General features: G+C 41.8%; 2 protein-coding genes, 2 long non-coding RNA genes and 1 pseudogene across 17 annotated transcripts; 2 read left to right on the forward strand and 3 right to left on the reverse strand.

Moving 5' to 3' along the window:
- Positions 1–280: 280 nt before the first annotated feature.
- On the reverse strand, positions 281–64,897 carry MND1 (meiotic nuclear divisions 1). Its single transcript, XM_086704065.1, has 8 exons — positions 64,753–64,897; positions 58,169–58,234; positions 56,243–56,300; positions 52,866–53,014; positions 22,135–22,209; positions 18,976–19,090; positions 8,718–8,762; positions 281–532 (listed from the first exon to the last, which is right to left on the reverse strand). Exons 1-8 carry the CDS (start codon positions 64,753–64,755, stop codon positions 426–428), a joined length of 618 nt encoding a protein of 205 aa, XP_086560191.1. The 5' UTR covers positions 64,756–64,897; the 3' UTR covers positions 281–425.
- An 8,475-nt stretch (positions 64,898–73,372) lies between these two features.
- TRIM2 (tripartite motif containing 2) lies at positions 73,373–237,296 on the reverse strand. Of its 14 annotated transcripts, none has more exons than XM_086704078.1 (12): positions 237,177–237,289; positions 130,555–130,739; positions 125,239–125,476; positions 113,333–113,484; positions 111,745–111,925; positions 110,146–110,869; positions 94,248–94,351; positions 93,844–94,011; positions 87,682–87,862; positions 86,568–86,638; positions 82,142–82,282; positions 73,373–77,873 (listed from the first exon to the last, which is right to left on the reverse strand). In XM_086704078.1, exons 2-12 carry the CDS (start codon positions 130,686–130,688, stop codon positions 77,721–77,723), a joined length of 2,247 nt encoding a protein of 748 aa, XP_086560204.1. In that variant the 5' UTR covers positions 130,689–130,739; positions 237,177–237,289; the 3' UTR covers positions 73,373–77,720. The 14 variants fall into 14 exon arrangements, with proteins under 14 accessions (XP_086560204.1, XP_086560198.1, XP_086560192.1 ...); XM_086704072.1 differs by lacking the exon at positions 237,177–237,289 and adding an exon at positions 236,514–236,534 and having other exon boundaries at positions 130,555–130,736; XM_086704066.1 differs by lacking the exon at positions 237,177–237,289 and adding an exon at positions 195,426–195,567.
- On the reverse strand, positions 92,487–93,837 carry LOC147581698 (uncharacterized). The gene is made up of 2 exons (XR_015250169.1): positions 92,837–93,837; positions 92,487–92,747 (listed from the first exon to the last, which is right to left on the reverse strand). It is a non-coding gene; the product is annotated as an uncharacterized LOC147581698 (long non-coding RNA).
- On the forward strand, positions 124,613–125,483 carry LOC147581699 (uncharacterized). The gene is made up of 2 exons (XR_015250170.1): positions 124,613–124,654; positions 125,141–125,483. It is a non-coding gene; the product is annotated as an uncharacterized LOC147581699 (long non-coding RNA).
- On the forward strand, positions 133,588–133,686 carry LOC112859158 (U6 spliceosomal RNA; annotated as a pseudogene).
- Positions 237,297–288,358: the final 51,062 nt, after the last annotated feature.

Consider the following 288,358-nt stretch of genomic DNA (forward strand, 5'->3'; position numbering starts at 1 on the left):
AATAGTAAACCACGCATTAAAGTTTTAAAGGTTATTTCCAAGCATTAATGTGTCCATGTATGTCGGTGGTAGAACCTTCAAAGGTACCCTTAGTTGTCAATATTTAATATTTGAATGAACTTAAAAAATGCTGTCAAGTCATGATGTATTTGATCTCTAAAAAATCATCTGTAAACCCAACTTAAGTGGATGATTTTGTTTGCACAAACCTACTTTGATGACCACTTGGGAATATGGTTATAATTGTGCTTTTGATAGATCAAAAAGAGTGAAAAATATCTCCACATTATACTTTATTTAAAATTAACAAAATGATCAACACAACACAGTTATAGGTAAATGGCAATTCAGTACATTTAGTTGGATAATATTTTTAAAAATCACATATTCACAAGTACACAGATCCTTTCCCAACATCGAACATTTTAGTCTATGTAGTCAAAGTCTTCTGGAATTCCAAAATTTTTATCAATTTTATTTTCTTCCAAACCAAATTTTCTTTTCGCCCAAGATTTTATTGCAAATATATTATCTATAAAGAAAATTGAGAAATACTTTTAAGAATTGAAAACACAATCATAAAACATTTCAAGTATAACTATATTCTGTTACTTCTATTACTTTCAGAAGTATCAACATAAGAATTTTGCTGTATTTTCAAAAGTCATGGCAATTAATTTCAGAAGAAAATAATTAGTATTTTAAGTAACCAAATCGCATATTTAAACATTCAGCAAGTTAGCTGCCAGCAAAAAGACTACCTGCATTAAGAATAATCCAAAAACAGGGAAAGGCTAACAATGGTGTCTCTTCCACATTTCCACAGCACAGGCTGGGACTCTGTTACCTCGGGAATTACAGTTACTCCTGTTCCCAGAGGGTACACATTCTCTCCAGACCTTTTCCCCTTCCCCACAAATAATAATGATTTCCAGATAATCAGTCCAGCGTGAGGGAGAATGGGTGAAGAGAACAGAAGGTAGTTTGCCTATTTTTAGACGAAGGTAGGAATAGATGTAGCCTTATTGTCCTCTAGGTGGGATTTAAATGCATTTTGCCGCTAGAAAAAAAGTGTTATATTTACTTAAAAGAATTTATCCCAAGGAAACAAAATAAATTGTGTACAAAGATTTATAGTTAATCTTTACAGCAGTGTAATAAAAGAAAACATAAAAGCAATCTAAATATCTAAACTCTTGGAAGGGCATCTCCGCTCAGGCAGTGAGGGAAGCAGGGTAACACCAACAGGCTCACAGTGCCTGCACTTGGAGAACGGGGTGACAGTGAGGTTTCTGTGTGTTTTTTTCACACATTTTCTCTAACGTATACACACCACCTTTACAATGAACATGTTTTATAGAGAAATGATGGTGCGAAGTTTTCTGGTTCAGAATATTTCACAAAATGTTAAGTGCTGTATTGATAGTGATAGTGAAGGGTTAGAAGAGGTTCCTCTGGAGTGTCACAGGCTGAATTGTGTCACCTCCTCCAAATTCATATTCAAATTAATTGTAGTCCTAGAATCCAGTACCTAAGAATAGAACCTGGGTCTTCAAAGAGATGATTAAGTTAAAATGAGCTTGTTAAGGTGGGCCCTAATCCAATCTGCTCAGTGTCCTGATGAGAAAAGGAAATGTAGATACACTGATATCATGAGTATGCACAGCAAAGACCATGTGAAGACACAGGAAGATGGCCACCTACAAGCCAAAGACACCTCAGAAGAAATCAAACCAGCTAACACCTTGATTTTGGCCTTCCAGCCTCCACAAGTGTGACAAAATAAATTTCATTTGTTTAAGCCACCCAGCCTGGAGCACAGGCACACCTCATTTTATTGTACTTTGCAGACAGTGCATTTTTTACATACTGAAGGTGTGTGGCAACTGTATGTTAGCAAGTCTATGAGCACCGTTCTTCCAACAGCATTTGCTCACTTCAGATATTTATTATGTCACATTTTGGCTAATTTTCAGATACTTGAAACTTTTTCATTAGTATTATTATATTTGTTATGGTGATCTGTGAGCAGTGATCTTTGATGTTACTATTGTAATTGCTTTGGGGTGCCACAAACTGTACCCATATGAGACAGCGAAATTAAATATTTTGTATGTTCTGATGGTCCCACCAACTGGCTGTTCCCCCATCTCTCTCCTCTCCTCAGACTTCCCTATTTTTCTGACATACATTACTGAAATTAGGCCGATGAATAAACCCTACAATGTCATCTAAGTGTTCAAGTGAAAGGAAGGGTTGCACATCCCTCATTTTAAATCAAAAGCTAGAAATGATTAAGTTTCATGAGGAAGGTGTGTCAAAAGCCAAAAACAGGCTGAAAACTCAGCCCCTTGTGCCAGACAGCCAAGTCGTGAGTGCAAAGAAAGAGTTCTTGAAAGAAATTACAACTGCTACTCTGATGAACACACAAATGATTAAGAAAGTGAAACAGCCTCATTGCTGATGTGGAGAAAGTGTGAGTGGTCTGGACAGAAGGTCAAAAAAAGCCACAACATTCCCTCTAAGCCAGAGCCTAATCCAGAGCAAGGCCCTAACTCTCCTCATTCCTGTGAAGGCTGAGAGAGGTGAGGAAGCTGCAGCAAGAGTTTGAAGGTAGCAGAGGTTGGTTCATGAGGCTTAAGGAAAGAAGCCATCTCCATCACATGAAAGTGCAAGAGGAAGCAGCAAGTGTTGATACAGAAGCTGCAGCAAGTTACCCAGGAGATCCAGCTAAGATAATTCATGAAGGTGGCTACACCTTCAATGTAGACCAAACAGCCTTCTACTGAAAGAAGATGCCATCTGGGACTTCCGTAGCTAGAGAGGAGAAGTCAGTGCCTGGGTTCAAAGCTTCAAAGAACAGGATGACTCTCTTGCTGGGGGCAAATGCAGCTGGTGACTTTAAGCTGAAGTCTGTGCTCATTTACCATTCCCCTAATCCTAGGGCCCTTAAGAACTCGGTTAAATCTACGCTGCCTGTGCTCTATAAATGAAAGTAAGTCTGGGTGACAGCAGCACATCTGTTTACAACATGGTTTGCTGAATATTTTAAGCCCACTTTTGAGACCTACTGCACAGAACAAAGGATTCCTTTCAAAATATTACTGCTCATTGGTAACAAACCTGGTCACCCAAGAACTCTGATGGAGATGTAGGAGATTAATGTTGTTTTCATACCTGCTAACACGACATCCATTATGTGGCCCATGGATCAAGGAGTAGTTTTGACTTTCAAGTCTTCTTTTTTAAGAAATACACTGCAGAAGGCTATAGCTGCCATAGACAGTCATTCCTCCGATGAATCTGAACAAAGTAAATTAAAAACCTCTGGAAAGGATTCACCATTCTAGATGCCATTAAGAACATCCATGATGCAAGGAAAAAAGTCAAAATATCAACATTAACAAAAGTTTGGAAAAAGTTGGTTCCAACTCTCAAGGATGACTTTGAGAGGTTCAAGACTTCAGGGGAGGAAGTAGCTACAGATGTGGTAGGAATAGGGAGAAAACTAGAAGTTGAGGTGGAGCCTGAAGATGTGACTAAATTGCTGCGGTCTCATGAGAAACTTCAACAGATGAGGAATTACTTCTCATGGATGAGCAAAGAATGCGATCTCTTGAGATGGAATCTATTACTGGAGAAAGTGCCGTGAAGATTGTTGAAATGACCAATAAAGGATTTAGAATGTTACACAAACTTAACTGATAAAGCAGCAGCAGGGTTTGAGAGAAGGGACTCCAATTTTGAAAGAAGTTCTATTGTGGATAAAATGCTAGCAAACAGCATCACATGCTATAGGGAAATAATTCATGAAAGGAAGAGTCAATCAATGTGGCAAACTTCATTGTTGTCTTATTTTAAGAAAGTGCTGCAGACACCCTGACCTCCAGCAGTTGCCGCCCTGATCGGTCAGCAGCCATCAGCATGGAAGCAAGCCCCTCCACCAGCAAAGATTACAACTCGCTGAAAGCTCAGATGATAGTTAGCATTTCTTAGCAATAAAATTTTTTTTAAGTTTTATTTTATTTTATTTGAGAGAGAGACTGTGTGAGTGGGGAAGGGGTAGAGAGAGGGAGAGAGAGAGAATCCCAGGCAGGCTCCAGGTCACCAGCACAGAGCCTGATGCGCGGCCTGAACTCATGCAACCGCAAGATCAAGACCTGAGCCAAAACTAAGAGTCATATGCTTACCTGACTAAGCCAGCCAGGCGCCTCAGCAATAAAGTATTTTTAAAGTAAGGTAAGTACATTGTTTTTTTTAGACATAATGCCTTTGCACACTTAATACACGTAACTTTTATATGTAGTGGGGAAAAAAATTCATTTGACTTACTTTGTTATACTATTCACTTTATTGCAGTGTTCTGGAACCGAACCTGCAATATCTGTCAGGTATGACTATATTTTATGTTACCCTTAATAAATTAATACATGCAGTTTGATCACCTTTAAAAATACTGTTTTAGGAAGTTTAATTCCAAGTATCAAATAATGATAACTAAATGTTTGGAATGAAGTTTGTTTCTAAGTGAATACTACTACATCAAATAGAATAACATTAATGAAATATCCCCAATTCTTTCAATTAAAGTATAATGGAATAACAACAGAAATTAAAAAATGAATCTTTATGTAACAATTTAAAACTAATCTTTAGTTTTCATGAGGACCTAAGAGAGACTTCTGATAACATGAGGCACTCCAGAATGATCTGTTTAGTTTTACTAGTGTCTGCATCACCATCCATTCTTGTCAATCACAGTCAAATACTTATATAGGACCCACTGCTACATAAAACAGGGATTAAGTGTATTACAGGTACTTGATAATGTAAAGAGCCTATGCCTTCAAGCTGACACAAGATTAGAGAGAGAAAAATCAATTTATTACTAAATAATCCCAAAGTGTTATGTATGTTAAAGAGAAAAGATCAAGTATTATGTGCACAGCACCCAGAACAGGCTCCAAAAGCACAGAAAGATTTCCAGGAAATGAGAGAACAGATGCAACACTGCAACTTCAAACCTGGATCGGGACAGAAAGACAGAACTCACCACAGTAAGACTACAGGCTTTGTACGAAGGAGGTGTGGGTTCACATGAGAGCAAGAAACCATTTTATTATAAACTTCCAAAGATTACACTTGATCTTAGCCAAAAGGCAAAGAAGCAATTAAACCTCCAAAGATTAAAACAAACAAAAGAACATATAAAAGCCCAGCCACAATGCTTGATGGACCAATTCAAAAAGACTGATGAAGAACATATCTTGGGCTGCTGGATGTCTACCTTCAAGACAATGTCACCTAAAATCTTGACAATTGATTTCCCGTCAAATAGTTTTCCTGTTATGTAGAAATTTTTATAAATGGATAAAAAAATAGGTATGTGTATGTGTGTCTTAAAGAAAGAGGCCCAAGACTAGCAGAATTTCTGTTAATTTCTATGGTGGTATACCCAGTATATATATAGAAACAGGATGGCAATAGCATGCATGAGTCTGTTTATGATCTCACAACATCTATCCCCCCCACCATTCACTAAGATGCCTCTCACACACAGTCATAACTTCAGTATGTTAATTATGAAAGTTTTATAAAATTTGTTAAATCACATTGAAAGTATATTTAATGCCATAAATCATTTAGATGTGATATTTCTATTACATTTATATCCTAAAGTAATCTCTCATTTTATAAAACTGAAATACTAAATTACTGAACAGTAAACATCCTCTATTCTAGATACATTTTAAGGACCTTTTTAGGTAAAAAGAAAACCAAACCTTAACTAATAATTACAGGATAATCTCTGGTTACAAGTATTAAAGATGTTTTCTTTTTGCTTGTTTTGAAGACAGGTTGATTTTCTGAGGTGCAATTTGTTTTAACTCCATATTCTTACCATAACACTTTTCTGTTGGAAGGAGCAAATTGTAACTTCAAATGGAAACATGGTTCCTAACAGCTGTTTCTGCTGTGCTAAAAATATCTTCCTTCCTATATGATTTTAAAAGTTTTAGGTTCGGGTATCTGGGTGTTTCAGTCGGTTAAGCATCTGCCTCCACCTTCCTAAAGCATCCGCCTTCGGCTCAGGTCTTGATCTCATAGTTTGTGAGCTCAAGCCCCATGTCCAGCTCTGTGCTGACAGCTCAGAGCCTGGAGCCTGCTTCAGATTCTGTGTCCCCTCTCTCTCTGCTCCTCCCCTGTTCGCACTCTGTCTCTGTCTCTCTCAAAAATAAACAAACATTAAAAAAAGTTTCAGGTTCTTTCTAAGCTAATAACGTTAGGGGAAAAAGAAGTTGTTCAAATTGTTCCTTTTTTTCATCATAACTGGAAGTTTATGACCAAGTGGAAAATAAAAGCATTTTTTAAGAGAATGGGAAAAGGGGAGTATTTGTTCATCTCTATGTCTAATGTTGTGCTAAAGGGCTTACAAACTGTTTTTATTTAATCCTCTCAAAATGTAAAGTACAGGAGCACCTGGGTGGCTCAGTCGGTTAAGCGTCCGACTTCAGCTCAGGTCATGATCTCGCGGTCCGTGGGTTCGAGCCCCGCGTCGGGCTCTGTGCTGACAGCTCAGAGCCTGGAGCCTGTTTCGGATTCTGTGTCTCCCTCTTTCTCTGACCCTCCCCTGTTCATGCTCTCTGTCTCAAAAATAAATAAATGTTAAAAAAAAATTTAAAAAAAATGTAAAGTACATATAATCTACAATGAAGAAGCAGGTTCAGAGAAGTTCAATAAGTCATACAGCAAAAATAAGGAACACAATCTGGATTCCTTGCAAAAGTCAAGTTCTTCCCACCATGCACACAGGCTGCATGTTCCTGCTGCTTACTGAGCTGTTTTGCTGAGAACTATTGGGAGAAATCACTTTGTGACTCTTGTCTTATTTTTAATCCACTTGCCTTTTTTTCTCACTCAAAATTTTGTATTTCTCAAATCCATATGATATCACTGTATTTATTATTTATTTATACTTATTGGACATACATTTCATTCTTCTCTTTTCTTTAATGGGAGCTTGCTGTTTTTACCCTCTTCTTTCCTTATCACTTAAGCATTACATTATTTATGAAATGTATTACTTTTGTAATAAATAAGATTGCAATTTTATAGGAGCCAATTGCACTGATTTTATCAATCTACTTAATTCTAAAATAGACAAGGAAGAGTGCTTTAAAAAAATTTTTTTTAAATGTTTATTTATTTTTTGAGAGAGAGGGAGAGTGCAAGCAGGGAATGGGCAGAGAGAGAGAGAGACAAAGGATCTCAAGTGGGCCCTGCGCTGACAGCAGAGAGCCCAACGCGGGGCCTGAACCCACGAACCGTGAGATCATGACCTGAGCTGAAGGCAGATGCTTAACCGACTAAGTCACCCAGACACCCCTAGGAAGAGTGATTCTTTTTTTTTATTATTATTAAGAAATTTTATGTTTATTTATTTTTGAGAGAGAGAGAGGGAGAGAGCATGCACGCACGCACACAGGAGAGGGACCAAGAGAGAGGAGACACAGAATCCAAAGCAGGCTCCAGGCTCTGAGCTGTTAGCACAGGGCCTGATGCAGGGCTCCAACTCGCGAACAGGTAGATTATGACCCAAGCCAAAGTCGGACACTTAACCGACTGAGCTACCCAGGCACCCCAGGAAGAGTGATTCTGAAACATTTTGTGACATACAGAGGCCTAGACATGGAGTCAGGAAACCTCGTGCAAATCTTTGTACACCCAGTGACTAATCACCTTTGACTCAAAGCAGTCACTTTAAATTTTCTGGATCTCTGCATCAATACAATCTTACCCATACTCTCCCACAGAAGCAGAATAAGCATGAGTAGTACACGTGAAGGCATTATAGACTCTTATAACAGGATGGTAAAATTCAATTATCATTACTTTATAATACTGGAAAAACTTCAGTGTTAATTTGTAGACAGGTTTTAACAATACTAATCATACCTGTATATAAATGACAACAATCATTATTTATGAACTTTCTTCTAAACTTTAAGACATAGAGAAATGCCTTATTAATTCCCATTTCTTAGAACGTCTCTAGTGTAGACCAGAGGATACATCCGTTGGCAAATGGGTTAATGAGGCATTTATATGAAAGCAGGTATACAGAGAAGATAGTATCATGTAGTGGGTTAAGAGCTCGGATTCTGGAATCAGAAAAGCTGTATTCTAATTCCTGTTCCACTGCCTAGCATCTGTGTCACTGTGGGCTTTGGTTCCATCTCTAAAATTAGGAATGATAATCCTATTTACCTCACAAGATTGTTGCAGAGAGAAAATGAGAATGCACCACAGATACTCTTTACAATGCCTGGCTTATAGTCAGCCCTCAACAAATGTTAGCTATTATTATCATTAGCAAGAAGACAAATCTTTCAGATTCCATGAAACTCTTAGAGTATCTTGCATTAATATAAGGAAGGTTAAATGATTAGCCCAAATGGCTTATCTAGGAAAAATTACACAAAAGTTAAACTCCAAGCAATCATTGGTTTTACAAAAATATGTTGTACGTTAGAAAATGATTCATAAGATTAAAAAAAATAACCTTAAGAAAACAAAATGATTGAATATATAAAAACAATACATACAGTTCTGAAAATGTCTCTTCTTGAACAGAACTAGGCACAATTGCTTCTGCATGTCATCATAGTAAGTGTGGAGAAAGTTTAACTATAGCTTATCGGTGCCATAATACATACCAGTCCATCTGTTAGCGGCTTCTTTGGCTACTTGATTTGCTTGACCTGAAAAAAAGTATATATATATGAATCATCATCTTCATCTACTTACAGATTCATTTTTTACATGAATAAAAGTTTATACAAATAAAACTCTATGTAAAAGCTCAAATTGTGACATATCATATCCCACAAATCTGCTCAACTCCCCAAAGAAATTTTAGATAGCTGCAATTATATTAGTCATGAATAACCATGACTGTAAACAATTAGTTTGAATCACTGAGTCATGACTGTAAACAATTTTCTTTTCATAAATGTCCATTATTATTATACTTGTTCCTTTAAAGATAACATAAGTTTAAGTGAGATGTATTTCTCAGTTTACAGCATCAAGAGGATAAAATACTTTGAGTTTAACAAGAATTTTAGATTATATATATTAGATCACAATAAACCTGACCTTAAAAAAATTTAACAGTCATACAGTAGCTGCATAGGAGGAAATATTTAATTTATATTTATACATCTTGCTATTAAATGTATCTGTATCTATGTCTTTCAAGTTAATCTACACAGCACGTAACAGTTCCATGATCAACTGAGCATAAATATTATTTATTATGATGACATTTATTTATTGAAAAATAATTTTTATACTACAGAACTCACCATATTAAAGCGTACAATTCAGTAGGTTTTAGAATATTCACAGGGAAGTAAAACCATCATTATTTTCCAGTTTTTGTTTTATGTTTCAAGTTTTTATTTAGATTTTTAGTTAGTTAATATAAATAGTGTAATATTAGTTTCAGGAGTAGAATTTAGTGATTCATTACTTACATATAACACCCAGTGTCCATTTTTTTTATTATAGCCATCCAAAGCATGGTGAAGTAGTATCTCATTTTGGTTTTGATTTGCATTTCCCTAATAATGAATGATGTTGAGAACCTTTTTAAATGCTTATTGACCATTTGTATATTTTCCTTGAAAAAATGAATCCTTTGCCCATTCCTAATTTGTTTAATTGTTCAGTTGCAATTTTTAAAAAAAATGTATATATACATTTTGGATATTGGACACTTGTCCGATACAAGATTTGTAAATATTTCTGTAGATTTTCTTTTCACCTTTTTTTAAATTTTCATTTTCATTTTTTAGAGAGAGAGAGAGAGAGAGAGAAAGCACATTTGGGGGAAAGACAGAGGGGGAAAAAGAATCTTAAGCAGACTCCATTCCCAGTGCAGAGCCCGAGGTGGGGCTGGATCCCACAACTCTGGAATCATGACCTGAGCCAAAATCAAGAGTCAGATGCTTAACCAAATGAGCCATCCAGAAGTCCCTCTTTTAGCTTTCTTGTTAAGGTATTTTGATACACAAAAGTTGTTAATTTTGATGAAGTCAAATTGATCTATTTTTAATTTGGTTGTTTGAGCTTTGGTGTCCTGTCCAAGAAACTGCTGCCTAATCCAAGAATACAGAAATACACACTTATGTTTGCTACTAAGAGTTTTATAGTTTCTTACATTTAGGTCTTTGATCTGTTAGTTTTTGTATATGGTCTGAGATGGGAGTCCAGGTTGATTCATTTACATGTAGATAACCAGTTGTGCCTAGCACCGTTAGTTGAAAACACTATTCTTTCCTGACTGAATGGTCTTGGCATCCTTGTTAAAAATCAGTTGGGTTTAGGGGCACCTGGGTGGCTCAGTCAGTTAAGCGTCCGACTTCGCCTCAGATCATGATCTCGCAGTTGGTGAGTTCGAGCGCCACATGGGGCTCTGTGCTGACAGCTCAGAGCCTGGAGCTTGCTTCAGATTCTGTCTCCCTCTCTTTCTGCCCCTCCCCTGCTCATGCTGTCTGTTTCAAAAAGAAATAAACAGTAAAAAAGAAAAAAAAAAAATTAAACATCAGTTGGGTTAACTTCTGGACTCTCAATTCTATTAACCTCTCATTAACCAGTATGTCTTCCCCCCCCGCCCAAGTAATCTAAACCCAATGTGGGGCTCAATCTCACAACTCCAAGATCAAGAGTAGCATGTTCTACTGACTGAGCCAGCCAAGTGTTCCTGCGTGTCTATTCTTACAATAGCACCACACTCTCTTGATTATTGTAGCTTTGTAAGAAGTTTCAAAGTTGGGAAATTTGAGTCTTTCAACTTTGTTGTTCTCTTTCAAGATTGTTTTGGCTATTCTGGGTCTCCTATATTTTCATATGAATTTTACGATCAATTTACTAATTTCTACAAAAAAGTGGTTAGTATTTTGATAGGTTTTACATTAAATCTACAGAACAATTTGAGGAGTATTTCCATCTTAACAATGTTAAGTCTTTCTATAAACACAGAATGTCTATTTATATAGGTCTTTAGTTTCATTCAATGTTTTGTACTTTCCAGGACAAATATTACACTTCCTTGACTAATTCTATTCCTAAGTATTTCATTCATTTGGGTGCTATTGTAAATGAACTTTTAAAATTTTATTTTCAGATAGTTCATTAGTATATAAGATACATGTGATTTTTGTATATTGACTTTTTGTATCCTATAGCCTGCTGACCTCACTCACTATTCAACATGGATACTTTTCTCTTTTTTGCCTAATTGGGCTGTCTTGAACTTTCAGTACAACGTTGAAAGAAGGGGTGAAAAAGGTCATCCTTGGGGAAAGCATGCAGCCTGTCACTATTCAATAGAATGTTTGCTGTAGATTTGTGGTAGATGCCCTTTTTAAATTGAGGAAGTTCACTTCTATTCCTAGTCTGTTGAGTGTATCATGAAAGGGTGCTGGATTTTGTCAAATATTTTTTTGTGTATTAAGACAATCATGTTGTTTTTGTCACAAATTACATTATATATTTTTTGCCCAACAAAAGAGGATTACCATTTTTGTGTATGCAGCTGTTTTTTAAATAAAATAGAAGAACCATAAGGAGATACAAACAAAAATAGATATATACTCTTTTCTATATTTACCTATGAAGTAAACTTTACCAGTGTTTCTTCATGTCACTATGCAGTGTCCTTTCAATTCAATGAGAAAGACTTCCATATTTTTTAGGGCAGGTCTGCTAACAATAAACTCTCTCAGTTGTTGTTTACCTGTTTACCTTACTTTTCCTTCATTTTTGAAGGAAAATATTTCTGGATATAGAATTCTTGGTTGACGGTTATTTCCCCCCTTAATCATTTTGAATATGTCATCACAATGTCTTTGGCCTCTATGCTTTCTAATAAGAAACAAGTTGTTAATCTGTTTGAAGTTGTATATGATGAATCACCTCCTCTTTGTTGCTTTCAAGATTCTCTACCATTTGACAATTTGAGTATGATGAGTCTATATGTGCATTTTTTTGGACGCTGCCCTAAGTTGGAGTTTGTTTTTTTGATGTATAGGTTAATGTTTTTCATCAAATTTGAGAAGTTTTCAGCTTTTACTTTTTAAAATATTCTTTGAGCCCCATTCTCTCATCCTCTCCTTCTGGGACTTCCATTATATATGTTGGCACTCGTGACGCCATGACACAGGTCTCTTGAGACTCCAATGATGTTTCTTTATTCTTTTTTCTTTCTGTTCCTCAGACTGAATGATCTCAACTGAACTATCTCCAAGTCACTGATTCTTTCTTTTGCCTGTTCAATTTGGCTATTAATCAATCCCAAGTGAAGTTTTCGTTTCAGTTATTATAGTTTTCAACTCCAGCATTTCATTTGGTTCCTTTTTAATAATTTCTACCTCTTTGCTGATATTCTCTATTTGGTGAGATATCATTCTCAGACTTTTCTTTAGTTCTCTAGGCATGTTTTTCTTTAGCTCTTTTAACATATTTAAAATAGCTGACTAAAAGTCTGTGTCTAGCAATCCAACATCATGTATGTTTCTGTGCATAAACCATACTTTCTTTGTAGATCTTGCAATTTTTTTGTTGTTGAAAATTGGGACATTTTAAAAAACGTAATGTGGCCACTCTAGAAATAAGATACTTCCTCCCTTCCCAGGGTTGTTGTTTTGGTACTTGTTGTTATTGTTTGTATAACGATTTGTCTGAACAAATTCTGTAAACTCTGTATTCTTTATTATGTGAGGCCACTGAAGTGTCTAGTTCGCTTACTAGGCAGTTAATAATTGAACAGAGATTTCCTTAAACACCTGGACTAAAACTCCAGGTCTTTGCTGAGTGGCTCTCTGTGTGTGTTGGGGCAGGTTTCAACACTCAGCTAGGCAATTTACAACCCTCTCTTAGCTTTCAGTTCCTATATGCCCTGAGTGCCAAGGTCTGCTAGAGGTGGGACTTTCCTGGGAATGTGCACAGCCCTATGCATATGGCCTTCCAGATTTCCAAAATCTGGTGCTTCTCAAGACACCTATAACATGTCTTTCAACCTCTCCTTGTAAGCTCTTTGATTAGTCTACTGTTTGCCTTAACTGGTATTCATCAGTTCAAACAGCTATGGGGTCAAAACTCTTGTCTATAATTGTTTTAGACAACTGCTCCCCGAGAAGTGGCTGTTAGTACTGGGCATACTACAAGCCAGATCAAATAAAGATAATTCTTCCTATTGGTGCTTTCAGAGAACCATCAAAGATGTCAAATAGTGACAACTTGGGAAAATGAAGGTCTTAAAGAGCTCCAGCTCCAATTTACTCCCTCTGATACCAGGAATGCAGGGCTCTTAGTTTTCAAGATTATTGCTGAGCTATAGAGAAGGGGATAAGAATAGAGCAAGTTAAAATACCATAAAACTTATTATTCTTGCTGATATTCAGCCATTTTTCTTGAATAGGCAAATCTTTGGTTCTTTTCCAGAATTCTGGAAAAGTTGTGACAATTTTTGCCAGCTTTCCTGGAAGGATAAATTTTCAGAGGTCCTTACTCCATCATTTTCACTGTCATCCTGGCATTTCCAAAAATATTTCTTAAGTACTTCTAAGATCTACTTTTAAGTATTTTTTTAGGAATTCAATGTTTACTACAACTTATTTTATCTGTTCTCACTTCAGTAATGGTCAGAGTAGCTAAAATTAAATTTCATGTTTCATACATTATTACTTTCACTTCTCACTTCTTAGATATCTGTAACTAAACTTGCTAATAATTAATGTAGATACCAATAATCAGCTAACATGATGAAATTTAATTGTTCCTGCAAGAATTACTGAGAAATAAGTAAAAGATAATACACTGCCAGGTCTCTATGAACATAAAAATTAGTTATTATCAGCAGAAAAACTTTCAAAATAAACTATGACTGAGATTACCCTGATGGTTGTAATATGGGTGCTGTAGCCACACTATTAAGAACCAAATCTTATTAAACTCAACTTGTGAAACTCATAATCCTTTAATCCAGTATAATCTTTTACGCAATAACATGATAGTCAATATCCTATGAAACCTCTCATTAGCAAAAAGCACGTTTTAAAAGCAGTAAGCTCTCTGGGGAAAGGAAATAATCTCATCTGGAGGAATAGAGATTAAAATCTAAAACAATTATCTAGATTTAGTAATAAGGAATTACTGCCATTTACTACTTAAATGTTTAAATTTCTTGAATCTATGGGTTTATAATTTACATCAAATTTGAGAAAAAATAGCCTTTACTTCTTCTGATATTTATTTCTTCAGGTATTTTTCAGGGTTGGACACATACACATACACACACCACCCTATGCCCCCAGCATACACTCCTTTTGGGACTTCGATTACACATATATTAGGTCACTTGAAGTTGTCCTACATTTTAGGGATGCTATTTGCATTAAAAACATTTATTTTTCCTGAGTTTCATTTTGGATACTCTCTACAGCTAGCCTTCAAGTACACGAATCCTATTTGACAATAAATTGTATATTAAAAAAAAAAAACAAATACATGAATCCTTTCTTTTGAAAAGTTTAATCTGCTATGAATCCAATCCAGTTTCTCATTTCAAGTATTATGGTGTTCAACTCCAGGACTCTGACATGAGTTTTTATATCTTCCGTGTTTTTTGTTTTTTTTTTTCTAATGTTTATTTTTGAGAGAGAGAGAGACAGAGCATGAACGTGTAAGGTGCAAAGAGAGAGGAAGACACAGAATCCAAAGCAGGCTCCAGGCTCTGAGCTGTCAGCACAGAGCCTGATGTGGGGCCGGAACCCACGAACCTTGAGGTCATGACCTGAGCCAAAGTTAGATGCCCAACCAACTGAGCCACCCAGGTGCCCCTATATCTGCCGTATTTCTACCTAACTTTTGGAACATATACAATACATTTGTGATAGCTTTTAATGCTATGGTCTTCTAATTCTGCTATCTGCATCAGCTCTGGGTCAGTTTTGATTGAAGGATTATTCTTTTCATTAAGGGTCACGTTTTCCCACTTCTTTGCATGCCTGGTAATCTTTCATTACATGCTAGACACTAATTTTATTTTGTTGGGTGCTGAGCAGGTTTGTATTCCTGTGAATATTCTTCAGCTTTGTTCTGGGATGCATTTAAGTGACTTTGCAATATAGTCTAATGTTTTCAAGATTTGTTGTTATGATTTGTCAGATGCGTGGAGGACAAAGCTCAGTCTAGGGCTAATTAGTCCTTGCTAGTGAGGCAAGATGGCCTTGAGTGCTCTACCCAGTGCCCTATGAGTTATGAATTTTTCTAATCTGCTTGGTAATAATAGGCACTACTCTTGGTCCTGTGTGAGTGCTAGATACTGTTCCTTCTAATTCTTTGAAACTGTTCTTTCCCCAGCTTTGGGTAGTTTCCTCATATGCATGCACCAAATATTTGAGGGGAACCCTCTGTAGATTCCCAGGGTTCTCTTTCTGTGTAATTTCTCCTCTCTAGTAGGCTGTCCTGTGAACTCTAGCCACAATGGTCTCCTTGATTCTCAGTTCCATCTACAGGGCTCTGCCTAGGTTCTCCTTCCTTGTGCCACAGCCCAGAAACTAAATAAAATAAGCTGACACAATTTTAAGACCTAATTTGTTTCCTTTCTCTAAGAAGCATTGTCCTTTATTGTCTGATATCAAGCATCTTAAAAACTTATTTGATGTATTTTGTTTGTGTTTTTTAAGTGGGAGGATAAATTCAGTCTGTTACTACTCTATCTTGCCTACTAGTGGAAGTGCCACATCTGAGTAAAATTTTATTCGTTAGCTGTTCTGAATTTTAAAAGCAGAGGAATTGGGCATTTCTCTATAAAAGTATGAACTGAAGTTAATCTAAAATTCTTGCTTTGATAGTTTTTTTTCCCCCTTCTGATTATAGTGTGGTAGCTTTCCATAGAAAAAAATATCTTACCTTAAAAAATATTAAAAAGGTATCTTACCTTTACATCTAAAATAGATTTATGGAATAATGTGATTATCCTATATAACTGCTATCTATTAAATATGTTGTAATTTTCTATAATTAATGCATTTTATAAAGATAGATATTTTTTTTTTCAACGTTTATTTATTTTTTGGGACAGAGAGAGACAGAGCATGAATGGGGGAGGGGCAGAGAGAGAGGGAGACACAGAATCAACAGGGTCCAGGCTCTGAGCCATCAGCCCAGAGCCCGACGCGGGGCTCGAACTCACGGACCGTGAGATCGTGACCTGGCTGAAGTCGGACGCTTAACCGACTGCGCCACCCAGGCGCCCCAAGATAGAGATTTTTAATGGAGTAAAATAAAAATTATACAAAGCCAGGAAGGACCCTTATCCTCTCATAACCCTATAAAGATCAGAAATGTACAATGTAAAAATGTCAAAAATTAATACACATGTAATGGATTCACCATTACAAAATTCTACAGCATCCAAATAGGGATCCATCTTAGGTGACTACATAATTAAATATGAAAAGATAATCTAGGTCTGATGTTGATGAAGAACGGTAAAGTCTCTTAACTCACTGTAAACCAGAAAACATTTTCTTCTCATTCACTTAGACCTCATAGCCTGCATAATACTCATTCACACTGGCATGTTTTCCCTTAGGTTGGGAAATAAATCACCAAAGAGAAGGCTTAAGATGGAGAACAGAATTCAGGCAACCAGCATAAACTAGTTACAACTTCCTCCTCAACCATGCTATTCTACTTTCCAGAAAATTCATCATCCTTTATATACCTTGAAACTTCTTCCATCAAATTTCATCGCCTTTCTAAGAGGGGAGGCAATTGCCAAAATTGCTGCTTGATCCAGAGGTACAAGGAATGGCAACAGCTGAAATTACATGCCTGAATTAAAAGTTTTCCCCATTCACAAATCGATCTGGCACAATTCTCTATCCTTGTGGATTTCCTGAACTGCATGATGATCCACTGGCACAGGATCACCATCAGTATAGTTTTGTAAGACTAAGTAAGTTTCATTCATTCTGGAGTAGACAGAAGTAATTAAAATTAGGGAAAGGACTGTAAAAACAGGTCATAAGTAGAAGTGATGTCAGGCAGGTCATGTGCCCAGGGAAAGAGCAACGGCAATATAACGGGGACCATGAGGTAGAAAAGCAGAAGCCTTGACTGGGCATGGCTATGAGTTGTAGGTCACTGACAGAAGAGAGAATGAAATGGGTAAGCAAATAATTGGCACTTTCAGGGAAAAGTCCCAGATTTACACAAAACTGAAATCAGGAAGGAAGGCAGAGCCAAGAAAGAGTAATAAGTGAAGGATCAGATTTGATAACTGTGAAAACAGAATTCCCATGATGACCTACTACAGGGTACAGACATGTTGATCCTAAAACCAAACCACCTGGAGGCATTCAATCTGGGTGAGAAAACCGTTCTCAAAGCTCTCTTTCATGAGAAGCTGCTCAAGACACACATTGGACATCCTAACAAGCAGTATATAATTCCTTTTAAAGACGAATCATGAGCAGGCATAGTAACCTACGGCACCGCTTTGAGGTGCTCGTGTTCAAGCAGGGTCATTTGATATTAGTTAAAACTTTGAAACGGATAAAAGTCATTAATTTTGTAGATTTGGTTACACTTTATTTTGCAGGATGATGATAAATGAAATTCATCTGTGGGCAGCATTAAAGAGCTAATAAGTCTCTCTAAATGCCTGATTTACAGAAAATGACTGGCTGGAGGGGGCGGGTGGGCTCTTCTACCTCCACTTCTCTGGGAAAAACATCCTGGGGAATCGGCTGAACCAGGGCCAATACATATCACCATCTAGGCTGTGGACTACATGTGATTAATGCCTCCTGGAGTTGTGCAAAGTAGGGATCTGTCTCTAAAATTAAATTTAACTTTAGATTACACTAACTGAACTGCTTAAATATTTTTTAGTTGTAAGGAATACCATCAAGGAGAGCTTAATTGTAATCAAATACTCTCAAGCTAATTTTATTTATTTATTTATTTATTTATTTATTTATTTATTTAGAAAGTGGGAGCATGAGTAGGGGAGAGGAACACAAGGGGAGGGAGAGGGAGATGGGGAGAGGGAGAAAGTAAGACAAAGAATCTTAAGCAAGCTCCATGCTCAGCATAGAGCCCAACACAGGGCTCGATCCCATGACCCTGGAATCATGACCTGAGTCGAAATCAAGAGTCAGATGCTCAACGGACTGAGCCACCCAGGTGTCCCTCAAGCTAATTTTAAAGTACCAAATATTTTCAATTTCTCTCAAAGCCTTCAATCACATACTATTAGTTTTGTCTAAAAGTTTCACTTGGTAAAGTTCCCTAAATGAAAAGACAGGCTAAGACAGAAAAATGTGAAGAAATTTATACATATTTTCCTAGGCAATTACATGCAGTGCCCTTATAATATACTCTTTCATTTCCTCAAATATTGAAATTTCTATCTTTACATAAATATATAAAAACTATTCAAAATAAAGCTTTGGAGATTGGTTTTAAAGTAAAGGAAAACATCATTGGTGTATTCAAAAGGCAAGTCAATGCACAGACTGATTTTCTGTAACTTGCAAACTCCTATTTTTGGTAATATCTTTCCTAGAAGATAATGGTGGATTTCATTCTCAAGTCATTGTGCTTGGGGCCAACTTAACTCCTTCTCTGACTCCTCAGTTTCCTAAGCTTATAGTTTATATCTTTATCCTTCTACCCTATCTACCTTCATTACCCTTGAAATGCTTACAATTTCAAAGTTGTCACTGTTCAATGCTTTAATGTTAAGACTCTTTAATGGAAATATTAATGCAATATTAATACTACTAATGGCTTGATTTTCTCATTATACATGGAGAATGGCTACCAGGCAACTAGAAGTATAAAATCTCTTTCATGAGTAAAGTTAAAAAACTTCAAGAGATGATATAAACTTACGTATTTCTTCCACAACTTGTGGGTCACATTCTCTGTATTTTTCTACTTCTGCCTTTAGCTGTTCCCTTTGGTCTCGAAGTGAAGAAAGCTCTTTTGCTAGCGTAGTTCGCTCTTCCTGCATTCAAAATAGTTTTATGTACAATTAAGACAAGTAAAATGCCATAGGTTATAAGGCTATACATTTTATAAACATTTTACTTCTCATAACTAATGTGCACTAGGCTTTGGACATTATATATACACATACCTATATTCACAGTATAAGGACAAACTCAATTCTCATTTTTCTCTGAAATCTCAAACATCTATCATATATTTTGATTAACTGGATGGGAATTATATATAGAATGGACCACTCATAAACAGATGAGAAGTCACTGATTATGTATGAATTTAAAGATGACTAGGTCATCATATGTTAGGAAAAAGTGCCTCTTCGATCTATATATAGAAGTAATATTTTAGAGCAACATAATCATTACAAGTGTGGTAGACAATTTTTCAACCTTTAAGGATGATCAACCTTGAAAAATATTTAAAGAGGTCAGAAATAACAGAATTACTGCTTGTGGTCTCCTATCACTTTCCTTTAAAGGTAAACCGGAATAAACTTTTAATACAACAGGATCTGATAAACACCACTTGAAATTTCCCGCCAGAGTTCTCACTAACAGGTAGAAGTCACAGTGTCACAGTTTTCAATTCATATGTGTGAAAGGTTATGGTACAGACTGAGAGGATAAGCCTGAAGCAACACCAAGTAGAGTTCAAGCTGTCTGATGGGACTTATTTAAGGTCCCTTGCTAGTTTATATTTTGGTACCTGTATTTTTTGACTTTTGCCTTTAACTGTTCTCTTTCGTTCCAAAGTGAAGAAGCTCCTTTGCTAGCATTTGTACAGGGAATGCATATACAGGGCATCATGGTCTGACGCAGCACAACCCAACAGAACTCTACAATGACAGAAATGTTCTAGATCTGTGCTCTCCAATGCAGGAAACCTTAGCCACGTGTACCTAGTGAGTACATGATATATGGCTATTGTTACTGAAAAACTGAATTTAACTGCCTATGTTTTAAATTTAAATATAAATAGCCAAAAATGATTACAGTGTATACTGTATTAGTACAACTCAGAAGAGATTTAAAAATAATTACAATACGGGCACCTGGGTGTCTAAGTCAGTTAAGCTTCTGACTCTTGGTTTTAGCTCAGATCATGATCTCACAAGTTCAACTCGTGATCTCATGAGTACAAGCCCCACACTGGGCTCTGTGCTGGCAGCACGGAGCCTGCTTGGGATTCTCTCTCTCTCCCTCTCTCTGTGCCCTTCCCTTGCTCTCTCTCAAAATAAACAAACATTAAAAAAAAAAAAAAAAACTATGACATAAGATAATTACTTTGCCACCCACACCCAAATTATACACGCTCCATGAGAAATGAGACAAGCAGCAAAATGGGGAAGAATCTGTGAAGGCAATGATAGTTCTCCAGACACCCTGAACTGGTAGCCATCTCAGACTGTTACTAGCACTGAGATTTTTGCCAAATTACTTCACTTTTTTCTGTTTTTAGTTACTCAAATTAAAAACGGAGACAGTAATAGTGGCCACATCCTTGCACTGTTGGCAGGATTCAATAAATATAAGATGCATTGGGACAGTACTTGCCTGGCTCACAGTAAGCAGATTATAAATGCTAGCTATCTCTTCATCATCATCATCGTCAGCAGCAGCAGCAGCATCATCATGGATAATACCTAGTAAACAGCGGCTAGGTGTTTCTAAAAAATCATGATTGGTGTTCTCACGATTAACACAAGAGTCCATCATTCTCAGGAGCCTTTCTAAACTACTACAGTCTTCTGATAGACGCAAGCACCAACTAGGTTTTTTCCTAGCTGCAATAGATCCAGTGGGCTGGGTAACATGCAGCAGACAACTTTTGGGCATGGGTATGTCACCATTAATCGAAGGTGCTTCTATAATTTATTGCCAATGTTAAAGAAAAAAAAGGATCAAATAAAGAAATAGTAATTGCTCTGTCAATTAAAGAAATATAACAGCTTCAGGTTATGCCAGAACTTACCTTCCCTTGAACATTTTTCAAAAATTACCAAATTCCAATTCCTATCTGTGACTGCTGACTATTCACATAAAAGAAGGTATGTGAAATAATTGTGAAAAGCCACTGCAAACCTGTGATATATTCTTTTCTACAATGTGACGGGGTTTTGTTTTGTTTTTTTAATTTTTAATGATTATTTTTGAGAGACAGAGAGAGTGCGAGTTGAGGATGGGCAAAGAGAGAGGGAGACACAGAATCCAAAGCAGGCTCCAGGCTCCGAGCTGTGAGCACAAAGCCTGACATGGGGCTTGAACCCACAGACTGTGAGACCATGACCTGAGCTGAAGTCGGACACCTAACCGACTGAGCACCCAGGCGCACCATAATGTGACAGGTTTTTCACAATCAAGTGATACAAACAGAGGCCTAGATGGAATGCTTAGTGGTGCCTGCTGATCTTTAATAGTTTTTTTAAGTCATAAATCCATACTTGAGATAAAGATGAAACTAGAAAGTCAAGTGATTTTTAAAAACCCCTAACATAATACTTTAGAGAACATTACACTTTTTAAAATAAAACAGTGTATCAGTATTCATTTAAATAATTTAGAAATATTACAAACCCTCAAGGATAATATATTGGTAGTTTTCAATATGTTCTATGCCAAGACTTAAAAACTTGACTCTCAAAATTTTTCATAAGCATTTATAAAGGGCTTACCTTGTGCCAGGCCCTCTTCTAAATGCTTTGCAAATATAAGCTAGCTTAAGCCACAGGATAACCCAAGGAGGTAGATTTTGTTCCCTATTTTATAGCTGGGAAAACTGAGAACAGAAAATTTAGGAGACTTTCATACCCAGGCCACCTGGCCCCAGAATTTATGCTTCTATGTTATGCTGCCATATATAATATAATAATAAAAAATAAATCTATACTTAAAATTAGTAAATCCTACCAGGTCCAATGTCCATGTCCTTTGCTGTACTCACCTCTCTTCTGATAGGAATGGCATACTCCTCATAGATAACTCTATGTTCTTACTTTTCTATTTAGAATTGACATTATTAAGGAATCTACAGACACAAACTTACCGTTTCATGTCGGCCAACTTTAGCTTTCTCAATGCTTTTCTGTAGATTTGCATGCTTTTGGTTTCCCTCAGATAACTGGAGAATTAAAAGAAACAAAATGGCTTCCAATGATGAACTTGCTTAACATGAAATTTATAAGTCAAGAAGTCAAGATGAGATTTGTTTTCAGCCCAAGTCAGTGTAACAAGTAAGTCAAAAACTACATTGGGAACTAGCTTCTCTAATTTGAAGCAAACTACCATGAATCATTAGGGCAGAATGAAAAAAAAAACAAAAACCAAAAACGCTGAAAAATATATCCTCTCATCCAATCAGAAAAATGAATAATACGCTTTCAGTCTTTTCTGAAATCTTTATTTATCAGGTCCTCCAACTCCATGCCAAGTAACTTGAGGTATATTATTTAGGTAAGAACTGAATTTTAAGTGATGAATCACTAAATTCTACTCCTGAAACCAAAACTATACTATATGTTAGCTAACACAAATTTAAATTAAAAGACATGAATTTGAAAATTCAAAAAAATGTTTTATATACTTCTTTCTTCAAATTTCATTTCATTTCTGCCTAAAGTGAAATAAAACACTCTAGACTATTTCTTACAGACTTGTAGTATTATGGTCTATCTCACTGACTGAGTCAAAAATGAATGCCTCACTTATTATTCTTAAATCAGTTACATTATAAGCCATTACATACTTGATATACTAAGTTCTTCAAGAAGGAAAAATCTATTAGTCTGTTGCAGTTTTTATGCATGTTTTACATACCTTAAAAGTGATCAGTTCAAGTACTATACTAAGCTTAGAAAGTGGTAAGTTATATGTGGAAGTGGATTAAATAATACCAGCATAAAGAGACCAAAACATAGAATATTCATTAGCATATGGCTGGGACCACACCAAAAAGGACTGGATAGCTTAAAAACATTGCTTCCCTTTGTCTCAATTTTATTAATCTCACCTGGGCCCATGACTAAAGCATCAAAGGATATTCCCAATACTAAATTCACCACATCTTCTGCTAGTTAGAAATTTCAGACTCATATGATTAAGAGCCTTCTTAAAATCTATTCCACTCCTCCCTCACTCTTGAGTTACAAACATTTAGAAAATAATTAATGACTGGATGAATTTCTTTAGGCTGATTATAAGAAGCTGACCTTTCACAATATGACCTAGTTATATGTACAGGGTAAATAATACTTATGTGTCATAGATTAAAAATCACAAACAGTATCTTCCAAAAGTTAGTGGCTTTATCCTGGCTTTAGGAAATCTTCCATTTCTCAATATGCATAAAGGAAACATTATCAGCTTTCCTTTAATGGCTCTCTCATCACTGATTCTAATCCATAGCACGAACAAGATCCATCTGTGTTGCCAAGAAGACATCACCACCAAACCAGCTACACCTCTTCTGAGAGTAATTATCTTCCGAGGTTTAAAAAAAAAAAAAAAAAAAAAAAAAAAATCTGTAGATTTAGGAGCCAAAATATGCTTTAAAGTCCTAGATTTAACAAGATCTAGTTATTTATTTTTTCTAATTTTTTTTTAACGTTTATTTATTTTTGAGACAGAGAGAGACAGAGCATGAACAGGGGAGGGTCTGAGAGAGAGAGAGGGAGGGAGACATAGAATCTGAAACAGGCTCCAGGCTCTGAGCGCTCAGCACAGAGCCCGACACGGGGCTCAAACTCACGAACCGTGAGATCATGACCTGAGCCAAAGTCGGAGGCTTAACCGACTGAGCCACCCAGGCGCCCCAAGATCTAGTTTTTTAAAACAAGGGTTCCCGTTTATAAAATAGTGCCATGTTTAAAAAGTTAATATTCCACCCTGCAGGACTCCCCTGAAATAATAAAGGCATGTGACATTTAAATTCAGGAGTAGAGAATCTTCCAGTGAAAAAATACATATTTCCATTAAAAATGCTTTTTAAAAAACCAGATAAGAAGATGTTATCCAAATAGTTAATAATTATATAAAAATAAGCCAATAATTAGTAGATATATATCTTAATTACACTGATGAAGTGTCTTCCAGGTATTGTATGGCTGCTTGTAAGTATGTATAACTTAAAAGCATTTGAAAGAGCTAATTCAGGAATTCCTTAACTCTGAAAATAATATCTGTTTTAAATGTGATTTCATGATTTGTCATTTTAAGTACGTTGGTAAGGGGGGAAGGCACAACCTAAATGACATGATCAGATGAGAAGCATCTGCTAATTATCCGAAGTACTGAAGCAACTTGGTTCAGCTCAATAGGGAAGGACTCCTGGCCCTTGTTCTCAAAATCTCAACTACCAGAAACAATGAAAGCAACTCCTGTGAGGCGCCCCTGCTAACAGCTTTTCACCTACACATCTCTCAGAAGCAATATTGCTAAAGTTTTTAACACATACCCTGGAATTAAACCAAACCCAGGCTTTCAAGTAAAAAGAGAGGGATTTTTGGCCACTGTATAGATACTATCTAAGCCAATGGTACAAACTTGAGCATATATCAGAATCACCTGAAGGGCTTGTTAAAACACAGGTTGCCAGGCTACACCACGCAGTTTCTGAATAGTAGGTCTGGAGTAGAACTTAATAATCCGTATTTCTAACGTGCTCACAGGTGATGGGTGATGCTGACGCTTCCGGTCTGGGGGCACCACACTTTTGAGAACTACTGGTCTGAACAAAAACCTGTTTTGTTACAATAACAAACCCAACTAAAATACATGAGATATTTATAAATGGGAGAAGATTATCTAGTTCATCAGCAAAAATGAATTACTGCTAAGTATTATAACCTGAACTAGAAACAAAATATCTTAATAATTGTCACTAAAAGAAATACAAAAGACCACATTTACAAAAATAGAAAAATGAGTGATACTCTACATTCCAGAAAGGTATTCACCATAAAATCCCTTTGAAGAGCACTCTATATACATTTCTATAAATAAAACAGGAACAACTATACACTACACCAAGTCCATTTCCTACTTTCATTAAATAACGTTTTAAAACCCAGCAACTCAGAACAAACAACAGCAACAACAACAGATACTACTTACAATTAGTAAGAAGAGGAATTCATCTTTAGATTTGAGGATCTGACACAATGCCTCTCTTTAATGCATTCCAGACCACCTATACAGATACTGAGGGTTGAGAAACATAATGCCAATGTTTTCTAAAGGGGTAGTTCACTGCTTGGAGGAACTGCCTATTCATAAGAGGAACAGAAAGATTGATTCAAGCTGTCTGCATCGGAATTCTGATTTGCTCCTTTTAAGAAATAAAACAATGTCAAAGCATTAGGGAAGGAACATAGAGATTTCCATAGGTGGGAAAGAATGTCAGGGAACAGAGAATGCAGAAAAGAGGTAACAGCAAGAGAAACCAGATCAGTCTACTGCTTTATCAAGACTCACATACAGTATATTATGGGAAAAATAGATTCTATGTCTTTTGTTTCTCTTTAAAAAAAAAAAGAGCAGTATCATTTACTTTAATATTTAACATATCTAAAAAGTCTTGTTAGAGTATCTACAACTTTAAAATTTACTTTTTAAGGCAACATTTCATTTAGGCATCAGTGACAAGGAAACTAAGAACACTGAAAAGAAATATATAAAGACAGGAGCCGTGTAATTGCCTTAACAATAGAGAAATTTTAAATCAGTATTTCATGGTATGAATGTGTCACAATTATGTAGCCAAAGGAAATGTTTTGGAAGAATCTTTAATGACACTATAAAATACAGAACAGAGTTTTTAAAAAGCTGGAAACACGACTGTCAATACATTTGAGAGCCTATTCATGACCAAAAAAAAAAAAAAAAAAAAAAAAAACCTGCAAGAAAATGCACAAAAATTTAAAAATGGTTATCTCTGTACTGTGGATCATATTTTTAAACTTTCTATATAATAAGCATATGTCACTATTTAAAAAAATTATTTCCCCATTATAAGCAATATATATTCTCAAGAAATTAAAATGAGTACATTTTTGTTAAAAGACTAAAACAGGGGCACCTGGGTGGCTTAGTAGGTTAAGCATCCTCTTGGTTTCAGCTCAGGTCATGATCTCACAGTTCATGGGTTCGAGCTCCACATGAGGCTCTGCACTGACAGCGCAGAGCCTGCTTGGGATTCATTTTCTCTCTCTCTCTCTCTCTCTCTCTCTCTCTCTCTGTCCCTCCCCCGCTCACTCTGTGTCTCTCAAAAAATAAACATTAAAAAAAAGTGTTCTTTCATGTCTTTCAGTAGACTTTTGTAGTTTTCTTCATGTATGTCTTGCCCATTTCTTGTTAGGGTTTAATAAAGCTTTGGGTGTTACTGAGGGATAGCCAGTGACCCCTAGCCTAAGTCTATCACTGTCTGGAATGCTCTTTGCCACAGGTGATTTCAGTGGTTCTGAGAAACAACACTCTCCTGCCCTCTGGATCCTAAACTACAAGGCTACAACAGCCATCTTACAACAGTGAAGAAAGCCGACTTCAGTGATATGGGTACCACACAAAAGGCAAAGCCAAGATAAATGCAGAGAAATAGAATCACAATCTTAATTAAATGATACCTGAAGTAGGCCCTACTTTTGACAATTTTTAATTTAATGAGGCATTAAACCAATTTCACCTTTATCATTTATGCCAAGTAAATTTGGGTTTTCTGCCATTACCATCTTAATTCTTACAACAGATAAAGCTTTAATAATAGTCTACTTCATATACCGCTGACTAGCAATGAATGTTGTGAATTTGGATAATTTTAGAAGGTATCAGATTTAAAACAGTCTTACTCTTCTATATTGGGCTGTAGAACTAAGTCTCCAAGAACAGGAGTGAGAAGAATAAATTAATATATGCCAGGAAGGCTCTTCATTCAATAAGCTTTCATGAAGTGCCCACTATATACACAGTTAAAATAGTATTGGCTTGAATCTTTTTGGTAAATTAATATAGTAACAAATAACTCAAGGCATGTAGTGAGCACTGAATGCTGGGTGTTTTTGTATTGTTTTTCCTTATGCAATAGATAGTGCTTATTAAAAGACAATGCTCTGGCACAAAAACGGACACATAGACCAATGGAATAGAATAGAAACCCCAGAACTAGACCCACAAACGTATGGCCAACTCATCTTTGACAAAGCAGGAAAGAACATCCAATGGAAAAAAGACAGTCTCTTTAACAAATGGTGCTGGGAGAACTGGACAGCAACATACAGAAGGTTGAAACTAGACCACTTTCTCACACCATTCACAAAAATAAACTCAAAATGGATAAAGGACCTGAATGTGAGACAGGAAACCATCAAAACCCTAGAGGAGAAAGCAGGAAAAGACCTCTCTGACCTCAGCCGCAGCAATCTCTTACTCGACACATCCCCAAAGGCAAGGGAATTAAAAGCAAAAATGAACTATTGGGACCTCATCAAGATAAAAAGCTTCTGCACAGCAAAGGAAACAATCAACAAAACTAAAAGGCAACCAACAGAATGGGAAAAGATATTTGCAAATGACATATCGGACAAAGGGCTAGTATCCAAAATCTATAAAGAGCTCACCAAACCCCACACCCGAAAAACAAATAACCCAGTGAAGAAATGGGCAGAAAACATGAATAGACACTTCTCTAAAGAAGACATCCGGATGGCCAACAGGCACATGAAAAGATGCTCAACGTCGCTCCTTATCAGGGAAATACAAATCAAAACCACACTCAGATACCACCTCACGCCAGTCAGAGTGGCCAAAATGAACAAATCAGGAGACTATAGATGCTGGAGAGGATGTGGAGAAATGGGAACCCTCTTGCACTGTTGGTGGGAATACAAATTGGTGCAGCCACTCTGGGAAACAGTGTGGAGGTTCCTCAGAAAATTAAAAATAGACCTACCCTATGACCCAGCAATAGCACTGCCAGGAATTTACCCAAGGGATACAGGAGTACTGATGCATAGGGGCACCTGTACCCCAATGTTCATAGCAGCACCCTCAACAATAGCCAAATTATGGAAAGAGCCTAAATGTCCATCAACGGATGAATGGATAAAGAAATTGTGGTTTATATACACAATGGAGTACTACAGGGCAATGAGAAAGAACGAAATATGGCCCTTTGTAGCAACATGGATGGAACTGGAGAGTATGATGCTAAGTGAAATAAGGCATACAGAGAAAGACAGATACCATATGTTTTCACTCTTATGTGGATCCTGAGAAACTTAACAGAAACCCATGGGGGAGGGGAAGAAAAAAAAAAAAAAGAGGTTAGAGTGGGAGAGAGCCAAAGCATAAGAGACTGTTAAAAACTGAGAACAAACTGAGGATTGATGGGGGGGTGGGAGGGAGGGGAGGGTGGGTGATGGGTATTGAAGAGGGCACCTTTTGGGATGAGCACTGGGTGTTGTATGGAAACCAATTTCACAATAAATTTCATATATTGAAGAAAAAAAAAGACAATGCTCTGTGAAGCTAGTAAAAATATAGCAAACTCGTACTCCATTTAACAAGGAAGTCACATTCCAGCAATCCAACCTGTGGAGCACACTGAAAAACCTGGAAATGAGACAAGTGCACCAGAAATCTTAAATAATGGACACTGGAAAAATGTGAGAATCCCATTAAGAAAGCAACACAAAGGGAAAGTGAAGCCATTCAGTAAGTGCATACCTACAAACCCAAAGAACTCAAACTCTCACACATGATATACCTGCTGAAGACGAGATCACAATAATCAAAAATTACAATGTGAAGAAATGAACTGTCAGAGAGCAATGCGCAACAAACAGGAGATAAGCATTCTTTCAACTAAAAATATAAGGAGTATGTATGTTCGCTAAGATTAATAAAAGGAAAAAAAGAAGAGTAAAGAAATTACAAGAAGGAAAAAGAAAATTTGGAAATGAACCATTTGAAACAGAATTATTTTTAATTTCTATGAAGTGATAAAAAAACATTAAAAAGTAGTTGAGAGATATAGAAGATAAAGTCCAACAGAAGCCTTATAGTGTAGTGAAAACAGAAGTTGTGACTACAGTCAGAATCCGATTAAGAGTCCTTTAGATATTTTGAAAGCCAAAAACATGCAAAATCCAGCTGATGAAGTGAAGCAGGTTCCAAACAAAGTTATGGAAGATTAGGCTCTTCAGACATGAGAATTGGGTTGTAATATGATAAATTCTGAAATGAGGGCTAAGCAGCAGAGGTTACTGTCTACCAACAACCATTCTTCCTTGTAAAAGGACCCCAGTGAATAGTGAAAATAAGTAGGAATTATTATGTCTGTCAGTGCTGTGGGCAAGAATATGTCCTAGTTAGGGAATCTGTTAAGAAATTCTACTTGACAAGGAAACCCAAAATCCACTTAGCAGGTTAAATCTAAAATTATCTGGAATGACCTGTTTCTTCAATAAGTGATTTTTTTTAAATCAAAGGGAAACTTAGAATTAAGTATAAAAATGAGATTTTTATTAATATTTTTGTATTAACAAATAATGTATACATATTTTGCACTGTACCTATGGGTTTAAACCATAAATGCAACTTTAATTCCTGCCCCAACTGCCATTTTAAAAACAGCTAGGTGTGGGAAGTACTTCTCTGCCACTAGAAGAGATAGGAGTTCCATGATTTCTTTGATGACTCTTAATATCTGCAATTATTTTAAGTTGCAAAGCAAAAGTCCTGATCAGAAATTAAAATGTTTAACAAAATAATCAATACTTGATTTAAAGATAAGACTTCCCTTTTCAGCAACAGATGGCTGCCAATGGGTCTTTTGCTAAAAAAGGCACATTGTCCTCTTTCTTGGAGAGTTTCTGTTCTCCCTCCAGTCCACTAACTGCAGTTTCTGCTTCCTGTCCCCCACCTCTACCAAGGCCTGGAGGAGGGGAGAGAAAATAGGTAAAGGGGACAGAAAAACAGCATACACAGGTACTGTTGTGAAGATGTCTCAGTGCTTTCTGGGCTTGACAGATGTTTACACTAAATCCTCACATGGCTATACTCCTGGGTTCTTTGCAGACTTCCCTGTTGTGTCCCCCCAACTACAATCCCCAAGATGCAGAAGATACATTCTCTGAGGGCTACACAATATTCCATCTCTCACCACCTCTCTTCTCCAGCTTAGCTCCCCACTCCCTTCTAGTCTGGTTTTTCAGAGGTTCATTCCTCACAGACTTTATGCTAGGTCTCAGTGCTCTCTGGGGCAGAATTTAACATGGCTCCAAGTGGGCTCTTGCTCTCTCACTTTTAAGTATGGCTCACAGTAGCCCATGGGGACACTCATATCCAACAAACTCCAGTATGGCTGGCCAATTTCTTACTTTTATACAATAATTGACAGAATCAGCCAATAGATCTACATAGATGCTAAGATCAGCAAAATTATTTTTACGTAAGGAATTGGTGATTTTCCTACTGTCTTTTAAGAGCACTGGGAAATAATATGCCCACATTTTACTCTTACCATTTCTGAACACTTACAATAATGAAGATCGTCCACTATTAAAATTTTTAATGAAAATGTTGCTAAAATGCTATTTAAAATGTTTTGATCCAATATGTTATTCAGTTTAAGTATTTAAATTTCATTAGAAGCCACCAATCTAAAATACAATAAATTACTTGCTAAGTAGCATCAATTGAAGAATTTAAGCTCAAGTTTCTATTTAATTTAAATAGATGTTAAATTTAAAGCTTTAAATTTCTATTGAGGTCATGTTATAATAAACTCCACATTAAATTTATAAAGCCGGGGCTCCTAGGTGGCTCAGTCTGTTGAGCATCCGACTTTTAATTTCAGCTCAGGTCATGATTTCAAGGTTCATGAGATGGAGCCCCACAACAGGATCTACACGGACACTGCAGAGCCTGCTTGGGATTCTCTCTCTCCCTCTTTCTTTTTGCCCTCCCACCCCCCACCACTCATGCACATGCTGTCTCTAAATAAATAAATAAACTTAAAAAAATAAATTTATAAAGCCAAAGAACAAGTCATAAAGAGACAACAGTATTGAGAAATTGTAGAGTACCTGCGCATAGAGGCTTTTACCATCTTAATAAAGCCCATTATTTTTTTTCTATTTCTGCTTCTTACAATGGAAAGATTCATGAGAACTTGGATTTCAAAGGATTAAAAAGGCAACCTAAAGCCTTCTCTTCCATAGCCAAAATAGCTTTCGCAGAGTAAAGAGGGCAACCTAACACATTCAGATGGTAAACTAGCTCAAGAGTTGAGAACAGGCAATCAAACTAAGATTTGCAGCAAGTTTACGTGTTAGAAATAATTGAAAAGGTAAAATACATATAGCTTTTAAAAACATAATAATTAATGAAACTTAAAACTGAGGTTGTTTTGTATCTATTCTAAACTTATTTTTCCAAAGAGTTGTAGTATACAATATTTACAGTTATAAACAAACATAAATACGAGGGAGCCTGAACAAAGCCCTATATTTGAATCTGATGAAATACAGACCTGGAAGTTCGAGCCATACCTCTGGTCAAGTAAGAACTATACTTTAAACAAAAAAAGCACACAACTAACAGGGCTCTTTTTGTAAAACTTCTAAATACGTAAAGCAGCCACACACATTTTAAATATATAAATATTAAAATGTATAAAATATTGATATGGTTTTTGAGGCAAAACAGACCAAACAAATTGAAATTAGGGCTATGCCAGGAAACCAATATATAAATTCTCCTATCCTGACATTGCTACCACCTGGTGGCATGACATCAAAATTGTAGGCTCAGTTTATTGTGGAATAAATGTTTTCCATATTGGTTGATTTGGGGAGAAAATAGTTATGAATGAAGAATGGATGTACAAACCTGTAACTCACATGAAGTATAGCAGAGTACAGGGAATGCTACAGCTCTAGAGTGAGGTTTCTCAAATATCCAACTAGCTCCAATAGCACAGGAAAAAAATTCCTGAAGAAAGGTTTAGAAGACTAGCCCAAAGCTACCTACTATGAAAGAAAATATAAACAAATAAATATAAAAAAGAAATCTCAAAGTCCTATCAAAAATAAATCTCTGGGGGCACCTGGGTGGCTCAGTCGGTTAAACGTCTGACTCCTGATTTCAGCTCAGGCCATGATCTCACATACATGACCATGGAGCCTGCTTAGGATTCTCTCCATCTCTCCCTCTGCCCATCCCCAGCTCACGCTCTCTCTCTCTCATAAAAGAAAAATCTCTGAATCATGGATATAAGTTCATGCAAGTTTCACAGCTGTAATATTACCTATTATAATTTTTTATTAGTTTAAATTATTTAACAATAAAAATACTTAATTTAGGGGCGCCTGGGTGGCACAGTCGGTTAAGCGTCCGACTTCAGCCAGGTCACGATCTCGCGGTCCGTGAGTTCGAGCCCCGCGTCAGGCTCTGGGCTGATGGCTCAGAGCCTGGAGCCTGTTTCCGATTCTGTGTCTCCCTCTCCCTCTGCCCCTCCCCCGTTCATGCTCTGTCTCTCTCTGTCCCAAAAATAAATAAATGTTGAAAAAAAATACTTAATTTATATACTTCCCCATCCACTCTCAATATTTTAGTTGCTCAATCTCAACATATATTTAAACTCTTGATTATCTGAGACAATGAAGAGAATAAGAACATTCAATTTAAAAGACATGACTTTGAAGTACAGATATAATTTTGCAGACCCTGTTAGTTGTCTCTCTAAAGCTTTTCTTTGTAAACAGAACTCCAACATTGGGGTGGTAATGCACTCAGAGAAAATGAGTTCCCTCTTAGTCCCAGAGGATGAATTATGATGGCTTACCCTTCCAGCATGAGCATGTAACTCAAAGTTGGACAATGAGACATGAAGGAAAGCCCACTTGGGAAAGGGAGCATTCCAGGATTTTCCTCCTGGATAAAAAGAGATGTACAAGAAACAAATCCATTTTTTCTTCCAGCTTTGAACACTGTCATGGAAGATATAGTAGCTGTAGTAGCTACTTGCATCCGAAAAGGGAAAGCCAAAAAATGGCAGAGAAGTTAGTCCAGACCTCTGATATCAACCTGTAGGGAGATTAACCAATTTTGACACAGCCCACCTCCAAACTTCTTATTTAAAAACCCCTATTATTTAACCCAATTTGGATCTACTTTTCTGTTATTTGTGGTTGAATATACCCTGACTCATGTTCAAAAAAACAAAAACAAAAACAAACAAACAAACAAACCCATAGAGTTGGGCATTTCCCAAAGTATGTTCCATGGAACATTAATCCCTCATGAAAATGGGGCAAGCAAGATTCAAAAAGTATATGATAGCATATTATAGGCTCTGAGAACTCAAATAAATGAGCTTATCTTTATTAACCCAGGATCTTCCAATGGCATTGATTACAGAACTCTCCTTTTAACCTACACCTGTTATATATTCGTTCCACAGAATTACTTTGGGTAATGTTGAGCTAGTGTCCAGCAAACTATAATTCAGGTAAAGTGGTGATAAAAACAAACAATGGAGTTTAAAATTCATGCTTCATCATTCATATATATGATATTTGAGGCTGAATTTCGCTTCCCCCCCTCCATGAGATTACTATAATCATGACTACTTAGTGGAAATCATCTCTATTGCTATATGTTGTAGAATGGAAGACAAAAATTAAGGCCAAGGAGGAAGGCTCCTAGACCAAGAACACAATACTCAGGGCTGAAAGTAGGCAGAGGTGTATTGGTTTATGCATTCATTCAACATTTATTATGTCTCTACATGCCTCAGTAACTCCATTCCACACTGGGGATAAAACATCATTAAGATATCTCTGCCCTCAAAGAACATCTGCCATGGAAATAAGGCACATAAGACTTCACTCCATAAAATGAATATATATATAAGATGGTCAAAGTACAAAAAAGTACTAAACTGCTGAGGAGGAAAGATAAAAACTTAGAATAAAAGAGTCTTAAAGTGAGTCTTAATGGATATATATCTCTGGTTAATGGACAGGCTGGAGTTTGTTAGTTCAACTAGTAAAAAGAGCCAACGAGGCACAGCATGTAAAAACACAAAGATATAAAATGAGTGGCACTAGGAAGCTGTAAACAATTAGGTATAACTGGTCTGTATGGTTAGCGAAAGGCTAAGAGCAGGTTATTAGGCTGGCCAGTGGCAGGAGCTAGATTACAGACAGCCTAAAAGTCAGGCTGAGGAATCTGGACTTTATTATTCAGGATTGGGAAAGCATCCAAAAGACATTAAAGATAACTACCATAGCACACAGGAGAAAGTGACGACTGGAGACAGGGAGACTGGTGAAGACAATAATTCAAAATTCTGGGCCAGAGATAATGAAAGTCTAAGCCTAAACAGTGGCAGTGAGTCTGGAGAAGAAAGGAGAGATCTGAGGGGTATCAATTGAGGTTTAGAATGAGCCGGATATGGAGGAAAGGAAGAAAAAAACCCTAAGATAACTACCTGGTTTGGGTGCCTAAGTGGATAGTAGCTCCAGAGTCTATAAAGACACAGAGAAGCAGGTTTGGGTAATGAACTGAGCTGTAAATTACTGAATGTGACTTGCCATCAAAGAGAGATGTTTAGTAGATAGCTGAAAACACAAGTGTGGAGCTCAGTGCAGAGGTACAGGCAGGAAATACGAACTGGGGAATCAAAGGTCTGTAGATGGCAATGGAAGCCATAGGAGTAGATGAGATTTCCCAAGAGGAGCGTGCACAGCAAGAAGGGAGAGGGACTGAGGAGAGAATGCTGGCGACCAGCCTGGGGATCCTACTTTGTCAAAGTGGTTGCCTGAATTGGAGTTATTTTTTCCTATTTCAAAACCTTGACAGAAAACATATATATACTTAAGATGGGGCTACACAGGCTAAAGTCTCACGAATGGTAGTCTTAAATGGTAGTTCTTCAAAAGTGAGACTCGGGGGAAAGGAATAAACAAACCTTTCTTTACAATTTAGGAGACTGAAGTACTATTTTAAAGCCTAGATTTATATCAACTGAGTGTGTTAGCACTACTTATTTCACATCAATTTTGACAAGCTATTGCTTTCACTTAGCTTTCTGGTTGAAAAAATGAAAAAAAAATGGAATAGGAATGAAATAAATAGTCATGAATCTAAAACAGGGCCTTGATAACAGTTTGGAAACACCAGACTAGGGTTAGTACAGGAATGAAAATAGGGAAAATACAAAAAATACTTAACTAAAGAAAATGGACAATAATTGGTGATGGATTACATACAGCAGAACCAGAGTTAATCTTCCAATGTGAAGATACCAAAATTGTGCAAGTGACAGACCCCAGGATGATGTTCATTTGTTATACTGTTAGACATGTTCAGTTAAAAATACAAGTCTGGAAAGAACACGAAGTTTCTTCTAGAGCTCAGATATTAGTTACACAGATTATAACTGCTGTCTAAGGGAGTAAGTATGGAGAAGAAAACATTCTTTAGAATCAATCTTGAAGGACATGAGAGTGGAGAGAAGAAAACAGTAGTAAATGAAAGTAAGAGATTAACAACCATAATAAACGAAAACAATTATAACAGAGGTGCCTGGGTGGCTCAGTCAGTTAAGCATCTGACTTTAGCTCAGGTCATGATCTCACGGTCCGTGAGTTCGAGCCCCGCGTCAGGCTCTGAGCCTGGAGCCTGCTTCGGATTCTGTGTCTCCCTCTCTCTTTCTGCCCCCCCCCCCCCCCACTCATGCTCTGTCTCTGTCTCAAAAACAAATGAACATTAAAAATTTTTTTTAAAAACAATTATAAAATGTATTATAATAAAAGTTATGTGAATGAGGTCTCTCTCACTCTCAAAATACCTTACTATACTGTACTCACCTTTCTTCTTGTGATGTGAGATGAAAAAATGCCTATGTGATGAGATGAAGTGAGGTGAATGACATAGACACTGTGGCATAGCATTAGGCTACTGAGGACCTTCTGACCACACATCAGGAGAATCCTCAGCCTCCAGACACTGTAGAGAGCAAAACCGCTGATAAGGGGGAACTACTGCAGAACAGCCAGAGAGATTTTAATTGTCAAAAGTAAAGAGTTCTATAAGACAGTCAGCCTCAACAGAACTGGTAGAAGAAAGAGCTTATGAAAAGAGAAAAAGCCAGAAAAATGGCACTGAAAGCATTAAGTACTGGCACCAGAAGCAGCAAAATCCAGGAGAAAAAACTGAGGCAACAGGCATAAGAAACAAATTAAGTTTCTCTCTCTCTGTGCTAGGATAGTGCCTGCTCATTTCTGTTGTTGAACATGTTAATTAACATACAATGTATTTATGGTCTAGTTTCTGAAATAAAGCATGAATTCACAAGGGCATAGTTAGCATGGTATCACTGTACATAGCAAGAGCACAAGAATTTGCTGAAGGACCGAACGGCTCCCCATTTCACTTAGTGTAAAAGCTTCGCAACAGTGCAGATGGCCATCCTCCTTCATTAACTCTGTGACCTAAGTTCCTACTAGTCCATTTTCATTCATTCTACTCTAGTCACACTGGCCTCTTTGATGTTTTGTAAACTTACTGGCTATGCTGTGATCTTAAGGTCTTTGCACTGACTGTCTTCTCTGGGTAGTGTCTCTCTCTCTCTGGATGTTTCTCCCCAAGATATTCACAGGTTAACTCCCTCCTCTCCAATTGTGCTTTCTCAATAAGGTCTCCTATGACCACTCAATTTTAAATCTGCACCCCACCCCCCAATTCTAGAACTACTTTTAATATTTTTCATATACCTACCACCTATTCATACTATACATAGTCTGCTTAGTAATCGTGTTTATTGTTTGAGGTCTGTCTTCCTTTACCAGAAAGTGAGCTCTACAGAGGCAGGAATCTTTGTTTTGCTCATGGACACATGTCCCCAGCACCCAAAACGGTGGCTGGCCTAGAACAGAAGCTCAATAAATACTTCTTGGATAGATGAACAGATGAATCACAGTGACAGAAAATGAGTCTTCCGGGGTGATGAAGCTTTTTCAGCACTGTATCTGAGGACATTTCACAGATATTGGAAAATCCCAGAAAGGGAGAGAAAGCTGGTAAGGAGGAATCCAAAGGAGAGCACAGAGACTTGCCATGGGTATGATCAAGCACAGGTGGCCTTGGTGAAGAAAGTAGGGATGTGAGCCGTGGAACAACAAAATGGACATCTCCACGTGTGAGAGTGAGGAAAGCTAAGACCCGATGCTCTCAATTTCCCATCGAGCAGAACGCAATATCAAAACTTCTGAGAGACTGGGAGTTTTATTTAAGAACTACACATATTAAGTAGCTTTGTAATTTAACCTGTTAAATAGGAGAAAGAAATAAAAAGTTGACAACTATTTATGTTTTTGATTTAACATGAGCTTAAAAAAAATCAAATGCCACAAAAATCAAAGTCTCTTCTTATCTGGAAGAGACACTAAAAATGATAAATCAAAAATGGAATTATTAACACTTCCAGTAATGGCTTTTATCCCTTACTGAACATCAGAAGAATATATGTTTAATACAAATAAGACAGAAAGAACTTCCACTAAGAAAAATTAGCTTGATTTTAATATATGACTTCTCAGGATTTTACTTCCTAAAAAGAGTCCATTTTGGGACATTACTTAGGCATAATTATTAAGGTTTACAAGGTGATTATGCCATTAGGTGGTGATCTTCTGTCTTACTACAGGAAAACAATGGAATTATTCTTTCCTCATTAACAAAGGGGCAGAAGGCCTTGGCAAAAAAGAAGTAGATATAAATTTTACCAAAAGAGAAAGTTGTCCTGACTTCTAAAAAACTAACATTTTAACAAACAATATAAGTTGGCAATACTAACTAAAGCAGCAAGTAATGCCACTCCAAACCATGTTTGTGATTACATTTTCTTTTGTCATTTTCCTTTTTCTTCCTTCATGTATTTAAAAACAATGACAAGAGCAACAAACTACAAATGCAATGAGCTAAAAAGTCTCCCTGTATTCTCTGCTGTCAAAATAGTCACCCACGGGGCACTTGGGTGGCTCAGTGCATTAGGTGTCCAACTCAATTTCAGCTTGGGTCCTGATCTCACATTTCATGAGTTTGAGCCCTGTACTCACAGTGCAGAGCCTGTTTGAGATTCTCTCTCTCCCTCTCTCTTTGCTCTCTCTCTGTGCTCCTCCCACGCTGCTCACTAGCTCTCTCTCCTCCTCAAAATCAACTTAAAAAAATAGAAAAAATAGTCACCTACTGCTGTACTATCACTGAGTGCCTCCAGCAAGCCAGGCCCCGAAGTACACACATGATCTCATTGGAGGCTTTAATATTGCTATGTTATGGATTAAGAAACTAGATTCAGAGACATTAGGTAATTTTGACTAGGTAGTAAATGGCAATATTGCTAGTTGAATCCAGGTCACATGGATATCAAAACCTGGCTTTCCAATGAGAATCCTGCCTCTCTGGGTATCATATGCTAAATTTGTCAACATATTACATACTAATAAGCAATGTCCAGAACAATTTCAAATGAAGTATCTTAAAAAAAAACAAAAACAACCAACTATATTTTGAGCTACACAGCATATACTTAGCTAAGGTTAATCTTTTGAAACCACATATTAAAAATACAATGGTATCTTTGGTCAAGAAGAACCTTTCAATGCAGCAGAAACCCCAAAATTACTGAAATAAATAAGAACCTCTGGCATTAAAAAAAGTGGAAAAACCTCAGGCAGACAATATTTATGGAAGTATAAACATGTACCAATGAAAATGTATTTGTACAGCAAAACTAGCAAAAAAAAAATGATTATGCAACAAAAAAAGAAAGTGGTCAAGTATTCCCATATTTCAAGGAAAAATCAAAACAAAAATATTATTTGTTGATTGTAATACTATAGCCCTGCATCACTCCTGCAGCCTAAGGGGGGAGGGGGAATCAAAGATAAAGCAGAATGCTTTCTGTATAACCCAGGTATTCGTAGAGAATGGACTACATTATCACTGAACACTTTACTATCTGATCAATTGTGCTACAGTTAAAGAACTTTATACTCCCATAAAATAATGTCCTGTTAATATTCCTATGCCTGCGGCCAACCCTGTTGGTTTACTGACTCATCTAGTCCACTTCCAACCTCCTTCCTCCCTTACCCATTACCACTCCCAGTTTCCTCTACAGCTAGAGGTGGCAGTGAAACACTGCTTCACCTTAAACACAATTAAGCCTAAGTCTGTTGGAGAGCTTCTGGGAAAGCTTTTGTTTTCCTGTTTTCCTGCTAAGAGAGTCATTCCATCAACTTCTCTTTCCTCTCTTCATTCTTCAGATAGGACAGAGGGGCTGTGGCAACCATCTTATGACCATGATGGAAAAGCCCAGATGATCATAAAGATGCCAACAATGATACCACTGAGTCATTGATCAAGATTAAGAGACACCTAGCTCTGGACTGTATGTGAGAAAAATAAACTTCCATTTAAGCCACTATTAGTCAGATATTCAATTACTTGCAGACAAAAGTAATCTTTATCAAACATCTTAGAAACCCTTAAAGCTGGTAAGAACACAGTTTAGAAGCTGGCCAGTTGTATGTGTTCATTCATTCACTCATTTGTTCAAATGGTTAAATGCCTACTTATATCACGTTAGGTTATGGGGAAAGAAAGTTGAAGATTAAAAAAAGTCTCTTAGTTTGAGACACATACTTAATATGAAAGCGAGATATACAAATACGAGTGTGATAAATGCTCTAATAGAGCATGAACAAACTTCAATAGTAGCAAAGAGGAACCATGAGATTTTGTTTTGTTTTTTCAGAATTCAAAGTCTAGGTTTTTAAGTCAGAAAACTACAAGACTGGCCCAAACCAGTCCTGCTCTGTCCTCCCAAATGGCAAATTAAAGGTAGGAGAGGAGGAAGAGAGTCTGGGAAGCAAGCAAGAAAGTTAGACACAGTGAGGATTTCTGATAACCCTGACCCACCTACAGCTATCAGAGCATGAGAGGTGCAAAGAAATACCCTAGCCTATGTCATCTGGAGCACAGTGGGCCTGGAACAGCTCCCCCTCATTCTTACAGACCACAGTGGTCTGGGAGACTTAGCTGGGAGTGAGGGTACCATGCTCGAGAAAAAGAGAGGGTGCACCAACCTGAGTAGAAGATGCAGCTGCAAGGCAGAGGACTAAGCAGCAACACTGATATTTTAGGGTGAGGCCACCCTGGATAAATGCTAAGGACCAGACTCTTCAGCCAAAACCATTCCTATGTAAGCCAGAATGCACATTATGTAGTTCTATACACACCTGGTCTTTGCAAAAAATAACAAAGGCTAAAGCAATTCTATGTATGAGTCATTGTCATAAGCAGTTATATATGACATATTTAATTGTTACAACTATCCTATGAAGTAGAAACTCTTAGAAACATTGCACACATGAGAAAAGAGAGGCGAAAGAAATTTCTAGTAAATGGAAGAAGTTGGATTTGAATCTAAAGAATCTGGGTCTGGAGTCTACTCTTTACCACCCTGGTCTCTGTACCCACTATGCCCTTCACCCTCAACTGCCTCATGAGCTCCCATACATCTTTCCAGAACCAACCTAAATGTCTCCTTCCTTAACTGCAAAGACTATCCTCAGCAGAACTAACTTTCACCCCTTTTTGTACTACCATCTTCTTCGGTAGAACACATATCACACTGTCCTGCAACGATTTGTGGATGTATGTGATGCATGTCCTCACTACACTGTGAGGTCTTGGGGACAGGAACTGCCTAATTTATCATTATGTCCCTCTCATCAGTCACAATGTCTGACATAGCAAGCATTCACTAAACATTTACTTAACTGAATGAATGTCAGTAGAAATAATGCCTATTTTTATTTAAAAACATTTCAAAGTTGTCCACACAGCCCAATAGCGAGCTCTTTATTCACCCAGTTTTGGCAACAAAGAATTCTATACACTCATTTCTAAAAACTAGTTTAAAAAATAAATCTTGAAATTATCATAAGAGAATCTAGTAGTGCCTCCCAAATCCAGCTGTGTCCGAAATCTAGCTTAGTGTGGATTTCCCAATGTAATGCTTAACTACTCCCAGAAAACATGTCTGCCAGACCTCTTCCACTAGAAATAAATGGGTTGCAAATCAGAACTTGGATGAAGAACTATGGAAGATCTTAGCAGAGCAAAATAATTTAAAAAAATAAAAAGGATAATTTCCATAATTCTGACCCCTTAATTTTAAAAATCAGTTAAAAACTGCTCCATAGACTAGTTGCAGCACTAATGGAATCCTCTGTATCAGTGAATGGTCTCATTAGAACTAACTTCATATCCTTCATTTCCTTTAATTCTCACTCGCTCATCAAACACCTGTCATATGCCAAGAACTGTGCTGAGTCCTGAGGATGCAGGCTGACTAAGTGACAAGGTCAGGTAAACTAACACCTGCAGCACAGGGTGGTGGACTGGAGACACACTCAGGATGCTATGGCAGCAAAGAAAAGAAATACTCAAGTCAGAATGGGGAGTCCTAGGATAGACAGGGCCATGGACACAAAAACAAAAGCATCTTGGAAACGGGATCCCTTTTGGGAAAAGATTTAAAAGTGTGCATTTTGAATCAGTAGTTTTAGAGTCAAATGATACAAAGTATGCAAAAGCTCAGCTATGGTAAGAATTTTATGTCCTCCCTCCAAAGCTCCTATGTTAAAATCCTAACCCCAAAGGTAATGCTGATAACCTTAGGTAGGTAAGGCCTTTCGGAGGTGCTCACATCATGTGGGTGGAGCCCTCAAGAATAGGATTAGTGCCATACAAAGAGGCTCCAGAAAGTGTCCAAGCAATTAAACCATGTGAGGATACAATAAGAAGCCGGTGACCCGAAGAGTGCTCCTATCTGAGCAGTTTCCAGAACTGTGAGAACAAATTTCTGTTCTTTATAAGCTCCCCAGTCTGTACTATTTTGTTATAGCAGCCTGAATGGGCTAAGACAAACTCTTCAAATGGTACCTGGCTAAGTGCTCAATGAATTTTGGCTGCCATTTCAACATCAGGATCAGTGGTCCCCTTGGTCCCCCCTGGGGATCCCCTCCATCCATCAAAATCTACTTAACCTGCAGCTCAAAATAATCATTTCTAAGAATTCTCTTTTAAGTATGTTGGATTTATAAAAATCTTACATCCTCTAAACTCATATAACTAGGACCCATAGAAAAGATAGTATTTGGCACTACTCCTACATAAACTGAAAGTTGATTATGTCTTTTCACAAAAAGTTAATTAACTATTTAAGGTATTTATCTTGCCTTACCAAGTACAGTGTAAATTATTCAACATGAAACACACATTCTATTATTTTCATACTGCCCAAACAACTTAGAACAGTTTGTGCACAGAGCAGGCATATAGTCCTATCTGTCAAAGCAGTTAATGCAACACCAAACAATTGATGGCTTATGTGCCATCTTAGAAGATGTTAAAGAAAAACATAAATTATAACCATGAGGCTTTTAGACTGTCTTTAATAATGATAAATACGGGGCGCCTGGGTGGCGCAGTCAGTTAATTAAGCATCCGACTTCAGCCAGGTCACGATCTCGCGGTCTGTGAGTTCGAGCCCCGCATCAGGCTCTGGGCTGATGGCTCAGAGCCTGGAGCCTGTTTCCGATTCTGTGTCTCCCTCTCTCTCTGCCCCTCCCCCGTTCATGCTCTGTCTCTCTCTGTCCCAAAAATAAATAAACGTTGAAAAAAAAAAATTTATAAAAAATAATGATAAATACATATAACCTAAAGGCAAGAGAGAAAAAAATGTGTTTCCTGATTTAATTTTCAGATCTACCACAAGAATGTCCATTCTCAAGAGATGAATACATTCCTGCACATAATTGGAATCACTGGTAGAACCAAAGCAGAACAGAATGAATGAATGAATGAATGGGAAAGAAAGAAAAGAAAGAAAGAGAAAGAAGAAAGAAAGAAAGAAAGAAAGAAAGAAAGAAAGAAAGAAAGAAAGAAAAAGAAAGAGTGGGAGGGAGGAAAGAGGAAAATTTAGAGTTCCCTCACTCTGTCTAATCTGGAAGTCATTTAACAAGAAACTCAAAAGAAGTTAACCTCTCACTTTGGCAATATGCCAAATAAACTAATCCTTCAGTACAACCTTGAATTTGGAATCTGGTTCACTGTCACACTAAATAAGTACCTTCTATCTTTACATAAATCCTACCATCTCTTGAAGTATTTTTTTTTATTTTTATTTTTTATAACATTTATTTATTTTTGAGACAGAGAGAGACAGAGCATGAATGGGGGAGGGGCAGAGAGAGAGGGAGACACAGAATCGGAAGCAGGCTCCAGGCTCTGAGCTGTCAGCCCAGAGCCCGACGCGGGGCTCGAACTCACGGACCGTGAGATCATGACCTGAGCTGAAGTCGGACGCTCAACCGACTGAGCCACCCAGGCGCCCCTCTTGAAGCATTTTTAATCTTACCATTCATTCATGAAACTAGCCATATTACACTTTCACTCTTAACTTTAGCACAGGTTACATGTTTTTTTTTCTTTTTTTTTTTTTTAATGTCTATTTATTCTTGAGAGATAGAGAGAGACAGAGCAAGAGCAGGGTTGGGGCAGAGAGAGACACAAAATCCGAAGCAGGCTCCAGGCTCTGAGCTATCAGCACAGAGCCCAACGTGGGGCTTGAACCCACAGACCGTGAGATCATGACCTAAGCCAAAGTCAGACACCTTAACCAACTGAGCCACCCAGGCATCCCACAAGTTCTTTCTTCTAAGGAACAAATCTTAACTTCTACAAACTACCTCCAGGATCTTGTAAAATGTTTTGCATGTAGGAGACCCTCAAATATTTGTTCTGACTGACCAAATAAACTTACAGTATATTGTGGATGAGTACTAATTTAGCTGAATCTGTTGGCTACCATAGACTGAGTACCTAGTACGCCAGGCTTTACATACATCACTTAATCTGTATCACAACCCTTTGAAGTATACTCTCTATTTTACAAACTGGGAAACTGAGACTTTAAAGAGCTAAAGAAAGTTTTCTAAGATCCTACAGCTAGTAAGAAGTAAAGCTGTGATTTCAATCCATGTCTGATTTCTAACTACTTCTCTTTCCATTGAGCCACATTGCTTCTCTAAAATGATAAGCAATCTCCAGAACCATGGTTGAGGGGCACAGAATGATACTGACGTGCCATCTCAAATTTTAGTTAAAGAATAAAGTAGGTTTAGGTCAGTGAAAAGGCACTAAAGCTTTTTGTTTTTGTTTTTTAATAACTATATACAGCAAATGTCAAGGGCTATCAACGTTTTACAAATGACATATCAAAATCATGTTTTTCATTTACCTCTGGAGTGTTTAGAACAGAGGGTATAGGACTACTGCCTAGGTGTACATCTCTGACTTGACCTGATTTCTGAGCAGGTGTGTAAGATTAATCTTTGACCTCCAACTTGTCAATGGAGGTGGGGAGGGAGGGGTGTGTCACAAAATACATTTGATGCCAACTCTCAGACCTGTAGGAAGAGGGATATATTGACAGTAACTAATGAGAACATCCTATTCCTCGAACACTCAGAACAAACAGTGATATTAAGTTCACTTTTTGAAAATAGATTCACTGTACTAGAGATTCTTACTAGATCTCTTCTTTACTTCTCTTAAGGCTTGCCAAGCTCCCCCACTTGCTAAGTAGATATTATGCTAAATCCAGAGGCAAAGAAATAAAAAACGTACATTTGGCTGTTTTTTCCTCAAAGGTAAAGAGTTCCTCTGGCTCAAGAAGTCAACCAACAAATGTTTAATCAGCACCTGTTATGCCCAGTTTCAGGCACAAATAATTGCCCAGAAGAAGGTAAGATATACCCCCAAAACACCAACCATAAAGAAACAAATTGATAAACTGGCCTTCAACAAAATTAAAACCTTCTGTTCCTCAAAAACTAGTTAAGAGGATGAAAAGACAAATTGAAGACTGGTAGAAAAAAAGTTCAGAGAACATTTGTCTAGGAGGGGATTTGTACCCAGAATATACAGAGAATTGTCTAAACTCAATAATAAAAACCCAAGTTTTAAAAAAGGCAAAAAGAAATTTTTTTTTTAATTTAAAAAAATTTTTTTTTTCAACGTTTATTTATTTTTGGGACAGAGAGAGACAGAGCATGAACGGGGGAGGGGCAGAGAGAGAGGGAGACACAGCATCGGAAACAGGCTCCAGGCTCTGAGCCATCAGCCCAGAGCCTGACGCGGGGCTCGAACTCACGGACCGCGAGATCGTGACCTGGCTGAAGTCGGACGCTTAACCGACTGCGCCACCCAGGCGCCCCTGAAATTTTTTTTTTAAGTAAAAGATCTGTACTGACACTTTGTCAGTGAAGATTTATGGATGACAAATAAACACAAGCAAAGATGCTCAACATTATTAGTCACTGGGGAAACAGAAAAAAGCCACAATATCACTATATACTTATTAGAATGGGTATCATACCAAGTATTGACAAGGATGTGGAGAGACCAGGATGGAATGTAAAATGGCACAACTATTTCAGAAAACAGTTTGGCAATCTCTTAAAAAGTTAAACATAAACTTGCCACATACAATCCAGCCATTCCATTCCTAGGTATTTACCCAATATAAATAAAAACATATGTCCCTACAAAGGCTTGTACACAAATATTTATAGCAGCTTTATTTCTAATAGACCAAAACTAGAACACACAAAAGCCCCAAACGTCTATCAACAGCTAAACAGACTGTCATATACCCATACAATGGAACACCACTAAGCAATAAAAATAAATGAATAAGACAGCAACATGGATACATCTTTAAATAATTATGCTCAGTAAAAGAAGCCAGGAAAAAAAGAATACATTACTGTATGATTCCATTTATATAAAGAACTCTTAGAAATATCATTTTTAAAAAATTAAAAAGAAGGGGGGGCGGACCTGGGTGGCTCAGTCGGTTAAATGTCCTACTTCGGATCAGGACATGATCTCACAGCTCTTGAGTTCGAGCCCCGCTCATCAGCCTCTGTGCTGACAGCTCAAAGCCTAGAGCCTGCTTCAGATTCTGTGTCTCTCTTTCTCTCTCTCTCTTTCCGCTCCCCTCCCCACCCCTGCCGTTCATGCTCACTCGCTCTCTCTCAAAAATAAACACTAAAAAAAATTTTTTTAACTCTTGGAAATATAGTGACAGGAAGCAAATCAGTGGTTGCCTAGGGATGGGGGCAGGGGAAACAGTGCAGAGAAGCGAAGGGCAGGAGAGAAAGACTAAAAAGGGGAATAAAGAAACTTTTAGGGATGAAGGATATGCTCATTACCTTAATTGTAGTGATGGCTTCATGGATGTATATATATGCCAAAACTTGGCAATTTATAAACTTTAAATATGAGAAATTTTTGAATGTCAAATATTCTTCAATAAAGCAATTAAAAACTAATCAAGAAGACTTATACATATGAAAAGTTAAAAAAAAAATTTAAATCTGTGTATGTATCCTCTAAGATGGCCAAAATGATCCCTGCCCCTTGCTATTTATGCCCATTTGTAATCTCTGCTTGCAACTGGGCTGTATTTAATGACTTGTTTCATTAAAACACACTACAGCAGATGTAAAGAGATGTCACTTCCAAGATTAAGTTACAAAAAAACACAGTAGTGTCCTTCTGCCTTGGACTCTCCACACGCTTGCTCTGTGAACTGTCCTATGGAGAAGCCCAGGATATAAGGAATGAGGGAGGTCTCTGCCTAAAAACTATCAAGGAATTAAGGCCCTCAGTCCAACAGCCTTCAAAGGGCTAAATCCAATAACTATATGATTGAGTTTGGAAGTTAATCCTCTCCCAGATGAACCTTCTGATGAGTACGCAGCCCCAGACAACTGTCAGACTACAACCTCATGTGAGACTCTGAGCCAGACGTACCTAACTAAACCATGTCTGGATTCCTGATCCACAGAAACTGTGAAATATCTATGTTTGTTTCTTTAAGCCACAAAATTTTGGAGTACACAGTTTGTTACAAAGTAAAAGACAACTAATAAAAAATCTAAGTCACATTTATATAAAAGAAAGTCTTCAAAGCAATTATATCCATTTAGAACACATTCAGCTACAGTAACAGAACATTTGACTAAAACTGGATTAAACAGTCCAGACGTGAGACAGTCCAAGGTTAGTGCAGCATTTCAAAATGCTACCAGAGACCCAAGCCCTTTCTTTTTTTTTTTTTTATTTAAAAAAAATTTTTTTTAACGTTTTATTTATTTTTGAGACAGAGAGAGACAGAGCATGAACGGGGGAGGGGCAGAGAGAGAGGGAGACACAGAATCGGAAGCAGGCTCCAGGCTCTGAGCCATCAGCCCAGAGCCCAACGCGGGGCTCGAACCCACGGACCGCGAGATCGTGACCGGAGCTGAAGTCGGCCACTTAACCGACTGAGCCACCCAGGCGCCCTGACCCAAGCCCTTTCTATTCAGGCTCTAACATTAAGGGACAGGTCTCCATCCTAATGCATGTTATTGTAGGGTTACAATATGATCTCATGTCCACTATGGAAAAGAAGGGGAAGGGATTTTGCCTTTATCAGGAAAGTAAACACTTTCCTACAAACCTCAGAGATACTCTTCCACTTATATCTCACTCATCAGAACTGTTTTCCATTGCCACCCTTAGTTGCAAAGGAGTGTGGGAAGATGAGCATTTTTTTTTTTTTAAGTAAGGCACACTGCTGCCTCAACAAAGTGTTTTGTTAGTAAAGAAGAAAGGGGCAGTGCTCATTACATAGGCAACCAGCAGTATGAGCCGAAGCAATACATTATATCATGGTAAAACCAAAAATATTACAGTTTGTTTAGAGAAGGCCAAACCCACTATAAGCTATGGGGCCTTGAGAAGGTTTCTGAAAAGAGAGATGTTTAGAATTTGGCTAAGTAGAAAGGAAGAGCAAGGGAATTCTCAAAGAGGATAAAGGAACAAAAAACCACGAAGACAGGAAAATTCAATAAGACCTGAAAGTATATTACCCTGTATAAAGTTTTAATTGTCATGATTAACTTTTCAAAAAAATGCTGAGTGACAAATATGCATGTTGTTTCCTAGCATGGAAAAAATATCGCATCACGTTTAAAAGATAAAACATGGGTAAAGGATCTGAATAGGTATTTCTCTAAGGAAGATATACAAATGGCCCGTAAACACATGAAATGATGCTCAACATCACTAGTCACCAGGCAAATAGAAAGCAAAACCGTAACTAGATGCCACTTCACAACCACTAGGATGGCTAAAGTCAAAAAAGTCAGGTAATGATAAATTTCAGTGACGATGTAGTAAAACTGGAAGCTTCATGCACTGTAAAAATGGAAACTGGTGAAGCCAAATTAGAAAGAAGTATGGAAGTTCTTCAAACAACTAATCATGTTGTCATATGACCCAGCAAATCCCAAGAGAAATGAAAAAATGTCCACACAAAAACTTGTACGTGAAAGTTTATAGCAACATTGCATATTAACAGCCAAAAGGTGAAAACAATCCAAATGGCCATTAACTGAGGAATGGATCAACAAAATGTGGTATATTCATATAACGGAATATTATTTGGCCATAAAAAGGAATGAAGTACTTCTACTATAACATGGACAAACTTGAAAACATTACGTTAAAGAAGCCAGTTGAGAATGATACACATGCTGTGATTCCACTCATATGAAATGTCCAGAACAAGAAAATTTACAAGAGACAGAAAGTAGCTTACTGGTTGCCTATGGCTAAGGCAAGGATAAGTGGGCTTCGTCCACCTTGGTCCAAACCACCATTATTTCATAGCTGGATTATTTCAATAACTTAACCTACTTGGTTTCCCTGCTTCCATTCTTTGTCCACTAATGGATTCTGAGTGCCTATGACAGTTATCACAGAAGACAGTAGGTATTCAATAATTTAATTGTTATTATTCTGACTCCCAAGTCCTATGCTCTTTTCCAGTTTTTTTCTCCTGATTTATTTTGCAAATATCATGGTAGGAGAGACAGTGCTACTCAGCATTCAAACTCCCTTCCTATTTTGGGGAACTGCTGGTACCAATAGGAGGCAGCTACCTCTCGTCACAAAAACTGGAAACTCCATGGGACGCCTGGGTGGCTCAGTCAGTTAGGCGTCCGACTCCTCTGATTTAGACTCAGGTCATGATCCCATAGGTTTAGGAGATTGAGCCCTGCACTGGGCTCTGTGCTGATAACACAGAGCCTGCTTGGGATTCTCTCTCTCCCTCTCTTTCTCTGCACCTCCCTCTGCACTCTCTCTCTCTCTCTCTTTCAAAACAAATAAATAAACTTTAAAAAAAAAAAGAGAGAGAAGAAAGAAAAAAACTAGATACCCCAATTACTTATTTCGCCAGTTCCCCTGGCAACTAGAGTGTGAGAATGTAACCCAGGCTTGGCCAGATCACATGTACCCCCACAAAATGTGACTGGTAGCTGGGACAGAAGTTTTTTGAGGGATTTTTAAGTTTGTTTTCTTTTCTTTGGCAGCAGCAACATCTGGTTCTTCAGCCTGAGTCAGAAGCACCAGTAGAATCATCTTCTGAGGTCAACAATGTCAGTAGAGCTAGGTGCAGTGTTCATGGCTCTGGAGCAGCAGAATCCTCACCAGACAGGTTTCATGGTGTGACTTTGGCTGTGGTCTGGCTGTGTACCTTCCCTCAGTTCCTGCCTACTTTTAGAACTGGGTTTCCAGCCTTCCCAGTGATTCTGCAAATCCATCTTGTATCTTTCAACAAATTCCTTTTCTGCTAATGTCAGCCAGAGTTAATATGCATTGCTTATAGTTAAAAACAATGCCTGACAGAGGGCTCCTTACAAACTAACTCTTTAACCTTCTTAAACCCATGAGCAACATTTTAAATAGTGGTATTTCAGGAGGATTTTCCTATGAAGAAATGTAATCTCACGTTACCTCTAAACAGAAATAAATTCATTTCCTTTACTATTCTTTTTTTTTTTTTTTTTTAAAGAGAGAGAGAGCATGTGTGGGGAAGGGACAGAGAGAGAGGGAGACAGGGAATCCCAAGCAGACTCCATGCTGCCAGCACAGAGCCCAACACAGAGCTCGGAACTCACGAAACCATGAGATCATGATCTGAGCTGAAACCAAGAGTCAGACACTTAATTGACTGAGCCACCCAGGCGCCCCTCCTTTACTATTCCTTTTTAAAAAAATTTTTTTAACGTTTGTATTTTATTTTCTGAGAGACAGAGACAGAGCGCTAGTTAGGGAGGGGCAGAGAGAGAGGGAGACACAGAATCTGAAGCAGGCTCCAGGCTCTGAGCTGTCAGCACAGAGCCCAACGCAGGGCTCAAACCCACGAACCGTGAGATCATGACCTGAGCTGAAGTCGGACGCTTAACCCACTGAGCCACCCAGGTGCCCCCCTCCTTTACTATTCTTGATTAACTTTTCCCGGTCCTGTTATCTTCTCGAGAATCAGAATTCTTCCTCGCCTCACTCCAAAACAAGTCCATTGCCTATTTCCCTGAAGTTCCATTTCTTACCTACACTATAAATTCCACATGGTAATTCACCCCCTCAGTTGCATAAAAGAATAAAAGATACTTCATTAAAATGTATTGGAATCTTGTAGTACAGACTAAATGCATGTTCTTGGAAACAATCAAAATCTCCTTTAATAGCTGAACGAATAAACAAACTACAGCACAACTATGAAATGGAATATTATTTAGCAATAAAAAGAAATGAGCTATCAAAAAAAAAAAATGAGCTATCAAGCCACCAAAAGACACGGAGGAAAGCTAAATATACATTACTAAGTGAAAGAAGCCAATCTGAAAAGGCTATAGACTGTACGATTCCAACAATATCATATTCTGGGAAAGGCAAACTACAGAACAGTAAAAATACCAGTGGTTGCTAGGAGTTAGGGGAGAGGGAAGGATGGAGGGATAACTCCAGCACAGGAGATTTTTAGGGCAGTGAAACTATTCTGGAATCCTGCATTCTGTATCCTGTAATTGTGCATATATAACATTTATGCATTTGTCAAAATTCACAGAATATGCAATATAAAATGTGAACCCTAATATATAGTATGGACTTTATTTAATAACAATAGATCAATACTGACTCATCAATTATAACATGTACAACACTAACACAAAATGTAAATAATAGGGGAAATTTTGTGTTTGGTGGGGTGTAGGGGGTGGTAAAGGTGTCCCCATTTTTCAAAAGTTCATGTTATACCACTTTGTTTTTATGAAAGACCTACATTAGTACCTATTTTTGCTGAGAGAAATCTGAAGGGTATTTTGCTTTTACAAAAAAAAGATAAAAAGCAAAAAGAGTGTTCAGCATTCATTTTGCAGCAAGCCCTTATAGAGGCAGCATGCACCCAGAGCAGTGAGAGTGGCCCCAAGCTCCTTCCCTGGGAACTATACTCAGCATGTCAGCATCAAGCTCCATAGCATCGAACTGTGTCTATGAGCATTTGTGCTTTACTTTGATGTATTTTGTGCATCCATTAGCAAGATGTGCCCTAAGGTATCAGAAAAGCCTAAGAAAGGTTACTTTTGGGGTCTAGAATCACTCAAAGATTTTTTCCATATAGGTTAATGGTAATTGCTTTTTTGCTTCACACCATTTTAGCTCACAAAAAGTTTCATAGGAATACTCCATTTTCAGATGGTGGGAGAAAACCATACAGCTGACCACTGAACAATGCAGAAGTTAGGGGCAACCCTCATGCAGTCAAAAATCCATATATAACTTTTGACTCCTGGGTGGCTCAGTTGATTTAGCCTCCGACTCTTGGTTTCAGCTCAGGTCATGATCCAAGGGTCGTGGGATCCAGCCCCACATTGGGCTCTGTGCTGAACGTGGAATCTGCTTGAAATTTTCTCTCTTTCTCTCTCTCTCTCTCTCCCCCCCCCCACTAGTGCTCTCTCTGTCTCAAAAAAAACAAACAAAAAAAAGTAACTTCTAGGGGCGCCTGGGTGGTGCAGTCGGTTAAGCGTCCGACTTCAGCCAGGTCACGATCTCGCGGTCCGTGAGTTCGAGCCCCGCGTCGGGCTCTGGGCTGATGGCTCAGAGCCTGGAGCCTGTTTCTGATTCTGTGTCTCCCTCTCTCTCTGCCCCTCCCCCGTTCATGCTCTGTCTCTCTCTGTCCCAAAAAAATAAATAAACGTTAAAAAAAAAAAAAAATTTTTTTAAAATAAAAAAAAAAAAGTAACTTCTAATAGCTCACTGTTGACCAGAAGCCTTACCAATAACATAAACAGTTGATTAACACATATTTTGTATGCTATCATATACTGTATTCTTACAATAAAGTAAGTTAGGGAAAAGTAAATGTAGATAACTATAAGAAAAAGAAAATACATTTACAGTACCATATGTATAAAAAAAAATCCACGTATACGTGAACTCATGAGGTTTAAACCCATGTTGTTAAAGGGTCAACCATATTTGGGAACTCTCTGTACCTCCCCACCCCTTTTTCTGTAACCCTAAAAGGAACTAAAATATTATAAAATAATATCACGATGTGGGAAGATGAAGGTTAAAACATTCTAAGATTCTTGTACTGTTTGGAAGAAAGAGATGTTGATTATCTCTAGACTGAATCAAATAATGCATGTTAAAAATTTAACGGAAACCACATAAGTTTAAATAAAAACAATTTTTTTCTTACAAAGCAAATCTATAATTTTTTTAAGTGTGGTGGCTTACCTGAGATTCCAGAACCTCCAGCTTGCGTTTCCTTGCATGAAGAGCTTTACTTGGAAAAGCCCAGTAATAATTAGACGTTCCAATCCTCTCACAGTCAACCATACCGTCATCAACTAAGCTTTGAAGGACTTCTTTTACTGACATAGCAGCTAAAAGAGAGAATTTTTAAAGACTACATTAAGACACATCCTATACAATTAAAAGGCTAAAAACTAGGAAAATACCTGTAATAAATATTACAGAAGGGGTACTTAACAAAGGAGCTTTTAAAAATAAAAATAAAATACTACAATGGAAAAACAAAAGTACATCAATGAACAAAAACAAAATATACACAGTCAACAAACAAAAATGTTTAACCCCACTAATAACTGAAGAAAGCAAAATAAAGCAATGACATATGATTTCTTGACTACAATATCATAAAAGATTTAGGGTAATGAGTACCCTCATCATGGGTAGAGAATATGACAATATATATTGAAAACCTTAGATTTATGCATACCTTTTATGTAGAAATTCCACTATTTTAAATTCAACCAAAGAAAATGACAGATAAGCATAACGATGCTTGTCAAAGCACTGTTTTCAATAGCAAAAAACTGGAAACCAGTCCAATAACTGGACTTGTAATATTGTGGGGCGCCTGAGTGGCATAGTCGATTAAGCGTCTGACTCTTGATTTCGGCTCAAGTCATGATCTCACGGTTTGTGAGTTTGAGCCCTGCATTGGGCTCTGTGCTAAACTGCAGAGCCTCCTTGGGATTTTATCTCCGTCTCTCGGCCCCTCCTCCACTTGCTCTCTATCTCTCTCTCTCTCTCAAAATAAACAAAAACAACTTAAAAAAAAAAAAGCATTTATTGTGACAGGATACTATACAATCACTAAATTTATGTTATAAAATATTTAATGGCATGGATATATATACACATTCAAAATGTAGTGTATAAAATATAAACAAATAAAGTTAAAATATGCACTAATGTGACAGAAGTTATCTTTAAGAGGCAATTTTTATTTCCTCTTTTTGTTCATTTTTCTTATTTTTTCCAACAATGAACATGTTTTGCCTTCTTTGCTAAGAAAACTAACAAAAGAAAAAAAAACTTGTGAAAAATTAAAACAATAAACTGAATATTACGGTTAAGGGTAAGATAAAAAATCAGAAAGAAGTTTTCAAAAGTAGCATATAAAAATGTAAAGTCAAATATGACTTTATTTGAAATTCATGAACAATTCTTACTTTCTATTAAGTAAAACTGTACTGAGAAATTATCCATATTTTTATGTCCACTTTAATTTTTTCTACAGATTCCTAAATATAATAAAACCTATTAGAAAACTAAGGATTTAATAAATTAAAAAAAAAATCGACACCGAATGTGCAAAACATTCAACCTCACTCGTAAAGAAATACAAAGTGAAATGAAATGTCAACGATTCTAAAAATGAAAACACAATTCTGAGAAATGAATGTGAATATAATTTGGAATAGCCTTTCCTGAAGGCACTTTGAGAATATGTATTAAATGTCTAAAACTACACAAGTCTCTATTTTCCACTCTATTTCTAGGAGCATTTCCTAAATGAAGTGATAGGAGATGTGGGGGGGGGGGGGGGGGAAGTATGGGTAAGGAGAGAAAGGGATGAATAGGTGGAGCACATTGAGATTTTAGGGCAGTAATAAAATCCTCTGCATGACACGATAATGATGGATCCGTGTCATTATACACTTGTCCAAACTCACAGAATGCAAAGCAAACCATGGGCTTTGGGGGATTAGGATGTGTCAGCTGTAACAAACGGACCACTGATGAGTGATGCTGACAGCAGGAGAATTTACATGTGGGGGAGCAGGAAGCATATGGGATATCTCTGTACCTTCCACTCAATTCTTCTATGACCCTAAAACTGCCCTAAAAAATCACGTTTTTAGAAAAAAATTCATAGGTAGTATGTTACACATTAATTTTAGCAGCAAAGTTTGTGAACAACCTAGGTGTTCAACAAAAGGTAACAAGCTAAGCAAATTAGGGTATAGTGGGTGGTCACAGAATGAAACATTAGGAGATGCAGATGTTGTGCATCTTTTTTTTTTTTTAAGTTTATTTATTTATTTTGAGAGACAGAGGAAAAAAGGGAATCTGGGGCTGACAGCACAGAGCCCCACGAGGGGCTCAATCCCATGCACTGTGAGATCATGACCTGAATAGAAATCAAGAGTCAGCCACTTAACCAACTGAGCCACCCAGGCACCCCACATCATTCTTTAAGCAAATGACATAATGAAATATAGATGACATAATGTTATATGAAAAATGCATGAACACAAAACTGCATATACAGGACAGTTCCCTCAAAAAAAAAAAAAAAAAAAAAGACAGATACATACATACATACACAAATAGAACCAAAGAATAAGACACCAAAATAACACCAAAATGTTAACAGTGGTGATCCCAGAATAGAGGGCTTATGAACAATTTTTACTTATAAACATGTATAGCTTATACAATGAAAATAAGATTTAAATACATATATATATACATATATATGTGTGTATGTCTATATATATGTATATATATATAGACACACACACACACACACACACACACACACCATATATAGGGGGTTTAACAGTGACCCTTCAAAAGATAACCCCCAAATCCTGTGAATATGACCTGATTTGGAAAAAGGGTCTGTATAGATGCAGTTAAGGATCATAGATGAAATCATCCATGTTTTAGGGTGGTATGGCCCAAATCCAATGACATATGTCCTTATAAGAGATAGAAATGGAGAAAATAAAGGGGAAGTCTATGTAAAAACAGAGGCAGAGATTAGAACAATGTGTCTATAAGCCAAGTACTGCTGACAGCCACCAGAAGCCAGGAGAGAAGCAGGAGACAGATTCTCCTTCAGAACCTCCAGAAGGAACCAACCCTACCAATACCCTGATTTTAGACTTCTGGCTTCCAAACTTTGAAAGAATAAATTCTACTGTGTTAAGCTACCAAGTTTGTGGTAATTTGTTACAAAAGCTTAGAAAACCACTACACCATGTAAAGATATGAAGTCACATTTAACAAATACAAGAACATAAATGAAATGTTTACTTCTCTTGAAGTAAATATACCTATAAATAAATAAACGTGTGCATGCATGTTTGTATAGGTATGCGTGCGTATTCCATTTTAATTTTCCTAAAGCAGATACTCCAAACACAAGAATCATGGCCACAGCCCAAAGACATCATGTAAGGACTTTTATAAACATTCTTCACCTGTAGAAATTTATGTTTTCATTAAGTGAAAGACTGTTACAGAAAAGATGGCCAATGTATCACAAAATGGCTCCACACATCTTTGATACTCACTAATGCCTTTTTCTTTGGGAGCAATCTTCTCCATGTCTTTTAATTGAAACACATCTTTCTGTTTAAAAGAGTTTAAAAAAAGATGAAAAACATATATTTATTTTCTACTATATATTCATATTTACCATAACTATATTAATAAAACTTTGTACTAAAAGTTGTGTCTGGTAATGAACAGTGTGACAGAATCAAGCATTTTAGAGCCAGAACAAACTGCAATTGTCTTGTTTGATACCTTCAACAGAATTTAAAAAGGGACAAATTTTGCATGAACATTCAATTCTTTAAAGTAACTGAAGATCAGAATGTAAAGAATATCTTCCCATCGAGGTATAAAGACTACTTACAATGAATCATTTAACATGAAATAATCACCTTCTCTGACACTGTGATTTTAAGAAAACAGTGATTTGCTTAGCATGCATCGTACATCACAGATTTAGCAGTTTTAACTAAAAGTAAAACAGACAACTGATGGGCGTCTACTTGAGATTCTCTCTTTCCCTCTGCCCCTCTCCCCAGCTTGCAGGCATGCACGCTCCCTCTCAAAAAAAACAAAGAAAACAAAAAAACTCAGTGACTAGTGAACTTCTAGAAGCTGCTCACACTCATTAATATGCTGTTATTAATTGAAGGCAGGGCTGAAAAGTTTTCAATCTGAAACAGCCAATTTTGATACTGAGAAAATGATTACCCTCACCACTCTCCCCAGCCTTCCACAGCCTAGTAAGAATGAAATCTACTTTTCTTGCTGAGACCACAGGAAAAATATTTTAACTGTGTACAAGTCATAATCCTCACATACAAATTTCATCAATTTATCTTTCTAATCATCATCATTAATATGATACTCTGTTCTGAATTGCCAATGACTTTTAGTAAGTCATTGAAGGGAGGTAACATTAGTAAAATTACACTTAGAAGGCAGTTTTTAAAATAAAGGTTCCCAGAGTGTTTTGCTTGTTTTACTGAGAATCTGAATTATCAAAATGAAAATGTCCTTATTAATTTCATACTCTATTTTGCCATTTTCTTTTATCTTCTTCACATCTGTATATAATGAAAGTAGCCAGTAGAATGTGGTCAGACTAGACTTTGAAGGTCCTATCAAGTATTAGGCTAAGACATAGGAAATTAGTGTTTTTTGTAGGTCTAAGATTTGGACTTGAACTGGAAGAAGAAAAAAAAAAAGCTGCTGTTGAGCAACATGGTAAAAAAACCAGCTTCTAGAGCCAGGTGCCTGGATTTAAATCCTGGCTCTACCACTTAGGACCTGAAACTTCAAACATATTTCCCATTAGTGGCAGGCACAAATATCTGGAATAAATTAAGGAGGCCTACGATATGTAACACGATAGTCAGATTTATAAATGCAAAGAGGCAGCATTTAACACTGCCTAAAACCTAAAAATCAGATGATCCTCCCTGGATTTGAATCCTAGTGGTACTACCACTTTAATTTTTTGAGATCCAGGGCTGGTACCTTAGGCTGTGTCTCAGATGTCCTCATCTGTAGAATGAGAATCATAACAGTCCTGATAGCAAAGGATTAAAAAGGATGGAATCAGATAACCTACACCAAGCGCTCAGAGCAATGATTGGCACCTAGGAAGCACTCAGCTGATGTCAACAATTATCACTATTATTCCCAGGCAGAAAGGGGACACAATCAAATATATGCTTCAGAAAGATCATTTGGTGCCAGTGTGGTGTAGTAGGAGTTTGGACAGAAGTGAACATTGGGGTAGAGTTCTTTCATACTCCATAGCTTCACAGAAACTAAAAATGTTTGCATAATTTTATCCACTATTCAGGAAATTGATTGGCACTGATATTTAATAAAAAAAGGTACAGTTAACACTGAATGACATATACTTAAGGAGAAAATTACATAAAATACTAAAAATCTTAGAGAAAACAACTCACCGTCTCAAAAAATATTTCCATCATGCGGGCTCTCTTCTCCTCTGCACTCAGTCCCTTTTTCTTTGACTAAAGCACAAAAGTAAAAAAGTAGACACTGCATTAAAAAAAAACAAAAAAACACTGCATTCTAAAATAACTTGATCTGAAACATCATCTGAAATGTTATGGTCTTGTCTGCCAATGAGTTTGATAACTCTCAGAGCCAGGCCTCAAGACCCATTTAAACTACTATATGCCAAGCCCTGTGGTAGGTGCTGCCAGTAAAATAACAAGTGTGATTGTGACAGAGCCTGGCAGTTTATAGAAATTCGATATTTATCAAATGATCCAATGATAAGTCCCTGTATTTACCTTCAAAGGACTTATAATCTCTCAAAGAAAATAGATGTAACTAATAAATGATGGAAGTACATTCACAAATTGCTACCAAGTACAGAATTGGGGAGGGCTGAGGGCTATCTAGGAAGGCTAGAGATGAAAAGGATTTTGGCAAGTTGAGAAATGGTGAGGTGTCCTGGGCAGACCACACAGAGCCATGATGTTATGGAAGTCTGTGGAATGCATCAGAAAGCCAAGCACTCAGGGATGATTACTGCATAGTGCATGTAGAGGGAGTGGCAGAGAAGGTGAGAAAGGTTGTCGGGGGCCAGATCACGGAAGGCTGACTGTCCAGCCAAAGAGAATGTATGTTATTCTTTCTAGACAATGAGAAGCTACTGGGTGAATTTCTAAAGCAGAAGAGTGACAAGATTAGAGTTACGTTTTAGTAAGATGGCATATAGTAGCATTGTGGAGGATAGGCTGGAGGAAGAAAAAAACCTATCCAAGTAGAAAACGGAAGCCTACTGAAGGTTTCTACTATTCTGTAACTATAGTTTAGCCAATTTAAAATTAAGATAATTAACACGTAACTAAAATGTCTGTTGATAATTCAATTTTATAATATATTGTATTTAGAACATATAAAGCTGAAATCCAAATTTTTTTAAAAAGCCAAATTCCCTCAATGCAAAGATTCGCAGAAAATAACAAAAGAGAAAATCATGACTAATAGAGAATTCCACACTAATGTTTTTTAGGTCATCTGAATCTTTCTCAAAAATCACTCAGGATTATGAGGCAACATAAACTGTTTAGTAAGAAGTTTAAAACACTTTACACCACTTTAAAAAAGCAGACATTAAAAACAAAGACTGAGTCTTTGCAACTAAATACTCCATTGGAAAATGAAAGCCTATAATAGACAGGGACAGGGATTTGAAATTGCCATCCTGAATACAAACCAGAGTCCTAAGTCTTTATTCTACTTGCAGAACCTAGAAACCCACTAACTGATTTTCACAGCAATAAAATTATCAGGTGTTCCTGGATGAACTGTATAGATAAAATAAGTAGGATTAATGTTGATATTTCTCTTTTTTCTCTGTCTACTCTTGAACACTATAGTTCCCCCTAGGTTTTCTATTGATCCCTTCATGTCCTCACACTTTTCTTTGATCTTATCTGCTTTTATGGTTTTAACAAACACTTATGCTGAATCCTCCAATCGTAAATCGGTCTCTGAAGTATGCTCCTGAGCTACAATCTCATGTATCTACCTGCCTACTGGACAGACTTCAAACTCAGAGGGTTTCAACTGAACTCTTCTTCTCCCACATCTACTCCCCAAACCTGCTGTTCCAGGTCTTGAGCTCAGTTAGATACCTTGTCACCTAAGCCAGAGGCCTGGCAGTCGTCCCAGGTTCCTTCATCCCTTTTACTCTACATCAGACCAATCACCAAGTTCTGCCAATTTTAGTGCTTAACTATTCCTCAAATCTATCCAGTCTGCTCCATCCCCATAACCTCCACCTCGATTCAGGCCTTCATTATGTGTGCTGTCTCCTGCAACATTCCTGCAGGCCCCCTCGCCACACTTTGTCTCACCCTCTAAGTCCACATTCCACACTGCCAAGAAGCAAATCTAACTATGCCTCTCCTTGCTTTTTCAGTGTTTCCGAACCATCCAGAAGTATCCAATCATTCTACGAGGCCCTTTATCACCTGACCGCAATCTACCTCTCACAGATACCACTCCCCACATCAAATTTGACCATACCATGGAGAGTTAAGCCACTTGAGCTGTAATACAAAAATCAGATGGTCCCTGACTTACTATGGTTCCACTTTTTCAACTTTACCATAGTGTGAAAGTGATACACATTCAATAGAAACCATACTTCAAATTTTGAATCTGAATCTTTTCCCAGGCTAGCGATAGGAAGTACAATACTCTCATGAGGCTGGGCAGCCACACGACCATGACGGTACACAACCAATACACTTACAATCATTCTGTTTTTCACTTTCAGTACACTTTTCAATAAATTACATGAGATATTTAATACTTTACTATAAAATAGGCTTTGTCTTAGATGCTTTTGCCCAGCTATAGGCTAATGTATAAGTGTTCTGAGCATGTTTAAGTAGGCTAGGCTAAGCTACGATGCTCCATAGGTTAGGTGTATTAAATGCATTTTTGACTTAATGATATTTTCAAATTACAGTGGGTTTATTGGGGTGTAACTCCATTGTGAGTTGAGGAAGATCTGTACTTGTAATTCTCCACTCGCAGCATGCTCTTTCCCATTTTTATGTCTTTCACAAAATGTTCTAAAACACCTGTTCCTCTCTCCTAGTCGAAACTCCAAAAAAAATCTCCTAAGGCTTAGTTTAAGCATTCTGTAAAAGAGCTTCCCCTGAGCTCACAGGACAGGCTGAGTGTCATCCCATGTGTTCCCAGAACACAACTTTATCAAATCAATTTGTATACTTGTCTTTCTCAGCAGACTGAAAACTTCAGAACATGCATTGCCCTTGCCTTCCTAGAGCTTAGTGCTAGGTTAGAGCAGACCCAAAGGCCATCCCTTGACTTCAGGACCATGTATCCACAGCCCTAACTCTAAACTTTGAGACTGTTCAGGCTCCCAAACCCCACAACATCCTCTGCACTCCCATATATGACACAGGGTAAATTAATAATAAAGAATTCTGTGCTAACCATTTATGGCCTTTCCTGGAGAGATAAATCACAGAAATCTCAGGTGGGCAAGCTCCAAAAAACCATATAGATCTATTTGCTAAACCTGGAGTCAACAGCTGGCATTCAATACTGCTTTAATTAGCCTCCCTTCACACTGGCCTCAGCAGTATCAAAACAACCAAGCATGAAATCCACACCCAGTTAGAAGGCTCTTTTGGTTCATTTTTCTAGTCCAATGGGTTTCAAACTGCCATTAGAAGTATCTCACGAGCTTTTCAAAAATACTGATACCAAGGCACATGCCATATGAACTGAATCAGAATCTCTGAGACCAGACCTTGGTCTGGGCATGCATATCTTACAAAGCCTCTCCACGTGCTTTAACTCCCCAGGGTTGAGAACACTGCTCTTCTCACCCCAGAATCTAGCGACAGGTCAGGGGTACTGGGTGGCAGCAAGGATCCCTTTAGGACTAGTCTGTAGCTACATCAGTGGAAAACAGATCCAAAGCTTTAAATGGGTCCTAACATTTTGGTATTATTAAACAGCTCCTTGGAGAGACTCATGGACTCCACAACAATCTGCCCACCAGAAGCAGACAATGAGGAGAGTCTAGTGTCCTGGAGGCACACAGTTGTAGGAAAGTTCACATCAGTTCAGAAGCTATGAAAGTTACTCAAGAAATATGGATGAGCTGTATTATCCTTTAACATTGTTGTCAGGCTAATTTACTCATCAGTCTCTTTTATGACTAGAAATAGTTTTTATTATTAACCACAGTAGGAGAGTATCATGGCCAGAATGAAAATAACTAACGTAAAAGGATACCATATTAATTCATATCTAGAAATTTCTCCAAAAAAAAAAATCAACAAGGGCTTACTTAATAGTTAATATTAAAGAAAATCTGCTGACAACATAAGTTAGAGATATATTCAAATTAGTATATATATATATAGGTATAGATATCTATATATTCAAATAAAGATATATTGAATATATATATTCAAATATGTATATATATTCAAATTAGTAAGTAAGGGGACTCAAGACTTGACCTGAGGACAACAAAGCTTCCTGGTCAACTAACATATAGCTATCCCCACTTTTCAGAAGACTTACATTAGTACCTATTTTCACTAACCAAAAGAAATCCTAAGAGCATTTTCACTTGTATGGAAAAAAGACAAAAAGTGAAGAACCAGTGTTCAGCGTTTGGTTTAGGAATGGCTCCACCAAGCTCCTTCCCTGGGAACTACATTCAGCATCTCAAGCATAAGCCACCACAGTTTTGAACTGTGTCTATGAGTAGCTGCACTGGCAAGATGTATCCTAGGGTGTGTGAAAAGCCTAAGAGAGAGAAAAAAATTCTTTAAAGTTTTAAAAAATTAAAAAAGAGAAAAGCCTAAGAAGGTTTTTTTTTTTTTTAGGTCTCAGAAATGCTCAAAAAAATTTTTTTTCCCAGGCGCCTGGGTGGCTCAGTCGGTTAAGCGGCCAACTTCGGCTCAGGTCATGATCTCACTGTCCGTGAGTTTGAGCCCTGCGTCGGGCTCTGTGCTGACAGCTCAGAGCCTGGAGCCTGTTTCAGATTCTGTGTCTCCCTCTCTCTGACCCTCCCCTGTTCATGCTCTGTCTCTCCCTGTCTCAAAAATAAATAAAACGTTAAAAAAAATTTAAAAGAAAATATTTTTTTTCCATACAAATTAATAATTGCTGCTGCTGCTTCCCCTTACATCATTTCAGATGACAAAAGGCTTCATAGGAACACTACTCTTTCAAAGAGGGGGGGAACCTGTATTTTAAACCACTTAAAAAGCCATACATCTAAGGAACCTTCTCCAATTAGGAGTTACAGATTCCCAAAATCAGCTCTGTTTACCAATTACAATACAACTTTGAAAAATTAAAAGTAGATGATATCTGTTGCCCTCAGAAGTGGCAGAGTACGTTACATCTCTCCAATTCCAAATATATGCCTGTACTTGTTTACCCACCAAGCCCAACCAAATCAAAACAAACTGGGATTAATTCAAAATCAGGAAAGGGAACAAAACTTTGTCTTTGATCAACATAACACTAAACATACTTCCTGAGCATACATTTAAAAAATAGGATGTATCTCCAAGTTTTATTCTATTTCATGTTTCTCCATTATCAGAGGTAAGCATCTGGAAATAGTTAACAGCATTATTACCATTTAGAATCAGAAGGTGATTCATATGTAAAGAGACATTAGGTAAAAGGATAAAGTTAATGCATTTGTGCTGCATAGTTCTCAATGGTCAGTTGTGTTAGGCCAGTAACACTACTGAGAAATACACTACCACACAGCATGGATCACAGATTGAAGTGTGCTCCTGTTCGGCTTCTGAGATCGTTTTATGCCCAGGTGGCTGCGTTGTTAGTTTAACCACAAAGAAGCCGTTATCAGTTGTAATTACATCTGGACAAGTATCTTCAAATAAGTACCATACAACCTAGATCCTTGCCCAGCAAAATAACGGCCACTTAACTAAATTAAGATATTAAAATCTTAGATTCATTTAATTAGATGTTGATTCTCTGCCAACAGAGGCAGAAAAAAAAATGACATGAAACTGAAGTTTATGGAAATGATTTGATGAGGGGCTTCTGGGTGGCTCAGTCGGTTGGGCCTCCAGCTCTTAATTTCGGCTCAGGTCATGATCCGGGGGTCTTAGGATCAGGCCCCGCCACCGGCCCTGAGCCGAGCATGGAGCCTACTTGGGATTCTCGCTCTCTCTCCCTCACTCTAACCCTCTCCCCCGCTCGCGCTCTCTCTCAAATTAAAAAAAAAAAAAATTTTTTTTTAATGATTGGACGAGCTAAAAGACATTAAATTCACAAAGATACAAGCACGCCTTGGAATCTTACCAGGACTTAACCTACCATGGTATGCAGGGAAGGCTAACTCAGCGCAGTGCTTCCCTAATAAACGGACTAACTCCTTACCAACCAGCAGTTCAGAGCACAAAAGGACATCGATTCCAGCCCTTTGGTAAAAGAACAACGGATTTTCAAAGAAATCTTACTGGCATTAAGTGAAGATTCGTTACTTCTGAAACCGTGAGCCACTCAGAAACGTGCTCTACAAACCATGATACATAGCACTCGTCTAGGACCCAAGATGCCGGCTCGCTCGCACCTTTCCCGGTTCTTCCTAAGAGGCTGCACCTTTGGCAGCAGAATCCGGGGAGCCTGGTGCAATGGTTCTGAAGCGGCTCGTGCTTTGGACAGGTCGCTAAGTTTGTGAAACACTCGGGTCGCTTTCGCGAACGCCTCCGGATTTTAACCTAACCCGCCTTGGAAGGCTCTGGGGACAGCGCGGGGCGCGCAAGGCCGGGAAGGCGGCGGACGCCCCGCGGCGTAGGGGTAGCAGGCCCGGGGCCACGCCTCAGCCTCTGGGCTCCGGCCGCGTCGACCTGGCGGCCCCTCCATGGGAGCCAAGCCCCCGAAGCCCCGCCGGGGCCTCAAGCTGCCGAGGAGCTCCGCCGCCTCGAGAGTGGGAAGGAGCGGGACCCTGGAGCTCGGCCTCAGTTCTTACCATAACGGATATTCCGAAGGCTGGGCCTGCGCGAAGCGAGGGGCGGAGCGGGACTAGACGGGTTTGATTTTGGCGCGGACACGGCCAGGGGGCGGAGCAGCGACCAGGAAGAGGTGGGACGGGGGCCGACCTCCGCACCAACGGTGCGCGGCGACCCCTGGCGGCTCGGCGGAGCGGCCGGCCGAAGAGGGGCGGGGTCGGCCAGGGCGCTGCTTGGACTGGTCTCTCCGCGCTCCTGCCTCTGCTCTCATGATGTAGAATGTGACTCCTTTTTTTAGAAAGTCTTAAGCCCTCACTTTAGGGCACGTTTTCCTCGCGCTGCAGAAACCCGGCCTAAAGTTGGCCTTAAAAAATAGAGGCGGTTTGACTCTCGAGGAAGGAAGCGCTGCCCCCATCCACCAGGATTTGCCCAGCCTGAGGCGGACTTTGTTCTCTCCTAATTTTACCCCTCTTCATTGCAGCTCTCTTCAGTGTTTTCCCAGTTTTTAAATATCGCTTTGTGTTGTCTGTTTTCCCCTTAGGTTTATTTGTTTTAAATAAACAAAATAATGAGCTTCAAATGAGAGCTGTGGAAAAGCTGCTACCTCACAACCTGAAAATACATGACTATTCAGGTCTGAAGCTCGGGTGTGTTAGCCTAAAGGCGCTACAAAATTAACTCAGACTTATCAGTTATTTTGAAAATTATTGTACGTTATTTTGAACCATTTTAAAGTACAGTAATTTTACCGAAAACATAGAGTGGCATCTAAAGTGGGAATTTTTATCTCTTATTGCTTCTTTAAGAAACAGAAGCAAAGACGGGGCACCGGGTGGCTCATTCGCTTGAGCTTTGGGCTCAGGTCATGATCTCGCAGCTCGTGAGTTCGAGCCCTGCGTCGGGCTCTGTGCTGACAGCTCAGAGCCTGGAGCCTGCTTCGGATTCTGTGTCTCCCTCTCTCTCTGCCCCTAACCCACTCGCATTCTGTCTCTGTCTCTCTCAAAAATAAATAAACAGGGGCGCCTGGGTGGCTCAGTTGGTTGAGCGACCGACTTTGGCTCTGGTCACCATCTCGTGGTTTGTGAGTTCGAGCCCCTCATCAGCCTCTGTGCTAACAGCTCAGATCCTGAAGCCTGATTCAGATTCTGTGTCTTCCCCTCTCTCTGCCCCTCCCCTGCTCACGCTCAGTGTCTCTCTCTCTCAATAATAAATAAACGTTAAAAAATTAAAAAAAAAAAAAATAAGGGTGCCTGGGTGGCTCAGTCAGTTAAGCGGCCGACTTCAGCCCAGGTCATTATCTCGCAGCCTGTGAGTTCGAGCCCGGTGTTGGGCTCTGTGCTGACAGCTCAGAGTCTGGAGCCTGTTTCGGATTCTGTGTCTCCCTCTCTCTCTGACCCTCCACCATTCATGCTTTGTCTCTCTCTGTCTCAAAAATAAATAAACGTTAAAAAAAAAATTAAAAAAAAATTTTTTTTAATAATAAACATTAATTTTTTTTTTTTTTTTAAAGAAACAAAAGCAAGGGACACCTGAGCGGTTCAGTGGGTTGAATTTCTGACTCTTGATCTCCACTCAGGTCATGATCTCACAGTTTGTGGGTTCGAGATCTGAGCATGCATAGGATTCTCTCTCATCTCCTTCTCTCTGCCCCATCCCTGTTCACACACTCTCTCTCTCTCAAAATAAATAAGCACTAAAAAAAAAAAAAAAAAAAAGAAAGAAAAGAAACATAAGCAAGGGAAGGGTTATATTGATTGCTTAGAGTTCCATTAATTTAGTTTTCCCTAGGGTGCGTTAGGATACCATATAATTGATGGTACATGAGATGATTTTAAAATAGTAAATGGGTAGCCATTTAATACATGTTTTAATATGTACTAGAAAAAGTATAAGCAGCACATTATACTCCAGAGTTCTCATGCATTTCTCTAGATTTGGATGAAGTAGGTATGTCAAAAAAACCAAAATGATATTTAAGAAAATATGAAGTAATTGCACTGGTGATATATAGACTTGACAAAAATCATAAAGGTGATGCTTGTGGGAAGAGTTGCCTTACTTGGCTCTCGAACTGCCATACCTCTTCCCTCCATCAGGAATGGCCTTTTTCCATTTGGCTTATTCTAATCTCCCTTTAGATACCTCATATGTCTGGGAGATCTGACATGATTCGCTTCAGGAATCTCTTTCCATGCTTCCCCTCTCCCAGGGCACAAGCAGATAGAGTGTCTTCTGCGGTATGCTATAGCAATCTGCAATTTTTTTTTAATTTTTTTTTTTTACTTTTGTTTATTTTTGAGACAGAGAGAGACAGAGCATGAACGGGGGAGGGTCAGAGAGAGGGAGACACAGAATCTGAAACAGGCTCCAGGCTCTGAGCTGTCAGCACAGAGCCTGACGCGGGGCTTGAACTCACGGGCTGCGAAATCATGACCTGAGCCGAAGTCGGATGCTTAACCGACTGAGCCACCCAGGCGCCCCAGCAATCTGCACTTTTATCATAGCACCCCACATTCATTCTATAACTGTTTTCTTGGACAGCTTCCCTGTAACATCAAACTCCTTTCTGTGGCAGAGGTTAAGCCAACGATCTTGGTGTCACCAAGACCTAGCACAGTGCCCAACAGATGGTCAACGCTCAATAAATGTGTATCAAATAAATGTACGAGGTATTTAAGAACACCGTCTCTTCATTGACTTGGGGATAACTGGATATAGTTTTCAGTTGAAAAATCAAAGGATACTTTATTTTATTAAAATCTTAGGGGTGCCTGGGTGGCTTGGTCGGTTAAGCGTCCGACTTCGGCTCAGGTCATGATCTCACGGTCTGTGAGTTTGAGCCCCGCGTCGGGCTCTGTGCTGACCGCTCAGAGCCTGGAGCCTGTTCCAGATTCTGTGTCTCCCTCTCTCTCTGCCCCTCCCCTGTTCATGCTCTGTCTCTCTCTGTCTCAAAAATAAATAAATGTTAAAAAAAATTTTTTTTTAAATAAAAAAAATAAAATCTTAATTATTGGGGCACCTGGGTGGCTCGGTCGGTTGGGCGACTGACTTTGGCTCAGGCCATGATCTCACAGTTTGTGGGTTCAAGCCCCGCATCGGGCTCCGTGCTCACAGCTCAGAGCCTGGAGCCTGCTTCTGATTCTGTGTCTCCCTCTCTCTGCACCTCCCCTGCTCATGCTCTGTCTCTCCCTGACTCTCAAAAAATAAATAAATGTTAGCAAAAAAAAAATTTTTTTTAATCTTATTTGTGTTGGGTAATGCTTTCCCATTCATTATCCTTACCAATAGAAATTTGAAATTATCATATATACCATTCGGATGTGTTAAATTAAACAAGGAAGACATTAGACTCTATTGTGTGGCTCTAATGCTGCGGCAGCCTACAAGGGCAAACCAAAATCTAAGCCTGTAAATGCCCTGAGGTTAGGAAATCAGAACACTAACGACAATTGCATCAGTCAACACGACTTTAAGCTTTAGTGAATCCAATAATTCCTTTGGTTCTGTACTCTATGTAAGTCATTCCGCAGGCTCCTGTCGCCAGAGCAGTCCTACCCACTTCCGGTTTGCTTGATTAGAACTGATTTTGCTCAGACTCCTAAAATCTTTAATATGCCTCAGTTTATCTTTTAATGATGTCTAGAGATACCCCAAGTTTTGTAATATTATGGAGCAGGCAGATGTGGTATACAGGTTTTTAAGTATGGTAGATAAATATTTGCAGCATCTGAGAGGAACCCATGACTTTGGATCCCGTATCCACCATCTAGCATCTGTTTTTGTACCCAGATGGCATTTGTTTATTGTTCAAATTTGTGTTTTACAAAATCCTTAAGCATACATGAAGTTCATTCTTTTTACTTTATCTGCTGCCTGCAAAGTGTGTGAAGATGAACCAGACAGGTCACACCAGTAAGGGGTTTGTTTTAGTCAGAACTGCTCTCCCATCTCAGCACCCTTGCCCAAGACCCTGCTTTACAGAGGGACCTGTTGCCCTTACTCCAGCCACAACCCTCCCCACAGGCAAGGAATCTGCAGGGCCAAAGAGATGTGCCCACCTGTCACAACCCCTCTTCTAGACTGGGAACCTGGAAACCCAGAATCCCCTGAGTTTCCACCAAAACAGAGCTTGAGACAAAGACGTGCTGGTAATTTATTTGGGAGTGAGGAGGCAGCAAGGGTGAGATGCGAAAGGAGCAAAACCACTAAACATGTGTGCACTTCTCTGTGTGGGTATTTAAAAATCTTTTAAATCTCCTTTGTGGAAGGAAAGAACACAGGAGAGATGAGATCTGAGGACAGAACTCCACTGGAGAGGACACTCTGACTCTCTAGGTGCCTTCCAGGCCCTTGGCCACGTTCTGTCTTTAAACCCCCGGCATTCTTGCTACACACAGGTGTGGTTCTTGCCATTCCATCTAATGAACTCTCGGCCATCTGGGCCATGCCTGACTACACCAGGGCTAGGCGCTCGTGCCAAAGGCAGAGTGTACAGGGTGAACATAGAGCAAGACCCTTGCCTTTGAGGTGGCCAAGGTAGCCTTGGACAGTGACAAATTGACTCAATTGGGTCTTCTCTTGGGAAAGATGAGTACTAAGTGCACATAGAGTGGGTTACTCATTGAACAGTAGCTGTATCCTAAATGGCCCTGAATTGTAGTTACACTTCTCTGAGATTCCAGATGTGCACCCATTTTAGAATACCAGACCTCAGAACGACACCACCAAGGAGAAGAGACACATTCTCCTGTCTCCGGTTCCCTTGCTTTCTCAGGAAATATACTCCAAACTGAAGATAACCTTCTCATGGCCCTTCCTGGAAATTCTGAAAAGCATGACCTCTAGAAGAAACGTCTTATTAAGGAATCAGGAAAAGAAAGTAATTTGGAAAAGACAGAGGGAAAAGTCTATAAGGTAGGAAAAGGAGGAGAATGAAAAACCGTGAAAGGAGAACATTTCAAATAAGAAATAGTCAACATTAAAAAAAAAATTTTTTTAATGTTTATTTTTGAGAGAAAAAGAGAGTGCATGAGTGGGGGAGGGATGGGGGGGGGCGGGCAGAGGATCCAAAATGGGCTCCGCAATGACAGCAGACAGCCTGATGTGGGGCTCGAACTCACGAACTGAGAGATCATGACCTGAGTCGAAACCAAGAGTCGGATGCCCAACCGACTGAGCCACCCAGGTGCCCCAAGAAATAGTCACCGTTATCAACTTCTCAGTCATCCCACATCCCCTGAGTTAAAAATGACAATGCTATTGTATCATTTTTGCAGAGCATCGGTTTCAACGAGGACTCCTAGAAGCTGGAAAAATCTCAGATGGTCTGTGGCTCTCCAAAGGGCTATAGTACATAAACAGATACACGGTACATCTCTGGTAGTAACATTTCATGGAGTGGGAGTAGGGGAGATTAGGAAAAAATGTGTAAGAGAGCTCCTTAGGGGGATGATAATGGAAAAAAGGTTGAGAAACACTGGTGTAGAGCAAGTATACAATTTATCATCCAAATGGGGCACATCTGAGAACGAAAGGGACTGTTATTTATAATTATGTGGCATAAAGCAGGATTGTGCCCATGAATCATGTGATAACTCAGAACTTCCCTTGTGTTTTATTAACACTTCTCTTATGGCTCTTACCTTAATTTGCTCTGTATCATAGTTTCTAATCATTCCATCTGGGAGAACAGGCACAGTAAGGAACTTACTCCTTTTTGTAGCCCAGTCTCATTTCTCCTCATTTCTTCTTGAGCATCCTGTGGCCTCATGACATTGAACTACTTGTTCTTTCCTGGACACCTCATGCTCTCTCGCCACCTTTTACCAAGTGTTGGCTCATAAGTGGTCCGGCGGCAACACCAGCCCTCTGCCTTCCTCTGGGACAAGTTCTTACCGGCCAGTTCCCTCAGCCCCATCCAGTGACCCCTGCCACCCTCCATTCCTGGCAGGAGGCCCGGGCCCAAGCCATAGGGAAGTCTGAGTCATGGTGTGGGGCCCTAGGTGCCCATGACGGTCTCTACTTAGACAGCAAGTATCCCTATGCCCCAGGGAGCAGGACATTAAATAGCAAATAAAAACCACCACCACAGGTCAAGAGGCCACGGAAAAAAGGAAAAAGCCTTTTACATTCTTTTTGAAGGAGGGTTCGTGCATTTTCTTTTTTTTTTTTTTAATTTTTTTTTCAACGGTTTTTATTTATTTTTGGGACAGAGAGAGACAGAGCATGAACGGGGGAGGGGCAGAGAGAGAGGGAGACACAGAATCGGAAACAGGCTCCAGGCTCCGAGCCATCAGCCCAGAGCCTGACGCGGGGCTCCAACTCATGGACCGCGAGATCGTGACCTGGCTGAAGTCGGACGCTTAACCGACTGCGCCACCCAGGCGCCCCGGGTTCGTACATTTTCATTTTGCATCAGCCCGCACAAATTATGTAGCCAGCCATTATATATTATATATATCTTCACACACGTACACACACACATATATGTGTATATATACACACACTGAACATGAATACACACACACACATTGATGTAAGTTTCATTCCAGTAGAATTAAAGCTCCATGAGAATAGGGACTTTTTAGTTTGCTGCTGTTCCCTAGTGGCTAGAACATACTAGACTCAGTAAATATTTGCTAATGAATGCATATAAAAGCAGCTCATGGTATTATAATTACCTGGCCTGGTTCACTAACCAAACTGCAAGCTCTTAGAGGCCACAGGCTTTACCTCATCTTTATATCCCTTACACCTACCTTAAACCCTGGTGTATCACAAGTGCTTAGACATTTGTCCAATGACAGCAACAACAAAAAAAGGCAGTAGCGTGGGGTAGAGGATAGAATATCATTTGCCCTTCCTGCCTCTTCACTTAGGGTAAATAATACACTGCAGCTTTAGTTGAACTTGGCTGCTCTGGAAAGGAGTGCAGCTGGCTTTATGGGAAATGAGTTCTCAAAGGATAATTTGAGAGATGCTTAAACGTGGGACAACTGGCTTTTATCAGGAATGCCATGCTCTCTGCATCTGAAAATCTCCAAATGGCCCACGATGGCAATGGTGCCTGCTTGGTTTAAAGAAAAAATAAGTGAAGAATGGACGCAGGATTAAATAAAACCAATATCCGCAGTTACATGTTTGGCCTTTTTCTCATTTCTATTTCATCTGTCCTTCCAAGACTGACTTAGTCTCCTCTTGTAGAGTTACAAACTATTAGAGGTTTTTTTTTAACCCTCCAAAGAAACAAAACAAGAAATTTTTGTTGTGTCCCTCCATTGTTCACAAAGGATACTTAAAAGAAAATTTTAGTATTCCAGACTTAATGAAAAATCAAAAAGCCTATAAATAAAAAAGTTCTATGCATATATATGTAAGGCCATGACTTATTTACAATTAATGAAGAAAGACAAGAGTCCGTTATAGGAGAACAAAAGATCAAATATCAAACCCATACACCACTCAAGTTGAGAGCTTATCTGTCCTTAAGTCTTGTGGGGAAGATACCTGACCTATAGGTTAGCAGTATTAAAATGACAACTTTGACATTATGAATAGAGACCAATGTAAAGTTTATTCGATTTATGAAAGCCAGGGCACCTGGCTGGCTCAGTCAGTTCAGCTTCCGACTTTGGCTCAGGTCATGATCTCACAGTCTGTGGGTTCAAGCCCTACTTCAGGCTCCGTGCTGACAGCTCAGAGCCTGGAACCTGCTTTGGATTCTGTCTCCCTCCCCCTCTGCCCCTCCCCACTCACACTCTGTCTCTCTCTCTCTCTCAAAAATAAATAAACGTTTAAAAAAAAAAAAAAAAGAAAGCCAGTTGAAACTATCTTCTTTGGAAGGATATGACATAGTGATACCCTATTATTTGTACATTTATCATCAGGTTCCTTTACAACCAAACCTCCAGAGGCCTGTCTGGACGTAATCTTTAGATGTTGTGAGTACTGCTCGAAATGCTTGGCTGTTAGCTTGATGGAATATAAAAAACTGTATTGTAGGGGAGCCTAGGTGGTTCAGTCAGGTAAGTGTCCAACTTCAGCTCAGGTTATATCTCGAAGTTGGTGAGTTTGAGCCCCACATCAGGCTGTCTGCTCTCAGCATGGAGCCCACTTTGGATCCTCTGTCCCCCTCTCTCTCTCTGCCTATCCCCTGCTCGTGTTATCTCTATCTCAAAAATAAATAAAATATTTTAAAAATAAATGAATAAATAAACCCCTAACCTCTAAAAAAAACTTTTATTGTAATGAATTTAATTTTAATTAAATTTTGGAACCTAAAGACAATATTTGCAGCGAGGTCCCTTTCTAGTTCTTCACCCCCTAGAAATGTGACCACCCTGATGCCAGAAGGTCTGTCCTGTGATTCTTTAAGGATTATAAGCATATTGCTTTGGGTCTATTTGGACTTCTAAATATATTTGCTAGACATACATGTCATGATTTTCCAAATTCCTGCTTAAGATACATCCTAAATGCTCACCTGATTATTAGCATCGTAAACAACAAAAATTTCACTATGCTTTTCTCACTTTTATAAACAGTTTGTTTGAGGTATTGGTATCTTCCCCGTATTGTAGAACATTCCTTCATTTCCCTTTACTAAAAAAGCAAACAATACATAAACATTCACTCTGGAAATGGAGAAAACAAGCTTTATTATAATGATTTGAGATTTTGTGCATGGTAAAGGTATACGCATGAATCTTGTTTCTCCTATGTTTCAAGACAGAATTAATTTAAAGTTTTATTGTAGACTAAAGCATCCAAAATACTGTGGTACATATGTAGCTACGGACATACAAACACTTTGATGCACAGCGTTCATTCTTTTCTTTAAATAGGCAGTCAGCATTTCGATTCATAAAAGAACAAATGAGAATATATCAGTATCAATGTCAGAGCGCGCAAGACTTAGTGTTCTATACACAAAACGTATGAAACAGACCTAAAAAGATGGAATGTACAAAATTTAAAAAGAAACAAAGGAAGCAGAAATCCTTTATACTCATACATAGGATTGAAAGGCTATAGAATTGAAAATGATATAAAGAATTCTATTACAAGAATACACTCTGTTGATGACAGAACATTCCCATGTCATAAAGCAAAAGCATTGAGTTTAAGGCTGTGTTGCTTTTGAAAGTTAATGGACGTGCTGTACATTCATTGGGACAACATAGCCAATTTATTAATCTATTTTAGAATATTAATAGCTTTCATACATTCTCCACAAACAGACCACACAATCACTGCCACACAGTTCATCTTCAGAAAGTTTAAGATTAACATCATGATTTGTAGCTTACTGTCATTTAAAACAAAACAAAAAAATCATTTATTTATACCAAACAAATCTTTAATGGGCACTTAGTTTCCTTTATGGCAATACTAGATTCCTAGTTATCAAAAATATTAAAATAATTGTAAAGTTTAAAACCCTGCAACATTTACAGAATGCAACAGTATTACGACTTTCGATTTTAAGCAAAATTAGATGATGTTCTCAAGCAAACAGCTTCAATGTTCTCCTACCTGGAAATGTCTTGTTGTTAAATTAGTAAACTAAAAATGCTCCTCCCTTTCCAGAAGCTGGTGAATAGGGAGGATACTATAGAGTCCAAATGTACAAAAAGGTTTTTCCCTTTTGAAGTAATCTGCACATTGCCTAATATTTATTTGCTATTTCCTCCAATTAACTCAGTAGGTATTAGCAAAGCATTTATGTGAATCCTTCCATGTTAAGGATCCATAGACACTTGCTAGTATACTGCTATTCCAGTCAACTTCATGTGAGGACATACCCTGTATATTTAGTAGTAGAAGCAACTGTGTTCTAGTTGCATGGACCTGTAGTATTTATTTCTCTCAAATCTAGTCAAAGAGTAAATTAAAATAAGGAAACTTGGGGATTTGTTTAGTTACTGGAGACTAAAGTTTGATCAAGATACTAAGTACCATTTTAAAAAATGGTGAACAGTCATAAAGGCTTTTTATTCACGTGTTTCTGGATGGCCAGGTCACCACGTCCCCCAAGCCCAGCAGGGGAGGTCTGTTTTGGAGGGAATGCATTGTCACTGACCTTTACATTCAAACTGGCAATATGCTGCCGTAAGTGCCCAGGGGACATCTGAATGGGTAATTTCTCAGTGCTACTTATCATGAACGTATGACAGGTTCTGTACACTTGACAAAGAGAAATCAAACAATAATGATAGCTCAGGAAAAAAAAAATCACTTATTTTAATATCCTTCTCAGTTTACCAGAAACCATTTTCCAGAGAATGTGACAAAATTTCATGTAAATCTTGTCTACTCTATCTTATCAGCAGCACTTTCCCTCCTCAAATATGCTCATCAAGAAATACAGTAAATGCTAATATGTATCCAAATGTGAAATGTTATCTATACTTTACCATACATGATTATATATTTTGGAGGGGAAAATACAGTGTTTCTTAGAGTGCCCACAACATGTGTTTTAGTAACAGATAGTGGAACAAGTCTGAATCAAACTATCTATTCTTCCATTCCAATTTGTGCCAATACTGACAGATTAAAAAAAAAAAATAGCCTCATATTCAATATATTATTGAGATACCCAGCCCGATATGGTAGGACGGCTAGTTAATTTCTAAATTCACAAGTATAATTTCAATGTTGTGCAAAAAACACTTTTAAGTCAACTAGTCTTAAGACCAATAGCCTGTGACAGAATCTAAACAGGAAGCCACTTTTACTTGTGAAAACAAACAGAAGTTATTTTAACAAATTTAAAAGGTTTTCTTTTAAACGGTCTAGGACCTATCAAAGGTCTAGCTTATCTTTTATGCAGAATGTTAGTAAAGGGCAAAATGAAATTCCCTCCCTAGAGTGTAAGCTCCAAGCAGGCAGGGATTTTTGTCTCTTTTGTCTATTGCTGTATCCCCAGTGCCTAAAATAGTGCCTGGCACCTAGTAAGCACTCATTAAATACGAGTGTTTGAATTCAAAGACTTAGTTCGCTGATGTTAGGAAACAGTATTTTATTTAACATCCAAAAATGCTATTGAATTTTATAACTTTATCACAGTCTCAAATATTTTGAAAACTCTACCTAACTAAAAAAAAAAAAAAAAGAAAAAAGAAAAAGAAATTCTAAATCTAAATGTAAATCTTCCTGAAAACATTTTTTTTTGAGAGGTTGATTTGGGCATAATAAATTTGACAGACAATTGGAAGTAGCTAGATTTCCCTTCTAAATGTAAAAAAGTCCTATTTTAAGAGAATGACTGGGTTATAAATTAAGCAATAAACATCACATATAATTATACATATGGGAAATGTTTTCTTATAGTACAGTTCTAAGGTGCTTTCAGTGAAAAAGATCCCAAAGTCATATCAAAGATGCCAAACATGACATCCTATTTGGTAGAACTGAGTAGAAAATTAAACAGTGGAAACAGACCACGTCTTACCTTACAGTATCAAAGACAGATTAACAATTGACTAAATTTTTCTTCACATTTCTCAAAACCCATTTATACTTAGTTTAAATTAAGAGTAACTGAAGTTCAACGTTTCCTTTTCTTTCAACCTGTTTTCATTTTGTTTTTGCTTTTGAAAGCACAGAAGGCCATTTTCTGACTAAAAGTCAGCCAATACCATCATTCCTAGAAAATGGTGAAAATTATACCTGTTTTAGGGCTTGCTCTACTAGGGACGGCTTTAAACTGCTCAGTAAAGGGATGTGCTGGACGATGCTTCTGTCTTTCAGAGTGCTGCCTATTTCAATACACCAAAGGTTCAGCTATATATATATATATATATATATATGATACATTCTACCTTACCCTAATCATGTATACATAGTCCTTTAATGCCTCTACTATTCATTAGACAATGATAAATAACCGTAACATGCCCTTAACCTGTAATGCTTTCGAGATAACACGACTTTGGTAACACTTGCTTTCTAAGGGGAAACCATTAATCAATCACATGCCTTTGGCTGACACCATCCGTCCTCCAAAGGGCTACTTATGGCTCTCTGTCCTAGGACACTGGCGTCCTACTACATGTGCTGACATTTTGCAGGAGGTAAAGCTTTCGCTTTCGTGAAGTGGAAGAGGAGAGACACGTGAGAACATGGCACATAAAATGTGACTTTTTCTTGACCACTTGCCAGTGCACTAATCTGGAGTTGAGGGGGGCTGTTTGTTTACCAAAAGGTAGCATTGCTATTGTAATATGCTTTTTAAGCATTCGGAATTTCAGGTTTCCCTGAAAATGGACTCTGTTTTTTGATACAAGGGGAGCAGGAGAGAAAAGGTGAGAACACACAAAAAGGATCTTTGATCTAACCCAGAAAGGATGGGATATGTGCAGTGGTTTTTAAGTGCTAAACTCAAGAGGCCTGCCTAATCACACCTGGGAGGGTTTTGCAAGACAGTTTTATTTTCTCCTAATTTACATGTAGTTATTGATAACCAAAAAAATGTCACATGAGTTAAGACCGACTGTAAAAGTGAGGTTAGAAGATCCCCCGGGTCTTGTAATTGAAGTTAAATAAAGTACAACAGATTCTGTTTTTGTTTTGTTTTGTTTTGTTTTGTTTTGTTTTGTTTTTGGAGGCTCTGCACAAAAGCTACCATTCACGGGATTAACAAACACCTTTAAATATTCTAGGTTTTTTTTAGTGCTTGCTTGATTTGCAAAATCAGTTCAACTACATAAATCCCTGTCCTAGAAGCCATAGTTCACAGGTGTGAAACGCTGCGTTTTCCAAAGATTCAGTAGAAGGGATTTCCTTCTTTCAAACCCTAAAGGCGAATTACAGAAATCAGATATGCAGTTTTTAAGGAAATTGTTACATTCAGAAATCACCTTGGAAAGTTCGCCAATGATTCCTTCTAGCATGAAAAGTCTAGGGTAATCTGGTCCCGCGTCGAGAAATCCCTTCCAGTTTATAGTGCAAGACCTTTGGGAGAGGGGGGTCCATCTGCCCACCACTACTGTAAGTACCGGTAGACCTTGAAACAGTGGTTTCCAGAGTCTGCAACCACAACGTGACCATCTGAAGTCAGGGCCAGGCCCTGGGGGCCATACAGTGGGTCGGCAGATGTGTTAATGTAGGACAAAAATGATCCACTTCCATCAAAAACCTGTAAAAAATATAAAGTCAGAGTGTTACAGGAAAAGTTAGAGTAGTATGATGAAACAGGAGTTAGAAAACCCTTAATGCTCATATTGTCAATACAAAAGCATGCGTGTAACCCAACAGGTTCGTTTAGGTAATGATCATATATCCGATCCTTCACTCCACTTACCTTGCTTTTCCTCCTTTCACTCTCTATCCCTCAGAGTCACTGACAAGGAGCATGCCATTGGCCACCAGACCTCATTTACATTCTTAACAGTGGTCAGTTTGAGGGGAATAGTCTTCAGTGGTGCCTGAAAATGAAGGACCCTTGTCTCCTACTCTCAGCCTTCATTTTCCACACTTCCAGCCTCACATCCCTCTTTTATCCCCAATCACAAGACAGAAAAATCAGCCACTAGACCACAAAGGAATGGTTCTGAGTCATAATATACAATGAGAAAATAAAGATCTTTTTTCCTTTTCATTTTTTAAAAATTAATTTATTAGAAAAAAAATTTTTTTTATTATATGAAATTTATTGTCAAATTAGTTTCCATACAACACCCAGTGCTCATCCCAAAAGATGCCCTCTTCAATGCCCATCACCTACCCTCCCCTCCCTCCCAACCCCCATCAACCCTCAGTTTGTTCTCAGTTTTTAAGAGTCTCTTATGCTTTGACTCTCTCCCACTCTAACCTCTTTTATTTATTAGAAAACATTTTTAACGTTTATTTTTGACAGAGAGAGAGAGAGAGAGAGAGAGAGAGACAGCGCATGAGTGGGGGGAGGGGCAGAAAGAGAGGGAGACACAGAATCCAAAGCAGGCTCCAGGCTCTGAGCTGTCAGCACAAAGCCTGACACGGGGCTCAAACTCACAGACCTCGAGATCATGACCGGAGCCGAAGTCAGACGCTCAACCGACTGAGCCACCCAGGCGCTCCCTTTCCATTTTTTTAAAAATGTTTATTTATTTTTGAGAGAAAGAGAGCACGCGCGAGTGGGAAGGGGCAGAGAGAGACGGAGACACAGAATCCAAAGCAGGCCCCAGGCTCCGAGCTGTCAGCACAGAGCCTGATGTAGGGCTTGAACCCATGAACCCTGAGATCATGACCTAAGTCCAAGTCAGATGCTTAACCGACTGAGTCACCCAGGCACTTCCTTTTCAGAAAAGAAGGAGTTATAAGAAGTCAATAACTTGGAGCGCCTGGGTGGCTCTGTGGGTTAAGCGTCCGACTTCGGCTCAGGTCATGATCTCACAGTTCGTGAGTTCAAACCCGCGTTGGGCTCTGTGCTGACAGCTCAGAGCCTGGAGCCTGTTTCAGAGTCTGTGTCTCCCTCTCTCTCTGCCCCTCCCCTGCTCACGCTCTGTCTCTCTCTGTCTCAAAAATAAATAAACATTAAAAAAAATTAAAAAAAAAAAAAAAGAAGTCAATAACTCAACATGTACATTTGTGGGTTTTCTAGAATATTTTGTTTTTAAGTAATCTCTACACCCAGTGTGGGGCTCAAACTCACAACCCTGAGATCAAGATTCACACACTCTACCATCTCAGCCAGCCAGGCGCCCCACAACATGTACATCTGGATATGAAGTAGTCTTCTTTTGGGCTAGAAGCTTCTCCCATGATGAAATACAAGGAACATTTTTCTTTCACAAGGCCCAGGCTGGTTTCTTTTGACCATTCTGTTTGGCCCATAGGTGTTTCACAAGGCAGTGTGACTAGGCAGGTGCTAGGAGGGCCACAATACAAACAGCTAAACACCTGTAGTCTATAGAACTGCTTTGTGAACTTGGTTCCCAGTCTGGCTTCTAGCTTTCCAACACAATAGAATAGCTCTTTCAAATGTAGATGTACATTAGCATAATTAAGCAAGATAAATATAATGGAGAAATAAAAGCATTTATAGTCTCAGTCCTTTTTCTGGGAAGTAATACCAGTATCACATTCAAACGGCTAAATACTACTGTCTTCACAAAGACACCTGGATGCTACCTGATTTAACCCGTGCATTCTGAGGTCTCAGAAATTCGGCACAGGGCCATATTGGCAAGGATGAATAACCCTGTCTGCACATGTATGTTTAGATTCTTCTGGGAAGAGAAATTGAGAAAAGAATAGTCTCTTAGTCTGGGGATTCAAAACCTTTGTTCTTAATTTAGAGAAAAATCTACTTTTTTTGTCTGGAAACAACTACAGACCTCAAAATAATGTTTTAATTCTTTTTTTCCAGAATGTAACCACTTTTATTATTTTTTATACCCAATTAAAATGGCAAATGCCATCATGACACCATTAATCCTAAACCATGAAAATATATTTAAATTCATTATTATATTTAAAATGTTTTTGTTCACTTTTAATTTTGAAATAATTATAGATTCATAGGAAGTTCCAAGGACAGTACAGAGAAATTCTGCGTACCTTTCACCTAGTTTGGCAGAATACTCCCGTAACACCATTCGAGTCTAGAGATTTATTTTTGGGGAGTTTTAAAATTATTAACTACATTTCCTTAACAGTTGTTGGGGTATTCAGGTTATTTATTTTATATTGAGTGAGTTGTGGAATTTGTACTTTTTGAGAAATTGGTCCATCTCATCTAAATTGTCAAAAATGCGCACGTAGAGTTCACAGAACTTCCGTATGCCTGCGGAGTCTGTGATGATATTAGCACTTTGTGTCTTTTCCTTTAGCGGTCTCGTTAGAGGCCTGTCATCTTAATGATCATTCCAAGGAACCACCTTTCTGTTTTACTGCTCTTCTCTATTGTTTGCCTTGCACTACACTGATTTCTGATCCTATCTGCACTATTTCCTCCGGCCTGTTTGCTTTCAGGCTGTTCTGCTCCTCTACTTCCGGCTTTTTTGAGGTAGGAGCTGGGATTCGTGATCTCTGACTTTCTAATGTAAGCACTTAGTGCCAGTAAGTTCCCTCTCATGTAGAATGGTGGTTGTCAGGGCTGAAAGTGGGGGAAATGGGGAGAAGTTGGTCAAAGGGTATAAACTTCCAGTTAAAAGATGAATAAGTTCTGGGGATCTAATGCGTTGTATGGTGATTATAGTTAATAAAACAATTTTATATACTTGAAAATTTTGCTAAGAGAGGAGATCTAAATGTTCTCACCACAAAAAAGAAATGGTAGTAACGTGACGGTGACAGAGGTATTCGCTAAAGCTATGGTGGTAATCATTTTGCAATATATGAGTGTATCGAATCATATTACACACCTTAAACTTACACAATGTATATGCCAATTATATCGCAATAAAGCTGGGGGAAAAACCTTCCTCTCAGGACCCTCTTAGCTGCACACCACAAACTTTGATACGCTATATTTGTACTTTCATTCAGGCCAGTATATTTTAAATTTTTCCTTGGGACTTCCTCTTTGACTCAGGTTATTCAGCAGAATAATGTTTTTAAATGCATAAAAAAAAATACGTGGGATTATAAAGGAAAACAATCATTATTAAAACATAGTTATCAAAATTGTACAAAACTGCGATATAGTAATATGTGTGCTTTTTATTTTTTTATTTTTTTTCATTTTCTTAATGTTTACTTATTTTTGAGAGAGACAGAGACAGAATGCGAGTGGGTCGGGACAGACAGAGAGGGAGACACAGAATCTGAAACAGGCTCCAGGTTCTGAGCTGTCAGCACAGAGCCTGATGTGGGGCTCGAACTCACGAGCTGCAAGATCGTGACCTGAGCTGAAGTCGGACGCTCAACCGACTGAGCCACCCAGGCGCCCCAATATGTGTGCTTTTTAAACCAACACATTAAATAACAAGAAATGGTGATGTATCCATCTCATCTAAATTGTCATGTAACACTGACTGGTTCTGAAAGAGTGATGAGCATATGACAATTCAAGACCTCTGCAACCATGATTCCTCTTGGTGACAAAGTTATAGGTGTTCCTAAAACTACGGTGATTGTTGCCTATATTCATAATTAAAGAAAATGAGTTTTTAGTTGGAAGCTAGTAAAAACAGTAATATAATATTTTGGTTCAATGGATGGACCTCTCGATTTCTATCCACAAACACTTTTGTGTTAAAAATTCCCAATTCAGAGGTTTTCACTCTGGTAACCTGTTGATGTTTTTCTCCTCCACCTCTACTCCACTTCTCCTCCACCTTAGTTTAGCACTTCTCCTGAGACCGAACCAATGAACCTAACCAATGAACAATGGAAAACATCCCAGTTGGGAGACAGCCAATTCTTCACTTCCAACAAACACCCGTCACTCTAAACAAATACATTAGCGTTACATGAGTTTACCTGGATCCTGCTGTTTCCCCAATCTGCTACAATGATGTTTCCATTTGAATCCACTGCTACACCTGTTGGAGCATTAAACTGCCCATTTCCTTCTCCATTTGAGCCAAACTTCAACATGAATTCTCCCTCCTGATTAAACACCTGTATGAGATATTTTTAAATGATTTTATTTTAAACCAAAAATAGTTGAGCCAACATTACGGGTTTTAAAAAAATATGTATCTCAGCAGATTTTTTATTATGAGTTAAGACATTCTAAAAAAAAAAACAAAAAAAATCTACAAAGTAGACCCCTGTATTACTTATGGTTCCCCAATTTACTATATAAATTTGATTTATCATTTGTTAAATCAGTTCTTATTTCTAGCTCCTATCTGGTTATTGAATACCTATATGAAAAATACTTTTGTTATAAATTATAAAATATATAGGAATATAAGGCAGGATAAGAAAGTGGAGCTATAATTTTCAACAGTATTATTATTCCTGCCTTTGAATAAATAGCTAAATTTCAAGAACAGAAATATTACTATTTCTAACAGGAGGGATGATCAAAGTTGGATCAGGACCATGGAGCTTTTTGTTAGGCTGGGTGCTCAGAATTTATTACCATTTTACAAAGTCAACATGAGAAAGAGCAAGTTGGACTTCACACTTATAAGGGAATATAAGGGAAAAGTGTGTGTGTGTGTGTGTGTGTGTGTGTGTGTGTGTATGGCACAGGTGAGGAACAACAGAAGGGCTTTTTAATATATTTTTTTCAGAATATATATTTAGTTAAAATAGGTTATATGACTCTAAGGCTTTGATGGATGCAGCATACTGAGGGGAGAGGGCTGAGAGAAGTTGGGGAGGTACACAGAATTCTTCAGCAAATTCTCTAATATATGATCTAGACAAGCAATAGCTTGTTGTGGTTAATTAAATATTCTTATTAATGGAGTGTTAAAGTACATGTATCAAATACAGATTACTGATTTGGAGAGAAATAAATTGTTATTACGTGGTTATTTGTAAGCTACAGTAAGCATAATTTTATCTTGATTCAGATGGTATTTAATGGCTGTGAAGTATCTCCAGGATATTATTTTAAGCTTCCATTATGATGCAGCCAACATATGTTGAAGGACCCATTAACAAATCAAAACGTATTACATGCAAAGCCATGAGAGTAAGGGTTCCTGAAACGTGGAACAGAGGGAGTTCACCATATCCGAGTGCAGACCTAATTTGAGAATGATCTCAGGGCCTTTTACAGATTCTCCTACTGCCATCTCTGTGATCATGAAAGATTAAAATGACTCTCTTTCTTTTAGTTATGTACATTGGAGAAGCAAAGGGAGACAAACCATCTCTAAAGGCTAAACTCCCTTTAAGATAAAGAAAAAGAATCATGACTGTTTCTTGAATTAATTACATAACTTGCCAGCTAAGCAAGCTACCTCTTTGGTTCTGTGGAAAGGACGAGACAAGAACTAGCTTTGGCTAAGATTATTTTTTAAAAATCTTTCCTGACTCCTTTTATCTCCTTTCACACAGAACGTTCTTGTTTTAAAGGCCAATGAAACTGTTTGTATGCTGGTGAGGACACAATTTCTTACTCTCTGATCTTTTCCCTTAATAAGTCCTACCAATAATCTTTTTGTTTGTTTGTATTTATTTCTCTGAAGAGGTGTGTTTTCCTTGGCCTACTGCAAAAAACACAAATGCTTCTGCCCCATTTTGTAATGATGCAGAATGCCAAATTTAGTTGTTTTGCAATGAAAACAAAATACACACTGAAAATGGCTAAAGAACTTAGACCATTTGTTAGCCCCGACCTATAGGCACAGTTTTTACATTTACCAATAGAGAAATGAATTGAATCCAGAACCACTGCTAACTGCCACGTGTCACAGGGGAAACAAAAGCCCAACTATTCCATAAAAGCTATATGGCAACAGCTGCCAAACAGAAGAGAAAAAACACTGGTTTTCTTAAATAAGAGGGAAACTGAGTTCAAATTAGTAAAATAATCTACCTCCGCTATACTGAAAACTTGAAGAGTTTTCAGAATCTTAATAATTACAAATTTCTTGTAGCTTCTATTTTTCCCACCTAAAATGTCATTTAATTGCTTATAAATTATTCAGATGAAAACATATTAAGAGGCAGATGCATGAGCTGAAATAGTTTTTACAGCTTTGCTTCTCATCCAAGTTTTTATAGCAAGTTTTTATCACTTGGATGATAATCCTTTCCTGATTTCAAAATTCTGCTCACCTCAAATACCACCTCCACTTGGAAGTCTTCCCTGATGGTCTTAGTTACAGAAATCTGCTCTTTGTTTTCTTCTGGATACTTATAGAACTTTATATGTACCTATATTAAAATAATAATTTATTGCTATCTGCCTTGCATTTTGATTACTTACATATGTCTTATTTCCTTCTACATTGTCAGCCAGGGCTGGTAACTAGGAGTCCTCCCACATACCAATGCCAGTTGATTCATAAAGGCTGCCTGGAGCATTGGGACGGAAAGGCTCTGAGGCCACAGTTGCGCTTAGTAGAAAAGAGCAACTTGATTAATAGGACTGTCTTCCGGTGGGGGTGGGCAGCATCTATACCAGGCGTTTGCTGGCCTTTGCTGATCCATATGAGTTATCTTCTGGTTAAATGCCCTGTAGTTAAATGATTCCCCTATTAAGTGAGTGAAGGATAGGAAGTCTGAGGACAGCCTATGTTATCGTTAAGCTCATCACACAGGACTGTTACAGCACCCCCGGCGGGGGGGGGGGGGGGAGGGGGGGCAGTCCAGAGCCCAGTCCCTTCTGCCTCTGCTGTTTCCCTCCTCCCCAGCACTACTCTTCCCAACGTCTTCTTCCGTTTACCAAGACACCTCCTGTAGAGAGACAGGATTTGCAGCTTACAGACACTGAGGGAGGTAGGGGAGTGGGGAATGAGCTCCCCCACTATGGCAGCAACTCCAGAGACACAACGTGGCAGGAAGCAGCCTGAGAAGCAAGCAATGGTGGGCATCCTTTCCCCTCTTCCTGCCCCATCAGGGGCAGGCCCACTATGCCCTACACTTTGCATCCACCAAAAAAAGCTCAAAACCATTCCATTTACTTGGGTTAAATGTATCTTTTGGGACAACCTGGGGGAAATGAAGTGGTGATGGGCTCAGGAGAGTGCCTTTGGGTGTTGAAATCCTATCCCTACATAGCTATTCCAGTCACCAACACTGACAACTTTGGTTGCCCGATGGTTGTCTCTAAGTGCAAACTTTAGTCACTGGCATACGCCACTTATGCTGTTTCCTTCTTACCCTTCCTTTAAAAAGGCCTCACCTTAAAAAATTTTAACGAATTTACTTACAAGGAAAACATTGTATCACTTCTGTAAGTGCAAACCAGTACCACTTGATGTAAACAGAGGGTAACCCTAAAAATAAACACATGACTCTTAAAATGGAAATGTCTGGGGCGCCTGGGTGGCTAAATCGGTTAAGCGGCCGACTTCGGCTCAGGTCATGATCTCGCGGTCCGTGAGTTCGAGCCCCGCGTCGGGCTCTGTGCTGACAGCTCGGAGCCTGGAGCCTGTTTCAGATTCTGTGTCTCCCTCTCTCTGACCCTCCCCTGTTCATGCTCTGTCTCTCCCTGTCTCAAAAATAAATAAAGTTAAAAAAAAAAAAAAAGTCTGCCAGTGCACTGCCCAGGGCCACCTGGCGTGCCTTCAGTGGAACATGCACCCCACCTTAGGAACCGCGGTCTAGAATGTAATTAAACATTTTCTCGTTTCAGTAAGTCACAAATTTGTTTTCATTTCTGGATGTCCTGATTTGCTCATAATAAATCTCAAATCTTTCTTCCCCCTACACCTAGTAAGAAAGATGTACTACACTGCTCGGCGGAGGGGAAGGGGCACTGTATTCTGGGGAACACCAAGTGTGCGAAAGCATTCTCTAAAGTATGAGACATCTATAGGAATGTATACTAGGGCTATTTCCCTCACAAAATCTGCACAGATTTTAGATATTAGCGGAGTTCGGATATCTAACTTTGTTTGAAAGGCCTTATGATGCAGATAATTGAAAAAGTGATCTTGTTTTAATGTATTGAATAGAGGCAAAATATTAAGTTTTGGAAAGTTCTGCCTCTCTAAGTTCAAGCAACTGCTTTTTCAAATTTAATTTTTAAGTCATCTCCATTTATAGCTATTTCAAATTAAAAAACTTGTCGCCACCACATTTTGTTTGATTTTCTGACTCTCCCAACTCTGTGGGTCCAAACTAAAACCTGCATCTTTAGGGAGAAGCAAAGTGTACTTTCAGGTTCATTCCTTTAGTTCCTGTGCATATATGGGAGTATTACATTATTTTCTCTCAGTCTGATTTCTCAATAACAGCAGTTAAAAGTGAACAATAAATGGTGTGTTTATAGTACCTTGACAGAATGATTATGGAAATCTGTAACAATAATCTCATTATTGCTATTTACAGCTGCAAAATGGGGACCTGCAATAAAGATGAAAAACATATGTGACTACTGTTAACAATAAAAATGATTACAACAACGTAGCAGTTACAAAATTCAACATATTAGTTATTTAAGAAAGAACAAAGAATTATAGACTCGGTTCTTGAAAGATCATTCGGCTAGAACTCTGGCTCTAGATGGCCTAGGTCCTCTATCATTCTACACTCAGGACTGTCTACTCTGGCTTCTTTTACATCAAGCTAAGAGTGCCAGCAGCCTTAACGAAGCGGAACGAGCAATAAGCATCAGAATTCATTCTCTGCAGCACCATCTGAAAGTCACATCTGCCAGCTTCTCTGAGTACATGTTAGTCCCTTTAGGGAGGATGTGGGGAGTCTTAGTACTGGGAAAAAAGACGCCCATATGTAATATTTTTTTAAAAAGTAGAGCAGAAACCCATATTTTGTAATTTGGGGTGACATTCAGAACCTGGCAGAACTGGAGACAAAGCACAAAAATGATTATGCAAATTATTGTCAAATGCCGAAAGCATCCTTTTAAAAAGAAAATTTAATGTACCGTTTTCAGCCTCTTCTTGCAGATGTTAAAAACTAAGTCAGCCTGTGCTTGCAAAGTGGTACACCAGAAAGAGAAGTAACAGAACTGCCCTTCCTGTACTCAGCAAATTTTCTAAAGTCCTGCTCTCTTACCATCATCTAGAAAGGTGAAAAAAATTCTCATTCCGAAGCTCTTTCTAATACAAAGCTACAGCTAGGTAGAAATTGGAGTTACTCCACTGTTCCTCAAACATTTTTATTTTAAATTTTATGTTTTACTTAATATTCAAAGATTTGACTTCTGAGCTGTAAACTGCTGTCAATAAAAACCACACACGGACCGCAGTTCAACTTACTGCTGGCGGAGTAATTGAGAAGCATCTCATCATGCTTTTGCTTAGATTTTATCCCCAGTATCTTTCCTAAAGCCGGAAAACACACTGGGGATTAAGGCATCTTCCACATGCTCCAACATCATGCAAATGTGAGCAGAAGAAGCGTAAAAAAGGGGGTTTACATATTACCATCGAGTGTACCTGCAAACTGCCTGTCCCCATTTCCTCGGCTACCAAACCTGGTGACTATTTTCCCATTTGGCTGGAAAATAAACACGCAGCACGCCTTGTTGTCCACCACAATGATGTGCCCGTTGCGGTCCACAGAGACTCCTTTGGGCCCCATCAACTTTCCTGATCCGATTTTTGTCTGTTAGAAACAAGTACAGAAAATGAAGTTTAAAACACTACAGAACATGAAGACAGACACCTGTTTTAGTAAACACTTACTTGAACCTTCAAATGGGGGTGCACAGCTACTCATATGTCACAATGATGTCCTGTTTTTGTCACATCCATTATCTGCTACTAAGATTTATGTGAAATCCTTACTTTTTAAGAGGATCACCACCAAGAATGTTCTAGAATCCCCTTAACTGGGGTCACAGTTCCCTTGTAAAGATGCAGTGTGGTGTGGCAAAAGATCACTGGGTCAGGAGTAGGAAGGCTGTTCTATGCCTGTCGCTTGTTTTAGACACATCTGGTATAGCACAAATGGATTTGATTTCCTTACGCTTCAGATTCCTTATATATTTAAAAATGTAAAAAAAAAACAAAAACAAAAAAAAACCTTTAGTAACTTCCAAAGGCATTTTTGGGATAGGTACTAAGTAAAACAATGTAGATAAAGTGCTTAGTGTAGAGTATAGCACATATTAAGTAGTCATTAAAGGGAAGCCACCATCATCGTTATTGTAGATCATAATATCAAAACTGCCAAGAGTCTGCCATTGAACTTTACCAGTGTTAAGTTCCATGGAGGCAGGAGTTATGTCTGTTTTGTCTACTACTGTGTACCCAGACCCAGCATACTTCTTGGTGCCTAACCAGGTAGTCAACAAGTATTAGCCGAATACATTAATTTTAAAAGTCTAGCATTATTTCGGGTAACCCTGATGATTGAATGGTTCCAGATTTCAGTATTTTAAAATGGGAGAAAAGCATTAGATTTCTATCAAGCACATACCATATGCATTTGAAGTCTTACTCATTTTTCCGAGTAGACTATATAAATGCCTGTTTGCTAGGAGATGCTTATCTTATATCCTTCCATTTATAGCTCCATTATAAAGTACTTTACTCATTCACCCATTTATTTACTAATTCTGCAAACATTTGGTGGGTGATAGAGCACCCACTGTGTGGCTAATGACTCCAGGCACTGAGTAGACACAGACAAGTAAGACCAGCCCCTCTCCTGGAGGATGTCTCAGTCATACTGCAGAGACAAACACGTTCACTGGGTCCTGTTTAATGTGCCTGGTATTGAGTGTTTGGTAAATCTGAGAGAATTCAAATAGGCTATCCTAGAAGCCATAGAGAACAAAAACTTAATGCAACAGGTCACTATAAACAAGGAAGGAGGAGCACCCAACGTGAGGAAGCAGCCAGAAAGAGTGCCTGGTGAGGGGGATGCACGAACCACAGAGGCTTAGAGAGTCAAGTAGATCTCTATGTGTCTTTATAAATGTTTTCTCAGATATATTAAACAAAGCGAGGTACTGAACAGTGAGTATAGTCTGAGCCCACCTGAATGAAATGTGTTTATATATGTATACATACATATTCCTGGAAGAGACCAGTAAGAAACCATTGATATTAGTGGTGGTAGGAGAAACTCTTACTTTTCATTTTATACTCATCTGTAGGGTTATTTTAAATACTTTTTTAAAGGTTTGTTTGTTGCGAGAGAGAGAGAGAGAGAGAGAGAGAGAGAGAGAGCGCGCGCGCGCGCAAGTGTTGGGGGTGGGGGGTGGAGAGAATCCCAAGCAGGCTCTGCACTGTCAGTGAGAGACCAATGCGGAGCTTGAACTCACGAACTGCGAGATTATTACCTGAGCTGAAGTCAGATGCTTAACCAACTAAGCCACCCAGGTGCCCTTAGCATCAAATACCTATTTGCATGTATTACTTTTTAAATTAAAAATTTTAATTCCAAAATAATTTCATTACCCTAGGTTCTGTTTTAGTCCCCTTATTTTCTCTCTATATATTAGTGCTGCCTGATAGAAATATAACATGAGCCATGTATGTAATTAAGATTTTTCTTAATTACAACATCAAAAAAAAAAACAAAAAGAAAAAAGGAAAATTATTTAAATCATATATTATATTTGACCTAACATATCTAAAAGTTATCATTTCAACATATAATCAATATTAAAATTACTGATGAAATATTTTACATTTTTTTTTTACTAAGCCTTTGAAATCCAGTGTGTTTTTCACATGCATAGCACATCTCAATTTAGACTCATCCCATTTCAAGACCTCAGTATCCCTGTCCTAGTGGCTATCAAATTGGATAGAGCAATTCTATATACTTCTTCTAAGATCTCATTTTGTTATGGCATCAACTTTCACCTCTGTACATAAAAGTCTCAAATCCATATCTTTAGTCCCGGCCTATTTTACAAGTTATCATCTTAAACTCAACCAGTATTAAACCAAATTTACCTCTTCATTTCCACCATTTAAAAAAAAGGAAACCCAAATTAACACCTCCCGATTTCCTAGTTCCTTATTTTATTTATTTCTTTTGGGAGAGAGCACACACAGGCGAGTGGGGGGAGGGAACCCAAGCAGGTTCCAGGCTGTCAGTGCAGAACCCAATGCAGGACTTGAACCCATGAACTGTGAGATCGTGACCTGAGTCAAAATCAAGAATCGGATGCTTAACCAATGGAGACACCTAGGTGCCCCTCCTTGTTCCTTTTCCTCCTAGATACCACAGTTCATTCAAACCCAGGATCCAAATTTCAGAGCAAAATTCACTCTTCCCTTTCCAAGTTTGAACCTCAGTTTTCTTGTCTGTAAAATAAATGGCAGCTACTGTATTTACCTCCTGGGTCATGTGGATTCTGAAGGATAGAGTGCCAAGCACAGCATATGGCATCCATTCTCCTTCTCTCCATTCTTCAGTTGGTTTCATACCTGACCCTCAGAATTATCTTCCTTCCTAACAGACATGCAGGTATGTGCAGAGAGTATGGAGAGAGGCAATAGGGACTGTTCATAGTGGGGGTTCAGACCCTGTGTGATCTTTTATTCTTGTAAGCTTATAAACGAGATTCACATTTGATCTCTTTGATACAAAGAGACACATTCACTTAGGAAGGAAGCAATGATATTCTTGCAAGGGAATTTGTTGTAATAAATGTGATTCTCATTTTGCAATCTAGCTCAGAGATCAGAGGCTATACCATAATGGCTTTTATTAAGGAAACTGTATACTTTCTTTCATGTTGTAATGGAAGATATGTCAGTAGAGATCAAAAGGAAGAGAGAACGCTCTGATATTTACAGCAAGAATATTATTACTAGCTGACATTATTAACACTAGTTGTTACTTAGAATGACTCAGCCATATAATACCAAGCAGATGATAATTATGTAGAATAAAAACAGAAAATAAAGGATTATGGCCATGTAGTAAGAGCTAGGTCTTAAAACAAAAACCTTAAATGTTGAGTCAAAACCTCTTTTCCTTTTCCTTTCCCTTTATCACTCCCAGTTTAGCTGCACAAGATTCTACCATGTGAAATAAGAGTTACTGAATTTGGCCTGACAATGTGTCCCCTGTCTTAAATAGGATAGTAAACAGAGATATTTTAGACCCCAGCTTTGGAACAGTTAAATAAAGTATTTAACTCAACAAGAAGGTCGATAAGTTGAGGAAGGGATGATTTTAGAACATGGTGGCCAGAGGCCTCTGTATCTGTTCTGGGGTCACAAAAGGTTCCTAGATGGGCTGGAAGATATAAATCAGCAGAAAAGATGGAGAGGAAAAAATTAGACGCAGAGAAGAATGAAAATTAGGGCTAAGAATTTGGTGAGTGAGAGAAAGAAAATGGGATAAGCTATTGTATCTCTAGAACTCTTAGGAACAAATACAAAGAATCCACTTTTGTGTCAAAGATTGGTCTTTCTGAGCACCTGTTTAAGTTTACTGAATCCCACTGAAAAAGAAAAGAAGTATCTCTGAGTAAATGGTCATGTGTATGGTCAGTTGGATGAGCTCCCATTACACTACTAAACCATTTTCACTTGCTATCCCTTTATCCCCTGATCAATGCCCATTGAAAAAAAAAAAAAAGGGTAAGGTGAAACTATACCATATCCATTCCCCCAATCCTCAGAGAGCATGAGTGTCCTTGTTTATTCCAATTACTACCAATAGTATTCCAACTATGAGAATCCAATCTTCCAGGAAGAGTGTCTATTACATATAAAATATTGAACCATTGAATAAAAAATGCATAATTCAGGAAGCCCTTCTCTCTTAGATGTAAAACTCCTGTTTCAACCTATTTCACTATGTTAGATATAAAACGTTTCAGTATATTAGATTTAAAACTCTTGCTTCAATACTTATTTTAGCATTCATTTATGCATTTAGAGAGACAAGTCATGATTTTGCTAGAGTACGTAACAAGAAGAAATGGGTTGTCTCCAAACTAGATGGATATTTTCAAAAGGTCACTGAACAGCCTTCCTTCTATTCATGTTAAAGTTGTTATATTTGGGTATGTCTTACTACAAACGCAATTATGAAAATACAAAAGAAGATGAGGGAGTTAGAGATACACAAAGGCAAGAGGCCTTTCTGTGTATGTGGCTATCATACAGAGTCATCAAATTTCTAGGGGAACAAAAAAACGTCAAAGACAATCGAACAATTGTGTATACTATGGTAGAATTAAAAACTGTGGCTTTTTATTCTCCTAGATTGAAAAGATCCTGCCCCACACAAAACAAAAGCTCCAATCTGAGGGTTAATAATTATGAAAATAATGTGTTTTAATAAAAATGATGAGGTGACTCTAGGGATCCAATAACTTTAAAAAGAAAAATATAAATTCCTCCAATAAGACACAAACGAGTGAACTTTGCGTAATCTTCAGGATTCCAAAATAGATTATGAAGAGCATCATTTCTGAACATTTAGACAAGGAAGTGATGACCAGGTGCTGGCATGAGGTCATGAAGTCCAAATCACAGCTGATCAAATAGACTTCATTTTTTGGACAGGGTTACTGGAAGCAATGGAAAAGAACATTTTTTAGATGCCTATTTCATATGAGCCACGTATAAAATCCAGAAATAAATCTCATTTAATCCTTACCCAAATCCTACAAAATAGATTTTTTTTTAATCCAAATGGGACATACGAGACTATCGAAACTCAAGGAAAGTTGTATCATTAGTTAAAAGCTGCAGAGTTGGCATTCCGAAGGGCTGGTCTGGTCTGAATAAAAGTTCACGTTGTCACCTGAAAGAGAAGCCTCCAGCAGGCTGGACAGGGCAATGCAGAAGGCACAGTGCATATGGCCTTCAAAAAACACCTTTGACAAAGGACCTCCTAATCTTGTGAACAAATGCAGAAAATGGGCTGCATGATAATACTCTTCGATAACACTTCAGAAGAGATTTCTGTTGTCACTAGAGGGCTCTCTACTCTTTCTTGATGCAGAAACAGATGATGCTAGGGACACCAGCAAAACTGTCAAATGATGGCCCCCCGCCGTCCCCCTCCCCCTCCAGTGCAGCTCGACTCACCTTTCCTCTGTGCAGCTGCCATTTTCTTGTCCTTCAGATTCCTGTGTTATACACTTTAACACTAGGTTCTCAGATTGTACCTAACAATGCATGACTGATTCGAGGCTGACACAAATTGTTTTATATCCTTTCTGGTGTCTTTTTTTTTTTTTTTTTTTCCTCAAGGGGCTTGTAGGTTTTTTCAAAGGTAGAAACCATGTTTTATAATTCCGTTTCTCCCGTATCATCTATCAAAGGCCTGAGAAAGTAGAAGGCACTTCATACCTGACCATCTGTAGGTTAATCTAGGAAATTTCAATTGCCTCTTCAGTACCTTTTTCTCTCAGTTGTTCTTCATTGAATTTAGGTAAATCTGATGATATGTAAAAAAAGCCACTGAACCTAGCTGCTTTACAAAATGAAGCCACTGTTTCAGATATATAAAATTTATGATAACATCATTGTTATGCTCCATAAAACTTAGATGCAACAAAGTCAGCGTGTCTTTTGTGTATGAAAACTTGTTGAACTTCATCTTGTATTTCCTATCCCTTCTCTCTACTGCTTAGAAGCCAACTGCTAGTTTAATCTTACCTTAAACTTGCCATCAGAAGAGAAAATGCTAACCCACTTATTATCATAGTCTGCAATGATTATGTCCCCACTGGGATGCACGGCTACTCCTGTGGGCCGCTGCAGCTGCCCGGGAGAGCGTCCTCGTATGCCAAACCGACTTTTGAACTGGCCATCATTGGAAAATATCTGCAAAACAAATGACATCCCTTGGAATGTGCACTAGCACAGGAATTAGTGAGGAAAAAGGAGTCAAGAACATTTGTCATATGTACTAGAGGTCAGACCATGCAAACTCTAGCTGAAGAAAAGTCTACTAAAAGTTACCCTTTCTTTCCTCGTACTGTGGATCTTAAACTCTTACATAGGAAAGTATGCAATTATGTTTTATTGTGTAAACAAAGGTACATAATTAGGGGCCATACCTGTACACATTGGTTGTTGCTGTCTGCAATTAATATCTTTCCACTTGTAGACGCAGCTACCCCTTGAAGATTTGTAAATTCTCCTTTATTTCTCCCTTTGGTACCTAGAAACAAAGTATAAAAGCACAGAAATTAAGCAAAAGAGAATTGTTAATTTTAATGTTTTTTAATGTTTATTTGTTTTTAGTGAGAGAGAGAGAGAGAGAGAGTGAGCATGTGTGCATGAGTGGGGGAGGGGCAGGGGAGAAGGAGAGAAAGAGAATCCCAAGCAGGCTCCACGCTGTCAGTACAAAGCGCAACTCAGAGCTTGACCCCGTGAACCGAACAGGGAGATCATGACCTGAACTGAAATCAAGAGTTCAATGCTTAAATGACTGAATGACCCAGGCACCCCAGCAAGAGAAAATTAGATCTCTCAGTTTCTTCAAGAGAATTAGTCAGGCTTCCATAGGTAAACTGAGAATGTATTTTTTTTTTAATTATACTTTAAAAACAGGGGCGCCTGGGTGGCGCAGTCGGTTAAGCGTCCGACTTCAGCCAGGCCACGATCTCGCGGTCCTGGAGTTCGAGCCCTGCGTCAGGCTCTGGGCTGATGGCTCAGAGCCTGGAGCCTGTTTCCGATTCTGTGTCTCCCTCTCTCTCTGCCCCTCCCCCGTTCATGCTCTGTCTCTCTCTGTCCCAAAAATAAATAAACGTTGAAAAAAAAAAAAATTTTAAAAACAAAAACCTCCCCCACCATTACCTAATCCATATGCTCCTTAACTTCTCTTCCAGACCAATAAAGTCTTTGCAAAATCACTTTTTTAGGCAAATAAGCAATCTTAAGTCATAACTGCATATTACTTTAATATTGCATTAATAACCATATTAAAATATATTAGATTTCACAAAGAAACAATAATAAAAACTAATACTACAATCAAGGATATGCAACAAGAGAGGGCCTTATTTTAGAGTTTTGCCAAAATCCCACCCTCTCACTCAGCAGTTCTTAGAAGAATCCCAACTTGAAGAAACTTCTAAGAAGAAGCTTTCAGTACATTTAACAAACCACGAAGTCTCAGATGTTATAAAACTATCAGGCTGATTTCTTTTTTTAAGTTTATTTATTTTTGAGAGAGAAAGCACAGGGGAAGGGCAGAGACAGAATCCCAAGCAGGCTCTGCGCTGTCAGTGCAAGCCCAATGCAGGGCTCTAACTCACAAACCATGACATCATGACCTGAGCTAAAATCAAGGTGCTTAACCGATGAGCCACCTGGGTGTCCCAGGCTGATTTCCATGTACTGATTTACTCATGCAGTATTTTCAAAGACTCGGTACCTCATATGTAGTATATTCTTCCTGAAAACATACAAGATATCCTGACAGAGCACTTTCTGGATTAAATAAATACAAAAAGCAAAGGAAAGTTAATCAATCCAATAATATTTTCATCTATACCAGACTTTTTAATGAGAGGTGAGGCAGGAGAAAAAAAAAGCCAAGGTGTCTATGGATTAACAGATTTCTGTTTTTGTTTCAAAACAAATGTTTACAACTTATTTCAACAGGGCCATGTAAATATTAATGAATGGAAATGGACTGAATTGTGCTCAGAAATGACCAGGAAGGACATTTAAGTTTTCATGGAGAGAGAGGAAGCTATGCCTTCAGTTTTTTGGCACTTCTATCATTTCATTTCATCATATCATTTCATTTTTTAAATCAGATTCACAAGAGGAATTTGATATTTTGGTTTTAGACATCAATGCCGTGCCTTAGGCACACTTAGACAATGGCACACTGATAGTGGCTGACGTCAAACACATGCGTAAGCACTGCTTAGAAATAGTTAGACTCGCCAGCATTACCCTGATTCCAAAACTAGACAAAGACCCCACTAAAAAAGAGAACTATAGACCAATTTCCCTGATGAACACGGATGTAAAAATCTTTAACAAAATATTAGCCAACTGGATCCAACAATACATTAAAAAAATCATTCACCATGACCAAGTGGGATTTATACCTGGGATGTGGGGCTGATTCAATATCCGCAAAACAATCAACATGATTCATCACATCAATAAAAGAAAGGACAAGAACCATATGATCTTCTCAATAGATGCAGAGAAAGCATTTGACAAAATACAGCATCCTTTCTTGATAAAAACCCTCAAGAAAGTAGGAATAGAAGGATCATACCTCATGATCATAAAAGCCATATATGAAAAGACCCAACGCTACTATCATCCTCAATGGGGAAAAACTGAGAGCTTTCCCCCTAAGGTCAGGCGCAAGACAGGGATGTCCACTCTCATCACTGTTATTCAACATAGTACTGGAAGTCTTAGCCTCTGCAATCAGACAACACGAAGAAATAAAAGGCATCCAAATCGGCCAGAAGGAGGTCAAACTTTCACTTCTCGCAGATGACATGATACTTTATATGGAAAACCCAATATATTCCACCAAAAAAGTGCTAGAACTGATCAATGAATTCAGCAAAGTTGCAGGATATAAAACCAATGCACAGAAATCGGTTGCATTCTTATACACACCAACAATGAAGGAACAGAAAGAGAAATCAAGGAACCAATCCCATTTACAGTAGCACCAAAAACCATAAAATACCTAGGAATAAATCTAACCAAAGAGGTGAAAAATCTATACACTGAAAACAATAGAAAGCTTATGAAAGAAATTGAAGAAGACACAAAAAAATGGAAAAATATTCCATGCTCCTGGATAGGAAGAACAAATATTGTTAAAATGTCAATATTACCCAAAGCAATCTACATATTCAATGCAATACCTATCAAAGTAACACCAGCATTCTTCACAGAGGTAGAACAAATAATCCTAAAATCTATATGGAACCAGAAAAGACCCTGAATAGCCAAAGCAATCTTGAAAAAGAAAACCAAAGCAGGAGGCATCACAATCCCAGACTTCAAGCCGTATTACAAAGCTGTAATCATCAAGACAGTATGGTACTGGCACAAAAAACAGAAACTCAGATCAATGGAACATAATAGAGAACCCAGAAATGGACCCACAAACATATGGCCAACTAATCTTTGACAAAGCAGGAAAGAATATCCAATGGTATAAAGACAGTCTCCTCAGCAAATGGTGCTGGAAAACTGGACAGTGACATGCAGAAGAATGAACCTGGACCACTTTCTTACACCATACGCAAAAATAAACTCAAAATGGATGAAAGACCTCAACGTAAGACAGGAAGCCATCAAAATCCTCGAGGAGAAAGCAGGCAAAAACCTCTTTGATTTTGGCCGCAGCAACTTCCTACTCAACACGTCTCTGTCTGGAGGCAAGGGAAACAAAAGCAAAAATGAACTATTGGGACCTCATCAAAATAAAAAGCTTCTGCACAGTGATGGACATAATCAGCAAAACTAAAGGGCAACCAACGGAATGGGAGAAGATATTTGTAAACGACATCAGATAAAGGGTTAGTATCCAAAATCTATAAAGAACTTCTCAAACTCAACACCCAAAAACAAATAATCCAGTCAAGAAATGGGCAAAAGACACGAGTCCACTTCTCCAAAGAAGACATCCAGATGGCCAACCGACACATGAAAAAATGCTCAACATCACTCATCATCAGGGAAACACAAATCAAAACCACCATGAGATACCACCTTACACCTGTCAGAATGGCTAACATTAACAACTCAGGCAACAACAGATGTTGGCGAGGATGCAGGGAAAGAGGATCTCTTTTGCATTGTTGGTGGGAATGCAAACTGGTACAGCCACCCTGGAAAACACTATGGAGGTTCCTCAAAAAATTAAAAATAGAACTACCCTACGACCCAGCAATTGTACTACTAGGCATTTATCCAAGGGATACAGGTGAGCTGTTTCGAAGGGACACATGCACCCCCATGTTTACAGCAGCACTATCGACAATAGCCAAAGTATGGAAAGAGCCCAAATAAATGTCCATCCATGGATGAATGGATAAAGAAGATGTGGTATATATATACAATGGAGTATTACTCAGCAATCAGAATGAAATCTTGCCATTTGCAACTATGTGGATGGAATCAAAGGGTATTATGCTAAGCGAAATTAGTCCGAGAAAGACCAAGTATCATAGGACTTCACTCATATGAGGACTTGAAGATACAAAACAGATGAACATAAGGGAAGGGAAGCAAAAATAATATAAAAACAGGGAGAGGGACAAAACACAGGAGACTCTTCAATATGGAAAAGAAACAGAGGGTTACTGGAGGGGTTGTGGGAGGGGTGATGGGCTAAATGGGTAAAGGCATAAGAAATATACTCCTGGAAGCATCATTGCACTATATGCTAACTAACTTGGATGTAAATTTAAAAAATAAATTAAATTAAATGGTAAAAAAAGAAATAGAGTCTCCTGAAACAGATTTTGGGGTTTAGGAAATGAAATTGGCAATGGAATTAAACTCAGAATAAACTGAACAGAACTGCTGAGTAGAAACATCTTACTTAAACCACCTGGTTCTCACCATGTAACTGAACCCAAGTCCATCTGCCCAACGCCCAGCAAAGTCAATCACTTGGAGGCATGGAGTATGCTGCAAGGAAAGGGTTTATTCCAGAGGCCAGCAAAGGAGGACATGGGAGGACAAGCCTCAGGTCTGCCTCCCTGCAGGAGGAGAGTCCAGGAATTTTAAAAGGCAAACAAAAAGGTCTGGGTAAACACCTGCAGCTATGGTTCTTAGTCTGCAGCTGTGGATTAGGCCCAGTCCCGTTAACCCTTTGGTTACCAGCTTCAACTAGACGTAATGGTAGTCGTTTTACGGAAATCCTGGACTCCACTCCATCAAGTTTACTCATCACCTCTGTATCTCATCTACTCTCACTAAGACAAAAGAAAACTTTGAGATAAAGATTCTCAAAAGAACATCTTCCATGTTGCAGAAGAAAGGTTCTATTTTATTTCAAATGTTATCAGAAGAGATGATGTTTTATACTTGATCTGCATAGATTCCCTATAATATGCATGTACATGATATCAGCTAACACTCTTTTAAAATGATGTGTTGGTATCTGTTGGTCGAAGGGGAAGGGGTGTTTAGCCCTTGAGGGAGGATGTGCCAACATGGTATTAGCTTTTGGTCATTCCCTCTGATGTCTGAATAGCGGCAGGTGAAGAGGTACAGCAAAACTGAAGGACCAGGAAAAAAAATACTTCTTCTAAAACGCACAGTCTATAAATACTTTTTTAAAGGTAGTGGGGGCAAGGCCAGACAAAACTTAGCTTGTCAAAAACATTTGATAAAAACATGGAAGTTATTAGCAAGATAAGTTACTAAGGACCAAGTAACGAAACATAGTAATACAGCAAGAGTCCTCCAACTGAGATTGGAACGTGAACTAAAGAAGTGACTCTGTAAAGAAACCCCAGGCTATTCTAGGTCCTTGCTTACATAAAACTGGAAGTGTAACCATGGCTTAGAGGACACACAGGTAGTGAAAAGAAATACTGAAAATAGGGGAATAAAAGCCACCTAAACAGAGTAGATGGACACTGGTGCTGTGCTTCTGGTCCACATAGGGACAGAAACCTGCCTGCAGCCCTCTTTTATCTAACCATTTGTCTATCCTGCTAAAGACAAAGCCGATTCTACTCCAAAAAGGCTCTGCAGGCAGCAGGCTGGCGTTTGAAAGGAAGGAAAAAATTATGGAGACAATGGTACTTTAGTAGAAGTTAAGGGGTGCTTTAGTCAAAAAGATTTAATTTTCCTTCTGAAAATATAAGAGGTGATGTTGAAGGAGGGAAAATACATGTGCACAAATTACTGACACTGTTTTTCTTTGCAGAAATAAAGACACATTTCCAAGTGCAGGTAACACTCGGGAGGACATTCTGTTGGACCCCATATCAATACCATTTGGAACAAGGCGAAGGAAGGGTCTATGCTGAGTTTGAAATGAACTGAGATGTTCAGCACCTACCAATACTGGGTCATAAGAGCAATGGAACCTTGTCACAAAAGACCACACTGTTGGAAAGAGGTTCTACAGCCTCTACTGAGCTCTGGGTGTTGGCCCAGCTCTTATTCTTGGTCTCAAGTTAACTAGAGCTGGATCCTGTTGCCCCACATATAAATAAGGTCACAGGGTTGAAAGAACATCTGTTAGTCCCAATTTGCTTATATATTTTTGAAAGAGCTAGATGGAGCAGGCACTCCCATTTTAATTTTATAACATTTGTTTTTAAAAATCTTTTTCTTCAGTGGGGCATCTGGGTGGCTCAGTCGGCTAAGCATCTGACTTCGGCTCAGGTCATGATCTTGTGGTTCATGAGTTTGAGCCCTGCATTGGGTTCTGTACTGACAGCTCAGTGGCTAAAGCCTGCTTCGGATTCTGTGTCTCCCTCACTCTCTCTGCTCCTCCCCCGCTCTCGCTCTCCCTCTCTCTCAAAAATAAAAACATATAAAAATTAAAAAAATATGTATTTTTAAGCCACATGGATTGGTATCCAAATAGCTGGGGTTGGCATGATTGGTAATACCCTCTGATTCTTATGAGCAACTTTGATCTTGTCAGAAATTATTCATCACCATTTAAAAAAATTCTACTTGAGTCTTAAGCACAGCAGGGTCACAGTGTTACTCCTGAAGATCAAAAGAAACCACCAGCATATTCTTGAGGAACAGCTAATGCTATCTTTACTAGCAGATAAACTACAAAAATCTTGATGATGAGCAATAATGTGGAACTATAGTATATTATCATTATGCTGAAATGCGTACAATCCAGGTGTTTATAAAGTGTCTTGGGATCAAAATAAAATAAATAGAAATTCCAGAAGTCAGAAATAATTTGGGATCATGCTTTACTCTTCAAGACTTTTAGTATATTCTATTTAGACTATAGAAAAGTACTCCCATTCCATATTCTACCATATGATGAAAACTAGTTCTTTAATAATGAATATAAATGTATAACACAAACATACATAGTACTTGCAACATCTTTTCCTGACTACTTTGATTTGGTGGTTACATTTTGGCTAGTAAAATGAGTAACACCAGTTTTAAAAGTAATTATAAATAATTTGGCAACAATTCCATAAGATAATGAAACTCGTTTTTCCCAGATGTTAAGCTAGCTGATGAAGCATGAAATGAATTTTTAAGCCAACAGCTTCTCGTCTGTGCACCACCCCCCAGACACTCCCCCCATGCCTCCAGAAGATTACAGAAGGGAAGCTCCTGGATTGGAAGAGGTGATCGATAACTGCACACTTCCGAATCCCACCCCCATTCCAACTTACTATGAAAATGAATGCAAAGTAAATCTAGGTACTTTGAATGGGATAACGCAAGAGGATGACACTGATCAAAATATGGGGTCTAACATAGGATTTTCAAATTAGCAGGTGCTTCAGCAAATCTTTGCTGAATGAGTGAGTGCTCAGATACGTTATTAATGACTGAGTAAATTACACCCCACATTACATCATGGAAAAACGAAACATTCGGTAATATTTATAGCACTTTCATAATATGTTCTCTCGTGTACTCCCTGTAACAACCCCATGAAGATAAATATTATTGTTCATTTTATAGGTGAGAAAACGAAGCTAGACACATCACAAAGGTAGTAAAGACACAGAGAAAAGAATAAAACTCAGTTTTCCCACTCTTTTACATAATACTTTTTCTAATATGCACATTGTTGTGTTTTTTTTTTTTTTTTAATTTCAAATAACCTCTACACCCAACGTGGGACTCAAACTCATGCCACCAAGATCAAGAGTCTTAGGCTTTACTGGGGTACCTGGGTGGCTCAGTTGGTTGAGGTCATGATCTTGCGGTCTGTGAGTTCGAGCCCCGCGTTGGGCTCTGTGCTGACAGCTCAGAGCCTGGAGCCTGTTTCAGATTCTGTGTCTCCCTCTCTCTCTGCCCCTCCCCTGTTCATGCTCTGTCTCTCTCTCTCTCTCTCTCTCTCTCTCTCTCTCTCTCTAAAATAAATAATCATTAAAAAAATTTTTTTTAAATAAGAGTCTTAGGTTTTACTGACTGAGCCAGCCAGGTGCTCCTGCTTCTTTCTAACTGGACTTTAGAATACTGGGTTTTTGGGGTGAAGATAATGACCTCTGAGCTCATATGGATCATGCTTTCTCCATAAAACCCTTAGGAGTTCCATTCCTTATCACATGGTATTTTAACTGTTTAACTGTCTCTCACTAAACTGTTGAGTTCCCCAGGGCAAGGGCAACATCTGTCCTGTTTGTTGTCGTACCCCATAACACAGCACAGTGCCGAGCACTCAGGAAATATTAACGACATCTTTTCCCACTTGAAAGAGTGGGAAAACTCTTCCCACAAGAAGAGTTCTCAAGCATGAGATTCTCGAAGGGGTGTGCCAGGGTCCCTGTAAAGACTTCAGATGCCAAATTAGCATGATCTCTCTCCTCCGGGATTTTAGTGTGGAGAGGTGGTGGTTTGGAGAGGTGAGTCAAGGGAGAAGAGGCATAAAATATCACATCTTCCTATAAAGACTCCAAACTTACGTTAAGTGATTTTACACATCCATTTTACATTATAAGAAAGCACACTGTTCTCGAGTACAAAAGAGTACTTCACTCAATACTTCTCCCCGACACATTAAGGTATGGTGTATGAATTACATCATTTGGAACAATTCAACTGCAATGCTTTCACTCCCTCCCACATCTTCTGGCTTTCCCTTTGTTCAAAGACTTTCTTTGGTAGCTGACAAAACCAGCTCATGGTAGTCAGCAAACTCTTGACAGTGCAGGGAAAAATAATCCCCATGTTTCATCAACAGATGCTCTAAGCTACCTCCCTAAACTCATTCAAGATGGTTTTCAAGTACAATATCAGAATTAACACAATAACTCATTCACAGTGGGCATATAATTAAGTTTTCAGGTGTGGGAGGTATCAAATTTCTCAACTTTGGAAAACCACAGTAGTTAAAGGACATTTTAGATGAAGAGGAATCGTTGTGCAATTAAAAAGGCACGGGTGTCAAAGGCACAGGCAGCTTGGGTCCTAGCCCAGCAATCTGAGCCCCCATCCCTTCAGTGGTAGGGATAATTATATGCTGTCCTGATAATTGGCTCTTGAGGGGCAGGAGCTGCGGGAGGAGCTCTGATTTGTAGCCTCTGCCCACTCCTGTAGTGTAAATGCTCCCATCCTGGCTGATTTCCGGCTACTGACAGGGCGTCACTGAACAGTGATGGGGAGGCAGAGGGCATGCTGGCATGCACCACATATTATGTTGTGGTAGGTATATTACACCGTGGGGGCATTAGCAACTGAAAGCGTATTATCCCTACTACAGAGTTTAAGTAAGATGACATATGGAAATAGACTGCACAGAGCCTGGCTCAGAGAATGCTTAGTCTTTCTTCCTGAGTCTGTTCCCCATCCTTTCTCCCTGAACCACACTGAAGCTCATGATTTAAAGTAACTTCTCTCAGGGCACCTGGGTGGCTCAGTTGGTTAAGTGTCTGACTTCAGCTCAGGTCATGATCTCGTGGTTTGTGAGTTTGGGCCCTGCGTCCGGCTCTGTGCTGACAACACAGAGCCTGGAGTCTGTTTTGGATTCTGTGTCTCCCTCTCTCTCTGCCCCTCCCCTGCTCATGCTCTTTCTCTCTCTCAAAATTAAATAAAAATGTTAAAAAAAAATTCTTAAATAACTTCTCTCTACTTTTCACTCCCAAATTGATCTTTATCACTGACTTCTTTACTAAGCTCCAAACCTACACTCCAAACTGCCTATGGTACACTTCAACCTGGTTGATCAAAACTGAAATATACCTCCCTTCCCCTGACTATCCTTACCTTGGTTGATAAGGATAAGAATAACAACAGCCAACATTTATTGCCTCCTTACTACGTGCCTGTACTGTCTGAATACATTTTACATATATTATTTTGATCCTCACCATATGAAGTATGTATTAATACCATCCCATTTTACAGATATAGAAAGTGAGGCACAGACGGTTAAATAATTTCCCCTAAATCATACAGCTAATACACAGCAGGATGGGATTTGAATTAAGCACTCAGGCTTTTCAGTTCTTCACTGCTTAGGTTAACTATTACTTCTACACTACAGCTATGAATAATGGGTTACCTAGTATTACCTACTTTGCCTCTCTAAAGTGCATTGAACATCATTCAGTGCCAGGCACTACTCTAAGCTCTTTAGTGTATCAGTTCATTTAATCTTCACAACCCCTTATGAGGTACATTATTCTTATCATACCCATTTTATGGAGGAAAGTGAGGCACTGAGAGGGTAACTTCCCCAGGGCTGCACAGATGAGAAAGTGGCCATGATGGGGCCGGGACCCAGGGCAGTTCAGAGTGTACAGCCTGAACCACTGTTCATTCACTCTACTGCTCCACATCCCTACAGCATTCAAGCCAGACATCAAGAAGTTTGGTTTGGCCACCGAGCCCTGCCCTCTCCCTCCTGAGCATTTCTAAATCTCCCATTTCCTCTCCACTCCATCACAACACTCTTAATCTGCCACTTGTAATAGCTCGCGTGGACTCCTGCAGGAAGGGGGCAGCTCCCTGCTTCCTGGGAGAGACTTCGGAGGAGTCGACCTCCTAGAAAGCCCCCCAGGCTCTATGGAAACAAGCAGCTGTAGTAACCCACTGTACCACTTTACACGGTGCAGTGCCTCCCCATTGCCCACACAGCTACGGGTCTCAAACGTCAGTGTGCAGAAGCATCACCGCAGCTTGTAGAATGCAGATTCCTGGCCCTCCCCAGAGACTGAGAAACACAGGTATAGAGAACAAAGTCCAAGCTCCTTATCAAGGAAACAACCTTTTCTCTGCTTCTCCTTCCTTTGGGGCTCCAGGAAGATGGAATCATTTATGGTTCCTTGAGCTATTCAGTTTCTCACCTTCATGACTTTGCACCTGCTCTCCCTTCGTCTAAAACCCCCTTGTTTCCTTCCATCTGACACTCTTTCTCTTTCAAAGCCAGCTTAGGTTTAGATATCATCTCTGGGACGCGTCTGTGACTCCCCACCACCTGCCAGCCTCCTCCCTGCCACCCCAATTTCTGTATCTTGATTCAAACTGAAGGTACATTTTTTTACATTATCTTTCTCCTTCGGACTGTGGCCTCCTCTAGGTCAGACTCAGAATCTCATCCCTCTTTATACCACAATCTAGCCAAGTGTCTGGAACATAGGAAGTGCTGAGACAGCAGAATTCCATCTAACTTGGGGGTTGGGTAATTGGTGAAGAAGGCAAAAATTTAAGTCAAATTTACCCCTGAAAATCTCTTATGTCACCCAGAAAGTGATGATTCACTTTCACGAATACACAAAACCAACACATTATTTACGGTTGTCGAATGAACCCTAGTACATGTTATTATGAAAACCATGTATCCTGCAGCTCCTGGGTGGTTTAGTCAGTTAACTGTCCAACTTCGGCTCAGGTCATGTTCTCATGGTTTGTGAGTTTGAGCCCTGTGTTGGGCTCTGTGCTGACAGCTTGGAGTCTGGAGCCTGCTTTGGATTCTGTGTGTCTCTCTCTGTTCCTCCCATGCTCATTCTCTCTTCTCTCTCTCTCTCTCAAAAATAAATAAATAAGCATCCAAAAAATTAACAGAAAAAGAAGAAGAGAAAACCATGTATCTTCAAGCACAAAATCAGTGCCATGAGAAGCTCCGTATGTGTAAGACCAGTTGAGGGAACAGCAGAGTCATGGTTGCTCCTCCTGGCCCAAGTGTGCAGCTGAATTCCAATGAGTTCTGGATTACACGTGGCAGCCTTCGACACATGCACAGAGGGATTGCTCAAATCGTGCATGTTCTATTATCGCGTGCCCAACAGCCTAATCGTACAGAGAGACTTAAAGTTCTAAAACAAAGGTGAAGCCAGGGCGCCTGGGTAGCTCAGTCGGTTGAGCGACCGACTTCGGGTCAGGTCATGATCTCACGGTTTGTGAGTTCGAGCCCCGTGTCGGGCTCTGTGCTGACAGCTCAGAGCCTGGAGCCTGCTTCTGATTCTGTGTCTCCCTCTCTCTCTCTGCCCCTCCCCCACTCATGCTCTGTCTCTCTCTGTCTCACAAATAAATAAACTTTAAAAAAAAATAAGAAAATAAAACAAAGCTGAAACTGTAAAAAAAAAAAAATTGAACTCTTCTTTTTTTTTGTTTGTTTGAATATAATTTATTGTCAAGTTAGCTAACATAGTATACAGTGTGCTCTTGGCTTTGGGAGTAGATTCCTGTGATAAGTTGAACTCTCCTAACTATTAATATAAACTCTACCTGTTGTAGCCAACAGCACAGAAGTTGAGAAGACAAGTGCTTAGAAGGCCAGCAGTGTTTGTCTGACATTGCCTAGCACAGCTCCTGGCATGAGAATACATGTGAATGGCTGCCCTCGAGCTTAGTGTGTTGCTGCCTGTGTGTCCCCGGACCTCAACACTGGGACCTGACAGTGGTGAGAAGGAAGTTAAATCATGCACATAGGTCACAACTGGATCCTATTCAGATGGGCAAAGTACTTATGCAAAGTAGTCGTCTGGGTACTGTTGGGGTTATAAATGATTAAAGACATCATCCTTGACATCAAGTGATTTACAATCTTATCGAGAAGTAAGACCCACTCATAAACAATAATAATCACAATGGACTCTAAAGGAGAAGGTGATACTTGAGGGAAGGATAAAATTGGGGAAAGAATTCGTAGATAAGGTGCCTGGTGCGGTGGGCTCAACACTGATTTGTCCAGCCTCACCTCCAGCAAGTGCCCTCACTACTTCCATCCCTCTCTCTCTGCCCCCCTGCATCTGCTCACAGGACGTGTCCCTCGGAAACGTCAGTCATGTTCACTCCTCTTCACCTTGCCTTTCCTCCCCACGCTGATCCTCCTACCTGGAATGCCACTTCCACCTGTCAACCTCGACAACTCCTCCTCTTTGTTCAGGTCCTCCCTTAAATTCTTTCTCGTTTTTGTAGCTTTCCATCACCTAACGCATGGTATGAGAGTTAGGTGGTCATACATCTGTCACCCCACACTGAAAGCTCCTTGAGGGAGGAGATCTCATTTCTTTCATCTATATACTCCCATCACCTGGCATAGTGCCTAGCAGGTACCAGGTGCTCTAGATATGCTTTTGGAGCTATATTATTGCACAGTGAGTGGTGCTTTTTGGCTAGACTCTGGATAAGAGCATAAAGTTAAGGAGAAATAGGCCATAAGACCTGCCTTCCTTTCTGCCCCTACATAATAGATGCTTAACATCTCCCAAAGGAGACCATGAGGGTGAGGCCCTAATCCAATATAACTGGTGTCCTCACAGGAAGAGAAGGAAACACTAGGAATATGCATGCATAGAGGCACAACTATATAAAGACGAAGCAGCAAGAAGGCGGCCGTCTAGAAGACAGGGAGAGTGGTCTCACAGGTAACCAACTCTGGCACCACCTTGATCTTGGACTTTCAGCCTCCAGAACTGTGAGAAAATAAATGCCCTTTGTTTAACGCACCCAGGCTATGGCATTTTGTTATGGCAACCCTAGCAAACTAAGACAGCATCTTTACTTTGTGAATAAACTCAGACATAGCGCTGTATGTCAGGCATTGTTCTAAGCTCTTTACAGATGTTTAAACAATTAAAACACTTTCCCACCAGGCCCAGTGAATCACCAGTGAATTCTCAACGGGTAGGAGGCAAGAAGAGTATACCTCCTTCTCCCTGGGGCAGGAGCTGGGAATTCAAAGTCAATATTATTGGGAGGAAACAACACCCTCAGAGGTACATCGAGTGAAAACCACAGGTGGAGATGATGGAGATTAAAATTAATAACAATAGGAAAATAGTAGCTACCAGTAATTGAGCACTGAGTTCAGAAAGGGTAAGCTACTTGCTCAACTGTTGAAGAGAATTAGAGTTCAGACCCAAATCTTTGCCTTTTTCTACTTGGCACACTGCTGGGGTAAGCAGACTGAGGTCACTGGCTGGGGCAGGGGGTGGGGGTGGGGCGATGGGGTAAAGGTTGAACAGGTGACTGAGCGTGTTCTCAATGGAGGAGATCAGTGGGCAGCAGGGAGGTAAGTTTTTTGTTTTTTAAGAAAAGGTGGTAGGGAAAATCTAATGACCTTTATTTGCCAGGTGCAAATCCAATAGTTCTCGTTTATTTAGCTCCTCCAACATACCAGGCATTAAGCTTGAAACTCAAAACAGTTCTGAGCAGCAGATATTTGTGTATTTTAATTTTATGGACATGGAAACGGGAACGCAGACAAGGTGAGAGACCTGCCCCCGAGTTCAAGTAAGTGGCAGAACTGGAGTGGCGGACCTGGGAGGCTCCTAACCCCACCCCGGCCCCAGCTCATCCATTCTGCTTTGCAGGTGTAGCTACAGATTCTGCACCCACACTGTACGTATGGCCAGTGCATGTAGGAGGGCCTCCATGCTCGGACCAGACAAGTTACATATCCTGTCATGGTCTTTACAAGACTCCGCCAAAAGTATTAGCACAGAGCCGCTCTGCCCAAGAGTGTTCCAAGGAGCCTGGGTTTCCCAAGATGTCCCATGGAAAAAGTTCTCTGCTTGGAAAAGTCTGGTGGAAGTGCTGCCTTTATCCCTCCCTTGCCTTGGAAACTAACAGTGAACACTGGTAGAGTCTAAAGGTTCTGCAGTTTAAAAAAAAAAAGGCTCTTTCCTTCAATGAGGCCAAGGTCTCCCCAATCTACTTGACCCAGAGGCAAGGTGTGTCAGTTAATATACTGGGCAGCACCTCTTAAGAGGTGTTGCAACGCAGGACTTAAGAAGCAGATAGATAAACAGGATGGAGCTACTTTTGGAAACATTAACTAAAATGCAGGCTTTTTTCTTAAGAATTACAAAGGCCATTGATATTTACATTTAGTCTGCTTTCTACTGAGAAAATAAACAGTTAAAAAAAAATCAGAGGCAACAAACCAAACAAGGGAATTTGAGATTTGCATTCTCAAAATCTATTGGCTTATCCTAAAACCTCATGCTTCTGCCCCAACCCCATTCCATTCTCCAGATTTCCACCCACCCTCCCCTCTTTGGGGCTGCTCTCCAGCTACACCCAGCTGAAAGTGACCACAACTTGCAATGCATCCAGCCCCGCACCCCCAGCCCTTACATTGCAGAAACAGTGATAGGGAGGCATCAGACGTTCTGCCCACAGCGCAGCCAGAGCTGGCATATGTCAGAGAAGCAATGAAGTTATCTGATACAACAATCAATGATCCCTCTGCCTTTGGGTTAGGGAGGAGCACTCTAAAGACATTCCTATGGAGGGGTGGGGGTGGGGGTGAGATTGCCAACATTTCCTTTAAAACTTCCAGATTGTGAGTGCTGTGATTTTTCTATTTCTCTTTTCGCTTATTTTCGGCTTCTAATTCTCGACAATTAATTTGTAGCACTTGTGTTACAAAGGAGGAGAAGGTAGGAGGAGCGAAGAAAATGGGGAGAGGGGTGGGGGGAGAGGAGGAAGGAGGGGGAAGGAGGGGGAGGCTTAGGGACGAGGGGGAGGTGGAGAGAGAGGGGGAAAAGAGCTGAACAAGGGAGGAGAAAAAGACTGGGTGGGGAAGACTTGGGGGGGAGAAGGAGGAAGGGAGAGAGGCTAATGGGCAAGGGGGAAGGGAAGGAGGGGAAGAGGGAGGCAGAAGACAAAGAAAAAAGGGCAGGAGAAGGAGGGAGGAGAAGGGGAAAATCAATCATAAAATCTCCGAAGAAGAAGGCTGAATAAGCTCACCCCGTAACATACACCGGTGTCTCCCAACACGGTCAGGTACAAGCCCTGACCTGCAACGTTCCCGTTTGCAACAACACTTTCCCAGCTGCCCCGTCACCAAAGCAACGCTCAGGCACCGGCGCGGCGATGCTTTCTCCTTACCCACTCGGAAGATCAGATCATCTTCGATGGGATTCTCTTTTCGTTTCCCAGTGCTGTACATGCTCGCGGGTCTCTTCACCGCTTTCTGCTTGACATGGCCGCTCCCTGGGGACTTAACGCGCCTCTTCACGCCCTCGGTGGTGGGAGACACGTCGGCCGACCGGATCACCTTCAGCTTGAACGGGCTGCCTCGGATGTGCTGGTCGTAGAGTCGCAGAGAGAGGGTAAAGTCCCCTTCCTTCTGGACAGTGTACAAAAACTCGTACGTGCCGTTTTTGTTGTCGAGTATTTCTCCGTCCGCCACGCTGCCGTCGGGCGTGCTCAGCTCCGCCGTGATGTAGGCGTTGCCGGTCTTGCACAGCTCCCCGTCTTTGTCCTTGGTCGTTATGGTGACGGACATGGGCTGCCCGATGACGGTCTGCCGCAGCCCCTCGCCCGTGGCCACCGTCTCGGAGGCGACGGCGTTGGTGGTTAAGATCGTCCCGAGGTTGTGGATGGACTTCTTGAGCCCTTCGGTCTCCACGATGAAATCCAGCTGATCATTTTCACGCGGGTGCAGCGGGAAATCCTGATCGGCCAGTTCGTTCAGCTTCTCGCTCATCTGCTTCTTCACGAGCAGCACCTCCGTCTCCGTGCCATGGTTCAGGGCCTGCGCGGTGAAGTTGCTGCAGCTCTTTATATTCTCCTGCCCCTCGAGCAGAGTATCCAGCTGCGACTGAAGGACCTGTGGGGTCAAAAAGCCAGGCCGGGTGAGCGCTTCTTAGCGCACTGCATGGTGCGCGCTTGGCGCGCCGGGGCAGCGCCCTCCGCGGGCGCCTACCGCGTCCTGCACCTGCCCCCCGCCGGTGGTTCTCCGCAAGTGGTATTTAATTTGGCCCACTGAACCAGCTTCTAATGCGTGATTCTGAATTGCATTCGCAGTACCTTCTCATTCCCTTCCGCCTTGCCCAGACTCTCCCACACACATATTTCTTGGGTCATGTGTTTTTGCTAGGGACAAGCAGAAACGTCACCACCAGGAGCCGGGAAAACAAATTGCTATGCCTGGCATCTGAACTATTAATTATTCAGTATCTCTCTGTAATGTCCTAAATTCCCCTGTTACCACCCAAAGGAACAGAAACCAAACAAAACTCTCCACACCCTCCACATTCCACACAATAGCAGAAGCTTTTGATCCCTGGTTTTGTGACTGGACATGTTAAAGGCTGCAGTCAGGGTTCACTTTGAAGTTGACTAACAGGTTGGTGTGGATGAGAGAGCAATTAAGAGACTATTAGACATTATAACTTAAGGAAGGAAAATAATCCAATTTAACCCTAAATCCTGAAAGCATTACTTTATATTCATTCTTGCCTTGTGTCAAATCATAAATTGGTACTTAAGGTTACAGAATCATAGAAGTTCGCCGGAAAGAGGAAGGAAAAAATAGCTGGGTGTGCCATGAAATGAAAACTACTGTTTACCATAAAACAGTGACACTTAAGGACCCATCTAAGTCCCCTTTGCTGTTCTTAGAACACAGTAAGCTGGTGCAGTGAAATACCGGGGGTATCATGTCTCTTACAGGATTATCTACAAGAATGGCTGGAATCTTACTTTATGTTTGAGGCCATAGTTGACTTCCAGTTCCATAAGCAGCACGCTCTTGCGCACGTTTAAAGTCTTCTGGAGCTCATCAAAGGTAGAATGGATGTCATCCACAATGCTGGCCTTTTGGTTGGTTAACTGATGAATGATTTCTGAGATGAACTGAAGGGCAGAATCTATTTCTGGGAGCCTAGAGGACAGTCATTAAAGATCATTATTTAGCATCAACCCAGAAATAGCAAAACATCTACCTAAACACTATGTTTTGTCAAAAAATATATTCTTTGCCTTTCATTATCTTTAAAAAGTAATAACTGGGGGCGCCTGGGTGGCGCAGTCGGTTAAGCGTCCGACTTCAGCCAGGTCACGATCTCGCGGTCCGTGAGTTCGAGCCCCGCGTCAGGCTCTGGGCTGATGGCTCGGAGCCTGGAGCCTGTTTCCGATTCTGTGTCTCCCTCTCTCTCTGCCCCTCCCCCGTTCATGCTCTGTCTCTCTCTGTCCCAAAAATAAATAAACGTTGAAAAAAAAAATTAAAAAAAAAAAAGTAATAACTGAAGAACAGAATGAATAAGACATGACATAATTACTGCCTTTGAGAGAAGAGACTCTGAGGGTCCATGTGTACTTCAAGTGTTCAGTCATCTAATTTTACTAATTGATGGTACAAAGCCTTGAGGCTCTCTGAACCCCATGGCTTCTCCTCACTCTGAATCAAGCCTTCTCAAACTTAACACTATAATATTGTAGGTCACATACTTCTTTGTTACAGGGGACTAGCCTGTGTGTTATGGGATGTTTAACAGCATCCTGTCTTCTACCAGATGCCAACAGCAGCCCCCCCCACCAAGTTATGACACCAAACTGTCTCCAGGCATTGTCAAATGTCTCCTGGGGGTATGCGTAATTACCCACAATTGAGAACCAGGTTCTAAATGTATAGCTAATCCTAATTAGTTTTATCCTAATCATATGAAAAACTTATCCAAATTCAGTTTCCTGAGAACATTTTTCAAGTTTCCAAGTTCCTTTAATTATTATAGAATAACCACACTTTTCTCATTACAACTATTGGTGACAAGATTTACTTTCAGCTGGTTGTTTATTTGCTCTCTTTGGTCTTTCTTTTGTATCACACAGCTACTCTGTTCCCTCATTTCCATGCCAAAGAGAAAGCCTGGAAGCAGGAAAACATAAGGAAAATCGAGCAATCACTGATCAGTACCATTTGCTGGGCTCAAACAGAGAGGAGCCAATGACAGTAAACACAATGGTCCTGTGTATGTCAAGAAGAGCAGCTAAGAAAGGCTCCTCAGAGAGCCTGGTTTCAGGCATGAATTTCAGGAGATCTGCTGAGAGCATTTTCCTGGAATGTATTTTATTCACTTAATCATCCTAAGGTACTGAAACAAAAATGCCACCCCTCTTAACATAAGGGCGTTGGAATTTGACCAAGGGGTAGGGGGTGATCCTAATCACTCACTGGGGTTCATGACTACAGACACACAAAGGAGAATTTATTTAGGGAGCATGAAACCACGGAGACAAGAGATCGGGAGGCCAAGCCTCACACAAGACAGCCAGGGGGAGGTGTGTGCACCTTTTGTTGACGGCATCCAACTGGACCTGGAGTGAGGCCTTGTGTTGCTCTACCACATCCTTGAGGGGGACTGTGGGATGTTCTGCGTGCTCCCCCTCAGTGCACTCTCGACACATGGCGGTCTCACAAGACTGGCAGTAAAAGTCCATCACCTGCAGGTAACACAAAAACAATTCCAGGTTCAAGGCCACTAACTGAGGGCTTACTGGGCACTAGGCCTGTAGTAGGCATCCTCTCATTTCATTCGCACAGCTTTCCCAGGATGTAGGCGGTATGTCCAGTTTCACAGAAGAAAAGGAAGGATACATTTTTATTTTATTTATTATTTTATTTATTTTTTAAAAATTTTTTTTAATGTTTATTTATTTTTGAGACAGAGAGAGACAGAGCATGAACAGGGGAGGGGCAGAGAGAGAGGGAGACACAGAATCGGAAGCAGGCTCCAGGCTCCGAGCCATCAGCCCAGAGCCCGATGCGGGGCTCGAACTCACAGACCGCGAGATCGTGACCTGAGCTGAAGTCAGACGCTTAACCGACTGAGCCACCCAGGCGCCCCAGGAAGGATACATTTTTAAGTGCCAGGCCTCAAACAGAGGTGGGCCAAGCTGCAGCGGTGGCCACAAAGCCAGATTTTCTGTGGTTACTCCCCTAGAGCAGAACAGCGTGGGGCTGCGATGCTCCAACTTCTTGATCTTAGGACCCTTTGCCACTCTTCATAAACTATTGAGGACTCCAAAGTGCTTTTATTTATGTGCATTGTATCTACAGATATATTAAAAACTGAAACAAAAATTTTAAAAAGTAACTAAAAGCAATAATAAGCCCACTCGATGTTAACATGAATAATATAAAACATGAAAAATAACTGTATTTTGAAAAACAAGAAATTTTGTGACAATAATGGCATTGTTTCCCACTTAAAAAATTTTCTTCAGCGTCTGGGTTAATAGTAGACAGCTGGATTTTCATATCTGCTTCTGCATTATATCTGTTGTGATTGCACACATCATGTTGTCTCTGGAAAATTCCACTGTACACACTTGAGACAACAAGAGTGAAAAAGGCACATAATGTCTTAGTATTATTTTAAATACAGTTTTGATCTTATGGACTGCCAATCCACCCCCACAAAGGGTTGGGGGACCCATGAGGGTTCCTGGACCATACTTTGAGAACTGATACTCTTTCTATATGAGACAAGCCGGGGTGCCTGGGTGGCTCAGTTGGCTAAGTGTCCAACTTCAGCTCAGGTCATGATCTCCCGGTTCATGAGTTCAAGCCCCGCATCGGGCTCTGGGCTGACAGCTCAGCGCCTGGAGCCTGTTTCAGATTCTGTGTCTTCCTCTCTCTCTCTCTCTCTCTCTCTCTTTCTCTGCCCTCCCCCGCTTACACTCTCTCTCTCAAAAATAAATAAACATTAAAGAAAAAAGAGATATAAGCTGTACTGAACAATTTGTATCCTGGCTCTACCACTTATGTAAAGGTTACCACTTATGTAACCTCAAATTTTCCTTTGTCAAATGGAGACGATAATAGTAACCTAGAACTCAAAACTGCATAAAGAACTCAGATGTGGCACTGGCATGATGTAGCAGCAGCAATCATGATGATGATGATGATGATGATGATGATGGTGATGGTGATATCATCAGCTTATAGGAAAATAAAGGTACCTTATCCTGATTATGATGAACTCTCAGTAGCAATATAACACAAAGCCTATTAAGTCAGTTTCCTTGGGAAGGCATTTCCCTATTCTCTCGGCTGAAAATAATTTTGAATTCCCAAGATACTCTTGGAGGGATCTTTTCCTTGAAGTATAACACATGTACAGAAAATGGCATCAGTCAGGGCACCTGAGTGGTTCAGTCGGTTAAGCGTCTAACTTCGGCTCGGGTCATGATCTCACCACCCGTGAGTCTGAGCCCTGCATCTGGCTTTGTGCTGACGGCTCAGAGCCTGGAGGCTGCTGCAGATTCTGTGTCTCCCTCTCTCCCTTTGCCCTCCCCGGCTCTCGCTCGCTCGCTCTCTCTCTCTCTCTCAAAATTAAACATTAAAACAATTTTTTAAATGGCATAAGTCTTGGGGCGCCTGGGTGGCGCAGTCGGTTGAGCGTCCGACTTCAGCCAGGTCACGATCTCGCGGTCCGGGAGTTCGAGCCCCGCGTCGGGCTCTGGGCTGATGGCTCAGAGCCTGGAGCCTGTTTCCGATTCTGTGTCTCCCTCTCTCTCTGCCCCTCCCCCATTCATGCTCTGTCTCTCTCTGTCCCAAAAATAAATAAACGTTGAAAAAAAAAAATAAATAAATAAAAAATAAATGGCATAAGTCTTATTAAAGGTTAGTGGATTTTCATAAAGTGAATCCTCCTACCAAATCACTTTTATTTATACCCCAGTTTATGAAATATTTATAAGATTTTAAGTTCCTGAGCACAGGAACTCTCTTACAAAAAGCCTAATTCCTTACACAAAGTAAGTATTCAAAAACTACTCAATGAATGAATTGAATGCTGTCTATAAAAGATGCATTTTAGAGTCAAGGACACAAATACATTAAAATTAAAAGGGTAGAAAAAGATATTCCATGCAAATAGTAGTCAGAAGAGAACTGGAGTGGCTATTCTGAGACAAAATAGATTTTAAGACAAAAGTTGTTACAACAGACAAAAGAGGACATTATGTAACTATAAGATGATAAATTCATTGAGAAGATATAACAATAATAAACAAATATGTACCCAACAACAGAGCCCCCAAATATATGAAACAAAAACTGACAGAATTGAAGGGAGAAATGAATAGTTCAGCAATAATAGTTGGAGATCTCAGTACCCCACTTTCATTAATGATAGAACAATTAGATGGAAGATCCATAAAGAAATAGAAAGTTTGAGAATTATAAACCAACTAGGCCTAACAGACATATAGAACACTCTATTCACTAACAGAATACACATTTTTGTCAAGAACACATAGGACGTTCTCCAGAGTAGACCACATATTGGGTAAAAAACTCAGTAAGTTTTAAAAAGATTAAAGTCATACGAATATTTTCTCTAGCCACAATGAAATCAAATTAGAAATCAATAATAGAAGGAAATCTGGAAAATTAACAAATATATGAAAATTAAATAACTTACTCTTACACATTGAGTCAAAAAAGAAATCACAAGGGAAATTAGAATATACTTTGAGATGAGCAAAATGAAAACACAATATACCAAAACTTATGAGAGAGTTCTCAGAGCAAAATTTTAGATGTAAATGCCTAGTTTAAAAAGAAAAATCTTAAATCAATATAGCCTAAGGTTCAACCTTAAAGAACCAAAAAAGAGGAACAAATCAAAACCAAAACAAAAAGAAAGAAAATAATAAAGATGAAAGTGGAGACAAATAAGATAGAAAACAGAAACACAGTAGAGAAAATCAATGAAACCAAAAGTCGGTTCTTTGTAAAATCAAAAAAATTGACAAACAGGAAACTAAGGACAGTTGTATGCCAACAAATTGAATAACATAGAGGGGCGCCTGGGTGGCGCAGTCGGTTGAGCGTCCGACTTCAGCCAGGTCACGATCTCGCGGTCCGTGAGTTCGAGCCCCGCGTCAAGCTCTGGGCTGATGGCTCAGAGCCTGGAGCCTGTTTCCGATTCTGTGTCTCCCTCTCTCTCTGCCCCTCCCCCGTTCATGCTCTGTCTCTCTCTGTCCGAAAAATAAATAAATGTTGGGAAAAAAAAAATTAAAAAAAAAAAAAAAAAAAAAAAGAAATTGAATAACATAGATAAAATGGACAAATTCTTAAAAACACACAAACTAATAAAACTGACCCAAAGAAGAAATAGAAAATGCAAATATACCTATAATAGGATATCGAACCAGTATTCCAAAAATGTCCAATATAGAAAGCCCATGACCAGATGGCTTCACTGATGAATTCTGCCAAATATTTAAAGAAGTATTAACATCAATCCTTCCAAATTCTTCAAAAAATAGAAGAGGAGGAAACATATTGTAACTTATTCTATTAGGCCAGCAATACCCTAACACAAAAGCCAAAAAACATCACCAGTAAAGTTCATATCCCTTATGAATATAGATGCAAAAATCCTTAACAAAATACTAGTAAACTGAATCAAGCTACATATAAAACGGGTTATACAATACGGTCAAGTGGAGTTTATCCCAAGACTGCAAAGGTAGTTCACATACAAAAATCAACATATGTAATACACCACACCAATAGAATAAAGGGGAAAAAAAACTCCACATGGTCATCTCAATTGAGGCAGAAAAAAAAATTTGACAATTTCCAACACCATTTAGTGATAAAAACACTTATCAATCTAGAAACAGAAGAAAAGTTCCTCAACTTGATAAAAGGTATCTACAAAAATCCTATACCTAACATCATACCTAATGTTAACCCCCTAAGATACAGAATGAGACAAAGATGTTCACTCTTGCCATTTATATTCAGCAATGTACTAGAAATTCTAACCAGGGCATTTAGGCAAGAAAAAGCAATAAAATGCATCCAAATTGGAAAGGAAGAAGTTAGAATTTCTCTATTCAGAGATGATATGAACTTATATACAGAAAACTCTAAAGAATACACCAACCCCCACCCCCACAAAAAATATTAGGCCTAACAAATGAATTCAGCAAAGTTGTAGGATACAAGATCACCAAACAAAAATCAGTTGTATTTATATACACTAGCAATGAACAATCCAAAAATGAAATCAAGATAATTCCATTTATAGTAGCATCAAAAAGAATATAAAATACTTAAGAATACATTTAACCAAGAAGGAGTAAGACTTGTACACTGACTTCTACAAAACATTGTTGAAAGATACTAAAGAATACCTAAATAATGGAAATGAATGTAAAGATATCCTATGCTCATGAATAGGAAGACTTAATACTGTTAAGAGGGCAACATTCCCAAAATCGATCTACTGATTCAGTGAAATACCAATCAAAATTCAAGCATCCTTTTTTCACAAAAGTGAACAAACTATTCTCAAAATTCAGATGGAATTGCATGGGACTCTGAATAGCCAAAACAATCTTGAAAAAAAAAAAACAAAACTGGAAGACTTCGACTTGTAATTTGAAAAGGTAGTACCAAGATAGAGTAATCAGAATACTGTGTTACTGGCATAAGGACAGACATATAGATAGATGGAATAGAATTGACAGTCCAGAAATTAAACCATACATTTATGGTCAACTGATTCTTGACAAGGGTGCCAAGATCACTCAATGGAGAAAAGCAGTCTTTTCAACAAATGATGCCAAGAAACTGGATATCCACATGTAAAAGAATGAAGTGGAACGCTTCCCTCACTCTACATACAAAAATTATCTCAAAATAGATTAACAACCTAAATGTAAGAGCTAAAACTATAAAACTCCTAGAAAAGAAAACATAGGAGTAAACCTTTATGACCTTTGATTAGGTTATGGTCTTTTAGATATGACACCCAAAGCACAAGCAACAAGAAAAAATAGATAAATTGGACTTCATCAAAATAAAATCTTGTGGATGAAGGGTACTATCAAGATACTATCAAGAAAGTGAAAAGAGGGGCACCTGTCTGGCTCAGTCAGTAGAGCATGCAACTCTTGATCTCAGGGTTGTGAGTTCATGTTGGGTGTTGAGGTTACTTAAAAATAAAATCTTTTAAAAAAAGAAAGTGAAAAGAATAGGAGAAATATTTGCGATTCATATATCTGATAAGGATGTAGTATCCAGAACATATAAAGAAACCCTACAACTCAAGAACCCAATTCAAAAAACTGGCAAAGGACTTGAATAGACATTTCTCCAAAGAAAATATACAAATGGCCAATTTGCACACACAAAAAAATATGCTCAATATTATTAGTCACTAAGGAAATCCAAATCAAAACCACTACGAGATACTTTATACTGATTCGGGTGGCTAGACTCAAAAAGTCAGATAATAAGTGTTGGTGGAAATGTGGAAAAATCAGAACTTTCATACTTTGCTAGTGGGAACGTAAACTGGCACAATCACTGTGAAAACAGTTTGGTGGCTCCTCAAAAGTAAAATACAGACTTACCATGGGACCCAGGAATTCAATTCCTAGGTATACACCCAAGAGAACTATAAACATACATCCACACAAAAATTTGTACACGAATGTTCATAGCACTATTCATAATAGCCCCAAAGTGGAAACAACATGAATATCCATCAACTAATGAATGGACAAATAAATTGTGGTATATCCAGACAATGGAATATTATTTTAGTCATAAAAAGACATGAAGTTTGGCCATATGGTACAATATAGATGAACTTTGAAAACATTATGCTGAGTAATAGAAGCCAGACTCAAGAGGCCACATAATTTACGACTGATTTGTATTAAATGTCTATAATGGCCAAATCTTGCAGAGATAACATGCATACTGGTGATTGCCAGGGGTTAGGGGTAGGGGGGAATGGGGAGTGGCATGATGAAAAAGTTCTGGAACTAGTGGTGATACTTACACAACCTCTTGAATACACTAAAAAAGACTGAATTGTATACTTTAAAAAAAAATTTTTACATGTTTTTATTTATTTTTGAGAGACAGAGACAGAGACAGAGTGTGAGTGGGGGAGGGGCAGAGAGAGAGGGAGACACAGAATCCGAAGCAGGCTCCGGGCTCTGAGCTGTCAGCACAGAGTCTGATGTGGGGCTTGAACTCGTGAACCGCAATCATGACCTGAGCCAAAGTCAGGTGCTTAACTGACTGAGCCACCTAGGTGTCCTTGAATTGTATACTTTTAAATGGTTATACTGTTTAATTTTATGTTATGTGAATTTTCCCTTAATTAAAAAATTAATTTAAAAAAATTGCATTAATTAGTTTAAAAAAATGCATCTTTGAAGAGAGAGCTACACACATAGGTGATTGTCCCTGGTTTGGAAACCTAAGTGTTTCTTGGAAACAAAGGCCCTAAAATCATTCTAAAGTGTGAACAACTAGTCATTCCCAAATGTTTGTGCTCAGGATCTGGCAGCTTTGACTCAAGCTGAGAGTTAATTGCGTCAAGCGTGAGACTCAGCTGAGCTCATCCATCTTGAGTGAGATAATACTGGTGTTTTTTCTTGGGGGCGGCTGGGCCAGAGGCCAGGACTAGCTTATTTTTGTTGACAGGTAGACACTACTTGTGAAGATGACAAGGCAAGACCATATGCACTACTAATGTGCTAGAAAGGGTGGTCAGGGCCTTGGAACAGCCCTGAGGATTGTGGAAGTGGGGACTTGTTAGTGGTAGGGCATTCTTAATGAGGATCTCTTCTTTGTACCTCTTAACATCCTTGTTAGTAAGGTGCCTAAGCAAGCCATAACAGGGTTTAATGATCATTTGCGGTTCTGGGACCGTGAGGCATGAGCTCAAATGTCTGGTTTACGTGCAAAGAACCTCTTAAATCACTGACCATTATTCCCATTTTTCTTTGTATTTGGACAATGCAGCCATGGCAGTTTAATTAGAAGACAGAGAGTGTCACAGCACTTAAAGTAAATGACAGGCTTTCATCCACATGTGCTAATCAGCACCAGGCAGTTTATGAGGACAACATCCTGCTTTATTGTTAATTACCCAATTTTATTAACCTTCAGATGCTTGAATTGTTTTTAAAGATTTACCCATGGCAATTAACTGCAGCAATTTATCTGCAATATTGCATGCATTTGGCTTGAATATGCAATGAGGACCCCTGTTTCAAAGCAGCAGCAGTGAACTACAATCTATGATAAAACAATAGAACGATTCAAGGCACACGCTGTTAATTTCCAAGACCTCTTGCTGGCTTATAAATTTTATGATTCCAAAGAATCATAATGACCCAGCAAAGAGAAATCAGCCAAAACATACTTTAAATAGCTTCATCTACCTTAAGGAGGTTCAAATTCTAGATAGATCTAAATTTTAGTGGATTTGATGTGATGCATTTGGAGAGAGACAAAGGGAAGTTTTAACCTAAAGGATTCTTTAACTTTGCTGGAATCAGCATCTCTAAGACAGATTCTGCTTAGCAGCTGGTGGCATCCAAGGGTCTCTATTGCTTCTATACCCTTCTCCTTTCTATACTGAATATACAGTGTGGAATGACTAATTAAAAAATGAAAGTCTATGTAAACATACAAGCATACCCACATATTAGCATAATTGTCATCTGTTACCAAACCATCAATTTTAATGGCTACCCAAGAGTCAGGTATACCAACTTACCATAATTTAGCCATTTCCCTAATATTGCACATTCAGATTATTTCTAATTTTTACTCTAATCTAAAATTTTCAATGAACATTCTTATATCTTCATTCTTTTCTCCAGCTATTTCCTTAGAAATATTTCTAACTCGTGTAATTACTGAATTAAAGGACAGGAAGTTGTGTAAAACACTCATTATAGTTCGACAAACTGACATAAACTTTCTGAAGAGCAATTTACCCTCCCACCCACAGCAAATGAAAACATCTCCCCATATCCTCATCAGCACTGCTTATTATCTTTGAAAATCAATTTGAAAAGATGTGATTATTTGTGAGGCTTGAGATTTCTCACACTATTATCAGCCATTTATATGTCCTCTGTGAATTTTCTGAGTTCTCTGCCCATTTTCTTTTGTGATGTTCATATTTTCCTAACTCTTAATTCTTTTGTGATGTTCATGTTTTTCCTGATTCTTAATTCTTACATAGTAAGGATTTGTTGGGGTATTTTAATTAAGAATTTTACAGTTATTTTCATGAACCGAATGATTAATGGTTTTCTTTTTCTGTCTTCACTAGATTTTGGTATTAAAGTTATGAGTATATCACGAGTGAATTAGGGAGTTTTCTATCTTTTCTTAAGATGCAGACCACACTATGAATCATATTTGTTTTACACATATTTGTTTTGAAGGAATTAGGTTTCAAATAAAGTTTTACCAGTTTCTTGCAAAATTAGCAGCCTACTCGGGTTTTCTTGATCACTTCCAGTTTCCTAGATAATCATCCATTTCGTTCAAACTTTCAAGTATATTAGCCTTTAGCACCTAGCATTGATATATTTGTTCTAAAATATTCCTTTTACCTGTACTGGTATCTCTTTGTTAGAGTCCTAATTTGATATATTTTCCTTTTGTTTTACCAGATATCAAATTATTTCACTAATTAAAAAAACCAGCTCTTAGGTTTAACTCAATTGTTTTATTACTTTCAAACCAAGTTTATCTCTATTATTTCGTGTTCCATATATTTGTTGTTTTCCCTAGCTTTTTGAATTGAACTCCTTTCATTTTTTTAATAAACGTTTATTTATTTATCTTGTGAGAGAGCGAGAGAGAGAGCATCGGAGAGAGAGCAGGGGGAGGGGCAGAGAGAGAGGGAGAGAGAATCTCAAGCAGGCTCTGCACTGTCAACACAGAGCCCGATGCAGGGCTTGATCCCACAAACCGTGAGATCATGACCTGAGTGGAGCTAGAGCTCCTCTAGGAGAAGACAGCCTCAGGGAGAGCCAGTGTGAGAAATGGTCATAAGAAGAATGCTCAACTAATTGAAGGCACCATTTAAAGTTTCCTTTACAAAACTTACATGGTAATTCTCCCTTGGAGTACACTGTATGGGAAACCGTGGTTATTGACAGCCTGGTGTGCTTTCAATTAAATAATTAATTAAAGATACGTAGGGGCGCCTGGGTGGCTCAGTCGGCTGAGCGTCCAACTTTGGCTTGGGTCATGGTCTCACGGTTCATGAGTTCGAGCCCCACGTGGGGCTCTATGCTGACAGCTCAGAGCCTGGAGCCTGCTTTGAATTCTGTGTCTCCCTCTCTCTCTGCCCCTCTCCCATTCGCGCTCTCTCTGTCTCCAGCTTCCCCATGCCAACAGCCTCCAAACAGCGCATCCCTAAAGCTTTCCCTTTTGTCTGCGGTAGAGCTTTCCCACTCCTCTGCCTGTCTTTGAGTCTCTGCCAAAACAGAAGTGATGGTGGCTGATTCCTTATTATAGCAAGTTCAGGACAGACAGTCTCTGTTTCTACATTTCCATGTAGAAGATACTGTGCTTAGTGCTAGCAATATAATGGTGAACATGGTCCCTGACCTTCTGGAGCTCACTTTCTAAAAGTAAGGCCAGAAGATCAACAAATACACAGATGAAGGCAAGCAGAGCATGGTGGATGCCAGGAAGGAAATCCAGGAAGTGATGTAATGGCTAATAAGTGGGTGTCAGAGGTGGTTTGCCTCAGTTACAGAAGACTGCTCTGTGTGGGAGCAAGTTGAGCAGAGACATGAAGGATGAGGGTGAGCTAGCCAGGGAGCATTCCGGGCAGAATGCACAGAGAATAATCAAGCCCCAAGGTGGGAAGCCACTTGGCAAGTTCTAGACCAGTGAGGCTGCCGTGTGGTGGGCAGAGAGAGTGGCATGAAATGAGGTCAACAAACAACAGTTATGGCTAATAATTATTCCTTTGCTCTAACAATTAATAGCTTGCTTGATAGTGGTTTTACTAGACCCATGCCTTCTATTATAAGCAGCTTCTAATACTTTTGAAGTGGCCATTACAAAGAAAAAAGTGAAGTCACTGATGAGAAATAATCTTCATAGCTAACATTTATCAAGAGCTTACTATAATGCTTTATATGACTTAAACATTTACTTCTCCAAGTAATCCCATATAGTAAATACTATTATTTAATTTTTTTAATGTTTATTTATTTTTGAGAGACAGAAAAAGAGTCTAAGCGGGGGAGGGGCAGAGAGACAGAGGGAGACACAGAATCCAAAGCAGGCTCCAGGCTCTCAGCTGTCAGCACAGAGCCCGACGCGGGGCTGGAACTCACAAACCGTGAGATCATGACCTGAGCCAAAGTTGGATGCTTAACCGACTGGGCCACTCAGGGGTCCCTAGTAAATACAATTATTACTTCTTCTTTACAGATGAGAAAGTGAGACACAGAGAGCTTAATAAACGTGCCAAAGCTGACACAGGAATAAGTTGAAGAGCGGAGTTTGAACCAGGCAGTTGAAATCCAAAGCCATGGGGCGCCTGGGTGGCGCAGTCGGTTAAGCGTCTGACTTCAGCCAGGTCACGATCTCGCGGTCCAAGAGTTCGAGCCCCGCATCGGGCTCTGGGCTGATGGCTCAGAGCCTGGAGCCTGTTTCCGATTCTGTGTCTCCCTCTCTCTCTGCCCCTCCCCCGTTCATGCTCTGTCTCTCTCTGTCCCAAAAATAAATAAACGTTGAAAAAAAAAAAATTAAAAAAAAAAAGAAATCCAAAGCCAGTGCTTTTGTACAATGCGGCCTCTTCAGGTGACACAGCTATTGTGAATCAGTTATTTAATGGTACACACAGGTTCTCCTAAGTTTATATCACCTATTGTGCTTGCTAGTAGCAGAAAATACGCTTGAATTCAAAATCTAGAATCTATTGTCAAGTATTCACACATCTTCAAATTCTGTTTATTATTGAGGATTAGGGCCTAATGGAGCAGGAGAAAAATTTCCCTCAAAAGAAAAACAAAGAGCTGTAATTAATATTTTAATAATCATTCTCAATTTGCAGCACGTATCTATTTTTAATCTTTATCCAGATTTTACTATATAGATATTTATGTGGGTCAAGAATACCCACTGTGCAAATAGTTATGGGTTTGCTCTCCTGGGGAAACTAATAATACATGCTAATAGACACAATGAAGATTGATCTGATCATTTAAATGAATGTGATCAGAGCAAGTAAGCAGGCAAAATAGCCTGAGCACTGCTAAAAATGCCTTCTAATTACTCATTTTCCAGGTGGAGTTCTGCTTTAGCGTATAACCTCTGATTGCCCGAAGCCTACCCAAATCAAAGCAGTCATGCCCCCAGGCCGCGTCTGCAATCCGCTCACTTACATTTCCATCGTGGTTTGGGCAAGAGAGAGGCTTTCCGGCAGCCACAGCGGTGACCGTCTCCAGGATGGAGGACTCCTCAACGTTGCTGCCGGGAGTTCGCTGCAGCACGTCCATCAGGTTCGTGATGAAGAAGTTGTTCTGGAGCGCGGCCACCCCCTTCTCGGGCAGGATGGAGGTCTGGCGGCACACTGGGCAGGAGAGGGTTAGACTGTGGGCGGGAATGTAGTTCTGCAGGCACCTGTTGCGGGAGCAGAAGCAGGTGGACTGTCAGCACAGTGGGCTCTCGAGCAAGAGCAGGACCACCTCTTCTCACAGGTACCTTACATTCTCTGCACCTACATGGGCTACTTTGCAGAAACTCCCTATGTAGTTTCCTTTTCTAGGAAAATAAGATTTCAGCAACCAAGAGGTAATGTGTACTCCCGCGCCCCTATCGACTGATCAGGCAAAGGATAACCCCCAAGGAAAAGAGTAACATCATTGACTTTGGTAGTGTTCTGGGGAACCTTGCCCCAAGTGAGCAGCATTGGCCTCTCGGGGGAACTTGGAAGAAGTGCAGAATCTTAGGTCTTCCTCCAGGCCTGGTGAGTCTGAATCAGGTGATTTATATGCCCATTAAAGGTTGCAGGGGACACCTGGGTAGCTCAGTCGGTTAAGTGTCTTTGGCTCAGGTCATGATCTCGCAGTTTGTGAGTTCAAGCCCTGTGTTGGGCTCTGTGCTGACAGCTCAGAGCCTGGAGCCTGCTTCGGATTCTGCGTCTCCCTCTCTCTCTGCCCCTCCCCACTCACACTGTCTCTCTCTCTCTTAAAAATAAACATTAAAAAAATTTTTAAAAAGGTTGCAAAGAATTGCTCTACAATATCCAGTGTCATGTTCACAGATTTGTGGATTTTTACAATGGGGAGAAACAGGTTGAAGTTTTCTCTTACTGTTGAAATACTTAAATTAAGCCACAGGTAAAGTAATTACTAACAAACTTCATATGTGAAATTGCTCTTGTGCTAAGTTAAATAAGAAGGTAAAGATGTATTTTGATAACTGATTAACTCAATGGAACAACTACTCAAGAAGGATAAAGAAATGTGTTTTCATATATAGCAAATTGCATATTCAGTTAATTTTTAATTATTTCTTACACATAGTTGCATACAAAAGCATAAGCAGATCTCCCATGTTAAAAACACCTCCCAGTGGAGGGGCGCCTGGGTGGCTCAGTTGGTTAGGCATCTATCTGACTTCAGCTCAGGTCATGATCTCACGGTCTGTGGGTTCAAGCCCCATGTTGGGCTCTGTCCTGACAGCTCAGAGCCTGGAGCCTGCTTCAGATTCTGTGTCTCCCTCTCTCTCTGCCCCTCCCCACCTCATGTTCTGTCTCTGTCTCTGAAAAATGAATAAACCTTAAAAAAGAAAAAAAAAAAACCAAAACACCTCCCAGTGGAAATGTTTTGTTTAAAGCAGGGATAGGACACCCGGAGTCATACCAACATGATCTCTTCTTGCCTCTCCTCAAAAGGCATCAACTTAATTCATTTAATTAGCAAAACGCATTGCTAGTAATGACATATAGATCCTGCTCACTAGATTCACAGTACTTGCAAAAACCGTATGAAGTAGGTACTTTATTTACTTATGTTTTAATGTTTATTTATTCTGAGAAAGAGAGGGGGGTGGGGAGGGGCAGAGAGACAGGGAGACAGAGAATCCCAAGCAGTCTTCCCACTCTCAGTGCAGTGCCCGATGTAGGGCTCAAACTCACAAACCGTGCGATCATGACCTGAGTTGAAACAAAGAGACACTTAACCAACTGAGCCACCCAGGTGCGCTTGAAGTATGTACTTTAGACACCCGAGGAAACAGGCTGAGAGAAGCAAAGTTGCTTGCTCTCAGAACTCCAGTGGTCAAGGGCAGAGCAGGAGTTCAAACCCAGGCGACTCAGGTTCTTAGGCACCAGAACCTAAGCTCTATATAACTACTCTACATAATGTTTCCCTGTTGCTCTGCCAAACGAAATTTGAAAACTTCTGATTTCGTCTCATTCCCCATATTAAGTAGATAAGAAAAATGCCATCAAGGAGGTTAATGGACTTTCCTATGTCACAGAAGTACCTAGCACTGAATCAATACCAGAAACAGAATAGCTTTTGCTAAGGTCACTGAGGGCATCCAAATCCAGACAATAGACATTTTTCACTCCTATCCTTCCCAGTACCACTCATTAAATGTGACCGCTGCCTCCCACCTCTCCTTTTTTGAAACGTTATCTTCTCTTGCTTGTGACAGCACACTCACTTGGTCCTCCTTCTCCTTCTGTCTGCTCTTGGTTTTCTACTGGCCAGTCCAGGCTCTGTCATTAGCACCCCTCTCTCCCTGGGACATCATATCCATGTGCAGGGCTATAAACACCACACTCCCACATTTCTATTCCTTCCACAAACGTCTCCTCTGAGCCCCTAATCTCTACACCAACTGCTTTCTTGGCATCTCCTCTTAGATGTCGCACAAGCTCTACGACTCAACATGTCCAAAACCAAAGCTATGTTCTTTCCCCAAACTGGGTCCTCTTTCCATCTCAACAAACAGCACCCCCATCCATTCATCTAGGAATGATGGAGCCATGCTGAAAACAGTAACTGTCCTTCATATTCCACATCCAACCCATCACCAAAGGCTGGAAATTCCTAAATACCTTCCTACATTTCCAGTTCTCATCATCTGCTTTACACCAGCCTTTCCTGGGTTTCTGCAGTGGCTCTATGCATGGTCACCCACCCTTGTATCCTCTATCCTCTAATATTCTTCATATTGCGACCACTGTGACCTTCTCAAAACCCATTCCATGCATTCCACAGGGACTTGCTGTGGTAGGCTCTGGAAAATCTCTACCACCGGCCATTAGACGGAGGAACAGAAGTAGATTGGGTGAGACCCAACTGAGAGGGCATGAGGCGGACCCAGGACAGCCCAAAACTGTTGCTTCTCACCTGTCAGAGCATGTAAATGGGAGCCAAACAGCGGACTGCCTGGGAACTGAACACGGGGAATAGGAGGCTCTGCCAGGCTCAGGAGTGCTTCTCAGTGTTACATATGAAGAGGCCAACTGCTGCAAATCAAATAATGATCTTACCATGTGAGCCCAGGGACACAGGGACAATTAGCTGGTATTCATGTTTTACCTAGATTCATTGAGTGAGGGGGGGAAGTCACTCTCCATATAGTCATTTTGGACTATAAATTACAAAATGCACCAAAGTGTAAAATAAATAAAGTGAAAAGTGCTAGTGCCCTATATACCACTACTAAAACAAACAAAAACTCTACACACACACACACACACACACACACACACACACACACCCCAAAAGAACCCCCTAAAAAGCAAACAAAAAAACCACAACGGCCAGTAACAAATCCACCTTCTCCGTCTATCCATCACCAGCATGTATATGGTTATTCTGTTGCACCTGAGATCTTACAAAGTAAATCAACTGTAACAAATGTATATTAAATGGATGGTAAATATAATTAGCACTGATTTGAAGCCATTGGAAACACCACTTCCTATTCTATAAAAAGAATTAAAGCATTTTAATTATGTATATTTAATAATAATAGAAAATATATTTAACACAATGCTATAAAACATAATTATTATATTTTTTTTAAGAAAAAAAAATATAACCTTACTAGGGAAATACTTAAATTAGGACACAAACTAATTACTAACAAACTTTATCTGCTTAATTGCTTATGCGCTAAGTTAAACGAGAAAGTAAAGGGGCGCCTGGGTGGCGCAGTCGGTTAAGCGTCCGACTTCAGCCAGGTCACGATCTCGCGGTCCGGGAGTTCGAGCCCCGCGTCGGGCTCTGGGCTGATGGCTCAGAGCCTGGAGCCTGTTTCCGATTCTGTGTCTCCCTCTCTCTCTGCCCCTCCCCCGTTCATGCTCTGTCTCTCTCTGTCCCAAAAATAAATAAACGTTGAAAAAAAAAAAAAGAAATTTTTAAAACGAGAAAGTAAAGATGTATTTTGATAACTGATTAACTCAATGGAAAAAACTAAGAAGGATAAAGAAATGTGTTTTCATATATAGCAAATTACATGTTCAGGTAATTTATAATTATTTCATACACGTAGTTTTTTTCTTCATCTGCAACATCTTTATGTTCAAATGTGCCATTAGTATATGTCTTCTGAAGTATCTTTTTTTAAAAAAATTTTCATGTTTATTTATTTTTAAGAGCAAGAGAGACAGAGCGTGAGCAGGGAAGGGGCAGAGGGAGAGGGAGACACAGAATCTGAAGCAGGCTCCAAGCTCTGAGCTGTCAACACAGAGTGTGATGCGGTGTTCGAACTCACAGAATGTGAGATCATGACCTGAGCCGAAGTTGGACGCTCAACCGACTGAGCCACCCAGGTGCCCCACTTCTGAAGTATCTTTGAGAGGAAGCTCTCCCTTTTAACTAAGGTATTTTACCTCATGTGTTGTATGGGAGAAGATAATAGATTAAAAAAATTTTTTTTAATGTTTATTTATTTTTGAGAGAGAGAAAGGCAGAATGTGGGCGGGAGAGGGGCAGAGAGAGAGAGGGAGACACAGAACCCGAAGCAGGCTCCAGGCTCTAAGCTGTCAGCACAGAGACCGATATGGGGCTCGAACCCACAAACCACGAGATCGTGACCTGAGCCAAAGTCAGACACTCAACCAACTGAGCTACCCAGGTGCCCCATAATAGATTTTTAATTGGCCCTCACCAAAGATACTGTATGAAGGAACTGTGGTTGGCAAAAATTGACGAAAAACAAGGGAGAAATTAAAACATTTTTGAAATCTTAAAATATTTAATGTTCTATGTCCTGTGGGAATGAATCAGTAGCTACTAGATTGCTTTCTCTCACTTGTAGTTATTTAAAATAGAGTAAATTAGGGGCGCCTGGGTGGCTCAGTCGGTTGGGCGTCCAACTTCGGCTCAGGTCATGATCTCACCGTTCGTGAGTTCGAGCCCCACGTTGGTCTCTGTGCTGACAGCTCAGAGCCTGGAGCCTGCTTCGGATTCTGTGTCTCCCTCTCTGTCTGCTCCTCCCCTGCTCATGCTCTGTCTCTCTCTGTCTCAAAAATAAATAAAAACATTAAAAAATTAAAAAAAATAATAAAATAGAGTAAATTATTGGCAACTCATGATTATGTTTCTAGATATCTATCATAAGCACAAAAGAGTTATTGTCTCTTTTGTAACTGGACAATTCTGGAAAGACCCCCTTGGTAAGCTGGAGGAGATCAGTCTGTGAAACTCTCTTCTCTGAGCACAAAGGAGGCTTACCTCTCGCAGAAAGTGTGCAGACAGGGGAGAACCTTGGGATTCTTGTACCGTTCCAGGCATATACTGCAAATCAGAAACTGCTTGTCAATCTGGCGCACCACAGGACTTGGGATGTTGGTGGCTTCACTGGCCATCCTAGACCACTGACATGGGAGGCCGGCTGTCTTTGACCCTGCACGCTGCTGCTGTCAGACAGGAAAAATATATAATAACTTGTAAGTGCAAATCAATCATTGGTTCATTCACTACAGACACCGTGTTATGAATACAGGTAGAATTCCATGCCAGTGACCCCAAAATGACCATAACCAACCCTCAATGCTGGATGAGGCATACAGTGAAATGCCTGTTTATTTTGTAAATCAATAAAATGATCACATGTTCACCATGCAAACAAAACAAATTAGAAGACGTATGTTGCACAAAGAGGCATGCCTGCTGGCTTTGCAAGCAGGGGTAACCGAGTGGCCAAATACTTACACAGCTCTGCCTGTTCATGCCTTCATTTATGACTCTATTTAATTCTATACCTACAGTCTTACAAAAGTATAATCTATATCAAATAGAACAGTCTTACTAAGATAAAATGGTTTCCCAACTATTATACTTGAAGGGGATCAAAATGTCACTCCAAAATGTGCCATCTCGGCATAAGGATTATTTTGAGCTGGAGGCACTTGAGAAACAGCAGACATGGTAAGGTAGCTGGTGGTTGGCGAGGGGCATTCTGTCCTCTCCCCCCTGCTTAAAAGCAGGGCATCGATTTCCCATTTTCAAAGGAAATTTTCATTTGTAAAGGTGCCCCACTCTCCCATACCAAAAAGAGGAGACTCTTAATTATCACCAGAGATAGCATGGGAGAAGAGTCTACATAGCAAATCTTACTCAACAAGCCTTATGGACCATACATTTCCTGGTCACTTTCCTACAATTTACTGTCCCTAAACCTCCTTTTCCTTTATCTAGCCATTTCTCCACCATTTGTCATCCTTTGTTAAAACAGTATATAAGCCCCCAGGTCCAACTGCCTCTCTGGGTTTTCATTTCTTTTCTGTGAAGCTTCCATGCATGTAAAATTAAAAGTATTAAATTAATAAACTTAGAATATTATATATTATGTTGGAAAAATAAACTACCAGTAAAATGTGTACATCCTTTTCTCTTGATAATCTGTCTTTTGTCAGTTTAATTTGCAGTCTTCAGGAACAGAATTGAAGTGTGTTAAGAAAAAGTTTTCCCTCCCCTACATACTGTTAACATGTAAGGATGGAATAATTAGAACTTGTTTAAAATTTTTTTAATATTTATTTATTTTTGAGAGAGAGAGAGAGAGAAAGAACATGAGTGGGAAAAGGGGCAGAGAGAGAGGGAGACACAAAATCCAAGTTAGGCTCCAAGCTGTCAGCACAGAGCCCAACGTGGAGCTCGAACTCACCGCCTATGAGATCATGACCTGAGCTGAAGTCGGACGTTTAACCGACTGAGCCACCCGGGTGCTCCAGAATAATTAGAACTTTTTATTAAGACCTTTGTATGTGGTTCAGAGTGTTCTCTTCAGAACTAAAGATAATTCCTAACATTTTAAGAAATGTCTGTTGGTATTCATGTGTGGGAATCTGAGGGACCTGGTGAAATTAATTAATTCAGAGAAGGTTTCAAAATGTCAGGAATCGTGCCAGAAAAAGAGAATTAGAAGAGGGCAAGAGAGAAAAATGCAGAGGGCCTCCAAGGGAGGGTAAAATTACAACATAAACACAGCTTCATTTACCACCTTGAAGAACATCTGGCTTCTATTCCAAAAGGGTAAACCAAGGTTAAGCTAAAATTCACTTCTTAATTTTCTAAATATTTGGTAAGGTGTCTACAGCCCCCCAATTCCCAACAGAAACACTCTTTACAAAAAAAATTTGTTAATTTTCAATATGACCCTAGGCAGGAAGTAGTATTATTCTCATTCCACACATTTTTGAAAACTTGGCTCAGTTAAGAAGTTTGCCAGAATGCAAAACCCATAGCCTGTTCACTCCTTAAACCACCATACCTCCCTTGACCGTGTGCTTTAAGAAGGCTGTATGTACTATAAAAGCTTGGTTTATATATAATATTTTAACTTGGCCTGGGACCTGTGTTTGAAGCTGGGAAATACCATATTTACAGAATCAACAATTCTACAATTTTTAATGGAAATTTTTTTCAAACATGAATGATAGTTCTTCTCTCTCCCCACCAGTTCACCACATTTTTAAAAAGTATGTCAACTTGTAATAAGAAAATTCTATCAGGGAACCTGGGTGGTTCAGTAGATGGAGCATCTGACTCTTTAACTCAACTCAGATCATGACCTCACAGTTTGTGAGATTGAGCCCCAAGTCGGTTCTGCGCTCTCTCCATCTCTCTCTCTCTCTCTCTACCCCTCACCTGCATGTGTGTGCTGTCTCTCAAAATAAATACATAAACATTTAAAAAATTCTACTAGTTAAACATAATTGTGTATAGTTACATATAGGACACACCCATATCCCAACTCTATACTTTCTAGATAAGCTTATTAAAGAGCATGATTCATAAACAGACAGAACATTGTGAACCTGCTATACAAGAGTGTCACATCTGAACAGAACTCGCTGCATTAGTTAAAACAGTGTGAGTGCGACATATCTAATTAGCCAGCACTATCTGCTCTCTCTTTCCTAGAATGTCTCCCTAAAGAACTAGAGTAGAGAATGATATTCATTGATTGGATTAAATGTGGCTCATCTCTCAGGAGCTCAAAGTATTGGCACATCATCTGCTTTTCTTAACCACATCCCCATGACATCAGAAAAGGGAAGGAATGGATTTGTCTGTCTTTAAGATAAGGAAACCAAAGCCGAGGGTTTAAATGACTTGCTCAAGGTCACCCAGTAAACTCAGTGAATCAGAAAGCTCAGATTTCAAGTCTTCTGCTTTATCTGATACCTAATCTTAAACAAGATTAACACTTTGTGTGTGTGTGTGTGTGTGTGTGTGTGTGTGTGTGATAAAAATTATGGAGTGCTCACTTCAGCAGCACTAAAATTGAAATGACACAGAAGATTGGCCCAGCCCCTGAGCAAGGATGACACAAAAATTCATGATGTGTTCCATATATATATATTTTCAATTATATCTAAGGGGCACCTGGGTGGCTCAGTTGATGAGCATATGACTCTTGATTTTGGCTCAGGTCATTCTGGCTGAGAACCCTGATCTCAGGGTCACGGGATCCAGTCCCGCATCAGGGCTCCAAGTTGAGTACAGAGCCTGCTTAAGATTCTCTCTCTCTCTCTCTCTCTCTCTCTCTCTCTCTCTTCCTCCCCCTCTGCCACTCTCCCCTGCTCACACTCTTTCTCTATCTCTAAAACAAACAAATAACTTTTTAAAAAATTATATTGAACTTTTCAGTTAAAATAAGTTAAAAGTAATTTTAATTTGAATAGCTTTTGAAAAATTTCATAACCCCCTTTGAAATAATCAGTCATGCTGAGTATTGAAAAAAGTACAGAGAAAACATCGCACTGACTTCACTCTTTTTTTTTAACCTTAGAATTTTAGGGTTTGAGCAAGGAGAAACCATTTGTTTTAATCAAATGGTATGATTTGAGTAAATGAAATTTCTTGAGCTCACATCATTATGTTCTGATGCTGAAATAAAAATATTTCACTCTAATTTTATGATAATTATTGAAGTGGGTGGGAGTAAGTCTTTGTTAGTATTGTTAATTTATATGGTAAATTAAGTTGACTCATTAACACTAATTTAAAAGCATGACAATATTACAGATCTGTCACAAGTGACCTGTTGAAGACATCTGGATTTTTAGGACTCTCAGAATCAACACAAAAGGCTTCCAAGCCCCAAAGATCCCCAAACCGAGACTTTGCCAGGGTAATGATCATTCCCTGAATATAACTGGATACCCACAATAGAAAGACAATTTGACTACTCCTAAAGGGATAAAGTACCGAGAAAAACGGAGGCACAGAATGTGCTAACAAACACCACAGGAAGCTTTCCATCAGTCTGAATACGCCGCGAGGAACATACATAAAATGTATACAGCCTTTAAAGTGTCCGGGCACTACCACAGTTTCTGGTTGCTTTGATTAGACGAGCAATAAATACTTATTTAGATTCTCGGCTGTTCTCCTTTTGCCATCTTGGTTTCTGAAGTGTCAGAGATCCTTCTTACTCGCATGACCAGCAGAAATAAGCACATGATAGTGAAAGAGATCAGCATATAGAATTACTCTTCTCCTGGAGATCTGCAAAACCAATTTCTGGACAGGAGCACCTACAAGCATGCATGGAATGGGCTTTGTCTCTGAAGGAACCCGAATCCTCTTGGATGCAGGAACTAGCACTCTACATACTGACAAAAGGCCAACACAGAGGAAATGACAGAGAAGGGATGGCAAGAAGAGCCATTTTTTTAAAAAAAAATTTTAGCTTATTTTGAGAGAGCAAGTGGGGGAGGGGCAGAGAGAGAGAAAGAGAGAGAATCCCAAACAGGCTCCACGTTGTCAGTACAGAGCCCAACTCATGACCTGAGCCAAAATCAAGAGTTGGGCTCTTGACTGACCGAGCCACCCAGGCGCTCTAAGAAGGGCCATTTTAAAACTACATAAATAGCCAACATTAGGGTGCTGTTGACATTAACTAGCTATGAGAGCTCTCGCTATGTGGGGAGACTGGCTGAGGCTCCTTGTCAGTGGAAAACCAACAGCAATACTGCTTACAAGAGGGGTCTGGTCCTCCTCTCTACTTCTCTGTTCAATAGCACCTTCTCAATCTGACCATTCTGGTTAAAATTGAAACTTGCCCCTCAGCCCCCAGGACTTGCTATCTCCCGTCTTTGCTTTCTGTCTCTGTAGCAATGGTCACTTTCTGATATAGTATGTAATGTGTTTATCTTGCATATTGTCTCCTCCCCACCTCTCTAGGATGTAAGATTCACGAAGGCAAGGATTGCAGCAGCTAGAACTGTGCCTCGTACATGATAGACACTCATTATTTCTTTGAATGAACTGAGCAAATAAAGTATAACATGGGAATGGACTCAGTCCCAGTAGCAGAAAAAAGCGGCACTGGCTGACTTAGTACACAATAAACAGCATGGTTGTCATCAGTCATGTGAATGTTTTCATTTGACATCAGACATTACCTGCCTTCCCACGTGATCATCTAATCTTTAGCAACACAAGCCGTCAGCCAGAGGGTAAATATTCAGTGACATACTTAAACACACTCACAAAGGCGGAACGGGAATTGAGAACCACTGAGGACACATGTGCGCGCGGAAATACAAAGTCTAAGAAAGTTGACACAAAAATTCCTCATTAGTGGGGCGTGCCCACTAAACAGCTTTTGTAACAACAATGCAATACGCATGTAACAAAATCCTTGCGCATAGAAAAACCCCCCATCCTAGCATTTCTTCCCTCACGTCACCTCTGGTATTTTTCCTGGCTCACGTCCTCAAATCCCCTAGAACTTGGTGGAAATGACAACCAAGTGGAAAAGAAGAACTTGAGAGGAGAAGAAACAAAAGGAAAATGCCTGGGTCCACAATTCTAGGGTTGGGACCACAATTCCCACCCCAGAGTATACCAGTTAGATCAGATAATGATCCAAACTTTTTATTGCTGACACCAGAGGGGGAAGAGCAGGAAGGGAGGGTAGAAGACAAAAGACAAATTGAAAGCACTCTGCTTGAGAAGGGGAGAGAGTTGGGGGAAAACTTGTTGGCTAGGCTAGGAAACACGGTTGGGAAACAGGTCAAGATTCCTTTGGAAAATAAAATTTTAACATGTGATTTGTGGGTAAGAGTCAGCATATTTGATTATATACCATCCTAAAGGCACTAGATTCCACTTCTGTTTAATTTTATGGCATTCCTGGGTTACTGCTTCTCTTTGTTGCCACTTAGCTGGATTAATTTATTAGTATGGTTACATTTTTACTGCCAATGACAACGACGCAGACAGGCTAAAATCAGCTTCCCAGGGTGCCTGCGTGGCTCAGTCGGTTAAGTGGTTGACATCAGCTCAGGTGATCTCTCACGGTTTGTGAGTTCGAGCCCCACATCCGGCTCTCTGCTTCAGCCTGGTGAGCCTGCTTCAGATCCTCTGTCTCCCTCTCTCTCCCTGCCCCTCCCTCTCCCTCTCTCAAAAATAAATAACATTTTAAAAACAGAAAGTAGTAAATTCTGAATTATTAAAAAATAAAAATAAAAAATAAAATCAGCTTCCCAAGAAGTTAAAAATTTTTCTGGCGCGTTTACAGAAAGAAAATCTCGAACTATTAGGATTATCTATAACTCACAATGTTCTATCTTTTACCTGCCAGGACAGATGGTACCTAGAGCTCAAGGCACAGGTTAAAACGTGACTAAAGAAACAAAGTATTTTTAGTTTTTAAAATTTATGAGCATATTTTTATTCACCTGCAACTGAATTTGCATTGTTACAGAGGACTTAACTAGACGAAAGAAAAGAGGACAATCTTCAGTGAAATTAAAACAGGGTGACCTATTTCCAGATAAATCAAGCCTCCCAAATGGGCCATTTTGTAAATTAGATGGCCAGATGCAATATCTTTTCTGATAGTACATGCATGAGCGCGTGTGTTTGGGGGTGAGTAGGTGTGTATGCTAGAAGCCATTCACTTTAACTTCTGTCTGCAGGCAAGGATGTGCCCAAGCTTTCCAAAGGTTCTTATCATTTCCAGGGTCCAATGTATGACAGCTTCCCGAGGTTGCTGGGTTTTACCACACGGAAATTGATTTATGTCAAGCCCCCAACTCATCTTTAGAATATTTATGCCTATTTCCTCTACCTCTTAGTATAGATAACTATTTGTCTTTGCCTTCTTCATAGACATCCTCACCTTTTACGATGCAATTAAGTCGGTTCTTAAGATTTGCTTTGGGTTTTCTAAGGTACAGAAAGCTGGGTCTGTGTGATTGAGTGTTAAGTGGTCAGGCTGATTAACACTCATCCACAGTGCCCTGGGACAGTCAGGATGAGTGGGGTTTCCTCTCCCCACATCCATCACCTTGCCAAGACTCTTTCCTTGCTTTCCTTTGGGACTACAAGGAGGTTGCATATTCTGGGACCACAAAAAAGACAGAGGAAGGCCAAGGCCCTAAGCTCTGGAAATTGGGCAAGGTTAGCAAGAAGGGGGAGGAGAAATTTCTTCTACATCAGAACTTCAAAAGACATAGGCCTGTGCAACAGCAAATCCCCTTTTGTCCCTGGTGGATAGGAAATGCGTTATTTAATTCTGTTGCTGATTAGAATAAATGTTTACCTTAATAAGTTTTCAAGAAGAATAATGAAAAGCACTTAATGGAGGAACGTAGGTGACTGAGAACATGAAGGCAGAAGAGGGTAAACTAAAAGAGGGTAGAAAGACTAGCACGCAGAAAGCAGTAATGAAGGTTCCTTCCAAGGTGCTGTTTGAATAATTACACTGGGCTCATTTTTTTCCCTCAGTATCTGGTTTAACCTAAACCTTCAAATTCTAGGAGGAAACCTGATCTGTTCATTTCAGACAACCTGCACAATAAAAATATTCAGAGTCGGGGCGCCTGGGTGGCGCAGTCGGTTAAGCGTCCGACTTCAGCCAGGTCACGATCTCGCGGTCCGTGAGTTCGAGCCCCGCGTCAGGCTCTGGGCTGATGGCTCGGAGCCTGGAGCCTGTTTCCGATTCTGTGTCTCCCTCTCTCTCTGCCCCTCCCCCGTTCATGCTCTGTCTCTCTCTGTCCCAAAAATAAATAAACGTTGGAAAAAAAAATTAAAAAAAAAATATTCAGAGAACTCTAATAGCCAGCCCCATTATAGGACAAATTCTATTCTGACACTCAAATCCTTACATAAGTAATAAAGGGCACAGATGGCATCAGACATTTTCAAAAAAACAATTACAGGTGTGTGCAAATTATAATTATGCCGTAATTAGAAGTAATTCAGTCACATTTTTTAAAGAAAAAAAACCTATGAGAGTAAATAATTTGGCAGCAAATTTTTTAAAGTGTAAAAGTATTTCTCCTCCATACATTTCAATAATACATACAAATGTTTTGTTAAAGTCTTAGTTTTATCAGAGAGATGATGAAAAAAAAGCACAAGGGAGTCTTAAAAATTAAGCTTAGGTTAAATTTTTAAAAATTGCTACACATTTAGAATTTCTTCGACTTAAAGATAGATACAAGAAAGTCATAACTTTGGAGTAATTAATGTCTTCAAATATCCAAATGAAGGACGTTTTCAATTTTTAGTAAGACAAAGAATGAGTGTTTTTGCTTATTTCACAAGCAAAAAAATCCACGAAGCTTTTTTCATATAAGTAAAAAAAAAAAAAAGTCATCTCAGGATTATAATATTAACTCTGGTGAAAAATATGTATAGATTTTATTCTCCATTTTTAAAATATATGGAATACATATCCTGGATTCCTATTTCTCCAAACAGGCACATTGTATCGGAGAACATTTGTACATTCAGTCCTATTTTAACCTTTCCAATGCAAATCACTTGGGTCTTTCTAGGAGAAAACTGGAAAGAAACACTTAGAGGTTTAGGATAGGCCACGACTCAACGTCTCTGTAACAAAAAGCTGCTTTCTCATACCACAGCACACATGAAACTTCTCATTGTGTGCTTGCTCGCTCGGGAGGGGCGTGCATTATTTAACATTAACAGACGGTTAGGACCGGGGCTGCTGAAGCGTCTGCCTGAAAATAATGAAAGACACCAGAAAATAGGTTCACGCTAAGCAGAACTGAATCCTAATACTTAAGAAATCAATTGAAGAAGCTGGACAAACAAATGGCTCTCCTTACATATTCTAATCTAAAAAAATAACAAAAACCTCTAACAATTATTCACGGAGAATAAAACTGCAGTAATACGATCTAAGCCAAAGAAACAAACTAATAATTGTTAAAATGCTTCATTCTGAATCCAGATCTGCTCCTGAAAGCAATGATATTGAATCTATCTTAAGACAGATACCATTATACCTTTTGGTTCAGAAATCCACTTATTAATATTTAATATTTAGCTTAAAATAAATAGCCTTCCTACTTGCTTTCCTATCCTCCCAAAATAAGGAATAATGAAAGGGTGGGGCACACTAGTAGAGAAAGCTGTCAGAATAATCGTAGCCACTGTTTCAGGAAGCAAATCTAAGGTCCAACCCAAGGATTTTTTTTCCCCCCGTGTAAAGCTACCATTGAACTCCACCCAGATTTGAGTCTACTTCAAAGGCAGGCCAAAAAAAAAAAAAAAAAAATGTTAAAAAAGAAAAAAAGCCCAAATCATTTTCTGCATATTTGCTGATTATCAATGGCATTTAGAATTCAGAGGGTCGAATCATGCATTATGAATGAATGGGTTTCCAATGGTAACTGGGAACTCAACCCCAGGGTTCTCCAACAGAGGACCGAGTGGGGGAAGGGTTGAATGGTTCATTCTCCTCCACCCTGGGGTATGGAGGAAGGAATCCAGCAACTTAAATACTTCATCCCCATCTTCGCACCCAACAGAGAAATGCTGGGAGGGAAATATTTTATTTAAAATAAGCTGAATACACATTAAAATTGAGGACTAGTAAAGATAAAAATCTAGTCACATCACATTAGGAACTTGATAAGAAAGAAAATCTTGCATGCCTCTCTCCCTATTCTGGTTAATTTGGTGCCTTTGTTTAAGCAAAGAATGGGTCTCCCTCTATCTGATAGTTACAGAGCATGCAGCATCACCAAGAGAGAGAAGGGAGAAAAAAAGAAAAAGAAAAAAAGAAAAAGCCAGAGCAGAGAGAGAACAGGAGAAATCAGCTATCCACCTGGCATAATACTCAGCAATCAGAACATTTAGGACCTACCCATTTCTGCAGACAGACTAATCAACGAGGCAAAGAATTAAATCCTCCCAAGCCTGTCGCTGCAGCTCCGCGGCAATCCAAAAGAACAATGCACATTCTGCTAACCTCCCAAGTTTGGAAGCACCATGCAAAGAAACTGGTTAAAATTCCCTACCATGCAGTGCAGCCATCATCAGAAGCCCAGCATATCTTCTGCTCTATGTAGTGATGTGCCAGTTCATGAACAGAACAGAGAAGAAAAATGGAGGAAAAGAGAGAAGGCTCAGGAAAGTCGGCAGGAATGTTTCTGGGTCATTAACAAGTGGGAGACCCCTTTCGGTATTCAAACCAATCAATCTTTATCTTACAGGACATCTTTTTCTCACTCAGCGTCTGTTGAAAAGACTGCAGCAAACCAAGCAAGGGATTATGGGATAGGGATGCAGCAGCGAGCTGCAATGAGATTCGCGGGTGGCTTGCTTTCCCCTCTGAGTCAGCAGTCAGCTGTTTCCACGCTCTCGTGCAGGGCCGCGGAGGTCCCTCGCCGGAATGTGGCCGCGCGGCTAACCCGGGGAGAGCCCCCGGCGCACGTCTCCCGGCGCCACGCAGCCCGGACAGGCACCGAGTTACAAATCGGAAAGGGGGTGTGCTGATAAGCAAAAGGGGGATGCAGTGAGAATAGATCCTGGAAGGAAAACTAGGTATACGATGCCTCAGTTCAAATTTAGAGGAGTGTTTTCGGTGGGTGTGAGAGCATACAGTCACTTCCTTTCGTTAGGGAAAACATACTGTTACCTTAGATTTTAAGTATCTTGAAACACAAAGGTAAACTTATAAATATGCAAAACAGCCGAGTTCAACAAGCATCAACTAACTTTTCCCCTCTTGGTATCTACCCAGAAAAGGGTCTATAAAACACAGTCCCTCCAAGTCAAATAATGCAAATGCCATTCCTCTGTTTTTTGTGGTCCTAATCATTCAGACAAAAATCATGTAGTATATTTATTTGCTTCAGGGGTGAACAGAGCCTGCTGTTTTTCTGATGATGGGAACGTTTCAGTTAAGGGTTGAGAAACTTGGCAAACCTTGCACACCTATATACCTTGATTTCCTATTAGACGACTAAACTATTTTTTAGTTTTCATAACATAAAAATGATCACGTAGCCATAGAAAAACAATTAGATCCTATGACAAACAATACTTTAGAATTAAAAAAATTTACGTATCATAACGGAATTTACAATCATTCCCTTTTCTACAGCAGGGGAGGCAGGGAACCATACTGCATTATATTCTTTGCTTAGTTACTAGTTTAAAAGTGGACATGAGGGGTGCCTGGGTGGCTCAGTTAGTTAAGCGTCTGACTTCAGCACAGGTCATGATTGTGGTTCGTGAGTTAGAGCCCTGCGTCGGGCTCTGCGCAGACAGCTCAGAGCCTGGAGCCTGCTTTGGATTCTGTGTCTCCCTCTCTCTGCCCTTTCCTTGCTCATGCTCTATAGCTCTCTCTCTTTTTCTCTCTCTCTCTCTAAAAAATAAATAAACATTAAAAAAATTTTAAATTGGACATGAAACCTTTTATTTAAATAAAGTTGTTAATTCACACATTTGATTACATTAATATTCATCACATCCTTTCCATGCAGTCAGGCATTGCATTGAGCCCTGTCATGGGGCACTCAGCTCTACAGAGCAGTGATGATTACCATCAAAGGTGTGGGTGAGTGAGTGTCGGTATCCAGTGAAATAGACCCCAGACATGCCAATTTTGCCATGCTATTTCAGGTGGTACACAATTCTCAAAAGCCCAGGTTAACACCCTACTTTACAAGTTTTTTTTTTAATGGCTTTATTGAGATATTCACATACCATATAATTCATCCATTTAAACTGTACAAGTCAATGGCTTTTAGTATATTCACAGATGTGGGCAACCAACAGCACAGCCAGTTTTAGAACATTTTCATCATCTCCAAAAGAAACCCTGTGCCCTTTAGCTATCACCCTCTACCTTCCCACCCCCCACAGTCTTAAGCAACCATTAATATACTCTCTGTCTCTATAGATTTCCCTCTATAGATTCTGGTCATGAATGGAATCCTATAATATGTGGTCTTAGGTATCTGGCCTTTTTCACTCAGCATGATGTTTTCAGTGTTTATCCATACTATAGCATGTGACAGTATTCTGTTCCTTCTTATGGTAGAAAAACATTCCATCGTATGGATATAGCATGTTTTATTTATCCATCTGTCAGTTGATGGTCACTTGGGTTGTTTCCACTTTTTGGCTATTATGAATAATGCTGCTATAAACATTCCCATACAGGTGTTTGAGTGGACATATGTTCTGGTTTAGAAGTTTAATTTAATTAGAACCAACCCCTAAAACTACAGGCAGGCTACCCCCACTCCATTTTACCATGTCCTCTTCCTAAGACAGTCCCTCACAAAGGAGCCCGACTTGGTGCTGCTGCTGGCCTTCTGAAGCCAAATGCATTGAATGCTGACTTCTCTTGCAGCACATCCTCCTGGCCTCTCTCCTTTTCCTCCACTCAACCCAAACTCTGGGGCATACAACTGGAGGGAGTCTCTCTTCTCAGAAGATAGTGGGAAAGTGGGAGAGATCCTTAGTCTTTTGGCTGGGATTGCAGTCACTGAAGGTTCAGTTACTCATTTGATCATTCATTCCAATAAATACTTATTGAATGTCTAGTGTGCGCCAGGCACTGAGTAGGCATGAGGATACAGAGAAAAATGTAACTGTTTCTCAGCCCTCAGGAAGGTTGAAATCTAGTGTGGAAGACTGATTAATAAGCAGGCAATTGCAACACGGAGTGGTAGGTGCTTTGACAGCAGAGGGAGTGGAGGGCTCTGGGAGCCCACAGGAGGGACAGGCTGGGGCAGGGAGGCATGGGTTACATTACAGGCATAGAGCACAGCACAGGCAAAGGCTTGGAGGCAAGAGATGGCTCACAGGAATTGAGAGTGGTAGTTTAGTGTGGCTAGAGCCTCGGGTGAAGGTAGAATAAATGAGGGTCATGTATGTTTTTGATGTTTTACTTGGAATTGGGAATATCTCTTTCTTGGAAACAGCATTCCTTAGGACAGGTGGGTTTCCAAATAGCTTCATCACCATGATTTAAGTAGTGTATGGATGAAGGGGTTCGGAGGACCCAGTCTGCAGCCTAACAGACTATAATGTTGTTTATTATAGGAAAACACAGCCTCATTTTTAGTGCATGTCTTGGCAAATGAATACAACCCTTTACAAGCTGGGCCTTGCGTTACCACGGGATGGGTTAGCAGGCCACAGCAGCTCCTCCTTGGCACTCCCTGGCAAGCAACAGGTAGATAGATGGTGGTGGTAGTGGCTGTTGGTATATAGTGGCTCAGTTCCTTTCCGAGTTATATTGAGGCGTCACACAACTACACCGTAAGGCTTCGAGAGCAGAGAAGCACCTCAACTCTTTGGGATGGAGACGGCTGCACACCTCACTGACTTCTTAGAGGCATCTTGCCCCTCCTCACTGTTTTCCTCCAGTTGAATAGACATTAGTGAGTTAACTGTCATCAGCCAACTTGGGATGTACACTAAGGAAGTATACAGACAGTGCCTATAAAAAGAACAGATACGTGCTAACTAAACTTGGGTTTGGCAAGATTCTGGGAGACAGAGATCCAAAATTTACTGACCATGTATTACGTGCCAAGCTCAATCCAAAGCCCTTCATACATGGTCTACCTATCTCTGATCAAGGAAATTTGCCTAGAAAGTAAACTCCTTAGGATGACATATAAGGCCATTCATGATGTGGCCTCTGCCTTCCTCGTTTTTCTCCACCTGTCCTCCCCAGTCATACTCTAATTCTTAAGACATGCCACCATGCATTTTTTACCAGTGGCTCTCAACTAGGAAATGATACCTGCCTCCCACCCCCCCCCCCCCCACCGCCATGAAGTGGTGGGGTATGAATTTGGAAATGTGAAGAGGCATTTTTCGCTGTCATATTGATTGTGTGCTTGGGGAGTAGGCAGGTACTACTGACAGTGCCTGGGGGCAGGGATGCCAAACATTTTCCAATACCTGGGAAAATTTCATACGAGTACATTTATATTTATCCTCTAACATTACCAATAGCACTCGTTATAGAAACACTAATCTCTAGGCTCACATTCCATTTGTTCTGCTGGGAATGTTATTATCCTCTCCTGACTCCTTCCTCTGTTTAACTCCTTCGAATTCTTCATAACTCAGTAAAGACACTACCTATTTTAAGAAGGATTCTCTGACTCCTCCTCCAATCCCAACCCCTCCCCCCCCACCCCCGATCTAGATTGGGTGTCACCCCTATGTGCTCCATAGCATTCTTTGCTGAAAACTATTGATGGCTCCGTATTTTACCTCCAACTCCCCAGCCCCTAGTGCAGTGCCTATCACACAGTAGGTGCCCAATTAGTAGATGTAGAATGACAAAAGTCCTTCCAGAAATGAATGAGTAACATAACATGATATAAAGGTAAATGTTCATCTCTGAATTGAAAAATAGTTGGAGCATTAGGGAGAGACAATTCTTCATATCTGATTGATGGTTTATAGTTTAGAAAGCACCTTCGTAGTACATTTTCTCTTTGGTCTGCAGTGAAATCTAGAAACAGAGCAGGCATCATTATTAGAGTGGAAACTGAGATTCAGAAAGGTTACGTGACCAGGCCAGGGTGTTGCAGCAATTGTGTCATAGAGGTGACCTGGACTTCGGCAGGCTCAAGCTCCCTCCAAAGACTCTCAGGGAAGATCCTTCCTTGTGTCTCCCAGTTTCTAGTAGTCCCAGGTGTTCCTTGGCTTGTAGGGGCATCACTCCAGCCTCTACTGCCATTGTCACGTCTGTCTTCTCCCTGTGCATCTCTGGGTCTTTACATGGAGTTTCCCTCTCTGTGTCTCTCTTTTTTCTTCTTAAAGGACCCCCACCCACATAAAATATGACCTCATCTTAACTTGACCACATCTGCAAAGTCTCTATTTCCAAGGTCATGGTCACAGGTACAGGGTTAGGGACTTCAGCCTATCTTTCTGAGAGACACAATTAAACCCACACCTACCATGGGTATAAAGTTAACATGAGGCCTGGGCTGAGGCAGGCCTGCCTGAGAATGACCTGATTTGCCCACAGCAGCGTTCCTCTGAAAACACTACAGTTAAGAAAAATGGGGAATGTTATGTGTGTTTCATCTGTGGTGTGTACCAGTAAGACTGTGGGGTGGCTACATAAGTAGGATGGCAGAAAAGATTGGTAGGGAAAAGGGGCTCTGACTGCTGTGTGTCATAACCCCCACACACCTTGGGTCTCCTCCCTGGTACATACCTTAAGTGGGTAAGGGGGCAGAGGAAGCTGCTGGGTCGCCAGTGGGATAAAGGTGCCATATCTCCTGCTGTATATTTTGTGTCAATGTTTCCTAACCATAAATCCAGATTAAAACTATTTGTGCCTTGTGAGTCTGACTGGCAGCTGGAACCCACAACCACAGCTGTGCTGCTGGCCTAGTCTGAGTTCCTGCAGTCTGAGTTCCTTGTCATTGATCTTCCCAAGCCCCTTCACAGCCCGAAGATGTCCCTTATGGGGAAGCCTGAAGTGAAACACAAGGCCCTGCCATGCACTGATACAACAAACTTCCCGGCGCCACACTACCCCTTATTCTTTGTCTTGCTCTGACTCTAGCAAAAACTAAAAGCAAAAAGAAGCAAACAAAACACTTGCTCTGCCACTGTCCGGCCTGGATAATTCAAAGTTGCCTCTAGCTGTCCTGAGCATGCCTGGAAGATAACCTCCCAGTCTTCACTGGATTTCTAATTACATTAATGTCCACACTGATGAGCACATCAGTATCAAGTGTTGTTTTTCCCTCCAGCGGAGTTTCATGATCACACTTTTCATTTTGACAAATTCAAGGCGGTGTCAAGTTCCTGCGTGCTTCGGTGGTTTACCATGTTTAATTAATCAGTGCAGTGGCTCGGACTGGCAGGTTGGGATTGAGTTAGAGTCGGGGATTCTGTACTGCAAACGTCCCTCGGTGACTGAGCCGGCTGAGGCCCGGCCGGCCGGGACCTGAGCCGCGCGGGGCAGAGCCCGCCCAGATGACCGCGCGGGGCGCCCGCCGGTGGCTGACGTGGGGGCGCCGCTACTCATGCCCCGGTAGGCGCTTTCTCCCTTCTTCCATCGCTTCCTCTCTGTCCCTTAAAATGGATTGTGTGCAAACCAGCATGTAGTGCCCAGGGAACCTGAGATATGCTTCTATCTGTTGACCAGATGATGCCACGTCTAGGCCTCTCTTTCAAGGTAACAATCGCAGACACCGGCCTGTCTCAGACGGCTCGGGCTTCCCAGGCCGGGCGGAGCCCCGCGAGCATTCTCCGCACCCTCGCCACTGCCCGCTGTGGTCTCTACGGCAACAGGCTCCACCCCCAGGGCGCCGAGCCCCGCCCCCGCCGAAGAAAGGCCGTCGGCCTTCCCCACCCAGGCGTCCGCAGCTCTGCTTGCATTATGAATCTCTCTTTTTTCCCTTCTCTGTAGGTTTCCTTTTCTAACCTTACTTCTCACCGGGGAACAGGACCACTCTGTAAAAATAACTGATTCAAGTGCTGCCGATGGGAGAGCCGAGGGAGGGGAGTCGAGCCTGCAATAAAAGCTGGGAGCTGCGGGGATTGCCCTGGCCTGACTCCTCCCCCCAGCAGTGTGGGTGCTCCAACTGTGGCGGTTCCCATTTCCTGGGACTGTGGCTCTCTGGCCTTCCAGTCCTCCTGCGCTAATGTGACCTTGGTGCTACGGAGTTAGATGGGACTTTCTCCTGTTGACACACCTGCCTTTATGAGGACTTCTAGAGCTCAGTGCTTTAGCTCGGAGGGTGATACTAAAGTAGGAGCCTGGGCGCCCTGGCGGAGAGAGGTAATCTGAGGATAGAGGAGCTTGACATCACCGGCAGAAGGCTGCCTCCCCCACTCATGTAATCAGGAGAGAGTATTTTTCTAAGCAGTGTGCGTGGCACGACGCCACACCGGTCACATATCCGGATATTAGAATCCAACTACCACGATGCTGTAATTAAGGCACACAGGCCCTGGAGAGGCATCTGTATTTGCTCTATGTTCGGGTTGCTCACTGCCTCCGTAAGCTTATTTGTAAAGTATCATCTCAGAAGGCTGTCCTGGTGGTTAAATGGTATAGTATCCAAGTGTCTTAGCACTGCGCTTAACACGCAGCAGTCTCAAGTACTATAATCAGAAGCTGTGTGGTGCAGTGTAGAGTATGGACCCTAGTGTCGAGGTGGGTGTGAATCCTGGCTCTGACTTACGACTCTGAGTAAGTAACTTAACATCTCTGTGCCTCCATTTCTTCACCATATAATGGGCACAGTAACCTACTTCAGAGTGTAATCATGATGATTAAATGATTTAGTCTATTAAGAGAAACTACCACAGTCCCCAATACATAGTAACAGTCAATACATGTATTACTATGGTTGTAGCACTAGTAGATTTGCCACTACTAGAGTTATAGGTTCTTTTAGGAATCACTAATGATTTACTTTTGTCTTCCTAGAGCCTGGCTCATGTAGGGGTTCAGTAAACATTTATTTTTTGGATGAATGAATAAACTAATTAATATCCTACTCCCCATTAATTCTTTTCCTCTGCCAAATAAAATAAAATCAACACATGAGAGTGGGCAGAGTCATGAAAAGTCAGAAAAGATGTATCTATACACCGTTATCACACTCGGCTGGACACAGCCTGCCTAGGCCTTCTTACCCACTTAGTGCCAGTTGAGTCCTAGCTGGGTTGACACAGTTGAGTAAGAGGCTGGAGCGCTACTTTGTTGCTCTTGGTGAGTCCTCACTCCAACTCCTAATCCCAGGCCTGCAGGGAAGGTAGAGAGTCTCTGCTCAAACCCCCCTGTTCCTCATTCTTATGAGAAACAAGGTCTCCTATTGTGTGCTGCTTATCTGCCAGTGGAAGTGACTTCTCACTGGCCATCTTGCCTTTAGAGTCAGCAGCCTTCTTGGAAAGATAGGACAAGAAACGATTCCTTATGGCACCTTTCCAGATTCAAAGTTTTCCCCTTTGAGGAAAATTGTCATTTCTGGACCCGAGACTGGGAAGCCTTGCTTTCATGTCCTCCCCTGAATGGACATGCTCTAAAGCAAATACTGACTTACCTAGCTCTCTACCTCAAGGGTTGGCAGTATGTCCAGGCTGGGTGCCAGAAGCCACCATGCCACCAGAGGCAAGGGGAACAGGGGCAGAAGACTAGCAACCAGGCCCCAGACAGCAGAGGGGGTATGTACATGGGTCAGGTCGGGCCTGCCAGGCCCAGGGTGTCCTACCCACACCTGTGAGCCCTGGTATGCAGCAAGCCACCTTGGTGCCAAGTGGAGCCATCCATGGGCAGGGGGCTAATGCTGGGAGCATCCTGACTCTTCCTAGATAATGTCTTTCCTCTTCCTGTCTCTCCCCCCCCCCCCCCCCCATTTCTCCTGCTCTTTCTCTATTCCCTACCTACTTTGTTCAACAAGCTTTTAATTTAGCTTCTACTATGTGCTGGGCACTGCATGGCATTAGGTCACTATCTTTAAGGAACTTGTGCACTCTCATAAGAAAGACATAAACATATGGGGCGCCTGGGTGGCTCAGTCGGTTAGGCGGCCGACTTCGGCTCAAGTCATGATCTCGCGGTCCGTGAGTTCGAGCCCCGCGTCGGGCGCTGTGCTGACAGCTCAGAGCCTGGAGCCTGTTTCAGATTCTGTGTCTCCCTCTCTCTGACCCTCCCCCGTTCATGCTCTGTTTCTCTCTGTCTCAAAAATAAATAAACGTTAAAAAAAATTATAAAAAAAGACATAAACATAAATCTCAAATAATGAATTAACGACAACAACAAAAAATTGATCTCAAACAATTTTGATCTGTGGCCTCCACCTCAGACCCGCCAAGGATGCTCATGGGTGTTGCTCCCAACTGGGATGGCGTTCTGTGGTGGGTGATATTTGGGCTCTAGAATCAGACAAATGTGGGTAAAAATCCCAGCTCTGACACTGACCAGCAGTGTGATCTGGGGTAAATTACACAACTTTTTCCTCATCTGTAAAACAGCAGTAAGAGTTACACATCATAGAGTTGTTATGGGGATTAAATCAGACAATGCCTGGAAGCTGCTTATCACCGTGCCTAGCTCCTAAGAGTCAACTATTGTTCTAATTATTGAAGCCCAGTGGTCAGCAAACTTTCTCTGTACATGGCCCAATAGTAAACATTTTAGATTTGTGGGCCATACAGCATCTGTCACAATTGCTCAACAATATCGTTATATGAAAGCAGCCACAGACACTATATGAAGGAATGTAGCTGTAATCCAATAAAACTGCATTTGGAAATACATATTGGGGCGCCTGGGTGGCTCAGTCGGTTGGGCGACCGACTCCGGCTCAGGTTATGATTTCGCGGTTTGTGGGTTCAAGCCCCACATCAGGCTCTCTGCTGACAGCTCAGAACCTGGAGCCTGCTTCGGATTCTGTGTCTCCCTCTCTCTCTGCCCCTCCCCAACTCATGCTCTGTCTCTCTCTCAAAAATAAACAAAAAATTTAAAAAAAGAAATAACATAAATTTTACATAAATTTCACATGTAATAGAATATTATTTTTCTTTTGATCCCCCCCCCCCCCCAAGCATTTAAAAATGCAGAAACTGTTCTCAATTAACAGGCTGTACAAAAGCAGGCAGTGGGCTGGATTTGAGACGCAGGCCACAGTTTGCCCACCCTGATCAAGCCTAATGAAATGGCTGGCACTTCCTTTTATGGACTTTGTTTCAAAGGAAATGGGTCGATAATACCCTAATTCAGATTCTGAACATGAAGACACAAGCCCAACTAACTTTAAGAAGTTTACAAACTAACCCAAGAACAGCAAAAATCTCATAAAAGAAAAATAATAACTGCAATTTATTTGTGCATGAACAAAGATAATTATCTGATACCTACAATATCTACAATTTATTTGTGCACAAGAAATGGAAAAGACAATCATTTCCATAGATGTTCGATCACCCTGTGTTCTATAGATGGGGGCAAGCTGTTCCCACAGGGGCAAGAATTGGTTGTGTGCATACCTCACTTGTCAATGCCATGCACGAAGAAACCCAGGTGTAAGAAACATCCTGGAAGGTCACAACATCCCTGCATTTTACACCCAGAGGAAGAGAAAAGACACAATGTATAGTGAGTGAAGGCTAGGGAAATTTTAGGAGGGCAGGAGGAAACTGCAGGAAAACAGGCCAAGTCCAACCACTGTGGAAATCACATTGCAAATGATTTAGTTGTAAAACAGTCAAATACCCCAAATAATGCCATGTAATTCCCAATGTCTTCTTTCCTTGCCTCCTCTCCCACCTTCTAACTATCCGCAAATGGAAATAGGTTTGCTTTACTTTCCACGAGAGCCAGGAAGATCATTACTCTCCAGTTCGTATCAAATTCCTCCCAGGCCAGAAGTTCTTTCTCTAATGCTATAAAAAGGCCATATTCCAGATACATTGCAATTAATAATTAAACTTATTTCCCTTGACTCAAAGGAAATGCACAGGCTTTCTTACAAAGCTATTCCAAGAATCAAACCTGCTCTTGTACATCTTTTTAAAAACTATGTGTTATACCTGTCTTGCTACCATTACCAGATAAAGAATCCGCTGATGCAAACTGATTGCAGTGTTGAGCAGTCCACAAGGCCAGAAGTCCTAAGAATGCCCTCTAACTGGGTGGGGATTCTCCTCTGGAAAGAATATAGTCCAGGCACAGATGTATGTCTAGTTTGAGTCCTAGAGAATCTGCTGGCTTCCTACAGGATTGTCTCTGTTTTAATTGCTATCTGCTGTAGAAAGAAAGCAGAACTTTTTTAGAAAAGAAAAAATGAGGAGCTGGGATCTGGCAAGAGACCTTGGCTGGGATATACCCAACTGCACCCAATGTTCCTTTCCTACCCATCAAGAAGCACAAGCCTAAGTTCAAAGAACCTGATACTGTCTTTCATCTGTACCCTGGAGTGGCACTGGTACTCCCTAAAGGGATAGAAGCTACCCCTCTGTCATATACATCTTCAGTCTCAGAGCAACAACTTGAATCAAGAGCATAAAGGCCATCGGAGCACCTGGCTGGCTCAGTCAGTTAAGCGTCTAATTCTTGATTTCGGCTCAGGTGGTGAGTTCGAGCCCCATGTTGGGCTCTATGCTGACAGTGTGGAGTCTGCTTGGGATTCTCTCTCTCCTCTCTCTGCCTCTCTCTCAAAAATAAATAAATAAACAAACTATATATATATATATATATATATATATATATATACACACACACACACACATATATATATCTTTAAAGAGCATAAAGGCCATCACTTCCTAACCCCATGGGAGGCTTAGTTCACTACCCCAGACCCCAGCCTGGCTCCTAATCTACTTCCGTTCTTGCTCTGGCAGAGCCTTTCCAGCTGTGACTGGAGGAGGAAGGCACAAGACTCTCATCCTTCATACAATCTGAGGTATTTAAAGTTGTAAAGAACCATACAGATGATACAGTCTCGTGGTTTTAAAGCCACAAAATACTTTCTCTAAAAAACTGGTCTTGGTCCTGGTCCTGGGGGCCCTGCCAACATGCTCACCTCTCACTTTGCTGCCCTCCCCACCCCCCTCCACCATCCCCCCATGCATCTCTTCAGAACCCCTGGAACTCTGTGGTCATACCCAGTCTGATCACCACCTTACAAAGAAACAAGTCTGTGGAGGTGACGTGACTCCCCTCAAAGCCATACAACCAGCAGGTGGCAAAGGCTGATGCAGACTCAGGCCTGACTCTGAGTGAGCCCCTCTCTCCATCTGCCCCACTGCCCTCTCTTCACAAGCAGGCCTGGTGAGCTGGAGGTCTTTGCAGGCGGTGTGGGGTTCATTATGACTACATTAGTTCTGTGAGACTGTTCTATAGAAAGGACTGGAAATTCGAGCACAGGTCTTGCTAGATGAGAATAGAACACTATACGAGAAATAACAAACAGCCCTCATACCACAGCTGGTCTGCTTGAAGAGTTAATGGGTTAGAGTATATGAATCTGCAAAACCCGGCAGTCAAACGGCAGAAATTCCCAAGATAGCAGAGAAACAGGAACCCACCACAAAGCAGGCGACTACTAAAAGGTTAAGACTCCCCGTCATCCTCACGGCAAAGGGCAGGGAAAAAATAAACCACGACATCCTGTTAGAGGGGGATTCACAGAGAAGGCAGACTCCAGGGAATAGAAAGAAAAAGAAAGATACAAGTCATAATAGACCAAGAGTATTTACCAACTTCGCATAGTTAAGAAGCTGCATATCTTCAGAATGACCTTGACGATAAAACTCTGACACCAAAATAAACAAAAGACTGGAGGTCATTAGCATTTGCACCAACTGCATATGAAGCACATCAATCCAGTCAAATCTGAGAGTGGGGTAAAGTGATAAAAGCATAGACCAGCGATGCTGGCATCAGATGGCCAGTGCCTTCAGGCCCTTCTCTTTCCTGTTCCCTGATGGGCCTTGGTAGAATTTCCATTCTATTTTTAAAAAGCTATTAACACACGTTTGTTTGCTCCCAGAAATGGAAAGGAAGAACCCAGCCTTAATTTAGACTTGCCTGTAAAGCTTATTCATTATAAAACCAGGTTTTATTTCTTTTTGTCTATTTGTTCTAATAGGGCTTTCTTGCAGCATTCTGGGACCTTTATCCAGCCTTCCTGTGCCCTCTGGATCCTGCTCTTTCCTCCATCCTTCTCTCTCCACTATTTCTGGCTTTTCAAGAATCAATCAGCCCATTACCTTAAGTGCAAATTCTGAGATCTCACCTCCAGAAAGAGAAGCTGCCTCTTGTTAGTAAATGGCAAAATTCCTGGGTCTTCATGAGAAAGGTCCAACTTTCAGGGTACTCCGTGCCTCCCCCTCCCCCATCGGGTCCCACTGCAAGGCTGCTCCTGTTCCCTTAGCTCTCTGCCCAAATGCCGCCTCCTCTCTGAGACCTTCCCTGTCCCTCCCATCCTGCATGGGTTTCCCCCTTTGTAGTTAGCACTGCAGGGTATTAGAATCCTTCATGACAACTGTTACAGTTTGTAATGACATATCTATCTGCTTGCTTGGTTGGAGCTCCTTCCCCACCAACCTGTAAACTCCACAGGGACAGAGTCATACCCCAGTGATGGCGCAACATGTATGCAGTCTTGGCGCATGGCTTCCTGCAGCGTGTGATGAAGAATGACTGAGTGTCAAGACTGCCCGGACATTCCCCGGGGCTGAGTAGCCAACACTCCTCCGGAGAACACACTGGCCAGGTCCTCATGCAACACACCTTCAACACTTCAGCTAAAGATACCTTTGAGCTGTATTTGCAGAGGGAATCTGTTAGGAAAATGGTGTGCAAAAGCATTTCAATCTAAAATGGAAGTGGAGGATATGAAATGGAGAATCTCATGCTTGTGCCCTCAGAAGAAAAGAACTTAGGAACAGAGGGACGGATTTCCTGCTAATGCTTGCGTTACAGAAGACCAAGTCTCATCTCCTGACCAATGAACATCTGCCCAGAGTCTCTCCCCATCCTCAAGCCACTGAATTTACTGCTTGGACTCTGGATGGATTCTGCAACCCCCCGCCCCCACCCCGTGCTCCATAAACAGACCCATAAAGTGGGTCCATAAATACAACCCACTCCAAACCCTCAACAGACTGGCCTGTAGTTTCTACAGCCCGTGTTTCCCGAATTTCTGGTCATTTGAGCTTCCCTTGGTTTACCTCTTTATTTAGACTGACAGGTAAGCAAGATTATCAGGACAGCGTAACCTGTCTAAGGGTTAGACGTACTCCACAGGAAAAGATTTTCATACTACTTACCGAAAATGTTTTTTATCTAGTTCTTAAGGTACGCTTTATAACACATTTACATGGCTATTGGGTTAGTGTAAATACTGGGAGTATTAAAAATAAACAGCTGTTTAGATATTCTGTAATTCACTCTTGCTTTTTTCATGATTTCTGAATCAGTGAGCTCCTAACAAGATGTAGAGTCCCAGCAGTATGGGTAGGAGCCTCCCACTGATGATAGAAGCAACACAGAAAAGGACACTATTTATTCTTAGACTGAGTCCTTTCATGGTAGGTAAAGGTAATCTAATTAGTAAAAATTATTTGATATTCTTTTTTCTACGTAAGAGAAAAATACTTATACAAATATGTAATTTTGAAAGACTAGTCCAAATGACAATGTAAAACCTCTTCCTTCAAACAGGGAATCTAAAAAAAAAAAACAAAAAAAAACGTATTAGAAAGAAAACACTACCAAATAAGATGTTGTGTCTCATTATTTTTATTGCTTGGCCATAAGTATTTGCAGTATTATTAAAGGAAAACATTTTCAAAAATAGCCTAGCGATCCTGATGTGCAGTTTGGCAGTAATAATCTTTTGCACATAAGCCAAATGAGGAATTATGGGTGTGATATTCAGCTTTTAGTTAGTGATTCGACCTAGCACTGTAGAAAGTTTAGTTGCTACCATGCATGGACATTTTATGCTGCTCTAAAATTTTGCTTCTAATTAAGTGCAAGATGAACAAGGGAGCTATTCCCTGATAAAGGTCATGGTGTTTGCTGAAAAGAGGAAGGTAAGAGACAAGAGACAGGATGAGGTGCAGGCCCCTTTTTGTGACATTCATCCCTTCCACGCTCATGCAACAATAATGTGAACACTAACTTGGCTCAAAGTGGCTTTGCACTCAAGGGAATTCAAAGCAGTTTTATGATGACTGCATTCTTTGATAATTACAAATGGGGGATAACTTTTTCTCTCGATCAGAAGGAACAGAAAGAAAGAAAGAAAGGAAAGGAAAAGGAAGGGAAAGGAAAGGAAAGGAAAAACAGAAAGAAAGGAAAAAGAGAGCTATCTTTATATAAGACCTGCGACACAATTCTATCAATTATTTTCTAAAATATTTCTATTTATTTATTTTTGAGGGTGGGGGAGGGGCAGAGAGAGGAGGAGGGAGGGAATCTCAAGCAGGCTCCATGCTGTCAGTGCAGAGCCCAACGTGGGGCTCAAACTCACAAACTGTGAAATCATGACCTGAGTGGAAACCAAGAGTCATACACATTACTGACTGAGCCACCCAGGCGCCCCCAAACCAACGTTATTTTCTAACTAGGGAGACTTAGCACTAATCCCATCATGAGCACCACCCCTTCATGACTTCATCAAACCCTAATTATCTCCCCAAAGCCTCGTCTCCAAATACCATCACATTGGATTTAGGGTTTCAGCATATAAATTTGGGATGGGGCTCAAACATTCAGCCCATTACAAGGAGCCTTTAGGGTTTTGTACAAGAGGTGCTGGCCCTCTTCTGCCTCTGTGAGCCTGTCTTCTGGACCTCTATGCCATCTCTAGAGCATTCAAGCCACTTTAGATCACCAGACATGTTGAGACTCCATGACAACCATGGGACACGTAAGCCCAGCAGTTCCAACACATACAATCGGAGCTGGAACTGCTACCCTTGCTGGTCCCACATTTGTCCTTCAACAAGCCATCCTTAAAGAATTTAAAATGCACTCATTCGAGGCCTCCAGAGAGTCCTGGGTTATTCCCCTTCTTCCGTTTTTTAAACCTTCATGCCTTTATACATGCTTTGCCTCTGCCTGGAATCCAATCCTTTCTTCTGCTGCTAGAGAGTCAATTGATGCATCACCTCTATTTTGAAAACTCTCCTGATAGTCGTTTTACTCAGACAAGGTATTCATCACTCCTGTGAGTTATCGTCAATCCTTGTATATATGTCTATGGCTGTACTTACCACTCTCTGCAGTAATTACTGGTTTAAATGACTGCCTCTCTTACAAGAGAGTGAGCTGTTGGCCTATACGTTACCCATCTTTTTATCTCTAGATACAGCAGGGTCTATATATAACTAAGTGCTCAGTAAATACCAGTCATTTATTCTATGAATATTACTTTCCCCCCATACACATTTTGGTTCAAGGCATCTGAAGAGGGAGGGAACGCACATTTATTTAGTACCGGACTCTATGTTAAACACCCCATTTTATTCTCAAGACAACTTTGCAAGTACAACTTACTGGTTTGACTAAAACAGAGATTGAAGAAGAATCTTATTAGAAACAAGAGAACTTTTCTGGAGCTTAGTTAGTTATCTTAACTCTAAAATAGCATCATGAAAAAATAAAATAAAATGAAATAAAATAAAATAAAATAAAATAAAATAAAATAATAAAATAAAATAAAAATAAAATAAAATAAAATAAAATAATAGCATCGTGGTTGAAAATGGTGCTTTAGCAGGTAACATGTTATATGTATAATTGAACACATATAACCGCTTGGGATGCTTGGGTGGCTCAGTCCATTGAGCGTCCGACTCTTGATTTCATCTGAGATCATGGTCCCAGGAACGTGGGATTAAGCCCCGAGTCCAGCTCCACACTGAGCGTGGAGCCTGCTTGAGGTTCTCTCTCTCCCTCTCTCTCTGTTTCTCTCTCTCTCTCCCTCTGCCCCTCTTCCACTCTCGTGTGCATGTTCTCTCTTTCTAAAATAAAAAAAATAAATAAAAAGAAATTCAACATCTTAGCACAGCCTGTGCCTACCAAAACATGTCAAGGACCAAGAGCAACCCAACTCGGCATTAACAGTAAGACTGCCATTATGCTAGTGGAGCAGTCCACCAAGATCCACTTTACCCTGTAATCAGGGGATTGTGCTGTTACAACCAGCAACACAGATCACAGCACTACGACTCACACTGTTCCTTAGAGCAAATGTTCTTCAGTTATTACACTGGCATGATTTTTTTTAATTGGGTGAAAAATATCTTTTAAAAATAATTTCATTGTTTGAATGCTTCTGGTGTTTAGAAGCCCAGATAAATGATCTTCTATTGTTCTGATTTTGTGGTCTCCCAGGATCAACATCAAAAGGACATGGAAATTACTTTATTGTTACTATCATATCCTGCACGCAACGCTCCTGTCTTCAGTAAGGGCAGAAGTGATATTTCACAACAGCCAATTCATTACCTTTACCTCCATGAAATCTGGTTGGGTACAAACTGTGAAATGTGTTATGCCATGTGTCAGGCCTTATTAATTTTGAAAGTTAGTCCCCATCAAAGCTTGTAAACAACTGAAAATTGGCAAACTTTCCTGAAAAACTAGTGTTAGTTTAGTTTGTTGACTTGTTGCCAAGAGTTGCTTGGACTCGGACACGTAAAAGGTATGGCTGCCACCACCTTAAGGCTCACCCTTACCCAGGGTTACATGGGGAGACGAGCAGAAGAACAAATAAATGAGAAGGACTACTGCCTGGGCCCTTTCACTTGCAGGAAGGAGGATCAATTTCACGTGGACGAAAGACGGTGAGCTTTGGTCCACCTGAACGCAGGACCAGCTCTTAAGGTCATTCCACTGCCACTCAGCACCGTGGCAGATCACCGAACACACACCTCAAACTTTACGTGGCTGGGGAGGTTGTAGGTCACAAAGGGACAGAGTTGGAGAGCAGACTACCAATGGACCTTCTATTTCCTTGAAAAAGATATAAAATTAGGTTTCAATATTTGTGAGACCAGGGTCACCCAGGTGGCTCAGTTGGTTGAGCGTCCTACTCTTGGTTTCAGCTCAGGTCGTGATCTCATGGTTTCATGAGTTCGGGGCCTATATGGGGCTCTGGGCTGGCAGCACGAGGCCTACCTGGGATTCTGTCTCTCTTCCTCTCTCTCTGCCCCTCCCCTCCTTGTGCTGTCTCTATCTCTTTCAAAATAAATGAATGAATTTTTAAAAAATTTAGAAAACATATTTATGAGACCAAACATAGACTGTCCTCATCCTCCAGGGTTTTGCTTAATAACTTGATAATGTAGAAAGTGTGTGTGTATATATGTATACGTGTGTTTGCGTGTGTGACACACACAACCTCCACCTACTGACATGTTTGTGTATTTACATCTTCACATTTCATATACTTTGACTCTTAACTCATTTTGTTTTATTAGTATGCATACAAAGTAAGAACCATAAACACCAGACTTGAAGGTAGGTTAGTTCTAAAAGAAAACAAACTACTAATTAATCTTCAATTCATCAAACATGCTTATTGAATACCTACTACAATGCAGTTATAACATGACGTCAATATACAGTTAATGAAATATATTTAAGAGTCAAAAAGCCAGAGTCAAACCCTAATTCCTCCTACTCTAGCCCCTAAATTAAATCAGGAAGCAGAAAGGAGAACCAGATCCAGCTGATTTTCAGTTCTATTCACCTCCTCAAACACTTATGAGAAACAATAAGCAATATAATATTCTAGATGCTGTTAGGTTTACAAAGACATTGAAGACACAATCCCCAGACTCAAAGAACTTGCCATCAAAAACAAGCATGTAAACGGCGCCTGGGGGGCCCAGTCGGTTAAGTGGCCGACTTCAGCTCAGGTCACGATCTCATGGCTTTTGAGTTTGAGCCCTGTGTCAGGCTCTGTGCTCAGAGCCTGGAGCCTGCTTCAGAATCTGTGTCTCCCTCCCTCCCTGCCCCTCCCCCACTCGTGCTGTCTCTCTCCCTCTTTCCCCCTCTCTCTCAAAAAAATAAACAAACATTAAAAAAAAAAGTTTGTAAATAAGCTGGTAGATAAAGGGCAATCTTTCTCCAGGACAGAAGTCTATGGCAGGCTGTATCAGATGCAAAGGAGAACTGAGGAAACCTATTTTTATTTGTTTAGAAAATGGATCAAGGGGGTGCCCGGCCGGCTCAGTTGGTGGAGCTTGTGACTCTTGATCTCAGGGTTGTAAGTTCGAGCCTCACGTTTGGTGGAGAAATTACTTAAAAATAAAATCTTAAAAAACAACAACAAAGAAAATGGATCAAAAAGGCTTCTGGAATTGTCATGTGGTAGCATTTGAGAGGGTCTCCAAAGTTGTGGGGCTGTGACAAGTAAAGATGAGCAGGTGAACAGTAGGCAGTTAAGGTATTAGGTGTTTCCAAGCAGAAAGAGCCAGCACAGATAGATAGGCACAAAGGGAGTGAAAACAGCCTAATTTTGCATAAGGTACAAGATATAGGGAAAACAGAAGGAAAGGCTGGAACACTAAATAGAAGTGTTCACCTTGGGGATGACCTAGAAGGGCCACCTTGGGGATGGCCCTAACTGCCAGTGTTAGTAGAGTGCACTGGCCAGAACAAAATTTGAGCACAGGTGAGCGACAGAACTCTACTTTAAGAGAACTAATCTGATTGCAATTAACAGGATGAATTTCTTGAAAGAGAGAAGGCAGGGACACCAGTAAGGAAGTAATTACAACAGTCTTCTCATTCATCCATTCATTCATCAATGAAACAATTACTCATCATGTACTACATGTCAGGCACCTGCATGCACTGAGAGGGCTTGGTATGCAACAATGAACGGGGCATAGAGCCCTCAGGAGTCTTGGAATCCAGGGGGGAAAGGGTGTATCAGTGTTCAGGCAGCTGAGAACTCTGATGGAGCTAAAACAAGCCTGGGAGCCCAGGAGCTTGGGAAGAGTCCCCAACGAGGTGACTCTGGGGTTGAATCTTGAGGGAGGGGTTGATCAAGGGAAGAAGAGAGGGGAAGGGTAGTCAGTCAGGAGAAACAACTCAGATCTTTAACAACCTGACACATTCAGGTCTGCAAGAAGCTCTGGCCTGGAAGGAAGTGAACTGAGCCTTTTTTTTTTTTTTTTTTTAATTAAAAATAGGGGCACCTGGGTGGCTCAGTCAGTTAAGTGTCTGACTTTGGCTCAGTCATAATCTCACAGTTTGGTGAGTTCAAATCCCACATCGAGCTCTCTGCTGACAGCATGAAGCCAGCTTTGGATCCTCTGGCTCCCTCTCTCTGCCCCTCCCCCATTCTCTCTCTCTCTCTCTCTCTCTCTCTCTCTCTCAAAAATAAACATAATCAAATGAAAAATAATTACTATAAGTAAAATAACAGTCACAACCATTTATTTATTAAGTAATTACTCAGTATGTGCCAGATACTGTTCTTTATACATGATCACTCAACTAATTCTTACAACTCTGTGAGCTAGGGATTGCTATTCCCATCTTACAGAGCCACAGACTGATTTCAGCTGCCTCAGAAATTCACCTCTCAGAGTCGCGTGGCTATTAACTATTGATTAGGGGATTCAAACCTAAGTCTCTCTGACTTGAACATCAACCTTGAGTCATGAAGGCCACATTAAGAGTCAGCCACACGGCAAAACATGGAACAAGCCTTTTAGGCAGAGGAAACCTGAAGGTAAATGTGAATCAGCAGGGGAAGACCAACGACAAGCCGTATGGGATTACGAGAGTGTATAGTACAAGGCTGGGGGCAAGAGATGAGGGTGGAGAGGCAGGAAGAGAACAGGCCATGATGCACCTTGCCCTGTAGGCTGAAAGCTATGAGACCCACTGAAGACTTACAAACATGAAAGGTTGGAAGGGACGGACACGGGGCAAGACTGAAGGCAGAACTGCATTCATCTGCCTGCCATACGATGATGGTGTCGCAGGCTTAGAATTCTCTTACTAGAAGCATTAGTAAGATGATGCTTAGGCAACCCAGGTAGGGGGGTGAGTGGTCACACCCCTCAGAGAACAGTGAATTCAGGAGGAGCGGCAGAGGGGGCTGCATGCTTGGGGGCAGGAGAGGGAAGAGGGGGGAAGGACTGAAGAGAAGGTGGGTATGAGTTGAGTTCAAGTTTGGATACGTTGAGCTGGAGAGGACTGTGAGACCACCAAATGGAGGTGTCAAACGAGCTGCTGGGTTCACAGTTCGAGGCTGAGAAGAAAGGTCTGGGTAGGGAACAAATTTCTGAGTTGCAGATTTAGGCAGGAAAAGAGATCGTAATAATAAGCATTGACCACTAACCAGGCGCAGTCCATAATGCTTCTCACACATTTCCTCTTTAATCCTTCCAACAACCATATGGAATAGATACTGTTATTGTCCCCATTTGACAGACAGGCTCTCACTAAGCCACAAGGACGTTCGGTAACCTGCGTAGGGCCACACTATTGGTAGAGGATCCACACACTTCTACACCTGAATTTCCCAAATGTCTGTGCCTACGATCCACAGTAGAGACATATTTTATGTTGCGGTGCCGTGCCTGAAACAAAAGTTGCGTGAGATCACACTTAGCCCTCTGCTGTTTCTCATTCTATTTCACTTTTTACACAGGCCAGTTACAGCCCACAACTTGATTCCCAACCCACAGTCTCAGAATTGCTGTCTAACACTCTCCTGACTCCCACCCCTGAGTCGGGTGACGGCTGTGGGACAGCAAAGGTGAGGCGAAGTAAGTGACATCACAGATGTTAGGAGGGAAAATCACTCCAGGGTGATTTTACGCTAAAAACATAACAAGATGAGAAGCGATTCTCTTTCACTAAATCATGCCCGGAGGACACGTCTGTGGAAGCTAGCTCTTCAGCAGTGAGTCATTTATACGGCTGCCACACGCATTTATGGGGATTGAGGCTATTTTTGCTGCCAAGTTTTCCCACTGTATGTGGTACAGGACAAGATGCAGATAGCCTCAACTTCGGAGAATTCTGAAGTGTTGGTTCTAAAGCTGCTGCGGTATTACACGGCAGCAGGGTTGGGGCGCACAGCCCGAAGAAAACCAGCCATGCGCCTGCCCTCTGCTTTGATGTAATTCCTGCAGACAGAAATTGCAATAGGAAATAATTCCGCCAAGCCGGAAGTTATGGAATATGACATTTAACATCTTGCTCAGCAGGAAATGGTTTTGTTGGCAGGACTTAACGAATTCACACCCCAAATATATCATAGACCCTGAATGTAAGCATTCATCCTTCCTTCCACCTCATAGGAAGAGGGGAAGTGTTCCTTTTCACGAGAATTCACTGCTTCAGGGTGGCCGGCCTGCCCCCTTACCACCTCCAGGGTCTCATCCCTCAGTTAACCCCTTCCTTCCCTCTCTCGCACCATCATTTTCTCCTTTGGCATGGGTCCTCTCCCTTCTGACTGCAAACACACACGGGTTTCCTCTAAAAAGGCCCCTCAGGGGCGCCTGGGTGGCGCCGTCGGTTAAGCGGCGGACTTCAGCCAGGTCACGATCTCGCGGTCCGTGAGTTCGAGCCCCGCGTCGGGCTCCGGGCTGATGGCTCGGAGCCTGGAGCCTGTTTCCGATTCTGTGTCTCCCTCTCTCTCTGCCCCTCCCCCGTTCATGCTCTGTCTCTCTCTGTCCCAAAAATAAATAAACGTTGAAAAAAAAAATTTAAAATAAAAAGGCCCCTCAGCACAAAGGAATCATGGGGGGTGGGGGATCTAACCGTTCTCCATCTTGATAGTGGTGGTGGTTACGCAGCCATGTGCACTGTCAAAGCTCCCAGAACTGAACACCAGAAGGGGCGAAGCTACTGTACCTAAACTGTATCTCAAAAATACAACTGCAAAATAAAAGCCCCCTGGCCCTTTCCTTGATCCTGCCAGCCTGTGATGGCCACCCTCTCCCTCCCTTCCTTTCCCTCACACTGTCTCCTCCCGCTGCCCACCTGAGCTAAACCCAAAGTCTTCCCCACGCTGGTCCCGAGCCAGTTCCCTTCCTGTTCTCCGCCCACCTTCCTGTGGTCCTGGCACTGAAACTTCTACATGAAACTCCGTTTTTCTTCAGCTTTGGAGCTAGAGAACTTCACAGTTTCTCCTCTGCCTCTTTAGATGCTGCTTTGACTCATTAGTAATCCTCTCACCCTGGGAATTTGCCAAAATACCAAGCCCACTTTCTCCTAAATTCGCTCCCTCAGAGATCTCCCCCACTCCCAAGGCCCAAAGGATGGTTTGAATGTGTCTAAATCCCCACATCGATGTCTAGAGAGAGGACACATGGTTCAGACCGCCAGTGACCCCATGGACATCTCTGCTCGGCCCCGTCACCAGCTCACATGCAGCAGGTGCAGCTACGTCTGCCAGGTGCCCTCCCCAGTGTGGATGACCTCACCGCTGGTCCTTCTCCCAGACCAGAAACCCTGGAGGCACCACTCAGCCTTCTGTGTCATCAAGATCAAAGGAGGTAGAGCGCTCTGTAAACAGTCACGTTCTAGACTTATATTAGCACTGCTGCTCCTTAAATCTTTTCAACTTTTCCTTTAAAATTGTGTGCAGGGGCGCCTGGGTGGCGCAGTCGGTTAAGCGTCCGACTTCAGCCAGGTCACGATCTCGCGGTCCGGGAGTTCGAGCCCCGCGTCAGGCTCTGGGCTGATGGCTCAGAGCCTGGAGCCTGTTTCCGATTCTGTGTCTCCCTCTCTCTCTGCCCCTCCCCCGTTCATTCTCTGTCTCTCTCTGTCCCAAAAATAAATAAACGTTGAAAAAAAAAATTTAAAAAAAATAAAATTGTGTGCAGATTTTGGGGCACCTGGGTGGCTCAATCGGTTAAGCATCCAACTCTTGGTTTCAGCTCGGGTGACGACCTCATGGTCCATGAGTTCAAACCCCAGGTCGGGCTCTGTGCTGACAGTGCAGAGCCTGCTTGGGATTCTCTCTCCCTTCTGTCTCTGCCCCTTCCCTACACTCTGTCTCTTTCTCTCTCTCTAAAAAAAGAAGAAAAACATGTCTGCAGATTTTTACCTATTTTCTCTCCATCCTCCACTCCCAGACCATGGCTCCCTCCCTTGCCTGCAGGGTGCTCTGCGTTCTGTTAGTGCATCTTTACTAAAAGAACCTTTCTCCCTTAGTCTGCAGCTCAGTACTCATTAAAGGCTCCTGGGATGGCTGAATGTGTCCCCCCCAAAAAAGATAGGTTGAAGCCTTCAGTATCTTAGAATGTTACCTTATTTGGAAATGAGGTCATTAGGGTGGGTCCTAATGCAGTATGACTGGTGGCCTTATAAAAAGGGTGAAATGGACACAGAGACCTACACACAAGGAAGTCAATGTGAAGACACAAGGGGAACACCTCCAAGCCAAGGAATGCCTGAGATCACCAGAAGTTAGGAGAGAGACACAGAACAGACTCTCCCTCCCAGCCCTCAGAGGGAATCAACCCTGTCCACGCACCACAGCACCCATATCTCAGTTCACATTTCGCTGTGTGGCACTAAAGATCCTCTTTGGTGTGGCCCCATCCTCTCTATTCAACCTTAATTCCCAAGGCTCCCCTACCTAGACCTTCTGGTCATTCCCTCCTCCAATCAGATGTGTCTCCCAGCTGTTCCCCAGCTGGACTATGGCTCTCTAGCCTTGCTTGGGATGTTCCCAATAGCCTATCATGCCCTACACTCTCCTCTCTTCCATCTAAATCTGGACATTCTTTAAGCTCGAACTTCCTCATTTATACTGTCTCTGATTTTCTGGCCTATGCTTTTCTCTCTTTTCCCTGAATTGTCATGTACTTCTTGTCTATACTATGTGAATTGACACTTGATTAGGTCTTGTTTACATGTTCCCTAATGGTTTTTTTGTGTGGTGTTCTCGGGTTGAGAGTTAAATTTTAAGTGACTATTCTCTATTGGAAACCACCTTCCAAACACCTTCCTGGATTTGCTCCCTCAATAAAACGTCCTTTCATCTAGAGTTTCCCACAATTCTTGTATTATTTTATCATATGTCATTCAGTCAGGTTTTACTGAGCATTTTGATTTAGTGAGAAGGATGTCCTAGGTGTGATTTCTAACTCTTCCTTCACTGGAAAAGTCACTGGACTTCTTAAAACCTTAGTTTCCTCATCTCTAAAATGTTACCTCTCAGAGTTACTGTAAAGGTAAGATGGAATAATTTATGTGAAAGTGATTTTCTTTAAAGTGTATTTATTTATTTTTGAGAGAGAGAGTGACAGGAGAGAGAGCACAGAGCCTGACGTGGGACTTGGTCCCACGAACCATGAGACCATGACCTGAGCTGAAACCAAGAGTTGAATGCTTAACCAAATGAGCCACCCAGGTGCCTCATGAAAGTGATTTTTAAAAGGTAAAGACCTGGGGGCGCCTGGATGGCTTAGTCGGTTAAGCATCCGACTTCAGCTCAGGTCATGATCTCGAGGTTCATGGGTTCGAGCCCTATGTTGGGCTATGTGCTGACAGCTCAGAGCCTGGAGCCTGCTTCAGATTCTATGTCTTCCTCTCTCTCTGTCCCCACCCCCACCCACTCTCTGTCTCTCAAAAATGAATAAGAGTTAAAAAAATTTTTAAAGGTAAAGATGTGTTCAAATAAGAGATTAAATCATTATTATCATCTCAGTGCCACCTTAGCTCAGCTAGTCAGCTGCTCTGCTGATGAAATTATGCACTTGAACCAAGCGAGCTGGCTCTTCTAGATTCATGCCACAGGAACCAATAATTTTCACAACTAATAAATACTGAGTGAGAGGAGGACGGAGAAAACTGCCAAGCACATCCTGGTGGGGCAGCAGGGTTCTCATCACAAATAAAAGATAAATAGCAGACAGTCACCTCAATTTACCGAAGGCATGCAGGCTCCCAGACCCTTGGAAGAAATATCACAGACCCGACCTAATCAGCTCCGGTGCAATAAATCCACAAGATAATACAGTACGTCTAACTCAAGAGTTTAATGTTTTGTTTTGCCTTGGTAACTGTATTCTATCCGTTTTAAGACTGTAAGTTAACCAAGAATTGCTAAATATGCCTGCAATACAAAAAGCAAATCAATCGCTGTCAATTTAGAATTCCAATATGGTTCATCCCCTGAGCATATCGAATCAGGGAAGAGCCAGGCCCTCACTCCAATTTCCAGTGAAGATGAGCTTTAGTAGCATGCAGACTCCATATATTTGGTAAGTATTCACATCCTAAAACCACCAAGCCTTTTCTACAAAACCAGCTTATGAATTTAGACTTGTTGTTATTGTTGTTTTTAAATTTAAATGCTTCTGGGGCGCCTGGGTGGCGCAGTCGGTTAAGCGTCCGACTTCAGCCAGGTCACGATCTCACGGTCCGTGAGTTCGAGCCCCGCGTCAGGCTCTGGGCTGATGGCTCAGAGCCTGGAGCCTGTTTCCGATTCTGTGTCTCCCTCTCTCTCTGCCCCCCCCCCCCCCCCCGTTCATGCTCTGTCCCTCTCTGTCCCAAAAATAAATAAACGTTGAAAAAAAAATTTTTTTTTAAATAAATTTAAATGCTTCTATGTTAAAAGGATCACATTAACTTTTTCCTTTTCCTTTACCTTTGGTATTTATCCTACACACTGTATACACTGGCCAATGATTTCAAGTGAATTGAGTGGTCATTCTTAAGTTGCAGATACCAAATATAGCACGCATGTGAAAAGTGTAAGTATGACAGCAGGTCATTATGTACAAAATCCAGAAAGCTGGGCCCTGGGCCTCTAGGGAGTAGAAAATAGATCTAGAACATAAGCTGAAGGTCTGAGTGTCTCCACTTGGCATGACTCCCCCCCCACTGGTCTGCTGGTGAACTCTTGACCACCCATCCACAGATACTAGTTGAATGGCTGAATAATGAAGATTGAACACTAAACAGTAAACAGTAAACACTAAACTAGATCTGGCAGCACTTTGGTGAATGCATTTATCCAAGGGACTTGAAGAGAAAATGGCTTAGGAAAAAAAAAATCTAGGAAAAGAAATTTAGTTCTATCTAGTTTTAGTTCTGGCCTGGAGCATCCTGTGTGGAGTAAGCTCCAAACATGCCAAGAATAGTTTGTACTGCATTACAAATGAAAACCAGCCCCCATGCAGATGGAATTAAGAATTCCATAACCCAATGAATCTGCCTTCCTCCTAGTACAGAAACTGCATTAACTATTCAAAGAATTCTTAATGATTTCCCATTATTGATATATAAAGCCTTTTTAGAAAGTATAGTGAATTTGATCTGCAATAAATGCTTATTAAAAATTCAGAACCTTTGGGGCACCTGGGTGGCTCAGTTGGTTAAGCGTCTGACTCTCAATTTCGGCTAAGGTCATGATTTCATGGTTTGTGAATTTAAGCCCCAGGTCAGGCTCTGTACTGACAGTACGGAGCCTACTTGGGATTCTCTCTCTCCCTCTCTCTCTGCCTCTCCTCTGCTTGTGCTCTCCCAAAATAAATAAAATTTAAAAAAAATTCAGAACTTTTGTTTAAGCAAAACAATGTATGTGGACTAGAAGTAAAATCTTTGTAGAAGAAATCCTTGAGTCAGGGCGGGGCGCCTGGGTGGCTCAGTCGGTTGAGCATCCGACTTCAGCTCAGGTCATGATCTCACTGTACGGGGGTTCAAGCTCCGTGTTGGCTCTGTGCTGACAGCTCAGAGCCTGGAGCCTGCTTTGGATACTATGTCTCCTTCTCTCTCTGCCCCTCCCCCGCCCTCTCAAAAATAAACATTAAAAAGAAAAAACTTCAGAAGAAATCCTTGAGAAATCTGTTTTTTTCTTTAAATGAGACTGTGTTAAAAATGAATAAAACGGGGCACCTGGGTGGCTCAGCCAGTTAAGTATCTGACTATTGGTTTTGGCCCAGGTCATGATCTCAGGGTTCCTGAGTTCGAGCCTCACGTCAGGCTCTGCACTTACAGTGCGGAGCCTGCTTGGGATTCTCTCTTCCTCTCCCTCTGTCCCTCCCCCATTCATGCTCTCTGACTTGCTCTAAATAAATTAACTTTAAAAAAGTGAATAAAACATACATTCCTCTGTGGGATCTGTAGCTGAAGTGGAGATATTAGAGTAAATGTCACAAGAAAAAGGGGCACTTTGGGCAGGGCCTCCATTCCCTTCACTCCCACCTCTTCCCTTTCCACACTTCTAAATGTCTCATGTTGTTTTCATGGGTGGTTTGGCAGCTTTGCGTGGGTTTTAGCCTTCAGGCATCAATTATTTTGTTCTTTAGGTTTCTGGATTGAGACGTTTGTGGAGGAAAGGGATGAAGGAGACTCAAAGGGTAATTGCTACTTAATGGCCGAAAACAGTGAAAAATCGCAAAAAGAGTGCCGTTAGCCTCTGCTCATCCTTCCTCTAAGCAAATAGCACCCACCACACCTCATCATGCAACATGACCGTGTGGCCTCCGTGTGACCGGGGACAAAAGACAGGACTTCCTATTTAAGGCTCATTTGCTGTAGAGTGTGTGGCACAACAGACTGATGAAGTATTGCTTCTCCAAATGGAAAGAGCGTTGTAAAAACAGAATTCTTCTTAATGGTACTGGGAATCTGGAGACCACATTCTATAACAACTAAATTTGGTTTTGATCAGTGTCTTCATTATTGGCTGAGAGAGGACAAAGGCCCCTAATTTTTGCCATCTGTTTTCTGCAGCTATTGAGACACAAACATTCAGCCCATTTGAGTGCCTTTTTATCCGCTTTTCCCTGGGTGACCTCTGATTGGCCACGCTAAATAAGGGGGGTAGCCAAGAAATGCTAGCATTTCATTAGAGATTCACTTCTATAATCTTCTCCTTTGACTACAATAGCAATTATTTTGCCTTTCATAAGCAGAGTCCAATGCATGGAGTAAGTGAAGGAAACCCTGGATGGATGCTGACCAGGAAAGGGGAGAAAGCTGGCCCAAATTTGCAAGGAAACAATTCACTCACCAACATTGACAAGATGACTATGCACAGTGGTAGCCTGTGCTGTTGCTAAGGCAAATTGTACCACTGATTTTGAATTACAAAAAAACTTCCAGTTATAAAATAATTAAGTCACAGAGATGAAAAATACAGCAAAAAAGTATCTGGCTGACCCCAAGCTCCCCTTCTTTTAAGTATCCTGCAAGTTCCTGCCTTTTTTCCCCCTCCGCCCCACTCCTCATGCTTCTAGTTCACTATATGAATTCCCAGAAGAATCGCAACTAAGGGAGACTGCCCAGCTACAAAGATAGACCTGTACCCTCCCATTGTGTCCAGCAGTTCAGGATACACAGGCAAGCTAACAAGATGCAAATCCCATTCAATGTGGCTAATGCCTTTTTTTTTTATCCCTTAGCAAAGACCCAGAGAACTCATTCTTTTAGGCAGTTTTATAATATAGCTTTGACACCACTGTTGAATGTGTAACCCTAATTTAAATAAATCGCATGTGGTTAGCAAAGAGACAGTTCTGTCTTTGTTTAGTCTGAGAGGCCATGTTCATGATTAAAGAGGCCTGATCTCATGTTCTTGAGCGAAGCTCAAAGATATCTATCACTTACCCTCCAGGAATGCCCCCCTTGCGGGTCATTTTGGTGCTAGCCTGGTCCCTACTAAACTGCTCGGTATTTAGGGAAGAAATGCTACAGGAACAGAGCCATGCGTCAAATAGGAGTCTTGGAATTACGTAACAAGTGTCACTTTGCCCAGGTTGTATTGAAAGAGGTAAGAACACAACTTTCTCTGCTTAAGGAAACAAATCTCATGTCATGGTGAGGGGCCATCGTGAGTCTCTCAGGAAGCTGAACGACGTAAAAGGGTTCTCCCACAGCCTTAACTATAGTCACTGATTTAAATTTTTTTTTTCAACGTTTTTTATTTATTTTTGGGACAGAGAGAGACAGAGCATGAACGGGGGAGGGGCAGAGAGAGAGGGAGACACAGAATCAGAAACAGGCTCCAGGCTCTGAGCCATCAGCCCAGAGCCCGACGCGGGGCTCGAACTCACGGACCGCGAGATAGTGACCTGGCTGAAGTCGGACGCTTAACCGACTGCGCCACCCAGGCGCCCCTATAGTCACTGATTTAAACCAAATCCTGCTTTTCCAGGTGAGGAAATAAGTGAACAGGCGGGAGGAGAATGCACGCTAATGTCTAAAGTTATCACCAAGGCTTGAAATTTTTTCCAAGGTGTATGCTCTGCCTTTTACTAGATTGTACCTTTCAGATCAAAAAGCAGGGGGTTTGTAACATAATACTTGTTCAATAATCCCGCAGGCTGACAGACCGTGCTTGAAAACATCTTTCCTTTCTTCTACCTGCTTGAACAGAATAATCTGAAACAAAAATGGGTCTTGTCCTTCACATTTTTGGTCAGATGCCATTTCTCTCTTTTCAGGGGTCTTAATCTGAAAGATTTTCCATTTAGTTTACATCCTGGTCCTCAAAATCATCATCCTTGAAGGTCAGGAATGAGAGTCCTAAAATGCTGGCCCTTACCCTAATGGGAGATAAGCAGGTCAGCAAGACTTCATGCGTCTCTTGATATTTTGGTTTAAATCAGTCACTATACTTAAACTAAACAAGATAGCCCTCAAACAGCAGACATTCTGAAACTTGGAAAACATTTGCAATAAGGAGATAGTGATTTAAAAGGCTAATCATCCTCCAAAATTCCACCTGCCTCCACCATATTTCTACAAACTGCACCACTTCCAGAACTCTGCAGTCTTAGGTTGCTTCCTTCTACTGCAGTTAAGGGAGAAGTAAACTCATATCTACAGCTTGTATCGGAGCACTTCTAAACTTTCATAAGTTAATAAAGATGCTGACAGACACAGTGTTTTTATCCTTGTTTGACTCAAGGATACATCCTCATCTTCCTGGCCAGCCCCTCTGCCTAAATAAATTTCACCCCGACATCCAGTATGTTAAGAAAAAGAAGAATGTAGTGAAAATTCCAGGGAGAAGGTATTTCTGTTCAAGGATTAAGATGAGATACACAGACAGGATATGCAAAAATAGTCATTTTACACAGGAAAGGGCCAGCATTTGTGTGACAAAATATCTGCCAATGAAAGCTCCGTTTCTGAGGTTGAATTTCCACTAAACTCTGAAAAAACACATAAAAGCTGAGCGGCTAGATAACAGTGGCTCAGTGTCACTAGATTTACTCCCCTTAATTTCCCCTCGACTTGCTTATCTCAAAGGTTGCACTTGTCAGTTCTCCTAAGACCAAATTCTATCCATATCAAAGACCTCCTATTGTCTTCCAGAGAAAATAATGAATTAAACCCACAGACTTGCAGGGGCTTATTTAGATCTTGCAACTGGCAGATCAGTCTTAAGGTCTAAAATATACAAGGGTACAAAAAATAACATTGATAATGGAGTATGATAATACCTCAGCCTTGACTCAAGGCTTTTAAGATAACACTCTCAGGCTTCTCCAACAGACATCCAGGAATATATTTTCTCATAAAACTCAAAAGAAAACTGTCATTGTTCCTACCCGCATCATTAGCAGCAGCATCAAAAGTGTTTCGCCAGTACCTGCCAGCATAAACTTTTAGAGCCTGAACAAATCAAGCTAAAATTGTCTTGGGGTAATTTATAATCCAAGATGGATCTGGTATAAACCAAGCAGTGTCATGGTTAGTGGAGTGGTGAGACGGGAAAGTTCTGATAATGTTATCTCCTCGGGATTGCAGGAGAGCAGTTTCAAAGCTTCCTTGGGCATGACTGTATTACCCAATTGGTTTATCTCCACTGACCAGGCAAATTTCTCACCAAGCAGCACTTGGAGAGTAGTGAATTAAAGCTGCTCTGAAAAGGCCAAGTAAACAGATCACTCCTGAGCCCCAAGGTGAATAGCCAGCTCTTTCTAGAGTAATTAGTGGACAGAAATTCAAAGGACAGAATTCAACCGAAGGGCAGAGTCTATGTTGTTAAATCTCAAAAAGACTCCCTATCCCATTTATATTCAGTGTCTTATGAGAAGTTCCTTCCACTTGCATTCCAGTATGAAGCAGAAATAACAAGCTGACCAGACAATCAGGAAACTATGCAAGTCAACATTAAAATGATAATGCAAGAAAAAAAATTCAAGTTATAGATGCCATGTTTACTTTTGAAAGACACAATGGAATTTCCAATGGAGGCTTTGGTCGGCAGAATTTTCCAGGACAATAAAGACAGGATTTGGGGAAATTAGAGAATACTGATAAGGAACGATGTCATCTAAACAAACTTTTGACACTGAAAGGTAATGATATCCTAGATCCAAAATAGATCCAAATATATATCCTAGATCCAAAATGATCCAAAATAGAGTCATGGTATGTCCCTAAAAGGAAGTGTAAAAAAGGGAGAAAGAAAAGCGAGAGTACAGGGAAAAGACAGTGCATCTATGAGGGTGAGTGAGATCTGGTGGTTAACCCTGCACCTAGTCCTGAATAGGACTGAATAACTTCACCATGAAGACACTTCATTGGTATAGGTGGCCTCGCCCAACTCAGCCAAATCCGTATTTACCTTAAGGGAGGAGAGCAGCAGAGGTTTTCTCGGTTTTGCTTTAATTGATCCTTCATTGCTAAATGTACCTAAATCAGCAGAGGAAGGAAACATAATGTGCGTCTCAAAGAATTCAATCAAATACTTTGCTTCCTTGGTTAAGGTTGTGGTAGTCAAAGTGTTCTGAATCATTCCTGCTCTTTTGTCTCTTTCAGCTGAAGGGCAGGTACTACATCTGCCAAGGATGAAATCAGGTGGAAGTCTGAAACTAGAGGTCAAGTAGAGCCGGGAGGTAGTGAACCCAGCACAGTCCTTCCTCCCATCCCTTGGTAAAGGAACCCGGAAATACAAGTTGTCACGCATCAATCGCATAACCACATTCTAAAATATTGATGAAAAAGTTAACCTCCATTTTTATGGGCTAAAAATTGTCTCATGGAAAAAAGCATTGGTGTTCATAGTTCACAAGAACAATGCCTCTTGCCCTGGCGGCTAACCTAATCTTTGGATGTCTGGAATTCAAAGGGCTTTAAAATTAACTATGTAAAAGGGATTTGAATCTAAAGCTGTCTCTGTTTCCTAATTTAAAGCTGGCGATTTCGGCGGGGTTGGGGGTGGGTGGGTGTGGGGAAGTGGAGAAGTAAAGATGCTACCAGTTGCTCTCTGGGGTTGGATTACAGGTGGGACAAATTTGGGGTTCACAGAATGCTTTGGATCTGACAGGCGTTTCATGCGACAAACCTTTCTCCCCACCCAGATTTGTCAGCAGTATGCAATTTTCAACATGGGGCAGGTGTTTTCAAAATAAATAATATCCATCAAAAAGAGCCCCGCAAACCCTCAAAAATCAACAACTCCCTCCTCTAATAAGCTAGAACTGTAGTATGAACTTGGGCAGCATGGAAACTAATTAGAAGGAAATCTGTTTGAGCAGATGGTTTTATGAAACGACCAAAATTGAAGAGAGGAAACCCATCTTTTTACATTTATCAAAGCTACTCTTTTTAAAATATCCACTTTTCCCTTCGGTGCAAAACGACTTTACTTCCGAAGCTTTGCGCAAGTACCGCAGGCACGGCAGAGGGGCCCGATCCCGCGGGGGACCTCGGCCAGCCCAGCCTGGGTGCGACGCCGCGTCCAGGCTTAGCACTTCCGCAGCCCGCGCAGACAGCGCCTGCCGCCTCGCGTTCCCACCAGCGCCGGCTCCCGGCGGGTATCTGAGCACCGCTGCCAGGATCCGGAAGCGGATCCGCTGTAAGCTGCCCACACCGCCGTCCGCTCGGACCTGGCCCGGGTCGGAAGGTTCCAGGTGGGCCGAATCGGGCTGCCCCAGCCCCCGCGCTCACTTACTGCCAGTCGGCGACTCGCTCGGCGGAGAAGTGGTGCGCTGGCGGGAGGCGGCGCGCGGCGGCTCCGCCTCCGGCCGGGCTGCGGCCCCCGCCAGGGCCGGGGTTTGCTCGCGCACCGCCCCGGCGGCGGCGGCGGCGCGGGCGACCCAGGCGGGCGCGCTCCCCCGCGCTCGCTCGCGCTGTTTGCAGCCGCGGTCCTGCCTCGGGGCGGTATCTGAAGGAGGGGCTGCTTCACCCGCCGATGTTGCGCGAGCGCCGGGCTGAAGTGTCAGAGACAGACAAGCGTGGGGAAAGCTGCCTCCCCGCTGGGTTCTGGAGGCCCTCAACTCGGTGTCCCCGGTTCCAAGACGCTCTCTGGTTGGTCATTTCCATTCTGTGCTCAGGCGCAGAGCAGAGAGACATCTGTTTTCCATAAGCTCCGAGGCAGAGGCAAATCCTGGATTACGTGTTGCCCAGCCCTCGCAACATTCCCAGACCACGCGCGGCAGCTAATCCCCGCACAAAGAGCAAGAAAACAACACGCAAGTTGGTGCCCGGTTCCAGAAAGATTTCCCAGTGCGATGACTAAAGGCTCTCGCGCCCAGCCTCCGGGGAAGGGCCAATCGCAGCCCAGGAGGGCAGAAAAGGGGGGGTTGGCTGGGTTTGCGGGTCTACTCCGGCAAGCACGTCCTCCTTACCAGTCCTGTAAACACACATGCAAACTCTGTCCCTCCCGGGGAAATGGCTTTAGTTTCATGAGGCTGAAGAACCGAAAAGGGCCCGCCTCCATTACAGGACAGTTTATACTATTACAAGCGATCACAACTCCTGAATGTGAGAGAGGAAGAAATCTCTGCGTTTACTTTGGTAAATTCTGACAATGAGTCGACTATTACACAATCGCACTGACAATAATGAGAAATTATTGCTTCTTGGGGTCTTATCGTGTATTCTGTAAAATAGGTTGGGGTGGTATGAGAAGGAAAAAAGGATAAAATAGGCAGAGAGGGAAAGGATAGGACCTGAGGTCCCAGGTTAGGGAAAAACACGTATTTTGGAACAATGCTGGGAGTGTCTGCCCGTAGCTAACCTCCTCAGGCGTAAGGTTCCTCTTAAGAATGTAACAGACCCCACCTACTCCCCCTCAGGTTTCCCTCAGGAATTTGACAAAAGACCTCACTAAAAATTAAGCAGTAAACCATAAAACGTACGACCCACAAGGAATGATATGGCCATAGATCACCACTCATACAATGGAAATGAGCCAATCAGGAATGGACAGACAACCCAGCACTTAGAGTTATCCAGCCAGTAAGGGTAGAACCTGAGAAGGAATGAGGGGGAAGGGCGTGTGTGTGTGTGTGTGTGTGTGTGTGTGTATGTGTGTGTGTGTCACCGGGACCTTATAAAACAAGGACCCTTGCCTATAGTCGCAGGCATTCACTTTTGAATGTCCCCTCTCTGTAAAGAGAGGTTTCATACTATTCTTACTTTCTAATCTTATACCCTAATAAACTTTTCCTGCTGCTCATTGTGTCATTCTTCCAAGCAGTGTATTGAGGTAAAAACCCTGCAACAGTAAGAAGTCTCCCCCTCCCCCCCCCCCAATTTCCTTTGCTTCCTTCTAGAAACATTTGAGTGCCTCCCATATGCCAGGTGCTAGGCTGAGAATAGAAAGCTGGAAAAAGCCTGCAGTCTCTAAAGTACCTTACTACAGGGGGAGGGGAGAAGGAAGCAGGGCGGGGGGCGGGGGGGGGGGGATGCCGGGAGGCGAGGAAGAGACCATCAATTTCCTGGCATGTTGAAACTGCTATGATAGAATGTATGCCCTGAAGGTTACAGGAACATAGAAGCATGTTTTCAATCATGCTGGAAATCAAGGAAGGCTTCCCACAGGAGGCTGCATTTGGGTTTTGAAGACTGAGCAGGGATCAGGCAGGATGAAGAGAGGCAGGGGGAAGATATGAACTTCTGTATGGCTGCAGAAAGCAGGTGAGAGGAACAGAGGTGAGAGATGTGGTTATGGAGGCTCGCAAGGGGTCAGACCACAAAGGTCTCCTCTGCTAAGCTCTGGGATTTGACCTTTGAAAGCTATGGGAACCCTTATGTTTCAGAAAGATTGCTGAGAAAGACATATGGAAGGAAGAGAGCCCAGGAAGGGATGGGAAGAGGGTGGAGTTGGGCTGGGATAGATGGGAAGGACTCCAAAGATGGGAGAGAGGTGAAACCTTTAGGATATCATGCCTGGAAACAGGCAGGGGAGTGCAGCTGTGGGCTATCACCCAGGTTCTGACATGCCCACCAGGGTGGATGGAGAGTACCATCTGCCAGGTCAGAGAAATGAGGGAGGAGGAACAAGTGGGAGACTGATGAGTTGAGTTTAGACAAGCTGACTCTGTGGTTTCTGTAGGATATCCAAATGCGAATATCCGAGCAGGCATTCAGCCCCAGGGATCTGTAAGGTATTTGGGGTGTTATGGGCTAGCAATACAAACGAGACAGTTGTCCACCTATAAGTAAAAGGTAAATAGAGGAATGAAATTCACCTCATTTTCTAGGACTGCCATAACAAAGTACCACAGACTGAGTGGCTTCAACAACTGAAATTTACCGTCTCATGCTTCTGGGGGCTAGATACCCAACAGGACGATGCTCCCTCAGACACTGTGAAGCAAGGATCTGTTCCGGGACTCTACTTCACTTCTGGTAGTTCCTTGGCTTGTGGCTGCATAACTCCAGTCTTCACATGGCATTGTCCCTGCGTGAGGGTGTCTAAGTTTCCCCCTTTCTGTAAGGACATGTCAGTCATATGACATCATTCTGTCAGGACATCAGTCTGTCAGGACCCACCCTAACATTCTGAGATCAGTGATGGTTAGGACTTCAATGTATGAATTTCAGGGGGATAATTTAATCTATCACATTCACACTATTTGGATTGAGTTATTAAGAGCAGGATTGGGGGGCACCTGGGTGGCTCAGTCAGTTAAGTGCCCGACTTCGGCTCAGGTATTGATCTCACAGCTCTTGACTTCAAGCCCCACATCGGGCTCTGGGCTGACTGCTGGGAGCCTGGAGCCTGCTTCGGATTCTGTGTCTCTCTCTCTCTGCTCCTCCCCGACTTGTGCTCTCTCTCTCTCTCTCTCTTTCAAAAATAAATAAACATTAAAAAAAAAGAGGGCTGAACGTGTTGATGAGGAGAAATATCAGCTTTCAGCGCAAAGAGAACAGCTCTGAACAGTAACAGAGAAAACCGATTAGAAAGGTACGTGAGGGATGGCCCACACACATGGAAGAGAAGTGTTTTTAAAAGGACTGATTAACATCGCCAAATGCTTAAAAAGCCAGGAAAGATAAAGCTAGAAATTGCCCATTGCCTTTGGCATTATTGCAGTCGTTGGACCAAATGGTCAGACTGGTAGACGAACATCAAAGGACCCACTTAACTCTAACATCTTATGACCGTAAAACCATTGTCTGAGCAAACCCATTGAGAGAAGCCTGGTATAGTGGACATCTGTTTGAGTCATGCCTTCCATGCACAACCCACTTTCTCAGCCTCCCTTGCAGGTAGGGCTTGAAACTGTGATGTAGGCTCTGGCAATTGTATGGATAGACATTAGACTTCAGTTGGGATGAGGCAGTAGGAGAAAACAGACCCCAAAGAAGCCATTTTCAGTGGTAGAACCTGGTAGAGACATATGGACCCTCAGGGCCAGCAGGGGGCAAAGGTCCACTAGACAGTTTGCAGTGGCCATGGTCACAGCAGAACCAAGGCTCATTCGGGAACCCTCTGGTGGTATAATTTAGGCATTATTCTTTGCTGAGTAGCCTCCAAGCCTGATTCTCTAGATTTCCTGGAGATTCTCTGAGCCACTTAATATTCTTCTTTTTTAGTAGAAGAGCTTTATTGAGATAGAATTTACATACTAAAATTCAGCTATTTAAGTGTACAATTCAGTGGTTTTTAGTCTGTTCACAAAGTTGTGCAACCATCACCACCATCTGCTCCAGAACATTTTCATCACCCCAGAAAGTAATCTCATATAGACAAGTGGTCACTCCCCATTCCACCCTCCTCTAGGTCCCTGGTGACCACTAATTCACTTTCTATCTCTATGGATTTGCTTATTCTGACATTTTATATAAACGGAATCCTAGGGGGGGGGCGCCTGGGTGACTCAGTCGGTTGAGCGGCCGACTTCAGCTCAGGTCACGATCTCGTGGTCCGTGAGTTCGAGCCCCGCGTCGGGCTCTGGGCTGATGGCTCAGAGCCTGGAGCCTGCTTCCGATTCTGTGTCTCCCTCTCTCTCTGCCCCTCCCCCATTCATGCTCTGTCTCTCTCTGTCTCAAAAAAAAAAAAAAAAAAAAAGTTAAACGGAATCCTAGGGGCGCCTGGGTGGCTCAGTCGGTTGAGCAGCCCACTTCAGCTCACGTCATGATCTCACAGTTCATGAGTTCGAGCCCCACGTCGGGCTCTGTGCTGACAGCTCAGAGTCTGAAGCCTGCTTCGGATTCTGTGTCTCCCTCTGTCTCTGCCCCTCCCCCACTCGAACTTGGTGTCTCTCTCTCAAAAAAAAATTAAAATAAATAAATAAATGGAATCCTATAATTTGTAGCCTTTTGTGTTTGACTTCTTTCACTTAGCAAATTTTCAAGGATTATCCATATTGCACCATGTACCAGTAATTCATTCCTTTTTATGGCCAAATAATATTCCATGGCACAACCACACCACATTTTGTTTATCCATTCATCATTTGATGGACATGTGGTTTGTTTCCACTCTCCAGCTAGTACGACTATGGCTGCTATGAACATTTGCGTACAATTTTTTGTTTGGACACATATTTTCTCTTGGATATATATCTAAGAGTAGAATTATGGGGTCATTGGAAGTTCTATGTTTAATATTTTGAGGAACTGCCAGACTATTTTCCAAATAAGTTACACCATTTCACATTACCACTAGTAATCTACGAGGGTTCCGATTTCCTAGTGGGTGTGAAGTGGTATTCATTGTGGTTTAGATTGCATTTCCCTAATGACTAATAATGTCCCGTATCTTTTCGTGTATTTATTGGCCATTTGTGTATCTTTTTTGAGGATATATCCATGAAAATCTTTTGCACATGTTTAAAAAAAATAATTTTAAAAATTGTAGTTAGGGGCGCCTGGGTGGCTCAGTCGGTTGAGTGTCCGACTTCGGCTCAGGTCATGATCTCGTGGTCTGTGAGTTCAAGCCCCGCATCAGGCTCTGTGCTGACAGCACAGAATTTAGCTGACAGCACATAACATAGAATTTACCATTTTAACCATCTTTATGTGTGCAGTGACATTACATAATTCACATTGTTGCATAACCATCATTCTTTCCCCATTTTTAATTGTCTTTTAAAATTTATTTTTTGGGGCACCTGGGTGGCTCAGTCAGTTAAGCATCCGACTTTGGCTCAGATCATGATCTCGCAATTCATGGGTTTGAGCCCTGTGTCGTGCTTGGTGCTGACAGTTCAGAGCCTGGAGCCTGCTTTGGATTCTGTGTCTCCCTCTCTCTGTCCCTCCCTCACTCGCACTCTGTCTCTCTCTCTCTCCCTCAAAAATAAATAAACATTAAACAATTTTTTAAAATGTATCTTTTATTATCGAACTTTAATATTCTGGATTCAAGTCCTTAATCAGATATATGATTTGAAAATATGTTTTTTTTTTTCTGTAGGTTGTCCTTTCACTTTCTTGATACTATCCTAATGTTTTTTAATAAGCTCCTTTTATGGTCAAACTAACTAGAGTAGTTTCTGTTGTCAGTAGCTAAGAACAGTGGCAGATGCAGTGAGTTCTATTAAATACAGTCCTTTACTGGGGCGCCTGGGTGGCGCAGTCGGTTAAGCGTCTCGCGGTCCGTGAGTTCGAGCCCCGCGTCGGGCTCTGGGCTGATGGCTCGGAGCCTGGAGCCTGTTTCCGATTCTGTGTCTCCCTCTCTCTCTGCCCCTCCCCCGTTCATGCTCTGTCTCTCTCTATCCCAAAAATAAATAAACGTTGAAAAAAAAATTAAATACAGTCCTTTACTTTTTTTTCTATAACAATCTCCCTCATTTCACATCTTGTATCCAATATTGCCTTCAAATTTTCGGTGCTTTTGTTTTTCCTAGAGCCTTTCTTATTCTATGTGAATCCCACCCACCCACATTTTACATTTCCTAGGCACAGACCCAAAGTATCAATGGACACCACTAACATAGGTATAGCTACTAGCAGCCCTCCCAACGGTTCCCACCTCTCTCCAGTACTGACTCAGAACCTTGGGAGTCTTGGGCAACGTCCTCCTTGTCTCCAGACCTCTCTCACTCTACCCCTGCCTCTCTGTTACCCTGCCATCACCACGTGGGATCTTATGAATGAGATCAGTGTCCTATTTAATCTTTACATCATCCTCAGTGTCTGGGACAAGGCTTTGCAAAAACTTGGAGCACAATGTGTTAAATTGAATTGAATCTTGTGACTTATTTCCTTATTTTTTATTCTAAAATATTTATGCAATCCTTGATTTTAAACTCTTCTCTTAACGGCCACATTTGGAGGATTAGGGCCTAAAATTCGGTGTAGAACAAATTTATGGTGGTGTTCAGTTTATGACTGGAAGAATGGAATTCTTTTGGGAATTAATCTTCAGGAGTTTATGAAAGGTGAAGCTGACAGAGAAAGTTCTCAGGACCCAGAGAGGAGCAAAAGACTATTATTGGGGGTATCACAAGTCTAAGGTGAACCCATTTCCTGGCAGATATTTGTGGTAGATTAGGCTTCATGACTGCCACTGCTCAATTCTTTGAGTCTTCTTAGTTTTGTAGGCTTTCTTATCCCACCTCCTTGCTCCTGCACCTGTACATCAACCTGAAACTGTTCAGAGTAGGGGCTAACCAAAAGGCACCTGTCTGAAATAGCTGGAAAGGGCCTGTGTTCATTCAGTCATAAATCCAACTGATGTTTACTGAGCACACACACTTTATGCAAGGCACCTCCCTGGACACAAAAAGAAACGAGATTTATTTCCTGTAATAAGAAGTTGGATGGTGAATAGGGGGTCAAGACAAACACAATTAACTATAATCCAAAGCAGAATTAAAGAGGCACTGGGGCGCCTGGGTGGCTCAGTCGGTTAAGCAACCAACTCTTGCTTTCTGCTCAGGTCATGATCTCACAGCTTGTGGGATCAAGCCCCGCTTGGGTTCTGTGCTGTCAGCTTGGGATTCTCTCTCTCCCTCGCTCTCTGCCCCTTCCCCAACTCGCATGTGTGCAAGCACACATGTGCATGCTCTCTGTCTCTCTCTCTCTCAAAATAAATCAGTAAGTATTAAAAAAAAAAAAGCATAAAAAACTGTCTTGAGGATTCATGGGAAGAAGAACTCACCCACTTTTTCAAGGAGTAGGAGTGGCTTTATGGAAAAGGTAGGGAGAGCTAGGCTTTGCTTAAAAACTTAGGACCTCTAAGCCTAATCTCTGTTCCCCAGTAGCTCCCACACTAGTTGGGAAGAAAATCACATGTACAAGCAGCTGTAATTCAAGACCATATGTGATAAAACGGATTTGGAAGTCACAGAAAAGTGAGAGATCATTTCCTACTAGAGTAACCATACCTTATGGAATGGTAGGCTTGGGCCTTAAGAGATGAAATGGATTTATTAAAATGCATATTTCAGATAAAAAGCAATTAGATGCCCTAGAAAATTTGGAAAACTCAGAAAAGCATTCAGAATAAAATAGAAATCTATCTGTAGATAAATACAGATAAATACATTGCAAGACATACAATATGCTTAATATATATTTGAATATGAATAGAATTAGTAAATGACATTACCATTTATTGCCCCCCTTTTATTCCCTTTTGCTTTTTTTACTATATATATAAATTTTAGAAACTGTTTTTATTTATTTATTTATTTATTTATTTATTTATTTACTTATGTATTTATTTTTTAGTGCTATTTTTATTTTTGAGAGAGAGAAAGAGCATGAGCAGGGGAGGGGCAGAGAGAGAGGGAGACACAGAATCTGAAGCAGGTGCCAGGCTCTGAGCTGTCAGCACACAGCCTGATGCGGGCTTGAACTCACTAACTGCAAGATCATGACCTGAGCTGAAGTTGGACACTTAACCGACTGAGCCACCCAGGTGCCCTGAGAAATTGTTTTTAAAAAACACATCCTATAGGGGTGCCTGACTGGCTCAGTCAGTGGAGCATGTGACTCTCGATCTTGGGGTTGTGGGTTTTAGCCCCACATTGGGTGTAGATATTACTTAAAAATAAAATATTTAGGGGCACTTGGGTGGCTCAGTCCATTCAGTGACAGACTCTTAATTTTGGCTCAGGTCATGATCTCACAGTTTGTGAGACAGAGCCCCATGTAGGGCTCTGAGCTGACAGGTGTGGAGCCTGCTTGGGATTCTCTCTCTCTCTCTCTCTCTCTCTCTCTCTCTCTCTGCCCCTCCTCTGCTCGTTCTCTCTCTCTCTCTCTCAAAATAAATAAACATTAAAAATAGTAACAAAATAAAATCTTAGAAAATAAAAAGAAAATAAAAAAATAAAAATTTAAAAAGAACATATCCTATAAAATTCATTTTATATCAGTAAAATGATTAGAAAACACATTTTTAAACAACTAAGAGTATGCCATTGATATATCATTCATGCCATCAGTTTCCACAGTGTTCACATTTAGACTGTTTCTAAACTTACAACTATTATAAATAAAACTTCAATGAAATTGCTAAATGCAAACTTTGTCCACATCTCCATATTTTCAGGATAGACTCCTGTAAGTGGAATTATGAAGTCAAGGTGTATTAACATTTCTAGTGCTCACAAGAGAGTAAAACATTGCACAATTACTTTCTTGAAAAGTTATACCAATTTACATTCCCATTAGCAATGTATGAAATTGAAATACACACCTTCACCAACAGTGTTACTTTAAAATATTTACTAATCCAATAAAGAGAAAATAGTAAGTCATTGTTTTTAATTTTGTATTTATTTGTTAATATAGTATTATATGTCAATTATACTTCAATTAAAAATAAAAAATTTTAATTTATATTTATTTGATCACTAGTGATGTGAAACATTTTAAATATGATCATTTCATTAATATTTCCTTTAAGTTTCCACTTCATGTTCTTTGCCTATTTTAGGGGGGAACTTGGAGAGAATCTGCAGTTCTCTCAACAATCTCGGCTTTCCCATGCTTATCACTGTGTAAGCATCTGCCATGGTAAGTGTGATCTCATTCATTCACTTTCCTCTCTCTCTCTCTCTCTTTCCCTCCCTCTGCCCCATCTCTCCTCCCTGATACCACCCCTCCAAGACAGCCCCTAAACATAGCCAACTATTTCATCTGGTGCTCAAAGAAAACGTGGTCTGTTGCAACACTAGAGGACAAACTGGTGGTATGGAGACCATACGTCCAGATTGTCAAGGGCCATTTAGTCACTGAGCCTCTCTTGTTAAGTACTGACTTTAGAACCTAACCTCCCTCTCTGATGTAAGATTAAACCCCACAGCGTTCCTCTATTGATTTCCTAAGTTTCAAGTGAACCGTACATTCCTGCCTTCCTGCTGTCTGTTCCTGCTGGGCCTGGCATGGCTTTTCTTACACTTTCCCTAGACCAAATCCTGCCTGTCACGGATTAGGAAGCTCAAATAGTGGCCCTTGGAGGAAAGTCATCTCTTCCTCTGAATCCCATAGCACACTGAATTTCACTTATAGGATTTCTAACATCCCAAATGTTCTGGTTATGTGTGCATGCAATTCATCTACTTCCTTACTTTATAAACTCCTTGAAGAGTCTACTTGAGTGGGGTCTATGTCTTGTTTATGTCTGGATTCTCATATACAGTTAGCAGAGACCCAAAAATGTTTTACAAACTTAAAAATTGAATGTCACTTAACAGAAACACTAAGGGAAAGAGGGCTACTTCGAAAGGGAAAACAAACCTTAATTTTAATTGTATAGACTGTGGTAATATTACAGACTCAATCGTGTCCTCCCTACTCCAAATTCATACATCGAAGCCCTAACCTCCATATTAGGATATTTGGGGATAGGGCCCTCGGGGAAATAATTAAGGTTAAATGAAGTCACAAGGATGGGACTCTAATCCAATAGGATTAGTGTCTTTACAGGAAGAGGAAGGGACACAGAGCTCTCTCCACTCGTGTGCACAGTAAAAAGGCCATGTGAGGACACAACTGCTGTCTTCAAACCTAGACTAGATTCCTCACCAGAACCTGACCATGCAGGTAGCTAGATCTTAGACTTCCAGCTTTCAGAACTCTGAGAAAATAAATTTCTGTTGTTTAAACCACCCAGTCTGTGGCATTTTGTTACGGCAGGCTGAACTGACTAATACAGAGGTATGTTAAGATGTTAGGTAAGATGTTAGGTAGAAATGGAAGAGGAGCTCCTGGGTGGCTCAGTCGGTTAACTGTCCAACTTCAGCTCAGATCATGATCTCGCAGGTTCGTGAGTTTGAGACCCGCATCAGGCTGTGTGCTGACAGCTCAGAGCCTGGAGCCTGCTTCGGATTCTGTGTCTCCCCCCCCCCCCCCACCTCTGCTCCTTCCCCACTCACACTCTGTCTCCTCTCCCTCCTCTCTTAAAAATAAACATTGGGGCGCCTGGGTGGCGCAGTCGGTTAAGCGTCCGACTTCAGCCAGGTCACGATCTCGCGGTCCGTGAGTTCGAGCCCCGCGTCAGGCTCTGGGCTGATGGCTCAGAGCCTGGAGCCTGTTTCCGATTCTGTGTCTCCCTCTCTCTCTGCCCCTCCCCCGTTCATGCTCTGTTTCTCTCTGTCCCAAAAATAAATAAATGTTGAAAAGAAAAATTTAAAAAAAAAAAAAATAAAAAAAAAAATAAACATTAAAAAACAGCCTAAACAAAAGAATATTCGTAACCTCATCAAAGAACTCACAGAATCTCACGGTGAGGTCATTTGGGGTGTAGTAAATAAAGGAAGAATTGGGAAGCATGTCTCTTTTTGTCTTGTCATAAAGGCACAAGATACCCTCTCGTTCTGCATCTGCTTAAATCCCCTGTGGCAGGCGAATGAAAACTGATAAAAATTACAACTGGTGTCCAGGGACTAAGAAACTGAATGGGGCTAAACAATTCACTTTAGATCAAATATAAAATCAGCAGAGGGAAATAAGCACTAAAATAATATTTCAAAACAGTTGGGAATCTGACAAGGAAATTGTTACTGGCTTCCATGAGAGTAAGAGCATACTCTCTTACCAAGTTTTCATGATGATATATTGACCTTCTTGAGCTGATGCATTAGCCATGGAAAGATGTTCCTGAGTCTCCAGGGACATTACTCAGCAGGGGCATCAGGCCCCATCACAGAACCATGCACGACTTCAAAACCAAGTATTAAGGAAAACCATGTTAGAAAGCCGAGACGGAAAGAGAATAATTCTCTCTGGGGCCTTAATAATTGTTCTCAGGTCCTTGCCAAAAACTCACTCATCCTAAATTCTGCATATTTTAAATACCTGTCATGTTTTTGAAGCTTCAAACAAAATCTTACTTGGACAAAACAAAAACAACAAAAAGAAGCAAAGGGCTTTTTTAGAACCATACTTCTTAGGACTATTGTAATTCAGTGTCTTTTCAATATTTGCATTAGTGATTAGGAAAAAAGAAACCATGAAAATGTTTCCTTAAAAATGTCCTTTTATCCAACATGAGGAGAAAATATGGTGACAATTCATTTTCTTATTCTTTACAATAGATTTCAAAGCATTCTGTGCCTAACATCCAAAATATACATATTTGATACATAGATTCTTGTTTTAAAATTAAACTTTTAATAAGTATAAATTACAAACGGGAAAGTGCACAAGTCCTAAGGCAACAGCTGAATGAATTATCACAAAGGAACCACAAGAGGGTGAGCACCATCCAGATCAAGAAATAGATTATTATCAGATGCCCCTTTCCAGATGCAGTTTTGAGCTAGATACATTTTTTCACAAAACTATTATTAACTATAGTAAGTGCCTAGATCAGCCCACAAAAGCTTAAAAGGTTTATGAAAACATTGTCCAGGGGCTAGAGGGCCATCTCCATTCACCAGGGCCTTATCTAACTTCGATTCCTTAATCAATTGCACAGTGTTCATGGGAACACAAATTAGCATAGCCACCCAGTGTTACTGGAAATGAGTTTAAGGGTATGTCTCCAGATCCTTAAAAATATTCATGTGTTAAGGCCCTAGTCGTCCCAGCTTACAATGTTTTCCTCGAAGCAGTATCAGAGGTGTGATCAGAGTAATTGTCCAGACAGCATCACTGTCCAGGGCAGTAGCTCTGGAATAGCTCTATTACTTCCTAACTATACAATCTGGGACACAATATTGAACCAACTGCTCTGTGCCTTGCTTTCCTCATCTGTTAAATGGTAGTAATAGTAGGTTGTTACGAAGAGTTGCATAAAGAGCTTGAAACAGTGCCTGTCACACAGCAAGTTAACATTTGTTAAGAACTATTAGTTATGATTACAAAACCATTCATCATAGCATTATCTATAATAGAAAGAACTTTGAAAGAAGTTAAATGACCGGGAATAGGGGAATGAATGCATACACTCTTGTGCATCCATCCAAAAAAATATAATGCACCCCTGGGGGTATGGTGTAGGGGGTTAAAACCACAGGCTCTGGAGAGCGAATGCCAGCCTGCCCCTAACCAGCTGTGGGACCTTGGAGAACTTTCTTAACTCTCTGAGCCTCAGTTTCCTCATGTGAAAATAGAGAGTAAGAGTACCTATCTTGGGAGCATTAACTGGCTCATAAACATAAAGCACTTAGAACAGTCCCTGGTATACAGTCAGTGCCTTAAGCAGTGTTAGTCCTCTCCATTTTAAGTTGAAGTGCTGTAGCCTGATTGCCTGGTGACACATCACAGGCACAAAGCTTTCCAGTCACCCGCTGAGAAAGTACGTGCTCTGGGAGGAGAAGGTGAATGGAACAAAACCTAAATCCCTCCTGGAATTGATAGAGGGACTTACAGACACAAGCCTAGGCCTGGAGGCTACGTGCACAATTACCACGTGAAGGAACTGGAAAGAACTGTTCCACGGGCAGCACCAGAACGCACTGCTTTGACTAAAAGAAAAAAAAAAGTTCCCCAAACAAAAACTCCCACCACCACAGCAACAAATGAGTTGCGGGGGGCGGGGAGTCGAAATGGTTTTCCTAATCTCCAGCCCTCCCACCACTTCTTTTCTTCTCCCTGCCCCTCTTCTCTACTTGCTTTGGGCTTTCCAGGGACTGACGGAGAGGGAATAGAGATTTACAGCCACTCAGGGAGGAGGCCTGCACAGATTCCACAGAAATAACTGGGGGCTGCTCAAAAGTGACCCTCACCCCACTTTTAAAGCTGTCAGTGTGAGTGTGGACACAAGCCGGACATGCTTTCGTCCTAAAGGAGCAGTTTTACATCCAGCCTTGGAAATTCACATGTTATTGAGACATTCCTCTGATGCGGTAACCCCGATTCCTGGATAGGACAAAGGCCAGCAGTCACCAAGCCTTATTCCACCCCGACTTCATGTCCCCTTGCTATCAGCGGGAAGGGAGCTTCCCACTGGAGGCCAGTGTTCCCTGAATACCCCTGGACAGCAATGGGGAAGGCTGGGCGGCTGCCATTGCCCCATCCAGCCCTCCAGTAACAGCTCCGACAATGACACCCCTTGGTTCCTTACATGCGTTGAGTGTGGGAAGAGAGCTGCTTTGTTCAGGCCTTGTCACTATCTTTCCTTGCCACAGTTCCAACTAGGCTTCTGGGGCTTGTAGAGTCACGGCTACCTTATAGGGTCTTTCCATTTTCTTTTTGTAATGGACCAGCATTCATTGATATTTATGCTGTGCCCCTAGCATGCCCAGACCACAGAGAGTCTCCAGAAGACACGATAGTTCTCCTCGCTGAGGGGATAAAGGGGCCACATTTGTAAAAACAAAACAAAACAAGAAACACTGATCACCGCTGTGTTTTTGTTGTTAAAAATGCTCTTAAAATAGAATCATCCAGTTAAGAGTGCAGGTCAGGGATCAAATGTCTTGAGAACCTTAGTTCTTGTTGCTTGGTCCCCAGTGGAAGAACCTGTATGTCAGTGACATATTAAATAGATTTAGCTCTTCTGGGTGTCCCTGGAAATGCAATTATTGCCAGTTGCTGGTGAGGCACCTGAGGGCTCTAGAAGGAGCCAGCGTGGCAGATTTCGTGGGACTTGTGCCTTTTGCTTAAAGCTCCTGTATTTAAAATTAATTCATCCCGGGGCACGTGGATGGCTCAGTCGGTTAAGTATCTGGCTCTTGATTTCGGTTCAGGTCATGATCTCACAGTTCATGACTTCAAGCCCTGAGTTAGACTCTGTGCTGACAGTGCAGAACCTGCTTGGGATTCTCTCTCTCTCCCTCTCTCTCTGCCCCCCCCCCCAATAAATAAAATAAAACTTTAAAAAATTACATTAAATTAAATTAAGTCATCCAGGGGTGTCTGGCTAGCTCAGTTGGTAGAACATGTGATTCTTGATCTCAGGGTTGTAAGTTCGAGTCCCATGTTAGGTGTAGAGACTACTTAAAAACAGTATCTTTAAGAATAAAAAGTAAAAAAATAAAATTAAGTCATCCAATGTTGCAACTGGGAAGACCTTGAGAAACTATGATTTGAAGTTATCTTGGAAAACACACAGTGCTCTTTGTGGCATATAGTTCTGTGGTCAGGTTACAGCTTTAAACTTCAGTTTAAACTGTGTTTTAACCCTCTGGGAAGAGCAGACAGGTTGGGGGAAGGAAGTTCCCAGGCAGTGAGAACTCCATCCTTGGAGGGTCCCCCGTGGGATCCCAGTTAGGATATATTTATTTAGCTCTTTAACACTTCAACGAACACACATTGGAAACTGCCAGCCCTGAGTTTACACTGAGGCTTTAAGGGTGCTGCAGATTTAAATGTTTTCCTCCTACATACCCCTTAAGGAATATGCAGCACTTTCCGAGTTAGATCCAGACTGGTGTCAAGGAGCATAGCTGATATTTGTAAAGTCAGGGGCTGGCCCTTTGGCCCCTTGTGGTTTCTAGAGTCAACTGTTTGAATAATGTCACTGAAGTTCTATTTGCACAACAGCTGCAAAATGTGAAGTGTGCCTTTCCCTGAGTGTCAACTTGTCAGGTACGGGGCTAGAAAGTGCAGACTGAGAAGAATAAACACACCTGGTAGTTAAAGACCTACAAACCAGGAACCGTTCTCCTTGAAAAGCTGAACAGGACTGCAGGTGTGACAAGGGACAGGGTTCCCAGCAGGTGCCACTTGAGGTGAGATATGTGTGTCTAAATGGCTCCCGGGGTTCCCCAGAGCATGCAATCCCAGATTCACCCTCCATCTTAGGGGTCCCTTTAACATCCTAGATGACAAAATAGCACGCCTATTAAGTGTATACATGATGGTGTGAATGTGCCGCATTTGAAAATTTAAGGAGACAGAAAGATACATGGAATATAAGGGATTATGAATGAAATTGGTGTTCCACCACTCCACTTACAGAAGTCACCATGCTCTCTATTCCTTAGCCATCTGCAGGGGCTAAGCCTTCTAAACTTACACACGTCAGCTTACGGTGTGGATATATTCTTCACTCCCCACTAGTGCCCCAGATTTGCTCCCAGCTCCAAACCTTGCCTTGCAGGTTCACGCTTCTGTAACTTACAGAACATTTAAATGCTCTCTGCTTGGCACCCTGTAGAGCATCATCTAGAAACTTCCATCAGAATGAATGAAATGATCTATCTGTGAGGGAAAAGGGATGCCTCCATGACAAATACTATGGAGGGCATTCTCCATGTTCTAGCCTTTCTTCTTCTTCTTCTTCTTCTTCTTCTTCTTTTTAATGTTTATTTATTTATATTGAGTGAGAGAGAGAGAGAGAGAGTGCAAACTCAAGTGCGGGAAGAGAAAAGAAGGAGGGGGAAGGAGAGAATCCCAAGCAGGCTCGGTGCTGTCAGCACAGAGCCTGATGTGGGGCAAGATCTCACAAACTGCAAGATCATGACCTGAGCTAAAATCAAGAGTCAGACTCTCGGGGCACCTGGGTGGCGCAGTCGGTTGGGCGTCCGACTTCAGCCAGGTCACGATCTCGCGGTCCGTGAGTTCGAGCCCCGCGTCAGGCTCTGGGCTGATGGCTCAGAGCCTGGAGCCTGTTTCCGACTCTGTGTCTCCCTTTCTCTCTCTGCCCCTCCCCCGTTCATGCTCTGTCTCTCTCTGTCCCAAAAATAAATAAACGTTGAAAAAAAAAATTTTAAAAAAAAGAGTCAGACTCTCAATTGACTGAGCCACCCAAGCGCCCCTCTTCTTCTTTTTTTTTATTTAAAATTTTTTTCTAATGTTTTTATTTATTTTTGAGACAGAGACAGACAGAGCATGAGCAGGGGAGGGGCAGAGAGACAGGGAGACACAGAATCTGAAACAGGCTCCAGGTGCCAAGCTATCAGCACAGAGTCTGATGTGGGGCTCGAACTCACGGACTGTGAGATCATGAACTGAGCTGAAGTTGGACGCTAACTGACTGAGCCACGCAGGCACCCCCTTCTTCTTCTTCTTTTTTTTTTAATGTTTATTTATTTTTGAGAGAGAGTGTGAGCAGGGGAGAGGCAGAGAAAGAGGTGGACAGAGGATCCAAAGCGGGCTCTGTGCTCATACTCACGAACCATGAGATCATGACCTGAGCCAAAGACAGTTGCTTAACTGACTGAGCCACCCAGATGCCCCTATCCTTTCAATCCTCATAAAAGCCCAATAAGGTAGATGTGATTATTATTCCCATGTTCAGGTGAGGAAAAGGAGACCTGGAGAGGTTAAGGAACTTCCCAAAGTCTTCATTAGTCACTGGAAACCAGTAGATCTGTGATTGAAGTTCAGCTCTGTTTAAGCTATGTTCTGGTCTTTTTTTTAATTAATTAGTTTGTTTATTCTGAGAGAGAGTGTGTGTGAGCAGGGAAGGGGCAGAGAGAGAGAGAGAGAGAGAGAGAGAGAGAGAGAATCCAAAGCACCCAGGCACCTCAAGCTACGTTCTGGTCTTGATGCATGTATGGGATATTCTTTTTTTTTTAATTTTTTTTAATGTTTATTTATTTTTGAGACAGAGGCAGAGCATGAACGGGGGAGGGTCAGAGAGAGGGAGACACAGAATCCAAAGCAGGCTCCAGGCTCTGGGCTGTCAGCACAGAGCCTGACGCGGGGCTCGAGCTCACAGACCGTGAGATCATGACCTGAGCTGAAGTTGGACGCCCAACCGACTGAGCCACCCAGAACATCCCCTGGGATATTCTACTTTTCATAAAACTTACCATGAAAATTTTTAACAAACAGACATAGACATGATAGCACAATGGATCCCTGAATATTCCGTGCTCAAGATTAAACAACTGTCGAGACCTTGCCACACCTGCTTCATCCTTGTAAGACAATTCTCTTTGGCTCCATTTCCTGTCAGTTCCATCTCACCCAGGACCACTCATTCGCTCACATGCTGGGTTTCAACCAGACCAAACAACTGGTTGTTCCCTGAATCCTGTCCCCTGCACCTGGACCTTTGCACATGCTGATTCCCTTGACTCAATGGCTTCCAACCCTGGCACACTGCTATCCACAAGAACCGCCACTGACCAGCTGAATCAGAAACTGCTGACACCAGTCGCCCTTGCCTCCAACTCCATTTGGGCCAGTCTTCCGCAGTCTTCCAGGTTCCCTCACTTCTAGTATCATCCTTTCCTCCACAGAGCTCTCACTGATGTCCCAAGTCTGGCTAAGGGTGCTCCCTCCCCCAGCACCTTGTATATATATCTGTTGTAACTCTGCCCCAGTGGAGTTCTTCAACAGACTGTGACTTCCTCTAGGGCCAACACCATGGTTTTGAGCTCTGTATCCCCAGAGACTAGCATATGGTAACTAGTGATCAGTAAATGTTTGAGTGAGGAAGGGAGGAAGAGGAAGAAAGCAGACGGAGAGAGAGGAATGAACATGATGCCATCTGTGTTCCTAGCCCTGCAGGTCTCTGAATATGAGGAGCCCCCAGCACCACTTCTGTGAGCATCTAGCCTAACAAGAGCTGCCACCAGGGTACAGATGCTGTGTGGGTCTTACAACAGCCAGAGGGTGGGCAGAGAATAAGAAAATGTGAGACTAGCACTTGTGACCACGCACCCGGAGCAGTGGATTTTCCTTTCTCTCTCTCTCTCTTTTTTTTTAAAGAATTTTAAAAAGTTTATTTATTTTGAGAGAGAGAGAGAAAGTGCAAGTGAGGAAGGGGCAGAGAGAGAGGCAGAGCAAGAGAATCCCAAGCGGGCTCTGCACCACTAGTGCAGAGCCCAATGCAGGGCTTGAACTCATGAATCATGAGATCATGATCTGAGCCAAATTCACCGACTGAGCCACCCAGGTGCCCCAGAGCTATTCTTTTCTAGCTGTCTCCAATGTTTGCCTCTAGAAAACAGTGTCTATTTAACTCATTTTCTAATTATCTTCAAACATCCAAAGGATCACCTAAGAAATGTGTACCTGCCTGTTGTATAAAATAACAGACTTGAATGTGTTACCTCCTGAGAAAATAAGAAGCATATTTTTCAAGTCACATGGTCATGATGGTCCAGTGACACAGACATCGTCGCCCCCACCACCTAGCTGGGGAAGCAGACGCTTAGAGCGAAAGAGGCACCTTTCCCAAGATTATACAAGTAATAAGGTGAGGCTTCAGCCAGGTGTATCTGAATCAAAGGTTTTTCTTTCAACCCCTGTCTTCTTGAGTGCCTGCTTCTGTGTGTTGTCCTTCTTGGGGCACCACACCATGCAGCACGGACCCACCCGTGTGGCAGGGCCAGGCCCCAAATGCCTCCCCTAAGCTGGCCCTTCCTGGCTGTTAACTCAGTGGGGCTAGACCGTTATGCTTCGGCACTCTTACCCATTTAAAGGAAGTTGTTCTTGGCTTTCCCTCCCAATTGCCAATTAGCTTCACGGGAGGCCACATTTTGGTGGCCGTGACTAGATGAATTCCTGAAAAGCTATGAATATAAGTGCCAGCTATATTCCACAGGAAATCCTCACTTCCTAACACAAGCTTATATACTGTATACTTCCTAGTGACTCACAATTCAGGTCACTTACTGGCTGTGTGACTTTATGCAAGTTACTTACCCTCTCTGCCTCAGTTCCCTTCTCTGTAAAATGAGGACCATTAAGGTCCTTGCTGAGGACTTTAAGGATTTGGTGAGGACTGAGTGAGATAAAGGCTTAGCACATAGTAAGTGTTCAATAAATGGTAGCTGTCATAACCATTAATATTGCCATTGTCATAGCATTTCATCCATATATGCTTGTTTTGTTTTGTTTTTATTTCTTGGGCCCATGAGAAGCATCCTCAGTATGTAAAAGCTCTAGAAGAACATTATTTGTTATTGTAAATCTCCTACGTTAACATTAGTTTATGTAAATTCTGCACCTGAAATTCCAGGAGCCTGGCCTGCCCACATGCTGATAGAAGCTAGAGAGGAGCTGTCTTTGTGCCTTGCGGGGTCTCCTGGAATTCACCCCATCTTCCCTCTCACCAGGCCTCTTCTTTGTTCTTCCTCATTTTGCTGTCTTGCCATGTGGGGGTGCTTGTCCAGTGGGAATGGAGAACACTCCACTGTGAAGGAGGCCAGGGTTTATGTGGCTTGAGGCAGCCCTGTCCTCTCCCTGCTGAGCCTCCACTCCCCTGGGCTGGCAGTCAGAAGTTCTGTCCCTTCACAAACCACCCACAGGACAACTCATCCCCCTTTCCTGGGCTCTCAGTTCACTGAAGGAGACCATGGTTTCACTTAGAAACCACTTGGTAGGGGCACCTAGGGGGGCTCAGCCGGTCCAGTGAAGGGTCAGACTTCAGCTCAGGTCATGATCTCACTGTTTGTGAGTTCCAGCCTCTCATCAGGCTCTCTGCTGTCAATGCAGAGCCTACTTCGCATCCTTTGTTTCCCTCTGTCTGCCCCTTCCCCACTTGCTCTCTCTCTCAAAATAAATAAATATTAAAAAAAAGAAGAAGAAAGAAAAAAGAAAGAAAAAGATATCACCTGGTATTTTCATATACTGAGCTGAAACATTCAGGTTGCTTTGAGTCAAATTCACTTAAAAAACAGCCTCTGCATCTGACTTCATTCCTCCAGGAGCCCCAAAACATGTCTTTAATGCAGTGTATCTAAATAATAAATACAAATTCTGGGGATGCAGAGAGGCGGGAAGATTTATAAAGCACTAGATGTCTGAAAGTCCCATGATTCACCTTTATTTTCTCTAAAAGTTAAACCCCACTTCTTCAGTTTTTCAGGCTCTTGTCTGTATCAAACACTGATGGTGAGATCACTGATTTCACAGCGTGAGGTTCAACAGAAAGGACAGGACAAAATTCCCCGATCAGAGCTTCCATAGGTGATTTTCCATTCAGCAGCAGGCAGTTGTTCCCAAAGCAATTCCCAAGGCTCCAGCTGTTCTAGCCCCTCCCCGTCATGGGCCGAAACACAGCACACCCCCTCCCTGGCCTCCTGAGCCCCCCTGAGCCATGAAGGGGGTCTTAGCACTAAAAGGGGCATCTGGGCTGATGAAACCCGGCACAAAGACTGGAGTCCAAGCAGTTTTCCACGCTCACTCATTTGCTTCCAAGCCAGAAACCAGAAAGAACCCCCAGATGGGCTGGCTAAGCCCATTTCAGGCTCCCCCCCTCTCACATGGCGTCTTCTGGCTCCACTGACTTCTCTCTTGGGTTGTCAAGGACAAATGCTCTAATTGCCTGGGGCTATTCCTTCATTCCTGAGCCCCGCTGCAGACGGCCATAGTACCCTTTGAATACTTTTATGGGCAGTAAAACTTTACAGCCTGCCAGCTCTCAACTGTTCCCACATTTCTGAATAGAACTATTTATGACATACAAGACTACTATGGTTTGCCCTTTGAGAATACCAGCAGATATTAGACCCCTTCAAACAGGGTCCACGGAGTTACATGGGCTAACAGCTGGCTTACAGAAACCCCACAGTGGCAGGGCCAGGCTCCTAACTGAACTCTTCAGTTAGGAAATAAAACAGCCTCTGAGTCTCACAACATCGCTGAAGCAGCCGTGGGCTTTGCCTCTTCATGTTGCTTTGCTGTCAAACCCATTTGCGTCTCTTCCCCACTTTTTGGCTTCTCTGCGCACTTCTTGCCTGGGTTGACCAGGATCACTATGAGCTTTGTCAGCAAGTCTCGGAGAAATGATCTTCTCCTTCCGTTGTTAGCAGGCCAAAAATGAACACCAAGAGAAAGCTAGCAACTCAGTCACAACTTGTTTCTCTCAAACAGTGCCCAGGATTAATAAGCAGCAAGCCCAGAAAAAGCAGCATCATACACTCAGAATCATCCTTACCCGTGTTCCATAATGGCTACTCCTGTGCATCAGAGACTGGCCCCAGCCTCCTCGGATGTGGGGACTCAGCTCTCTGCAGCCCACGGACAATTGGGCCCATTATAGTCATCAGGCTGCTGAGTTAAAGGGTGGCCCTTACAAAAATATAAACAGCTTGTCAGCACAAGCCAAAGGGGCGGGGCTGCAGTATCAGGGGACAATGGGAGCCAATGGTCAGCCTCTCTGGGCTCTGTTAGCTTAAGATATTATGTTTCATTCTGAAGTCGGGGAAACTGAGAATCTGAGAGAGAGTCCAATAGAAAGGGCCAAGTCCTCATCTTTATAGCCCAGCAGCAGGAAAGGAGTCCGAGTTGAAAAGTTTAATTACTGCCTGCAGACCAATTTCAAGGAAGAGTCTGTATGCCTCACAAGTAATAATATACATTTTAAAAGTCACAAACATTGTGTTGTATTAGCCGTCTTCCTTCTTCTGGTGGTAATAAATGTACTGTTTATTGAGGTGGATAGGAGTTTTCGAACCAAAGAACAAAGTCCCAGGAAGGTGAATTTACGATATACTTATTTTGTTGAATCAAGTGTAGGATAAGAAGCATTCGTTACCTCTACAGAGAAAATGTTGGATTTGAGTGGTAGGTCTTCAAGAATCCAGAGAAATAGGCTCATTTTAATCCCCAAATATAAACGGCTCACAGTCATTTCTTAAGTGCTCACTTAATCATATGCAAACAAAGCAGAAGTTAGTTCAGTGTATTTGGAAGAAGAAGGCAGGATAGCTACGGCTTTTTTCTCTCTCTGGATCTTAACTAAATTCTGCTTTTTTTTTTTTTTTAATGTTTATTTTTGAGAGAGAGAAAGACAGCATGAATGGGGAAGGGGCAGAGAGACAGAGAGGGAGACATAGAATCTGAAGCAGGCTCCAGGCTCTGAGCTCTCAGCACAGAGCCCGACTCAGGGTTCGAACCCATAAACTGTGAGATCTTGACCTGAGCTGAAGTCAGATGCTTAACTGACTGAGCCACCTAGGCACCCCTCTAAATTCTGCTGTTAGACGCTTAACTGACTGAGCCACCTAGGCGCCCCTCTAAATTCTGCTCTTAAAGCAATACTATGCCTGCTGAACCTTTCAATGCCCTACAATAATAACCAAGAACAAGAAAATAAACTGTGGCTTTTTTTCTTCATATGATTTCTAAATAATACACTGAGGTAAAAATAAAGTTAAGAGCTATTTGCTTGATTTGTGGCATTACATAAATTATAGCCATACAAACTTTGAGAAAAGTACAGTCATTACCATTTGGAACGGTCTCATTATTTATATAGGGAAGCATAGTAGCTATCAAAATGAACTAGCAAAGAAACAGAAAAATGTTGAAATATACTTACTTTCCACAAACTCTGTATTAAGCCCTTCTGATTTCAACCATAAAAATAATAATCAAAAGGCACTGTCCTTTCTAGTCTATGTTAGTTTAAAAATATTTATGATCCTGCCACTGATACTGAATTAGTATTAAAGTAAGAGTCCTCTCGTGGTTCTTCCAAATAGTGTACGAAGCTGCTTCTGATTCTTTTTTTTTTTTTTTTAACGTTTTATTTATTTTTGAGACAGAGAGAGACAGAGCATGAACGGGGGAGGGGCAGAGAGAGAGGGAAACACAGAATCGGGGGAGGGGCAGAGAGAGGGAAACACAGAATCGGAAGCAGGCTCCAGGCTCTGAGCCATCAGCCCAGAGCCCGACGCGGGGCTCGAACTCACAGACTGCCAGATCGTGACCTGAGCTGAAATCGGCCGCTTAACCGACTGAGCCACCCAGGCGCCCCTGATTCTTCTCTTCTAATGATTCCAAAGGAGCTGTTGGATCTGTACTCACATGGCTCTTGACTTTAAAGTACAGGTTACCTTCTGGAAAAGGTCTTGTTTTCCTCTAAAGCATTAAGATCCTGTCATAAAAAACAAAAACAAAAACAAAAAAAAACCCCTCTAGGCTCTGTTCACTAAAAGCATGAACAGCAAAAGAAAAAATAGATAAGCTGGACTTCATTGAAATTGAAAACTTTTTTTATATCAAAAGACATTATCAAGAAAGTGAAAAGGCAACCTATCGAGTAGGAAGACCTATCTGCAAATCATACATCTGAGAAGGGTCTAGTATCAAGAATATATAAAGAACTCTTATGACTCAACAACAAAAAGATAAAAAAAACTTTTTAAATAGACAAAGGTCTTGAATAGACATTTCTCTAAAAATGATATAAAATGGCCAACAAGCATGTGAAAAGATAGATATTCAGTATCATTAGTCATTAGGGAAATGCAAGTCAAAACACAACCACTGGGATAGGTATAAAAAAAAAGGAAAAAGAAAAAGTGTTAAAAAGGATGAGGCAAAAGTAGAACTCCCATATATTGCTAGTGGGGATGTAAAATGGTTCAGCTGATATGGAGAGCACCGCAGGTGTTCAAAAGGTCAACTGTAGGATTACCATACGACCCAGCAATTCCACTCCTGGGAATATACCCAAAAGGACCCAAAACAGGGTTGAAAAAAAAAGATTGAAAAGGATTAACATTACTCAAACAATGACACGTCCGCTCATGTTTATAGCGGCATTATTTACAATAGCCAAAAGGCGGAAACAACCTAAATGTTTATCAACAGGTTAACAGATAAACAAACCTTGGTACACACTTGCAGTGGAATAATACTCAGCCAGAGAAAGGAGCACAGCACCGATATCTACTACAACACAGATGAACTGCAAGAAATTTTTGCTGAGTGAAAAAAAACAGATGTATAAGGTCGCATATTATATGATTCCATTTATACGAAAAATCCAGAATAGATAAATCCTTAGAGCCAAAAGGCAGATCGGTGGTTGCTGGGGATTGATGGAGGGGCGGGGGCAGCAGTGGGAATAGGGAGAAACTGCTTAATGGATGCAGGCGTTATTCTGGAACTAAATGGAGGTAGTGTTTGTATAACATTGTGAATATACTATGTACAACTGAATTGTTCACTTTAAAATGGCTAATTTTGTCGTTTTTCATTTTTTAAGCTTCTGGGTTCAACAGGATCCTTCCTTATAAAGGCATCCCATAAGTTTACTAAAGGTTTTTTTTTTTTTTTAAGATTTATTCAATCCATTCATTCATTCATTTAATATTTATGCATTGTTCAGGATCTGTGAAGCCCCAGATACTGTGGGGCAGCTGGGTGCCAGGAGACCCACTTGCACCTTCTCTATCGAAGGTGTGAAAGAGCAGGACCATCTGATGGGGAAGGACAGTGGTAAGCAGAGTGAGCAAATTCATGTTTGGTGAATGGCCGCTGCATGCCAGCTCATCTCTCGCTTGATCCCATTTTACTATTCAAAACCACCTGGAGGGGTCGTGGTAGGAATTATTATTCCTATTTTATTGTTACAGAAACAGAAGCAGAGAGTTTAATTAACTTTCCAAAGTCACCCAGCCTGTAAGCGATGAAGCCAGGTCCTTTCTCTTCCACCATGAGCAGAGATGTGTGGAGGACTGAATCTGTTGGGAAAAAGATGTTTTCCAATGCAAATGAATGAATGAATGAATGAATGAATGACTAAAACTTATTAAGAAGCGCTTTTTTAGTTTATTTTTATTTGTTTTGAGAGACAGAAAGTATGAGTAGAGGAGGGGCAGAGAGAGAGAGGGAGAGAGAGAATCCCAAACAGGCTCCACACTGTCAGCACAGAGCCCAGCACGGGGCTTGAACTCACAAACGGGGAGATCATGACCTCCCAGTGCCGAAATCAAGAGTCAGACGCTTAACTGACTGAGCCACCCAGGCGCCCCTATTAAGAAGCATTTTTGATGTCAAAAAGAGCAGTTAGGCTCTTTTTCTAGTGAGATAAAGACACAAGCCAGAGGAAAAAAACAAAACCAGTTGTCAGACTTAACTCAGAAAGTTTCATTTTCAGAAAACAACCATGGAACTTTAGAGATTTTTCTAAGTAACCTGACCAGACACCCTCATTTTTCAGAAGAGAAATCTGATGCTCTGCAAAATTAAATGACATTCCCAGAGTTATGTGGCAAAATAGTAGCAAAACCAGGGCCAGGATTCAGGTGTCCGAACTCCTAATCCAGGGTTCTTTCTACTATGCCATATACAAAACTTAAGAAACCGATCCCATCATAAATATGGAGAACAAACTGAGGGTTGCTGGAGGGTTGTGGGAGGGGGGATGAGCTAAATGGGTAAGGGACATTAAGGAATCTACTCCTGAAATCATTGTTTCACTATATGCTAACTAATTTGGATGTAAATTAAAAAAAAAAATTTTTTTTAATGTTTATTCATTTTTGAGACAGAGAGAGACAGAGCATGAACGGGGGAGGGTCAGAGAGAGGGAGACACAGAATCTGAAACAGGCTCCAGGCTGTCAGCACAGAGCCCGACGCGGGGCTCGAACCCACAGACCGCGAGATCACGACCTGAGCCGAAGTCGGTCGCCCAACCGACCGAGCCACCCAGGCGCCCCTGGATGTAAATTTTAAAAATAAGAAATAAGATTAAAAAATTTTTTTTTAATTAAAAAAAAGAAACCGATCCCAGATTAATCTTCTGAGTAGATCTCAAATTCTCTACCTCTCCACATTATCAGTAGACAAAATTCCTATTCTCTATAAACTCTGAGTGTGATGACCTGAAGAATATGTTTGACATTCTTAGTGAGTTTACTATTTCTTTCATCATAAATTTTGTTAAAATCCAATAAGGAAGAGAGAGATTCACAAGTTGTAATTGGGGAAGGACTATATTTAAACTCAGATCATTTACACACAGGTAAATCTCTTGGAAAGTTGGAACAGGAAATGAACTGAGAACAGGAGGATGAGGAGGCTTTGAAAACATAAAAGACTTTTCCAGGAATCATCAAGAAAATGCATCAAGACATAGGACTGAAACTCTGACTAAGCTGTTCCACACATCTCTGACCATCACATTCTCTGGCATTGGTCTATTGCTATTATTAAAAATAATACCCAAAATAATTACAGAGGGAGATGGACATTCTTTTAAAAGTTGGGGAGATGACATCACTACTTTCTAAATTTCAAACCATTAGATTATGCAATTCAGAAAATTGCTACATGCCCTTTGAGAATGCCCATCATCCAATTAAAATGTTGCCCTTGATCTGCCACAGCTACCTCTTAGTCACCCACCTCTTGGCAACCTGAAGCTTCAATTTCCCATAAGCAGAGCTCACCCACCCTTCAAGAGCTGCAGCCCCAATTAACTGACCTACTTCAACATCCCACAGTGCACTCATTATCAAGCCCCTGATTTGCCAACATACAAAACACTATACTGAAGGAAAAATATTTAATTGTCTGCTGATACTTTTTAAGAAGCGATATCCACATAATACTAGATTCTCATGCTAAGAGGTCATGTAATAATATGGTTAATGGAATTGGGTGAAATCACAACAGAAGCTGCTTGGATAGTATATAGATGAATGGTCAGACCCCTGAAGGCTTCTCAGATGATTCTAGAAATAACTAACTTCAAGACCTAAATAACATATTTTAAACATCCTTTACTTTCTTTTTTAAGGAAATGAAAGGGATGCCTGGGCAATATAGCTTCATAAAGACGGGAAACTGAAAATTTAACCATCAATGACACTGAAGGACTTTGTAGATAGAAAGAATGAAAAGTACAATCTTTCTTGACTTTGACAAGGTTTTTGATTTTGCTCTGCTTAGCTGTTCCTCAATGCATTAAAAATTATGGATAAAAATCACTTACTCTTAGGTCTGCCCACAACCTGTTAAAGAAATGAAAAGTTCTAAACACATCCCATTAAACTTCCATTATCTTCAAATGCATTCATTCTTTGTAGATGAGGAAATTTATAAATAATTATTATGGATGCTCCATGTTTGTTATTCTATATGATTTCTTTGTACCTCCCTGAGAAAAGCAGTGATGGTAAGGCTTAAAGTCAACTGTCATAAGAATTTGAGCCGTGAAATAGACTCTGCTAACCAAACATCAGCATAAATGTTCTTCCCTTTTTCTGACTATGCCTATGGATTTTTACAAGCCTCCTATAGTCTTTTGCTCTGCCCCTATATGACGGATGGCCCACATTTGCAAAATGATGCCCAAAGTTAGGCTGTAAGAGCAATAAACTGACTTATATAGTGGCCCAAGCAATGGTGTTGGGCTCATTTGCCCATCACCCAGCTCGTGGAGCTAAACCATGACAGGCTTCAACACCACAAGTTTTCAATTAGTTGGTGAAGACCGTGAAGGGATTTGCTGAAAACCTAGTTCAGAATTGATCCCAGGACTCCTGTTTCCCCTTCCTGCATGAGGAAACCAGAGTCTCTGGCCCTGGAGGTTTCTTGGGGCTTGCGGTAGATTGAATTGTGGCCCCCCAGAACAGATGTCCACCTAGAACCTCAAAACATGACCTTATTTGGAATAAAGGTCTTTGCAGATATAATTAAGGTAAGGGTCTTAAAATGAGATCATCCTGGATTAGGACCCTTTCTCTTAATTTGCTTGTCTAGAATTTTATGTAAGTGGAATCATACAGAATATACTTTTTATTTGGCTTCTGTCTTAGTTTGTTCATGATGTTATAACAAAATATCATACTGAGTAACATATAAACAACAGAAATTTATTTCTTACAGTTCTGGAGGCTGGAAGTCCAAGATCAGTGGGCTAGCATAAGTGAGGGCACTCTTCCAGGTTGTAGACTTCTCAATGGGTCCTTACATGGAAGGGCCAAAGGAGCTCTCTTGGGTCTCTTTTATAAGAGCACTAATCTCACTCATAAGGGATCTATCCTCATGACCTAATCACCTACAAAGGCCCCACCTCCTAATACCATCACTTTGGGCGTCAGGATTTGAACATATATATGGGGGGAGGGGTGTGGTACACAAACATTCAGACCATAGCAGCTTCTTTTATTCCATATTTTTAACGTTTATTTATTTTTGAGACAGAGAGAGACAGAGCATGAACGGGGGAGGGTCACAGAGAGGGAGACACAGAATCCGAAACAGGCTCCAGGCTCTGAGCTGTCAGCACAGAGCCCGACGCGGGACTCGAACTCACGGACCGCGAGATCATGACCTGAGCCGAAGTCGGCCGCTTAACCGACTGAGCCACCCAGGTGCCCCTATTCCATATTTTTAAAAGATTCATCCATGTTTTGGGGCATATCACTAGTTCATTCTTTTTTATTGCTGAGCCGTGTTTCATTACATGGACATACCACAATTTGTTCATCCACTTACTTCTTACAGGAGTTTTAATCAATAAATTGATTTGATATTCCAAGATTAGGGGAGAGGTGAGAGAACATGAATGATAACTTCTCAGAATCTAGATTTTCCTCTTTCTTTCCTCCTTTATGGCCTCCCCACCTCACCTGCAAAGTCCCCTCCTAGGCTTAGGCCCATACCCATCGTTCTTTTCCCAGCCCTCATTTGCTGGAACCCATTGGCCCAATGTTGGCCCTCTGCTCCTGAATCCCAAGCTGGAGTGAAGAATCCCTTTGGGGCACTAGTCGAAGCCTAAGTCAGTTCCTTCAGGCTTCTTGTCAGCCTCTCCCAGTGCCTGCGCTTCTCCTGGGTCCCCCACACCTCTGATCTCACTTCCATGTCCCTCATTTTCCTTTGTCTCTTTGGAGTCTCTGCCTTCTACTCTCCTATACTTGGAGGTGACCCATTGTGTCTTCTCCACTGTCCGTGCTCCATTCACCTTGCCCAGAAATCACTGTATGGTTGGCCCCAGCCCAAATCTGTTCAATCCTGGGCTTCTGCCAAATATATTCCAGTTATTTAATTAAGGGAGGCAGCATGGTAGTGTTTGAGAGCACAGACTTTGGAACAGGCTGACACATACCAGCTGTGATTTAGCACTGTCCCTCTATTTCTTCATCCACAGTTGAGGGCAACAGTCCTGCCTCATAGGACTGTCATGAGGATTAAATTAAATATCATAGTAAGCATCGGGGCGCCTGGGTGGCGCAGTCGGTTAAGTGTCCGACTTCAGCCAGGTCACGATCTCGCGGTCCGGGAGTTCGAGCCCCGCGTCAGGCTCTGGGCTGATGGCTCGGAGCCTGGAGCCTGTTTCCGATTCTGTGTCTCCCTCTCTCTCTGCCCCTCCCCCGTTCATGCTCTGTCTCTCTATGTCCCAAAAATAAATAAAAACGTTGAAAAAAAATTAAAAAAAAAAAAAAAAAGAAATATACAGAGAGACCCCAGTTTACTTTAAAAAAAAAAATATATATCATAGTAAGCATTATATACGTGTTCCATAAAATACATACACATAAACGTTCAAGTACTCTTTCTCACCACAAAGAATTCTACTCGTACTCATAGATTTATTCATTTGAAGATTATTTATTGAGGATTTCTCTGTGCCAGGAACTCTTCTCAAAATGGGGGAATAAAGCAGTGAATGTAACATACACAAATTATATTCTACTAGGGCAGGCAGATAATACAGAAATTAACAATTCCAAGTACAGACCATGTCTGTTAAGTGCCATGGGGAAATACAGAGTAGTTTAAAAGCAGGATTGGGGGGTGCCTGGGTGGCTCAGTCGGTTAAGCAGCCGACTGCAGCTCAGGTCACGATCTCGCAATCTGTGAGTTCAAGCCCCGTGTTGGGCTCTGTGCTGACAGCTCGGAGCCTGGAGCCTGCTTCCGATTCTGTGTCTCCCTCTCTCTCTGACCCTGCCCCGTTCATACTCTGTCTCTCTGTCTGAAAAATAAATAAACTTAAAAAAAAAAATTTTTTTTTTAAATAAATAAATAAAAGCAGGATTGGGAATTTCCATGAATGGGTCTAAGTGGGCTGAGCTGAGTTAAAAGTTGCAGTCAGGGTGATCAGGAAAGGCCTTGCTGAAGGCACCCTCTGAGAACAGACCTGAATGCTCTCAGGGAATGTGCCATAGGCCCATCTGGGGAAAGAACAAGTTTCTTCCTCGGGGGTAGAAACAATGAGTGCAAAGGCCCAGAGGCCCCTGCCGCCTGCTGTTCAGTGGCTATTGTAGATTGGCTGACTGGATGGACATACTATGTTGAACTTTCATTAATTTCACTAATGCTATTTTCAGTTAGAATCCCTTGACCTTGATGTATGTTTTGTTTTTGTTTTTGTTTTTGTTTTTCACTCAAAATGTCTAGAGATGGATACTCTGGCTGTGAATTTACAGCCTTAACACTTTTTAAAATACATATACAATGCTGGTTATAGTGGAATCCAAATGAAATGAGTTGGCCTCATCCTACTTTGTTTAGACAGTCATCATGATGCTGGGATGCTTGGGGAGAAGCAGGCACTAAGAATCACCTTCCTTGCCCTCAGGGCTTCACTGAGAGACTGGCCACTTAGATCCAAGCTTAGCTTACAAAAGGGGATTTGCAGAATGCTGAGAGGCTTAGCAGAGAGCAATCGAGATAGTAAAAGAATCGGAAAATACACCCAGAGGAGATATTTTAGGAACTGAGCAAGGAATTATTTACTTTGAAGAAGAGATGCTTATAGGTTCCTTTCCTCTGAGAACAAACTGGAAGAAAATAGGCTTAACTTGTAGCATGATGACTTTACAGATGTTTGTAAAAAACAAAACCAGGGGCACCTGGGTGGCTCAGTTGGTTAAGCATCCAACTCTTGATTTCAGCTCAGGTCATGATCTCATGGTTCATGAGTTCGAGCCCAACATTGGGCTCTGCACTGACAGAGTAGAGCCTCTTGGGATCCTCTCTCTCCCTCTCTTTCTGCCCCTCCCCTGTTCACACTCTCTCAAAATAAATAAATAAACTTAAAAAAAAAACAAAACAAAACCAGATCTTCCTTATAGGAAGCCCTGTTAAAGAGTGTAGATTGTTTGACTCCTAGACCCTGAAATTATTGAAAGGAAGAGGAATATGAAAGAAAAATTCCCCACCTGTAATTTTTAACCTTGTTGTCCCTTTGTTTCTAAAACTATGTCATCATCAAGCAAACCAGTTGCTAAAAAAAATAAAAACTGGGGCACCTGGGTGGCTCAGTCATTTGAGTGTCCCACTCATGATTTCGGATCAGGTTATGATTCCAAGGTCATGGGATAGAACCTTGCATTGGGCTCCACGATGAGCGTTGAGCCTGTTTAAGATTCTCTTTCTCTCTCTCCCCCACTCTGCCCGTCTCCCCTTCTCACCCACTCACTCTCTCTCTAATAAAAAAAATCCAAAAAATAAGAAGCTTAGCTAACATCTTCCTAGAATTCTGCCTAATGGCTTTCCAATTCACAGGGTTTTCTCCTTTTCTGGAATGGCCCAAGGGGGGCTGGCCTTTCTCTGCCTTTGGATGGAATCTCAGGCACTTCCCCAGTAACTTTTTCAGTTACTCTTAGGTAATCAAGTCTTCTGAGCACTTTCAATACTAGAAACAATCTCATTTCATTAATTTGAATGTCTCATTAAAAAATGGGGTGCGTGGGTGGCTCAGTCAGTTAGGTGTCTGACTTCGGCTCGGTCATGAACTCACAGTTCGTGGGTTCGAGCCCCGCATTGGGCTCTATGCTGACAGCTCAGAGTCTGGAGCCTGCTTTGGATTCTGTGTCTCCCTCTCTCTCTGACCCTCCCTCACTCACACTCTGGGTCTCTCTCTCTCTCAAAAATAAATAAACATTAAAAAAAAATTTTTTTAATAAAAATAAAAAAAAATAATACTCCACAACTGGAAAAAAAAGAAAACCCAAATGTCCATCAATAGGTGAATGGACAATAAACTACAATATACCCATTTAATACAGCACTATTCAGGAATAGAAAGGAGCAAACTGCTGATACACACAACATGGACAGGTCTCAGAAACTTTACACTGAGTGAATGAAGCCATCTCTCATTCTCTCTCTAAAATTTAAAAAAAAAAAAAACCCTTCCAATATAATAATAACTCTAACCTCCTACTTTTATTTAGAGCTTCTCCCTCCCCAAGTTCTTTTATGCTTTCACCCTGGAAACCCGAAGTGGAGCTATGAGGGAAGGTTGGATTTTTTTAAAATTTTTTTTAACATTTATTTATTTTTGAGACAGAGAGAGACAGAGCATGAATGGGGCAGGGTCAGAGAGAGGGAGACACAGAATCTGAAACAGGCTCCAGGCTCTGAACCATCAGCCCAGAGCCCGACGCGGGGCTCGAACTCACGGACCGCGAGATCGTGACCTGAGCCGAAGTCGCACGTTCAACCGACTGAGCCACCCAGGCGCCCGGAAGGTTGGATTTTGTTCTTTCTTCTAAGCTCTACTTCTTCCTCCCATAGTTTATGTTTCTGACTTTCCAGGTTTGGCCTAAAGAGGGAGAACTAGGAAAAGATGGCCATAGTCTTTGGGTACAGACATAATAGGACATTCGTACACCTGGGACTTGGCCGATGCCTGAAGCTGGTGCTCAGTCTCCTGGAGAGCTTTTATGGGGTCTTGGAGATTGCTCTGTGGCGAACCCCAGATGAAATTCCCAAGATGTGGCTGACATTTCTCCAGCTGACATTGAGCCTCAGGGCTTTATCATGCAGGGTGTACCTCACACAGACTCTACCTTCGTCAAGGCTCAGTCACTCTTCCACACAGCCCTCCTGGCAAGGCCCTCTAGAAATGACTCCTCAGTGGACCCTCAGCAAAGGTGGGCTTGGAGCACAGGAAAACTGCATTCTTGCCCCCACCACTGGGGGCAGCAGTGACCAGCAATGCAGCCTTCCTCTCTCTGTTCTCAAACCAGTCCTTATGCTCTCACGACCCTTGGGATGAGTGTCAAGCTCATCCTTCGTCACTTGGTTTCAGGTGGGGACGAAGCACCCCCTCCCTCCACCATGGGGTGGGGTGGGACCAGAAGCTCACACACTGACAACCCCTCCAAAGATCCAGAGAAAGCCTTAATTAGGTGATGGGCCTAGGGTCACGAAAGTCACTGGCTGCCCCCTTAGTAAGTCCTTCACAGTGGACTTAACTCACTTTGACTCCTGAGTGTAGACGACATCTACTAATTTTTCTTGACTTTTGGGGCCCCTGTTTACATTGGTACAGAAGCATTCAGTTTTAGAATTCCAATTACATTTTTATGATTTTTGAGGGTAAATACCTACAAATAAATTGATACTTTCATGAAAATATTGCTCAAACATTCTGAAATTCAAATTTATCAAATCTATGACATGGTAATAGATCCTCAATTAGAGTTATCTTCATATAGAATTTTCTCTTCACAAACAGCATGTTTTACAAGCACCATTTGAATTTTTGATATGGGAAAAAAAAATTAAGTACAAAAAAAAGCCTTTATACTATTTTGTGACAAAGGGATCTTATTTGAATCTATTGCTTTTTCTGGAAAGTACCAATAAATGTAATGTTACTAATCTACAGGCAACTTTGACAATTTGTGCTATCTTTAGTCCAGCTTCCCTGAATAGGCAAAAGTTGTTTTCTCATTCTTTCCCTTCTGGTCAATTCTCAAGGTCTGGACGAACAGGCTCTTTTGATATGAAGAAGACAAGTAGTAGACACAGTGTGGCTTTAATCCAGTCAGAGGACATGGAAGAATGGCCCAGGCCAGGTAAAGCTGTTCCTCCCCTTTCAGGAACTTGGCAGCTGAGACAATACTTGAAAAGCAGCCCTCAGGTGAGCCCGGCTGGCATCTTAGGTTCTGTGTAATTCTAGAAGATTCTGCTCTGGGCTGTCCCTTGAGCCCCCAAAAGAATTCCTTCCTTAGCAACAAAGCATGAGAACAAGGCCCTTCCAGTTTCTTTTACAGGTTTTATGAAGATGAAATGGCTCCAATTTTTAAAGATTCACCTGAGGTTTAAGCAGTATTTCCTAGAAAGTCTCTTAAAACTCTCCATATTTCTTCTGTTTTTTAAAAATGCACAAAATTCTGAAGATAGTCACATCTCATCTTTAATCTCCAGTTTGTTAGCTTCACTGAATCACAGAATTGTTAGAGCCAAATGTAACCTAAGAGCTTATTACGTCATAGATAGGTAAACCATGACCCAAGGAAGTGAAGTGACCCAGTTCCCACCACCCAGACCAGACTCCGGACTCACCCTCAGGCTCTCACTGGCTTTTTCACTCTCAGCACCATTAAGATTTTGGGCCGGATAATTCTTGTGAGGGGTCATGCTGTGCATTGTCGAATGCTTATCAGCATCCCTGGCCTCTACCCACGAGAAGCCAGAAGCACCTCTTCCCCGTCCATCATTGTGACTGCCAAAAGTGTCTCCAGACATTGCCAAGTGTCCCATGGGGGACAAAGTCACCCCTGCTTGAGCACCACTTGTCTATCAATTTCCTCAGCCCCCCACCACTGCGAGCTAGGGGATGGTCCATTTTATTTATTTATTTTTTTAATTTTTTTTTTCAACGTTTATTTATTTTTGGGACAGAGAGAGACAGAGCATGAACGGGGGAGGGGCAGAGAGAGAGGGAGACACAGAATCGGAAACAGGCTCCAGGCTCTGAGCCATCAGCCCAGAGCCCGACGCGGGGCTCGAACTCACGGACCGCGAGATCGTGACCTGGCTGAAGTCGGACGCCAACCGACTGCGCCACCCAGGCGCCCCTGGGGATGGTCCATTTTAATAACAGTAGCTGTCTGTACAAGTGCAGCCTGCTTCGTTCACTACTCCCACTTAGCTACTAATTGAACCCAATCTTTCTTACCAAGCGCCTCCCCAGTGAGGGATAAGCCCGGGTCAAGGTTAACAGGCCCACGGGAACCATGAAATCCGCTTCTGCTTCTGTGGTTCTCCTTACGTAATTTCCTGTGTCTATGTCCTATGTCCCAACCCCTTTCTGAGCTCCCTGAGAGTGGAAGCGTATTCCCCGCGACTGGCATAACTCATCCCAGGATCGTCCCCACTGCATATGGTGCTGGGGACAAAGCAGAAGCACAGTAAATGTAATTGGCTAACCAACTCTTCAGCGAGGCCGGCTCTTTTCAAACACAAAGGCACAGCTTCTCAGATGTTTACACGTGTGAACGTCGGAGCGAACATGAAAGGGACAGACCCCAGAAAATGACTGCCGGGCAGGACCCTCGATGGCTCAAGATCTACAGAGTTACACTGAGGAGGCGGAGTACTATCAACCCGGGGAGGTGAAAACCTCTAAGACTGATGTTCTGTTCTGTTCTGCTCTCTGTAAGTGAGGTTGGAACTGAGGAAACTTGGAGTAAAAAGCCAATGCGGTGAAAACAAAAATATTCCTGAGATTTCCGAATTTATATACTAAGTGAATGGCTGTTTTGATGAGGAGCCTGTCATGGAAGGAACTAACCATACTGGATACGCTTTTGGCCAGAAAGTTTTTGTGGGAAGAAAGAATAAATTCTGCTCTCAGGTAATTACAGTCAAAAGATAGTAAGTCAGCTTGCTGTGGTGATCACTTCACAGTGTCTACAAATACCAGATCGTTATGTTGCACACCTAAAAATAATATGATGTTATATGCCAACTGCACTTCAATAAAAAAGACCCATGGATTCACCCATTTGTTTTATGATTCATAAATGCATTCGATAAATGCATAGGAAGAAGGTAGGTATCAAAAATGGACACAGAGGGCAAATCACTGTGGAACAATGCTGCCAAGGGAACATCGAGAATGCCTGGCTAAAAATTAATTAATTAGTTAATTAATTAAGATAAAAAGAATGCCTGGCTAGGGTATAGCCACTATGGAAAAAGTATGAAGGATCCTCAAAGATAGAACTGCCATATGGTCCAGCAATTCGACTTTGGGAATATATCCAAAGGTAAGGAAAACACGAAGTTGAAAAGGTACCTGCACCCCATATTCACAGCAACACTCTTTACAATAGCTAAGACATGGAAACAACCTAAGTGTCCATCAATGGATGAGTAGCTAAAAAAGTCATGGTACATATAGACAATGAAATATTCACCCATAAAGAACGAGGAAGTCCTGACAGTTGTGCTAACATGGATGGACCTTGAGGACATGGTGCTAAGTGAAATAAGTAGAAAAGAGAAAGGCAAATCCTATATGATCTCACTTAATCCTATATGACCTCACACAATCTAAAAAACAACCAAACTCATAGAAAAAAGGACCGTATTTGTGGTTACCAGAGGTGGGGACAGGGGGAGGAGGAATTGGAGGAAAGGGGTCAAAAGGTACAAACTTTCCATTTATAAGATAAATAACTACTAGGGATGTAATGTACAACATGATGAATTAGCTTACACTGCTGTATGATACGTAGGAAAGTGAAGAGAGTAGATCCTTCTTATCCCAAGGGAAAACATTTTTTCCCTTTACTTTTTTCTTTTTATTGTATCTATCTGAGAAGGTGGATGTTGGCTGAACCTACTGTGGTATCATTCCACAGTGTATGTAAATCAAACGATCGTGCTGTATACCTTCAACTTATACAGTGATGTATGTCAATTATTTCCCAATTAAACTGGGAAAAAATTAATTAAAACAATTAAAAGAATGCCTGGTTGGGGAATGGTATTTGGATGGACGAGGACACTACTGCACTCCAAAAAGAAGGAATGGCATTCCCCACCACAGAGAAAATGACAGGTGCAGACGGATGCTCTGGATGGAAATGCCTCACCAGGCATGAAGGATGGCAGCCGAGTCCGTGCTTCTGATGAGGTTTATCCTGAGAGCCCCGACTCCACTTCCTGAGGACAGGATAAAAGCAGCATGTCCTGATTTCCAAAGGGCCGATCTTTGCTGTGCACACAGTGGAATATCACCACAAGGCCAATCACAGGTGAGCAAGGCTGAACTCATCCATCCTTACACCTGTGATCCAAAGCCCACTCCGGCCAGAGTTGGAGAGAACAGGCTCTCCTCAAAGTGTGCAGAGGACTTCTTGTCACTCAAGTGACTCCTTGTCTTCTCCTGTGGACTGAATATTTGGGCCTCCCCCCATTCGTATGTTGAAATCCTAAGCACAGTGTGACTATACTTGGAAATGGGGCCTCTACAGGAAGTAATTAAGGCTAAACGAGGTCATAAAGGTGGGGCCCTGATCCAACAGGACCACACTGGCACCCTGATCTCAAACTTCCAGCCTCTAGAGCTGTGGGAAAATAAATTTCTGTTGTTTAAGTCACCTAGGCTGTAGTATTTTGTTAAGGCAACCTAAGCAGATTAAATCACACGCTCTCTCCTCCATGAGCGAGAATCCCTGGCCAAGGTAAAAGGCCCTTGGTTCCTCCATTCTGTTCGGGAAGCTCATCACCATTCAACTTGGCTTGCCCTTGTCACAGATATTACATTGTTGGGTAGCACTCCATGCTTTACCCTGACTCTCCCATTTAATCTTTGTAAGCTTGGCAACTGTTATCCCCATTTTATCCATGAGGAACGTGAAACTCAGAAGACTTAAGAAGCTTGCCCAGGGGAAGACCAATCTAAGAGGTGGAGCTGGAACTACAGCACAGATCTGAGAAAGTTCCTTACGATCATCTGATAAGCACCTGCCAGGGAGCCTAATCTTTGCTTGATATGTTTTTGCTTATCACTAATCTCTGACCTTCTTTTATTTTTCGGGTGCCCTTGGCCCTTTCTTATCCAAAGGCAAAGCCCCTGCACTCCAGGGCTTCTCTCCTGACTGAGTCTGCCACACTGTCATAAACTCAGATCTGGCCCTGATCCCACAGCCTCCTTCTGCCTTCCTCCATAGTCCTCTGGACAGTTTTGCCCCACCGCTTGGGTATAGCTCAGTTCCAAAGAACCCTATGTGCAAAGCTGTGGCTTCAGACACTGTTCCAGCCTCTGCTACAGCCCTCTGCCACCCCTCATACACACCCTCAGCAGATGTCTCTTTCTTCCACTTCACCCAACACACACCCTCGATGAACATTTATCATCCGGCTGGGGCAACAGGGTCTTGTCATGGAATGTGAAATAATGCAATCGTTCAATCATAAAGGTAGGTCTGAGGGGTGAGAAGCAGCCTATGCTGTGTACCAGTGATGGTACAGACCACAAAGGCTGTGTGTTCAGGGGACAGCAAGGTGGCTCTGTACCAGCAAGGGCAGAAAAGGCCCTGGAGCAAGTGTAATCTGTGATAGCACTATGTGGTGAGGCTCAGGCTTTGGGGCCAGACATCAAGAGCCAACCTTGTCATCTACCTGGTCATTTGTTCGTTTGTTCATTCAATTATTCATTCATTCAATCATTCATTCATTCATTCATTCATTCATTCATTCATTCATTCATCCATCAAATCTTTATTATGTTCCAGGTACTATGCTAAGTGCTAGAGATATAGCAGTGAACAAGCTCCCTGGGCAAATAAGACAATAAGTAAGATCATGGGCTGGGACAACAGCTCCGAAGGAAGAACCAGGGTGATGCCACAGAAGGTACCAGGGGACACGAAAGGCATCTGGAGGAGGTGGGAGGGAAGCACCCTACACAGAGGGAAGAACCAGCCCTGAGGTAGGGAAGCACTTTTTGAGAATGAGGAGCAAAAAGAGGCCAACAGGGCTGGAGGACAATAACAATGTTTGTAATTTAACTCAGGAGTTAAATTACTGTGAAACACCCAATGCATTTGGGGAGAAATCCACAAAATCGTAAAATGAACCATTCTTTATTGAACCTCAAATACTGAAAATGAACCCCTGTTCCATAACACTAACCCTGAGTGGGTGCCTGCTGCATGGCAGGTGCTGGGCTCATTGCTTTTATTTTCATGTTTAATCCTCATAACAGTCCTCTGGGGTGCATACAATGTATGGATAAGAAAACCGGGTCTCAGACACATACTACCCTTGGTCACACAGCTGAGAAGTGCCAGACTGGGGCCTGAACCTGAGTACTCAGGGACTCCAATCTCTTCACTTGCTCTTTCTCAGTTTTATGATCTCAAGAAACACCTGGTGTCTGCAGATCCAATGGCATCTGCCTATGACCTCAGGAGGAACACCTTCTTAGTGCTTCGCCCCTCTGGCTTCACTTCGGATCCTGAACCAAAGAGCTGCTTCCTCTTCCTCTGTGACTTATTTCTCTGCGAGAGCCTCAGTCTCCCCACCTGTAAAATGGGCTGCTCTGAGCCCTCAATGGACTGAGGTGGGTAAGGGAGCCTCACTCAGCCCTTTCCTTGCTCTCCCTTCAAGGATGCAGAAAACGTCAGCGGTGAGGATGAAGCAAAGCTGTTAATTAGGATTCAGTCTGCTAATTAGGATCCGGTCTGCTAATTAGGATTCGGTCACACCATTTTCTAGAGCACATCCATTTCTAAAAGAAAAGCGCTCCACGTTAAAAAAAAAAAAAAATGTGGGGGGGGGTTCCCGGGTGGCTCAGTCGGTTGAGCGTCTGATTTCAGTTTAGGTCATAATCTCGTGGTTCATGGGTTCGAGCCCCACATCGGGCTCTGAAGTGACAGCTTGGAGCCTGGAGCCTGCTTTGGATTCAGTGTCTCCCTCTCTCTCTGTGCCTCCCCAGCTCACGCTCTGTCGCTCTGTCTCTCTCTCTCAAAAATAAATAAAAACATTAAAAAAAAAAAAAAAAAAAAAGCTCTCCATTGCCAGGACCTCAGGGTAGGAAGGAGATGCCAGACACATTTCTGGAGAGCGGAAACCCACATCTTCTGACTCCTGTGCAGCACTCTCCATGGCACAGGGAGCCCAGCGTCACCTGGGGAGAGGAAGGGAGACATGAGCTGCGCTAAGAGGAGGGCAGGGAGCCAGCAGGGGCATCAGACGGCCTCAGGTAAGCAGGACACCCTATCTGCCACCTCCAGCCCTTGTATATGGCGATATTGGGATTAAGTCCAAATGAGGACTCATCACTGCTGCTCCCTACCTTCTGCATCCTGGACCTATACTCCATACATCTTTATCCTTGGCAGATGAGGGAAGGTTGAAGGCCAGAGCTATCTTCAGAATGGGAAGTGGCAGGGCAGGGTGTGGGGCCACGAGTCTCTTACAGTCTGGAAAGTCTTTGTTTGGGATAAGTCTGCCTAATGTGTCCACTAGGGGTGAGGAGGTCAGCGAGCCCTCGTCCTGTTCAAATGGCTGTCTCAGCCTGGTTCAGAATCTGGCCATCACACAGTCAGTACCTTGTGTGCTAGAGTCACTCCCTGAGATAGACACTTGTGGTCAGAGTCCGTAGGGCCCCCAGAACCATCTCTTTTCCTTCTCCTCCCTTTTAGAGGTTTTCTAGAGAGTCATTATTCTTAATGGTTAGTGCTAACTGTCTGGCGGGGATCCCACCTATTCTGTTTGACCTGGGCATGTCATTGAACCACTCTGGGCCTCAATTTCCTCATCTGTAAAATGGAGTAATAATGGTAGCCACCTCAAAGAGTTGTTATGAGAATACATAAATTAGTAAATTTTTTAAAGTTTATTTATTTATTTTCTTTTTTTTAGTAATCTATACACCCAACATGGGGCTTGAACTCACACCCCAAGATCAACAGTCGCGTGCATTTCTGACTGAGTCAGCCAAGTGCCCTGTTAGCTAGTACTTAGAACAGCGCAAGGCTCATCATGTAACAGTTAGCTCTTACTATCATTATTATTACAATTGTACATGCTCAACGTCCTGAGGTCCTCTTCCTTAGCCCTTACCAGAGGGCTCTATGTGACACTTGGGACAAGTATATAGGCATATCTCTTCGAGGGCAAGGGCATTTCCAGTACTCAGGACAATGCCTCATATGAGCGGGCATTTGATATATATTTGCAGAAGGAATGGATATTTGCAGAATGAATGAATGCCTAATGGAGCTAGCAGGAGTGGTTAGTATTTTTCCCAAAGGATGATTTTTTTTTCCCCTAGTCAAGATTGCAACACTCAAAACTTGCCTTTCAAAGGCCATGTTCTCTGACAGCTAAGACTTGGGACCCAGAGAGCTCTTGCCTCTGTTTCTGGCCATCTTCCAATTAGCCGCATGACCCGAGGCTGTCTAGAGCCTCCATTTTCCTGGTAAGAATAATAATATCCACCTCCTAGGGGTATGGCAAAATTAATGAGATGGCATGTGAAATGTGCCATGAGCTTCACAAAAGAAAACCTTATGTTATGATATAGCAAAATTCTTTTTAAATGTACCAAAAATGCACGGAGTTAATGGGGCTGTTAATTTATTGAGGACAAAGTATTCTTCTTGTTTAGTTAGCTTCACAGAGACGAAATTATAATGTTTATCGGTCAGCCCTCTGAAGACAAAGCAAATCCATTTTATCCACAGCAGGTTTCAAATGGAAAGTGACAATATCTGACCTCATCTCACCAGCTTAAATAAAACTCACTTCAGTATTCGGAGAATTTGATGTGGTCTGGGAGAGAAGTCTTGGGCTGTGATGTCTGCCCAGTTAACAATATAGATCTGGCAACAGAAGTCTATTATAGTTAATGGTTGTCTTCCTCCTAGCTGGTATCCTAAACACAGAGCAGCTGGCTGTCTGCACCCAGGTCCCTGCTTGGAGCGCTGTGGGAAGCTCATGCACCCAGGCACACACGTACAGTGACTCGGTCCAGACTTGCCATGATACTGCACAAATAAGGTATTGACTTTCTAAAGATCCCTTAAAAACCTCTTAGGTCAATCCACCTATCCCCATGGAACAGTGGCTTCCATTTGCTTCCAAATTCAGCTATCTGAAGAAAACCTTGTCCTTACACTTAAATGGTGATTTAAGTCCCCCTTCTGGGAAATATAAATGAGAAGAGTCCAGAATCACTATTTCAGAATGAAGCTAGAGGCAGATCAGTATGAGCTTCATGACTCAAAGGCACACCTTGACACAGAGAGAAGCAAACAAGTGACACCAGGAAAAAGCAAAGTTGTAGTTGAGACTGGAGGATTCTGTCTACGGCCATACCACCCTGAACGCGCCCGATCTCGTCTGATCTCGGAAGCTAAGCAGGGTCAGGCCTGGTTAGTACTTGGATGGGAGACTGGAGGATTCTGGGGCACCTGGCTGGCTCAGTTGGCTAAGTGATCGACTCTTGATTTCAGCTCAGGTCATGTTCTCAGGGTAGTTAGATCAAGCTCTGTGCCTGATTCTTCACTGGACATGGAACCTGCTGAAGATTCTCTCTCTCTCTCTCTCTCTCTCTCTTCCTCTGCCCCTCTCCCACTTGCACTCTCTCTCTCAAAACAAACAAACACACACACAAACTGGACAATTCTGAATGAAACAGACCTCCGTACTGCAGAACTCCTCAGAGCCTTTAATGTATTAACATGCATTGTGAATATCTAAGAATGCATGATTCTCAAGTTTGTTTGACCAGGAATCATTTTGTATTATCCCTTGCCTCAAAGTCAACATGTCAAGGAACTAGAAAAACTGCTTGTTAGCATAACAAACTTTCCCACAAAATAGGCCTCTTCACCCTCTATCAACTGCAAAATAAATATTACTCCTATTTCCTATTTCTTCCTGCCTGCAGGCAGCCAGAAGGCAGTAGAGCCTTTATTCTGACTCACAATATCCTTGTTTTTTTTTTTTTTTTTTCTTTAAGTTTGTTCTCTTAGACCAAAGCCATTTGAGGGATTAATCCTCAACAAGCCCAGTAGTTGGTGGTTACCAAGTGGGTCTTCCACAAGTCCACAGAGTTTGGCTGCTCAAAATGGTAGCAGACTATAAAAACTACAGCCTACAAATATCACCTGCTGCATTAACTGAACTGCATTCACACGACAGGACCAGCCCAAAGTCCAGCAGGGCCCTTGGGTCACAAGTTTATGCAGGCTGGCTGGGCAGAAGCTGTCTTCTTTAAGGTGACTTCATTTGGTAGAGACTGTTAATTATTTGCTTACCATCCTCCTCCCTTTCTTCCATACTCCGGATCCCCTGATTTGTATGTGTGCCCAGGAACGCTAGAATAAAGGCTTTGTTACTTAGGTTCTATCACAGTTAACTGTGGCCGTAAGACTACACTCTGACCAATGAGATGCACATGGAAAAACTGAGCAAGGACTTCTGAGAAACCTTGTGTTATCACAGCTGACCTGGCCCTTTGGCTCCCCGTCGCCCTTTTCTTCAAACCTTTCCCCTTCCTGCTGGGCTAGAATGTGGGAAATGGCTGGGACTCAAGCAGCCCTCTTAGACCATGAGGTGGAAGCCAGTTATAAGGATACACAAAATAACAGGGGCGCCTGGGTGGCGCAGTTGGTTAAGCGTCCGACTTCAGCCAGGTCACGATCTCGCGGTCCGTGAGTTCGAGCCCCGCGTCAGGCTCTGGGCTGATGGCTCGGAGCCTGGAGCCTGTTTCCGATTCTGTGTCTCCCTCTCTCTCTGCCCCTCCCCCGTTCATGCTCTGTCTCTCTCTGTCCCAAAAATAAATAAAAAACGTTGAAAAAAAAATTAAAAAAAAAAAAAAAAAGAAAAAAAGGATACACAAAATAACAAAAGCAATGGAGCCCTAGACCCTGACAACTTTATGAACTGGACTGTTCACCTCTGGATTCCTTCTACCTAAGAGAGTAAGAAATTTCCTTGTTGATAAGCTATTGTGGGTTTTCTGTTACAGCTGAATTAAGTCTTAACCAATACAACCAATAGTACTGAACACTTTTCTTATTGGGAAATAATTTTAAACTTACAGAGACGTTGCATGAATAGTACAGAGAACTCTGGCATGCCCTTTTTCCAGGTTTAGCAACTGCCAGTATTTTGTCATGTTTGTTTTATAGCTCTTAATTTTATTACACCATTTTTAATAATTAAAAAAATTTTTAATGTTTATTTATTATGGAGAGACAGAGACTGAGCATGAGCATGAGAGGGGCAGAGACAGAGGGAGACACAGAATCCCAAGTGGGCTCCAGGTTCTGAGCTGTCAGCACAGAGCCCGACGCAGGGCTCGAACTCACCAACCGCGAGATCATGACCTGAGCCGAAGTCGGACGCCTAACTGACTGAGCCACCCAGGAGCCCCTATTAAACCATTTTTAACAATTTCAGAGAGAACTGCATACATCATGCCCCTTAACTCTTAAAGACTTCAAAGTGAACTAGGAAAGGACAAAAGCTGACACACAACCATAGCTACCAAATTCAGAAATCTTACCATTGATACAATACTACTCCCTCATCTATAGCTCATATTCCAAATTCGCCAACTGTCACAATAATGTCTTCTCCAGCCCAGGATCTAATCAGAATCATACATTTATTTATCGTGACTCAGATATCAATTTTAAGGGAGAATTTCTCTTAAAAAAAAAAAAAAAAAGGAAAAGTCCAAATTAGAGATAAATCACAGTGTTGGCATTTCTAGATTATTGCCACTTATTCCTCCTTTCTCTTTAAAATTCATGAATCCGCCATTCTCCTACTGTCAAGCTCGATGCTGGGCCCCGGAATGCAGCAGCTTCCCCCAGTGTGTTTTCCTAGGACAACATCCTTTCCCCGTTACTCCTCAACCCTGCTTCCACGACTCCCACCCTTTCCAGCCACAGTGAGACCATCGTTACTGCCAGCTTAGGAATCCTTGCCTATATGCAGTAGTCAAGAGTGGAGAATAGCCCATTGTGCACATCATTTCCAATAACTGGTCTGATAGAATCAATACACTAGAAAAAATTGCACAGGCTCTTGACAAAGAGGTGGGAACATGGATCATTCAGGCCCCCCGAATGTTAACAGCCATTAAAACAGTTGAGTTTTGTTCAGATACAGTAGGCACCAGTATCTTGCAATGCATTTGATAAAGGTGACTTAGAACATGCAATTTGTTTGTCCTTGAGAATTTCTTTGCATCTTATCTGCCTTTATGGCAAGAACAAGGTTTGCTGATAGTCTATTTATGATGTCCAGCAGAGCTCTCTACTTCACTGAGCTTATTCAATATGCATTAGTCAATTACAAGCATTTTATAATGAAAAGAAACTGTTTTATTAATGAAATTAAGATGACTAGGTGACCGTATAACTAAAATAATCATCTTGTTCTCGGGAAATAGTTACTAAGGAATCCCAGTGTTGGGGGGCTGGCGATCACCCTGCTGGAGGGGAGTGTGCCTGATAACATGGGCTAGCAAGAACCAGTTTCTTCAGATACCCTTGGTGGGCCTGGTGACCTAAGTATAATCCCATCTGTCCTGGGAGATACCTATATCCCTCAACTCTCCATTCACCTAGGGTCTCAGGACTAGTCCCAGAGTCTCACAGCCAGCTGGAATGACTAAGGGACAGGGTGGGAAGGTAGGTTTTCTGTCAAGTTAAATGTGTTGATTGCACTTTCAGGGAAAGCCACTGTCTTCATGTAATTGTTGCCACATCTCCAAACTACAGTTGCATGGGTTTAGAATCACCAGAAGTACAAGGAGAAAGAGAAAGAAAGAGAATGGAGCCATTGTTAAGACAAATTCCTTGAACTTCACACCCTCTGCAGCCCAGCACCTTAGGAATGCGTGCACTGCGATTATTAATGGCAGACTGGTTCCAAGTGGGAAGAGATTTCCAGGCAAGCTTCTTTGGGCCAGAAAGTAGAGAGAAGAGGTGTGGTAGAGTGCAAGCAGGAGGTGGGAGCACCAGCCCGAACAGGATGGGCTGCTGGTAGGACTCCTGGTTTGTCCCTCCTCTGGTTCTGGCCACCATGAGAACGTGTCACCTGCATTTCTTAGGGCTTTGAATCTGCAAATAGAGACATCAGTGCTCTGTTTTCCATGACCTTCCAGCTCTCCCTCCTCAACCCCTAAATCTGGCTACGGTGAGGGTTTCGGTCCATGTGAGGGAGATTACAGCCCCTAGACCCAGACCTGAAGGCCGTCACTGCACTCTAGCCACATCCCCATGCCTTCATCTGGTCAGGGTATTTTTTAAACTTGCTTTCATCAGAGGCCACCACATGTCAAGAGTCATTCCTGCTCAGGTTAGAACCCATTCTCCTCCCAAGCCCCTGGGGAGTTGCCCTCCTCCCTCCCATTACTAGCTCCCTGCACTGGTTAATCCTGCTCTGAGCCTCGGAGCTCCTTCCTCCTCTAGGCTTTCCGCAGTACTGTCTTCCTGGAACACTCCACTCCAGACCTTTGCCCCTGAGGCCTTGAAACGTCACATCTGCATTGCTTCTCAAACCATCCCAACTCAAGGGCACTGTCTCCCTCTTCGGAGCCTGGTGGTTCTCACTCTGTTTCACGGCCACTCATCACTCATCACTCATCCCATTACGGGCACTGGGATACCGCCATATCCCCAGGTTGGATGCAGTGTGGGCATAGCACGGGCTGTCAATACACATTTGTGCACTGAAGGAACAGTTAGGATCTAACACAAAATCTTCTTATCAGCACGGACACCATTCCAGAGCATATCAGGAATGGAAATCTGAAAATTGGGCATCATCAACCCCCTCCTGGAAGTGTTCCCAGAACCAGTTAAAAACCACTGTAATGGATAAATGCCCTGGTTTCTTGAAGAAAAAGGAGGAGGAGGAGGGGAAGGAGAAGGAGGGTGAGAAAGAGGAGGAGGGGAAGGGGGAGGAGAAGTCCATATGCACTCAAAAAACAGGGGCTGGTGGGACTATAGAGAAAAAAATACAAGAAACATAAAAACCAAATGCAATGTGCCCATAATTTCCATTCTGATTCCACAAACTATCAAAAGATGGCTTTGAGACAGTCAATTTGAATATGGATATTAGATGATGTTTAAAAATTACTAAAAATGTTGTTAGGTATGATGATTTTATAATGGTTATGCTTTTGGTGTTTTAAAAAGTCCTTGTCTGAAAATCATATGACTTCACTCACATGAGGACTTTAAGAGACAAAACAGATGAACATAAGGGAAGGGAAACAAAAATAATGTAAAAACAGGGAGGGGGACAAAACAGAAGAGACTCATAAATATGGAGAACAAACTGAGGGTTACTGGAGGGGTTGTGAGAGGGGGGATGGACTAAATAGGTAAGGGGCACTAAGGAATCTACTCCTGAAATCATTGCTTCACTATATGCTAACTAATTTGGATGTAAATTTTAAAAAATAAAAAATTAAAATAAAAAAAAAAAAGTCCTTGTCTGTTAGTTATCCATCCTGAAGTATTTACAGGTGAAATGACATATCTGGGATTTGCTTGAAAATATATTAGCAAAAATCAAAACAGCAATAATTTGTGAGGAGGAGGGACAAAGTTGGCAAAAGGTTGATAACTGGGTTTGCATTCATGGAGACTTATTATACCCTTTTTTTTTCAATATATGAAATTTATTGTCAAATTGGTTTCCATACAACACCCAGTGCTCATCCCAAAAGGTGCCCTCCTCAATACCCATCACCCATCCTCCACTCCCTCCCACCCCCCATCAACCCTCAGTTTGTTCTCAGTTTTTAAGAGTCTCTTATGCTTTGGCTCTCTCCCACTCTAACCTCTTTTTTTTTTTCCTTCCCCTCCTCCATGGGTTTCTGTTAAGTTTCTCAGGATCCACATAAGAGTGAAAACATATGGTATCTGTCTTTCTCTGTATGGCTTATTTCACTTAGCATCACATTCTCCAGTTCCATCCACGTTGCTACAAAGGGCCATATTGCGTTCTTTCTCATTGCCATGTAGTACTCCATTGTGTATATAAACCACAATTTCTTTATCCATTCATCAGTTGATGGACATTTAGGCTCTTTCCATAATTTGGCTATTGTTGAGAGTGCTGCTATAAACATTTTATACCCTTCTTTCTACTCTTGTGCAATTTTGAAATCTCCCAAAAGAAAAAAATATTTTTTTTTTAATTTTTTTTTCAACGTTTTTATTTATTTTTGGGACAGAGAGAGACAGAGCATGAACGGGGGAGGGGCAGAGAGAGAGGGAGACACAGAATCGGAAACAGGCTCCAGGCTCTGAGCCATCCGCCCAGAGCCCGACGCGGGGCTCGAACTCACGGACTGCGAGATCGTGACCTGGCTGAAGTCGGACGCTTAACCGACTGCGCCACCCAGGCGCCCCAAGAAAAAAATATTTTTGGTCTGTTTTTTTTTTTTTTTTTTTTTCAACGTTTATTTATTTTTGGGACAGAGAGAGACAGAGCATGAACGGGGGAGGGGCAGAGAGAGAGGGAGACACAGAATCGGAAACAGGCTCCAGGCTCCGAGCCATCAGCCCAGAGCCCGACGCGGGGCTCGAACTCACGGACCGCGAGATCGTGACCTGGCTGAAGTCGGATAAAAATATTTTAAAAGTCACTGAATCCACAGACTTTAAACCTTGAACTAGGAATTACCATCTTTTTTCTGTTAGTCAATTAAATGCATATTTATGGAAACTTCGCTATGTTAAAAGCAATGTGGCAGGAACTGTGAGAGGTAAAGACTATATAAGACACGATCCAAAATCAAATATGTACAGGGTAAATATTTATGGTGGCTTACTTATATTTGGCCACTTGAGCATGAGGGAAATTCTTGTCCCTTCTCAGATAGTGGATATGCTGATCTGTAATCTGACAGCGTCTGTTCTAAAGATGGCCACACCCCGTACTAACCAGAGGATCATGGGCAAGCCACTTACCTTTCCTAAGCCTCCCTTTCCTTATTTACTAAATTCCTCCTCCTCCCCTTTCTCTTCCCCCTCCTCCTCTTGCCCCTCCCCCTCCCTTCACTCACCCCTCTCCCTCCCCCCTCCCACTCCCCCTTCTCTCTCCTCTTCTCCTTTAATTAAAAGGCTAACACTGTTAGCCCCAACAATGAGGCCATTCACTTCAGCATATTCTTTGCCATGCAGTGGATTGAAATGTACCATCCACATATCCCAGCTGCAGGTGCCATTAATCCTTCCATGGGCAGTCACACAAGGACACATCTGTTTTGTAGATGCAGATGAAGCTAGAATATGCCTGACTATGTGCATGCCATTGTAGACTGACACATCCCTCACTCGTGCTAAGTACGGTGCTATAGAGGGAAATGTACATGCTTACATGTACCATATTTAGGCATGGATAGATGCCAGGCATAGACATTCAGAAATCAAAAATTCAAATATATTCCAATTACAGACTATCTGGAAGTTTGGAAAAACATTTCACAAAGTTGGTGCTTTTGTCAATGTTATGATGAAGGATGACAAGGAACCATCATCAATATAAAAATCTTTACCAATGCTGTGGTTTAGGGATATCTTTTTTAGTAAAATATCCTATAAATACATATACGCTCCTATATATTCTATACATAGGCATATATATTTGTATACATTCATAAAACTTGAATCACACCAGAAAAATGACAGGCAAAAAAAATGCTACCTCAAACAGTCAAGTAAAATTAAATCAAAATTCATATATCAAAGTAGATATATGCAAACATAGGGCATATTACACAGGTTTTTTTTTTTTAATATAATCCAATAACTAAGATTTGCCTCCCAGATAACAAGTATGAGGATAATTAAGTAAAGCAAACAAGATATGTTCACTCTATACATTAAAGCATGGTGTGTGAGTCTGCATTTTCTAAAGCATGCCGGTCACAACAATTTATTTCAAGAATCTTCCTGGAATTTTGGTCCCAAAGGCATCCTGAATAGCAACTTCTCTCCTCTTCAATATAGATTGATTTCTTGAAGAGAACAAGTTGCTTCCACTACTATGGAATTTATATAAAATGAAAATCTTTTAAAGAATTTTAGGGCACCTGGGTGGCTCAATCGGTTAAGCATCCAAATCTTGATTTTGGCTCAGGTCATGATCTCATGGTTGGTGAGTTTGAGCCCGGCCTTGGGCTCTGCACTGGTAGGGTGCAGTCTGCTTGGGATTCTCTCTGTCGCACATCTCTCTGCCCCTCTCCTGTTCATGTGCTCTCTCTCTCTCAAAGTAAAAAAATAACTTAAAAAAATAAAAAGTATTTAAAAAAGAATTTTAAATAAGTGCTCAATTATAGCTGGAAAGTCAACACTATTTCAAAGACCTTTTAACAGTGTAATTAAATCAACTACTGTATACGTACCACTATGCTTCCTAATTTAAGACATTATTTTATACCTTTAAGCCTATTAAACCGGTTTCATTTGAGAAAATGAAAAATTAACATCTTGAGTTATGCTAAAGAAAGTCTCTATAGTTTTAAACTCAATACAATCATGATTTTCCAACATGTGTATTAAGGTCATTTTTTTCTGACTTTGTGTTTCCCATTGCCTGCCTTTGGTCACTTTTATAGCTATACACATTTTTTTTTTCTAATTTGAAAGCAATTAATGATCTTTGCATTAATCCAATTACATTTATTATCTTATCACATAGAAATGATTCCTTAACACTTTAGCATCGTGCCAGATGATTTTCTAAACATATTATTAAAACAAAATAATTGATAGTAATTGATAACTTCTTTTACCTTTCTACCAATAACATATCATGAATAACTCCCCTGATGGAAATGTTTACTTCTATAATCCCATTTCTTGGTGTGTAGCTGCATAGTATGCTATTTTATGAATAGAGCACAATTTATTTAACCAGTCCCCTGCTGTGCATAAATTAATATTACACATGCAGAAAAAAAAAAATCCTTGCACATACACCTGTGCACATTTTTCCTGTTTAAAATGTTTTCTTTAGGAGTGCCTGGGTAGCTCAGTTGGTTAAGCGTCCGATTTCGGCTCAGGTCATGATCTCGTGGTTTGTGGGTTCGAGCCCTATGTCGGGCCCTGTGCTCATGGCTAGGAGCCTGGAGCCTGCTTCAGATTCTGTGTCTCCCTCTCTCTCTGCCCCTCCCCTACTCATGCTCTGTCTCTCAATAAATAAACATAAAAATAAATAAATAAATAAATAAATAAAATGTTTTCTTTATATATATATAGGTAGCTGGCTATATTTTCCCTGTTTTCTTTTTCCTAATCACCATAGATAATTCAAGAATTAAGTAAACAACATGGAAATTGGCAAATGACCCTTGGAAAGTACATATTTTTATATTTCATGTGATTCAAACACTTATGTATTTTGTCATTTTCTATACTTCCAAGCCAAAAAAATCTGCAGAAGAGAAATTCTGGGTGTAGGGATTTAGGACCACTTTCAACAACCCCTGAAAGCCTAGGCTCACTGGGGGACAGAACCGTAGACCCGTCTTTCTCCCTAAATAGTATTATTTACGAAGGTTTGACCAAAGTTTGTCTCCATCTTTTCTCCCCTGCACTTCTCCCCTCCCAGCAGCTGCTTCTCTTCTCCCACTCTTCCTATGGGAGGTGTAGGGTTCTCTGTACTCCATAGTCTTATACTTATCCCAGAGGCAAAGGGAATTCAAGAGCTGAGAAATAAACCATGCTGATTCTAAGTATGGTGATGAACGAAAAACAAATAGCTTGTTAAAAACTCCAAGGGTAAAGTCAAACATGAAAACTGAGTAAGGCTTCAAAATAAACATTGTTTCTTTGCCATTTTATTGGACAGCTTTTGATCCTTTTGTAACACAACATTTTCATTCAGGATTTCTTTCCACGTTGCCATTTGCCATTGCATCATCTTCATGTCATGGTATGTTTTTCAATGGGCTATTTGTTTAGAGACTTTTTCCTTTCCGTATTGCCAAACTCTGTGAACAATGAATTACTTCAGTGGAAAACCCCATGCCATCTTTGCAGAAAGATCATGTGTGCAACTGTATTCCTTTGTGCTTTCATTGGTTTGTGTGTGATAAAAGAAAGCGTTTTAAAAATACAAAATAGCCCAGGTATGACTGGCTGGCTGAGCCGGTGGAACATGCGACTCTTGATCTCAGAGCTGTAAGTTTGAGCCCCATGTTGGTTGTAGAGATTATTTAAAAAAAAAAAAATCTTTAGGGGCGCCTGGGTGGCTCAGTCAGTTTAGCATCTGACTCTTGATTTTGGCTCAGATCATGATCTCATGGTTCACGAGATGGAGTCTCGTGTCAGGTTCTGCAATGACAGTGTGGAGCCTGGTTGGGATTCTCTCACTTCCTCTCTCTCTCTACTCCTCTCCCACTCTCTCCCAAAAATAAATAAATAAACACTTAAAATTAAAAAAAAAATTTTTTTTAAAAATACAAAATAGCTCAGGGCGCCTGGGTGACTCAGTCGGTTAAGCATCCGACTTCAACTCGGGTCATGATCTCGCGGTTCGTGGGTTCGAGCCCTGCTTCAGGCTCTGTGCTGACAGCTCAGAGCCTGGAGCATGCTTCATATTCTGTGTCTCCCTCTCTCCCTGCCCTTCTGCCTCTCATGCTTTGTCTCTCTCTCTCTCTAAGTAAACATTAAATAAATAAATAAATTAATTAATTAATTAAAATTTTAATACAAAATAGCTCAGACTAAAGAGAAATAAAATCTAAATTATGGGTTCTTTTCCTCTCTGGGCATTGTACCATTCACCTTTAGCACGGAGTCACCAACTACAAGGTTTAGGAAACTTGACAGAGGTCACACAGCTAGTAATTAGTGGAGCCAAGATTCAAACCCAAACATTCTGGCTGCAGAGTCCAAATCCTTGATATTATACTATGGCTGATTCCACAACGCACACAGAGAGCTCTGTGGTTAGGTAAAAAGATTTTAAAAATTAACAGCCTCTACTCAAGAGGAGAATTTTAACCTAAGGTCACCAGACAGACTCCTGGGAAGCAGAGGCACAGCAAACTGAAAGCCGGAGATTAAGGAGAAGTCTGGATACTGAATGGTAGGCATTCCAGACTCTGCTCCCTTTCACGCTCACAGAATGGTGGAAATCAATTTTATCTACCCAAAGCAAAAGTATACTTAGGAGACTTCCTAGTTTTAAAAGAAACTAAATGTTCTCATGAAAGAAAAATTCTCCCAACACTGCCTTTTGGGGTCTCCCAAAGAAAACCTGGCTTATTACTAGATGGTTCTTCCAAGGAGGTCCACCAATCACACAAAGACTGCAACCCAACATTTTGGAGCCTCACTCTTAAGTAAGTGGGCAAAGGTCATTAGACATTTGAGAAAAGACACAGTCTGAAACAAACAAACAAACAAACAAACAGAAAAAAGGAACTCAGAAGCCGCACAAACAATACAGGGAGTAGAAGAAATGTTTTAAAAATCCACTATTATTTAATATCCTCAAAGCCCCTCCCCCAAAAATATTACATCCATGAAACCACAGAATATTTAAGAAAAATAAAAGGACATAAATGACAACTTAGAAATTATAAAATTAAAAAGCAGAAGATCTCAATAGCATAAAAGATAAGAAAATTAGAAGATCAATTTAAGTGGCATAATGTTTAGCTAACTAGAATTCCAGAAAAGAGAAGGAAATAAAAGGGAAGAAATTAGCAAAATGAAGAGTGCACTTTCCCAGAAATGAAAGGCATGAGTTTCCATATTAAGAAGAGCTAAGTCACCAAAATAATTAATTAACCCTTACTTATACTTTTGTGTGGGTCTTAGACATAGTTCAGACCTTGGAATACTGCCCAATATTCAGTCATCTGGGAAATTTGTTGGACCTCCTTGTAAGTGGTTGGCTTTGTGAGAACTTGATGATACCAATAAGACTAACAAGTGTACTAGTCTTGTCTGTGAGAGTCCTTTGAGCATGAAACATTCAGTAGGTAGGAAACTCAAATAAAACCCAAAATGGGGGGAGGGGTACCTGGGTGGCTTAGTCGGTTAAGTGTCCGACTCTTGATTTTGGCTCAGGTCACAATCTCACAGTTTCATGAGTTCAAGCCCTGCATCAGGCTCTGCACTGACCATGCAGAGCCTACTTGGGATTCTCTCACTCTCTCTCTCTTCCTCTCCTCTGCTTGCCCTCTGTCTCTCAAAATAAATAAATAAACTTAAAAAAAAAAAGGGGGGGAACAGGATAGTCCAAGGGATTCTGCTGTGCATATATGGTATACAGGGTATACTGGAAACAGCCATAGCTTTCAAGTCAGACAGGTCTGAGTCGAACTCCTGCACATGCTTCTTAGTAGTGAGTGACCTTGGACAATTTATCCAACCTGTCTGAGCTTCGGTTTTCTCACCTCTAAAATGAGGACAACACCTGGTCACAGGATTCTGAATGGGATCGTGCATGCACAATGACAAGGATGGTGCCTGTCATATAGTACACACATTTAATCAGCAGAGGTTACTTTTTAACACAGAGCATGGCTGTGTCTTTGATCCATCTCTGTGCTTGTAAGAACAGTAGGAGTTGGTTGTAAACATTTGCTTGCAAAGTGCTTTTGTATAAAACCAGGATCACAGTCCCCATTTCAAAAATTCGTATCACACTTTTAGAACAAAGGACCTATTTTAGTTCAAAGTACAACAAAATCTTTGTTACTCAGAATACTAGAGAATGGATGGTAAACGGAAGTCCAAAAAATGTGGCCAATGAAGAGTTAATTCACATAGGCAAAATGGTCATACCTAGTCTCCCTCTCCTTCCTGGGGAAACATCAATGTAAAGGAAAGAACAGAAACTGAAGGCATTGTTTGTAAGGCAGAAAGCTAGGTCCCAACCCCTGCAACCCCTAAAATGAAGCCTGAAAAACAATCATCTTCTAAAACTCCTAATACTAACTCACAAGACTACTTTGTTTTCCTCTGGGGAAACTAACGAGATCTATTGTTTTCCTGGACTATCTCAGAAATCCTTATTCCTAGAACCTCGATGAGGGGGTGAGTGTCAGGTAACACAGCTTATTCTGCTTGATGATTATGCTCAACAAAGGCAACCTCAAAGGAATTAAGGAAAGGAGGGAGGGGAAGAAGGGGGCAGAACAATTTCAGAGAATTATCTCAGTCAGAAGGGTCATAAAAAGATGTTTCAAAACCACAGTGTGAAGATTGCAACTGACTCATATTCTAAAAATTGCACTGAACAGTTCTGGAAGGTGGTAAAATAGAGATAGAACAGTGGGTACATATTACTCATTGTCAAACCAAAAGCATAGTAAAGTTGTAACTTTTACTTAGAATAGCTCAAAATAATGAGTTGTGGGGAAATGTCTGAGAAGAATAATACACTAGTGGAAGTGAGGTAATGCTATACAATAAAAAATTTTGAGCACTGAAGTTCCTTCCACAAGGTCCATCTGGAACAGTATTACCTGGCTGTCACAGCTTACTACAGTATTAATCTCTGAGCTACTAATAGTTCTCCAGAAAGGCTGGAAATCAATGCAACACTGACCACGGGTCACATGGTTTCCTGGCAAACCATCTTGGGAGATGGTCTTCTTACAGATTTTAGGGACTATACTTAAATCCTGATTAATTTGAACAAATTACAGTATTGAAGTTTGAATTACAGATGCAAGACAGAAGATAAAATCCAAGCAGAGGTATACATGGTCATGTAGGAATGTGTAAATATGCAATGCGTTTTTGTAGAAGTGGTAGAAGAAAGCCTTCAGTTCCTAAAGATTCTACAGTGGCTCTATATTGTCCTGGGAGCAAGTTTAAAGTCCTCATTCTGACACTGAGGTCAGGTAAAGTCCCATCTTTTGTCTTTGTCTTGATAACAATACTTACCATGAGCCATGCTGGACACTTGACATCCATTCTTCTTTATCTTTATCTTATTTTTTTACATTTTTATTTATTTTGGGAGAGAGACATAAAGAGCGAGCAGGGGAGGGGCAGAGAGAGAGAGAGGGAGAAAGAGAGTCCCAAGCAGGCTCCATGCTGTCAGTGCAGAGCCTGGCTCGGGGGCTCAAACTCATGAACCAAGAGATCATGACCTGAGCGGAAATCAAGAGTCCAGCCCTCAACTGAACGAGCCACCCAGGTGCCCCCATTCTTCTTTTTCTTTAAAATAATGCAATGGCTGCCCCCATTTACATATGAGGAAACTGAGATTCTGCACGTTATACTAAATAGCTGAAGGTCACACACTTTTGGAATACAAATCCCAATCATCTGACTCCGGAAAGAAGGCCTCTCTTCTTTCTCCCCGTTAACTATCCAAAGTGAGAGCCAAATAAACCCATGCTCATGCAGCCCTTCAAGCTACTGTGTAGGCTGTTTGTCTTTAGGTGACATGTGCCTCTATCTCCGCTCACCTTTCCAGTTCCGGACCCTCTCTCAAAGCTCAGGAGCCAGCACAGAGTAGCCTGACTACACCTGCAAACATCAGTGTCCCCCTTTTGGGTCTTGGCGTAGATCAGCCCATCTGTGTCACTAGTTCTATCATCTGATGAGTCAGGTCACCACTTTACCTGATGTGTTGTTATATTCTTTACCTGGTTTTTTTTTGTGCATAAATCTTTTCTTCGAAACATGATAGCAAGAGCTAATTTTAGAAACTGCCACATGCTTCATTTTTATACTCAGTGGGCGGAAAAAAGCAATTATTTAATAGATTTAACATTTTCATTGTAATTTGGGGGAATCTTGTTACCCATAATATATAATTATACATTAAAAGGATAATTTACTTTTCAGTTCGCTATTATATGATGATGATAATAATCTACCTTAAAATAAAACTTTCAATGGAATTATTTTTTTTAACCAATTACAGTTCATAGTATTACATAATTGAGCTTCAGTAATATTCTTACTAATCTCTGTAGGAGTGCTGATAACACTGACGCCATCTTTGACCCTCCATTTTGTTTATGCCCACACCATGACTTCCCTTGGGGCTACATGTTCCAGGCCCTGTGGAGGAGGTTAATGTATGACCTGACTGGAATGCGGGAAGGCTCGTTCTGATCTTCCCTAACGTGGCTCAGTCAAGGCATCACTTTAGGTAACTAATAGAGATCCTCTGGCGCACAAATGGGGCCACTAACCTGGGACCTCACCACCATGCCCCTTGCTCTATAAAAGCTGGGGACTGAGGTCTGGACGTGGTGGAGACTAGAGATGAAGGATGGCTGCCTACCGCCTGGATTATCTGCCCATCTGCCCAATCCCTTGGTCAGTAAGTTACCCTGAATAAAACTTTGCATAAAGGGTGTGCAGTGGCTTGCTTTGTTTTTTGGTCTTAAAGTGACTTCTCAGCCTGCAGGATACTTTACTGACACTTGTCTACCTTCTAGCAATCTCCTATAATAAGAATCTTTGATCATGCAAGACGGAGATGGATGGTCATGTGAATATACAGTTGCATTTTAGCCAACAGTATCAAATTTCCCCTTCACTAATTTTTTGTACAACCAACAGGAAGTTCAAAAACATGGATTGGTGTTTTAACTTTTCTTTTTGTTCCTGGACAGACTTAAGTAGATCTTATGTTAAGAGTGAACTTGCGGGAACTATCTGAGATTTTAATGAATGTATAATTGACATATTATGGGAAATTAAGCAGAAAGTATCAGTTCTTTAAAGTTGTTCCCAGAAATCATGTAAAGCAGGTGAAGATACTGGTTAGAAAATATTCAAAATAATGCTGTATTAAATTGTTAAATTCTAAATTGAATTTCAATAAAATTTTAAAACTCGTTAAAAAAAAAAAAAGAGTGAACTTGCTGGGGCACCTGGGTGGCTCAGTTGGTTAAGCATCTGACTTCGGCTCAGGTCATGACCCCCGGTTCGTGGGTTCGAGGCTTGCATCAGGCTCTGTGCTGACAGCTTAGAGCCTGGAGCCTGCTTCAGATTCCGTATCTCCCTCTCTCTTTCACCAACCCTGCTCGCACTCTGTCTCTCTCTCTCAAAAATAAGTAAACATTAAAAAAAAAAAAAACAAAAAAACAATGAACTTGCCAAAAAGGGAGAGACAACAGGAAAGTTCTAGAGTGGAGAGGCAACCAGATAAAATACCTCAAGGAAAAATACCAGCTGCTTGTGTAAAGCCTGGTAGACAAATCCATTGCCCAGAACTTTCCATAGGCAACCTATCATTATCAGGCCAGAAAAGGGCAGAACTTGTTCCAGATTCTAGGGCAAGGCAATTGATGTATTTAACAAGCAGTCTCAGCCACAGCAGGAAGAAACACAGACATCATGTAAGGCTGATCCCAAAGTACACTCCACAGCTTGATCCCTTGACTAAAAGGAGCACGGAGTAGGAGGAATCTTATGTACAGCCCTTTCCTGGGCCATAGTCCTGAGGCTGCACAGTCCTGTGGCTTGAAGTGAAGCCCTGTCAGATCCTCAAAACAGCCTCGTGACACCCCATCACACATCCTGGTCCCAGGAAGCTGGTTCCCAGCTGGAGGCAGGGGCTGATGAGGTAAAATGCATTCATCTAGGAATCCAGTACAAGAATCAACCCCTTTTTTCATGCACTCACTAGAAGAGAGGCAGATTATACCAGAGTGGAGCATCTGGGTCCCAGCTAAAGGCTTGGCAGCTCAATGCCGGGGCTGATGTGGCTTCTGTCCCTCAAAGAAACACATTTCTTGGTTCTGGCACCCAGAAACACCTATTTCCTTTCCTTTTCTCTGGGAAACAGGCAGCTGCTAAAGAATGCTGGTTTCATTTAGGTACAGTGCCACCTTGCTTAACAAAGCTATTTTGAACAAAGCTGGCTTCTGCTCATCAGCTCTGGGGTAAATGCTCATTCCTCCATGCTGAGTCCCTACCACCTTGCACACACAGGTCTGTGGTCAGCCTAGAAGGCTCTCAGTGCCTCATCGTTGGGAAGGGAGGGAGGCAGCACCCTGCTCTTAGCACTACAGGGAAGGACTAGCCAGAGAGATGGATATCCTGCCTTCCTGTTGCTTCGCCACCCGCCTCCACATCCAAACAAAGTAACAGCAGCCCTAGCCCAATGGGAAGAGGCAGGAAGAATCCAGTAGAATCACATTTTTAGGTCTGAATTTTTTATACCTTTGGTAAACAAGTTCTTATATATGGAAAGTGGTGGTGAATGCCTCCTCCCTGCTCACGGAGACATGTTCTTTTCCATTGCTTGTGCGGCTCAGGGAAAAGTAGAGGAAAATTTAAGAGATGTGTGAACGGGGAACCTTTAAAGTCCATTTATGTGGCTCATGCATCAACACTGGTTCTGCTTATATGCAGGTTTGTTTTTCCCCAACCAAACAGACCCCAGAAGGTAGCTTCCAGGCAGTTCCCAGGCCTCCCATGCCATGGATCAAGCTCCCACTCTCCACTCACCCCATCTCCCTGACCAGCAGAAGGAGCCAGAGAGCTCTGAGTGGTAAATATCCAGGAGGGATAGGAGTGGTTATCTCCTACCTTAGGGTCCACAGTCACTACCCTAATCTCCAGGGACCAGACTCTTAACTTGAAGTTAGGAGAAGGTTAGGGAACTAGAGAATTTTGCTTTTCTTCTTTCAAAAAATCCAGAGAGATCTATTGAGGAGTAGACACTTAGCCAAGAAGACACATGCCTTCAGAGAGAATGAGGCCAAGAAATGTTTCTTTAGGTTAAAAAGAAAGTATTAAGTAAAACCAGAACTGCAGCTAGAAGAGGTCCTGGGAGAGCGGCTAGCCAGCCCCTGCTCCTCCCTCAGAAAGAAGGAGAGGTCTATGGCTGGGGTTGCCTAATCTAGCCTGTGGGCCAGCTTCAGCAGGTGTGTTTTGTTTGGCAAGTACAACATACTTTTAAGTGCTTTACTCTTAATTAGTTACTTTTAAAGATCTGAAGAATTCATATTAATAAATAAACTAGATTTCCAGATTCCCTTGATAAAACAGAAGATCGGGCAGAGCTGGCTGACATCCACCCCTGGATCACAGCTGTCCTCTGGAGTTAAACACCGCCCCCCCTCCTGCCCCGCCCCACCCCACCCCAGGCCCCTGAACCTCCTCAGGCATTTATGATCCCTGCTTGGCCCCCTGCAGCAATGGACTTTGCCATCCTAGGCAAGACAAATGTTTCTCTATCTAGTGTTTCACCTAGGGAGCTCTGACAAAATATCCACACTTGCACTCAGACCAATTAAGTCAGGACCTGGGCCTGGAGACGGACCCAAGCCAAAGAAGGGTTTTAAAGTCCCCAGGTGATTTTTATGTGCAGCCAGGTTTACAAATGGCTAAGGCTAGATCCTGAAAGGCAGGTCATAAATTATTCTCTTCTTGAAACACCTCAGTGGCTTATTTCACTCTTTTACCATTTTTAAAGTTTTTCATGATATCCCACCAAAATCTGGTTTTCTCTTATTCTTCTAGCACCTCACATGGCCCTAGGTTTTTGTTTTGTTTTGTTAGTTTCTCTTCTTTTTGCTTCATTATTTTGGTTCATCCATTCTCAACCTCTCCTCCAGCTTCTCCACGTTTTTTAATTTTTTTTTATTTTTATTTTTAAGTAATGTCTACACCCAACCTGGGCTTGAACTCACAACCCCGAGATCAAGAGTCACGTGCTCCTCCAACTGAGCCAGCCAGGTGCCCCTCTCCACATTCTTTTTAAAGTACAATGGACAAAATTAGAAACAATACCCTACCCATTATTTTACTGGAGTAGCTCAGTAGTGGTATTTATTTCTGGTTGAATGTCATACTTACTATCTCAGAATCACATTAATTTCTTTTCCCAACACTTTTTAAAATTTTCACCTAATCATCATCTGATTTTTGTTAACAAGGAACTCAACTGCAAAAACCTGAGAAATCACACTCCAGGATGGAAAAAACAAGATTTAGAACAAGTTAAAGCACCAAATAGCAAGTCTCATTTTCAGGCGAGAGAGACATCAACCTTTCCCCAGGGCCATAACCTGATATGTAAAACTCAAGGGGACATAAGCATGCCCATAGTAGTTTTAGTTCTCTGCCTGTAAAGTAATTTACAATCAATAGCTTAGTCTGTTTTTAGGCAAATTGTAAGTCGATTTCCTTCCTTTTTTTTTTTTTTAAGATCTTATTTTTCAAGTAATTTCTATACCCAACGTGGGGCTTGAACTCACAACCTGAAGATCAAGCGTTGCATGATGTACCAAATGAGCAAGCCAGGTGCCCCTCTAAGCTAATTTCTTAGCGAATCCTTCACTGTCAAATTATAACAGAAATGCTGCTTAGTGTAAGATGGAATTGGAAGACCAACACAAATGTTAGCCTATCTCAATGAGATAATATCTTGTTGCACCCATTTTACAGATTAGGAAACCGAGGCCTGGAAAGCTTAAGCAGGTTGCCCACAGTTGACTGCCCACACACCCAACATATGAGGAATCCTGGTTTTGGTTGGCTCCTTTGGGAAGGTAAATCCTTCCATGGCCATCGGCCCCTGATTCTGGGTACCAGATTCCACATCAAAAAATGGAGCCTCAGAGACACCAGCACTTAGGCTTTACATCCAGCAAGAACAGAGACTGAGTCTCCATGATACCACACACACACACACACACACACAACATCAAAATGCACACCAAACATTGAACTTGCCATTCTGGAGCCAACGGACTCTGGCAAACGCTCCCTGCAACGCCTAGGGAAAAGCCAACATTTTCTAATTAATATATAAACCACAGAGCGCCCCTTGCAAGATGCCAGCTCTGTATGGTTGGAAATCTTATCCAGAGAAAAAACAGAAAAACAAGTTGAACTACAAGATTCCCTCCAGCAATCGATAGTAAGGAAAAAAACCACCACACCCCTACACACTCACAGTTTGAAGAGAAAGAAGGGAATTAATGTTTTATGTCTGGTCTCCATAAAATGTCTGCCCAGTTAGAACCCAATGTGTGATCAGGGGAAAGGAAGGATTGAGCTCGGGGCTCGGCGGGAGCCGGAGGCCCCTGACGCTCTGAAATCCCAAAGGCTCTGAGACCCCAAAGGAACACCTACGCGCCGCCCTCCTGGCGCTGCCGCCACGCCCAGGCCCCTGCGGGACTCGCCGGGGCGGTCACTGCGCGGCGCACAAAGGTCTCCCCGGGAGGGAGAACCCTGGTCTCATCTCATTGTTTCGACCCAACCGTAAAATGCGTCGTCTCCTCTTCCTCAAAAAGGACCTGAGCTAACAGGGTCACGCGGCCTGCCCAGCCCGAGGATCTCTTCTTTGTGCACCCGTTCCCAAGCCACGCGCTAGAAACCGCGCGCTCCAGCCCCCTCCTGCAGTCGCCCCGGCTGTCGCCTCCTCGCGGCGCCAGCGCGCACCACCTCCAGACAAGGCGTGGCGACGCGCGTGGCGAGGCCCTCCGGCGGCCCCAGCCCCAGCGCATCCGCCTCTCCTGCGTCGCGGCCGCTCGGGTGGAAGCCCTCCTTCTGAGCCGAACCGCCCGGGAGCCGCGCGGAGCCACAGATACTCACGTTTCCAATTGTCTTCGGATAGTGCGCGCACTCCCCGCGCCACCGCTAAGACGAGCAAGCGCCGAGAGCCGCCTTTCAGGCAGCCAGAAGTGACTAGCAGGCGACCAGCTCAAAGCCCCTCATTTTCTGCAAGCTCACTCAAAATGCTCCGCGGTGCCGCCAACGCAGCTGCCAGGTTTAATAACTATGTCAGACGGCCCCTCCCCCCATAAAGAGACACAAAGATGACAGGCTGGGGACTGAGGTCCGCCTGTTCAACCGCAGTCACCCTGCCTCAGTCCCAGCGATGCCGCAGCTGGCATGACAGTGTAGGGACCGACCAGGAGTGCCAGCCTTGACCCAGGAATTCTCCAGAAACCTCAGCTCTTTCTTAATCGCTCGGGGCGTAAATCTGATACTCTCCACCACAGTATTCGTGAAACCGAACAAGAGGCGGGTGCCTTTCTAGTTAACCTAACCTGCGTCTCGAGTGTAAGGGGGACTTACGTAAAAGAACGCAGCAAACCTCAGCCTTAATTAAACCAGATTTCTGGGCATTGATAGGATATCCTGGCACCCTGCAAAACGCACGCAGGAAGCTCATCCAAACTCTTTCCCTCACGTTTTAGTGGCTCACGCTAACGTTCCCGCCTCTCCGGAGAATTCTGGCCAACAGAACCTTACTGTCTGGGGGGGCTCCTTTGCAGATCCTCCTTGACCTGGACCATCTCCAACGCGCTGACAGCTCCTCGAGAGCGATTGGATTTTATCAAGCTGGAAGGAAGTAGTTGTTCTGTTTTGCAAATGAAATATCTCCCCGTAAGCAGTGCTTTCTAAATATATGTACACCTAACCCATACTGAGCGCCCTGCAGCCTGCCAGCCACGCCCCGCGGCCTCCCCACCCCCCGCCCCGGGTCCCGCCCTGCCCCGAGGGTACTTCTCTGCGCAGCCCAGCCGGCCGCACCTGTCTCTTTAGGGAGCGGTTTCCGTGGAAACTTCCGTGGAAGCCGGTTCTCCCTTCAGACTCGCCGTTACCCTGACAACTGCGACCTAGCACTAGGCGGTCCAGGAAGGATATCAAAGGATGCCTGTTTTAAATCACAGATTCAGATTCACAACGGTAATCGGGCAAAAATAGAAGGGCAGTGATACTTGGGAATGGAGACCGAGCTGCGCAAGACTGAACGCGGATGGGGTTAATGGACAATGCAGACCCCGGGGCACCGCATCATTCACCCCTCCTACCCCCCAGCAAACAAATTTATACTTGGCTTTAGAACGAATTCTATCATTCCCTTCTGCATATTTACTTTTCTCTATTCTGCTTAAGATACTATGTAAAAGTTATTTTGCACTAGCTAGCTCCTGGTAGAAGGGAGGAGAGGCCCATAAAAAATGTGTGGAACAGGGGAAGACTTCGTGGGAATCATATTTGGCTGTGGATGATCTCCTACACAGAAACCCAGGAATTGTTCTGATTATAACCTTGCACCATCAGGTTATGATGAACACTTGGTTGCAAAATTAAACTCATTATTTCAGTGAAGTTCCAGGTGGGGAAAATGGGGAAGGGTGGATGAGACTATCTGTATCCAAATTCGTTAAAAATTTAAATGTTCATATGCCATCGTGTTACTTTTGGATATGGACATTTTACACTCATCAAACCACAAGTCGGTACTAAAAAAATAAAATGAAACGAGTTAATGAGCTTTATACAAACCGTAACAGGATTGCGTACAAACACATACCCCATATTGCTTTCACCTTACCATAAACCTTATATTTCATATCTGAGTTATTAAAAGCTTAAAATTAGTGGCATATTTGAATTAATGAGATTTTACTATACACATTATAATAATATATTAATTAATCTCTGGCTTGAGACTGAAAGATATATATTTGTATATATGTGTATACATCTATATACACATATATACAAATGCATCTCTTTTATAGTCACAAATGCATTTATGTGAAGTTCCATATGTATCCAATTTCCATAAAGGAAGTGATATTTCCATATTTTAAGGAAACAGTTTATGTAAAAGAACGGATACAGGAAATTTTGTCATAAAGCAAAGACTTTTGTCAAGAAGAACCATCTAATTTGCATGTTTTGAAAATCCACATTTTGTATCCTGAATCTGCTCTGAAGCACATAATTTTGTAATCGTGTGACACAGATGGTTATTTGCAAATGAAGATCTCTAAAACAAAAATGTGTATACCCAGCTATAGAATAGCCACCTCCCTCACCTAATACATTTCAAACTTGAAAGAATAAAAAGTATTAGGGTTCCTGGATGGCTCTTGATTTCGGCTCAGGTCATGATCTCATGGTTTTATGAATTCGAGCACTGCATCGGGCTCTGTGCACTGACAGTGTGGAACCTGCTTGGGATTCTCCCTCTCTCTTTGCCCCTACCCTGCTTGCTCTCTCTCTCTCTTTCTCTCTCTCAAAATAAACTTTTCTTTTAAGTAGTAAGCAGATTATCTTTACTTCTAACAAAAATTAAGAGTGAGAATTGTAGGAGCACCTAAGTAGCTCAGTTGGTTAAGCATCTGACTTAGACTCAGGGCATAATCTCTTGGTTCTGGGTTTGAGTCCCACATCAGGCTCTGCACTGACAGCTCAGAGCCTGGAGCCTGCTTTGGATTCTGTGTCTCCCATTTTTTCTGCCCCTCTCCCGCTTGTACTCTTTCTCTCTCAAAAATAAATAAACTTTAAAAAAATTTAAAAAAAGAGTGAGCATTGTAGAAGACAGAAGAATAGGCGTAAAGAGGTTAAAAACACGCTAAGCAATGCAATCCTTTAAAATCTTTCCAAGGAATAATTAAGATCAAGATAACTATATTTAGAATATTATATTAACTGGTAATATGAAGTGAGATTCAAAACAACAAATATGTATGATCCCAATCTTTTTCAAAACTTTGTGTTGTGTGTACTTACACATGTGACAATCATGAATCAGGGGAATTCTTAGCTTTACGCTTGTCTATATCACTTGTCTGTATTTCTTTATACTTGCCTATATTTTCCACAACAGCTATTCCCAGTGAAAGCATCATGGTAGAGGGCTCAAGAGAGTAGGCATCAGATCAACATCTTACCGACCTGGCTTACGTCCTTCGTGATTCTTCTAGGCTACTATATATGTCTTTTCATTTGAAAAAAGAAAAAAGGCTAATAATAACACCTTCTTCATAAGGTAGTTGGGAGGATTCAGTGGTGTAAGGCCTGAAGAATGAAATGTGTTCCTTTTGCCAAATGCAGTAATCCCAATTTGGGAGCTATTTTTTCCAGGCTTTTAATTCTATCTTGGATAGTTTTGACCCTTCAATTAGACATTATCATCATATATGTGCAGTATTATTTATATCTGCCCACAGTTGTTACTGAAATTCCTTATCATTGTTTTTTGTGTCTCAGAACCTTCTTCGGGGATCCTTCTCCTTTTCCTTAAAGTGTATCCCTAAGAAGATTCATAGTGATGGCTTTTGTCACTCAAATCTCCTGGTTTGGGTTTGATAATATCTTTATTTTGGTTTTGTTCTTGAAATGTAGTTTCATGCCATATAATTTTAGGTTCATGGTTACTTTCAACTGGCACTTTGAAGATATCCTTCATCTGTCTTCTGGCTTTGTTGTTGCTGTTGAGTAATCAGATGTCTTGTAATTTTTACTTTTTTTTTTTCTATGTAATCTGTCAACTTTGAATGTTTTTCTCTTTGTTATGCTTTTATTCCATTATCTCACCTCTTTAAAAATATCAAACACACTTCATATTCTGTATCCGATCATTCCAGTATTAATAGTCTTTGCAGGTTTATTGTCTCAGATGATCTTCATCGCCACCTTATTTATTTAGTGACTTTTATTTATGGTGAATTCATGTCCTTGGAACTCTACCAGTGGGACCTCTCTGAGTCCTGCATTACAGTGCAGTGATCCCGATAGGTGAACTGGGGAGATGGGGGCACTTCTAACATGGAGCTGCTTTAAAATAAATTTTAGGTTTAAAGTGTCAGGTCCCTGTACATTACATTCTCTAGGAGGTACAGATTTCAGGCTCAAATACTTGTGAGTGGAAGCCCAAAGCTGGGACTACTTCAGGGAGATTTTTCTGTACTTCGCCCAGCACCAAGGCTGAGACAGGTAACATCTCTTCATGCAGGCAAGTTGTTTTCTTGTATGACCATTGTTTTGGCCTTTCAGGGGTTCTGGCCTTCCATGCTGCTCAAGCCACATGTTTTTTATCTCCTGCCCTCTGAGCGTGACCCATTTAAACTCAGACTCTGGGGTTGGCAGGCACCTCCTTTCCTCCACTGCCTCTCAGCCAAGGCCTGCTCCACCCTTGCTTCCCCTACAACCAAGCTTTCTCACAGTTTTGCCTTCTATTCCCTTTCCTTTGCCACCAGCCTGGCAGTGCTTTGAAAATATATGATAAACAATACCGTTTAAAAAATGGGCAAAAGAGGGGCACCTGGGTAGCTCAGTCAGTTAAGCACCCCACTTTGGCTCAGGTTATGATGTCACAGTTTGTGGGTTCGAGCCCCTCATCGGGCTCTGTGCTGACAGAGCCTGGAGCCTGCTTTGGATTCTGTGTCTCCCTCTCTTTCTGCCCCTCCCCCACTCATTCTCTCTCTCTCTCTCTCTCTCTCTCTCTCTCTCTCAAAAATAAATAAACATGAAAAAAATCTTAAGTTAAAATGGGCAAAAAATTTGGACAGACATTTCATTAAAGAAGAAATATGGATAGCAAATAAAACGTGAAAAGATGGTTAATGTTGTCAGTCACTAGGGAAATGCAAATTAAAACCACAATGAAATATCACTCACAAGAAAGGCTAAAAAATGAAAAAGACTGGCAATATCAAGTATTGGCAATAATGTGGAACAACTGGAATTCTCATACATTGCAGGTGGGAGTATAAAATGGTATAACCAATTTTGGAAACAATTGAGCAGTTTATTATGAAGCTAAACATACATATATCATCTATATTTACCTTCTATTGCCATAATAAATTACCACAAATTTAGTGGCTTAAAACTACATTCCTTTCTTAGCTCATATTTCTGAAGGTCAGAAATCTGAAACAATGTGGCTGGGTTGTCTGCTCGTGGCATCACAAGACTGAAGTCAAGGTGTTAGTTGGGCTGGGTCCTCTTCTGGAAGCTCTAAGATGAAATCTGCTTCCAGGCTCATCCAGGCTGTTGGCAGAATTCAGTTTCTAGTGGTTGCACAGCTGAGGTCTCCATTTCCTTACTAGCTGTCAGCTAGTAAGGTGTTTACACTCCTTTCTAGGAGCCCCATCCATAATCAAGCCAGTAAGGACACATTGACACACTGTGTGCTTCACATCTTTCTGACTTCCTTTTTTGTTTACCACTTTTGAAGGGTACATGTGATTACATTAGGCCCACCCAGAATAATCTCTGTTTGCCATGTAAGGTAACATAATCATGAGAGTGGCATCTCATTATACTCTCCTGATCCACTCACACTCAGAGGGGAGAGGGTCCTTGGAGGTCATTTCTAGAATCCTGCTTACCATGCCATATGATACAGCCATTTCTTTCCTAGGTATTTACCCAAAAGAAATGAAAATGTATGTCTGCCCAAAGACTTATAGGTGGGGGTGCCTGGGTGACTCAGTTGGTTAGACGACTGACCTTGGCTCAGATCACGATCTCATGGTTTGTGAGTTTGAGCCCCACATCAGGCTCTGTACTCACAGCTCAGAGCCTGGAGCCAGCTTCAGATTCTATCTTCCTCTCTTTGCCCCTCCCCCACTCGGTTCTGTCTATCTTTCCCTCCAAAATAAATAAACATTAAAAAAAATTTGGGGGGGTGCTCCTGGGTGGCTCAGTCGGTTGAGTGTCTGACTTGGGCTCAGGTCATGATCTCACCGCTTGTGAGTTTGAACCCCGTGTCAGGCTCTGTGCTGACGGCTCGGTGCCTGGAGCCTGCTTCAGATTCTGTGTCTCCCTCTCTGCCCCTCCCCCACTCACGTTCTGTCTCTGTCTCTCAAAAATAAACAAACATTAAAAAAATTTTTTAAAGATAGATGTTTAAAAAATTTTTTTTTTTGAAAACCAGTGCATTTCATTATATGTAAATTGTACCTTAACTGACAAAAAGGAAGATAGTGGGTTTTTTATTTATTTTGAGAGAGAGAGGTGGGGGAGGGGCAGAAAGAGAGGGAGAGAGAGAATCCCAAGCAGGCTCCACACTATCAGTGCAGAGCCCAAGCCTGGGTCCGAACCGAGGAACCATGAGATCACAGCCTGAGCCAAAATGAAAAATTGGACACTTAACCAACTAAGCCACCCAGGTGCCCCTGAAGATTATGGTTTTTATATTTTATCCATTATCTTAAGGTATTCCACGTTGGGAGTTTCTCTACACATTTAATCCACAGACTTTAAGACTTTCTTAATAGTATCTAAATATGCCTATATGTTTTCATCCATAGCCCGTACACAGTGGACTTGCATAGTCATTTGGTCATTGTCTGTCTCCTCTGTGCTTGCCTGTAAACTCCATGTGGACAGGGGTTTGTGTATGTGTTCACCACTGTACCCCAGTACCTGGGCCCATAGTGAGTCTTTGACAAATATTTGTCGAATAAATGAATAGTACCCCCCCACACACACCGCCCCGAGCAATTCCAGGCACGGAAAATCTGATTATATATCTTTCCTCTGCTTCAATTCTACTACTAAAACCTTTTCTAAGCTGTCATTAAAAGTTGGAGTTAAGACCTTTTATTTAGCCCCATTGTTATAGAAACCACGTGTCCTGATAGCCGCTGCCTGGGCTAGAAGCCGGGGTGCACTCAGTGTCACCATCTGGGCCGAGAGAGGAGGAACACAGCCACTGAGGGCTAGTCTGGCTGGCCCTGCTGGCTTCCCGCCGCCGTTTCCAGTCTCCTTTGTCACTGCAAACTGAGCACCCTGTTTCACTAAATTCACGGTTTTCCTTTGAAGGCACACTTGATTCGTCTAAACATTAAAAACATATATTAGTATTCGTCAAAGAGCAATGTCCTTTGGGATTAAGTGAGACAATAACAGAAGCCAAATACTGCAGAGCCCTTTGGACTGGAGCCAGCAGCACCCTCAGAAGGGAGCGGGCCCTGAAGGCACCAGACGTTTCTTTGTTCAGGGAACTAATTAGGTCCTCCATTCATTTGACCTTGGCTTTCAGTTACTTATCTGTAAATGTCACACCCTCCCTCCTTCCAGGTCAGTACTAAGGTGCAAAACTTCCAAGTGCTAAAATCTTCCTGATAGTTGTGACCCACCAACAGGAAAAAAAAAAATCACATGAGAAATAGGCATTTGTTTTGCCTTTGCTCTTAGTATACAAATCTTAAGCACAAATTGTGTGAATTTGACGGTCCCTCTTAAAAATATGCTAGAGCACACATTTACTACTAGCTACTGAGCATCTATTCCCTCTATTGGAAACAGGACCTCAAATTTCCAAAGGAAATTTGATTTGGGTTTAAGCCTGGTAGGCTTAAACCAACTAGCACACCTACCTGTGCCCACAAGTCACCTGGATTGGCTTGGAGATTGGCACTAACACAGTCATAGCCAACAAGATGTTTGCTGGGGCTCTTGAGAAAAATACGCTTTCTTACCCTTAGAACAGTTTTGGGAGAAGAGGCCATTCTGGATGATGTGGTATAAAGGATGTGAATTTTGGACCTGCCACAGCCATTTTTTCAGTAAGGGAGACCCCAGAGCTGCCCTTGGGGCCACCTTGTGAAGCCTGAAAATAAAGGCAACACCATATAAGACAACATGGGGAGGAGAGAACCCTGGCCGAGGTGGCATCGTTTGAGCAGCTAGATTCAACCTCATCTGAAATCAGTGCCTCTAGATTGTCAGTTACCACTGACTTGGTAAAATCCCTTTGTCTTAGAAGGCAGCCTTGTTTCAGCTTCCTGTCATTTGCAATAAAAAATACATGTGATGTTTAGCTTAAAGATTTTCAGATTGAAACTAGGGTGCCATTTAGACATCACCTAAAAGTTCCATTTTGCCTACTCTTTCATAGACCTTTCACATAAGTTTCACAACCACTTTTCAAGATTTTAGACTTCTGACATCCAGATACCAAGTTGACCGCTGCCCAACATCCTGACACTCAGTAATTCCCACTGACCTGCTCTTCATAAAGCTTTTCTCCTGCTATTCAGCATAGGATATATGTGCAAATTCTTGAAGCAAATGCCCTAGAAAAGGCCAAGGCGGAAAAAACTGTAGAAACAAAAGAAAAGAGGTAACTGTTGCTGATTATCTGACCCACTTGAGAAGACAGAATCCTCAAAATGGGTATAGCAATTCTGGAGAACATCAGTAGCACAAAAAATAAATACATCACACTTGTGACCAAAGACAGATCCTCAGAATCCGATTTGCCACCTTTACCTTAAAACTTTCATTGCAATTTGAATATAAAGAAAATTAAAATCATTTCTTGAACAAATGTAAGCTTATTTTTTCCATTTTATGCTTCTCCAATGATAATCGTTGACATTTGAGTGCTTACTATATGTCAGGCACTGTGATGTGCATTAGCTCATTTAGTCCTTGAATAAACCTCCTGATGCTGCAATTCCATTTTATAGAGGACACTGAGGTCCAGAGAGGTTAAATAAGAGATCACACAGCACGTGTGAGGCAGAGCTGGAACCCAAATCTGGGTCTGAAGCCAAAGTCTGTGTACTTAACCAGTTCTCCGTAGTCTTCTCAAGTCAAGCCTGTCCCCCGCAGTTGAAATCACATCAGAGTTTCATCTAGACCACAGCCATTCATTATCACTTTTCCCTGATACAACCTGCAAACACAAAACTTTTTTTTTTTTTTTTTTAAGTAGATTCCATGCTGGAACTCACAACACTGAGATCAAGAGTCGGATACTTAACCAACTGAGCCACCCAGGCGCCCCACAAAACTCTTTCTTGTGTATAAGTGAACCATCCTCCACCAGTTGTCTCTTAGGGTGGGCGGGGCACAAAGGAGGGGCGGAGAAACCTTGCAGAAGTTGTCCACGTGGGAGATTCTCCATTTGCTCTCCCACCCCATCAGTCCAAGTCCTGTGCACCCTCTGCCTGAAACCTCCCATCTCAGACCAAAGGGAATAGCTCCTTCTGGAGAAGCTCAGAGCCCTGTCACCTCCTGGTCTGCCCCGTCTCTGACCACCGCGACTGTGCACCTACTGTGTGCACAGCACTCTGCTGTCTTTCTTTGTGTCCTTGCCACATTCTTTCCATTGCAGTGTAGCCTTTTCTCATTGCTACAGCCCCAAAAGTGCATAACGTGGGCCCAATATATTGAGTGTCAGTAATATTTATTCTTTTTGAAATAGAAAAAAGAAAGGAAAAGAAAAACAAAATAGAACCTGCAATGTGTTCCACCCCAGCGAGTGGAACTGGCATGTCTGGATCACCTCCTCCAGGCACTCTATGTAAGTCTTTTATTTTAGCCAGCCCACGCTCTGGGAGGCAGGGATCTAATTCCCATTTTATAGTTGAAGGAACAGACGGGACTTGGCCAAGAGCGTACAGCAGTGATGGGGGGAGGCTTTGAACTGGCCTGTCTGCCTCCCAAGCTCAGGAACTTGCACTGTGCCACCTGAGACAAGAGCAAGAACTGTGGGCTGGAGGAGGCTGGGAGCATGATTTGAGAATGAGAAGGACTGCAGGTACCAAAGGCTCCTGGGTTGCACATGGGAGCAGGAATCAAAGCTCCGCAGGACACTTAATAAAAGGCTAAGGGAAACCTGTCCTTCGAGTCGGGAACAAGAGGGAAGGAGGTAGGGGACAAAGGTTGTGAGAAAGGTCCAGAATCAAAATCTAACTCATTTTTCCTCCATTCTGCCCCAAACGACCATAGTCCTCACTGGGAACTAAGTTAGTAGGAATCTGGTGAGGACTGAGGGATCCAGAGGGATCCCAGAGGGATCCCAGTCTCACTGCTCACAGAACTCTGCTGGGTTCCCACCACAGGGTCCCTTCCCCTGAATCCCTGTTAAACCTCAGTTTCTCCTGACTATATGAACACACGTTACATGGGTTTATGACATTTTCTTGAACAAAATTTCATCCTTGATCTCCCGTCTCCAACAACCACAACAAAACTGTGCCTTTCTAGAGATGGATGGTGGTGATGGTTGCACAATGTGAATGTACTTAGTGCCACAGGACTGCACACTTAAAAATGGCTAAAGTGACAAATTTCATGTTATGTCTATTTTAATTATATGATTTAAAATGTGCTTATCGGGGCGCCTGGGTGGCGCAGTCGGTTGAGCGTCCGACTTCAGCCAGGTCACGATCTCGCGGTCCGTGAGTTTGAGCCCCGCGTCAGGCTCTGGGCTGATGGCTCAGAGCCTGGAGCCTGTTTCCGATTCTGTGTCTCCCTCTCTCTCTGCCCCTCCCCCGTTCATGCTCTGTCTCTCTCTGTCCCAAAAATAAATAAACGTTGAAAAAAAAAATTAAAAAAAAAAAATAAAATGTGCTTATCAAAACTCGTCACTGAATTGGGGTGCCTGGCTGGCTCAGTCAGGAGAGCATGTAACTCTTGATCTCAGGGTCATGAGTTCAAGTCCCACATGGGGTGTAGAAATTACTTAAACAAAATGCAAAAACAACTCTGACTTGTATTGAGGCCCTGTGAGTTTATGGCCACACCTAAACATTGAGGGCCTAGTCTTTTAATTGTGCACTATCTCCAATGTTTTCTGCCCACCCCTCCCCTCTCTGAGCCCGCTTTGTACTCTCTGTACTCCTACAAGCTGGGGCCAGTCCCGTGGCTGCTGCTCCCTGTGTGCCTGGGGAAGCCTGTTGTCCATGTCTGCAATTTTAGACATAGTGTAAATCAAGGCTTAGCATTCACTGGTCTGCAAATGCACAGTGGGTATGCTGAGCTGCTGAGGTCCTGGGTATTTCTAGGGCAGATACTGGACATAAAATCACTCCCCCTGCAGATACTGAAAGCAAAGACTTTTCTGCATTTTCTTGGTGCATGATAGGAGACAACCCTGGGAGTAGAGGCACAGGCCTCCTTTCAGACTGTATGTTTTATGGCATCTGGGTTTTTTTCTTTAATTCATTGGGTGTAAGAATGATCCCTCCCTGGAGCACGCGAGTGGCTCAGTTAGTTAAGCACCTGACTCTTGGTTTCAGCTCAGGTCATGATCTCACAGTTTGTTGTGAAATCAAGCCCCTGGTCCAGTCAGGCTCTGTGCTGCAGGGCAGAGCCTGCTTGGGATTCTCTCTCTCCCTCTCTCTCTCTGCTGCTCTCTCCCTCCCACCCCCAGTCTGCCCCTCCCCTGCTTGCTCTTTCTGAAAATAAATAAACTTAAAAAAAATGATCCCTCCCTGTTTATAGCCTATATTTGCATTTACTGGTTTGTAAAATTCAGAAATTGACTTGAGATAAGAAGAGTACTAAAGTGGTATGGATATTATTCTGTGTAATAGATATATTCCCAAAGGGTAGGGGAGAAAATCAGTTGTTGAATACAATAATAACAGCTAACATTTACTGAGTGTTTCTCTGTACCAGGCACTGGGTTAATCTTTTTTTCCAGGCTTTATCTCGGGGAATCATCATGGCAGCTCAATGCGGCAGGCTCATGGCACAAATGAGGAAGTTTGGCACAAAGTGATTAGTCAGCTCACCCCAGATCCCAGTGCATACAAATGGCGAAGCCAGACTTGAGCTCAGGTGGCCTAATATCTCAGCCTCTACATGCTCTTTCTTATCATAAAAGAACAATGGACCCTGTTCTGTAAAAGGTTTTTGATAAATCCTTTTCAGGAGAAGAGAAAGATTCAGTCAGTCCTGGAGATAATCGTACCATTTTGTGTGTTCAAATAGTTATTTATCAGATTCTAAGCGTAACACACTTTCATAGAGTCCCACCCAAGACATTTTCTGGCACATGTAACATTTCATTGTCACAGCAAACGATCACAATATGGTAATTCTTAGAATTTGGAAGAGGTGTGTATATTTTATGCTTTGTAGAAAATAAGAGACATGAGTGTTTCTGCTACCAAAGGCTTTTGTTTAAAAGAAGAAAAGAGGCGCTTAGCCCTCTGAGTCATAGAAGCTTCTGTCATTGCAGATAAGCCACCGGCCACAACCAGATCCCACAGGCTGGGGCGGGGGGGGGGGGGGGGGGGGGGTCTCTCTGTTCTGATAAGGGCTACACATGACCACAGCAGGGGAGTTCAGAGGTTGACGATAGGGATGCTGATGCTAATGAGATTGTGTGGTGCTTTCTCCCTTTCAACCAACACCAGCCTTTGTTGTTTTCCAGGAACACTTGATCCCACTTTGTGGTCAGTGATTCTTGGCTAAAACTGGATAGGAAGTTGTTCCAGGGCAGATGCTGTGGAATCTGGGGCCAGACTCCCATAACCTGGGGAGCAGTTTCTGCCCTCGGGAGCCTCTAGGCTGCTTTGGCTGGATGTCCATTCGGGGCTTGTTCTCACCCCTAGCCGCCCACACCGGTTCTCATTCCTGAAATGCTCACACCCAGTACATCAGACTGAAGAATCCCTGACATTAAATGCCTGCCATGCGTCTGTCCACACTCTGCCCCTGAATCCATGGGGGAAAAGAAAACAAAAACAAAAAACAAAAACAAAAACAAAACCACCACCAACAAACATCTTAAAAAGTTCAATGATGGGGGCGCCTGGGTGGCTCAGTCGGTTAAGCGTCCGACTTCGGCTCAGGTCACGATCTCACTGTCCGTGAGTTCGAGCCCCGCGTCGGGCTCTGGGCTGATGGCTCGGAGCCTGGAGCCTGCTTCCGATTCTGTGTCTCCCTCTCTCTCTGCCCCTCCCCCGTTCATGCTCTGTCTCTCTCTGTCCCAAAAAAAAAAAAAAAAAAAAAAAAAAAAAAGGTTAAAAAAAAATTAAAAAAAAAAAAGTTCAATGATGGGAGGAAACCTTCCCTTCCTTCTTTCTCCTACAGAGACAGTTTTTAAAATAGTATAGATCTCCCCTGAGACATGTTAAATAGAATTTAATTTAGAAAAATTCAGTTTTTCAGGCCCATGGCAATTCTTTATCAGTAGTTCAGTAAGTCTGATGCTGGGCCAACACCACACTCTGTCTAGCAGTCGGCTGAACATCCTGGGAGTCATGTGCAATTCTGTGGCCTCAGTGTTTGAAGTGTTTGGGGAGGGTGGGGGATATGAGCCAGGAGAAGCCGTGTTTAGAGAGTGTCAGCCTCAGGAGGCATCCAGACTTTTCATTCATGGTTCTGAGATACAGTCCACCTGGGTAGGGAAGGCAGGTACCTGCTTCATTACTTTGAAGTTCCTGACACTGCTGAGATGGCAGCTTCTATGTCCTGACAGCTGGAAATGGAAGCAGGTGCTAGAAGGTAGGAGCCAGGCTCTAGGAGACCTCTTCTGGTGGTGCTACTGACCAGAATATAGCTTCTGGAGCCCTGGCTGACAAGCTTCCTGGATTAAGTCCAAGATGAATTGAATGTCTGTCCCTTTCTAACATAGCTCAGACTCTCTTATTCTGTCTGCATCAAGAGTGCAAGTGGGTCATTTTCTCAAAACCCGTGTTAAAATCTCCGTGCTCTAGGGGCGCCTGGGTGGCGCAGTCGGTTAAGCGTCCGACTTCAGCCAGGTCACGATCTCGCGGTCCGTGGGTTCGAGCCCCGCGTCAGGCTCTGGGCTGATGGCTCAGAGCCTGGAGCCTGTTTCCGATTCTGTGTCTCCCTCTCTCTCTGCCCCTCCCCCGTTCATGCTCTGTCTCTCTCTGTCCCAAAAATAAATAAACGTTGGGAAAAAAAAATTTTTTAAATAAATAAATAAAATAAAATCTCCCTGCTCTCCCCAACCTGGAGGAGACAGGGGGCCTTGGTGGACTTCTGGGGTAGCTCCATTTGTTTTCCCCCTGCTGTGAAGGGCCTGCGAAGTCCCTGTTCCTGCTGCTCCACACGTGACCATCCCCGGGTGTCTCTTGAGTCTCTCAGTCACAAAGATGCTGCCTGCCATGCTCGCTCAAAGTCTCATTATGACTCTGAAAACACCTGCTTGGCATTTGCCTTCTCTAGTATCTGCTTCAAACTATTCTGTCTGGATTTATGCCACCGTCATTTTCCCTAGGCAGTTTTTTCTACTTCTTTTCTCGTTTGAAAACCAGAGTGATGGTGACACATTTAAAATCCCACAGTATTGCAATCCCTGTCAAAATACCACCGGCATTCTTCACAGAATTAGAACAGACAATCCTTACATATAACACCCAGTGCTCGTCCCAAGCAAGTGTCCTCCTTATTGCCCTTTGCCCCTTTAGCCCTACTCCACACCCGACACCCCTCCAGCAACCCTGAGTTTGTTCTCTGTATTTGAGATTCTCTTATGGTTTGTCTCCCTTTCTGTTTTTATCTTATTTTTGCTTCCCTTCCCTTATGTTCCTCTGTTTTGTATCTTAAATTCCACATATGAGTGAAGTCATATGACATTTGTCTTTCTCTGCCTTATTTCCCTTAGCATAATACACTCTAGTTCCATCCACGTTGTTGCAAATTGCAAGATTTCATTCTTTTTGATCACCAAGTAATATTCCATTGTATATATACACCACATCTTTATCCATTCACCAGTCGCTGGACATTTGGGGTCTTTCCATACTTTGGCTATTGTCGATAGTGCTGCTAATAAACACTGGGGTGCATGTGCCCCTTCAAAACAACACTGCTGTATCCTTTGGATAAATACCTAGTAGTGCAGTTGCTGGGTCATAGGGTAGTTCTATTTTTAATTTTTTGAGGAACCTCCATACTGTTTTGCAGAGTGGCTGCACCAGTTTGCATTCCCACCAACAGTGCAAAAGAGATCCTCTTTCTCTGCATCCTTGTTAACATCTGTTGTTGCCTGAGTTGTTAATGTTAGCCATTCTGACAGGTGTCAGGTGGTATCTCATTGTGGTTTTGATTTGTATTTCCCTGATGGTGAGTGACGTTGAGCATTTTTTCATGTGTCAGTTGGCCATCTGGATGTCTTCTTTGCTGAAGTGTCTATTCATGTCTTTTGCTCTTTTCTTCACTGGATTCTTTGTTTTTTCGGTGTTGAGTTTGATAAGTTCTTTATAGATTTTGGCTACTAACCCTTTATCTGATATGTCACTTGCAAATATCTTCTCCCATTCTGTCAGTTGCCTTTTAGTTTTGCTGATCGTTTCCTTTGCTGTGCAGAAGGTTGCTGTGGCCGAGGTCAAATAGCCTGTGTTCTCCTCCAGGATTTTGATGGCTTCCTGTCTTACATTCAGGTCTTTCATCCACTTTGAGTTTATTTTTGTGTATGGTGTAAGAAAGCGGTCCAGGTTCATTCTTCTGCATGTCGCTGTCTGGTTTTCCCAGCACCACTTGCTAAAGAGACTGTCTTTTTTCCATTGGATGTCCTTTCCTGCTTAAAGATTCATTGGCCCTACATTGGTGGGTCCATTTCTGGGTTCTCTATTCTGTTCCAATGATCTATGTGTCTGTTCTTGTGCCAGTACCATACTGTCTGGATGGTTGCAGCTTTGTAATACAGCTTGAAGTCTGGGACTGTGATGCCTCCAGCTTTGGTTTTCTTTTTCAGGATTGCTTTGGCTATTTGGGGTCTTTTCTGGTTCCATACACATTTTAGGATTGTTTGTTCTAATTCTGTGAAGAATGCTGGCGGCATTTTGATAGAGGTTGCCATTGCCTAGAGAGGTTCCTAGTCTCTGACACAGAACTTCATGCTCTCACTGACCCACAATCAAGCACCTCAAGCACCCCTCCTTTGTCTCAGGCCTCCATCTCACTTCCCGCCTCTACCCTGTCTGTGTCCAATCTGTCCGCCTAGCAGGCAGCACCTCCCTCCAGAGTTTTATCTCAGATAGGGTTGTGTTTCAAAGCCCCATGCTTCAGAGACCCCTACGATTTGGACCTGTGCCCACTCTCTGGGGGAGGGTCTTGCTGAGAAATGGCCAGGTGACACTTGCCCCAGAAAACATTCCTGCGATCGTGCAGCGGCAGAGGTTCAGAGATTATGGCAAACCACAGCACAGTCAGTGCCAGGTTTCACCTCACTCTGGCATCTTTGTCCCAATACTAGCAAATGTGGCTGCTCTCGGGGGTCTGCTGGGATCTTTGCTTGTGGGGAGGCCATATGGCCTCTACCAAATGCTCTCCAAGCAGAGGAACTGCTTCTCCCCATGTGTCACATGGACCCCTCAGACCCCACTGCCTGCTCCTGGGTATTTGCCTTGCTTCCTCACCAGAGCACCGACAGGCACTGAGCTCCAGACCTTCAGACTCTGCGCTCCACTGTTTATAGAATCCTGGTGGTATTGAAGCCCTCTCCTTTCTTCTCATCAAAGGTTTTGGGGAACAGATTTCTTGTTCAGTCCCCTGCGAGTGTCTTCACTCTTTCTCTCTCTTTCTCTCCAGCTACTTTTGGGGGAGTGCTTTTCTTGCATGATCTTGAGGTGCCACACTCTCCCCCTTTCTCTTTTTGCCCTCTCTCTGCAAAAACAGCTCCCTACCCTCCGCGGTTTTTCTCTCCCCCCGCTCACCTCACCACCCCGTGTACCTTCCACGTTCTGTGGCTCAATTTATGCAGGTTGTTTTGTTAATCCTCAGATAAATTTTCTAGGTGTTCAAAATGGTTTGGTGCTGATCTAGCTGCATTTCAGAGACAAGACAAGCTCAGGGTCTCCATGCTGCTCTGCCATATTTACTGCCTTCCACCAATACACAGACTTTCAGGTTAGGACATAGGATACAGACATAGGACATAGAATGCAGTTTTATTTGTTGCCATAGGAATTCCTATTAACAGTTAGTTGCTTCTTTCTTTGCACCTCCCCTATAGCATATTGCATAACCTGTATTTCAATTCTAACAATTATTTCCATGCATCACCATTAATATTTGTGTATCACTCTCCTCTATCCCCGGAAGGGCAAGAGCACATCGTATTTACCTTTATGTTTTTAGCATCCAGCCCTATGTGTCTGGTATACAGTTGGCACTTGATAAATGTCCGTTGAGCGAGTGATTACACAATGCAAGCACATTGCAATCAGAGGAGATTGGTCTAGACTGAGGTTATCCTTGTTCTGGGGTCTCTAAGTTTGTATTGAGTCCAGAGTCCCTTGGATCCCAGACATTTAGCACATGGAAATGGAGGGGAAATCCTGAAATTTTCAAAAAGCATGTCCCTAGTAAGTTCTTAGTAAGATGTAATCTACCAGAAAGATGCATAGTTGATATGCAAAAGGGCCAGAAAAAATGAGCCACAGCCTGATCTGGTGTGCCTCAGCTCTTGGTCAGAGGCCTTAGGTGGATCTGTTGAATCACTGGCCTTGAAGAATGCTGACTGCTGCATGTGATTTGAATGAGCCCAGAGTGCCAATAGCATTCAGCTCTAGTAATGAAAAACATACACTATTTGAAATGACTAATAACCTTAACCTGAGTCTGCACTATACAGATAAATCAAGTTCAATGCAAATAGCAAAAATGAAAGGCAAATTAAATTTTGTTGTCAGTGAAATGGTCCAAGAGGGATTCTGGAAGGATGGAAGTAGTAATGGCATAGTTTTATTTTTTTAATTTTGTAATTTTTATTAAAAAAAATTTTTTTTAAACCTTTATTTATTTTTGAGACAGAAAGAGACAGAGCATGAATGGGGGAGGGTCAGAGAGAGGGAGACACGGAATCTGAAACAGGTTCCAGGCTCCGAGCTGTCAGCACAGAGCCTGACGCAGGGCTTGAACTCACTGACCGTGAGATCATGACCTGAGCCGAAGTCGGCCGCTCAACTGACTGAGCCACCCAGGCGCCCCTGTAATTTTTATTTTTAAGTAAGCTCTGCACCCAACATGGTGTTTCAACTCATGACCCTCAGATCAAAAGTCGCATACTCTACCAACTGAGCCAGCCAGGCACCCTGACAGCATAGTTTTTAAATCACACCAAATTCCCTCATAAAAACAGACTGAGCAACTAAGTATCAAAACCAAAAACCCATGGACAACCTTTACCACGAGACTGGAATTTAACCCCACAAATCCCAAACTACAGCTAAATGAGAGCAAACCACCAGTAGACACAAGACATGCATGCCAATCGCTATCTGTGGCGAAGAAAGCAGAGGGAGGCGGTGAGGCATCTGACAGAACTTTGAACAGGAGAACCCCAAAGTAGCCATTAGGTGTTCACTGGAACAGTCTGAGAGGAGCAGCTGAGACTGGACGGGGCTTGTTCATTCCAACGGTAGGTGAATACAGAGGTCCATCGTAAGCTCAGTCTAACTCCCAGCAACTCCCCAGAGCCCAGCTAGAGGCTCCTTCAAGGCGTAGAGTGCTACAAAGAAGAGAAACTGTGCAATCACATAGAGTAAGACATGGACGACACAGAGAAGTAAAAAGAAAGATCTAGATAAAAGTGTTAGAGGGGAACAGAGCCAGACAATCTCAGAAAGCAAGTTACACACACACACACACACACACACGCACAATCAAAAACCAAGAGGGAGCTCTATGAAGATAGAAAAGTTATCCTGCCTCCTTTAAAATTAAGGAAAACTAATTTTGCTTGAAAATGAACAACAGAAAAAGTCTAATTCCATATAAAGTTCTTAAGGAAAAAAAGGAGAATAAATGCAGAACTGCTAAACTATGGACATTGTAAGCATACCAGGAAAAAAAAGTCCACGTGAAAAGATCATAGCTACAACATTCTCTTTCAAAAGGAGTAAAGATATTAAGAAAATGACACAACCGACTAGCTATTCCTTCAAGGGAGGAAATGTAGAAATGGACAGGCACGAGATAAAGGGCTCCACATCAGTGACCACTGAGGGAATGCAAATCAAAGCCACACCCCCTGGGAGGGCTATAGTCAGTCACAAAGACAAGTAATAACCAGTGCTGGCAAAGACTGGAGCCATTGGAGAAACTGCAACCATCGCACACAGCTGGTGGGATTGTAAAATGGTGCAGCCACTTTGTAAAACAGCTTGGCATTTCCTCAAAAAGTATAACATACAGTTACTCTATGACTCAGCATTTCTACTTTAGGTATTAACTCAAGAGAACGGAAACCATCAGTCCACACAAAACTTGTATGTGAATATTCCTAAAGTGTTATTGGTAAGAGCCAAAAAGTGGAAGCAATGTAAATGTCCATCAGTTGATGAAAGGATAAACAAATTATGGTATCTCCATATCATGGACTTTTATTTGGCCAGAAGGAGGAATGAAGCTTTGATATGTGCTATAACATGGATGAACCTTGGAAACACTGTGCTGAGTGAAAAAGCCATACACAAAAGACAATGTATTTTATGATTTCATTTATATGAAATGTCCAGAATAGAGAGATCTATGAAGACAGAGAGCATTCTTGTTGCCTTAGGAGTTGAGGGGAAATGAAGAGTAATTGCTACTGGATATAGAGTTTCTTTTTGGGATGGCAGATCGTTCTAACATTGTGATGATTGTTGCACAATTATGTGAACATACTAAAAAATCATTAAATTGTATAATTTAAGTAAATGATATGAGAATTTTATCTCAAAAAGCTCTTGTAAGGGCAACTTGTGTGGTGCAGTTGGTGAAGCGTCAGACTTCAGCTCAGGTCATGATTTCATGGTTTGTGAGTTCGAGCCCCGCGTGAGGCTCTGTGCTGACAGCTCAGAGCCTGGAGCCTGCTTCAGATTCTGTGTCTCCTTCTCTCTCTGCCCCTCCCCCGCTCATGCTCTGTCTCTCTCTCTCTCTCTCTCTCTCTCTGTCAAAAATAAACATTAAAAAAAATTTTTTTTAATTACTGAAAATGTTGTTAGGTATGATGATTTTATGATGGTTATGCTTTTGGTGTTTTAAAAAGTCCTTGTCTGGGGGCGCCTGGGTGGCGCAGTCGGTTAAGCGTCCGACTTCAGCCAGGTCACGATCTCGCGGTCCGTGAGTTCGAGCCCCACGTTGGGCTCTGGGCTGATGGCTCAGAGCCTGGAGCCTGTTTCCGATTCTGTGTCTCCCTCTCTCTCTGCCCCTCCCTCGTTCATGCTCTGTCTCTCTCTGTCCCAAAAATAAATAAAAAACGTTGAAAAAAAATTAAAAAAAAAAAAAAAAAAGTCCTTGTCTGAAAATCATATGACTTCACTCACATGAGGACTTTAACAGACAAAACAGATGAGCATAAGGGAAGGGAAGCAAAAATAATATAAAAACAGGGAGGGGGACAAAACAGAAGAGACTCATAAATATGAAGAACAAACTGAGGGTTGCTGGAGGGATTGTGGGAGGGGGGATGGGCTAAATGGGTAAGGAGCACTATGGAATCTACTCCTGAAATCATTGTTGCACTAGATGCTAACTAATTTGCATGTAAATTTTAAAAAATAAAAAATAAAATATAAAATTAAAAAATAAGAAAATATTTTTAAATCCATGAGTTCATAATGATATTTAAAAACCTCATTGGTCACCTTCAGAGGGTGTTAAGGAACTCTTCTGATTAACTGTTGTGTCTAACAGACTGCCCCCAAGACTAGGTAGTGGAAAATAACCATTTTATTATGTTAGTGGATTCTATATTCAAGGACCTTAGCAGGACCTAGTCTGAATGGCTCCATAATGTTTGAGACCTCATCTGGGAGGACCAGATGCCTGGGGCTGGAATTACCTGGAGTTATATGAATACTTCACTTGCATATCTAAGCCCCGGTGGTTGAAATAACTCCAACCCTGTGCTCGGCTGGCCAAGGCTGTCAACCTGAGTGCTGATATGTGACCTTTCTGCTCTTTCTGACATGGTGGTCTCAGGGTAGAAGGATTTCTTATAAGGCAGCTCAGGATTCCAAGAACACACGTTCTAGAAAGCAAGGCAGAAGCTGCATGACCTTTTATGACACAGGCAGGGAAGTCACAAATTATCATTTCTGTGCACTGTGTTGTTTGAAGCGGTCCTATGCCCTCCCAGATTCAACAGGAGGAAACAGAGATCCCATCCCTTAAATGCAGAAGTGCCAAAGAATTTGGAACCTTATTTTAAAACCACCACAGGAACTAATTCATTTTTTTGAAACATGGTAATTAAAGCAAAGAAAATTAAGTTTTTTTCCAAGTGAACTGTGCCACTGAGACGTCAAATACAATATGAAGGGATGCAACCCTTTATAAAAGTATTCCAAGTAATAAATGAAAATAAATGGTGAAATTAGAATATCAGCATTTTGCAGACCTCAGTGAATTAGTGGATCTTAACATCGAACATCAACAGCTGGCAAAACGTCACAAAAAGACCACCAGTGATAATCTGCTCCCGATGAAAGAATACTCCACCGCCTTCAATCTTGCTGAAGGGATTTAACCTGAGTCTAATCCAGCTCTGGCTCCAGCCACCTATTTGCAGAACTATAGCAGACAGGGAAACATATTGGATCGCACCATGGTTATGCAGTTGGCAAAATACAGGCAAAATATAAGTCAAGTACCCCCAGGTTCTTCAACAGATAAATTGAAAAGTAAAGAAAGGGAGGGAAGGGAGTCTATGGATTAAAATAAACCTAGGGGTGACTGGGTGGCTCAATTGGTTAAGTGTCCGACTTCGGCTCAGGTTATGATCTCACGGTTTGTGGGTTTGAGCCCCCCATCGGGCTCTGTGCTGACAGCTGGGAGCCTGGAGCCTGCTTCGGATTCTGTGTCTCCCTCTCTATCTGCTCCTTCCCTGCTTGCAGTCTGTTTCTCTCTCTCTCAATATAATATATACACATTGAAAAAATTTTTAAATTTTTTTAAATAAACCTAAACGATATAAAATGTAAAAATAAGAGGAGGGAGGTGCACAGACTAAACTATGGTGTTGAGGTATGCACATTTAGGTGACAAAACCATTAAGAAACAAGGAAGTTACTATTGATAAAAGTCAGCAGAATGGTTACTTCTTGCAGAAGGGAGAGAAATGAAGTTGGAACAGGGGAACGGGGTTGGGGGCTTCGAGGAGCGCTGGGGTGACCCTCACTTCTGGCTATGTGAGAGTTCACCTTATAATGACTCGTTAAGCCCTACGTTTGTTTTGGGGGTCTTCTATATGTTTTATTTTACCACAAAAGGGTAAAAAAGAAAGGAGCAGAGAGTGATTTTGATGGTGGTGGTGGTAGCTAATGCTTATTGAACGCTTATTCAAGGCAAGGCTTGGTGCTTAGCACCTTGCCTGGATTATCTCATTTAATCCCCACCATTACCACCACTGGTGTCCCCGTGTCTCATACGGGGACCCTGAAGTTTGCAAAAGCTAAATAACCTGTCAAGGCCTTCAGTTAGCAATCGGTAAACCTGAAATTTCTGACGATCCACAGCTGAAAACTCCCATGAATAAGGTGAAAGCAAGAAATAGCAAGGCCGTGGGGATTCTATTCTCCCTCCTCTGCTGAGTGAAAAAAACAAATCTGGAGAATCCACTCTTCAATGTTCATTATGGAGAGATGGTGAAAGGCACTCTTCATCTTTGGTAAACAGCACTTTCAGGGAGTAGAGGATATTGTCCTAAATACTTGGTGATAAATTATTGACACACAAGATAGTAATTTGATTTGGGATTAAAAAAAAAATTACCTTCTTATAGTGATTTTAAAGACCCAGCTATCTTTACCAAAAACAAACATCCTGCATGTGTTCGTTATTCATCTTGTTTTTAATCTTTAAAAAGGGCGGAATTTTAAATCACACATTTTAAAGTAATTTAGATAGAGCAAGAAATAAATCATTGGGCTTTAAAACTGAAATTTTGGCTATAAAGTGAGGTCATACCTTTACAACAGAAACCATGAAAATAATTGATCTCCTTGGCTCTCCGAATCACTTTTGAAAATTCCAAAGCAAGCTGCTGTATCTATGAAGATAAACGTAGGCCCTTTAATGCATGGAACATATTGTAATTTCTTTTGTGTTCTCTACTGGGCCTGTGGGGTAACCAGGCCAATGCTTCCTGAATTTGTAATTAGTGGATTTTCCAGAAGAGGGCACTCATTCCCTAGGCTACTCAAAGGAGCCACTTGCTGAAGCTGAGTAGCAAAGAACAAAAGAGGCACCCGTTCTACCCAGAGGACTAAGAAAAGAAGGGTACATTTTTAAAAAGCAAAAGAAACTCCACACTTATGTCCACAAACAGCCTGTAACTCGGCCACAACTTGTCGCAGACAGGCTGACTGCGGCATTAAAAATAAACGGGAAAGGAGCTGTTTTTTTCAAAGACATTGTTTAGTGTAATAACATCATCCTAGCAAAGCCTATTTATCCAACAATCGATTTTGCCCGAATTGTGTTTTCCCAGAATGAGATGCATGCAGGCATTGCTGAATCCGAAACCAATATGTTTGCACCTGAATCTTGTGTTTGGTGGGACAAAAGTATAAATGCTCTGTTTTGTAAGACAGTGAGTGGCCACTCAGTGCTCCCCCAAATCATGCCCCATGTCCTTATCCCTCACTTTGTTGGTGCTAGAATATCACTGAAAACACATCTCATCCACACAAACAGCTTTGCCCAGATACTTATGCTTTTAAAAACTTAGAGACACTTTCATGGTCTGTTTTGAAGAAAATAGTAAATATTCCTCAGCAAACACACAGGTAGAAACATCTCAGAGCAAGCAACTCAAAGCAAACACACAAATGGAACCCAGCCCCCTTGTTTACTTACAGGTCTTTAAGCTCCTAATATTGACATTAGTTTCTTAGGCCTCCTGTGCATTTTCTTTTCTATAGCAAACAACAGTACTTTAACCTATGAAGGAGGCAGGCTTTGCAGCTCCAGAAGGATGGGTTAACTGTCCCCCCAAGGACAAAAGAGTGGACAATGCTGAAGAGCTGACAGGCTGCGTTGTTGGGAGCAACGGGCAAGAAGTCTTGGTTAGCATATAAACCCTGCAGCATGAGCTATAGCCACACGTTACAGAATCCTGGATAAAGAACCAGCGTAAGAGACAAACAATCGCCCGATTACAGTGTTCGCAGGATTCGGCTACAGCTTTTTCTTAGGGTCTGTTTGAAAGTATTACATTGAACTTCAGCATGGCTCTCCAAAAAGTATTTTTAGAAGCAATTAGGTTAAAAGCTTTGAGCTCCTTGGAGTTTTATCTCTACGGATATCTCTTGGCCTAAGGGACCTTAAGGTATCGAATTGAGTGAGACTCTGAAAAGGCGAGAGCGCCCACAGATGGAGAAGGCAGCCACACTTGCAGGGTGCAAGCTGTGCCGCATTTGGAAAAGGCCAGGTGCGTCAGGTAGGAGCACTGCGGAGGACGCGAGAGCTGTTTGTTTTCACAGTCATTTTCCCCATGAGGCAGATTGGTCAGGAAGGGCCTGTGAAGGCTTGAAGAAGAGCTCAGGTGTCCCTGCCACCCGCCCCCAGGAGGGGCCCAGGGAGAAGAGTGAGGCGCAGCTCTGCGGGAGAGCCCTGCAGAGGGTTTCTGCTTGGTTTCCTGTCCAGATGGAGTAGGAAACCAGGATGGGGCCAGGCACCCCTGCCACCACCCCCACCCCAGACCCAGCACCCACTCAGCCAGAGCTCACCCTTCCCCCTGATCACATCCTCTGTCAGTGCTGTTTTCAACTTGGGCTACTTCCTGCTCATTGTCTGGTGCAGGAGATTTTATCCTGGGGCCTAAAGGATGGACAGCTTCAGGGTCTGTAACGTCCTGAAGTCATGTGTGAGGTGTGTGGTTATAAAAATGTACATTTTTTTTTTTTTCCTGAAAGGATGAGCCTTTGCTCTCCTTGGATTCTCAGAGGGATTTACCGCTCCCAAAGGGCCATGCAAACTGCCCCAAAGGGATTGTGAATGAACTCAAGGCAGAGTAACAAGCATGGACTGAGTGATAAGCCGGGCTATCAAGACTTGGTAGACAGAAGAGGCAAAAGGAGCTGGCAGAGCTTCCCACAGTGTACAGACGATAAGGGACCTAGAGGGCAGCTGGTCCAAGTCCTTTATTTTATAAACAAGGAGGCCCAGTCTCAGAGTCACAGGTCAGGCGTCGGGCTAGCGCCTGGGTCTCCTCACTCTCAGTCAGAGCTCTTTCCAGAACGGTGCTCAGATGTTCCAGTTCTTCTCGTTCTTATCTCGGAAACTGTGGGAAGATGTGGCAGGAGAGAGATGACCTCGAATATCATCAGAGTTGTTCTAGACTTTATAGGGTTCATATGCGTAGCATATTGTTACGAGTGTGGCCTCTGGAGCATGATGAGTTTGAATCTGGATTCTGCCTCTTCCACCTTTAGTAAAATGATCTCACTCTATGTGCCTCAGTTTCCTTATCTGTAAAGTGGGAATAATAGCAGCACATATCATTTAAGATTCTGCTCTGAGGATTAAATGCGCAAATATATGTATTATGTATAATATATAATGCTTAGTCTCTGACGCATATTAAGTACTCATGCTCACCTATTGTTGACACTTTAACAAGCATTCATTGAGCACCTATTATATTTGAAGCATTGTGCCAGCCACCGAAGATACCAAGACAAAAGACTCAATTTATTCCCTCCAGTCAGGAGTAGGATGTGGGGAATCACAGTTAATGAAAACATTTTGTGACAGGACCCTCAATAGTGGCTGGCCCGGTGCCCTTGGTCACTGGGAGGGCACTCACCTAGTGTCTTAAGATTTCCCTGAGACTAAAAATGCAGACTTACGCAGGTAAAACAACAGGGTGCTCTCTAGGTCTACCTGCCAAGAAATCCTGGAGAGACTGAGGGTATACAATACGCAAATGCAAACAGCTGCTCTGGCTACAATGTAAGCAGGGCTGCTGGGAGCTGCCACAAAGTGGGTTGGGATTGAGCCAAAGGAGGGGTGGGGGTGGTGAGGGCAATGGGTGGGGAAGGGCCACTTGAGGACCAAATATAGCAAAAGCTGCCAGGATATGCTGGGATCTGGTTATGCCCCAGAGTTAATAAATTAACCAGAGCAAAGACACAGAGAAGCAGAGCTGGTATTAGGGTGTGTGCAATCTGGGTTTTATTTCTTCCAGGGTGGCTGTGTTCTGTGTTCCCTTTCTGAAGGCATACAGCTGGGGCCCCAGCCTACTAACCCTGTGGTTTAAATATATAGTCCTCTGTATTAATCGAGGTTATCCAGAAAAACAGAATGAATAGGATGTATATACATTGTTTATTTTTTTAGTATTTATTTTATTTGAGAGAGAGAGACAGAGAGACAGAGCGTAAGCGGGGGAGGGGCAGAGAGAGAGGGAGACACAGAATCCAAAGCAGGCTCCAGGCTCCGAGCCATCAGCACAGAGCCCAACATGAGGCCCAAACTCATGAACTGCCAGATCATGACCTGAGCCAAAGTCGGATGCTTAACCAACTGAGCCACCCAGATGCCCCAGGATGTATATATAGTTAAAGAGATTTATTTTAAGGAATTAGCACATGCCACTGTGGGAGTTTGCAAGTGTGAAGGTTGCAGGACAGACCGGCAGGCTGGAAACTCAGACAGGAGTTGCTATTGCAGCCTTGAGTCTGAAGGCTGGAAACTCAAGTGGAATTTCTATACTGCCATTTGGAGGAAGCATTCCATCCTCTTTGGGGGACCTCAGTCTTTTCTCTTAAGGCCTTCAACTGATCAGCTGAGGCCCACCCAAATTATGGAAATTAACCCACTTTATTTAAAGGCTGCTGATTTAAATGTTAATCACATCTCAAAACAAAACAAAACAAAACCTTCACTGCAACCTCCTAGACTGGTGTTTGACCAAACAACTGGGTACCATTGGTGCCAAGGCCCAGCCAGATTGACACATAAAATTAACCATCACACCCTCTGACTCTAACATTCGCCAAAGACTGGGGCCACATGAAGTCAGGAGGGAAGGAGAGCCTTTTAAGTTTGAAACCCTAGCAAATCTGAACCTTTTCTTTCAACTATCAGTTCACCTGTCAGCTCCTCTGTGAAGGTGCTCCCTACCCTGTGCCACGAGGTATGTGCCCCTCCTCTGTGACCCAGTGCCACCACCGGCCCCTATGACTCTGGCAGTTTTGTGTTGTAACCCTGTGTTTATTCTTCTGACTGTCTTTCATCCCTGTACCCCTAGGGCGTATTTTCATTGCACATACTGCACACAGTAGGCACTCAGTAAATGTTGGTTCAATGATGAAGTTTCTGCTTTTGGAATCATTTCTGAGCCTCCACACCAATGAAGAAAGGAATCTAAGTTCTCTGACAAACCTTGATGCCAAGGAGAGCCCAGCATCCGACTGTCCGAGATGACAGATGGCCCGTATATTTATGTTCAACATTAAACTTATCAAAACACACATCATGCCCCAGTGATGAATACTACTCTTCTATGTAATGTGCTGATAGAAACACATATTTTTCTTACTTACCATCAGACAGCAGCTATGAGTCACTTCCTTGGGAGTAGGCGTTCAAATTAAGCAGCTTGATGTGGATGGGGTCCCAGACTCAGTCCTCTGAGCTTGTCTGTTGTTCTTTCCTTCCTTCACCCTAAAAACATTTCTTGGGTGCTGAGTATGTGTCAGGAGCATGGTCCCAGCCCCTCAAAAAGTTCATGGCCTAGGGCTTAAGATTTTGCTTTTATCTTTAGCAAAGAAATGCCAGATTTGCTTGGTATTTTGCCATAAGGAAATGTAGTGACTCTCAGGTCAAATCGTCATGCTTCTTCATGACCTCATCTTTAATCTGACACAAAGGCAGAGCTTTGGACATTGTAAGCCGTGGACCACTTCAAATGCTGTGTCACTTCTTCTGCAGCGGAATGTGATATGTAAAATGCCGCCCCCCCCCCCCCCCCCCGCCCATATCAGGCTGTCAGTGGTGACCCTTTCACCACTGCAAACTTAGAAACACTAAAGGCAAGGGAAGAAAAATCCTGCCTTTCCTCTTCTCTCTGACCAATACTTGGAGAACCAGGGGGAAATAAAGAAAGGTGTCCTTTGTAATTATCATGAAATTGGAATACGTGGAATTTTAGATTACCAACTAGGAAAAGAAATTTGTCCAGAGTGATACTTGATAAGACTCACTACGTCTCGAAGTACAAAATAACCTTCAGTTGTGTCTTGTATTCACAAGCTTGTCTGTGCAAAGCCACCCCCAAGGCCTCCCTCTCTTGCTGGCCATGTGCTGAAGGAGAATCGGAGGGGAGTGTTTCTTGGCATTTGGTTCTATTCCATATGGTGACCTGCCCTGAGGACATTTACTAGGAAGTTTCCATCTCCATTCTGTTTTCTTTCCTATGTGTGGCTCAGAAAAACACATCCCGTGTAGTGCATGCAGAACGCACCGTAAGGGAAAGAAACTAGGTTCGAGACAGAGATTGGTATTTTGCAGGTGTTCAGTTTTGAGTTTTTATTGCCTTGTTTTTATTATAATTTATTTAGTTGTGAGTTTTTATAACTTAATTATTAACGATGGCAATGTGTAGCAACTGGCTCAAAACTCCTGAAAATTTAATAGTTGGCTCTTGTGAACCGATACAGGTCAGCCCCATACAGCACTGCCAACCCTCTAAACTGAAACTCCATGGAAATGCTGGCTAAACTATAAGATGAATTTATTACATTCATATCTGAGCTCAGATGGAGTACGAGGGAAATCCCCAGATGCTAGGAACAAAAAGGGAACACAGTAGTGAACGAGGTAGTAACAGGAGGTGTGGCTAAGGGCGGAGGGATATTGGAGCCAAAATATCAACTAAGAATATAGCAGGGTCTAATTCCCAAGCTGGGATACCAAACTGGGACAGGACAGGTGTCTGGGCATGCACAGGACAACAGACCTGGCATTAAGCAGGGGCCCTGGAGGGCAGCCCCTCTAGGTAACCAGCAGCCCAGGTAAGGTGAGAAAACTGTCTCTGGCCTGGACAGATTAAAAAAAAAAAGTCTCCGGAGAAATAAAAATCCTAAACTTGTGTCCAGTGTGGGTGTGAGATCGAAATTCACACTATCTGCAAAATGAGCGAATCACAAGTCAAGAAATTAATATAAAAACTATTCCTGAATCAGCAAAATTCTAGAGCCCAGGGCAGAAGATAGCATTTTCTTTTTCTGACAGTTTCTGTGTTCCATGTCACAGACTGGGGGAAGGTATTTGGAATGCATATAACCAATGAAGCATTTGAATCCAGTAAAATAAAGAATTCTACAATTCAATAAGGAAAAGACAGGTAGCCTGGTTGGCTCAGTGGATGGAGCATGAGATTCTTGATCTCAGGGTTTTGAGCTCAAACCCCATATTGGGTGTAGAGATTATTTAAAATTAAAATCTTAAAAAAAAAAAGACAAAGACAATCCAATAGAAAAATGATCAGAGTATGAAATTAGCAATCTGCACAAGAGAAAATAGGTATGGCCATAAAAATAAATAAATACATAAATAAGGGACGCCTGGGTGGCTCAGTTAGTTAAGCATACGACTCTTGATTTAGGCTCAGGTCATGATCTCCGGGTTTGTGAGTTCAAGCTCCAAGTCAGGCTTTGAGCTGACAGCACGGAGCTTGTTTGGGATTCTCTGTCTCCCTTTCTCTCTGCCCCTCCCCACTTGCAAACATGCTTTTCTTTCTTTCAAAATAAATAAATAAACTTAAAAAAAAAAAAAAAGGAAAAAAAACCCAAGTCAGTACAAATTAACAGTAGGGGCGCCTGGGTGGCTCAGTTGGTTAAGTGGCCTACTTCGGCTCAGGTCATGATTTCACGGTTGGTGAGTTGGAGCCCCACGTGGGGCTCTGTGCTGACCGCTCAGAGCCTGGAGCCTGCTTCCGGTTCTGTGTCTCCCTCTCTCTCTCTTTCTGCCCTCCCCTGTTCACGCTGTTTCTGTCTCTCAAAAATAAATAGACAAAAAAATACAAATGAACAGTGAGACAGCCTTTTGTACCTACAGATTGGCAAACATGTTAAAAGACTAAAAAATCTTGGCAAGCCTAAGGGGGATGAGAAGCCTCTGTGAGCACTGGTGGGCCTGTAGGTGGCGCCACAACGTGGGGAAGCAATCTGCTATCATCTCAATTGTGGAAATGGAAATTGGAGAAGCGTCAGCAAGTAGTGGATGGATGGCTACATCAGTTGTGGCAACAGTCACGCATTGGAATACCATGTATCACCTAAGAATGGACAAAGTAGATATACATGTATTAATAGAGATGTATTTGGAAATGTTAATGTGAAACAAAAAAGGTACAAAAGGCTTTCCATACCTAAAAAAGAATAGCAAACCATACGGTGTGTATGTGTGTATATATGCTATATATATGGCATATATATATGGCATATATATATATATATATATATATATATATATAGCTATATATATATATGCTATATATATATATATATATATATATGGCATATATATATATATATATATATAGCATTTCTATTATTCTCTTTCTCTGTCTATATATAGAGAGCTGTAGTTTTATAACTAGTATATATATATCTGTGTATATATATATATACATATATATATTCATGTTGTGTATATGTATACACATTATACAGAAATGGATATTTTTAAGTTATAAAACCATGGGTGAAGGACACATACCACTTCCAGGATCCTTACTTCTGGGAGGGAAGGAAGGAAGGGAAGGAGATAAATGAAATGGCAGTGAGGACTCCAGCTGTATTTATAAAGATTACTTTCTTTAACAAAAATGTATGAAGGAAATTTTACAAAATGTTAAAATGTATTCAGTATTAGTGTTTGCTATGTGGGTGTCTGTTAGTTTATTTTTTGTATGTTTAAAAATTTGGGGGGCACCTGGGTGACTCAGTTCGGTGAGCGTCCAACTTTGGCTCGGGTCATGATCTCATGGTTTGTGGGTTCAAGTCCCTTGCTGGGCTCTGTGCTGACAGCTCAGAGCCTGGAGCCTGCTTCAGATTCTGTGTCCCCTCTCTCTCTACCCCTCCCCTGCTCATGCTCCGTCTCTCTCTGTCTCTTAAAAGTGAATAAACATTAAAAACAATTAAAAAAAATTTTTTTGAGCTATGCCCGGGAAATGATCATGGCCAAATTCACTCACTTGATATATTGCAGGAAATTGGAGCCAGAATACCCTCTAACTCCATCAATGTGCTCCTTCATTTTAGAAGACAGGAAAAATCATAGGGCTAATATAATTTTTAAGCTGAGAGGTTTCTGAATATTTTCCAGCGTGGATTTTGCTTGTAATAGATGATTGAAATAGCAAACACTTTGAAATAGATAGGAAATGTTCCAGAGTGTTCATCTGCTGCCCATCGGATTCATCATCCTTACTTACCACGAGGGGTAGGGATGGAGGTCTGTGACTTCAAGTCCTGTTGGTGGCCTGATTCCTATGGACAGTCTGGGCCAGTGGTTTTCAGGTTAGAATGTACAACTGTCCTCTGGGAACCTGGTAAAAATGCAGCTTCTTGGGCTCTTCTGCCAAAGACACCGATTGGGTGGGGAGGTTCGGTGGGGGGACTGGTCAGGAGTTGAGGATGGAGTTATTCTGAACACACACTTCAAGATGTTGCTGATGCTGGTGGCTTGTAGATGACACTTTGGGAGCAACAACTTCAGCATTTTGGCCACCTTAGCTAACTCGTTGCCTTGGTTTTCTCTCCTTGGCAAAACAACAGGGGCAAACAGGAGGCCTGGCTTGCTGCTGGTGAACATGAGACCTCAGAAACCAGGGCAAGGCTCATCACCCCGCCTCATGGAAAAAAAATACTAGACGAGTCGCCAAAATGAAAGTAGATTATTTATCTAGTGAGGAATGGAAGAGGCAAGTTTCCACTGTAAGTGCCAGGGGTGGCAGTCAGGTGGTAAGGTAATGCTTGAAAGAAAGGGGAGTCCAGTCCCTTCCCCCCCGTTCTTGATGGGCAGAGGGAGAAAACAAGGAAGAATCCAGCTGAGAAAGTTCCTGCTGATTTACTTACAACCGTGCACTGATGTCTTGTCACATATTCATGTTTGCAAAGAGCTCTCAGCCTTCTGATAAAAAAGAAAGACAAAATATTAACAACATGTTCACTATTACTACATTGAAGGAGAGGCCCAGCATGAGTATTAAGAGCCACTGACACCCCAAATGCAGAGCTGGCTAGCAGGACAGACAGACAGAGGGATGCAGATGGACTATTGGCCAGAAGTTTAGAATGACAAAAACTAAACCTTATTCTATATGTTGCCCCGCCACCTGCCAAGCCGCATTCCCTTTGCAAAGTCCCAGAGTCTGTAATATAGCTGCTGTGGCTGGTGGCATCTCTGTTGGAAAGTGACGAGATCTGGGAAAGCCCTCAGCACCAATGCCATGGGCATTGGTCATCTTGGAGGCTTCCCAGAAGGTGACACATGATGAGTCTTGGTGGAGGCTGTTGCAATGGCCCACATGCGCTTCTCCAGCTCCTGGGAAGTCAGGACATAGGAGCCGGGACTCAGCCGAGCAGATCCATCTACTCAGGGCTTTGAAACTTGAGTTTGTGAAGCAAAGAGTCAGGGATAAGGAGACCGGCTTTCAGACAGTGACAATGATGGCAACAGAGCAGTGACCATGTCCAGAGTCTGGTGTGGGCAGAATCCTCACAGCCAGTTTCTAGGGCATGATTTTAGTTGAGTTCTGGCCTTGGGGCTCCCTTTATTCTCAGTTTTTCATTCTTCCCAGTGGCTCTGTGAACTACCAAGTACTCTTTCAATACATTGTTTCTACCTGAATCAGGCAGAGTTGGTGACCATAGCTTGCATCTAAGAACTTAGCTGATTCAACTAATGCCTCAGAGGAGGAAGGTTTCTGGGTAAAGGAAACTACCTACTAAAAAAAAAAAAAAAGCCCTCTCATTCATTCCAGAGATGGTAAAGTCAGGAGCTTCAAAGCCTCATTTATTATTTATGACGAATGCATGTCAAAGATCTCTACATGTTTAAGAAATGGCACAAGTCATTTGACTCAGCATTTCCTGTTCTAAAGCTTTATCTCCAGAAACACTCCCACAAGGATGATATTAGTTGTTGGGCTTGAATTACAAGCAAGATGGTGGTACCGTTTTCTAGGGCCTGATGGAGGAAACAGGTTGGGCAGAAGCGGTAGGAATCAAGGGTAACATCTGGGAAATGTTCTATTTGAGATGCTCCTGAAATATCTGAAGGAGGTACCAAGCTGGTACTTGGATGGGTGTGGGAGTTTGGAGGTCAGGTATATTCCAATGAAAGAATAAATTTGGAAGTCATCAGCAAATGGATGGTGTTTAAAGCCATGGATGAAAATTCATAGGGAAATGATTGACAGAGAAGAATAAGAGGACATATGTAGAGATCAGGGAGAGAGTGAGTAAAGTGAGTCAGTGAAGCAGGAGACTAGTTAGAAGTGTTTTGTGGGATAGGAAGAAAATTTAGAGGGTATTGGATCAGGGAGAATGAGAGAGGAGAGTGACTCAAGGAAAAGGAGTGGAGAGTTGTGGTGCACCTTGAAGGACCATTGCAATAGATGAAGTTGGATTTGACAACATGGCAGTCATTGATGACCTTGATGAGAGGAGTTTCAGAGGAGTGACAGGGCCAGAAGCCAGACTGGAGGGAATTGAAGAATTAACAGTAGGTGACGAAGTAGAGATAATAATGTGCTGTTCTCTGTGGAGAAGTTTTGTTACACAGCAGAAGAGAGAAAGGGGGAAGAAGCTGAGGGACTGTGGGGTCAAGGAAAGACTATATTTTTAAATGATGGGTGTTCCAGCCCATATCTGTATGTTAATGTGAGTCACCAATAGAGAAGAGATTAATGGTGTAAGAGAAGGAGAGATAAGTGGAGAAAGGAAGTTCTTTGCCATTCAACAAACATTTAGTGCTTACCACGTGTCAGGCACTGTATTGGGCACCCGCCATAAAGCACTGCATGATCCAAAAAAGGTTGCCACTCTCACGACTTCATTCTGGAGTGAGTTCAGGTGAAAGGGTGGTTTTGATAAAAGCAATACAGGTGTAGATGTGGGTACATTTGTAGGTTTGGGATAGGAAGAGAATTGGGCTCCCCTCTGATGGTGTCTGCTTTCTCTGCAACTCTAAGTGTGAAACAGGGCATCAGGTAATATTAGAGGAGAAGGAGATCATATGGGAAGCATGAGGAGAGAGGAAAAGGATGACATTGCCCCCTGGAGAAAGTAAACTCTTGATGGAAACCAATAGGGTTCCAATAGTGCCCATGGAAGTGTAGGGCCATGAGTTTAAACTCATGGGGGTGCCTGGGTGGCCCAGTCAGTTAAGCGTCTGACTCTTGATTTCAGCTCAGGTCATGATCTCATTGTTTGTGGGACCAAGCCCCGCATTGGGCTCCACGCTGAGCATGGAGCCTGCTTGGGATTGTCTCTATTCCTCTCTCTGTGTCTGTCTCTGTCTCTGTGTGTCTCTCTCTCTCAATATAAATAAAGAAACATTAAAAAAAAAACCCAAAAAACTAAGCTAAAACTAGCCAGCCTGATTATGTAGTTACTTTTCCCATCAGCTGCTCAAGGGCAGGCATGTAGAGGGTCAATATTTGAATCAGTTAAGGTTGGTGTTTTGTCATAAAGGTTTTGACTTAGAGAGGAGAGGAGCATGGAAGTCGAGGACGTCTGCCAGGGAGAGGTTATAATGATGGATCTTATGATCTAAGCGGGGCAGCAATGAGGGAAGGGGTTATGGGTGAGGCAAAGGTAAGGAAGCCATCAATGAATCCAAGCTCTTGGGGTGGGGTCCTAGACCATGTAGGAGAGCTGGGAGCTGGAAGATAGTGGTCGGAGAGGAGGACGTTTGAGATGGATATTTTAGAGGTGGCAGAGATGCTTCTATATGACAAGGTCTATTATGTGACCGTAATACTAGAATAGTTCAAGTGGGAACATGATAAGGTTGAGTGGTAGCCCCCAAAAGACATCTTCAGGCCCTAGAAACTGTGAATGTGACCTTGCTTGGAAAAGGTCTTTGCACATGTAATTAAGTTAAGGATCCTGGATTATCTGAGTGGTCCTGAATCCAATTTAAGTGTCCTTATAACAAAGAAGAGGACAAGACAGAGACACCTAGGAAAAGGCCATGTGAAGAGATTGGAGTTGATAACTACAAGCCCAGGAATGTCTGGCACCACCAGGAGCTGGCTGTCACTGGGAGTTCTCCAGAACCGTGAGAGAATAATTTTCTGTCCTTTTCAGCCAGCCAGGGTGGGGTATGTTTTATAGCAGCCCTAGGCAATAATACAGGAACCCAGTAGCCGTGGCTTCGTGGGCTCCTCCATGTGGATATGAAAGTCACTGCAAATCAGGGCAGGAGCAGAGTTTGAGGCGACATCAGTGAGCCAGAGCTGGAGTTTGTAGTGAAGAGTGGGAAGGATGGGAGGTTGGTAAAGAACAATGGGGAAAAGCAGCCTGTGGGATCGCTGGATAGCACAGGCTTCAGGTGAGCTGTGGTTTTTACAGAAAGGAAAAGAGAAATAATTTGGAAATGGCAATAGGGGAGGCCTCCCAGGGAAGTGATGTCCTGGGGGAATAGTCTGGTGTCAGTCAACACAGAGATGGAGGGAACATGCAGAGAAGGTGTGGAATCTGCCAATCACAGTAGAGCAGGAGGTGCGTACTAGAGGAGACAATGGCGCATTTAGGGGCCATGGAGGGCCGAACAGGGACAAGGGTCCAGGGACAATTGCCGGGAGGCTTGGGATTCTCCTGGGACCCAGTGGACAGGTTCCTGAGGCCTGCATGGAGGCTTGCAGTCCTGACAGGGCAGCCAGCTATGGATCAGGGCCTGTGCTTCCCAACACTCAGCTTGCTTGTTTGGGGCCCAGGGGGACAGCTCCCTCTGACAGCTTAAAGGCCGTCACTGGGACATTGTCCCAAGCACACCTGCGTGGGACTGCCTCAGGGGACCGCTCCAACCTGCAGGTGGCTTTAAGCTTCTCACAGTCATTTCCTAAGGGCAGAGCTGAAGCGTTTCAGCTTGTTTGTCTAGATTAATGTCCAGATTACCTCTCAAGATTTATAGTAAGGCATGTCTGACTTAACAAGGGGTCTGTTCAATAAATTATGAGACATTCATTCAATGGAATGTACACGACCACTACAAATTATGTGGTTGAAGAAGACGGGGAAATGTTCATGATAAATAGTTAGGTGCAAAAATCAGATTACAAAACATACAATACAATCCCAATTCAGCAACACAAACAAAGGTTTCTCTACAGGCATATGTAAGCCTGGAGATAGACTATATTATACTACTATATTGTGAATAGCAGTCTTTTGTAAATAGCAGTATGGGAAATTTTGTTTTATGCATTTTCCAAATATTCACTGTATTTTCCAAAAATGACAATGAATGCGTATCACTTTGGTGATGTGAGGAACAAAAGTGAAAGAAAATTAGTCCTGACTGTTACACTTCTCAAGAAAAAAAACTTCTCCCTCTCTCCGAGAGGAACATTTAAAGAAACTTTTGAAATTACTTTGAAATGTTCAGGGACTGATGGTTGCAAGTAAGAAAATAAATTGTCAGAAAAAATACAAAATGTAGAACCTTCCTGTGGCTTCCTTTGGCTTGCCTTCCCCTTGCAGCTACACCCCTCATGTCACCTCCCTTTCTGCCCTGTGACCTTACCTACCCCTCCAACACGGAACCAGAGTATCCAGAGGGGAAACAACTAGAGTGTTCTGGATCTGTGGGTCTTTCTCACAGTGTCCCAGACAAGTGGCCTCCTGGATAGAGCTCATTCCTGTTTGGATATGACACCCAGCCAATGTGTTTGTTTTTTATTCTAAGACCTGCCCACCCTCGCCTTATACCTGTAAGAGAGCCCAGGGCCCTCGGCCTTTCCTCCTCTGCCACTCACACTGGTTGCTACCAGGTTGGGGCAGTGACCCACCCAGTCTCCTCCCTCCCTCCCAGCCCTGCTCCCACCCTTCTCCAACTGCCCCCATCCCCTCCTAGCTGTAGGCCCCAGAAGCCCTTTCTGGCACTGCTCCTGCCCTTGAGACTCAGCCTGCATGAACTCTTCTTGGGTTTAGACCTAGCCTCTGACCTCTGCTTCTCCATCCCACCCCAAGAGGATGCCCATGATCTTCTTGGAGCCCTTGGGACTGTCTCTCTCACTTCCTCCCTAGTGAGGTCTTTGAAATCAGAGAGGGGTGGAGGAAGGCAATCCTCTTTCTAGATGCCTCTACTAATCTGCATTTGGTTCAAATCGGCCCATCTGTTAAGAATTGTTCATCCTAATTCAGCTTCAAGCCATTTACAAATGTAATTCATATGCTGTCTTTGCCCTTTTAAAGACACCGATGAGCTTGTTGAATAGGCTCAGAACAGAGACCAGGTGTAGACCTTCAGAAAATTCCCTGACACTCACACGCCAGGGACCTGACACTCACACGGCATGGCAATGACCCATCTAATGTGGATGATTCAGCCCCAAGTTCTTCACATGTTGACAAGGCCAAGGCCAAAGACCTTGCTGAAATCCCAGCACAAGAATCTCAGCACTCCCCTGGTCTGCTAGGCCAGGGTCATTCCTGAATCACTACTGCCAAGGGACTTAGAACCTCCCTCTTCTGGTCTGTAAAATGAGGACAGTGGCAATATTGGTCTTGGCTTGTCATGAGATGATGTATGTGAAAACACTTTGCAGCTCATAATTTATGATTGTCACCCAAACGGTAGTGGTTGACAGTTGAAATTCTACCAAGAAAAGATTGACAGTCTGGTGTGACTGGTTTTCAGATAACTGTGCCCCTCCCAACGATCAAGACTTCCCATTTTAAATATTTACAAACCATCCATTGAATGACATTTTAGAATCTTGCTAGGAATTTGTATCGCTCAGTGGTCTAGAGCTTATGAAACCAATCCTCTCCCTTTTTTTGAAGATCGAAACAAACAACCATACGCTGATGTGTCACTGACATGGGAGTAGGATCCAGATTATGTAAAGGACTAGTATAAATCAATAAGAAAAAGATAAACAGCTCAACAAAAAACTGGCAAAGGATATGAAGAAGCAATTTACAGAAGAGGAAACCTGAATGGCCCATACAAATACCAAAAGATGCTCTACCTCTTTTGCAATCAGGGAAATGCATATCAAAATCATGAGAAACCACTTCACCCTTTAGATTAGGAAATACAATTCCAAGTGCTGTGAGGACATGAAGGAAGGGAACTTCACACACTGTGGTGGAGTGGGCATTGGGCAGCTCTGGAGAGTAACTGAGCAACATCTAGGTAAGCTAGAGGGATGCAGCCCCACCCTCAGCAAGATGGTGCCTAGGTGTAGACCAGAGACCAATTCTCGCCATATGCCCAAGGACACATGGACCCAGATGTTCACAGCAGCATTGTTTATTAGGACAAAAAGTGTAAACAACTAAAATGTTCCATCAATTAAGAAAATGGATTTTAGGGATGCCTGGGTGGTTGGTTAAGAGTCCAATTCTTGACTTTGGCTCAGGTCATGATCTCCTAGTTTCGTAGGTTCGAGCCCCGTATCGGGCTCTGCACTGACAGTGCAGTGCCTGCTTGGGATTCTCTGTCTCTCTCCCTCTCTGTCCCTCCACGCTTGTGCACTCTCTCCTTCTCTCTCTCTGAAAAATAAATAAACTTTAAAAAAATAAGAAGGAAAAAATGGATTTTAAAATCATAGTCTATTTATGCAATGGAATTCTATTCCATAATTAAAATGAATGATCATGACAGGGCATATAAGGAGGGCTTCTGGGTCCTACTAATGGTCTATGTATCTTTTTTAAGCAAAGTCATGATTACACAGATAAGATCACTTTGTAAAAAATTCCTTGAGCTGTACCTTTAAGATTTGTGAATCTTATCGAATGGATATTACACACCAATAAAAAGTATACAAAAAAATGAATGAATGTGAATCTCTATATCATCATAGATCAGTTTAAAAGACCCAGGGTTGGGGCCTCTGGATGACTCAGTCGGTTGAGCATCCAACTTCGGCTCAGGTCATGATCTCATGGTTCTTGAGTTGGAGCCCTGCGTTGGGCTCTGTGCTGATAGCTCAGAGCCTGGAGCCTGCTTTGGATTCTGTCTCCATCTCCCTCTGTCCCTCTCCCACTCACACATTCTCTTTCTCTTTCTCTTCAAATAGAGATTAAAAATTAAAATAAATAAATAAATAAATAAATAAATAAATAAATAAAATTTTAAAAGACCCAGGGTTAAGAAAAAAGATGTCGCTGAAGGCTACATGAAGTATAGTGCCATTTATATAAAGTCTACAAATTTGCCAAACAATTGGATATATTGTTTGTGGATACACACAGACGTGGCTAAAGTATTCAAACACCCAGGGTGTGCAGAGGCCAAGGAATGAGTTTAGGAGGACCACATGCACCTCAGAAACTGAGAGTCCTTCCTGTCTATATGTTCTTCTCACACTGAGGGGAGGTGGTGGTTAAAACTCCGGACCCAGACTGCCTGGGCTCTAATCCCACCTTGCCATTTGCTAGCTGTGTGACCTTTGGCAAGTGATGTAGTCTCTCTGAGCCTCTGTTTATTCATCTGAAAATGGAGATGATAACAACACCCACCTAACAGGGTTGCTGACAGAACTGACAGAGCAAGCATGCCCAGAGCTGTGCCTGACACAGGGCGTGCAGTGTATGTGTGGGTCCTTATGATGAACTCGCTGAGCCAGAAGTGTGGACTGGGGAGAAGCCGAGTGCCCCTTCATTCTACCCTCAGCATCACCGCTTACGCTTTCCAGGCCTCTCCATAGCAAAAGGCACAGAGCAGAAGAAAGGTGGAGTATTCCCATATTCTGGTTTCTTCAAGGTCAATCCCAGGGCAAGGCCTGCCCCCTTCTTTTGCCTTCTTTGTCTGCCCTTCACTCTACCCCAAGCAGGGAGCCTGGGTGGCTCAGTTGGTAAAGGTAAGGCGTCTGACTTTGGCTCAGGTCATGATCTCACAGGTTCATGGGTTCTAACCCTGTATCTGGCCTGCCTCGGATCCTCTGTCTCCCTCTCTCTGCCCCTCCCCCACTCACGCCTGCACACGTGTGCATGCACGCGCGCTCTCTCTCCCCAAAACAAAATAAAACATTTTTTAAAAAGTTAAAAACAGGGGCGCCTGGGTGGCGCAGTCGGTTAAGCGTCCGACTTCAGCTCAGGTCACGATCTCGCGGTCCGTGAGTTCGAGCCCCGCATCGGGCTCTGGGCTGATGGCTCAGAGCCTGGAGCCTGTTTCCGATTCTGTGTCTCCCTCTCTCTCTGCCCCTCCCCCGTTCATGCTCTGTCTCTCTCTATCCCAAAAATAAATAAACGTTGAAAAAAAAAATTAAAAAAAAAAAAAAAAGTTAAAAACAAAACCAAACAAAAACCATGGCTGTTACCTCTACTGCCCTTCTCCAGCGTCAGGCCATTCTGGGCCTGGCTTCCTGATCTTCTGCCTCAGAGGCCATTAGTTGTTTTAGTAGGTCCCTATGGCTTTTGAAAATATTTGGAACAGTTGCCTGCATTTATACATTTACCAGGAGCACTCACATTAAAGTCTGGATGCTTAGCTTTTTTTTTTTGAAAAATTAGAATATCTGGCAACATTGGGCCCCACGTGGGAACATTTGATTTCGGCTGAGTGACAGCCCCAGTGAGCCCCATGGCCCTCCCTACTGCCTTACACGAGGTGCCATCCACAGAGGACGGGTGTGCCCATGCAGTGGCACAAGGGAACACTGAAATACAGCCAGGCTCTGCTCATCAAGCCGTGGCCCTGATGCAGGCATGCACCTCCCAGGAGAAGGGTCCCCATTTCTTAAATGACACAGAGATGCTGTATAGGCTTGAGGTGGTCCTGTTCTGTCACCTAATTTGCTCAGGGTATTTGAATTAGCAGTTGCCATTTAGGTGGGAGGTCCCTACTTTACAAGGCCATTCTGTCCTGTTTCTCTGCCCATCTTTGCAATTTGAGCCTCTGCAAAGTCTATATATGCTTTAAGGTCCTGTGAGGAAGCACCTGAAGACGATTCCTCTGTGGAGAAAGTATTCGTGATGAGCACAGGTTGGCACTTCTATGGCACCGGTGCCACCAATCCCGCCTCCCTCACCTGCACAGCCACTACCATTCATTCCCAGGGCAGGTGCCTGGATGAGAGGGCAGGGGGTGGTGCAGAGGGGCCGCGCAACAGGGGGCGGGGCGGGGCAGGACAGCAGTGCCTCCTTGTACCTTCTGAGGATGGCCACACTGAAGGCCCCTGAGATGTTTGCAGCCTCTGGAATGTCTTCCCAACTGCATATGTCTGACCCTCATCTGTTTTTCTCAGTGATTTGCCAATAAAAAGCCTTAAAAGCCAAAGGAGTTCAGTGCAGACTTGTGGAAGCAACAGAAAATAAATGAACTTCAAAGGCTGCCCGCCTCGGCAGATGACTTTAGGGAGTCGGGAAAGCCCAAGGGCTGGTGGGAACAATTCTGACAAGGAAGGGAAACCGGGCCAAACTCCAGGCCTCCGGGACAGCAGGAAGAAGCAGGGTCCCCGAGGAACACCTCGGGGCAGACCCAGCAGGAGGTCGGCTGGCTTCTGAAGACACTGCCTCTTTCTCCAGCAGTAGCACCTTCATATTTCTCTGCTTGGAATTTTATTTCTGAGAAGCTCCCTTTTTCCTTGACTGGTTTCTTTTTTTAGAAGCTCAGATACTGAAATCTGCTATTCTCAAGTCGGCAGTTTCTAACCAACATACCAAACATCTTATACATTCCCCCCACGAAGGCTGTACTGTTATTTATTCTTGGGGCACACGTGAAATCAAGGGTCCCACCCCAAACCTGCCAGGGTCGCCAACGCTCTTCTCCTTTGGCCCAAATTAGATGCAGACCAGAGCTCTCTCCACCACCTCTGGGAGTCCTTTTTACCAAGGCCTCATGTTCAGATGAGAATTGCTTTAACTGGGACTCTGTGAATTGGAGGGAAAAGGGGATATTTGGACATGATTTGCAAGCAGCTTGAGGTGGCAGGCATACTCAAGTCTCTTTTACTGTCCAGTTTCAGGTTTAGGGTTTTGTACCTTCCTTTCAAAGACAGAACTGCAAACCCAGTTATCAGATTTCTGCCCAGGACTGAATGCTCACTGATGGGCTGCCAGGGATGGGGAGGCGGAGGAAGAGCAGGGCTGAGGTGAGCAGGGAGACGGGGTTAGACGCACAGTGAGGAAGCGGTGGCTGTTTCTCACCACCCGCCCCTTCTCAGAGAGTGGCAAAGAGGGGAGGCCTTTTAACTTCCCACCTGTCGTTTGCCCAGATAAGGATAAAGCCTGCAGCATGAGTCACTGCCTATTCTAGGAAATCGTTTCAAGGAAAAAAAAATTAAGGAGAAAAAGTGTTTTCTTGATTTCTTTTTAACGTGTCAGAATACAGGTGGAAGAAAAATACTTAAAGGAGAAACACAAAAGGCAATGCAGGTCTGAGATGTCCATTATACTTGGTGAATGGGCGCGAGTATTACCAAAAGCAGTTCAGCCAAGTTTTGCAGTTCTGAGTTCCTGTTTCCGATGGCCTGGACCCTGGCTCCCATGTGAAGCCATTCTAGAACAGAAAAAGGAGCACACTCTAATTCTTCATGTGCTATGGACTGAATGCTTGTATTCCCCCCAAATCCATATGTTGAAACCCTACTCCCCATATGGGTAGGAGGTGGGGCGTTTGGGAGGTGATTAGGATTGACTGAGGTCATGAGGGTGAACCCTCACGAATGCCATCAGTGCCTTTAGAGTCCTCCTGTCTCTGTTCTCTGCCACCTAAGGACACAAGGAGAAACAGGCATACCTAATCTTTTCTGATATACAAGTTTATGTTGGTCGGTAAACACACAAGCTTGTAGGGAACACGCACAAATGACACGTCCCAGGTTAAAACAAGTTGTACATCTTTTGGGTGCAGCCACCACATTCTCACAATATGACCTCTATTTGCTATGGGCAGGACTAGCTTTCTTTGTAGGGAGAAAGGAAATGCCAGCACAGACAGAAGCAAAAATGAGGGGAGAGCAGCCTGGAGCCAAAGAGCACCCTTCTTTTTTTTTTTTTTTTTTAATGTTTATTTTTGAGAGAGAGAGAGAGAGAGACAGAGTGTGAGTGGGGGAGGGGCAGAGAGAGGGGGAGACACAGAATCCGAAGCAGGCTGCAGGCTCCGAGCTGTCAGCACAGAGCCCATTGCAGGGCTTGAACTCGCAAACCGTGAGATCATGACCTGAGCCGAAGTTGGACGCTTAACCGACTGAGCCACCCAGGTGTCCCAAAAGAGCAACCTTCTGAAAGGATGCTTGAGCATTTGGGGAGCACTGATTTGCAAGTGTTTACACCCTTCCCATTCCGCAGTCTGTTCACTGAAACCTGCAGCTCAGAAATGGGTTTTGGGGGCGCTTGCTGGCTCGTTGCGTAGAGCATGTGACTCTTGATCTCGGGAGTCAGGAGTTCAAGACCCACATTGGGCATAGAGCTTACTTAAGAAGGAGAAGGAGAAGAGGAGGAGGAAGAAGGAGAAGGAGAAGAAGAAGAAGGAGAAGAAAAGGGTTTTGTAGGGGGAATGTGGGATTTAGTGGAAAGGTCTTGGGACCGAGTTCAAACCTGGGTTCCCTGGCTCCATCCATCCTTTACCATCTTACCTGTTACTTTACCTATATAAAAAGTACAGCGAAATCCAACGCTTTCATAGTGATTTCAGTGTGCCCCACCCTGTTCTAAGCACTTTATGTCACTGAACCATTTGATGCTCACAACAACGCTCTGAAGTCACACTACAATACTCCTTGTAGGAGACTGAATGACAGTCCCCAAAGATACCCAAGGGTATCTGAATCACACTCTCCAAAGATATCGCATCCTATTCTGGCAATCTGTACATGTTACTTCATATGGAAAAGAGAGTCTTTGGAGATGTGGTTAAGGATTTCAAGGTAGGGAGATTTTCCTGAATTATCTGGGGGAGTCCTAAATGCCATCACATGTCCTTAGAAGAGAAAGGCAGAGAGAGACTACAGACACACAGAGAGGCAAATGCACGGTGGCCGCAGAGCCAGGATTGGGGCGATGTAGCCGTAAGCCAAGGAATACTGGCAGGCATCCAAAGGTGGAAGAGGCAAGGACAGATTCTCCTCTAGAGCCTCTGGAGGGATACTGATGTCAGGCTTTGGTGTCCAGGATAGTGGAAGTGTTGTTTTAAGCCACCAAGTGTATGGTAATTTGTTACACACGTTGCACATTTGTTACAGCAGCCACAGGAAACCATAAGTATGCCTCCATTCTACAGATGAGGAAACTGAGGCATAAAGAGATTATGTAACCTGCTGGGGTCTCCCAGCTGATAAATAACAGAGTCACATTTGAAGCCAGATGGGGGTGACTCTGGGCTCTGAATACATCTGTCTGCTGCTGAGAGGACACGGTAACCCAGTGGAGGCCAAGACCCCACTGTTGTACACAATGTGAGCAGCTTTGCCCCAGAGACAGAAGAGTCATTCAGTGCCCACCATGGCTCTGTGTTCACTGCAGTTCCTCACCATCCCCCCGCATCGGTGTCTCTGCAGTTGGTACAGGACAGGTGAGCTGCAGAACGTCCCCCTGTTGACTGCTTGCTGGTCACTCCCTGGATGGTTCCCTTCCCCAACAGACCAGTGCTGCAGCATGGTGCCCTCAGGAGGGCTACAGCTCCCTAGCTGAAGCACCTGGAACTTTCTGGTGGGTTCTGATCTGGGCTGAAATGCCACAGACAGTCAGATTTTTACATGATCCTGTAAAGAAAAAGCGAAAACAGATGTCAGAATTTGGCTCTTTCTTCCTTTTTTTTAATGTTTATTTATTGTGAGAGAGAGAGAGATAGAGAGCAAGTGGGGGAGGGGCAGAGAGAAGGAGACAGAGAATCCCAAGCAGGCTCCACACTGTCAGCGCAGAGCCCGATGCAGGGCTCGATCTCACAAATTGAGAGGTCGTGACCTGAGCTGAAACAGGGTCGGAGGCTTAACCGACTGAGCCACCCAGAAACCGATGGTCTCTCCTTCAGTAAAAACATGAATACAAAGCTATCAAGGTCAGGTAGGAAGCAAATGCATGGGGTGGGGGCTAGTTTCCTGTACTGGTAGGAGCTGGTGAGAGTCATAGGCCTTTGCCTTCTGCTAACACAGGCTCAATCTTCTTCCCTAGATAAGCAGGGAAAATTGTGCCACTCAAAAAATGATGTCCAGAAGAATCCTTCATGCATTTGTCCCCTTGGCTAATTCCTTATGGCAGAGACTCCCGATATCTTTTTCCCCCTTCATGCCTCCCGCTAGAGGTCCTGGTGGTAACTGGACACATGGCTGCCCAGAAGAAAGAAAGATCACATTTCTCACCTCTCTTGCAACTAGTTGTGTGTGACCAAGTTCTGGCTGATGGGATACAGGTAGAAATGCTGTGTGAGACTTCAAGGTGCAACCTTAAAGGGTAGAACATGGCCTTCTTCCCCCTTGCCTCTTTCTGACTGCCTAAAATCCAGGTGCAATGGTTGGCCTCACCCGGCCATCTTGAGGCAATGGGGTAGAAGCCTCATGCTGAGCGTCATGGAGAAGCAAGAGAAAAGAAGTCTAGGTCCCTGAGACACCCTCTTAGGCACAGACTGCCTACCATGGTCTTCCTTTACATGAGACCACTGCTATTTTGGGTTTTCGCCCAAACTGACGGGCCCTTTTCCCACAACTGTAGTCACCCTTATTTGAATGTCAGTCACCACAGTGACCTTAAGTGACAAGACAGTCCTTGCCTCCAAACCCAGCTCAGTCAGCCAGCTCTGTTATTCCCACTTAGAGTTAAAGAAAGCCAAGAGAGGGAATATATAGGGGGGAATGTTCTGGATCTGCCTTAAACGACGGTGAAGCTGAACCACAAAAGCTAGTCTTTCTTTTCCTTTTTTTTTTAAGTTTATTTATTTGAAAGAGAGATAGAGCAAGTGAGTGAGAGGCAGAGAGAGAGGGAGACAGAGAATCCCAAGCAGGTTCCACACTGTCAAGACGGAGCTCGACCCGGGGCTCAAACACACGAAACCGCGAGATCATGACGTGAGCCGAAACCAAGAGTCAGATGCTTAACCGACTGAGCCACCCAGGCACCCCAAAAGCTATTCTTAAATAACATTAAAGCCATGCCTGTGATGCTTCTGTCGCCCACTTGTTGAGTTACTTGAACTGCCTGTACACAGTTTCAATTTCAAGAGAGGAAAGGATGTATTCAAATCACATGCGATGGCCGCTTTGTGGTATGAGTTACATGTCTGCACTTGTCTTGTGTTCCAGCGTCTTATGTTCCCAACTACAGGGCAAATGTACAAGGACCACATCTAATGCGTGTTTATCTTCTCTCTGGAGCCAGTTACATGGGCTGCTTCTTACAAACGGACTTACTGGGATTACACAGGTAAGCCTTTGTCAAAATTGCTTTAGATAGGTCAACCATCTGCACACTTACGTATGTCTCAGTTGGTTTCCTAGCATTTTTTGCCTTCTCCTAGTTTACTCAAAGAAATTCCTCATAATCTTTTCTTTAAAAATTTTTTTAATGTTTATTTATTTCTGAGGCAGAGAGAGACAGAGCATGAGTGGGGGAGGGTCAGAGAGAGAGGGAGACACAGAATCAGAAGCAGGCTCCAGGCTCTGAGCTGGCAGCAGAGCCCGACGCGGGGCTCGAACTCACAAACCGTGAGATCATGACGTGAGCTGAAGTCGGTCGCTCAACCGACTGAGCCACCCAGGCACCCCAAGAAACTCCTCATAATCTTTAACATTTCTTCTTGCAGTAATATTCCATGGCTTTCTTCTTTGTTTGAGAATTAGATGCAAATAAGTATTGATTTGCAAATTCTAACTCAGCAGCTGAATGCTTCAGGCAGAGGTGTCCATGTTCCTTTGCCTTTCTCTATGTGGACTCCTTCAGGAAAATAATTTCGTTCTTTGAAAATGCAAGAAATTCTCATTTCGAAGTCACCAGTATTGTAATTGCTTTTTCATTATGATTATCGTGAACAACTTTTGTTGGAATTGTGTTCAAATAGCAATCTACTTACATGAACACAGTTTAACAAATGTGTTTTGTACTTATATGCTATTTTACAGTGTTGCTTCAATGATTTTGCATTTTTGTTATATTTACTGCAAGGACATTTACTAATGCATTAAGCTATTTCATTGTCAGTTAGGTTTTTAAAAAACATGTCCTGTCAGAATCCTCGGCACTATGCTTTAATCTTACTATTTACAACCGGAATGAAAATTAAATCGGTGCTTTCAAAACAAACCTTTCAGCTTCAAAGGTCAGCTAATGTTAACCTAATCTCATAGTTCATAGAGATGGGAAGCTACCTGAACATGGACTGTGGATAGCTCCAAAACTCTCCACCTGAGACTTTTCGTGCTATTTGGCAAGAAGCTCCCAGAGAAAATGCCTACCAGCAACACTCATTCCAAAATGGTTCCTTTCTAGAAATGGGACCAACACCCAATCTCCAGAGTACAGGTATAAACCTAGGGAGTTGACACAGAGCCAGTCAATGGTAAGTCAGGAAAGCTTATGGAGTCAGTCTATGGAACACATTTTAATTTTAGTTGTTCCACACGAACAGGAACAATTTTGAAAGAAGGTAATCAAAACCAAACAGCCAGGATCCCCTTTGCCTCACTTAAGGCAGTGATCTGCATTGCTGGCCACCCTAAAAAGAGTCCAAGCAGACACATACATAATACCCTTGACCTGAGATCTTGAGGGCACTGGCCCTTCTCAGTGCTGCTTCTAAGTTTCAGCCCAGCAAGAGTTTCCAGGGGACTTAACTCCTGCCAAGAACAAGCCTTCAAGGTCATGTCATATCTCTCGGATATCAAGTAGAAATTTGTGTATAAAGTAGACAGTTGAGACCCCGTGTTCTGTAAAGAATAGATATTTATCTAAAAGGGTTTTCTGCCCTGTCCATGTTGAATTTACCTGAAACAGGTATCAAAATCCACAGAGTAATCTTGTGTAAGCAGAAAACCAGAATTACGTAAGGCAGAAACCGAAGCCGATGTTCTTGGATGCCATGTCTCTTTGTCCTCTCCTTCTACACTGTCACCCCTTATTCTTCATCTCTTACTACCACTGGCTAAGGTCAGGGTTTGCCATCAATCAATCGGTTTACTGTGAAAACCTGCTACGCCCATTTCTCAGCCTTCGTTCAGCTTCCACACTATACAACCGTGGTTGTTTTTTACCAGTGGTGTACTCTCACAGGAAGTCCTATTGCCTTCAGAATAAAATTTAAATCCTTGGGGAACTTGGGTGGCTCAGTTGGTTAAGTGTCCAACTCTTGATTTCAGCTCAGGTCATGATCTCCCAGTTTGTGAGTTTGAGCCCTACATCAGGCTCCACACAGACAGTGGGGACAGTGTGGTGCTGTCTCCCTCTCTCTCTCCCTCTCTGTCTCTCTCTCATTCTGTCTCTCAAAAATAAATAAATAAACATCTGTAGGCCTTTCCACACACTCTTTGCCCCAGTCTTCCAGAGTCAGCCCCAAACTCATGTTGCTGTTTTATGCCTTTGCACAAGACCTCCCGTCTGCCGGGTGTGTCGACTGTCCCATCTCTCTCTTCATCTGTTAATCTCTTGGTCCCACACTCATTTCCTAAGAGTCAACTCAGGAAGCCTTCCCTAACTTTTCAGTGCCCTCCTCTTGGCCCCCTTTGTGTCCTGGGCACATCTCTGTCAGGGAGGCTATCTTGTTGTGTGGCACGTGTGAACCGCTGTGAAAGGCAGGCCTACGCCGGCCGACTCCATCTTGTTCTGTGTCCTTCACCTTGACCACGCCTCCTCCCCTTGAGTAACCTCCCGCTCATGGCTCACCCGTTCAAACTTCCCCATCAAAACACGCCTGGCAACCTGCGTAACAGGACTCCGACCCTTCCCCAGCCAATCGGCTGAGGCCACAGCCATTACCTCACCAGCTGCCCCTAGGCCCCAATAAAACCTTTGTCCTTTTGAAACTCGCGCTCTCTCCGGTCTCTCACCGCTGCGTCGGTGCGGGTAGGGGATTGAGCTCAAGCTAGCTCGAATAAAGGCTCTTTTGCTTTTGCATCGGACTCGGCTCCCTGGTGGTCTTTGGGGATCACGAATTCTGGGCATAACAGCTGTACATCATGAGCACCAGTGTAAGGTAGACTGTAAGATCCCTGTAGACCAGCTGTGCGTTATTCGTCAGTGCTTGGCACAGTGTCTGGCACAAACTATATGCCCAATAAATACTAATTAATTACATGAGTGGATCCATGGTCATATAGAAATAGAGTGAAGGAACCATAGCTAAGGTGCCTACTGCAAATCAAGACAAAATGGAGACTTCCTACCCTTTTCCTTCTCAGTGAGTCTCCCACTTCAACCTCTGTGTCTACCTTTTCTTTCTCGACTCTTAGGCACCAGCATCGTGAGCAGGTGCCTGAGAACATACTGAAGTTGGGGGAAGGTGAGGAATGTTCTAGAATGGTGCCTTTGTTTTTCTACCTATTTCCAGATAAGCTCCTAATATTCCCATTCATATTGGATATTAGCTATGAGCCACAACAAAAATTTGGAGGCTAGGGAAAAGGCTTGGAAAGGAAGGGAGGGAAAACCACTAGTGCTAGTGAAAAGACAGCCCCATAAGATGAAGTTATAAAGAGCCTCTTCAAATTGAGAGAGATGCAGTTAATTTATAAATAACACAACAATGTAAACTTCCACGCACACATTTACACCATTGGATGCGCACACTCTTCTCCATTGTTCTGCGGAGATTCATTTTCTGCATGAATCCCTGACCTGGGAAGCTGACATCTCTGGGTTGCATCACCCAGGCTCCTTGCCCCCTGGCTCTGGCTTAGGACAGACCCATGGGAGGCACCATTAGTAGATCAGAAAGAAGGAATAGAAAGAGGTAGAGGTATTCATTTCCTGTCTCCCTTCCTATCTGCCTGGCTTCTGGCAAAGTTCACTCGTCCTATTTTCAACAGAACTGTTAAGCCAGTCACAGACAGGATGAAGTTATCCACACTTATTTAAAGAATATCGTATCAGTAGCATTAAGTTAGTGAGCTTTGTAAATGCCATTGCCACAAGAACAGAGAAAGCCAGAGACATTTTAGCTGCATAGTGTTTGGGGCCATAGTGGACAGTTTCTCCTCCTGTGTCTCTCTTCTGAGACAAGGGCCACTCCTGCCCACATGTGCTCAGGCCCTTATACCTTCACTCATGTAACAAATATTGATAGAGTACCCAAGACATTTAATCTGTGATAATGAACTTAAGCCCTGATGGCGTCCAAAAGTCACTTCCACTCTCCCTTTGCTCAGTGACCAAAGTCAAATGTTCTATCTGAAAGCCAAATTATCTGCTTCTGCTTTCTCCAATGGTCTTTGAGATTCTTCTTTTCCTACTTCCAGGTCAAAATGAGATATTTGGAGACTGGTTTCCATTGTAGGGGGAAAATATAAATACAGAATATTACCGTAAGAGAAAGTGTTCTAGAGATGTATCTCTTATTGAGGTCAGACACAGTGCTAAGCACTTCCACATGCATTGCTCAATTCACTCTTTAAAGCCCTTGAGGTAGTGAGCATTATTCTCTGTTTCATAGATAAGAAAACCGATTGCTGAGAAGTTACAAAACTTGCCCAAGGTTACACTGGCTCCCAACTGCCAAGTCTGGATTCAGACACAGAGACGCCAGAATGCTTGCTCTTAATGACAACACTCTACCACTGTGAGAATTCAGACAAGCTGGTCATGCTCTCTATGCCTGAATTTTCTCCACTGAAAAATAAGAGGGCAAGATTAAATCATTGAAAAAAGTCCCTCTTGCTCTAAAGCTGTGTTCGGCTCAGGAGGCTGCTTTACTTCTATTAACCACCAGGTGGTGCACAGCCAACCCAGCGATCCCATTGCCAAGATCCACCTGGCCCCTCCACCTTCCTACCACGGTCTGGGAATGGAGTGGAAACTTATTCCCAGTTGTGATTGGTGCAAAGCCACACTGCCTCCACGTGGCAGAACCAAGAGTTTAACCCTTTGGTCTGACTCCTATGGTGTATTTCCATCAGCTGCACTGCCGCCGTTCTTAGCTGACAAGTAAGATGTGAGAGAACTGGGGTCTCAAGCCATCATTTCCTATTAGCTCTTTTGCAGCACCTCTATGTTTTCCGCAAGTAGTGTGTTAGAATTAACATTTAAGTAAATACTGGTAAAGAAGTAGATGCATGCCATACTAAGGTGGATGTTCTTAATCAATGAAGGAGAAAGTGACTGTCAATAGCACACCCAAACCCAGTCTCTGAAATCCCTGGGAGGCCTCTGACCAGTGGCACACATTTGTATATGTGAAAACAGAATAAACTGAACTTGGTTTGCAAAGATGGAGAGACAGTTTGTGACAGGAGCCCAGCCAGGGGCTTGCTGCCATGGAAACAGATTTCAAATCCACACAAATGGTCTCTTCAGGGAGAATGAGTCACAGAAGTACGGATGGTCTGACCATGTTCTTCTCTGACAACCTCAGGCGCTGAGGAACTACAGGAATTGTCATCAGGATGTTGACTATTCCTTGATGGGGGAGAAAATGACCTCCTGGCTGGCTCAACCGTGGCCTGCTCGTCTCCATGCTCTGAGATAAACAATGGAGAACAGACATGAAGCAAATGATGCCTAGGGACTTGGAAAATGAAAGGGAAAAAGACGGAGGGAGACAAGGATACTTCCTTCTTCAAGCTCTGCTTAAGGTTCATTGTGTGTGTGTGTGTGTGTGTGTGTGCACGCTAAATAATAAAACTGGCAGTGACAGCCAGATGT

The sequence above is a fragment of the Puma concolor genome, chromosome B1 (assembly GCF_028749965.1).
Source record: "Puma concolor isolate L17-30 chromosome B1, mPumCon1.1.hap2, whole genome shotgun sequence".
NCBI classification, from domain to species: domain Eukaryota; kingdom Metazoa; phylum Chordata; class Mammalia; order Carnivora; family Felidae; genus Puma; species Puma concolor.

What these genes read in the sequence shown, in the direction of transcription:
- MND1 (XM_086704065.1), bottom strand. An exon ending in TCCCAAAGAAAAAGGCATTA is followed by an intron (nt 53,015 to 56,242) that starts GTGAGTATCAAA and finishes TCTCTCTTTTAG; the next exon opens with CTGCTATGTCAGTAAAAGAA. An exon ending in AAGTTGGCCGACATGAAACG is followed by an intron (nt 19,091 to 22,134) that starts GTAAGTTTGTGT and finishes TTTTGAATGCAG; the next exon opens with GAAGAGCGAACTACGCTAGC.
- TRIM2 (XM_086704066.1), bottom strand. Translation starts at nt 195,455, where the DNA reads ATGCACAGGAGTAGCCATTATGGAACACGG. An exon ending in GTAGCCATTATGGAACACGG is followed by an intron (nt 130,740 to 195,425) that starts GTAAGGATGATT and finishes CCTGTCTGACAG; the next exon opens with CAGCAGCGTGCAGGGTCAAA. An exon ending in TCCATAATCATTCTGTCAAG is followed by an intron (nt 82,283 to 86,567) that starts GTACTATAAACA and finishes TATCTCATACAG; the next exon opens with GTGTTTAATCAGGAGGGAGA.